General features: G+C 38.0%; 1 protein-coding gene and 1 pseudogene across 10 annotated transcripts; both read right to left on the reverse strand.

The window, feature by feature from the left end:
• Nucleotides 1–30,588: 30,588 nt before the first annotated feature.
• Nucleotides 30,589–173,211, reverse strand: Tmem196 (transmembrane protein 196). Of its 10 annotated transcripts, none has more exons than XR_009057850.1 (6): nt 172,187–173,111; nt 40,298–40,354; nt 36,897–37,151; nt 35,691–35,764; nt 33,612–34,412; nt 30,589–33,116 (listed from the first exon to the last, which is right to left on the reverse strand). XR_009057850.1 is itself a non-coding variant. In XM_057783105.1 (6 exons), the coding sequence occupies exons 1-5, from the start codon at nt 172,349–172,351 to the stop codon at nt 33,646–33,648; spliced, it is 594 nt and encodes a 197-aa protein (XP_057639088.1). In that variant the 5' UTR covers nt 172,352–173,111; the 3' UTR covers nt 30,589–33,116; nt 33,612–33,645. The 10 variants fall into 10 exon arrangements, 9 of the variants coding, with proteins under 9 accessions (XP_057639088.1, XP_057639093.1, XP_057639086.1 ...); XM_057783105.1 differs by having other exon boundaries at nt 33,612–33,688; XM_057783110.1 differs by lacking the exon at nt 172,187–173,111 and adding an exon at nt 173,144–173,211 and having other exon boundaries at nt 30,589–34,412.
• Nucleotides 121,746–123,087, reverse strand: LOC130882965 (phosphoglycerate kinase 1-like; annotated as a pseudogene).
• Nucleotides 173,212–288,358: the final 115,147 nt, after the last annotated feature.

The following is a 288,358-nucleotide window of genomic DNA, read 5'->3' on the forward strand; positions in this document are numbered from 1 at the left end:
ACCTTTATATGTTACTTGCCCTTTTCTTTTGCAGCTCTTAATATTCTTTCTTTACTCTGTATGTTTAGTGTTTTGATTATTATGTGGTGAAAGGACTTTTTTATTGGATCCTGTCTACTTGGTGTTCTGTAAGCTTCTTGTATCTTCCTAAGCATATCTTCCCTTAGATTGGGAAAATTTTCTTCTCTGATTTTGTTAAATATATTTTCTGTGCTTTTGAGTTGAAATTTTTTCTCCTTCTTTTATACCTATTATTTTTAGATTTGGCCTTTTCATGCTGGCCTCTATTTTCTGGATATTTTGGCTTAAGCTTGTTTTAGATTTAAAGTTTTCTTTAACTGATGATCCTATTTTCTCTATTGTATATTCAGTGCCTTAGATTCCCTCTTCTTTCTCTTGTATTCTGTTGTTCATGCTTGCATAGTAGTTCCTGATCATTTTCTCATGATTTTTGTTGGCTTGTGTTCTCTTTATTGTCTCTATTTCAGTTTTCAATTCCTGAATAGTTTTTTTTCCATATGTTTGATTTCTTTTTCTTGGATTTCTTTGAGAGATTTGCTGATGTTTTCCAAATTTTTGTTTGTCTTTTCTTCCATTTCTTTAAGGAAATTTCTCATTTCCTCATTAAGAGTTTCAAACATTCTCTTTAAGTTATTTTAAGTCATTTTCTTCTGCTTCATTTATATTTGGTTGTTCAGGTCTTGCTGTTGTAAGGTCTTTAAGTTTTACTGGTGTTGTGTTGCTCTTTGTGGTGTTGTGTATGTTCTTACCTTTTCGATTCATCTTTTCCTCTAATTGGTGTGGCTGTAACTCTCTGAGATTCTGTTGAATAATCTTCTAGGTACCAAATAATCCAAAGCTCAGATGATTGTTCCTCATGGTACCATGACTGCCACAGTTCTAGTTACCCCATTGGTTACTCCATGTTCTTGGAGATAGCTCAGTGGTCCTGTGCTTTGCTCTGCTCCCTTGGAGTTTGCTGTCTTAGACCTACTTTGGCCTATGTTACAGGCTTTAACCTGTTTCTGTAAATCCTGATCTGGATCTCCTCTTGCAGATGTCCCGTTGATGTCCCCGACCAATGCCTGTACTCACAGAAGTCTTAGCTCAGACCTACTCTTTCTGAGGTCCCAGACTCACATCTAGAACCACAGAGTTCTCTGATTCCTGCCTACTCCCTGGGAAGTTTCAGATCAATGCCCAGACAGGCAGGGGTCTTGGCTCAGTCCTAGTTCCTGGGATGTCCTAGACTCACACCCAGACCCACAGGGGTCCTGGCTTATGTCCACTTCCTTGAAGGACCAAGATTCACATCTGGACCCTCAGTAGTCTCTGGCTTTGGCTCACTCACTCAGTGGTTCCTCCTGTGTACCTGTTCTGGTGGAGTTTGCTATCTTTGGATCAGGTCACTAGCTCAATCCTGATCCACCTGTGTCCTAGGACTAGATTGGCTCCAGGGACTTGATTGGCTCCTGGCTTCTGCTCCTGTGGAGCTTGCTTCCTCAGGCCCATTCCATCTTAGGTAGCTGGTTCAGTCTCACTCCAGTGGAATTTGTTGCCTCAATCCTGCTCCAGCCCAAGGTGGAGTTCCTTGCCTCAGGTCTACTTTGGCCTAGGTTACTGACTTTGACCTGTTTCTGTAAATGCTGGTCTAGATTCACTCCGGCTTAGGTCTCTGGCTTGAAGTTGGTACTGCAAAAGTCTCTGCATCAGTGTTCCCAGGCTCCAGTGCACTCAGTATTGCCTATACTAGGATTTTTAAATTTGTCAGCTGACACAGGTTCCTAAAAATGTTTTATTTGTCTGTCTGTTAAAATAATTTGACCACAGTCTGCTTCTTTTACGTCTGTGTGGGTATATGAATGTTTCCACAGTATGCTTGTCTTATTTTTCTGTGTGTATGTGTGCATGCTTTAAGATCTCTGTGCATATGTGTGTATGCTTTAAGATCTTTAAAACTTATAACTCCAAATTACAAGAGTTCTAGAAAAATACAAACACATGGATAACCTCCATTTTGATCTAACTTTCAGCTTAGATAAGAGGACCCACATAAGCTATTATTCTTTGACTTATTAAAATATTCCTTTTAATCATCTTACATTTACTAGCATTGATAAGCTGTAATTAATTTGGTAAAATAGATGTTTAATTTAACATATATGTTGAGTTTAAAGATAACTAACAGGTAATGGTACCTAATTCTTGAGTGCTTTTACAGATCTAAGAGTATGGCATTTAACAAAAGAGCCTCTAACACAGAGATATGCCAGCTCCTGCAGCATCTTATAGCTCCTCCAAGAAAATGCATGGTTGTAAAAGACCATCCACCTCAAGACTTGCTTTTAGACATGGCAAAGCCTCCCACACAGCAAAAAAGCAGTCTTACACTCCTTCAGCTTCCTGGACACTACAGTTGGGGGATATGATCATCTCATTCTGCCAAGAGAGGTATACTAAATCTTCCCCCCCACTGGAAAATCTTTAGGCTTCTTGTACTCAGCAGCTAATGGCAAGCACTGTTTCTAAGGCTAGTGTCCTCTGAGGACTAAGTAGAGACTTGGAATTGCCTGTATAGCTAAAAAGCTGTCTCATTTTTGCTCATTTGTCCCTCTTAGATCTGTCTAATGGCATTTGATGATGTAAGGTACTGGTAGCTCATTATCTCCTTTGTTAAATTTCCAGCTAAAAATGCAGGTGCACTTCTATCACATGCTTCATAGTCCAGGATTAACAGGTTCCAGGTATAGCTTAAAAAAAAAAAAACCAGAGTTCCCAACTTTTTAAAATTGTCTCCTGAAATGTTCCTGTTTAAATTGTCTTACATATATCTATGGGTTCCTAAAATGTTGTACTACTTTATCAATAAATCTGGTCTGGTAAAAACTAACAGTCTGGTCTCCAGAGCCTATTTTAACCCCACCCATTTTCAAGCATATTTTACAGGTCATTCCTGCTGTATAGTCCAAGACCAACTTACAAAGTGCTTTTCAGACAATACCAAAACCTTCATCAGCTCCTGGGACTTCACCATTGGTACCAACTATCCTAGCTCTAAAGGATACCAACCAACCAAGATCTTGTTTTCAAAGTGCATATCTGCTCTTGTGTCTCACTTATACACTGGAACCTCGCCTGTACAACCAGGACATTTCTCTGCCCTATTCTTTCATTTAATGACTGTTTCCATGGCTAGCCCCATTCATAGGGCCAATAATAGCAATATCTTTTTCTCTTCCCTCAGGGTCCACCAGCCTGAGGTCTCCAGGATGACAGTAAACTGGATACCTCTCCAGCCATACCTCTTTCTGAGCATGAACCCACAAACTCCCAGATCTCCACTCTCCCACATTGTCCTGTGCCCAAAGGAAGTAGTCAGACTTGATCCAGTGCTCCTTTATTGAAAAAAGGTCGGGAATGTTTGGTTAAAAGCATCACCTCAGCCCCTTGGCACTCCTTTGTACAGAAAGTTTGGATTATTTAGCTGGCAGCTTCACCCCAGCTTCTGGCATAAACTCCCTCACCTGGGAGTTGTCTCAGTTCAAACCCCACCTCTAAGAAAGCCCACCAAATGGAGATGCCTCCCCGGGGAGGGTTAAGAATGGACTCCAAATTGTATCCCCTTCCCAGGGAAATCCAAGATCACTCCCACAGAATATTTAAACTCCCCCCCCCCAAAAAAATAAACATGTGATCTCTCCTTTTTCTTCTTTTCTCCATGTTTTCCTGGGACCACCTGAGAGTGCTGGCAGCCATTAAACCTGGGTATCTTTTAATTCAGTTTGATTTGGTCTGTTTGGGATTGTTTTCATCAGCAGAGAGGCTTGTTGGCCAGAAAATACTTAACAGTATTCCTCCTGAGTTACACACTCTCTCCCAGGTACATCAGTGTACCCCTCCTGATTTCTTTCATGCCCCCTCACATTGCTGCTATAGGGCCCAGGGCAACTTAATACACTGATACCATGACAGGCTTGAGAGACACCAGCCAGAAATTAAATCTGAATTTCAGTATAATGTAAGACAGCACCCAGTTTTAGGAAAAAAACACAAACTGACACCATTCAGGAATGGGCCAATTAGCATTCAGTGACAGAATAGTTAAATTCCAACCTATGGAGAAAGTATCTGAGATTCCAAATATTTCTCACTGCTGTAGATAAGACCACCAGATGTCCCTTAGCCCAGTATGCATCTATCCCATTTCAACAAGACACACCTAGACAAATGTCAGCCAACAAACAGTCTTAAAGCTTGGAAATCCTCTCACCCCAACCTCTGCTATGTTATTCTAAAAACTATACAGCAACAGGACTCGGAGCTCTCTGCTCTCACTGCTGCATCAAACAAACAGTTCAAGTTCAAGCTTGAATAAAGGCTCTTTGCTTTTGCATATGGATACCGTCTGTTTTTGAGAGATCCCTATGACTTTAGGATATTAGTTGGAGTTTCTTTCAGGTTCCCCCAAGTTCTCTGGGTCTACCACCCATGGCATCTTCACAGTCTGGTAAGTTCTATGTGTTTTATTCCCATCTCCTGTCTTCTATAGTTAATCTGTAACTGGGCCTAGAAATCTGTATTTGTCTGAAATCTGTATTTGCCTTCAAACAATCTAGGCAGATTGTTGGAGTTTGGCAGGTAGGGTACCTAGCAGAGGTACCTTTCTGAACAGAATTGGATCCCTTTAGTTTCTTTGGATAGACAACATGGGTCAAATCTGCAGGCTAACATGAGGTCATAGCCTCAGTGTCAGTTTGCCTCTGGGTGACAGGAGGACTCTGTATTGTTCTGTGAACTGTTTTTTCTTTGTCCTATGGAACAGGCTCAATGTGTTACCTTGTCCTGGACCACTTTAAGGACTTTAAAGATGGGTCAAAAGTGTAAGTTGGGTTTGTCATATTAGAAAGTTGCTATTTCTGGAGATCGTTGTGCATGCTAGTTTTGCTGGAAAGTTTTTCTGTGTTTTCTGGTGTGTTTATAAAAGATTTGACTGTTTTTCCCAAGAATTGTGTCTCCTTGTTTTGTTGGAGAGTTTGGTCTGTGTTTTATGGTGTGTTCATAAGTTTCATTGAAAGCATGGAGCTGAAACTTACTGTTCACTCACAAGCTCAAGATTTTAGATTTATTTTGGTTATCTTCTAAGTATAGACTTTAGGGTGTTCTTGGCCTAAAACTATTTTATTCCTATCCATATTTGACTCTCTGGACAGAAGAAAATGCACATGCTTCTAACCGAAATATAGTTTTTTGTTAGGATTCAAAGGTATAAGTATATCCGGGCCGATTTATAGATGCTGGTTAGTTGTTTTCTCTGCAATATAAATTTCAGTACAGATTGGTATCCAAAGCATCTTATGACATTTTATAAAATAAAAGTTTATATACATGTCAGAGGATTAAAGAAGCTATAAAACTTGGACCTACTTAGCACAGGTCAAAAGGGCTTCATATAAGAACAGCCTACCTTTTCCCCATCTGTCTACTACTTGAGATGATAATATTTTTCTTTTTCCTGATCTTGGGACACCTTTCTTTCTCATATACTATTACTATAAGCCTAAAACTTCCAGCTAAGTTAATAAATTATAACTTATATTCCTAGTTTAAACTTGTCTCAAGAAGTTTCCACTTTGCTGGCAGGCATGTCCAAGCATCAGTTGCTGAATACAACTTGTTCCAAATGACTGTGATCCCTGGACCTGCAGAAAGCTGTTGTGGACAAGTCCACCCTATGTGACCACCCTATCTTTTTAATACAGTCAGTGAATCAGATGCTTCTTACAAATGCCTCATTGCCCAGTCTTTGACTGGTTGAAGACTGGCATTTCAGCTTCCATGGACCCTTACAACAATACTACCATGTCAGCTGGAAGTAGCTACAGAACAGAATATACCATTCTGTGCTTCCTGTTTGAAATGCAAACTGAAAAGGAAATTCCCTTGCATAGGGAATAAAATAACTAACTATAATGCTTATTGATACAGGAGAATAGACCCAGAATTATCAATTGATGAATTTATCAACTAAAATGGTTCTGCAATAAGATAAGTCACTTGACCTTCTTTATACAGAATCAACACAATATTATATGCCCTTAAGAAATTATTATTTCTATATACATCATTCAGGATTATAATTTGATTGTACTTAAAAATCAGAACTGTGGGGCCTTAAGAATGGAAATAGATGCAAATAGATAAAAAATCTGTTAGCTGGTGGTTCTTAGATTCCCAGCATTATTTCCTTGAACCTCTAAAAATACAGGACCCATAATTGAGTCCTATCCTTGGTTCTTGTGAAGGGGGAAGGACCCAGGGCAGCTGGACTACACTGCTACTGTGATAGACTGAGACCAGCTAGAAAATAGGTCTGAGTTTCAGTATACTGTGAGGCAGCAACAAGTTTCATGGAAAACCACAAACAGACTCCATGCAGACACTACCAAGTAATGGGTCAATCAGCATCCAGTGGGAGATCAGCTGACATTTCAAACTAAAGAGAAAGTATCTGACATTCCAACCATTTCCAACTATTGTACATAAGGCCAACAGATGTCCCTTAGACCAGCATGCACCTATCCCATTTTGCTAAGACCTCTAGAGAAATGTCAGCCAATCAGGGGTCCTAATACTTAGAAATTCTATCACCACTCCTTTTGCTATGCTAAAATCTGTACCCAACTGGACTCAGGGCTCTGTGCTCTCACCACTGCATCAGCCTGATAGAGAGCCCAAGCTCAAACTTGAGTAGGCTCTTTGCCTTTCCATATGGTTTTGATCTCCATGGTAGTCTCTGACAGGCCACCTTGACTTGGGCATAACAGCATCCTCAGTGTCCTCCAGGCTGCTTCAGCCCTACACCAGCCCCCACAACCTCAGTGTCCTCCCAGCTGCCTCAATGTAACCTAGGCTAACTCTGAACCCCCCAAGCTGCCTCAAAAATACCCAGGCTACCTTGACATTCAGCCTACCTGAGATCTCTAGGTGAACCCAGATTCACCTAGGTACCCTACCTGAGATACATCAATGTTCCCACCCTGCTTTGTTGCCTCATCACTTTCCTGAGTGTTTTATTTTCATTATCATCCCTACCCCTTCCACAGTGTTCAACCAGCTTCATTTGTCTCAATACATGACCCACAACTTCTTCACTGTCTTTGGCTTCCTCAATGGCCAACATTCTGTCTAGGTAGCCTCAACAACTTCCTAGAGGGTGTGTCCCACTGTCTCAGAGTTCTCTTCTGATATTTTGATGTGCCATGGCTTTCTCAGAATGTCATGGTCTACCTTGATGTTGCACCCTTGTCTGCTTTGGTGTTCCATTTCCCCAAACTTCCACAGTTTCGCCCAGGCTGTCTCAGTGTCCCTACCCCTACAGATGTGTCTCCCTGGCTGTGTGAGTCAAACCACAGATGCCTATGTATCTCCCATGAATGTCTCAGTATACCCCCACATGCCTCAATGTTTCCCCCAACTGGTTACCTTGTAGTCCCACAGGATATCTGGAGGTCTACCTAGCTGGGTCAGCCCCTCATGCCTCTTTGCTGTTTCCCTGCTCCCTCCCTGTCACCAAACTGCCTTGTTGCCTTCCCCAGATATTTGGCATCCCTCAGGCTGTCTCGGTGTTTTCCCACAGCCTCAGTATCTTTCTGTTGACTTGCTGTCCCTACGACTGTCTGTATATCACCGAGGTTGCCTCAATGTCCCTTATGTTTCTTTCATGTACCCACAGCTGCATCAATGTCTTACCATAATACTTTATTGTACGCCTGGCTGCCTTAGTATGCACTTTTCTGCTGCTAGCATGTACTGCTGGGTTCTACAGAGCCCTGCCAGCTGTCTCGGTGCCGTGTTGTCTGGTGTTCTGTGTTGTATGAGTTAGTTGAAGTAAGAGGTCACACCAAGATGAAATCTTTAGGTCTGTGTGGCAGCAGAAAAGTCTAGCCTCTGTTAAAGTGAAACTCAAGCAGCAGTACAGAGGTATATTTAATGAATGCTATACAAAATTGCTTTATGGGCAGACAAGTTAATAATACAAAGCCCATGATCTAATCCAAATGTTTTTCTGAAGCATCGTGCCCCTATTATTTTAGTCCATATTGTGTACTGCAGTGATACTTTGTATTTTAACAAATAAAGTTTGCCTGAAGATCAGAGTGCAGATCTAAACCACTAGACTTCAGCGAGTGGTGGTACACACCTTTAATCCCAGGATTCAGGAGAAAGAATCAGAGGGATTTCTTTTAGTTTAAAGTCACCCTGGGGCCGAGTGGTGGTGGCACATGCCTTTAATTCCAGCACTTGGGAGGCAGAGGCAGGAGGATCTTTGTGAGTTCAAGACCAGCCTGGTCTACAAGAGCTAGTTCCAGGACAGGCTCCAAAGCCACAGAGAAACCCTGTCTTGAAAATCCAAATAAATAAATATTTATTTATTTAAGTCACCCTGGGTTACCCAAGATTGAATCTGTGTAAAAGAGAGCCAGAGCTCATACAAAAGTGATTTCAGCATTTGGGATCCCACTCCTTTAATCTCAATACTAGGGAGGTAAATACATGCTGGGCAGAGAGAAGAATATAGGACAAAAGAGTAAAGGAGTTCATTGCAGTCTGAGGAAAGTGCAAGGCAGTAACTCTGAGGTTACAGTTTGAGGAAACAGTCTTGTGAGAGACCAGCTTTGACAAGGATACCACTTAATAAGGTATGGGGAGCAGAAAAATAAGTAAAGAGAATGAAGATGTGAGTGAAAATAATAAGGCAGAAACAGCATAGTACCAGCAGGCAGTTACAGTGAATACTGAAATTGCCCATGTTTAATTTCCACTTGTTTAAATACCCCAGCCCAAAAAGCTGGGAGTAGGATTTTTAAAAACTGCACTAACATGATACAAAGAAATGAACAAATCAGTTGAAGGACTGCAGGTTACATTTCTAGTTAAAGATTCTGTTGCCAGAACAAGACAGTAATGCTCACAACCTAGATCTATGCATTCTGTAGGCAAGCCACTCCCTGGGGGTAATCCATAATTATATCTCAAAGTGAATAGGAACGTAGTTGGATCCTTAGACTTTTGTTTACGGTATAAACAGATCTACATCTCAATACATGAAATACCAAGTCTGGATATTCTCTAGTGGCTGAGTTCTCTGCTTCTTTGATCCCTCATCATTGACCCCCTAATATGTGACTCTGAGTTTTTATAATTAATATCAACTAAAATTCATACTACAGTGTACCCTTGACATTAACCAGTAATTCAAGAGCTTCAGGTGTTCCAGAAGCATCTTGTGACCATAGTTATGCAAAGCTTGTAAGGATGCTTCAGAAAATACCTCTATAAATCACAGGAAGCAATATAACTGATTGCCAAAATTTCCATCAAGGTTAAAGTTCTACAAAACAACTATTCTCTTCTAATATTTACCCTTAATACAGTGAGTCTGCTAGAGGCCTATAATGTTCCCTGTCCCAAGGCTACCTCAGTGTACCCACCTTGTTGTCTCAGTGTTCCCTCTTAGCTGCTTTAATATTCCCCCTGAATACCTCAGTGTCTCACCAGCTAGCTCAGAGTGCCAGAGGTGGCTGTCGGAGCCCATGTGGGTCCAACATAGATTCCCTAACCCGGTTGAAACAGAGTCGCGAGGAATAAAACCGACACAGCTTACAAGGTCATCTTGGAAAAGGCCAGAATCCCTCTTTATTCTCGGAACATATTATATCTACATTCAGTGGGGGAAAACACATTAGGCTGTCTCCTAGGCAACCAGGTGCCTGGGCTTAGGTCATGTCCGCATCTAGCAGTCAGGTAGGCCATGAATTAGCATCTCTATAAGACATCCTCTTAGTTACAAAAGGAAGGAGGCACCGAACCTCTAAACTTCTTGAGTCATCAGCTTTAGCCAACATCTCTCCTCAGGTAATCCACATTCTAACAAATGATGGAGGAGTTACTTTCATTTAATAAAGAAACTGCCTTGGCCCCTTTAATAGGACAGAAAATTAGGTAGGCGGAGTAGACAGAACAGAATGCTGGGAGAAAGAAGCCGAGTCAGGAGTCGCCATGATTCGCCCACCAGACACAGACTCAGGTTAAGATCCTCCTTGGTAAGCCAGCTCGTGGGGCTACACAGAATATTAGAAATGGGTTAGATCAATATGTAAGAGCTAACCAATAAGAGGCTGGAATTAATGGGCCAGGCAGTGATTAAAAAAATACAGTTTCCGTGTAATTATTTCTGGTAAAGCTAGCCGGGTGGCGGTGGGAAGCAGCCCTTATTACAACAGAGTGGCACCCAACGTGCTAATGAACTCCACGTAAAACCTGAGAGGGCTTGAAAAGGAGAGAGAGAGAATTTAAGACAGCTTTTTGCTGTTTGTGGGTTGCGTGCAGCAAAGAAATTGTCCTGACTCAGCAGCAGGAAAAAATTGGCTGTTTTAAAATGCCGGCTTTCTGGGCTGTGCCACCATCACTATCTCTGTCTGGCTCCTGCGGAAGACAGAGTTTTTGAATGGATCATTTGGAGTAAAGTGCTACGTCTTGCTTGATGGCAATGTGGACTGCTGTGTGCCTGGAACTATGTGTGGCTCAGGGGCACCAAATGGCTCTGAGGCAGGAGGGCTCAGCTCCGCCATGCTGAACTGTGCTGGTCTCAGGCAGAAACTACCATAATTACCATAATAACAGCGCAGTTAAGGTTTCGACTGGGCAGGACACACACAGGCGATACCGTATTATCTGTACATGGTGCAACTTAAGTTTTTAAGAAGTGCTTAACATTTTAAGAAATGCTCCTGGATAGTAAAAAAATTACAGATTCACAATAGAACTGATTCAGACACTGTTGGATGAATGTATGTAGGCTTGAGAGAGAGAAAAAATATATATATAAAGAATAAAGTTAATGTCTTAAAAAAAGGGTAAAGTCTTTAAAGAGACAGAGTACAGATAGTTATAGATTAAAAGAAATAAAGAAAAATAAGCCACATAAAAATGGAAAATTCACAGAGAGTCTGGATACTTTGTATTATTGTGTTTTCTTTAAAATTTTTGACTGTAAAGAAGCTAAGTGCAGAGAGACATTTCATTATATGGGCTGCCAAGCTAAACCAGAATGGATATAAGGGTATTATGATTTCAGAATTTGGGTCTAAGGATATGATGCTTTGGAGAGGGTCTTCTTTTGTTTTCACAGAGGATGAGACTCTGTGGATTGCGTCTATCCCAATATGGTATGATAGACCACGCCCTCCTGAAAGGTTGCCGTGAACACCTTCAAAAAATTACTTCACTCAACTGCCGACTGAGATGACCCTGACACACAGGTTACACCATGAAAGATCTGAATAACAGTGCCCCCATTCAGCAGGAAGCAGTTTGGAGAAAAAAAACTGCGCCCATATTCCCATATATTGTTTATAAATGTTCTTTTACATTTAAAGGTGGAAATGATATAGATATGAATAATTTGCATTGGTATGGATTTTAAGGTTAATTTTGTTATATGTATATGTATTTCTGATCTTGATTAAGGTATTGTGATTGTGTAGTTCATTTAAAAATGTAATGTATAATTAGGAAATATAGGTTGTTAATGGATAATCATCGATAATAGTAAAGCTTGTAGTCATGTTAGTTAGATTTTCTAGATGAGCATAGATATATTTCAGTTAGATAGGCATTCTTCATATCTTTCAAAGGCTACAGAATATGGCATTTAAATGTTTTAATAACTTAGGACTGTTATAGTGAGATACGTCTGTTCCTGGCAGCACCAATCTACTTCAAGAAGAAGATGGGCATCGAAGAGGCTTCTTATGGAGTTGGTTAGCCATTTGGGCAAGAAACTACTCTTGCCGGGACTGATGCATAAACTGGACACAGAGAACCCACAGAGAGAGGACTGCTGAACTTGCCTAAAGGTGAGATGATCTTTCGGGGTTCCTGACTCATGAAAGAGTCTGCGAGACATTCTGCAGGACACAGCAAAAAGTGACTGAACTGTCTTTGGAATTTCCTGCTTCATGGAAATGTCTGCTGAATACTATGGCCTGTAGGCTGAAGATGGATGCCCCAATGGTACAAAAGAACTTTGGGTGACTGTCAGACAGTGAGATGTCTCTGTCATTTCTAGAACTTTGGATTTCTTGTTTGCTTAGGTAATATTATATCCTTCTGGAGTCTTTGATGGAGTTGAAGAATGGTTAGTTATAGTTATAGTTTTCCTTACTTATGATAAAAGATAAAATAGATATAAATATTGTAACTGTAATTCTTGCTTGATAACCGTTTTGTTATATGTAATTTTACTGTGTTAAAGTTAAAGCCTTTCTTTTTTGTTTAAACAAAAAAAGGGGAAATGATGGAGGAGTTACTTTCATTTAATAAAGAAACTGCCTTGGCCCCTTTAATAGGACAGAAAATTAGGTAGGCGGAGTAGACAGAACAGAATGCTGGGAGAAAGAAGCCGAGTCAGGAGTCGCCATGATTCGCCCACCAGACACAGACGCAGGTTAAGATCCTCCCTGGTAAGTCAGCTCGTGGAGCTACACAGAATATTAGAAATGGTTTAGATCAATATGTAAGAGCTAACCAATAAGAGGCTGGAACTAATGGGCCAGGCAGTGATTAAAAAAATACAGTTTCCGTGTAATTATTTCTGGTAAAGCTAGCCGGGTGGTGGTGGGAAGCAGCCCTTATTACAACAAACAAAAGAAACTAGGAGCAGCACATCCTGACTTTTGTTAAGGAAGCGACAGCTTGTCTGCAGAGCTATGTGACTAGCTCAGACCAGACTAATGGCTACTGTGCCAAACCGAAATATGGGCCCACAATCCACTCTCTCTTATTAATTTTAATAACTCCTGTGCATCTGCAACAGGACAGACACGTCGCGCCTGGTTTGGGCAAAGTCCTCTTCATTTACCCAAATTTTCCCGTCATTGGAACAGACATCAATTATGCAAGCTCCTGTCTTAGGCATCTGGGGAGAATTGAAGCTTCAAACCCGTCATTGACTGCTGACCTCTGTAAAAAGAAGAGATTAGTGGAGAGAAATATACTTTTCAGGCCCTGTATATCAGCCATATCTCTTGTCAGGATGTATCATAATGCTTTATGAATAATTATGCTCCCAATGACTATATTCTCCTATCTTAAAAGAGAGTAGAATCACCTGAGTTGAAGATGTTTCTTCTGCTGGTATAGAACATCATTCAGAGTTTACTTTCTCAGCATACGTATCAACTCTCAACATTCATCATCACAACCTCTCTTTCAGCCAACTGTCAATCGCAGCAATTCACAATCATGATCTTTCCACATCATCGGTCAATACCGATCTTCAAATTTTTAATACCCAAATTTCATATTTAGCCGGTCAAAACCAGCTCTCCCAATTTTCATAATTTCATATTTAGCCGGTCAATACCAGCTCTCCAAATTATTCATAATTCCATATTTAGCCGGTCAATACCAGCCCTCCAATTCTTCATAATTTTATTTTTAGCCGGTCAGTACCAGCTCTCTGATTCTTCAGAATTTCACCTTTAGCCGGTCAGTACCAGCTCTCTGATTCTTCAGAATTTCACCTTTAGCCAGTCAGTGCCAGCTCTCCAATTATTTATAATTTCATAATTTTCTTTACCGTAAATTTATATTCTTCTCAGTCATTACCGATGTATTTAGCACCATTGGTCATTACCAGATTTTTCCCATCACCTTATATGCAGCTGTAAATATCAGGTCATTACCGTTAAGAGTATAATACCATTTGTTGTTATTAAATCTCATTTTCAGTCTCTGTGTAGCTGTTAAACCCTTAGTCTGTCCCCTTGTTAAGTGAAGAGGGATTTTAGTCATACTTTATTTTGCATCTTTCTTTCCCCGAGGGGAAAGCTTAGGTCTTAGTTCTTAGGTTTAATACTTTATTCAAAATGAGTTATGTCTCATAAACCAAGAACACTCAAATGTTCAGTTTGTATCTTAGTTCTGAAGCAACAGGTTTCACACCACAGCCAGCAGCAGACACCGCAGTCAGCTCCTCTCAGCAGGATCTCTTTGTTGAAAGTTTCCTTGGAGCCCTGCGAGTTGCAGGTTCGGATCAGGCTCCTCTCTGTGGGCTGGGTTACTGGATTCCTCCTGGAGCCATTTTCTTTCTGTTCCTTCTGTGGCGCGGTTGTCATCCACGCTGTCCTCAGTTCCGCTGTCCTTCTGCTGAGTGCATCGAATTAGCCGCTCTGGAAGCCATCTTGCTTGGTTTTCATCCTGTGAGAAAACACAGACATGCCCTCGACCCCATATTAGGATGGGGTCGAGTCCCTTCCAAATCCCAGTGCACGGATCTTTCCATTTGGCTTTAGCAAATGTGGATTTTGTACTGCTATGCCACAATCTGTCCGCGGCTGATTGCTCATGGACATCTGTATTTAGAAAGTTTAGCGTAAACAATGCATGATTTAAGGCATTGTGGCATCTGAAGAGACAACTCCCCTGTCTTTATTTTTGGAGTTGTATTTTCAAGGAGCCATGTGCACGCTCCACAATTCCTTGTCCTTGAGGATTATATGAAATACCAGTCTTATGAATGATATTCCATTGAGCACAAAATCTTTGAAAAGCTTTGTTAACATATCCGGATCCATTGTCTGTCTTTATTACCTTTGGGGTTCCCATGCATGAACAGCATTTTAAGCAATGAGTTATTACATGCTTGGCAGCTTCCCCAGTTTGTGCTGTGGCCATTATAAATCCTGAGTAAGTATCAATTGTCACATGCACATATCTCAATTTTCCAAACTCAGTAATGTGAGTTACATCCATTTGCCATATATGGTTGGGAAGAAGTCCTCGGGGATTTACCCCCAAATGAGGCACAGGTAGATATTGTGGGCATCTTTCACACTGTTTAACAATTTGTCGAGCAGCTTCTCTGGTCAGCTTAAATTGTTTTCTTAAACTTAAGCTGTTTTGATGATACAAAGCATGTGATTGCTGTGCAAGTTCAACCTGAGATATGGCAATTATTTTTGTAAGTTCGTCAGCTAGAGCATTACCTTCAGCTAACAGACCAGGAAGACTTGAATGCGCTCTGATATGTCCCACAAAACATGGTAACTTTCTACATTGTATGGCTTTCTGAATCTGCTGAAACAATATTTTAACTCATTCATTGCTAGTTGCTATATATGATAGTGTTTCCAGGATCCTTAATGCTTCATAAATATACCGGCTATCAGTATATAAATTAAAAGCCTTATTATCAAAATTCTTAAATACCAGAGCTGCAGCCCACAGTTCAACTATTTGAGCTGAAGCTGGTTCTGTCTGTACAACGTGTCCTTTGCCATTGACAACATAAGCAGCTTTTCCATTAGATGAGCCATCAGTGAAAATCAACAAAGCATCCTTTAAGGGATTCTTTGCTACTATATTAGGAAAAATGAATGAATGTTGCTGTGTAAACTGCAGTAACTGGTCAGCTGGGAAAAGATTATTAATCTGACCTTGAAACTGAGCAAACGCAATTGCCCATGAGTCACTATTTTGAAATAACCATTCAATTTGTTGCTTAGTGTAAGGCACATTGATTATAGCTGATTCTTTGCCAAAATACTTTCTAGATTCCATTCTGCTCTTTTGAGCTAAGCATGCTACTGCTTCAAAATAAGGATTTAATACTTTTGCTGGTGATACAGGCAGATGCACCCATAAAAGTGGTCTGTTCTGCCATAAGACTGCTGTAGGAGTCAGCCTTGTAGGTAAAATACATGCTTGCCATGTCTGGCTATAATCAATATAGCACACCTGCTGTTCCTGTATAGCCTGCTCTATCTGTGAGAGAGTCTGTCTGGCGGCTTCTGAAAGCTGCCTGCTAGAATTTGGATCACTGTCTCCTTTAAGTATTTCACTTAAAGGCTCAAGGGCTCCTGTAGGAAACCTCAAATAAGGTCTTAGCCACTGTATATTTCCTAATAGCCTTTGAAAGTCATTAAGAGTTTTTAAGTCATCCTTCCTGATTTCTATCTTTTGAGGCTTAATTTCTTTGGGGTATAATATATGACCTAGATATTGAAAAGGCGGGTGCCTCTGTACTATCTCAGGAGTGATAACTAAACCTGCATGGCTTAGACACTGCTGTAACAATGCATGTCTCTAGTAAAGTATCCTCATTGACTGTCTGAAATTAACTGAAAGAATGCTAAAAGCAAATCTTTGACAATCTTGTGGCCCTAGCGGAATTATATAATAACAATCTTTCAAGTCTAAAATAATCTTATGCGTGCCTTTTGGAATGGCTGCCGGGGACGGCAACCCTGGTTGTAAAGAGCCCATTGGTTCCATGGTTGCATTGACCTCTCTTAAATCCTGAATTAATCTCCACTTTCCCGATTTCTTTTTAATAACAAAAATTGGAGAATTCCATGGAGAATTAGATGGTGAAATATGTCCACTATCCAGCTGTTCCTGCACTAACTGCTGGGCAGCTTGCAATTTTTCTTCTGTTAGAGGCCACTGACTCACCCATACAGGTTCATCACTTTTCCATATTATCGGGTCTGCATGGAGTGCAGGTCTTTCAGTGACCTCTCCTAAAAATACCCTAATCCTGCTCTAGAAGGTCTACCATCTGATACGACAGGATCTACCTTTCCGCTATTATTTTTGCCTAAACCTTGATTAGTTAATAATCCTTGTTGAAACATCTGATTAGTAACAGCCATGCTGGGAGAGTATAAATATACTCCCATTCTGGACATGACATCTTTGCCCCATAAGTTCACAGGTAAATGGGGAATAATATACGGCTTAAAAGTTCCTTCATGTCCTTCCTCATCCTTCCAATGCAGTTCATTGCTACTCTGTTCAGGATTTCTAGTCTGACCAATTCCTTGTAACTGTGTAATAGTCTCTGTTTTTGGCCACGTAGAAGGCCACTGACTGGTGGTTATGACGGAAGTATCCGCGCCAGTATCCAGGAGGCCAGAAAATCTTTTTCCATTTATAAACAAAGTGAGTTCTGGTCTCTGAGGACCTATGGTCTGTACCCAAAATACATCATCTTCTCCTCTCTTCTTTTCAAGACCTCAACATAAAACCAACAATACTTAACCTCTTAGAAGAAAAATTTTTGAATTAACACTCGAATGCACTGGTACAACTCTAACACAGCCTCAGTGGCATACACTTTGAGAGAAACAATAAGATCTCTTGAACTGAGAAGCTTCTATATAGCAAAGGACTTAATCAACATGACATAATAACCTATACAACTGGAAAATATCTTTACCAATCACTAATCCACTTCAAAAACATACGAGACTAAGGAAATTAGTCACCAAAAGAACAATTAATCCACTAAAAATACATGCAACAGACCTAAACTGAAAACTCTCAGTAGATGAACTTAGAATGACTGAAAGACATTGAAGAAATGCTCAAATATAACATCCCTAACCATTGGAGAAATGCAAATCTAAACAACTCTGAGACTCCATCTTATCTCTGTAACATGACCAAGATCAAAAACACTGCTCATAACTTAAGAGAAACTCCTCCATTGCTGTGGAATTTTCAGAAAATTAGGCAACAAACCACTTTAAAAGTCAGTTGTACCTCCTCTGGGCCTATATATAAAAGATGCTCAACCATACCACGAGGACATGTGCTCAACCATGTCCACAGCAGAATTACTTTAACATGCACAGAATCTGAAAACAACCCAAATGCATCTCTTCTACATACATCATAAATGAGATAGCCACAAAAACCACAAATCTTTGAGTAACTCTAATCACACAAATTGAAAAACCTGTATAAGAACTTTAAACCTTTGAATAAACTTAAGCCATCAGAAAATGTAAAGATCTCCTATTCTCTTGTAAAAACAGTGCCAACCTAGCAAAACTGACAATCTTAGTGAAAGCAATCCATAGATTTAATTGCAAATGCCCATCAAACTTATAACAAAATTCTTCAGACTCCGAAAAAACAATCCTCAACTTTATGAGAAGACAAAAACTCAGGATAGCTTAAACAATCTTAAAATCCTGTACAATCAAGGAACTTCTGAATGCATCACAATCTCTGACTTCAAACTTTACTACAGAGCCACAGTACTGGAATCAATCCATCTTGGATACAAATTCACTTGCCTATAAACAATAGACTTTTGACAAAAAGGCAAAATTGTGAGATGGAAAACAAGCATTTTAACCTGTTTATCTCAGAGGCTACCTTAATTTAAACCTGGCTTTTTTCTTTCAGTTGAAGCTGCGCTGCACAGCAGGGGGTAGGCCACAGGCTCTCTTTGTTAGACTGCGTTTCTGAGCTCTGGAAGGCAGAGTTTTAACTATCTTTTTTATTTTAACTTGTAAATCATAAAATTAAGAGAATTTCTGAATCCTCTCCTCTGTTCTATAGACTGTGTGAGGTCAAATTTGCTCTCTAAACTTATTCTTGCTCCTGCTTGTCTTTTACCTGCAGGTGGGTTAGATTAACTGGCTGTGAGCATGTGGCTACTCAATCTCTGCAGTAACTTGGTGATTCTTCGGCCAAGTCATTTCTTTACCTTTTCCTACTAATTTAGCAGGCAATAAAAGTTGCAATTCTGCATCTATCTCGCTTACAGATTTTCAATAACTCTTTCATTGTTCTGCTCCACTCTAAATTAAGTTGCCAACATATATACCCGAATACTTTTTCCTTATTCCATATCTAACTTATTTACAAATTTTTACTACCAATTTAAATTTTACCCCCCGCCCCCCCCCTTTTTTTTTACATTTCTTTCTCTATTCTACATCTCTGTTTCTGAGCGCTCACTACTCACGTATCCACCAATTTTTTTTAGCGGGTTCTTCATGTCTGGTCACCTCTTCCTTGCTTTTTGGGGAGCGCTGATCAGCCTCGCGGTTCTCCTCCATCCTTTGTCTGGATTACCTCTGGGATCCAACGATCAGCATTCACTGTCTCTCTTGTGTTGTCCCTTCTCCGGGGTCATGGAGTTTGGCGGTCAGCACCACGTTCCTTTTCATACTTCTTGCTCCGGGGTTCGTCTCGGGGTCCAGTAGACAGCACCACGTTGTCTTTAATCTCGGGGTTCATTCGTCAGCACCATGTTGTCTTTTTCTCGGGGTTCAGTCGTCAGCCCCATGTTGTCTTTTTCTCGGGGTTCATTCGTCAGCACCACGTTGCGGCGCCATTATGTCGGAGCCCATGTGGGTCCAACATAGATTCCCTAGCCCGGTTGAAACGGAGTCGCAAGGAATAAAACCGACACAGCTTACAAGGTCATCTTGGAAAAGGCCAGAATCCCTCTTTATTCTCGGAACATCTTAGGTGCCTGGGCTTAGGTCATGTCCACATCTAGCAGTCAGGTAGGCCATGAATTAGCATCTCTATAAGACATCCTCTTAGTTACAAAATGAAGGAAGCACCGAACCTCTAAACTTCTTGAGTCATCAGCTTTAGCCAACATCTCTCCTCAGGTAATCCACATTCTAACAAAAGAAACTAGGAGCAGCACATCCTGACTTTTGTTAAGGAAGCGACAGCTTGTCTGCAGAGCTATGTGACTAGCTCAGACCAGGCTAATGGCTACTGTGCCAAACCGAAATATGGGCCCACAGGTGGCCTCAGTGTAACACTTCTGGCTGCCTCTATGTCCTCTCAGATGTCTTTGTGTTTTTTTTCTAATGGTTTCCCCCTTGCTTCCTCAATGCCATAGTCCTCTTTGCTGCTTTGGTGTTGCCATGGCTGCATTAATGTTCCACCTTTGACCATCTTTGACCTCCTTATTACCCCCCTGGATGCCTGAGTGGACCCTTCCATTATCTGGGTCTCCACCTGGCTATTTTAGTGTTTCTCAATGTTGCAGACACAAGGAGAGGAGGATAACACTGAGGCAGACTGAACAACCAAAAACAGTGGGGGAAAAACCACAATGAGTCAGCGTGCTTTGGGGTTCCTCAAACTGCATCAGTGTCTCAGCCATAGCTGCCTAGGTGTATCTCCCTCTCCTTCACCACAAGATATACCCCTTGCTTACTAGGTGTTCTCCTGGATTTCTTATGCCCACAAACCAATGTGTTGCTGTTCCTCCCTGCTAACTAGTCCCCCATACCTCTATCTTGTTTTTTTCTTTAAAAATGTTGATTGACAAGAATTCCAAGATACAGGCTGTGGTTATATGTTCTTTGTACAAATAAAGCTTGCTAAAGATCAGAGGGCTAACCTCCACCTTGTGGAGGTGACACAAAGTGCTATGGCATAGCAGAAAGAGAAAAGTGATAAGTTAGAAGGAAAGAGAAACTCTGTCTCTTTTTGATTGGGAAATTGAGAAATAAGGTGGCTGTTGTTTTTCTCCTTGCCTCTCCAATATCTCAGCACTTTCCCCTATATCTAACTTGGGCCTTTTATTAAGACTTATTAACATTCATGCTAAATATTGGTGCCGAACTTAAAGGCAAGAATTCATGAAAAAGTCACTTGCTTGTAACTTTGTAACCACTGGCACAGGCCAGAGATTCATGTGGGGTTCTTGCTCTGCCTGGCGACTCTTTATTTTCTCTGTTCCCCAAGTCCCTGAGTGATTTTGCAATTTTCCTGTTGTAGTCTCTCTGAAACAGTATTCAACTGTCATGCAAACTCCAGAAGCACCTGGGCTCCAAGTACAATAGGGCTTACCTACCCTAGACCAACTGGCTCTGCCTTCAGGCTACCCCTAACTCACCACATGTGTTTTGTTTCACACAATCCCCTGTGCATGTTTTCAGATCTCTCTCTCTCTCTCTCTCTCTCTCTCTCTCTCTCTCTCTCTCTCTCTCTCCCTCTCTCTCTCTCTCTTCTGTAGATTTTGGGATTTTCCTACACCCCTTCTCCTTGGCTACATGCTAGCAGCCACAGATGTTTTCAAGGAGGCTGTTAACTGCCTGAATTCTCTGTTCAAATGTGCTACACCTCACAGTTCACTGGCATTGTCAGCCAATTTGGTAAGACACTGTCATTGATTTCCTGTTGAGACAGGTGTGGAAATCACAATAATTGCACCAGAATCATGGCATCTAAATTTGATATGGGATTCCTCTCCCTATGCTGTGATTATCATTGATTAAAAGAAACTGCTTTAGGCCTATAACAGTGCAGAACTGAGCTAGGTGGGGAAAACTAAACTGAATGCTGGGAGAAAGAAGGCAGAGTCAGGAGAAGGCATGTGGCCCAGCGAGAAACAGATGCTAAATGCAAACTTGCCAGGAAGCCTAAGCAATTAGTAGAAATTAGTCAAGATTAGTAGAAATGGGTTAAATTAAGATGTAAGAGCTATTCAATAAGAAGAAAGAGCTAATAGGCCAAACAGTGTTTTACTTAATACAGTTTCTGTGTAGTTATTTTGGGGTTGATCAGCTGGGAACAAACAAACAGCCTGATACAACAGATTAGTGCTCCAATGTTTGCTAGCTAAATCCACATAAAACCTGAGAGGGCTTGGAAAGGAATTCTAGATTCTAAAAACAAAATTTATTTGCATTTTTTTGGATGGGTTCTGCTTGCAGGTGGCATGCTACAGCTTTTTTTTTTTTTAAAGAGAGGTTGTCCTGATTTCAGTGGTAGCAGAAAAAAGAAAAGAACAAAAGTGCAGTTTCAAAATGGCAGCACAAATGTCTCTGACTCTTTCAGGAGGTATGGCTATGGTGCATTTAAATGAAGTTTGTGAATGAAGTTTGTGAATTAACAACTTGGTTAATGGCATCACAGACATGTTTCAACTCAACTTTAGATCTGGGGTAGGGATAAAGTCTCTCAAAGGCAGTGAATGGACTATCAACATGCTGGACTGAGTGGGGCCAAAAGGCAAAGCAGCCCTAGTCCTAGTAATGCTGATGCTTAGCTTTTTTATGCTTAACATTTTAAGAAGTACTACTGGACAGAAACGGATTTCAGATACACAATAGGACTAATTCAAACACAAAGGAAGATAGAGGGATCAAAAGAGGAGGGAGTGGGAATTAGCATTGGTATATAAAATGAGAAAATACTGTTGTTGTTTTTTCTTTTTTAAATGATTGGTCTGATGTGTTCCACATGAATGTGCCTATTAGTGGAGGAGGTCCTTCTATTGGTTAATAAAGAACTGCTTTTAGCCTACAGCAGGAAATAACAGAACTAGGCAGGGGAAAGCTAGGCCATATGCTGGGATGAAAAAGGGCAGAGTAGGAGATGACATGGATCACTGCTGGAGATAGACATGCTTTGCCAGAAAACCACTGCCACAAGGTGATACACAGATTATTAGAAATGTGCTAAATTAATATAACGGTTAGCCAATAAGAAACTAGAGCTAATGGGCCAAGCAGTGATTTAATTAATACAGTTTCTGTGTGTTTTTTTTTGGGGGGCTAAGCCAGAATGAATAAGTGGGCCCTCCCGTAGATGGGAGTGGCAGGCTGCTTCCCGCTGCCCAGCTCCTGCATGGCTAGCTTTACCCAAAATAATTACATGGAAACTGTATTCTTTTAAACACTGCTTGGCCCATTAGCTCTAGCCTCTTACTGGCTAATTCTCACATCTTGATTAACACATTTTTAATAATCTGTGAAGCACCATGAGGTGGTGGCTTACTGGAAAGAATCTTAACCTGTTTCCATCTTGAAGAGGAAAGCTATAGTGACTGCTTTACTTCCCTTCTTCCCAGCATTCTGTTCTGTCTGCTCTGCCTATCTAATTTTCTGTCCTATCAAAAGGCCAAGGCAGTTTCTTTATTAACCAATTAAAGTAACACATAGACAGATGACCCTCCTCCATCATTTCCCCTTTTTCTGTTTAAACAAAAAAGAAAGGCTTTAACTTTAACATAGTAAAATTACATATAACAAAACAGTTATCAAGCAAGAATTACAGTTACAATATTTATATCTACTTTATCTTTTGTCATAACTAAGGAAAACTATAACTATCTATCTATTCTTCAACTCTATCAAAGACTCCAGAAGGATATAATATTACCTAAGCAAACAAGAAATAAGCAACTTCCAAACTCTAGAAATGACAGAGACATCCCGCTGTCTAGACAGTCACCCAAAGTTCCACTGTACCGTTAGGGCATCCATATTCATCCTAGAGGCCCATAGTATCCAGCAGACATTTCCCTGAAGCAGGAAATTCCAAAGACAGTTCAGTCACTTTCTGCTTTGTCCAGCAGAATGCCTAGTAGACTCTTTCATGAATCAGGATCCCGAAAGACCATCTCACCATTAGGCAAGTTCAGCAGTCCTCTCTCTGAAGGGTTCTTTGTGTCCAGTTTGTGCAACAGTCCAGGCAAGAGCAGTTTCTTGCCCAAATGGCTAACCAACTCCATAAGGAGCCTATTCAATGCCCATCTTCCTCTCAAAGTAGATTGGTGCTGCCAGGAGCAGACGTGTCTCATTGTCATGAAAAGCCCTAAGTTATTAAAACATCTTAAATGCCATGTTCTGTAGTCTTTGAAAGATATGAAGAATGACTATCTAACTGAAATATGTCTTTATATATCTAGGAAATCTAACTAACATGACTACAAGCTTTGCTATTATCGATGATTATCCATTAGCAACCTATATTTCCTAATTATACATTACATTTTTAAATGAACTACATAATCACAATACCTTAATCAATATCATAAATAAATGTACATATAACAAAATTGACATTAAAATCTATACCAATACAAATTATTCATATCTATATCATATGCCCCTTTAAATGTAAAACAACATTTATAAGTAATAATTGGGAATATGGATGCATGGTAGAGGGCCCATAGGTTGAATTACCTCATTGACAGCTCTTAGATTTGTCACCATTCTCCATTTTCCAGATTTTGTTTTGACAACAAATCCAGGAAAATTTCAAGGGCTGGTAGTTTCTTCAATATATCAATCATCTAGTTACTCTTGTACCAGGTGTTGTAAAGCCTGCAGATTTTCTTCAGCCAGAGGCCACTATTTAACCCATATTCATTTCTCAGCTAACCAGGTTAAAAGTAGGGCAATTAGTGCCTCTGGATGTTTATCCATTACCTTGGATGGCTGATGACCATTGTTTATAATATCTTCTAATATTTTTCCCAGAAACATGAGTTTTGGGGGCTGCAGGAATGTAATCTAGATATTCCATTGCTGCAATATTTGAGGACTCCACAAATTCACTGCAATATTAGCTACATATGGCCTCAGTCTTCCTCTCTGTCCTCCTGGCCATAAGAATTCAACCCATCTTGTGCTTTGTTTTTCCTGAGATAGTGTTCCAATTCCTAAACCTGAATGTCTACCTCTTGAAGAGGCCAATTTGGATGCCAAGATTTTGGAAAAATGGTACTTACATCTGTACCATGTCTAGTAAGCCTTCAATAAACATGCCCTTTATACACACTCTTAGCTTTGGTTTTTGATCATTTATAGAAGTCTGCCAGAATACTCATCCCCTCTGTCCTACTATAGGTTTTGACTCATGCTCCACATTTATTCCACAACTCAGACCAGAATTGTATTTTTTTTCACAAAAGGCATTGGATTTTTAAATTTTTTTGGCGAGACACATTCTCCACAGTAACTGGGAAAGACTAGACCATGTTCATCATGGGAGGAAGAGACCTGCCATAATGTTTCCCAATGGTATCATGTCACCTTGTCTATCTTTCATTGACCTACATTCATTCGTCCAATTTTGGCCTTTGCCATAGCTCCTACAAATACCAGAAGGCTGAGTCATCCTATTCCTGCTGTTCCTAAAGGAGACATTTTCCCTAGGAATCCCTTGTCTAAAATACCTTCTCAGATATTCCATTCTACCACAAATAAATCATTTGGTATTTTGATGTCTTATCTTACCACTGGACATTGCTTTTCCTACTCATAGTCAAGTGTCTCGACATTCATTGTATGCAAGACCCACCCATCCATGGGTGCTGATCTGATCTTTAAAGTCCCAATGATCCTTTTGTATTGTAAGTTGGCATTTTCATGAGCCAAAGATTCAATTACATCTGGCTTCTGTGTCAGTTACCCTTATTTATATAGCATTTGTTAGTCTTTGTAAAAAAAATCACTAAAAGTTCTCTCTGACCCTGTTTAACTCTAAGATATTATTCAAATCTCTTTATCAGTTCTTATATTCTATTGCAAGCCTTTAAAGCATCTGTGCTACATAGGACCAAAAGGTGTTAATCATAAAGAGCTTGATCCTGAGGATCAGAGTAAAGTTCCTTGCCTTGAATTTGTTCTAGGAAAATCTCTAGTCCTTTTGCTTTTTCCTGTTACTCTAAAATTTTAGCTTCTTCCTTAAAATAGTACCCCCAAAGCAACTGTGGTCCACTTTCTAGGACTGCTGAGATTAAGTGGGTCCAGTCTTGTGGTGTTTCTTGGTTACTAGAAGCCCATGTTTTCACCATTTCCTTAACAAATGATGAATGTAGTCCATAAGCTACAATTGCTTGTTTAATTTCCTTTAGATTGGTCATACATGTGGGCTCCCAAATGAATATTTTTTACAATCTTAGGGTATTTGGGGTGAGATACTCTTTCTGATGTTATTATCGGAAAGGCTGGAAGAACTCTGGGGAATCTATCCTGGTGGTTTTTCCATGCTGATGAAGCTGTATTTTGTCTTTGTACTTTTTGTCCCTAGTCATCAAATTTGATAAATTCCTCAATATCTTCAAATCTATTTACCATTGCCTTATGTAGAGTCTGGAATTCCTGTCCAGAGTTCTGTTCTAATGCCCTCATTGAGGATTCCAAGGTATGAAGTCTGTCCAGTAGAGATAATGTCTCATCCTTGAACATAATCTTCATAGCATGCATATTATCTTCCTGGAGCAACATTCTATAAGTCAATCTGTCATACTCCTCTGACAGAGTCTGATTAATATATTCAACTGTATTAATTATCTCAAATAATGTTTCAGATCTGCTGTTATTGATTGGGTTTTATGTGCCAAATAGATTGTATCCTTATCCAGAGTGCCAAATTTTCATTTTAATAAATTAATATCAGTCTGTACCATTTCTAAAAGGACCTCAGTTGATGTAGGCCCATATTTCTGTATCGTGTGGCAGCCAAGCACAAAAGCCATAAACCTGATCTGAGGTGGTCACGTAGCTCTACAGACAAGCTGTCTCTGCATAACAATAACAAGGATGTACTGCTCCTTTCTCTCTTTTGTTAGAAGGGTAGATCACCTGAGGAGAGGTGTTGGCTGAAGCTGATGACTTAAGGGTCAAAAGGTTTGATGCTTCCTTCTTTTTGTAATTTGGGCGATGTCTTATAGAGATGATAATTCAGGCCTACATGATAGCTAGCATACTTGGCAAAACAGGTAGATGCGGACGTGACAAAAGGCCATTCACCTGGTTACCTAAGAGACAATTTGAATGTATTTTTCTGCTCAATTGACATGATGGTATATAAAACTGTTTAAATAATAAACGAGGAGATCTTCAGGAGATCGTCAGGAGAAAAAACCCTGAGATGCCCTTCCATCATGACCATGTAAGCTGTGTCTGATTATTCCTCATGACTCTGTACCAGTCCAGTTAGGAAAAATAATTATCTATGTTGGACTCACATAGGCTTCAACAAGTTGACTATGTTTTTTAAGTTAAATTGTCAATATCCTTTATTCAGATACCATATTTTTAAGGAAAAAAATGTTGAGGGCAAGACTAAACCCCTAGAATAAAAAATAGTGATGTAGGAGGGAAATCATATAAGTCTTGCAAACCTCATACATGGTGTAAATAAATAAGTTATTGAAGCCGTGGATGGTTAGGTTGTCTGACATATTGTCCTTTTAAATTATAAATTTATAATTTATATTTCAAATTATGAATTTTATCTATGGTTGAGTTTGAGCTGGAGAAGGTGCAATAACCATTACCTGACAGTAGGTGTCATGAGCCACCTATAAAACAAACCCAGTGGAACCTAGTGGTGTACTTGGAGTCACATGGCTGGTCTGAATCTGATTTTAGAGTGAAATGCTGAAAGATAAATCACAGACTGTGTGTTGTGCAGATGTCCCCAAAGCACTGGAATATCAAATGCAGACAAATTGTGGAACAGCTGGCTCAGAGCAGGGAAGCCTGACTTTTCCATGGTGCACACTGGCAGGAGGTAAGCAGTGGGAGCAGGGAGACTTGAAGCTGCTCTGAGGCATGTAATGAGAAAACATAAAGAACCACAGCTGATCTGTAGCAAGAAATCTGCTGCATGAAAATTCCATATCCAAATGAACTGCTGGCTCCATGCACAGACCATGGCTGAGGTGAGCTGAGGGAGGACTCACACCAAGTCAGGCATGCTCTGAACCCAGCAGAGGATGTGTGGCACTCAGAGCCAGTGATTCTAACACCTTCAGTTGGGCGCCAGATGAAGGATGCTTAAGTCCCACACTAACTCAGAAGAGAAGGATATTTATTTAGGGTTAGACTTAAAGATCACTGTCCTAGATATCAATCCTCTTCACAAACAGGAACAGAGTCTAGCAGCTGGAAAAGAGAGCCAGAAGCAAGAGAGTGAACACATGCTTTACAGAGGCATTTATAGTATAAGAGACCAAACCCAATTGGACTTGTATCTTAAACGCTATTGGCTGAAAGAGAAGAATGTGCTCCCACAGCACCTTGACACATATTTACAGTATACAAAAAGATTATTTTACAACAGGACATACAACATTGTTTTATATTCTAAGGGATTTATTTAGGAGGACTTATTAATGTACTTTACAAACAGAAAACCTAACTAATGGAAACTTTATGAATATATATATATATATATGGCCTCTGGACATCTAGAAATCTTTCTAACTAGGGCTTAAAGAGTATATAAATGGTTATGGTGTCTAGTGTGTGTGTGTGTGTGTGTGTGTGTGTGTGATGTATTGTCAGGGTTAGTTTTCTATTGCTGTGTAACAAAAATTAACATGGAAAAGAAAGATTTTATTTTGTTTACAGGTTACAATCCATCATCATCAGGGGAAGTCTAGACTGGAATTAAAAGCAGATGCCTATGAGCAGGAACTGAGGCAGACTATATGGAAGAGTGCTGCTTCCTCGTTAGCTCCCAATAAATTGCTCAGGCTGCTTCTTTTTTTATACCATTCAAGATAACCTCTGAAAGGTTCGCAATATCATCTATGAGGTGGGTCCTGTCACACCAATAATTAATAAAAAAGAATACCCTGAGTATATGCCTGGAAGAAATCTAATTGAGACATTTTCTCAATTGCAGTTCCTTTTCCCAGGTGACTCTAACTTGTGCCACATTGACAAAATTCTAACCAGGGAACATGTTTTCTTATTCTTGGAGTATAGTCCAGAATGAGGGCAAGAATTAACCAGTAGAGCTACCTGAACTGAAAGGCAAGTTTGAAGCACTTCAAATAATTTTTCTTCAGGATGTTAAGTAATGGTATTTGAAAATCAGTATTCAGGTATGTTGGCAAAAACAAAGAGCATGACAGAGCCACAAGTACTGATTTCTGATAGCTAACAAAATATTTTTGAGGAATTTTAGATTTTTCTATGAAGTTCTAGAGATGCTTTGAAATTATCAGGACCAAAACATACCTGAATTTGAGTGAGGACTTGCAGTGAACTAGGTGAGTGGAAAGGAAATCTTTTAACTACAAATGATACACAACTTCAAAATCAATAGTACTTAAATGATATACAAAAAGAATAATGGCAGCCCTTCATTCTTTAAGAATACCTACTATATGAAGGTTTGATGCCTAAAATAAATGTTTCTACTATTAATACAATTAGATGACAAACAAAATATTAAATTGCCATAACCTCGAGATAGTTTTAATCATTTCAACAACCCATTGGAAAACAAATTCCTAGCAGAGATATATACATATTCAATGTGTAGCACTCTCATGGCAAAGAGGAGTGGAAAATTACCTCTATAAATGTTTTTTAGTCATCCAGTCTGATTGGTTTCCTCTGTGATGAGTAACTGACAACTTTCAATTTATGGATTTGGAATAATTGATTTTTTTGGCTGTCATGTACTTTGAGTCACAAATATTAAATATGTTTCCAGAAAGATTACTTAGAGAAGAATAGAGTGGAACAATGTCAAGTTCTGAAATTTTATTTGGAAACAGCATTCTAACCAAATGTAGCTTAACATATTTTCCCTAAGTTTTTGAAACATATTTCCTACATAATCTTTGAAAATGTACTTTGGAATATATGGTTTAAACTCTCTCAATTTTTGGTTAAGTTGAAGACTTAAGTGGAAAGCAGAGTAGTATTATTTTCACTTGCCCAAACACAAAAAATGCAGTACTAATCATTGGCTCATGCCACTATAGCCACAAACTTCTCCAGGAACAGGAACTCCATGAAAGCTGATTTTTGCATGACAAACATTAAATATTATGGAGTTAGCATAATATTTCTGCAAGCCAATATTTAAAAATAGAAAAAAAGAACCATTAATTCTCTAAACCAAGTTCTGAGCTTTACCGTGGGCAGGTCCACATTCACTTGATTTTACTACTACTTTTTCAATGTAAGAATTATTTTAATGCAATATTTTCTTAATTTTACGTAGTTATTTCTATTACCACTATCTTCCCACCTCCTGGACTGTCTTTTCCCCATCTACTCTTCAGAAAGTGTAAGACTTCCCATGAGAAGTCAATGAAGTCAGGCACATAACTTTGAGGCACGATTAAGGTTCTCCCAGTTTTCACTAGTTCTGATCAGTCTATGGATGTATTTGATTCATACAGATTTTTTTTATTGACTGTAAAACAACCTACAGAAGAACAGAAAGATATTCAAGTCCTAAGTGTTAATACTTTAGAGTGGTGAGTGTGTAACTTAACCAAGTCAGTTCTGAATTTGTGAACACCATTAAAATTGGTGGTACCAAATCATGTTCAAGGGTTCTCTACCTGGCTCTAAACTGGGTAATATTACCACAGCTAGAAAAACATTAATACTTGTTAAAAGACTCTTTTTCATTAGAATAATTAATTAAATTTTTATAGCATTTAGAGCACATGAAATGGAGAATAATTGACTTGAATATATAGAAAAATGTTTGAAATGGGTCATTGCCACTGCAACCACTGATGACAACTGATTTGAGAAATTTAACTAGGACGTCAGAATTCTCTTAAATATCACTTAATTTGTGAAATATGTAATCTCATCTTGCCTACATTTCTTTATGCCCCTACTGATTTACACTTTATTTTTTCCCGAATCTCAGTGATATTACTTTATTATAATCATTTTCTTCTTTTTATATCTTCAATCTATTCAACCTGTGTGCATTAGGACATTTTCTCATTTTTTTCTACGTCAAATAATCACTTTCTTGAATTCCATTCTTCTCTGGTTCTGATCCCCTTCTTCCTCATTCTCTGAAGCCTTTCCTTCCACCAGTGCCAGAATACTAGTTTCTTTACATATTTATTGAAATAGACCATCTTGAACTATAAAAAGAACAAGGCGCATAGACTCTGTAGTTTCAAAGCATATAGCTTTATTATGTAAACATCAGGAGTCATCATACAACATTCCACTTCAAAACAGTTGTGTGTATATTGCACACATATAAACATATGAATATTTTTTAATTTTTAATAAATGAGAACTTTTTCTTTTTGTATGTAAAGCATACTCCAAATCAGTTTTACATATATTTCTAATTTAGTATAACATTATGTTTCCTCAAGGGTAAGTATGTACTAAATCTATTATGTAGGCATTAATGTTTTTGATTCCTTGTTAGTTTTTGGTCAAAATTAAAACTTTAATTACTTACATAATGTCTTAATGCCCTCTGCTTATCTCAAGAATCACCCATATCCCAAGTAAATAATTCCAGTGGGACTCAAGAAACACTGACTTGAAATAATTACAGTTTAAAATTGATTAAAAACACACACACACTGAACTATTTAGATAACTGAAGTGTTTGCATCTCTTCTTAACTGTGTTTCAAAGCAGTAATACCATATTTTGATATTTTAATATGTGCTTTTAAAAATAAATTCAAATGGCATTAAATGTGTTGATGTATTTTGATTCTGTATTTTATAAAATGTCTACAGAGAAATGCTACCAAAGTTAGAGCCAGTGATTTCTCACTTAAAGATGAAGCTACCTCCTGCCTCAATTTGTTAAAATACATGAGATCTCCACATTTTACACTTTAGATAGTTAGTGAGAAATAGGTCTATATGTGGCATGAAATGAATAGTTATAATACTTATTCATTATTTAAGATTGAATCTATGGACACTATCTGCAATATACCAGAAGAGTATATTGTGGGAAGAGTCAAAACTATACAAAAACACAAATAGAGGACAGCTATTTCTGTTCAGCCATAATTTTCTGAGGAGTTAAATTCAACAGCCTTGTCAAAGGCTCATAGACCAAATTATTGCTGTTTTGTTAGCACAATAAAAACTCCTGTCTTTCTTGTGATTATAATCTTTTCTTATACTGAGCAATAAATGTATGAATTTTTCTGTAATTGAATAACTCATAAAAATGAGTTGAAATTTGTTTAGTTTTGGCAAGTAATAAAAATACATAGTGAAGTGTTACTTATTTTAAAATATTACTTTGGAAGTTGGCCAAAATTAATTTTCAGAAACATCTTGAAGTCCATGCTATTTACTCATTTATACATATTGTGTTGTTATTTTATTGTTCCATTGTGGAAGAGAAGATTTGAATCTAGCTATATGAATGTCAGTTTATCTTTCAATTTTCTTATACTGAGAATGCCATCAGATGCTTTCAATGTACACCTGCCCAAATATGACCAGTCTGTATTATTTTATATTAATCATCAAAGAACACAAGACACTTAAATAAAATATAACAAATCTAATAGTAACTTCATGTAGTATAGTAAATTATCTTTCCTTCTGTATAATTAAATTTGAATGATTGTTATTTGAAATTAACATATCAGGAATAATCCTAAATAATAACTTTTGTTTATAAATATAGAGATATAAGATTAAAGTTATATTTACAAATAAATATTGAAAATTACTTTTATATAAACACCATGATCACAGTAATATGCCCAATAACTATGTAATTTATGATTCAGTATTCAAGTCACTCAGCTCTATAAATGTAAGCCACAATTCTATCTATATACAATATACTTAACAAAAAGAAGAAAATGGACAGAAAGAGTAGAAACTAAGTCTGTCACCTTATAGTCTTGTAAATCTTTGATTAATGTTCTTCCTATAACCGATACACTACCTTCATACCCACACAATTTATTTACTATTTTCTATTTACATTCATGTAACTGTAAATATATGCTGTATGTAGTTTCTCTATTTACAGTATATTTACATCTATGTATAACACATATTTTGTTTTTAAATTATCTCATGAACATGCAGATCAATCTGCACAGTATGGTGAAAACATATTTATTTGTCTTGAACAATATTTTAACTTGTGCAAAAGCGCAAAAATATCATACAGATTAATATTCTTTCACTAAAATTTCACCTTTTATGCTGTACCTTTTGTAATTTACAAATAAACTATAAAATGTAGTTCATTCACAAATTGAAATTAATTACAATGTTACAACAAGGCATTACTGAGGCTTTGATTTTTAATATAATTGAAGTCAGTAGTCTTTCAAAACAAAGACATCAATATGTTATTGTTAGTTCTTTATGTATTTACTTTTGAATTATTCATAAAAGCTCATGCTAGTCAAAGGCTGTTTGTGTATAGTAATAATCACAGCTGTTTCATTTAGTTTTCTGGAAGAGTCTTTTTCAGAACAACTTCTGAAGAGACTAAAATCTACAATGTTTCTGGAAAGTTGTTACCCTATAGAAAAGGCTGATGGTAAGTGAGGCAAAATTGAAAAGGAATAATTTTAGTGGATGCTCAGGAGAAATAACTGTAAATGAAACAAATGTTTTAACTGCAGCTCCCAAGACTTCAACCTCTCCTACTTCATGAACAACCTGAAATTTTTTCATTTCTTTAAAACATTGATTGTACTCTTCCATTAAATATCGGCCGTGGTCCTCCATTGCTCATGTTCTCTGTCATTTCCTGTTAGCAAAATAATATGAATGAATTAAAACTCACTTCAGAGTAAGACATTGATAGGTTTAGTAGTAAAGCAGAGATTACAAGTCATTGAAGAGCATTTTGCGGGGAAGGACAATGATACTGTTGTTGTGATTTAGGAAATAAATTTTATTGGAGTCTTAAATCACATGAAAATTTTGAAGTGACAGCCCAGGATTATATACACAAGGTATACACTATCTTTTCACATGCCCATATTTCCCCTCTTTACTTCAACTCACTTTTGGAATTAACTAACCCAGAAAGAAGATGCTTAATTGACCAGGTTTTGCCAAAACACAGCTGCTCTGCCAATCACATCAACAAAATGTCAAAGTATTCTACAGGTGTTTATAGAAAAATTAAAAACGGTGTAGCCTTTTGTTTATAAACTGAAAGACATTCACAGTGAGACAGATATTTGTTTTGAAAAGGGTTTAGAAATGTGGCCCAGACTGATGTAAAACTTGAGTGTACCTCAGAGTTGTTTCAAACTTGCAATCCTTCTGCCTCATTTTTCTGAATGTTGATATTCTAGGTGTAAATCATCATGCCTAGACAGGAAATTGTTTTTAATGACATTATCATTTACACAGAAAAAAGCAACTGGGGCAATGAAAACGTGGGGCATGTTTTTAATGTTCTCATTACTAAGAAATAACAGAAATGTGCTTTTGAAGATGTAAATACACAGACATGAAAAAGTAACATAGAGAGTTTCATTTGCAATTATAGAAAATATTTAAATTTTTGAGTACTCAAATTCATATAACTTATTGACTGTTTTTGTTTGTTTGTTAAATTGGTTGGTTGGTTGATTTTTAGACAAGGTCTGATATAGCCAATACTTGGAAGAAATTACTATGTACCTGGAAAATGGCCTTTAATTTATAATCCTCATGCTCATATTTGGAGTGGGAGTAACCCAGGCATGTGTCATTTGCCTGTCAGTAAGATGCTTGAGCTGCTAGGCAACCCCCACCAACTATGCCACATTCCCAGCACCTATTCATTAGCTATTAGGTCCTTCATTATATAAAAAGAAGTCATGAGATCAGCATCCCATTAACATTTATAATAGTATTATAGATAATATATTAGCATATAAGTAGCACAATATAGATATTATATGTATTAGCAAAATTGTCCTTTATTCAAGATTGGAAATTCTTCAAGTTGACTTTCTGAAGGACAGCAAAAACATTTCAAGTGAAAACTCCTGGTTTCATATTCTTCTGCTTGATACTCATTTCCATTTTCTTTCTGTTGGGAAGGTTTCTAAGGAAGGGACAATGAACGCAGATCTAGATGTTAGGGTCATTGGACTGGTGTTAGGCTTATAATGATAAAAAACTGATTAATGGAAAGATTAACCAAACTCAATTCCCAAACTTATTATTGTAAAGTTTAATGAAGCACATTTTCTTCTTTATTCTGCTAGGAGAGAAAGCAAACTTCTGGGTTTTTTTGTTTGTTTGCTTGCTTTTTGAGACAAGGTTTCTTTGTAGCTTTGGTGCCTGTCCTGGAGCTAGCTCTTGTAGACCAGGCTAGCCTTGAACTCACAGAGATCTGCCTGCCCCTGCCTCCCAAGTGCTGGGATTAAAGACGTGCACCACCACTGCATGGCTGAAAAAGCAAACTTCATAGTAAGTGCATAGAAATAAGAATTTCATCTGTCTTTTCCATTCTCTAAGAAGAGTTCAAATGAAAAACAAAAAAGAAAAAAAAACATGCCTAATTTCCATAAAACTATAGTATCAATCTTTTAGTGTAAGATTTTTTGAAAAATGCTTTCTAAAATCTTACAAATTCAAGAGTTTTCTTAACTAAAATCACTCAGACTCATATACAGTAAAATTACTGAGAGAAACTATAGGGAAGTTAGTTTTAAATCGATGAGTCTCATCATTTTATTTGCAAATTGACTTTTCCAATTTAATAAGATCATACTTCTAATTTAGCTGAGAATACTAGAATATCTATAAAAAATACTTCCTTCAAATGGACTAAAACTGTAACTTTCTGTATTTCCAGTTAGGATCTTTGATCAAACCAAGAGCCTTGACTGTTGTTAACAACTAGAAATGTAATAGATCACCTAATTTTACCAATAGAAACTTTAGATACAAACATTTTACTATATTAATTTTAATCTTTGATTATCTGTTCATTCAATATTATTATGACAGAAATACACAGTGTACTTTTATCCAGACTCATTTATTATTAAAAGGAAAAGTTTCATATGTGAATGATGAAACTGAGTCAGAATTGTGATGCAGCAGCGAATGAAGAGAATTATGATTGATCCAAGCAGAGATGTGCTTGAATGCTTAGAGGCAGGATGAATAATTGAAATTCCTCACAAACTTAGGTGCTGTAAGATTCTGCCATGTAGGTTATGTCTGCTCCTCAGAATAGCTCTTCTGAAAGGAATACTTTTAGGAACATACAGCATCAGTCCAGATTGATCTACTGGCATCTTGGCTTTCTAATAAAGGCAGTGCTTGCTGTAGCACCATTTACAACATAGTAACTCCCTAGAAGTCAGCATACCTTGTGGGTAACTCTGGTGTCAGGGGCACCACCGGGCAGCTGGGCAAGTCGGTTATTTCAATAGCCCTCAATCTCTAATGTAAATATAACAATTATACAATAAATATCAAACAAACATATACAAAGAAGAGTTAAATAACATTAGCATAAAAATAGAGCACAAAGGAGCATCTATTACAGTATGTATTTATCTTCTATTTTAATGACCTATATGAAGACATCAATTTTTCTAATATAATGTATAATCTTTTATTTTAAATGCACAAATGTGTCCACAATTAGTTCTTTGGGAAAGCAAATGAGAATCTCTTCTCCTAATGTATAGATAAGATATGAAAGGAAGTCAGATAAACTACAAAATAAATATTTATTAACTTTAAAATAAAATTATAAAGAAATATGAATAACTATTACTACTATTTCTTTTATGCTATTACTGTAGAATTTTATTTTTAAGAAATAAGTCAAAATATAATTTGCCCATTGATTTAGTGAATTAATTTTTACAGATATTTATCTCTTCCTCAATAGATGAAGTAACAGGAACTGAGTTTGGAAATGTATACCAAATGTAATTGGAACACAAAGCTCTTTCTATACTAATTGCACTTTAATGCAACTAATATTACTTTCTGTTTGAATTGGCTTCATAATACAATTATGCAAACAGTATTGTGTAAAATACAGAAAAAGCTATCCAAATATGCATGAAGTTTAGATGAGAGCTCAATGCAGCTTTATAAGCATTGTAATATCTGCACTCATAAGCAAGGCTTTTGTCACCTTATTAAAGAGCTTTTTTTTTCTGCTTGAGGATCCAATTTACATAATCAAACACATCAACTTTTAAGCACAAAGGATATGCTGGATAAGAGAATTCATGTGATTTCGAAAGATGGCATTATTAAGCAGCGGCTGTATTTAGTGTATGTTTTTCCTCAGTAAGGTATTTAATATTTTGTGAAATACTATTTCAAGAGCTATGGTTTTGAATAGATGGATGCCACAAAATTGTGCTAAATAGGCCTGTGCTTATGAATTTCAGAAAGAAACTAATTTTAATTTTAAAACAACATTTTCTTAACCTAACAGGGTCAAACTTATAAAATGTGATTCTCAAATTTCCATCTAAGCTTGTAAATTGATTCACCTAGATTACTGTGTACATTGCATGGCAGCAGTGTGAGGTAAAATGACAAAACTCACTTTCTCAGCCATCTCATGAGAATGATGCAGGGAATGTTCCCTTTCTGAGAACATTCTCCTTTGCTCATAGCTGGCTAGACGACAAGTGAGCCAGGAGGACAGAGTACATCCTCCAATGCCAATACATGCCAAAGACATGGAAGCAAGGTGCAGTGGGTACACTGATGAAGTCTTCTTTGTGGCTGCCCGAAGAAACTGAAAATTCAGGATGCCACCAATGAGCCCACAGATACAACATGCTGAAAAGAGGATCATCTGAGAAGAAGAAGAAAGAGAATGTTAAAGTTGATAAGGTTGAAATGTCCAGAACATAGAGACTTGTGATGCTACAGGCCAAGGATTGTAAACCTATAATGAAAAGGATGTGTTCTATTTGATTATAAAGAGGTAACAGGTGCCAGTCAGTGAAGACTTCACTCAGTCTGATTCACTACAGAGAAAGTACATCATAGAACTTCTAAAATGAAACCAATGGTATATATTTTATGAAACTCTGAAGCAAACTAAATTTATCTTTTGGCTAGATCCAGATGAAAATAATGCCAGTCTCTAATATGCATGCCTTTGAGGAAGAGTCATCACCTGGTAATCCCTCCCAGAGGTCTTCTGAAAGAAACACTAATATAATTTGGAGAAATGAATGGTGATGAGTTCAGATTCTCTGACTTAAATTCTGTTTAATTCTGAAATCTTCTCAAGTTTCCAAGTATCAGTAACTTCTACCTAGGTGAAATTGGGGAAATTAGTTAAATCATTTTTGTGTATTTCCACAAATGAGCATCTTTGGAACTTTCCATAGTTTGACTCAAAATCAGTGAAATCTATTGTTGCCCTGAGACACCACAGCAAATATTACACAGCTTCTGTTTCAAAAGTGTTGTTTGATTGTTTTTAAGAAATATAGAACATGACTTTTATTCTTGATCTTACTACTGGTTCAATGTGGGTCTCATATTCATAGAGTTAAAAGGCTTAATCAATCTAGGAAGGACCTTTGGCAGCAGTAAGTTTCTATACAGGAAACATCCTGTGAATACTAATGAATTTAGTTGACTCTTTAAAGAACCTCATAACTGTATTTGCTTTAGGAAACTGGTCTAAATTACCCTATAGGATATAATGAATCTTTAGAGGATGATATTTCCTTATTATCCATTCATATTTCCTTTTCTGGAGCACAGTAGTCAATTACACTTTTCTTCCTAGCTCTTAGGGTCAAACAGAACCTCTCATACGCTAGGCAAGTACTCTACAATTGAACTATACTCCCAGCAAACATTTCTTACCTTTTGACACAACACACACATTTCATAAAAAGTACATTTATAGTTTCCTGGAAATAATTTTGCTTTGTCCTTGGACAGCTAGTAGAAAAAAATCATAACTTATTCAGAAGACCATCCTGGATGTTATTGATATTATTTGTTGTGTTAATTCTTTAGGACAAAGAGTTTTATAACATATTTTAGAACGTATTGTTTACATTATAAGATATTGTTTGCTTTCAACAGTTAGTTGAGCTCTACAAGTAATATTTGTGTACTGGCCCTAAGTGAGGCAGTCTTTCTAATTAGAAGGAATTGCACATATGCAATAATTATGCAATTTTTATACACTTTACTGCAATGAAGTTTAACATATTAAGTATGGCATAGTCAATATCAGAGAGAGGGAGGAGAGTACATTGATTTAGGAGTAGAGAAAGGAAAAAATTATCAAAATCGTGTTGCAATCTATATCCTTCAGTGAAGTACTAGGAGAGGACCAGGCCATGAATGCTTGAAACAGCACTAAGAAAATTTTGACAGGCAAAGATTTCTACTTGTCCAGTCATTTGCTTCATTTCTCCAAGTTGATGCTGCCTTACTTATTGTGCTTATGTCAGGTTACTTATCAGGATTGAAAACCCAGTGATGAAACAATAAAATCTTTGTATATCTTATTGAATATATTGTTGAAAATTGATTACTAATTTACAAAATTGTTCTATTTAGTTATAATGTGTATTTTAAAACAAGTAATTAACCATTTATATACTATTTTAAATGATACTCACTTGCCTTACAGTTTCTTGAGTACATATTTTGGTGTTTACACACATACAATATTAAATGATCTCCCATCCTTTCCATTCATTTTTACTTTCTTTTACTTTTTTCTAAACAAACTGTTCCAATACAACTATAACTGGTATTGATAGTTTAAAAGTGTGTAAAGAAAAAAAGGCCATACTTAAAGAGTAATAGAAGAATTATAACTGCCAACTAAAAATATAAACATACTTCCCTTAACAGTCCCATCTCCTTCAAATGTTTAACAATTATTTTACACATGGATGCCACCGTGAATGTTTTATCTGCCTTTCCAGAGTAGATATCATCACAAAGAAAGATGGAAGATGAGGATGATTGGGAAGCCACACACACACTTACTACTCTGACCCCACATCTGACTTGTTATTGGAAAACTTTTTTTTTGAGCTCAAAGAACATTCTCCAGGGTCTCTTTTGTAACTAAATTTGCCAATTAATAAAAGCTTATGGTATTTTATATGGTACCAGTAGAATAAATCATGCCTCTTCCTTCTTTTCAACTCTGATAAAATGTCATAAGGACTGAGTCCTCACTTCAGCATGTAGGGCTCCCTCACAGACAATATCAGAATTAACAGGGAGTATGTTGCCTATTCCAGAATACTTTGATACTACAATAAAACATCCGAAAATGATTATATATGTATTCACAGTAGTAAAAATTTGTTAAATATCTTTTAAAAGAATCAACTGCAACCAAATACCACCTCTTTCTAGGTGCTCTGCAAAATTAGCTTCACAGAATAAAAAATGTAAGTGATCTTCAGTCCCAGGTCTATATTAAATCAGGTCAATTTCCCACAGAATAGGTTTTATGTTTATTGCTCCATGAAGGACCCAGGTAATTTCTTGGGTGTCTCTACAGGAAAAAATATAAAGACTCTCATGTAGAACAAATATTAAAGTTTAAATATTCAAGTATTTAAAGTATAGCTAAGATTTTTTTTTCAAGAACTTTGGTGGTTTTTTGTTTACTTTTTCATTTAAGACAGTGTTTCTCTGTAAATTTGGAGCCTGTCCTGAAACCAGCTCTTGTAGACCAGGCTGGCCTTGAACTTACAGAAATCTGCCTGCCCCTGCCTCCTAAATCTTAGGATTAAAAGTACACACCACCACTGTCCAGCCTGATGTTTTACTTATCTCTAACATTTTGATACTTTTCTTTGAAACACTGAACGCAAAATTTGCTTCTTAGTTTCTCTTTAATCCTTAATTAGCAACATTAAGTAGACAAAAGTACTCTAGTTATAATTTCTGTTTTGAATTTCAAACCCTTCAATATAGGATAGAAACAAGGCAAAAACTTACAACAAGTCCTGATTTTTTTTTGGCGCACAGTATTCCACATATGCCACAAAGAAGAAACTGCAAAAAAAAAAAGAAGAAGAATTATTGTATTTATATAGATAGGAGAAGCTTATATGTTTAACTCATTATAATCCATTCATGACACTTTCTCCAAGCAATCTTGCATGTCTCAGATTCCCATCAAGACAAAATAAAAACCTTGTTGTAGAATGTCAAAGACTAAATTTTATTTACTTTTTGTAAAAGCTAATTGTGAGACTTAATCAATACTTAAATATGTTTGTCACCAGGAAAAAAAAATGTGAAGTAAAGAAACTAGAATTTTGTTCCTTTTGACTCATTTCAATGTCATTTTCTTTTCTACTTTCTCAGAGACAAATATATTATAAGACATTCATTCACTTTAAGCACTTAGACCTCAATAGGTTGTTACATGGATAAGGAAAATACCACAGATAAAATTATAAAATATCAAAAAAGAAGATAATTCTCTATAAAGACATTAATTGCTTCATATATTGAGACAATGATTACATCATTCTGACAGAAATATTGTCTCTGTGGACATGTCTAAAGAACCCAAACAGACAAAGCAATGAATGCCATACAATTTCATATTAATGAGAAACTGATTACAAAGCTTTTTGCAAAAAAGTACATTAAATAATCTACCCATAATAAAGTAGTCAAGAGTTTAATTTGTATAAAAAATATTTAAGGCTGTTGGAATAATAATTTGTTCATAATTGAGTTGGCCTAACAATTTAGTTAAAATAAATAATTTATAACGGACAATGAGGACTACTGAGAACTGAAGAACAATGGCAATGGGTTCTTGATCCTATTGCACGTAATGGCTTTGTGGGAGCCCAGGTAGTTTGGATGCTCACCTTAATAGACCTGGATGGAGGTGGTTGGTCCTTGGACCTCCCACAGGGTAGAGAAACCTGCTTGTTCTTTGGGCTGAGGAGGGAGGAAGACTTGATTGGGGGAGGGGGAGGGAATGGGAGGTGGTGGCGGGGAAGAGGCAGAAATCTTTAATAATTAAATTAATTAATTAATAAAAAATAAAATAAAATAAAATCCAAAAAAAAGAAGTAATAAGAAAATTTCTGATTCAAATTTGCTAAGAAACCTGTTTCTATTTGATTTTTAAGTTTTTGATTTTTTTTTTAATTTCATAGTGAGTAATGTTCTTGCCACCAAACCTGATAGACTGAGTTCATATCCTTTGACTCAAAAAATGAAAAGAACCAATTTTTACAGTTTGTTTACAGATGTCCATATTTATGTCCACATGTATAAACACAAACACACGCACAATTATATAAATATAATAAAAAATTAAAATGTCTCAAGTAATAGCTAATAGTATAACTAGTTTCAGTGAAATATTTTGTATCTGGATATATTTTTCAAAATGCATCCAAAAATATTCCAATACTTCCCTGAAATAATATGTATGTGAGGAACATATTGAAAAACAGCGGGGCTGTCTGTGAGGTCCTTGGAGCCCGGCAAGAGGCTCTGCTCCTGTGCTGAGAGGATCCAGAGAGGGGAGTGAGTGCCCATGTGCCTGGATGGTCCCGGGGATCTGAGTTCAGGCACCCTCTAATTCCCAAAGATTTTCTGGCCATACAGAGGGGCATCTTCCTGACTCCTGGCTTTCTTTACCACATTTCCCCCTGCTCCCAAGCACTCCTTTTCATATCTGAGGTCCTTGGATATTCCAAATCAGCCTGCTTCAGGGAAGAGAGGTTTGAGGAGTCAGCAGGAAGTGTTTGTGCCATTGGGGCTTCTTCGTACCACCCCACCCTGCCTTCCAAGCCTGCCTTTCTGTTTGCAAGGTCCTTTATGTCTGCAAGGAGTCCTGCTAATTTGCTGAGTGGATCCAGAGAGGTGAATGAGTGATCGAGCTGCTGGATGGTACCAAAAAACTGAGTCCAGGCCTTATTCAATTCCCTAAGATTTTCTGGCCATCCAGCTGAGTGTGTTCCCAGCTGCTGGCCTTCTTTACCCCATCCCACCATGCCACCAGGCACTCCTTTTCATCTGCAGGTTCTTTGGAACCCCCAGCACAACCTGTTTCACGCCAGATGGGATCTGAAAGCCTGCTCCAGTGATGAGGGAACCCAAGAGAGGGCAGACCAAGAAAAACTCCCAAGTACACAGTCAGCCACAGAAAAGATTGAACCAAGACACCAAGATTCTCCTGGCCTCAATTGAAGGAAGAGATGGGCAGGCACCATTTCAAGAATTTCTCCAACACCCTGGAAACCGAACATGACAACACCAGAATCCAGCAAACACACAACAAGAAGACTTGAACACCATAACCCAGAAGAAGTAGAAGAAATTGACTTTAAACTTAACCTTATGAAAATGATGGAGACCCTTAAACAGGAAGTAAAAAACTCCTTTAAAGAAATGGAAGAAAAGACAAACAAAAAGTTAGAAGAGCCAGGTAGTGGTGGCGCATGCCTTTAATCCCAGCACTTGGGAGGCAGAGGCAGGCGGATCTCTGTGAGTTTAAGACCAGCCTGGTCTACAAGAGCTAGTTCCAGGACAGGCTCCAAAGCCACAGAGAAACGCTGTCTCGAAAAACCAAAAAAAAAAAAAAGGTTAGAAGAAATTAATAAATCACTCAAAGATACCCAAGAAAATAAAAAAGCAATCAAACAGGTAAAGAAAACAGTTCAAGACTTGAAGACCAAAATGGACATAATAAAGAAAAGACAAACCAAGGGATGGCTAGATATGGAAAATCTGGGTAAAAGAACAGGAAGTACAGAGACAAGTATAACCAACAGAATGTAAGAGATAGAAGAAAGAATCTCAGGCGCTGAGGATACAATAGAGGAAATAGATGCATTTATCAAAGAAAACAGCAAATCCAACATATTCTTAATACAAAACATCCAGGAAATCTGGGACCCCATGAAAAGACCAAACTTAAGATTAATAGGGGTAGAAGAAGGAGAAAAAATACAGCTCAAAACTTAGAAATTATATTCAACAAAATTATAGAAGAAAACAATCCCAACCTAAAAAAGAATATTCCTATGAAGGTACAAGAAACATACAGAACATCAGATACACTGGATCAAAAAGAAAAAAAATCATCTCACCATATAATACTCAAAACACAAAGCATACAGAATAAAGAAAGAACATTAAGAGCTGCAAAGGAAAAAGGTCAAGTATTGTATAAAGGTAAATCTATCAGAATATCACCTGACTTTTCAATAAAAACGATGAAAGCCAGAAGGTACTGGATAGATGTGGTGCAGACACTAAGAGACTATGGATAAAAGGCCAGACCACTATACCCAGAAAAGCTGTTTTTCACCGTCAATGGAGAAAACAAGATATTACATGACAAAAACAGATTTAAACAATACATATCCACAAACCCAGCCTTACAGAAAATACTAGAAGAAAAGTCACAACACAAGGAAGCCAACAACACCCACAATAGCACAGATATCTGACAACCATCCACCAACACAACTCAAAGAAGGGAAACACACAAAAACTACCACCAAAAATATAACTGGATTTAAAACCACTGGTCATTAACATATATTAATATCAATGGACTCGATTCAGCTATAAAAAGGCATACGTTAAGAAAAATGATACAAAAACAGGATCCAACATTCTGCTATTTACAAGAAACAGACCTTAACCTCAAAGACAGACACTACCTCAGAGTAAAGGGTTGGGAAGAGGTTTTCCAAGCAAACTGACCCAAGAAACAAGAGGGTATGGCTATCCTAATATCTAAAAAAATTGATTTCAAACTAAAATCAACCAGAAGGGATGGAGACAGACACTTTATACTCATAACAGGAACAATTCATCAAGAATTCATCCTGAATATCTATGCTCCCAATACAAAAGCACCCATATATGTAAAAGAAACATTACTAGAACTCAAATCACAGATCAAACTCCTCTCACTAATAGTAGAAGATTTTACCACTCCTCTCTTGCCAATGGACAGGTCAACTAGACAAAAATTTCATGGAGAAAGAAGGGAACTAAAAGAAGTAATGAATCAAATGGATTTAACAGACATCTATAGAACATTCCACAAAAAAAAACCCTTCTTTTCAGCATCTCATGGAACCGTCTTGAAAATTGATCACATACTTGGTACCAAAGCAAGCATCCACAGATACAAAAAAAAAAAGGAGTAATTACCTGTGCCTCATTGGATCAGCATGGAGTAAAGGTAGAATTTAACAACAACTCCACCCCCATAAAGTCTAAAACTCAGGGAAACTGAACAGTAAACTACTGAATCACCCCTGGATCAAGGAAGAAATAAAGAAAGAAATGAAAGCCTTCCTTGAATTCAATGAAAATGAAGACACAACATACCAAAACCTACGGGACACTATGAAAGCAGTGCTAAGAGGAAAGTTCATAACACTAAGTGCCCACATAAAGAAAACAGAGAAATGTCACATTAGAAAATCAACAGCACACCTAAAACCACAAGAAAGAAGAAGCAGCAGAATCACCGAGGTGTAGTAGAATACTGGAAATAATCAAACTGGGGGCAGAAATCAACAAAATATAAACACAGAAAAAATCCAAAGAGTCAATAAAACAAAGAGCTGGTTCTTTGAGAAAATCAACAAGATTGGCAAACCCCTATCCACACTAATGAAAAAGCAGAGAGAGAACACCCAAATTAACAAGATCAGAAAGGAAATAGAGGACATAACAACAGGCACTGAAGAAATTCAGAGAATCATTAGGTCTCATTGCAAAAGCCTGTAATCCACAAATTTGGTAAATGTTAAAGAAATGGACATTTTCTAGATAAGTACCATATACCAAAATTAAATTAAGACCAGATGAACAATATAAATAGACCTATAAGTCATGAGGAAATAAAAGCTGTCATATAAAACCTCCCAACCAAAAATCCACAGGACCAGATGGTTTTAGTGAAGAATTCTACTAGAACTTCCACGAAGAGCTAATGCCTATACTCCCTAATGTGTTTCACATCATAGAAACAGAAGAGTCATTGCCAAACTCTTTTTATGAAGTCACAGGTACCCTGATACCCAAACCACATAAAGACTCATGGAAAAATGAGATTTACAGAGCAATCTCACTCATGAACATTGATGCAAAATTTCTCAATAAAATACTGGCAAACTGAATCCAAGAACACATCAAAAAATCATCCATTATGAAAAAGTAGGCTTCATTCCTGAGATGTAGGTCATAAGAAAATCTATCAATGTTATCCATCATATAAATAAGCTGAAAGAAAAAAAACTTTATGATCATTTCATTAGATGTCAAAAAAGCATTTGACAAAATTCAACACTCCTTTATGATAAAGGTCTTGGAGAGATTATGGATACAAGGATCATATCTAAATGTAATAAAAGCAATAAAGAGCAAGCTGACAGCTAACATCATATCAAATGTAGAGAAACTCAAAGTCATTCCATTAAAATCAGGAATAAGACAAAGCTGTCCACTCTCTTCATATCTCTTCAATATAGTGCTTGAAGTTCTAGCAAAGGCAATAAAACAACATAAAGAGATCAAGGGAATTCGAATTGGAAAGAAAGAAGTCAAACTTTCATTATTTGCAGATGATATGATAGTGTAAATAAGTGACCCCAAAAACTTCACCAGAGAACACCTAAAGCCTTCAGTGATATGGCAGGATAGAAAATCAACTCAAAAATAATCAATAGCCCACCTATACATAAAGGATAAAGAAACTGAGAGGAAAATCAGAGAACCATCACCTTTCACAATAGCTACAAATAGCATAAAGTATCTTGAGGTAACACTAACCAAGGGAGTGAAAGGTCTATTTGACAAGAACTTTAAGTCTTTGAAGAAAGATATTGAAGAGGATAACAGAAAATGGAAGAATTCTCTTGTATTGGTAGGATCAACATAAAAAAATGGCAACATTACCAAAGATTCAATGCAATCCCCATCAAAATGTCATCAAAATTCTTCATAGACCTTGAGAGAACAACAATCAACTTTATATGGAAAAACAAAAAACCCAAGATAGCTAAAACAATCCTATACAATAAAGAAACATCTGGAGGCATTGCCATCCCTGACATCAAACTCTATTACAGAGCCACATTAATGAAAATGCTTGGTATTTGCATATAAATACAGATGTTTACCAATGGAATCAAATTGAAGACCTGGATATTAATCCTCAAACCTATGAACACCTGGTTTTTGACAAAGAAGCTAAAATTATGCAATGAAAAGAAAAGGAAGTTTAACAAATGGTGATGTCATAACTGGATATCAACCTGTAGAAGAATGAAAATAGATCCATATCTATCACCATGCACAAAACTCAAGTCCAAATGAATTAAAGACCTCAATATAAATATGACCACACTTAACATGATAGAAGAGAAAATGGGAAGTAGCCTGCAATTCAATAAGAGCAACAATGAATAAATGGGACTTCCTGAAGCTGAGAAACTTCTGTAAAGCAAAGAACACAGTCATTAAGTCAAAAACACAACCTAATGAATGGGAGAAGATCTTCACAAACCCCACATCAGATAAAGGTCTGATATCCAAAATATATAAAGAACTCAAGAAACTAGACATTAAATCTCTAAATAACCCAATTAAAAAGTGGGGTACTGAACTAAACAGAGAATTTTCAACAGAAGAATTCCAAATGGTCAAAAGATACCTAAGGACATGTTCAACTTCCTTAGGTATCAGGGAAATGCAAATCAAAACAACTTTGAGATACCATCTTACACCTGTCAGAATGGTTAAAATCAAAAACACCAATGATAGCCTATCCTGGAGAGGGTGTAGAATAAGGGGAACACTCATTCATTGCTGGTGGGAATGCAAACTTGTGCAACCACTTTGGAAATCAATGTGGCAGTTTCTCAGAAAATTGTGAGTCAATCTACCTTAGGATCTAGCAATACCACTCTTGGGACTATACCCAAGAGATTCCCAATCACACTACAAAATCATTTGTTCACCTATGTTCAAAACATAGCCATTATAATAGCCAGAACCTGGAAACAACCTAGATGCCCCCCAATGGATGAATGGATAATGAAAGTGTTGTACATCTGCATATTAGAGTACTAATCAGTGGTAAAAGTCAATGACATCTTGAATTTTGCATGCAAATAGATAGAAATAGAGAACACTATCCTGAGTGAGATAACACAGACACAAAAATATGAATATGGTATATACCTACTCATTAGTATATTCTAGCCATAAACAATGGACATTGAGTTTATAGTTCATGATCCTAGAGAAGCTAAATAATAAGGTAAACCCAAAGAAATACTTATATAGATTCTCCTAAAAATAGGAAGCAGAGAAGATTGCTGGGCAAAAGTTGGGAGCATGGGGTTGGGGTTGGGGTGGGAGTTAAGGAGAGGGGAGAGAGAATGGAGAAGGGGAGGGTTCAGGAGAGCTTGAGGGAGTGGGATGGTTTAGATAGAGGAAGGATGGATATGGGAAAAGGGAAGAAGATATCTTAATTAAGGGAGTCATTTTGGGGTTGGCAAAAGCCTTGGCTCTAGAGGGATTTCCAGGTGTCTGCAGTGATGACCCCAGCTAGAACGTTGGGCAGTGGAGGAAAGAGTGCCTGAACTGGTCTTTTCCCTTAGTCACACTGCTGACTATCTTGACTATCACAATAGAACCTTCATCAGGAGACAGATGGAAATAGAGACAGATACCCACATCAGAGCACTGAATTGAGCTACCAAGGTCCAGGTGAAAAGCAGAAGGATGGAGAATATGAGCAAGAAAGTCAGTACCATGAGGGGTTGGTCCATCAGCTGAGACAGTGTTCCTGAGCTAATGGGAGCTCACCAAATCCAGCTGGTTTGTGACTGGATGAGCATGTGACCAAACTGGACCCTCTAAATGTGGCTGACAATTGGGGCAGACTGAGAAGCCAATGGTAATGGCACTGGGATTTGTCTCTTCTGCATGTACTGGCTTTTTGGGATCCTATTCTATTTGGATGTATACCTTCCTAAGCCTGGATGAAGTGGAGAGGGCCTTGTACTCCCACAGGGCAGGGTACCCTGGTCTCTCTTAGGACTGGATGGGGAGAGGGGGCAGGGGAGAGGTGGAGTGAAAGGGGAGTGTGAGGAGGGGAAGAAGTGGAAATTGTGAATAGTATTATTTATAAAGCAATGAAAATAAATAAATAAATAAATAATAAAAAACAGTGGGTAAGGGAAGTTTTTCTGAAGGGACTTTCCCATAAGAGAACAAGGCAGTTATAAACCAGGCAGTATGTATCAAAAGGTGTTAGTGAGCAAAGGTTACATAAAAATTTGGAAAGATCTTAAACAACATTCAAACTATCAAGGAATGTATAAGAATCATTTATTTCATCAAATAAGTTAGCTAATCTTTCCAAATATCATACAGATAATTTAACATGGGGTACTTTGAGTGTTCTATGTACAATTATTTGCAAATCCCATAGGAGAAAACAGCTTAGATTATTTATTAATTCAGAGGACTAAGAAATATATTCTGAATATAAAACAAATGTTATGGGCCAAAACATTCCTTAGCCTTTTTAGAGTCTTTTGTACTGTTTCTATTGCACATGCTTCAAGACTGTAATCAATAAATACCAATTTGGACAAATTATGATACTTTTAGCTCCTCAAGCTCTAGATAAAAACCTCAGCATATCCTTCTCTTCAAATTAAGTAACTAGTCTGTTATTCAATCTGGAAGTCAACTCACCCAAATTCATTCTTCAAATAATTTGGCAGTGCAGTTTTATTGCTTTTGGTCTGTCTTGAAATAGATATATAGCTTCATTTTTTATTTACAGAAACACAAAGGGCGAGAACAGCATAATCAGAATTTTTCATTCCAGTCACTTGCTTGGGACATATATATCTGAAGAAATTTCCCCTTCCTATTTGCCACTTCAGTTGGACAGAGCTAAGGACTTATGGAGTGAGAGAGTAAGAGTGAAGGTAGGTGACATTTTCAATTATCCTTAGTCAAGTATTTAAAATACATTCTGTAATAGTTATTTTAGTTAGGATATCTAAAATAATGGAAATTTGCAGTACAGTTGAAAAGTTCTTGGCTTATACTTAGTCATCTTAACTTATTGTAAACAGTATCACCCCAACAACAAAGCCAACTTACCTTTTATTTTATTGTCTATCTTCATTTACAACAAGCCATAGCACTGCTAAAGTACTTCACAGATGGTCTAATCTAGTCTTGGTACTTTACAGATAGGGGCCTGGAGAACCAGAAGCCTGGACAAGTTTATCAACTTACTAAGATCACAGATGGAAATTATCCATCACACATGCACTCTTATTAAGTGTCTGTTAATTTGTTTATAATTATTTACTGGAAATGATTTTAAAAATGAGTCTTTAGGCCGGGTGATGGTGGTGCACGCCTTTCATCCCAGCACTCAGGAGGCAGAGCCAGGTGGATCTCTGGGAGTTCGCGACCAGCCTGGTCTACAAAGCTAGTTCCAGGACAGGCTCCAAAGCCACAGAGAAACCCTGTCTCAAAAAACCAAAAAAAAAATGAGTTTTTAGTTAGTGCATACTATGCAATTCACTAATAAAACACCTGCTTATGGAAAAGGACACCCTTTGACCTTATCGATATTAACAATTTTTGTAATAAAATGGATGGGAAGTTAATAATTATAATTATACTATAGCCTAAAGTTTATTATTTATCATTTTACAGGAATATTTGCTAATTTAAGTTATTTTTGTAAGTATTTTTTCCAAATTGCAAAACATTTACCCTCATCATAAAAATTCTTAAGTAAAAAGTTGATCATAGTCATGTATGTGTGTGTGTCTATATGTGTATGTATGCATGTATGGTGTTTTCTGTGTATACTCATGTGCATGAAGCTTGAATAATATACATGGTTTTACATTAGAAATATTAAGTGAAGGGAGGAGTTTTGTTTGATATTTGCTATGAAACTTAAGTGATATAGTAACCCAATGATAAGTCATCAAGTGCTGTAGTATAAGTGAATTAGAGTCATCTAAGGTCATCAAACAAAGTAAAGAAATTGTTAAATTAGCATTCTATATTTCAAGTGAGTCAACATTTAATAAAAGGACCATAGAAATTTTATATTTTGTTTATAGTATAGAAACAAGCAAGGATTTTTTCACTTTAATATATACTGATATTCTACATATGTTTTAGTAAAGAAAGCAGACTTATAGTTCAGAAGGTTAAACTAAGCCACTAGAGATCAAGCAGTGTTGTTACACATCTTTCATCCCAGGATTTGAGGGTCAGAGACAGCCAAAACTCTGTGAGTTAAAGGCTACCCACTGCTACACAAGATCAGTGCAGAAACAGGTCCAGGTATGGTGGCTAATATTTTTATTTCCAGTACTATGGAGTCACATGCCTTTAATACCAGCGCTAAAGGGGAATACAAACACTAAGAAACAGAGTCTCGGGCCTCTGTCTGGTTTCCCAGCCTTGTTAGATTGTTAGAGGTAAGAATTTTCTAGTGGCTTGGCTGTTTTGCCTTTTTTTTTTCGAGACAGGGTTTCTCTGTGGCTTTAGAGCCTGTCCTGTAGACCAGGCTTGTCTCAAACTCACAGAGATCCGCCTGCCTCTGCCTCCCGAGTGCTGGGATTAAAGGCATGCGCCACCACCGCCCGGCTGTTTTGCCTTTCTGATCATCAGCTTGAACCCCAATATCTGTCTCTGGGTTTTTATTGTATGTACTACATTTTGCATCCAATATTTCACGTAAGAATGCATGAAAGAACCACATTAACAGGCCAGAGCTAAATGTGAGGTTCCCGCTGGAGCTACACATGGTGCACCTGACCCATCTGACTAGGCTTTATTTTCTTTTTTCCACAAGCCTTTGAGTGAGTTTGGAATTTTTCTATTGTAGCTTTCAAACAGCCCCCAAAACACGTGCTTTTCCCAAACATCCCCCTATGTGTATTCAATCAGTTGTTCTCTCTCTATTTCCACTGTGAGCTGTAGGGTCTCCCTGAAGCCCCTCTTGGGCTGCTACCTTGAAATCCAGTAAGGCTTTTGCTGTTCTACACAGAAGCAATAAGCCTCAAATCTTCATTAACTTTGTTGTTCAATTTGCTAAGACAATTGGGAATTTTTTAAGTGATGAGTTAGTTTAAAAAGAGCGTTTTTCCCACATTAAAAAAAGGAGAAAAACCACTATATTTGAGGAATTTGGAGCTCTATATGTTATGCTATAAAATTTGAAAATGGAATGATGAGGGAGATCCATCCGGAGTGGTGAGTGAGTAGCCACCTGGCTGGACAGGCCCGGGGAACAGAGTCCAGGCCCCCTCCAATTCCCTGGCTACTTGTTTTCTTTATTCACCCCATCCTATCTTGCCCCCAAGCACTTTTTTTCTATCTGTGGCATCCTAGGATCCCACAACTCAGCATTCTTCGGGGCTGGGGGTCTGGGGAGCCAGTAGTGAGTGGTTCTGCCACTGGGCGTCTTTGGACCACACCACCTTGTCTCCCAAGCCTGTCCTTTATTCTGCAAGGCCATTAGAGCCCAGCAAGAGGTCCTCCTCCTACACTGAAGACATTCATTCAGAGTTGTAATTGAGTGGCCCCCAAGCACTCATTTTCAACTGTGGGGTCCTTAGATGCACCAGCACAGCCAGATTTAGGGTGTGTGTGGGGGGTAAATCTGAGAAAATTGGGAGTCAATCTACCTCAGGATCTAGTCGAATATACCCACGAGATGCCCAATCAAACCTCAAAAGCATTTGATCAACTATGTTCATAGCAACATTATTTGTAATAGCCAGAACCTGGAAACCACCTAGATAACCCTCAATGGAAGAATGAATAAAGAAAGTGTGGCAATCTACACATTAGAGTACTACTCAGCATTAAAAAGTAAGGACATTTTGATTTTTGCATGCAAATTGATCAAAATAGAAAACACTATCCTGAGTGAGATAACACAGACCCCCAAATATGAATATGATATATCCTCACTCATTAAAAGATTCTAGCCATTGACTGAGAAGCCAAGGACAATGGCATGGGTTTTGATCCTACTGAATATACTGGCTTTGTGGGAGCCTAATCTGTTTGGATGCTCACCTTCCTAGACCTGAATGGAGGGGGAAGGACCTTGAACTTCCCACAGGGCAGGGAACCCTGACTGCTCTTTGAACTGGAGGAGGGGGTGGGGAAGGGGAAGGGAAATGGGAGAAGGGGAGGAGGTGAAAATTTTTAAGTAAAAATAAAAAAAAAATGCAAAAAAAGATTCTAGCCATAAACAAAGGACATTGAGCCTATAGTTCGTGATCCTAGAGAAGCCAAATAATAAGGTGAACCCAAAAGAAACATATATAGATCCTCCTGGAAACTGGAAGCAGAAAAGATCGCCAGGAAAAAGTTGTGTGCATAAGGGTGAGTGTGGGGTGAGTGGAAGGGGAGAGGGGGACAGGAAAAACAGAAGGGAAGGATTGTGAAGAACTTGGGTGAGTGGGATGATTGAGATGGAGAAAGGGCATATATGGGAGCATGGAAGAAGATTTTTTTAATTAGGGGAACCATTTTAAGGTTGGCAAGAGGCCTGGCTCTAGAGGGGTTTCCAGGTGTCCATGGGGATGTCCCCAGCTAGGATGCTGGACTGTAGAGGAGAGGGTGCCTGAACTGGTCTTGTTCCATAATCAGACTGATGGCTATCTTGAATATCATCACAGAACCTTTCTTCATCGACAGATGGAGATAGAGATAGAAACCCACATTGGAGCACTGGACTGAACCCCCAAGGTCCAGTTGAAAAGCAGAAGGATGGCTGTGACTTAATGAGAATGTGATCAAACTGGACTCTCTAAATGTAGCTTAAAATTGTGGCTGACTGAGAAGCCAATGATAATGGCACTAGGATTTTTCTCAACTGCGTGTACTGGCTTTTTGGTATCCTATTCTATTTGGATGCACTCCCTCCTAAGCCTGGATGGAGGGTGGAGGCACTTGGACTTCCCAGAATGCAGGGTACCTTGCCCTCTCTTAGGACTGGAGGGGGCACAGGGAGGGTGAGTGGGAGAGCAAGAGGGAAATGGGAGGTGCGGAGGAAGTGGATATTTTGAATGATATTTATTTTTTTTCTTTTTTTTTATTTATTTTTTATTCTTTTTTTTTATTAAAATTTCCACCTGCTCCCCGTTTCCCATTTCCCTCCCCTCCTCCCAAATATTGCCCCCTCCCCCCACTCCCCTCCCCCTATCCCCACTCCTCTTCTCCTCCCCCCACACCATTCCCCCTCCCTCTCGATACTGAAGAGCAGTCCAAATTCTCTGCCCTGCGGGAAGACGAAGGTCTTCTATCTACGTCCAGGAAGGTGAGCTTCTAAACAGGCTAAGCTCCCACAAAGCCAGTTCATGTATTAGGATTGAAACCTAGTGCCATTGTCCTTGGCTTCTCATCAGTCTTCATTGACCGCCATGCTCAGAGAGTCCGGAATCAACCCATGCTTATTCAGTCCCAGACCAGCTGGCCTTGGTGGGCTCCTAATAAATCAGTTCCACTGTCACAGTGGGTGGGTGCATCCCTCGTGGTCCTGATTTTTTGCTCTTGTTCTCCCTCCTTCTGCTCCTCATTTGGACCTTAAGAGCTCAGACCGTTGCTCCAAATTGAGAATCTGTCTCTACCTCGATCCATCGCCAGATGAAGGTTCTAAGGTGATATGCAAGATATTCATCAGTATAGGATAGGGTCATTTCAGGTTCCCTCTCCTTAGTTGCCCAAGGTACCAGCTGGGGACATATTCCTGGACACCTGCGAACCCCTCTAGAGTCAAGTCTCTTGCCAACCCTAAGATGGCTCCCTTAGATAGGATATATAAACAAATAAGAATTAAGAAAAATAAAGGTATGCACCACTACTGCCAGATGGGGTGAGATATTATCTTTAAAAAGAACACTCTTAAGAAAAAATTTCATAGAACAAATTCATAAAGTACCGGTGTAGGCATTTCTTCTGTTTGTGTGTTGATTTTATTGGATAATGAATAAAAAAACTGCCTTGACCAAGTTGATAGGACAGAAATTAGGTAGGTAGAGTAGACCGAACTGAATGCTGGGAAGAAGGACAGAGTGGCAGACACCATAGATCTCCTGCCTGAGATGGATCCTGGTTAAAATCCTACCAGAAATCCAAAATCATGTGGCAATACACAGATTGATAGATAATTGGTTAAGATGTAAGAATTAGCGAATAAGAAGTTAGAACTAATAGTCCAGTGTTTAAATGAAAAAATAAATGTAATGATGAACTGAGAGAATATATATTTTAGATGTGATTTATATATTGTCACTTGTAAACATTATTAGTTTTATTATTTTTGTATTATCACTAAAAATGTTGGTTAATCTGAGTGTTAAGATACATGCCTTAGAAAAACCAAATAAAACTCATCACAGAGGTACTCAAATCCAGACAGAAGATTTTAATGGAGACCTAATTACAGTATTGCATTCTAAGAATAGAGAGGGACATACTGCAACTGCACAGAGCAGACCAAGCCTTGAATGATCAACTGCCCAGCTGGATATGGGTCCTTGATACTAGAGCAAAACCCCAGAAGCCTCCCATCTGACTCATCTTCACTAGTCAGCAAGCTGGCAAGCATTCTGCTGGTAGGCTGCTCCAACATCCCCCATCTATTGGACCTTGTAAACTATTAAACCTATTTTGTCCCTAACCCACCCATCTCTCAAAACCTCAGAGGCTCCCTGATACACAGGCTGTGACTTCACACAGAGAAACAAGCAATGAATGATCAGATCTTCAGTTGCATAGCCCAGTCTCTAGGCCTTAGGAACCTTTACAAAATTGCAGTCCCCTCTCCATCCTATATCATCTTTACAAGCAGGACAACAGGCAAGTCACCTGCAGAGAGGCTGCTTTAATACCCCCATTGACCCAACCTTATAACCTACATGTCCTATTCCAACTCAACACCCATACATCCCCAGAGACCCCAGCAGCTCCCTGAGATACAAACACTATCTGCAAGCATTGGACAAAGAGACAAAAACACTGCTAACAGCAATTGGAAAAGAGGTGGTTAGGCACCAATGGAAAAATTTATTCAACAACCTAAAAAACAACACAACATGGTAACACAAGAACTCAGTGGTCATACAATAGGAATATCTGATGACCCTAACCCAGGAGAAGCAGAAGATAATGACCTTAAATATAGCTTTATGAAGAGGAAACAAAAATTTTTCTTAAAGAAATGGAGGAAAAGGCAAACATAAAATAGAAGAAATCCAATTGCATTCTAAGAAGAGAGAGGTACAGATTGCAAAAAATTCTCTTAAAAAAAACAAGAAAAATCAATCAAACAGGCAAAGCAAATCGTTCAAGACTTGATAAGTGAAATAGAAAAAAGAAAGAAAATACTGACTGAGGGAACTCTGGAAATAAAAAATCTCAGAAAATGAATGCCAGCATAACCAAAAGAATACAAGTGATGGAAGAGAGAATCTCATTGAATGTATAAACAGAGAAAATAGATTCATTTGTTAAAGAAAATGTTAAAATCCAATAAATTCTTACTATAAACTACCCAGGAAATTTTGGACAACATGCAAATATTTAATTTAATAGGGAAAAAGAACTCTAGCTCAAAGTCACAGAAAATATATTCACCAAAATCATAGAAGAAAGTTTCCCAACCTAAAGAAGGATATGCCTATGAAGGTACAAAAAGCTTACCAAAAAAAAAAAAAAAAAAAAAGCAAAATGGCTGGGCCAAAAAAATCCACCTTACCATATAATAATCAAAGTACAATACATACAAAATAAAAAATATTAAGAGCTGCAAAGGAAAAAGGCTAAGTAACATATAAAAGCAGACCTATAATAAATACATCTAACTTCTCAATGGAAACAATGAAATCCAAAAGGTCCTGGACAGATATGCTGCAGATACTAAAAGAACATGAATGCAAGCCCAGACTCCTATGCCCAGAAATGTTTTCAATCATCATTGATGGAGAAAATAAGACATTCCACAATTTAAACAATACCTTTACACAACTCAGCATCAAAGACAGTAATAGAAGAAAAATGCCATTAAGTTAGTTAACTCCAACCACAAAACACCAGCAATTGATAATTTAACACCAACACACCCAAAAGAAGGGAAACACAAAAACAATACCACCAAAAATCAGAGAAATTAACAATCACAGGTCATTAATATATATCAATATCAATGAATTCAATTCACTTATAAAAAGTGGATACAAATACAGGATCCATCCTACTAGTGAATACAAGAAACATTTCAACCTCAAAGACAGATATTACCTCAGAATAAATGGTTGGGAAAAGGTTTTCCAACCAAATGGACCTAAGAGACAAGTACAATTCAAACAAAAATCAACCAAAAGATATGGAGAACACCTGATACTCATTACAGAACAATTCAATAAGATGAAGACTCAATCCTAAGCATCTAAGACCCAAGTGCAAGAGCACCCACATATGTAAAAGAAACATTGTTAAACCTTAAATTGCACATCAAACCAGTAATAGACTTCAATACCCAAGTCTCCTCAATGGAGAGATCAACAAGACAGAAAATTAAATAAGAAATAAGAGAGCAAACTAGGATGTCATGACTCCAGTGGGCTTAACAAACATCTTTAGGGCATTTCACCCAAACACTAAAGAATGTACCTTCTTCTCAGCACCTAATGCAACCTTCTCTAAAATTGACCACATAATTAATAACAAAGGAAACCTCAACAGATACTGAAAAATTGTAATAACACCCTGTATCTTATGGGATCACCATGGCTTAAAGTTTGAAATCAACAGCAACACTAGTTGGAGAAAGCCTACAAACTCATTGAAATTGAACAGTGCTTGATATGGGATTTCTCTCTGTATGTTGTGAATATGATTGGTTAATAAATAAAGAAAACTGCTTTGAGTCTATAGCAGAGCAAGGCAGAACAGAGCTAAACTGAATGCTGTGAGAAAGAAGGTGGAGTCAGTGAGAAACCATGTAGCCCCACAGGAGACAGATGCTGAAACATTACCCTGTAAGCCACAAGCATATGGCAATACACAGATTAATGAAAATGTGTTAAACTGAGATGTAAGAGTTAACCAATAAGAAGCTAGAGCTAATGGTCCAAGCAGTGATTTAATTAATACAGTTTCTGTGTAGTTATTTCAGGGCTGAGCAGTCAGAAACCAACAAGCAGCCTCCCACAACAAGTGTTTAATTGAATCACTCCTGGGTCAAGGAAGAATTAAAGAAAGAAAGTAAAAACTTCCTAGAATTCTACAAGAATGAATTCACAACACACCCAAATCTATAGAACACTTTGAAACAATGATAAGAAATAATATCACAGCACTAATTGACTACATGAAGAAAGTAAAGAAATTTCACATTAATGCCATAACAGCACACCTCAAATTTCTAGAATGCAAAGATGCAAACTCCCCCAGGAGGAGTAGACAACAGGAAATAACCAAATAGAGAACGGAAATTGAAAAAATAGAAACAAGGAAAACAATATGAAGAATCAATAAAAGAAAGAGAAAATTAAAAAGATATAAAAAACCTCATCCAAACAAATTAAAAATCAGAGAGAGTACATCCAAATTGATAAAATCAGAAATAAAAAAGACAATATATACCAATAGACATGGAGGAAATTGAGAGAATCATTGGGTCATTGTTTGAAAACTTGTATTTCACAAAATTGAAAAATGTGAAAGGCCAGGGGTGGCGGTGAATGCCTTTAATCTCAATACTCAGGAGGCAAAGCCAGGCAGATCTCTGTGAGTTTGAGGCCAGCCTCAACTAAAAGAGCTAGTTCCAGGACAGGCTCTAAAACTACAGCAAAACCTTATCTCAGAAAACAAAAACAAAAACAAACAAAACAAAAACAAAAAAGAACTAGAATTTTTGCCAAGCAGTGTTGGTGCATACTTTTAATCCCAGCACTTGGGAGGCAGAGGCAGGCAGATCTCTGTGAGTTTGAGACCAGCTTGGTCTACAAGATCTGGTTCCAGGACAGGCTCCAAAGCTACAGGGAAGCCCTGTCTCATAAAAAAAAATTAAAAGAAAAAGATATTTTTCTTATGGATAGGTACCACATACCAAAGTTAAATCAAAACCAGACCAACAATTTACAGAGACCTATATCCTGTAAGGAAATTGAAGCAGTCATCAAAAGCCTCCCAGTCAAAACAAAACAAACAACAACAAAAAAAAAACAGTGCCTGATGGTTTCAGTGGAGAATTCTACCAGAACATCAAAGAAGAGCTATTACCTGTACTCCTCAAATTCTTCTACACAATTGAAACAGAATAACATTGATAAACTCTTTCTGAGTCCATACGCATGCTTATACACAAAACACCCAAAGACTCGACTAAAAACAGAATGACAGACTAATCTCCCTCATGAACATTAATTCAAAAACACTCAACAAAATACCGGGAAACCAAATCCAAGAACACATCAAAAAATCATCCACCATGATTAAGTTAGCTTCATCAAAAAGATGTAGAGATGGTACAACATACAAAAATCTATCTATGTAGTCCACCATATAAATAAGCTGAAAGAAAAAAGTCTTATGATTTTCTCATTAGATTCTGAAAAGGCATTTGACAAAATCCAACATCCTTTCATGATAAAGGACTTGGAGAGATCAAGGATACAAGGAAAGCATCTAATCATAATAACAGCAATATACAGCAAACCAACAGTGAACATCAAATTAAATGCAGAGAAACTCAAAGCAATTCTACTAAAATCAAGAACAAGACAAGGCTGTCCACTCTCTCCTTATATATACTACAAAGTACTCAAAGTTTTAGCTAGAGTAATATAGCAGCAAAAAAGAGATCAAGGGGATACAAATTTTAAAGTAAAAAGTCAAACTTTTGCTATTTGCAGATATATTTTAGTATACATAAGTGACACCAAAAATTTGATGAAGGAATTCCTAGACTGATAAATGCCTCCAGTAATGTAACAGGATACAAGATCAACTCAAAAAAAAGTAGCCCGCCTCTATACAGATGACAAAGGGACTAAAAGAGAAAACAGAGGAATATCACCCTTCACTGTAGTCACAAATATCTTGAAAAGTGAAAGACCAATATGACAAAAACTTTGTCTTAGAAGAATTAAGTTGAAGAAGATGCCAGAAAATGGAAAGATATCCTGCCCCCCATGCTCTTGGATAGGTAGCACCAACATAATTAAAATAACAATCCTACCAAAATTAATCTACATATTCAATGCAAACCCCATCAAAATCCTATCACAATTCTTCACAAACCTCAAAAGAACAATACTAAAAATCATATAGAAAAACAAAACATCCAGTATAGCCAAAACAATCCTGTACAACAAAGGAACTTCTGGAATAATCACAATTCCTGACATCAAGCTCTATTATAGAACTACAATAATGAAAACAACTTGATATTAGCATAATAACAGATCGGTTCACCATTGGAATTGAATTAAAGACACGAATATTAGTTCACACATCTATGAACACTTAATTTTGACCAAAAATCTAAAATTGTAAAATGTAAAAAAAGAAAATATTAAGTTCACCGTTTTGTCTGTGTCCTTGGACTACCAGGAGTCTCTGTTCTTATGCTGAGGAGATCCATAGAGACCGGTGAGTGTGTGACATCCTGGGGTGGACAGTCTGGGAAAGGAACACAGGGCCCCTCCAGCTCCTACTGCAGTGGCTTCTTTGTTCCACACAACCCTGCCTCCCCCAAGACTGCCCTATTGTCTATGAGGTGCTTGGCACAGGAAGAGTTATTGCTCCTGTACTGAGGCTATCCACCCAGGGGGGTGAGTGTCTGCCTGCCCAGCTGGAAGGTCCATGGAAGGGAGTGCAGAGCACCTCCAGCTCCTGCTGCAGGGGCTTCTTTGTTCCACATGACCCTGCCCTCCCCCCAAGTTTACCCTTTTTGTCTGCAGGATCCCTGGACTACCAGGAGTTCCTGTTCTTGTGTTCAGGACTCGTGAGTGTGTGCCATCCTGGAGCAGACAGTCTGGGAAAGGAGCACAGGGCCCCTTGACTCCTGCTGCAGGGGCTATTTGTTCCACATGACCCTGCCTCCCCCAAGCCTGCCCTATTTTCTTTGAAGTCCTTGGCCCAGGAAAAGTTCCTGCTCCTTCACTGAGGCTATCAGCCCAGAACCTGGAAACAACCTAAATGTCCCTCAATGGAAGAATGGATGAAGAAAGTATGGAATTAGAGTATTACTCAGTGGTAAAAAATATTGACATCTTGAATTTTGCATGGAAATGGATAGAAATAGAAAACACTATCCTGAGTGAGATAACCAAGACCAAAAAGATGAATATGGTATGTACTCACTCATCAATGTACTCTAGCCATAAACAAAGGACATTAAGCCCATATTTTGCAAGCGTAGAGACGCCAAATAATAAGGTGAACACAAAGAAAAACATATATAGATCCTTCTGGAAATTGGAAGCAAACAAGATTGCTGGACAAAAATTGAGAGTATGGAGTTGGGGGTAGGGGTCGGGATTTAATTGGGGGGAGGGGAAAAGGGGGATAGAAGGGAGAAAGGAAAGACTGAAAAGAGCTTGGGGGAGTGGGAGGGTGGAGATGGAGGAAGGGTGGATATAGGAGCAGGGAAGAAAATATCTACATTAAGGGTTGACGATAGACTTGGCTCTAGATGGGATCCCAGGTGTGCATGGGGATGTCCCCAGCTAGATTCTTGGGTAGCAGAGCAGAGGGTGCCTGAACTGGCCTTTTCCCACTATCACAATGATGATTATCTTTAATATGACCATAGAATCTTCATCTGGCGATGGATGGAGATAAAGACAGGGATCCTCATCAGAGCAACGGACTGAGCTTGCAAGGTCCAGTTGCAAAGAAGGAAGGAGAAGAAGAGGAAGAAAGTCTGGACCACGAGGCATTGGTAGACCCACTGAGGCAGTGTGCATGTTCTAATGGGAGGTCACTAAAGCAAGCTAGACTAGTACTGAATGAGTATGCGATCAAACCAGATTCTCTGAATGTGGTTGACAAAGGGGGGGGGGGCGGACTGAGAAGCCATTGATAAAGGCATTAGGATTTGTTTTTTATGCATGTACTGGCTTTTTTTGACCCTAGGCTATTTGGATGCAAAGCTTCTAAGCCTGGATGTAGGGGAGCGGGCCATGGACTTCCCACACGTCATGGTTCCTTGCCCTATCTTAAGGAGGGAGGGGGAGAGAGGAGGAAGAATGGAAGAGCAGGGGGGTAATGGGAGGAGGGGAGGAAATATAAATTTTTTAATGGAAAAATAAATAAATAAATAAATAAATAAATAAATAAATGAATAAATAGAAAATAATAGAGGACCTTAAACAGAATGTGAAAAGCTGCTTTAAAGAAACAGATAAGACAAACAAAAAGGTAGAAGAAATGAATAAATCTTTCAAAGATACTCAAGAAAAACAAGAAAAAGCAATAAAAAAGGTAATGGAAACAGTTCAAGACTTGAAAAATAAAATGGAGGTAATCAAGAAAACACAAACTGAGAGAAGACTGAATATAAAAAATCTGGGTAAATGAACAGGAACTACAGAGACAAGTATCACCAACAGAATGCAAGAGATAGAAGAAAGAATCTCAGACACTGAAGATACTATAGAGGAAATAAACTCATTGATTAAAGAAAATGACAAATCCAACAAATTCTTAAAACAAAACATCCAGGAAATCTGGGACACCATGAAAAGACCAAATCTAAGAATAATAGGGGTAGAAAAACAAGAATTACACTCAATGGTGCAGAAAATATATTCAACAAAATGATAGAAGAAATCTTTTGCAAGAAAAGAAGGACCCTCGAATGAAGATACAAGAAACATACAGAACACCAAATACAAGGGATCAAAACAGAAAAAATGTTCCCTCACCATATAATAATCAAAACACAAAACATACAGAATGAAGAATTAATATTAAGAGCTGCAAGGGAAAAAGGTCAAGTAACATATAAAGGTAAACCTATAAGAATTACACTTGACTTTTTAATGAAAACCATGAAAGCCAGAAAGTCTTGGATAGATGTGCTGCAGACACTAAAAGACCATGGATGCCCAGACTACTATACTCAGTGAAGCTTGCATTTACCATTGAAGGAGAAAACAAGATATTGAGAAAACAAGAAAAGATTTAAACAATACATAGCCACAAACCCAGCCATACAGAAAATACTAGATGGAACATCACAAACCAAGGAAGCCAACAACACCCATAATAGCACAAGCATCTGACAAACCCTCCACCAGCCCAACTCAAAGAAGGGAAACACACAAACACTAATGGACACTTTTTTAGATAAGTCCCATATACAAAAATTAAATCAAGACCAGGTGAACAATTTAAATCAATCTGTAAGATGCAAGGAATTGGAAGCTATCATGAAAAACCTCCCTACCAGAAAAAGCACAGAACCAGATGGTTTCAATGCAGAATTCTACCAGAACTTTCAAGAAGAGCTAATACCTATACTCTTTAATGTGTTTCACAAAATATAAACAGAAGAATCATTGCCAAATGACTTTTATGAAGCTACAGTTACCCTGATACCAAAACCACAAAAAGATTCAACCAAGAAAGAGAATTACAGACCAATCTCACTCATGAACATCGATGCAAAAATTCTCAATAAAAACTGGCAAACTGAATCCTAGAACACATCACAAAAATTGTCCATTTTAGCTGGGCAGTGGTGGTGCATGCCTTTAATCCCAGCACTCAGGAGGCAGGGGCAAGTGGATCTCTGTGAATTCGAGGCCAGCCTGGTCTACAAGAGCTAGTTCCAGGACAGGAACCAAAAGCTACGGAGAAACCCTGTCTTGAAAAATCAAAAAAAAATTGTCCATTTTGATCAGGTAGGCTTCATCCCAGAGATGCAGGGCTGGTTCAACATACAAAAATCTATAAATAGCCCTGGGCTCCCTGCAGGGGCTCTACACCCTGCATACTGCCTCTCTCTTCTTGTCCCACCCAGCTTGCATACAGAACCCTTCTTCCTTCTGCCCCCTTTCCTCTTTGGGCACATAACAACATCCAGCTCAGTCTGTCTGGCGCTGGGGGCAAATCCTCAGGGCAAGTAGGCAGGTGAGACTTCCTTTGGTTCACTGGCCTGCCTGCACCAAGCAAGGTAGGAGCTTTGTTTAGGAACTACCCAACCTGCACAGAGATCTGATCTTGGCACCAGGAGAGCCATCAGTGGGAGAGCTAATCTGGGTACCAGGAGAGCCGTCTTTGGGCACGGAGATCTGATATTGGTACCAGGAGAGACATCACTGGAGCACCAGGAGAGCTATCACTGCAGAGTGCCATCACTGGGAAGGTACATCAGTAGGCAAGGAGACCTGATCCGGTAAAAGAAGATCCATAGGGGAGCATTCGGAGAAAGAGATGGGCAGGCGCCAATGCAAGAATTCACCCAACAATCTGAAAAACTATATGAAACCACCAGAACCCAGCGACCTCACAACAGTAGGACATGAACACCTTAATCATGAAGAAGTAGATAAAATTGACTTTATGAAAGTGATTGACGCCCTTAAACAGCATGTAAAAAATGCCCTTATAGAAATGGATGAGAAGTATAACAGAAAGTTTGAAGAATTGAGTAAATCAGTGAATGATACCCTAGGAAACCAAGGAAAAACAATCAAACAGATAATGGAAACAGTTCAAGACTTAAAAACTGAAATGGAGGCAAAGAAGAAAACACAAACAGAAGGCCAGCTGGACAGGGAAAATCTAGGTAAACGAATAGAGACTACAGAAGCAAGCATAACCAACAGAATACAAGAGATAGAAGAAAGAATCTCAGATTCTGAAGATACCATAGAGAAAATAAACACGCTGATCAAAGAAAACAGCAAGGCCAACAAATTCTCATCACAAAACATTCAGGAAATATGGGACACAATAAAAAGACCAAACCTAAGAATAATAGGAATAGAAGAAGGAGAAGAAGCACAGCTCAATGGTCCAGAAAATATATTTAATAAAATTATAGAAGAAAACTTTCTTTTTTTTTTTTTTTTGGTTTTTTGAGACAGGGTTTCTCTGTGGTTTTGGAGCCTGTCCTGGAACTAGCTCTTGTAGACCAGGCTGGTCTCGAACTCACAGAGATCCGCCTGCCTCTGCCTCCCAAGTGCTGGGATTAAAGGCGTGCGCCACCACCGCCCGGCCATGGCCTTTGTTCTGCCTCAAAGCAGTGTGCTATATTTTGTTGACTCACCATGGGAAGCCTTAACATCTCTGAGTAGTTTATAGTTTGGGCAGGAATGGTGGAGAGTGGTGTAGGAGACCTTTTGTCTTTGTGTTGCTCTGCATTCATTGTTCCAATGTCAGCCTTTGCCACACCTTCTACATATACCTGAAGGCTGAGTCCTCCTATTTTTGTCATCCCCAAAGGGGATGTTATTCCTATGAATTCCTTGCCTACAATCCCTTCTCAGATGTCCTATTCTACCACATTTAAAACATTTGGCATTTTGATGTCTCCTCATTCTTTGGAAATTGCTTCTCCTACCCAAGATTCAGTATTATAATCAAATGTCTCAATGTTCATTGCATGCAGGATCTATTCATCCATAGGTGCTGATCTTTTAAGTCCCAAGTATCTTTTTGCATTCTAAGTTGGCATTTTCAAAGGCCAGAGACTCAATAATTACTCCTCCAGCATCTTTGTCTGTTACTCATATTTGTACAGCCTTAGTTAATCTTTGTGAAAATTCAGTAAAGTGTTTTCTCTGGCCATGTTTAACCCTGGCATATGATTCAATTTGTCTTCCTACTTCATGCAAAAGTCTGCAAGACATTCTTCAAGATACAGAAGAAAATGACTGCACTCTCTTTGAAATTTCTTGCTTCATGAAAAAGTCTGCTGGATACTATGGGCCTGGATGCTGATGATGGATGCCCCAATAATACAGAAGAACTTTGGGTAACTGTCCAGGAAGTGAGATGTTGTCAATTCTAGAGTTTTGGACATCTTCTAAAGGACCCAGGTTCAGTTCTGACATCCAAACAAGTAGCTGACCACCACTAATGTCTGAACACCATGGATATCTCTACACATGTGGCACACATAAACTCACACAAGCACACAGAAATGCCTAAATAGATAATATTATTTTTTTAATTAAGCTGAAAATAGATTGATGTCCTCTTCAGTAAACAGAAAAATTAAAGAACAGAGAGGGACAACCAAAGATTTCAGACAATTATATATCTAGTATCCTTACAGAAATAGCCACAAGGCAGAAGCTATGTTACAAATAACCAGTGTCAGACTTAAGGAGATTCAAGGAAGTTTAAGTCTTATATGGCATGCATTCACCATTTGTGAGGGAAATGTTAAACCCAAGGTCAGCTTGTAATAAAATTATCCCTAATGACTGGATAAAATTGGTTGAAGTTGTTTTAGAGCCAGGTTCACAGATACAATGGAGTATGTGGTTCAGAGAAGAGGTAAAGATTATTGAACAACAGAGTAAAACTAGAGGTAGGAAAATCTTCTGAGACCAATTTCTTGGAGAAGGAGAATATGTACTACAGAAAGACAAACTGTATTTGATTACCACACCTTGCATTTATACTGTGCATCAGCTTTAAATATTTGGAACACAATTAAAGAAATAATAAAGAAAACTGAGTCATTTACTAAAGTTATACAGGGCCCAAAGAAACACTTTATATATTTCTTACAAAGATTTACTTTATCAGTAAATAGAATGATACCAAATTCATAATCTGCACAAATAATAATTGAATCTCTGGCTTTTAAAAATGCCAATTCTCTATTCAGAAGGATAATTAGGCAATGAAAGATAAGGTCATCACTCTGTGGAATGAATTTAAGATACAGTTAGTATTGAATCTCATGATCATGATGATGCATGAATAGGAGAGGTGATTACCAAAGGTTTGTTAAAAAGTCAAAATGGCAAATGCTATAATTGTGGTGAACAAGGTACCCTTAATATATATTGTAGTTAGGGCTTTCCTAGAAACAATGTTTTTCCTAATAATAATCCATTCAAAATGCTCATCTCTTCTGGATGATGCAAAAGATGTTGCAATGGCAGACATTGGACTAATGAATGTAGGTCAATGAGGATCATTCAAGGTAATATTTTGTAATCAGAAAACTCTGTGAGGTGCTTGTAACCAATTCTGGCTCATAGAGGAAACTTTATTCCCAGGCAATTAAACAACCTAATGTCTATTGTAAGAAATCGTACTGCTCTGGATAATAGAACAACTATAGAAGAAGGAAAAGAAAATTCTGGAAAACCATAAAGTGAGTATTTTGGCAACTTCTATGAATGAACAAAGAACAAAATTAAATATACAAAGAAATGATATTGTCATTGAAGTTCTGGTAGTCACAGGTATGGATGTAACAATAATTTCATCAAAATCTTGTCATCCAAACTGGCCTCTTTAGGATGTAAATGTTCATGTTTTAGATATTGGATCTTTATCTCACATAAAAAAGAGTGTAAGATGGGTTGAATGTATAGGACTAGCAGGACAGAGAGAAAAATTAAAACCATATATGGCTAAAATAGCAATGAATTTGTGGGGACCCAATTGGTTACAACAATGGAATATTCAGAATAGCATTCTCCCAAACTTAGAAACAAGTCATAAATTAGTGTATATTTCTATTAAAATATTAGAAGGTATTATAAAGAACACTCTCCAACCATTCAGGTTGTACATGAACCAAAATTAGCAGTTGCTGATATTTCAAAGGCACCAATAGCCCTACCTTTAAAACGGTTAATATAAAAACATATATGGGTGAGAGGGGTAAGTGTCTGTCGGACACGTAGGCCAGAAGGTCCCAGCAAAGGAGTGCAGGGCACCTTCAGCTTCTGCTGCAGGGCCTTCTGTCTTCCACTCAACCCTGCCCTGCCCCCACATTCACCTTTTTGTCTGCGGTGTCCTTGGACTACCAGGTGTCACTGTCTCTGTGCTGAGGAGTTCCATCCAGACAGGAACAGTTCCTGCTCCTGTACTGAGGAGATCCACCCAGAGAGTTGGTCATAGCAAAGTTAGGACCAAGACACCAAGACTCTCTTGCCTCCATTTGAAGGAAGAGATGGGCAGACACCAATGTAAAAATTCCTCCAACAACCAGAAAGGCAACATGACATAACCAGAATCCAGGAATCATGCAACAAGAAGAATTGAACACTCGACTCCAGAAGAAATAGAAGAAATCAAATTTAAATGGAACATTATGAAAATAATAGAGGACCTTAAACAGGACATGAAAAACTGCCATAAAGAAATGAAGATGGGACACAGGTGTGTGCAGATGCTGTGGACACCGGCAGGCGCAGACGCGGCGGACACCGGGGCACAAAGACGCGGTGGACACAGGTGCTCACAGATGCAATGGATGCAGGATAGTCCAGGCATGAAACAGTGAATCCCATACTGAGAGCAGATCGCCCCACTACAATTATATCAAACCTATTAGATAGCATCGATAGGAGGAGATGGGCAGACGTCAAGGAAAGAATTCACCCAACACTCTGAAAAACAACATGAAAACACCAGAACACAATGAACTTATAACAGAAGGACTTGAACATCCTAACACAGAAGAAGTGGAAAAAATTGACTTTTTTTTTATTTACTTTATTTGAAAAAAAATTTTCCGCCTCCTCCCTGCCTCCCATTTCCCTCCCCCTCCTCCCGCCCCTCTCCCCCTCCCCCAACTCCTCTTCTCCTCCCTCTCCAGTCCCAAGAGCAGTCAGGGTTCCCTGCCCTGTGGAAAGTCCAAGGTCCTCCCCCTTCCATCCAGGTCTAGGAAGGTGAACATTCAAACTGGCTAGGCTCCCACAAAGCCAGAACATGAAGTAGGAACAAAACCCCGTATCATTGTCCTTGGCCTCTCGTCAGCTCTCATTGTCTGGCATGTTCAGAGAGTCCAGTTTTTCCCATGCTTTCTCAGTCACAGTCCAGCTGGCCTTGGTGAGCTCACAATAAATCAGCCCCACTGTCTCAGTGGGTGGGTGCACCCCTCGTGGTCCTGGCTTCCTTGCTCATGTTCTCCCCTCTTCTGCTCCTCATTAGGACCTTAGGAGCTCAATCCGGTGCTCCAGTGTGGGTCTCTGTCTCTATCTCCATCCATCGCTAGATGAAGGTTCTATGGTGATATGCAAGATATTCATCAGTATGGCTATAGGACAGCGTCATTTCAGGTTCCCCATCCTCAGCTGCCCAAAGAAGTAACTGGGGACATTGACCTGAGCACCTGGTAGCCACTCAAAGTTCAAATCTCTTGCAAACCCTTAGGTGGCTCCCTTAACTAAGATATGTGCTTCCCTGCTCCCCATCCAACCTTCCTTTATCCCCAATCATCCCATATGCCCAAGATCTCCCCCATCCTCTCATTCTCACTTTTCTCTCCCCATCTCCCCATACCCCCATCCCACCCCACCCCGAAGATTCCAATTTTTTGCCCGGCAATCTTCTCTACTTCCCATAGCCAGAAGGATAACAATATGTTTTTCTTTGGGTTCACCCTCTTATTTTGCTTCTTTAGGATCACAAATTATAGACTCAGTGGCCCCTATCCATGGCTAGAAACCAATTATGAGTGAGCACATCACATGATCTTTTTTTGAGTCTGGGTTACCTCACTCAGGATAGTATTTTCTATTTCCATCCATTTGCATGCAAAATTTGAGAAGACATTGTTTTTTACCACAGAGTAGTACTCTAATGTGTATATATTCCGCACTTTCTTCATCCATTCTTCCATTGAAGGACATCTAAGTTGCTTCCAGGTTCTGGCTATTACAAATAATGCTGCCATGAACATAGTTGAACAAATGCTTTTGTCATATGATAGGGCATCTCTTGGGTATATTCCAAAGAGTGGTATTGCTGGGTCCAGGGGTAGGTTGATCCCAAATTTCCTGAGAAGTCGCCACACTGATTTCCAAAGTGGTTGCAAAAGTTTGCATTCCCACAAGCAATGGATGAGTGTACCCCTTTCTCCACAACCTCTCCAGCAAAGGCTATCATTGGTGTTTTTGATTTTAGCCATTCTGACAGGTGTAAGCTAATATCACAAAGTTGTTTTGATTTGCATTTCTCTGATCACTAAGAAGGTTGAGCATGACCTTAAGTATCTTTTGGCCATTTGAACTTCTTCTGTTGAGAATTCTCTGTTCAATTCAGTACCCCATGTTTTAATTGGGTTAATTATCATTTTAATGTCTAGTTTCTTGAGTTCTTTATATATTTTGGAGATCAGACCAAAATATGTTGTGGGGTTGGTGAAGATCTTCTCCCAGTCAGTAGGTTGCCTTCTTGTCTTAGTGACAGTGTCCTTTGCTTTACAGAAGCTTCTCAGTTTCAGGAGGTCCCATTTATTCAATGTTGCCCTTAATGTCTGTCTGCTGGGGTTATACATAGGAAGCGATCTCCTGTGCCCATATGTTGTAGGGTACTTCCCATTTTCTCTTCTATCAGGTTCAGTGTGTTCAGATTGATATTGAGGTCTTTGATCCATTTGGACTTGAGTTTTGTGCATGGTGATAGATATGGGTCTATTTTCATTCTTCTACAGGTTGACATCCAGTTGTGTCAGCACGTTTTGTTGAAGATGCTTTAATTCTTCCATTATATATTTGTAGCTCCTTTATCGAAAATGAGGTGTTCATAAGTTTGTGGGTTAAAATCTGGGTCTTCTGTATGATTCCATTGGTCGACTTCTCTGTTTTTATGCCAGTACCACGCTGTTTTCATTACTGTAGCTCTGTAATAGATTTTGAAGTGAGGGATGGTAAAGCCTCCAGAAGTTCCTTTATTGTATAAGATTGTTTTGGCTATCCTGTTTTTTTTTTTTGTATTTATATAAAGTTGATTATTGTCCTCTCAAGATCTGTGAAGAATTTTGATGGAACCTTGATGGGGATTGCATTGAATCTATGAATTGCCTTTGGTAGAATTGCCATTTTTACTATGTTGATCCTCCCAATTCAAGAGCAAGGGCAATTCTTCCATTTTCTGGTATCCTCTTCAATTCTTTCTTCAATGCCTTAAAATTCTTGTCAAATAGATCTTTAAATTCCTTGGTTAGAGTTACCCCAAGATATTTTATGCTGTTTGCGGCTACCCTGAAAGGTGATGATTCTCTTATTTCCCTCTCTGCTTCCATATCCTTTGTGAAAAAGAGGGCGACTGATTTTTTGGAGTTGTTCTTGTATTCTTCCACATTACTAAAGGTGATTATCAGCTGGAGGAGTTCTTTGGTGGAGTTTTTGGGGTCGCTTATGTACACTATCATATCATCTGCAAATAACGCAAGTTTAACTTCTTCCTTTCCAATTCGAATCCTCTTTATCCCCTTATGTTGTCTTATTGCTATCGCTAAAACTTCAAGCACTGTATTGAAGAGGTATGGAGAGAGTGGACAGCCTTGGCGTGTTCCTGATTTAGGTGGGATGGCTTTAAGTTTCTCTCCATTTAATTTTATGTTAGTTGTCGGCTTGCTGTAAATAGCTTTAATTATATTTAGGTATGACGTTGTATCCCTAATCTCTCCAAGACTTTTATCAAGAAGAGATGTTGAATTGTGTCAAATGCTTTTTCAGCATCTAATGAAGCGATCATATGTTTTTTTTCTTTCAGTTTATTTATATGATGGGTTACATTGATAGATTTGTGTATGTTGAACCAGCCCTGCATGTCTGGGATGAAGCCTACTTGATCATAATGGATAATTTTTCTAATGTGTTCTTGGATTCGGTTTGCTAGTATTTTGTTGAGGATTTTTGCATTGATCTTCATGAGTGAGATTGGCCTGTAATTCTCTTTCTTGGTTGAGTCTTGTGTGGTTTTGGTATCAGAGTTACTGTAGCTTCATAAAAGGAATTTGGCAATGACTCTTCTGTTTCTATATTGTGAAATACCTTAAGGAGTATAGGTATTAGGTCTTCTTGGAAGTTCTGGTAGAATTCCGCATTGAAACCATCTGGTCCTGTACTTTTTTGGAAGGGAGGTTTTTGATAACAGCTTCTAATTTTTCACGACCTACAGGTCTATTAGGATTGTTCACATGGTCTTGGTTTAACTTTGGTATATGGTAAAAAAATTGACTTTATGAAAGCAATAGAGTCTCTTAAACAACATGTAAAAAACGCCCTTATAGAAATGGATGAGAAGTATGAAAAGAAGTTTGAAGAAATGAGTAAATATGTAAATGATCCACTGGGAAACCAAGAAAAAATGATCAAACAGGTAATGGAAACAGTTCAAGAATTGAAAACTGAAATAGAAGCAAGGAAGAAAACACAAACTGAGGAGCAGCTGAATATGGAAAATCTAGGTCAATGAGGAGAGACTACAGAAACAAGCATAATCAATAGAATACAAGGGATAGAAGAAAGAATCTCAGATTCTGAAGACAACATAGAGAAAATAAATGCACTGATCAAAGAAAACTGCAAAGCCAACAAATTCTCATCATGATACATTCAGGAAATATGGGACACAATAAAAAGACCAAACCTAAGAATAACAGGGATAGAAGAAGGAGAAGAGTCACAGCTCATAGTCCCAGAAAATATTTTTAACAAAATTATGGAAGAAAACTTTCCCAAAATAAAGAAAGATATTCCTTTGAATATTCAAGAAGCCTACAGAACACCAGACTGGATCAAAAAAAAAAAATCCCCTCGCCATATTATAATCAAAACACAAAATATACAGATTAAAGAAATAATATTAAGAACTGCAAAAGAAAAAGGCCAAGTAACTTATAAAGGTAAACCGATCAGACATATACCTGACTTCACTATGGAAACCATGAAAGCCAGCAGGTCCTGGATAGAGGTACTGCAGAAACTAAGAGACCATGGATTCAAACCCAAACTACTATACCCAGCCAAGCTATCAATAGAGAAAACAAGACATTCCAGGATAAGAACAAATTTAAACAATACGTAGCCACAAATCCAGCCGTACAGAATGTAATAGAAGAAAAATCACAACCCAAGGAATCCAACATAGCCAACACTGTCTACAATAACTCAGGAATCTGGCAACCCTTCACCAGCACGACTCAAAGAAGGCAGTCAGACAAACTCTACTACCAAAAACAATAAGAATAACCAGAGTAAACAACCACTGGTCATTAATATCACTTAATATTAATGGTCTCAATTCACCTATAAAAAGGCACAGGCTAAGAGATTGGATATGAAAACAGGATCCAACATTCTGCTGTTTGCAAGAAACGCATCTCAACCACAAAGACAGGCGTCTACTCAGAGTAAAGGGTTGGGAAAAGGTTTTTCAAGCAAATGGTCATAAGAAAAAAGTGGGTGTGACCATACTAATTTCTAAAAAAAACTGACTTCAAACTAAAATCAATCAGAAGTGATCGAGATGGACACTTTATACTCATAACAGGAACAATTCATCAGGATGAAGTCTCAATCCTGAATATCTATGCCCCTAATATAAAAGCACCCACTCAAGGCAGATATCAAACCACACACACTTACTAGGAGACTTCAACACACCTCTCTCACCAATGGACAGGTCAATCAGACAGAAACCTCATAGAGAATTAAGAGAATTGTTGGAGGTAATGAAGCAAATGGACTTAACAGACATCTAGAAAACACTCCACCCAAATAGGAAAGAATATACCTTCTTTGCAGCTCATGGAAACTTCTCAGAAATTGACCTCATACTTGGAAACAAGGAAACCTCCACAGATAAAAAATAATATCAGTGTCCACCTGTGTCTTATCAGATCACCACGGATTAAAGTTAGATGGCAACAACAATGCTACCCCCAAAAAGACAACAAACTCATGGAAACTGAACAGTCAACTACTGAACCACACCTGGGTCAAGGAAGAAATTAAGAAAGAAATTAAAGTCTTCCTTGAATTTAATGAAAACAAACAGACAACATACTCAAACCTATGGGACACGATGAAAGCAGTACTCAGAGGAAAGTTCATAGCACTAATTGCCCACTTAAAGAAAACAGAGAAAGCAAACATTGGGGACTTAACAGCCCACCTGAAAGCTCTAGAAAAAAAAGAAGGAGACATGCCCAGGAGGAGTAGAAGCCTGAAAATAATCAAACTGAGGGCTGAAATCAACAAAATTGGAACACAGAAAACAGTCCAAAGAATGAATAAAACAAAAAGTTGGTTCATGGAGAAAATCAACAAGATTGAAAACCCCTATCCAAACTAATTAAACGACAGAGAAAGAACACACAAATAAATAAGATCAGAAATGAAAAAGAGGGCATAACCACAGAGAGGAAATTAAGAGAATCATTAGATCTTACTACAAAAGTCTGTATGCCACAAAACTGGAAAATGCAAAAGAAATGGACATTTTTTTTAGATAAGTACCATATACCAAAGCTAATCCAAGACCAGGTGAATGATCTAAATAGACATGTTAGTCGGGAAGAATTAGAAATGGTTATCAAAAATCTCCCTTCTAAAAAAAGCCCAGGACCAGATGATTTCAATCCAGAATTCTACCAGAACTTTTAAGAAGACCTAATACCTATACTCCTTAATATATTTCACAATATAGAAACATAAGAGTCATTGCCAAATTCCTTTTATGAAGCTACAGTTACCTGATACCAAAACCACACAAAGACCCAACCAAGAAAGAGAATTACAGGCCTATATCACTCATGAACATTGACGCAAAATTCTCAATAAAATACTGGCAAGCTGAATTCAAGAACACATTAGAAAAATTATCCATTGTGATCAAGTAGGCTTCATCCCAGAGATGCAAGGCTGGTTCAACATATGCAAATCTATGAATGTAATCCACCATATAAATAAACTGAAAGAAAAAACCACATGATCATTTCATTAGATGCTGAAAAAGCATTCGACAAAGTTCAACACCTCTTTATGATGAATGTCTTGGAGAGATTAGGGACACAAGGATCATACCTAACTATAATAAAAGCTATTTACAGCAAGCCGACAGCTAACATTAAATTAAATGGAGAAAACTCAAAGCTATTCCACTAAAATCAGGAACATGACAAAGATGTCCACTCTCTCCATACCACTTCAATATAGTGCTTGAAGTTCTAGCAATAGCAATAAGACAACATAAGGGGATCAGGGGATTCGTATTGGAAAGGAAGAAGTTAAGCTTTTGTTATTTGCAGATGATATGATAGTATACATAAGCCACCCCAAAAACTCTACCAAAGAACTCCTACAGCTGATAAACACCTTTGGTAATGTGGCAGGATACAAGACCAACTCCAAAAAATCAGTTGCCTTCCTGTACTCTAAAGATAAGAAAGCAGAGAGGGAAATCAGAGAAGCATCACCTTTCATGATAGCCACAAATAGCATAAAATATCTTGGGGTAACTCTGACCAAAAAAGTGAAAGATGTATTTAACAAGAACTTTGAGTCTTTGAAGAAAGAAATCGAAGAGGACACCAGAAAATGAAAGGATCTTGCTTGCTCTTGGATTGGGAGGATCAACATAGTAAAAATGGCAATTCTACCAAAAGCAATCTGTAGATTCAATGCAATCCCCATCAAAATTCTTCACAGATCTGTAAAAGACAATAATCAACTTTATATGGAAAAACAAAAACCCCAGGATAGCCAAAACATTCTTATACAATAAAGGATTGTCTGGAGGCAGTACCATCCCTGCCTTCAAATGCTATTACAGAGCTACAGTATTGAAAACAGCTTAGTATTGGCATAAAAACAGAGAAGTTGACCAATGGAATTGAACAGAAGACCCTGACTTTAATCCACAAACCTATGAACACCTGATTTTTGATAAAGGAGCTAAAAGTATACAATGGAAAAAAGAGAGCATCTTCAACAAATTGTGCTGGCAAAGCTGGTTGTCAATCTGTAGAAGAATGAAAACAGATCCATATCTATCACCATGCACAAAACTCAAATCCAAATAGATTAAAGACCTGAATATCAGTCCAAACACACTGAACCTGAGAGAAAGTGGGAAGTACTCTACAACACATGGGCACAAGAGACCACTTCCTAAGTGTAACACCACCAGCACAGACATTAAGGGCAACATTGAATAAATGGGACCTCCTGAGACTGAGAAGCTTCTGTAAAGCAAAGGACACTGTCACTAAGACAAAAAGAAAACCCACTGACTGGGAGAAGATCTTCACCAACCCCACAACTGACAAAGATCTGATCTTCAAAATACATAAAGAACTCAAGAAACTAGACCGTAAAAGGCTAATCAACCCAAATAAAAAATGGGGCACTGCGCTGAACAGAGCATTCTCAACAGAAGAAGTTCAAATGGCCAAAAGACATTTAACATCATGGTCAACTTCCTTAGGGATCAGGGAAATGCAAATCAAGACAACATTAATTGGGGGAGGGGGAGGGAAATGGGAGGTGGGGAGGTGGCAGAAATCTTTAATAATTAAATTAAATAAATAAAGAAAGAAAAAGAATGGCTAAAATCAAAAACACCAATGAAAGCCTTTGCTGGAGAGGTTGTGGAGAATGGGGTACACTCATCCATTCCTGGTGGGAATGCAAACTTTTGCAACCACTTTGGAAAGCAGTGTGGTGGTTTCTCAGGAAAGTTGGAGTCAACTACCCCTGGACCCAGCAATACCAGTCTTGGGAATATACCCAGGAGATGCCCTATCATACAACAAAAGTATATGCTCAGCTATGTTCATAGCAGCATTGTTTGTAATAGCCAGAACCTGGAAACTACCTAGATCCCCTTCAATAGAAGAATGAATGAAGAAAGTATGGAATATATACATATTAGAGTACTACTTAGCAGTAAAAAAAGACTTCCTGAATTTTGCATACAAATGGATGGAAATAGAAAACACTATCCTGAGTGATATAAGTCAGACCCAAAAAGAGGAACATGGGATGTACTCACTTATATTTGGTTTCTAGCCATAAATAAAGGACATTGGGCCTATAATTTGTGATCCTAGAGAAGCTAAATAAGAAGGTGACCCCAAAGAAAAACATATAGGCATCCTCCTGAATATTTACCTTCATCAGGCAATGAAAGAAGACAGAGACAGAGACCCACATTGGAGCACTGGACTGAAATCTCAAGGTCTAAATCAGGAGCAGATGGGGAGAGAGCAGGAGCAAGGAAACCAGGACCCCGAGGGGTGCACCCACACACTTAGACAATGGGGATGTTCTATCAGGAACTCACCAAGGCCGGCTGGCCTGGGTCTGAAAAAGCATGGGATACAACCGGACTCGCTGAACATAGGGGGCAATGAGGACTACGAGAACTCAAGAACAATGGCAATGGGTTTTTGATCCTACTGCACATACTGGCTTTGTGGGAGCCTAGGCAGTTTGGATGCTCACCTTAATAGACCTGGATGGAGGTGGGTGTTCCTTGGACTTCCCACAGGGCAGGGAACCCTGATTGCTCTTCGGACTGACGAGGGAGGGGGACTTAATCGGGGGAGGGGGAGGGAAATGGGAGGCGGGGAGGTGGCAGAAATCTTTAATAATTAAATTAAAGAAAGAAAGAAAGAAAAAAGAAATAAAGAAATGAAGATGACAAAGAAAAATGTAGAAGAAATGAATAAATCCCTCAAAGACACCCAAGATAAACAAGAAAACCAAGAAAAAGCAAGCAAACAGGTAAGGGAAACAGTTTAGGACTTAAAAAATTAAAAGGAGGCAATGAAAAAAACACAAACCAAGGGAAGTCTAATTATGGAAAATCTAGGTAAACGAAGAGGAACTAGCGAGACAAGTAATACCAACAGAATACAAGAGATAGAAGAAAGAATCTGAGACACTGAAGATACTATAGAGGAAATAAACTCACTGATAAAGAACAGAACAAATCCAACAAATTCTTAAAACAAAACATCCAGGAAATCTGGGACACCATGAAAAGATCAAACCTAAGAATAATAGGGGTAGAAGAAGGAGAAGAATTACAGCTCAAACCCAGAAAATATATTCAACAAAATTATAGAAGAAAACTTTTCCAACCTAAAGAAGGATATACCTATGAAGGTAGAAGAAGCATACAGAACACCAAATACACTGGATCAAAAAAGCATTCCCTCACCATATAATAATCAAAACACAAAACATACAGAATAAAGAAAGAATATCAAGAGCTGCAAGGGGAAATGGTCAAGTAAAATATAAAGGTAAACCTATAAGAATTACTCCTGACTTCTCAATGAAAACCATGAAAGCCAGAAGGTCTTAGATAGATATGCTGTAGACACTAAGAGACCATGCATGCAAGCCCAGACTACTATACCCAGCAAAGCTTACATTCACCATCTATGGAGAAAACAAGATATTCCAGGAAAAAAAAAAACAGATTTTAACAATACATAGCCACAAACCTAGCCTTACAGAAAATAGTAGAAGGAACATCACAAACCAAGGAAGCCAACAACATCCATAAAAAGATAACCATCTGACAACCCAACACCAGCGCAACTCAAAGAAGGGAAACACACAAACACTACCACCAGAAAAAATAACCAGAGTTAATGACCAGTGGTCATTAATATCACTTAATATCAATGGTCTCAATTCACTTATAAAAAGGCACAGGTTAAGGGAATGGATATGGAAACAGGATCCAACATTCTGCTGTTTACAAGAAACACACCTCAACTCAAAGACAGACACTACCTCAGAGTAAAGGGTTGGAAAAAGGTTTTCCAATCAAATGGACCAAAGAACCAAGCAGGTGTGGTTATACTAATATCTAACAAAATCGATTTCAAACTAAACTCAATCAGAAGAGATGGACATGGAAACTTTATACTCATAGCAGTAGCAATTTATCTGGAAGAAGTCTCAATCCTCAATATCTCTGCCCTTAATATAAAAGCACCTACATGTTTAAAAAATAATTACTAGAACTCAAAGCATACATCAAGCACCACACTCTAATAGAGGGTGATTTCAACACTACTGTCACCAATGGACAGGTCAACCAGACAGAAACTTAACAGAGAAATAAGAGAACTAGCAAATGTAATGAACCAAATGGACTTAACAGACATTTATAGAACATTCCAACAAAACAGAAAAGAATATACCTTCTTCTTGGCATCTCATGGAAACTTCCTGAAAATTGTTCACAAATTGGTAACAAAGAAAACATCCATAGATACAAAGAAATTGTAGTAACCACCCGTCTACTATCAGATCACCATGGAATAAAGTTAGAATTCAACAACAATTCTAACCCCAGAAAGCCTGCACACTCATGGAAACTGAACAGTCAACTACTGAAACACCTCTGGGATCAAGGAAGATATAAAGAAAGAAATTAAAGTCTTTCTTGAATTCAATGAAAATAAAGAAACAACATACCCAAACTTATGGGACACAATGAAAGCAGTGCTAAGAGGAAAGTTCATAGCACTAATTGCCCACTTAAAGAAAATGGAGAAAGCATTTGACAAAAGTCAATACCCCTTTATGATAAAGGTCTTGAGGAGATTGTGGATACAAGGTTTATACCTAAATATAATAAAATCAATATACAGCAAGCTGACAGCTAACATTAAATTAAATGGAGAGAAACTCAAAGCCATTGCACTAAAATCAGAAACAAGACAAGGCTGTTCACTCTCTCCATACCTCTTCAATATAGTGCTTGAAGATCTAGCAATAGAAAAAATACAGCACAAGGAGATCAAGATAATTCAAATTGGAAAAAAAGTCAAACTTTTGTTATTAGCAGATGATATGATTATGTACATAAGTGACCCCAAAAACTCTACCAAAGAAATCTTACAGCTGATAAACACCTTTAGCAATATGGCATGATACAAGATCTATTCCAAAAAATCAGTTGCCCTCCTATACACAAAGAAGCAGAGAAGGAAATCAGAGAAACATCACCTTTTACGATAGCCACAAATAGCATAAAGTATCTTGGGGTAATTCTAACCAAGGAACTGAAAGACCTACGTATTTGACAAGAACTTTAAGTCTTTGAAGAAAGAAATTGAAGAGGATACCAGAAAATGGAAGGACCTTCCATGATCTTGGATTGGGAGGATCCACATACTAAAAATGGCAATAGTACCAAAAGAAATCTATAGATTCAATGCAATTCCTATTAAAATCTCAAAAAAAATTGACAGACCTTGAGAGAACAATAATCAACTTTATATGGAAAAACAAAAAACCCAGGATAGCCAAAACAATCATATACAATAAAAGTACTTCTGGAGGCATTACCATCCCTGACTTCAAACTCTATAACAGAGCTACAGTCAGGAAAAGAGCTTGGTCTTGGCACAAAAACAGAGATGTTGACAAATGGAATCGAATTGATGACCCGGATATTAATCCACAAACCTATGAATACCTGATTTTTGACAAAGGATCTGAAATTATACAATGGAAGAAATAAAGCATCTTTAACAAATCATTCTGGCATAAGTAATTGTCCACCTGTAGAAGAATGAAAATAGATCCATATCTATCACCATGCACAAAACTCAAGTCCAAATGGATTAAGACCTCAATATTAATCTGACCACACTGAACCTGATAGAAGAGAAAGTGGGATGTAGTCTATAACATATGGGCACAGGAGACCACTTCCTACAGATAATCCCAACAGCACAGACAATAAGAGAAATAATGAATAAATGGGACCTCCTGAATCTGAGAAGCTTCAGTAAAGCAAAGGACACTGTCATTAACACAAAAAAACAACCTACTGATTGGGAGAAGATCTTCACCAACTCCGCATCAGACCAAGGTCTAATTTCCAAAATATATAAAGAACTCAAGAAACTATAGATTAAAACTCTAATTAACCCAATTAAAAATGGGGTACTGAACTGAACAGAGAATTCTCAACAGAAGTTCAAATGGCCAAAAGACATGCTCAGCCTCCTTAGCGATCAGGGAAATGCAAATCAAAACAACTTTGAGATACCATCTTACACATGTCAAAATAGCTCAAATCTAAAACACCAATGATAGTCTATGCTGGAGAGGATGTGGAGTAAGGGAAACACTCATTCGTTGTGGGTGGGAATGCAAACTTGTGCAACCACTTTGGAAGTCAGTGTGGTGGTTTCTCAGGAAACTGGGAGTCAACCTACCTCAGGATCCAGAAATTTCACTCTTGGGAATATACCCAAAAGATGCCCAATCATATTACAAAAGCATTTGTTCAACTATTTTCATGCCAGCACTATTTGTAATAGCAAGAACCTGGGAACAACCTAGGTACCCCTCAATAGATGAATCATGAAAAAGGTGTGGCACATATACACTTTAGAGTTTTACTCAGTGGTAAAAAACAATGACATCTTTAATTTTGCATGCAAATGTTTATAAATAGAAAACACTATCCTCAGTGAGATAACCCAGACCCAACAAGATGAATATGGTATGTACTCACTCACACATGAGTGCCTTCTAGCTATAAATAAAAAAAACATTGTGCCTACTATTTGTGATCCTAGAGAAGCTAAATAACAAGGTTAACCCAAAGAAAAACATATAGTTATCCTCCTGGAAATTGGAATTAGAAAAGATCTCCAGGCAAAAGTTGGGAGCATGGGGGTAGGGCTGGGGTGGGGATAAGTGGATATGGGGATAGAGATGGGAGAAGGGGGTAATGGGGAGAACTTGGGGGAATGGGTTGGTTGAGATGAGGAAGGGTGGATATGGGAGCAGGGAAGTAGATATCTTAATTAAGGGAGCCATTTTAGGGTTGGCAAGAGACTTAACTCTAGAGGGGTTCCCAGGTGACCAAGGAGATGTCCCCAGTTTTTTCCTTGGGCAGCAGAGGAGAGCGTGACAGAACTGGCCTTAGCCTATAGCCACACTGATGAATGTCTTGTATATCACCATAGAACCTTCATCTGGTGATTGATGGAGATAGAGACAGAGACCCACATTGTAGCATTGGACTGAGCTCCCAATGTCCAAATGAGGAGCAAAAGGAGGGAGAACATGAGCAAAGAAGTCAGGACCATGAGGGGTGTGTCCACCTACAGAGATGGTGGGGCTGATCTAATGTTAGCTCACCAAGGCCAGCTGGACTTGGACTGATGGAGCATGTGATCAAACTGGACTCTCTGAATGTGGCTGACAATGAGGGCTGACTAAGAAGCCAAGGACAATGCCACTGGGTTTAGATTCTACTGCATGGACAGGTTTTGTGAGTGCCTACTCTGTTTTGATGCTCACCTTCCTAGACCTGGGTAGAGGGGGCAGGACCTTGGATTTCCCACAGGGCAGGAAACCCTGACTGCTCTTAGGATTGGAGAGGGAGAGGGAGGGAGATTAGGGAGAGAGGGAAGGAAATGGGAGGAGGGGAGGATATGGAAAATTTTAATAAAAAATGTGTATGGGTTAGGCAAAGGCCTTTAACTGTAGAGATACTGCAGGCTTTAGAACAGCTGGTGCAAGAGAAACTAGATGCTCACCATATTAAAGAATCAACCAGCACTTGGGCTTCTCCTGTTATTTGTTGTTAAATATTTGTTAAACAAATCTCAGATTGGTTGATAAAGAGAAATCTGTAAAATGGAGAATGGTGACAGATCTAAGTGATGTTCAAAAGGTGATTTAGTCAACGGTCTCTCTACAGTTTGGCATTCCTTTGATTTTTCAGTTGCCTAAAGTATGGATTTTTATACTTATTGATTTACAAGATTGTTTCTTTATAAGAAAAAGACAGAGAAAATGCCTTTGCAATTCCTACTTACAATAATCTTTAGCCTTCTAAAAATATTAATAGAAGATTCTCCAACAGGGAATGTAACATAGCCCCATAATGTGCCAATATTTTGTATCTTAGCCATTGGAAATGATACATAAGCAATTTTCTGAGTCTATAATTTACTAGGCATGGATGACATTTTACAAACTGATTCAAATGTAGATACATTCGAAAGAATGTTTGAAGAAGTTTAAAAAAGTTTTACCTTGTTGAGGACTACAATTTTCTCCTGAAAAAATACAAAGAGGAGATTCTATTAATTATTTAGGCTACAAGATAGATTTACAAAAATTAGGCCTCACAAAATGCAAATTAGGAGAGATCAATTGCAGACTCTTAAAGACTTCTAAAGAATGTTAGGAAACATATTCCATCTACAGCCCATATTGGGATATATTTCAATGACATGATTAATTTAAACATAATCTTAGATGGTGACAAGGACTTAATTAGTCTGCTGAAACTCAGAGAAAATTGACTTTGAAGAAAAATTACAGAAGGCACTTGTGGATCATGTGGATCTAAATCTTAACTGCATTTTGCTTATATTACCCTCCAAACATTCCCTTACAAAAATTTTGATGCATATGGAAGATATTATCTTAGTGTGGATATTTTTATAATATAAATTTTGTAAAACAATATTTTAATTATGTGGGAAACTTCTCTGAAATAATTATAAAAGGAAAATTGACACTTTATCAAATAACATGAATAGACCCAGCAGAAAATATAGTACCTTTTAATAATGATGAAGTTGACAAAATATAGGAACAGTGTATGACCTATTCAAAAGCTCGTGGTTACATTTTGGGAGATATTAACAACTATGCCAAACGACAGATAATTCAACTGATAAAGAGAACTATCTGGATTCTTCCTTGCATTCTACATGATGCAGCAATAACTGGAACTCTTACATTATATACTGATGCAAATAAATCAGAAAAGGCAGATGACAATTCAGAAAATTTAAGGTAAGTCAATCAAACCCCTTATGATTCTTTCTAAAACTCATAATTATGTGTTATTTTCATGGTAAGGGATTTTATTTTTTCATTTTTTTAATTTAATTTTATTATGCATCCCAATCCAAGTTCCCACTCCCTCCCCTCTTCCCATTCCTTCCACATACTCTCCCAACACACCTCATCCAATCCTCAGAGAGGGTAAGGTACATTGCTTTGTGGAAGGTCCAAGGCCCTCCCTACTATATCTAGGCTGAGCAAGTATTCATCCAAAGAGAACAGGTTCCCAAAAACCCATTATATGCAGTAGGGATAAATCCTGGTGCCACTGCTGGTGGCACCACAATCTGTCCCAGACATGCAACTGTCAGCCATATTCAGATGGACTAGTTAGGTTCTATGCTTGTTCCTTCCCAGTCTGGCTAGTGGTGGTGAGCTCCCCCTAGTTCAGGTGGACTGTTTCAGTGGGTGAACTTATCATGGTCTTGACCTCTTTGCTCATATTCTCATTTCTCCCACTCTTCAACTGGACTTTGGGAGCTAAGTTCAGTGCTCTGATGTGGGTCTCTGCCTCTCTTTCCATCAGTTTCTGGATGAAAGTTCAATGTTGACATTTATGCTATTGATCAGACTGACTACAGGGAAAGTCAAGATCAGGCCCCCTATCCTTTATTTCTTACGATCTTAGATGGGGTCATCCTTGTGGATTCCTGGGAATTTCTCTAGAACCAGTTTCTGCTAACTCTATAATGGCTCCCTCAATTACAATATCTCTTTCCTTGCTCTCATCTCTGTCTTGTCTCCATCTTGACTATCCCATTCTCTCAAGTTTTCCTCACCCCTACCCTTCTCACCTCCTCTTCCACCCCCACTCCCATGTTACCAATTTTGTCAGAAAATCTTGTCTATTTTCAATTTCCAGGTTGATCTATATATGTTTTTATTTGGCTTCACCTTATTACTTAGCTTCTCTAGGATCATGAACTATAGGCTCAATGTCCTTTGTTTATAGCCAGTATTCACTTATGAGTGAGTACATACCATATTCACTTTGTGGGTCTGGGTTACCTCTTTCAGAATAGTGTTTTCTAATTCCATCCATTTGCATGCAAAATTCAAGACATCTTTTTTTTTAGCACTTAGTAGTACTCTAATGTGTAAATGTGCCACTTTTTTTACCCATTCTTTGGATGAGGGGCATTTAGATTGTTTCCATGTGCAGGCTGTTACAAAAAAAAATGTTGCTACAAACACAGATTAACAAATGCCTTTGTAGTATGATTGAGCATCTTTTGTTTATATGCCCAAGAGTGTTATTGCTAGATCCTGACGTAGGTTAATTCCCAATTTTCTGAAAAACTGCCATATTGGTTTCCAAATTGTTTGTACAAGTTTAATTCCCACCAGCAATGGATGAGTGTTCCACTTTGTCTGCATCCTTTTTAGCATAAGCAATTATTGGTGTTTTTTTTTATCTTAGTCATCTGACAAGTGTAAGATGGTATTTCAGAGTTGTTTTGATTTGCATTTACCTGATGTCTAAGGATGTTGAACATCTTCTTAAGTATATTTTGCCCATATGAGATTCTTCTGTTGAGATTTCTCTGTTTAGTTCTGTACTGCATTTTTAATTGGGTTATTTTTTTATTGAGTTCTTTATATGTCTTGGAGATCAGTCATTTGTCTGATGTGGGGCTGGTGAAGATCTTTTTCCATTCAGTAGGCTGCTTTTTTTGGCTTATTAATGGTGTCCTTTGCTTTACAGAAGCTTCTCAGTTTCAGGAGGTCCCACTCATTTTTTATTGCTCTTAATGTCTGTGCTACTTTGCATTATATTTAGGAAGTAGTCTCCCTGTTCCCATGCATTAAAGACTACTACCTGCTTCCTCTTCTATCAGGTTCAGTGTTGTTGGATTTACATTGAGGTCTTTAATCCATTTAGACTTGAGTTTTGTGCATGGGGATAGATATAGATCTAGTTTAATTCTTCTATATATTAATATCCAGTTATGCCAGCACCATTTCTTGAAGATACTTTCTTTGTTCCATTGCATAATTTTAGCTTCTTTGTCAAAAAAAATCAGGAGTTCATAGGTGTTTGAATAATATCCGTATTTTCTATTCAATTCTATTGGCTAATCTCTCTGTTTTTATCTCAGTACCAAGCTGTTTTCATTACTGTAGCTCTGAATGTTCCTTTATTGTACAGGATTGTTTTTGACTATCCTGGGTTTTTTGTTTTTCCATATGAAGCTGATTATTGTTGTTTCATGGTCTGTGAAAAATTGTATTGGAAATTTGATGGGGATTGCATTGAATGTATCAATTGCTGTTGGTAAGATTGCCATTTTTACTATGTTGATCCTACCTTTCCAAGATCATTGGAAATCTTTCCATTTTCTGGTACCTTTTTCCATTTTCTTCCTTTAAAGACTTAAAGTTCTTGTCAAATAGGTCCTCCACTTCTTTGGTTATTGTTACTGCAAGATATTTTATGTTATTTGTGACTATTGTAAAAGTTGATGTTTCTCTGATTTTCTTCTCAGCTTCTTTACCATTAGTATATGATTTTTTGAGTTGCAATATTACTAAAGGTGTTTATCAGCTGTAGGAGTTCTCTGCTAGAATTTTTGGTGTCACTTATATATACTATCATATCATCTCCAAGTAATGAAAGTTTGACTTCTTTCTATTTTGAATTCCCTTGATCTCCTTTTGTTGTCTTCTTGCTATAGTCAAATCTTTAAGAACTGTGTTGAAAAATGTGTAGACAGTGAGCAGTCTTATCTTGCTCTTAATTTAAGTGAAATTTCTCTCCTTTTAATTTGATGTTGGCTGACAGATTGCCGTATATTTTTTATTATATTTTGATATGTTCTTTATATCCCTGATCTCTCCAAGACCATTATTATAAAGGGATATTGGATTTTGTTGAATGCTTTTTCAGCATCTAATGAAATTCTCATATGTTTTTTTGTTTCAGTTTATTTATATGATGGATTACATTGATACTAAGGGACTCTAAAAAAACCTCTTTACTTAAGAAATGATTTGCAATATGCAGAAAGAGTTGTTTTGTATAATGAAACTGCTAAATTTATGCCAGATCATATAGAATTGACTTCACTATTTATTCAGTTATAGGATGTAATCCTGAATAGACAGTAATCCACATATACAACACAATCTGAGCCCATAGAAGTCTGACAGGTTCTCAAGTACAATATCATACAGAACAAAATCAATTGTTAATTGGAAAAGTGCTGAATGCCTCAGAATTTCATAGAAAACATTATGTCGGTAGCAAAGGTGTAAAAATGACTTCTCCACCAACAAAGTGAGGAAATTATAAGAAAATGTCCTACTTGTTCTTTACATAAACAAACACCACTACCTGTAGGAAGTAACTCAAAGGGTACTCAAAGGAATGAAATATGGCAGATGAATATGTTCAAATTTGTAGAATTTGGATAACTAAAATATGTACACTACACCTATTTAGGTTTTCAATGGGCAATTGCTTTGAGTTTGGAATAGTTTAATTTAGTAAACATGCATTTTCTAAAAGTTATAGCCATTATGGGTATGGCTGGACAAATAAAGACAGATAGTGTTCCAGCATATGTCTCAAAAAAATGAAACTTTTTTTTTTTTGCTTACTGTAAACTAAAGCACATTAAAGGTATTCCACAGACTCTTACAGGGCAGACAGTTATAGAAAGTTCAAACTGAACTGTAAATGATATGTTAAATAAACAGAAAAGGATGATAAATACCCCCAGAAATATATTGCATAATATTTTATTAACTTTGAATTTTCTAACTGCTGATAAGAAATGAACAACAGCTACAGAGAAACTTTGGATAGAAGAAAAATCAGCTGATATATTTTAAAGATATACTGGCCTCAGATTGGAAACCAGGCCACGTGTTATGTTGAAGAAGCATTTTAGTTTTATTTTCATAGGAGAAGAAAAGCTACAAATATCTTGAAAATTGATAAAGATTCAATTTCACCAAGAGATGCCTCTTAATTAAAAGATATGGTAGTTCATTAAACACCATAGTCATTTAATCTAAACTAATCTATAAAGCTAACAAACATTTTTCATTGGATGAGATATAATTTGCCAAAAATAATCTTCCAAAAATTAGTGTCAGGAAAGTTTTTTTCAGGAGAATAGATGTATTCACTTAAGAAATCCAAAGATCACTGAACAAATGTGACATCTGAAGAAAAAGAGTAAACCATCCAAAAAAAAAGTCTCAAGATAAAAAGTAAATTGGCCTATTAGTATATCATATTTCCAACGGGATAAAACTTTATAAATCAGCCAGGTAGTGGTGGCACATGCCTGTAATAACAGCACTCAAGAGGCAATGGCAGATGGATCTCTATGGGTTCAAGACCAACCTGATCTACAAGAGCTAGTTTCAGGACAGGCAACAAAGCAACATAGAGAAACCCTGTCAAAAAAATTACAAATCTTCCCAAATATTTGTTTCTTTTATTGTCTACAGACATAAAATCCCGGTAGTCTTTTTTTAAGTCCCAGTCTGGTTAAAGGTTAAAGCTGGCTTTGGAGTTGGAGTGCAGTTTTCTCCTTTCCTAAACTCAAGCATACTTATTAAAGTAAAGTTCCGAATCTCTGTCTCATGTCAGAAGAGCCATTGGATATCGGACAGAAGGAAAGCAAACATTTAAGGAATGCTTTATTATAACTAATATCACAATCCTTTGGTTTTGTATTGACTCATTAATGATATTCTTAAGGTATAAGCTTTATAAGATTAGGTAGTGGTCTTCTGTGCCAATACATTCAAGTGTACTTCCCACTTTCTCTTCTATAAGGTTCAGTGTGGCTGGCTTTATTTTGAGGCATTTGACCCATTTTGACTTGAATTTTGAGCATTGTGATAGACATGGGCCTAATTTCATTCTTCTACATGATGGTATCCAGTTATGCCAACATCATTTGTTGAATATGTTTTCTTTTTTTCCATTTGATATTTTTGTTTCTTTGTAAAAAATCAGGTGTTCAAAGGTGTGTTGATTAATATCTAGGACTTTGATTTGGTTCCTTTGGTCCTCTTGTCTCTTTTTATGTCAATATCAGGCTGTTTTCAATACTGTCACTGTGTAGTAGAGTTTGAAGTCAGATATTGTGATGCCTCTAGAAGTTCTTTTATTATACATGATTGTTTGGGTTATCCTGTTTTTTTTTTGTTTTTTTTTTGTTTTTTTTTTTTTTTTTTTTGCTTTTCCATATGAAGTTGAGTACTGTTCCTCCAAGGCCTATGAAAAATTTTGCTGAAATTTTGATGGACATTGCATTGAATCTGTAAATTGCTTTTGATAAGATTGCCATATGTACTATGTTATTTCTATCACCCAAGAGCATGGGAGATCTTTCCACTTTCTGGTGTCTCCTTCAATTTCTTTTGTTAAAGATTTAAATATCTTGCCATACAAGACTTCCACTTGTTTGGTTAGAGTTACTTCAAGATATTTTATGCTATTTGTGGCTTTTGTAAATTGTGAAGCTCTCTGATTTTCTTCTTAGTCAATTTATCTCTCTATAAAGGAGGGCTGATTATTTTTGAGTTGATGTAATAAAAACTTAATAATAAGCTTTTAATCTCACACATTATCTAAATAACCAGCAACATATGGCTTATAGATGATAGCTCAAGAGACATTTGGAGCACTAATCATTATTTCATACATAAAGCACATGTATTCACTGTATACATATATCTCTTTGCCACAAGAGTCCCATATTTGAAAATTTATTCAAAACTACAAGTAAGCAAGATATATGTGTTCTGATTTGTTTCAGAATTGCTACTGACACCATAAGATGGACAGTACTAAGTACTATTTAACAGAGAAGTAGTTAATTCACTGAAAGTCTCTGATCTATGATTGGATGTTAGAAAAATGACTATGTTGTGATTCAGAAAGTTTAATTATACTTATGTGAAAAAGGAATATATAAAATCGTATACATTTTACCATACTTTTGGCACAAGAAGAAAAGAACTTAATAAGAAAACTTACAGACAACTTTGAATACATTTGTAGACTAAATTTGGAAAGCCAAAAAAAAAGCAAATAGCTATTACTACTTGAGATAGAAGTGTGGTTACAAAAAGATAAAGGGAAATATTTCTCTTCTTTTTGGTTGATAAGTTTTTGCATAATATGCAGGTATTGATTATTCAGAAAGATTCAAAAACTGCCTCTTGTTTTTACAAAGTAAAATATTATATAGGTAGCCCATTGTGATTCATCTGTGCTCATGAATCACTAGGTTTTGTGTTCTCTGTATTTTTTTAAAAAATCTATAAACAAGTATGTTATGCAGGGAGGACCTTGGACTTCCTATAGGGTAGGAAACCCTGACTGCTTCTTGGACTGAAGAGGGAGGGAGAGGAGGAGGAAGAGGAGGAGGAAAGGGAAGTGGGAGAAGGGAAGGAGGTGGAAATTTTCAATAAAAAAATAAATTATTTAAAAAAAAGTATGTTCTGGTTTCCTTTTTGTTACTGTGATAAAACATATTATCTAAAGTCATCATAGAAGAGTGTATTAGTTTGAATGTAATTGATCCCCATTAGTTCATAGGAAGTGACACTATTAGAAGGTAAATCTTTGTTTCAGTAGGTATAGCTTTTTGGGAGGAAGTGTGTCACTGTGAAGGTAGTGTTTGAGGTCTTTTATATGCTCAAGCTACCTCCAGTGTCTCAATTCACTTCCTTTATCCTGCAAGATATAGAACTCTAAGTTCAAAAACCATATCTGCTTGACCACTTGCATATTTCTAGATGATGATAATGGACTGAACTTTTGGACTGTGAGTGAGCCAAAACAATTAAATGTTTTACTTTATATGAGTTGCTGTTGTCATGTCATCTCTTCACAGCAGTAGAAACCCTAACAAAGAAAGGGAGCAAAAGATTTATTAGGCTTACATTTTCTGGTCATAATCCATCATTGTTGGAATTCAGGGAAAGAACTTGAAGCAGAAACCAAGAAAAAACTGCTTGCTAGCACACCTACCCTCAGGATATCCCTCTTTGAATAAGTTTTATTACAATTGGCTAATAAAGAAAGTGCTTTGGGCTAAGGCAGGGCAGAATATAGGTAGGCAGGAAAACTAAAATGAATGCAGGGAGAAAGAAAGCAGAGTCAGGCAGATGCCACATAGCTGCCAAATGAAAATGTTGCTAGAAATATACTGGAAAAGCCACAGTCATATGGCAATACATAGACTTATAAAAATGGGTTAATTTAAGATGTAAGAGTTAGCTAGAAATATGCCTGAGCCATCACTGAACAGTCTTGTAATTAATACAGTTTTCTGTGATTATTCTGCTCTGAGTGACTAGAAAATTAAAGTGCAGCCTCTGCTTACAAATGGCCTTCAATGTGACAGTGTTATTCATTTCAGCAAGAAACTGCCCTTGCCTGGATTGCTATATAAACTGAACATGCAGGACACACAGAAAAATTACTGCTGAACTTGACAAAAGAAGGTGAGACAGTCCTTCAGCTTTCCTGTTTCATGAAAGAATCTGTCAGACATTCTGCAGGTCACAAGAAAGTGACTGAGAAACTTCCATTATGATCAAAAGAGTCTTTCAAATTTCATGCTTCACTGAAATATTTGCCAGACATTTTGGGCCTATAGACTAAAGACAGATGGCTCAATGTTACAAAAGAATTTAGTTATCTGTCCAGGAAGTGAGCTATCTCTGTCATTTCTAGAACTTTGGAAATTGTTTCAAAACTACTTCTGGTTTACTTAGATCTAATATTATATTCTTCTGGAGTCTTTGATGGAGTTGAAGACTAGAGAGTTATAGAAAGAATCGCGGGCTGCATTCCCACCCAGCTACCACATGGCTAGCTTTATATCCAAAATGACAACACACAAATTGTATTCTTTTAAACACTGCCTGGCCCACTAGTTTCAGCTTCTTATTGGCCAATTCTCACATCTTGCTTTAACCCATATTTATTAATCTGTTAGCACCACGAGGTGGTGTCTTACCAGAAAGGATCTTAATCTGCATCCATCTTGGAGAGGAGAGCTATAGCATCTGTCTCAGAGAGGAGAGTCATGGTGACTGACTTCACTGCCTTCTTCTTCCCCGCATTCTTTTCTGTCTCCCCTGCCTACGTATGTTCTTGACCTATCAGGCCAAGCAGATTTCTTTATTAATTAACCAATAAACAGATGACCTTCCTCCATCAGAGAGTTACAATTACAGTTTACCCTAGTTGTTATAAAAGATAAATTAGATATAAAACTTTAAACTCACAAAGAAATATTAAAAGTGTAATTCTTGTTTGATATATGTTATGTTATATGTAAATTTACTATATTAAAGTTAAAACCTTCCATTTCATTTAGACAGAAGAGGGGAGATGATGTTGAATTCCCCTCTGCATGTTTGAATATGTTTTACTGCCATTGACTAAAAAAGAATCTGCTTTTGCCTGTGGCAAAATAGAATATAGGGAGGGGGAAGCTAAACTGAATGTAAAGAGAAGAAAGGCATATGCTATGTAGCTGCCAATGGAGAAAGAGACCAGAAGCTTACTGGTAAGTCACAGACATATGGCAACACACAGACTAATAAAAATGGATTAATTTAAGGTGCAAGAACTAGCTAGAAATACACCAGATCCATCAGCCAGACAGTGTCATAAATAATATAGTTTTGTATGATTATCCAGGTCTAGGTGACCAGAAAATAAAAGTGTATTCTCCACTTACACAGGGTCATGGTTAACTAGCTTTCTTGTGCAGCCCAGGATCACATGGCCAAAGAATGGTACTGCCCACAGTGGGCTATATCTTACTACATCAGCTAATCAATACAATCTCTCATAGACATACCTCATCTCTAGATTGAGATACCCTCTTCAGATGACTCTGGATGAATGAAGTGTATACCCTGACAATGCTGAAGAATTCATGAGCAGCCCATATATTTTGGTTCTGTTTAACTTGTCCACATTGAGATTCATGGTCTATGTTGATGAGGATGACTGACCATATCTCTTCCTGAAGAGGGCAGAAAACCTCATTACATATGGTTATAAGACACCATGTTATTTCTGGGAATTGATCTCAGGACCTTTGGAAGAGCAGGCAGCACTCTAAACCTCTGAGCCATCTCACCAGCCCCTAGACTGTGTGAATTTGACAAAGTTAAATGGGAAATTTCTTAGAGAAGTCAACCCATATTTTGGCATTTAAAGTGTCTGTAATCACAACCTTAAGGAAGCTTACCCATATAAAGATCTTTTAATTTAGATCATATTAGGATTAGAATTTCTAGGCACAAATCAAAAGCACTGAAGAGTAGCTTTTAAGAATTGATGTCAGTCTTTCTTGAAGAAAATGAAACATATCATGGAACTGCATGATGCTCCCCATGTGATCTGATTTATTCTCTGTTAAATATACTGATTTAATATGGAGCAATATATGCTCCAGATTAAAGAGGGAGCAGTTACACCTTCAGTGACTGTCATTATTGATCTTCAGATTAGAAGTATTGTATACCCTCAAATTTTATAATAATAGCAGAAATAATATTTTTCAATCTATTTTGACAGTTTTTAACACTGTAGAAAAATATTTTAGAAAAGAGATTTTGCTTCATGGTAGCCAAGTTAATATAAAAATGACAGAATTCTGTATTGAATTTGATATAAACTCCATATGTAAATGGAATTTAATGGACTGTTTTATATTCCGCTGCTGCCATAGTTCAAGTGGTATAACTTTTGTTTTCTGCATTGCACTCTATCACAGCATCACTGGTACTTGATTTTGGAATCAAATTTTTATATGATGTGCTATAATTTCAAAGTTAATGAATGAGAACAGGTCAAAGTGAATCCATTTCAACTAGTTCTAAAACACATAGTTGGAATACAATTCATCTTCTTACAGAATAAAATTTAGTTAATTAACCTTTTGCCAAAAATGTTTATAATTGGTCAGATGCTGTGAAAGGACATTCTGCTCCTTCAGCCAATAGCCTTTAAGATACCAGCCCACTAGGACATGATTTATTTTGCTTGCAAAAGCAGCAGTAGCCATGTGCTTGCTTTCTGGCTTCCAGCTCCTGCTGTTAGACTCTATTCCTGGTTGTGCCAGGTTGTCTAGGACAATGATCTGTACGTTTTTTTCTCCATAAATAAATAACCCTTTTATTAATCATAATTCAAAACTTGTGTGAGATTGTTTTGTGACTTATGCCTACATCTGGTGCCCAACAGTTGGTTTTAGAACTCCCAGGCTTGACTGCCTGCTGCCAACACAGAGTGTTCCTGGCTTGGCACAAGCCCTCCCTCAGCCAACTGTGGCTTGTGCATGGAGCCAGAAGGTCATTATAGAATCTCCCACAGAGGCTTTTCTTGTTATGGATTAGCCACAATTCTTTATATTTTCTCTTTACATGCCTTGAACTGGCTTGAAGTCTCCCCCCTCATTTGCCACCCACCAAAGTGTACCACAGGAATCTGGGTGAGACATAATTCCATGATCTGAGCCTGTTTTTCTGTGGCTTTGTAATGATTTGTTTGTTTTGGCTATTCCACTGTACTAAAGACATTCGCAGAGCACACAGTCTGTAATTTATCTTTCAGCATTTCACTCTAAAATCAGATTTCAGACCAGCCATGTGAATTCACTTGCACCACTATGCCCCACTAGGTTAGTTTTGTAGGTGGCCTATGACACAGACAGGCAGGTAACAGTTACTGCAGTTAATCCAGCTAATTAAAACACAGGTAAGATTTAGTATCCTAAATATAGATCATATGTTGCTAATTTAAGAGGGCAATATGTTAGACAAACTAATCGTCCAAGATGTCAATAGCCTCTTTACCTACAGCATGTGTGAGGTTTTACAAGACTTATATGATGTTCCTTCTACATCACTATTTCTGATTCTGGGTATTAGTCTTGTTCTCAATATATTTTTTTTTGTAAAAATATAGTTTGGACTCCCTGGGCTCCCTGCAGGGGCTCTACACCCCGCATACTGCCTCTCTCTTCTTGTCCCACCCAGCTTGCATCCAGAACCCTTCTCCCTTCTGCCCCCTTTCCTCTTTGGGCACATAAAACCATCCAGCTCAGTCTGTCTGGCGCTGGGGGCAAATCCTCAGGGCAAGTAGGCAGGCGAGACTTCCTTTGTTTCACTGGCCTGACTGCACCAAGCAAGGTAGGCGCTTTGTTTACGAACTACCCAACCTGCACGGAGATCTGATCTCGGCACCAGGAGAGACAGCAGTGGGGTGAGTTTGAGACTGGTGGCGGCAGAAGCAACCCTGGACAGGGAACTCTGAAGTTCCTCATCCCCCACCCTATACTCCCTGGGCTCCCTGCAGGGGCTCTACACCCTGCATACTGCATCTTGCTTCTTGTCCCACCCAGCTTGCATCCAGAACCCTTCTTCCTTCTGTCCCCTTTCCTCTTTGGGCACATAACACCATCCAGCTCAGTCTGTCTGGTGCTGGGGGCAAATCCTCAGGGCAAGTAGGCAGACGAGACTCCCTTTGTTTCACTGGCCTGCCTGCAACAAGCAAAGTAGGGGCTTTGTTTATGAACTACCCAACTTGCAGGGAGATTTGATCTTGGCACCAGGAGAGCCATCAGTGGGAGAGCTAATCTGGGTACCAGGAGAGCCGTCTTTGGGCACGGAGATCTGATATTGGTACCAGGAGAGACATCACTAGAGCACCAGGAGAGCTATCACTGCAGAGTGCCATCACTGGGAAGGTACATCAGTAGGCAAGGAGACCTGATCAGGTAAAAGAAGATCCATAGGGAAGCATTCGGAGAAAGAGATGGGCAGGCACCAATGCAAGAATTCACCCAACAATCTGAAAAACTATATGAAACCACCAGAACCCAGCAACCTCACAACAGGAGGACATGAACACCTTATTCATGAAGAAGTAGATAAAATTGACTTTATGAAAGTGATTGATGCCCTTAAACAGCATGTAAAAAATGCCCTTATAGAAATGGATGAGAAGTATAACAGAAAGTTTGAAGAATTGAGTAAATCAGTAAATGATACCCTAGGAAACCAAGGAAAAACAATCAAACAGATAATGGAAACAGTTCAAGACTTAAAAACTGAAATGGAGGCAAAGAAGAAAACATAAACAGAAGGCCAGCTGGACAGAGAAAATCTAGGTAAACGAATAGAGACTACAGAAGCAAGCATAACCAACAGAATACAAGAGATAGAAGAAAGAATCTCAGATTCTGAAGACACCATAGAGAAAATAAACACGCCGATCAAAGAAAACAGCAAGGCCAACAAATTCTCATCACAAAACATTCAGGAAATATGGGACACAATAAAAAGACCAAACCTAAGAATAATAGGAATAGAAGAAGGAGAAGAAGCGCAGCTCAATGGTCCAGAAAATATATTTAATAAAATTATAGAAGAAAACTTTCCCAACCTAAAGAAAGATATACCTATGAAGGTTCAAGAAGCATACAGAACACCGAATAGGCTGGATCAAAAAAAAAAAAAAAAAACATCCTCTTGCCATATTATAATCAAAACACAAAGCATACAGAATAAAGAAATAATACAAAGAGCAGCAAAGGAAAAAGGCCTAGACACTTATAAAGGTAAACCTATCAGACTTACACCTGACTTCTCTATGGAAACCATGAAAGCCAGAAGGTCCTGGATAGATGTACTGCAGAAACTAAGAGACCATGGATGCAAGCCCAGACTACTATACCCAGCCAAGCTTTCGTTCACTATAAATGGAGAAAAAAAATTTTCCAGGATAAAAACAAATTTAAACAATACGTAGCCACAAATTGAGCCTTAAAAAGTAATACAAGGAAAATCACTAATCAAGGAGTCCAACAATGACCACAATAACTCAGACATCTAGAGACCCTTTACCAGCGCAACTCAAAGAAGGGAAACACACAAAATCTACTACTAAAAAAGTGAACGGAGTTAACAACCACTGGTCATTAATATCACTTAATGTCAATGGACTCAACTCACCTATAAAAAGGCACAGGCTAAGAGATTGGATACGAAAACAGGATCCAACATTCTGCTGTTTACAAGAAACACACCTCAACCACAAAGACAGGCACCTACTCAGAGTAAAGGGTTGGGATAAGGCTTATCAAGTAAATGGTCCTAAGAAACAAGCAGGTGTGGCCATACTAATTTCTAACAAAGTTGACTTCAAACTTAAATCAATCAGAAGAGATGGAGAGGGACATTTTCTACTCATAACAGGAACAATTCTTCAGGATGAAGTCTCAATCCTGAATATCTATGCCCCTAATATAAAAGCACCCACGTACCTAAAAGAAACATTGTTAAAATTCAAGGCAGCCATAAAACTGCACACATTAATAGTAGGAGACTTTAATACTCCTCTCTCACCAAACGACAGGTCAATTAGACAGAAACCTAACAGAGAAATAAGAGAATTAATGGAGGTAATGAATCAAATGGACTTAACAGACATCTATAGAATATTCCACCCAAATAGGAAAGAATATACCTCCTTCTCTGCAGCTCATGGAACCTTCTCAAAAATCGACCACATACTCGGTAACAAAGCAAACATTCACAGTTACAAAAAAATATTAATAACCACCTGTATCTTATCAGATCACCATGGATTAAAGCTAGAATTCAGCAACAGTGCTACCCCCAGAAAGCCTACAAACTCATGGAAACTGAATAGTCAACTACTGAACCATACCTGGATTAAGGAAGAAATAAAAAAAGAAATTAAAGTCTTCCTTGAAGACAATGAAAATAAAGAAACAACATACTGAAACCTATGGGACACTATGAAAGCAGTCCTGAGAGGAAAGTTCATAGCACTAACTGCCCACTTAAAGAAAACAGAGAAAGCACACATTGGAGACTTAACAGCCCACCTGAAAGCTCTAGAAAAAAAGAAGCAGTCTCACCTAGAAGAGGAAGAAGACTGGAAATAATCAAACTGAGGGATGAAATCAACAAAATAGAAACACAGAAAACAATCGAAAGAATCAATTAATCAAAAAGCTGGTTCCTGGAGAAAATCAACAAGATTGATAAACCCCTATCCAAACTAATCAAACGGCAGAGAGAGAATCTGCAAATTAATAAGATCAGAAATGAAAAGGGAGACATAACCACAGACACAGAGGAAATTCAGAGAATCATTAGATCATACTACAAAAGCCTGTATGCCACAAAACTGGAAAATGTAAAAGAAATGGACATTTTTTAGATAAATACCATATACCAAAGTTAAACCAGGACCAGGTGAACAACCTAAATAGACCTGTTAGTCGTGAAGAATTAGAAGCGGTTATCAAAAACCTCCCTTCCAAAAAAAGCCCAGGTCCAGACGGCTTCAATGTCGAATTCTACCAGAACTTCCAAGAAGACCTAATACCTATACTCCTTAAGGTATTTCACAATATAGAAACAGAAGAGTCATTGCCAAATTCCTTTTATGAAGCTACAGTAACTCTGATACCAAAACCACACAAAGACCCAACCAAGAAACAAAATTACAGACCAATCTCTCTCATGAACATCGACGCAAAAATCCTCAACAAAATTCTGGCAAACCGAATCCAAGAACACATTAGAAAAATTATCCATTATGACCAAGTAAGCTTCATACCAGAGATGCAGGGCTGGTTTAACATACGCAAATCTATCAATGTAATCCATCATATAAATAAACTGAAAGAAAAAAACCATATGATCGTTTCATTAGATGCTGAAAAAGCATTTGACAAAAATCAACATCCCTTTATGATAAAAGTCTTGGAGAGATTAGGGATACAAGGGTCATACCTAAATTTAATTAAAGCTATATACAGCAAGCCGACAGCTAATATCAAATTAAATGGAGAGAAACTTAAAGCCATCCCACTAAAATCAGGAACACGCCAAGGCTGTCCACTCTCTCCATACCTCTTCAATATAGTTCTCGAAGTTTTAGCAATAGCAATAAGACAACATAAGGGGATAAAGGGGATTCAAATTGGAAAGGAAGAAGTTAAGCTTGCATTATTTGCAGATGATATGATAGTGTACATGAGCGACCCCAAAAACTCCACCAAAGAACTCCTACAGCTGATAAACGCCTTTAGTAATGTGGCAGGATACAAGATCAACTCCAAAAAATCAGTCGCCCTCTTATACACAAAGGATATGGAAGCAGAGAGGGAAATAAGAGAATCATCACCTTTCACAATAGCCACAAAAAGCATAAAATATCTTGGGGTAACTCTAACCAAGGAAGTGAAAGATCTATTTGACAAGAACTTTAAGGCATTGAAGAAAGAAATTGAAGAGGATACCAGAAAATGGAAGGATCTCCCTTGCTCTTGGATTGGGAGGATCAACATAGTAAAAATGGCAATTCTACCAAGGGCAATTTATAGATTCAATGCAATCCCCATTAAAATCCCATCAAAATTCTTCACAGATCTTGAAAGGACAATAATCAACTTTATATGGAGAAACAAAAAAAGCAGGATAGCCAAAACAATCTTATACAATAAAGGAACTTCTGGAGGCATTACCATCCCTGACTTCAAACTCTATTACAGAGCTACAGTAATGAAAACAGCGTGGTACTGGCATAAAAACAGAGAAGTCGACCAATGGAATCGTATAGAAGACCCGGATTTTAACCCACAAACCTATGAACAACTGATTTTCGATAAAGGAGCTAAAAGTATACAATGGAAGAAAGAAAGCATCTTCAACAAATGGTGCTGGCACAATTGGATGTCAACCTGTAGAAGAATGAAAATAGACTCATATCTATCACCATGCACAAAACTCAAGTCCAAATGGATCAAAGACCTCAATATCAATCTGAACACACTGAACCTGATAGAAGAGAAAATGGGAAGTACCCTACAACATATGGGCACAGGAGATCGCTTCCTATGTATAACCCCAGCAGACAGACATTAAGGGCAACATTGAATAAATGGGACCTCCTGAAACTGAGAAGCTTCTGTAAAGCAAAGGACACTGTCATTAAGACAAAAAGGCAGCCTACTGACTGGGAGAAAATCTTCACCAACCCCGCAACAGACAAAGGTCTGATCTCCAAAATATATAAAGAACTCAAGAAACTAGACTTTAAAAGGATAATTAACCCAATTAAAAAATGGGGCACTGAACTGAACAGAGAATTCTCAACCGATGAAGTTCAAATGGCCAAAAGATACTTAAGGTCATGCTCAACCTCCTTAGCGATCAGAGAAATGCAAATCAAAACAACTTTGAGATATCATCTTACACCTGTCAGAATGGCTAAAATCAAAAACACCAAGGATAGCCTTTGCTGGAGAGGTTGTGGAGAAAGGGGTACCCTCATCCATTGCTGGTGGGACTGCAAACTTGTGCAACCACTTTGGAAATCAGTGTGGCAGTTTCTCAGAAAAATTGGGATCAACCTACCCCTAGACCCAGCAATAGCACTCTTGGGAATATACCCAAGAGATGCCCTATCATATGACAAAAGCATTTGTCCAACTATGTTCATAGCAGCATTATTTGTAATAGCCAGAACCTGGAAGCAACCTAGATGCCCTTCAATGGAAGAATGGATGAAGAAAGTGTGGAATATATAGACATTAGAGTACTACTCTGCGGTAAAAAACAATGACTTCTCGAATTTTGCATGCAAATGGATGGAAATAGAAAATACGATCCTGAGTGAGGTAACCCAGACCCAAAAAGAAGATCATGGGATGTACTCACTCATAATTGGTTTCTAGCTATGGATAGGGGCCACTGAGTCTATAATTTGTGATCCTAAAGAAGCTAAACAAGAGGGTAAACCCAAGAAAAAACATATAGATATCCTCCCAGCTATGGGAAATAGACAAGATTGATGGGCAAAAAATTGGAATCTTGGGGGTGGGGTGGGATGGGGACGAGGGGTGATGGGGAGAGAAAAGTGTGAAGGAGAGGATGAGTGGAACTGGGGGAATCGGGGTGATTGGGGATAAAGGAAGGTTGGATAGGGGAGCAGGGAAACTCATACCTTAGTTAAGGGAGCCACCTAAGTGTTGGCAAGAGACTTGAACCTGGAATGGCTACCAGATACCCAGGGCAATGTCCCCAGTTAGTTCATTGGGGCACCTGAGGATAGGGAACCTGAAATGAACCTACCCTATAATCATACTGATGATTATCTTGTATATCGCCATAGAACCTTCATCTAGCGATGGATGGAGATAGAGACAGAGACCCACACTGGAGCACCGGACTGAGCTCCCAAGGTTATAATGAGGAGCAGAAGGAGAGAGAACATGAACAAGGAAGTCAGGACCATGAGGGGTGCACCCAACCACTGAGACAGTGGGGCTGATCTATTTGGAACTCACCAAGGACTGCTACTGAAAAAACATGGGATAAACCGGACTCTCTGAATGTGGCGGACAATGAGAGCTGATGAGAGGCCAAGGAGAATGACACGGGAACTTTCATTTGGCGATGGATCGAGAGAGAGACAGAGACCCAATTTGGAGCAATGGTCTGAGCTCTTAAGGTCCAAATGAGGAGCAGAAGGAGGGAGAACATGAGCAAGGAAATCAGGACCACGAGGCATGCACCCACCCACTGTGACAGTGGAACTGATCTATTGGGAGCTCTCCAAGGCCAGCTGGACTGGGACTGAATGAGCATGGGTTGAAACTGGACTCTCTGAACAAGGCGGACAATGAAGGCTGATGAGAAACCAAGGACAATGGCACTAGGTTTCGATCCTAATACATGAACTGGCTTTGTGGGAGCTTAGCCTGTTTGGATGCTCACCTTCCTGGACCTAGATAGAAGTGGGAGGACCTTGGTCTTCCTGTAGGGCAGGGAATTTGGACTGCTCTTCAGTATGGAGAGGGAGGGAGAATGGACTGGGGGGAGGAGAAAAGGAGTGGGGATGAGGGAGGGGAGTGGGGGGAGGGGGCAATATGTGGGAGGAGGGGGAGGGAAATGGGAAATGGGGAGCAGTTGGAAATTTTAATTAAAAAAGAATAAAAAAATGAGAAAAAAAACCCAAGCCTTAAAATGCAGCAGTTAGAGGGGTTGGGATGGGGGTTAGATATTATCCAAATGCTGTATTATATATGTATATGAATATTAAATAAAATATTAAAATATGTAAAAAAATATGGTTTGACGGTAGGGCTAAAAATGAGGCATTTTTAGAAATGGTACAGTCTTTTCAGACTGAAACCACACTTCTCAGCGAAGAGTTTGGAAATCTGAAGGATATGACCAATTCAACAAATGAAACTTGGTCAACTGAGATATGTTTGGAAATGGTACAGACTGATAATAATTTATTTAAAGAAAGATTTAGCAGTCTGGAGTAGAAAACAGCCAATTTGGCACATAAAACCCAATCAATAACCATGGATGTTGAAACATTATTTGAGAGAATTTGCACTGTTGAATGTATTAATCAGACTCTGTCAAAGGATTGTGACGGATTTATAAAATGTCTCTACAAGAAGGTAATATGCACGCTATAAATATTATGTCCAAGGATGAGACATTATATCTACTGGACAGATTTCATGCCTTGGAATCCTCAATGAGGACATTAGAACAGAACACTGGACAGGAGTTTGGCTATTACAAAAGTCAGTGGTAAACAGATTTTTAAAAATGGAGAAAATTATCAAATTTGATGACAAGGAACAAAAGGTACAAAGGCAAAATTTAAGCTCATCAGTACATAAAATTCTCTGGAATAGCTTCCCCAGAGTTCTGCCTGCCTTTCCAGTAATAACAAGAGAAAAAGTATCTGGCCCCAAATACCCTAAGGTTGTCAAAGAATATACATGGGAGTCCATACATATGACTGTTCTAAAGGAAATTAAACATGCAATTGTAGATTATGGATTACATTCATCCTTTGTTAGGGAAATGGTTAAAACCTGAACTTTCAGTATCAAACCAATGCCTCAAGATTTTTCTCAGTTAATCTTAGCAGTCCTAGAAAGTATACATCAATTACTTTGGAGGTGATTTTTTAAAGAGAAGGAGATAATTTTAGAGCAACATGATTTGCACTAGGACTTGAGATTTCCCTAGATCAAATTCTAGGTGAAGGACTTTACTCTGATCCTCAGCATCAAGATCTTTATGATGACCACACCTTATCCCTATGTAGCACAGCAGCTTAAAAGATTGGGACAGGATTCAGTAACTACAAAATAAAGTTAAATCATATCTTGGGGTTCAACAGGGTCAGAGAGAAACTTTTAGAGACTTTTTGCCAAGACTAACTAGGAATAGTACAAATAGGGGTAACTGACCCAGCAGCTAGATACGTAATAATTGAATCTTTGGTTTATGAGAATGCCAACATTGAGTGCAAACAGATCCTTGGGCATTTAAAGATCAGAGTAGCACCCATGGATGAATGGATCTTGCATACAATGAATCTCGAGACACTTGACTATGGTTCTGAATACTGGGTAGGAGAAGCAATTTCCAATGGTAAGAGAAGACATCAGAATACCAAATGTTTCTATTGTGTTAGAATGGGACATCTGAGAAGGGATTGTAGACAATGGATTCCTAGGAATAATGTCTCCTCTGGAAATGTCAGAAATAGGAGAAAGCCTTTAGGTTTATGTAGGAAGTGTGGCAAAGGTCAACATTGGACCGAAGAATGGAGGTCAACTAAACATAGTCAAGGCAACCTGATACCATTGGGAAACACCATGGGGAAGCCTCTTGTAGGCCCTAATGATGATGTGGTCCAGCCATTCCTAGTTACTGTGGAGAATGTGTCTTACCAGGAAAATTTAAAAATCTAATACCTGCTGTAAAAAGCTATACTAGTCTGAATGATGGGCTAAATGTGGAGGATGATTCAAAAACTTCAATAGGATGGAGAAAATGTATATTTTGCCAGACTTCCATAAGCGATTAAAGACCAAAGCTAAGATTTATATAAATAGCACTTTTATTGAAGGCATACTAGACACAGGTGCCAGAATCTTAGCATTGGAATTGCCCTCTTCAAGAGGTAGATGAGTTCCTGGGAATTGGAAGCCTATCTTGGATAAAACAAAGCATAAGATAGGTTGGATGCTTAGGGCCAGAAGAGCAAAGAGGAAGACAATAGCCATATATAACAAATATTGCAGAGATTTTGTGGGGGCATGACCTATTGCAGCAATGGAATACCCAGATGAACATTTCTACAGCCCCCAAACTTATGTTTCTGAGGAAAATATTAGAAGATGGACACCAGTCATTGGGGCTGTACAAGAACAAAAAACAATTGATAAACCTTCAGAGGTACCAACAGTCCTACAATTAAAATGGTTAACTGAGAAACCAAAATGGGTTAAACCAAGACCAGATGAACAGTCTAAATAGACCTGTTAGTCATGAAGAATTAGAAACTGCTATCAAAAACCTCCCTTCCAAAAAAAGCCCAGGACCAGATGGTTTCAATGCAGAATTATACCAGAACTTCCAAGAAGAGCTAATACGTATACACCTTAATCTATTTAACAATATAGAAACAGAAGAGTCATTGCCAAATTCCTTTTATGAATCTACAGTTACCCTGATACCAAAACCACACAAAGACCCAATCAAGAAAAAGAATTAGAGACGAATCTCACTCATGAACATCGATGCAAAAAGTCTCAATAAAATGATGGCAAACCAAACCCAAGAACACATTAGAAAAATTATCCATTATGATCAAGTAGGCTTCATCCCAGAGATGCAGGGCTGGTTCAACATACACAAATCTATCAATGTAATCCATCATATAAATAAACTGAAAGAAAAAAAAATATAATCATTTCATTAGATGCTGAAAAAGCATTTGACAAAATTCAACACCCATTTATGACAAAGGTCTTAGAGAGATTAGCGATACAAGGGTCATATCTAAATATAATAATAGCCATTTACAGCAAGCCAACAGCTAACATCAAATTAAATGGAGAGATACTCAAAGCCATCCCACTAAAATCAGGAATATGAGTGGGATGTCCACTTTCTCCATACCTCTTCAATATAGTGCTTGAAGTTCTAGCAATAGCAATAAGACAACATGAGGGGATCAAGGGGATTCGAATTGGAAAAGAAGAAGTTAAACTTTTGTTATTTGCAGATGATATGATAGTATACAAAATCGACCTCCAAAACTCTACCAAAGAACTTCTACAGTTGATAAACACCTTTAGTGATGTGGCAGGAAACAAGATCAACTTCAAAAAATCTGTTGCCCTCCGATACACTGAGGATAAGGATGCAGAGAGGGAATTCAGAGAATCATCACCTTTCACAATAGCCACAAATAGCATAAAATATCTTGGGGTAACTCTGACCAAGGAAGTGAAAGATCTATTTGACAAGTCTTTGAAGAAAGAAATTGAAGAGGATAACAGAAAATGGAAGGATCTCCCTTGCCCTTGGATTGGGAGGATCAACATAGTTAAAATGGCAATTCTCCCAAAAGCAATCTATAAATTAAAAGCAATCCCCATCAAAATTCTATCAAAATTCTTCACAGAAATTGAGAGGACAATAATCAACTTTATATGGAAAAATAAAAAATCCAGGATACCCAAAACAATCTTATACAATACAGGAACATCTGGAGCCATTACCATCCCTGACTTCAAATTCTATTACAGAGCTTCAGTATTGAAAACAGCATGGTATTGGCATAAAAACAGAGAAGTCGATCAATGGAATCGAGTAGAAGACCTGGATTTTAACCCACAAACCTATGAACACCTAATTTTTGATAAAGGAGCTAAAAGTATATAATTGAAAAAAGAGAGCATCTTCAACAAATGATGCTGGCAGAACTGGTTATGAACCTATAGAAGAATGAAAATAGATCCATATTTATCACCATGCACAAAACTCAAGTCCAAATGGATTAAAGACCTCAATATCAGTCTGAACACACTGAACCTGATAGAAGAGAAAGTGGGAAGTACTCTACAACATATGGGCACAAGAGACCACTTCCTACATACAACCCCAGCAGCACAGACATTAAGGGCAACATTGAATAAAAGGGACCTCCTGAAACTGAGAAGCTTCTATAAAGCAAAGGGCACTGTCACTAAGACAAAAAGGTAAACCACTGACTGGGAGAGGATCTTCACCAACCTTGCAACAGGCGAAGATCTAATCTCTAAATATATTAAAAACTCAAGAATCTAGACTTTAAAATGCTAATTAACCCAATTAAAAAAATGGGGCAGCTGCACCAGGAGAGCCATCATTGGGGTGAGTTTGTGACCCGTGGCAGCAGCCCGGGACAGGGAACTCAGAAGTCCCTCACTCCCCCTATACTTCCTGGGCTCCCTGCAGGGACTCTACTCCCCACATACTGCCTCTCTCTTGCTATTCCACCCAACTTGCATCCAGAACTCTTCTTCCTTCTGTCCCCTTCCCTCTTTGGGCACATAACACCACCCTGCTCAGCCTGTCTGGGCGCTAGGGGCGAATCCTCAGGGCAAGCAGACTGGAAGGAGTCCCTTTGTTACTCTGGCCTGCATGCACCAGGCAAGGTAGGTGCTTTGTTTATGAACTACCCAACCAACACGGAGAGCTAATCTTGGCACCAGGAGAGACATCATTGAGCACGGAGATCTGATATTGGCACCAGGAGAGACATCACTGGAGCACCAGGAGAGCCATCACTGGGAAGGTACATCAGTAGGCAAGGAGACTTGATCCTGTAAAAGAAGATCCATAGGAGAGCATTTGGAGGAAGAGATGGGCAGGCACCAATGCAAGAATTCACCCAACAATCTGAAAAACAATATGAAACCACCAAAACCCAGCGACCTCACAACAGGAGGACATGAACACCTTAATCATGAAGTAGAAAAAATTGACTTTATGAAAGTGATTGAAGCCCTTAAACAGCATGTAAAAATTGCCCTTATAGAAATGGATGAAAAGTATAAGAGAAAGGTTGAAGAATTAAGTAATCAGTGAATGATACCCTAGTAAACCAAGGACAAACAATCAAACAGATAATGGAAACAGTTCAAGACTTAAAAACTGAAATGGAGGCAAAGAAGAAAACACAAACAGAAGGCCGGCTGGACATGGAAAATCTAGGTAAACGAATAGAGACTACAGAAACAAGCATAATCAACAGAATACAAGAGATAGAAGAAAGAATCTCAGATTCTGAAGATACCATAGAAAAAATAAACACGCTGATCAAAGAAAACAGCAAGGCCAACAAACTCTCATCACAAAACATTCAGGAAATATGGGACACAATAAAAATACCAAACCTAAGAATAATAGGAGTAGAAGAAGGAGAAGAAGCTCAGCTCAATGGTCCAGAAAATATATTTAATAAAATTATAGAGGAAAACTTTCCCAACCTAAAGAAAGATATACCTTTGAAGGTTCAAGAAGCATACAGAACACCAAATAGGCTGGATCAAAAAAAAAAAACATCCCCTTGCCATATAATAATCAAAACACAAAGCATACAGAACAAAGAATATTAAGAGCTGCAAAGGAAAAAGGCCAAGTTACATACAAAGGTAAACCTATCAGACTTACACCTGACTTCTCTATGGAAACCATGAAAGCCAGAAGGTCCTGGATAGATGTACTGCAGAAACTAAGAGACTGTGGATGCAAGCCCAGACTACTATATGCAGCCAAGCTTTCATTCACTATAAATAGAGAAAACAAAATTTTCCATGATAAAAACAAATTTAAAAAATACATAGCTACAAATCCAGCCTTACAGAAAGTAATAGAGGGAAAATCACTAACCAAAGAGTCCAACAATGAGCACAATAACTCAGACATCTAGAGACAATTCACCAGCGCAACTCAAAGAAGGGAAACACACAAAATCTACTACTAAAAAAGTGACCGGAGTTAACAACCACTGGTCATTAATATCACTTAATGTCAATGGACTCAACTCACCTATAAAAAGGCACAGGCTAAGAGATTGGATACGAAAACAGGATCCAACATTCTGCTGTTTACAAGAAACACACCTCAACCACAAAGACAGGCACCTACTCAGAGTAAAGGGTTGGGATAATGTTTATCAAGTAAATGGACCTAAGAAACAAGCAAGTGTGGCCATACTAATTTCTAACAAAGTTGACTTCAAACTTAAATCAATCAGAAGAGATGGAGAGGGACATTTTCTACTCATAACAGGAACAATTCATCAGGATGAAGTCTCAATACTGAATATCTATGCTGCTAATATAAAAGCACCCACGTACATAAAAGAAACAATGCTAAAATTCAAGGCAGCCATCAAACCGCACATATTAACAGTAGGAGACTTTAACAATCGTCTCTCATCAATGGACAAGTCAATTAGACAGAAACCTAACAGAGAAATAAGAGAATTAATGGAGGTAATGTATCAAATGGACTTAACAGACATCTATAGAATATTCCACCCAAATAGGAGAGAAGTCGACCAACGGAATTGTGTAGAAGACACAGATTTTAACCCACAAACCTATGAACACCTCATTTTCGATAAAGGAGCTAAAATTATACAATGGAAGAAAGAAAGCATCTTCAACAAAAGGTGCTGGCACAACTGGATGTCAACCTGTAGGAGAATGAAAATAGTCCCATATCTATCACCATGCACAAAACTCAAGTCCAAATGGATCAAAGACCTCAATATCAATCTGAACACACTGAACCTGATAGAAGAGAAAATGGGAAGTACCCTACAACATATGGGCACAGGAGATTGCTTCCTATGTATAACCCCAGCAGACAGACATTAAGGGCAACATTGAATAAATGGGACCTCCTGAAACTGAGAAGCTTCTGTAAAGCAAAGGACACTGTCACTAAGACAAAAAAGCAGCCTACTGACTGGGAAAAGATCTTCACCAACCCTGCAACATATTTTGGTCTGATCTCCAAAATATATAAAGAACTCAAGAAACTAGATGTTAAAATGCTAATTCACCCAATTAAAAAATGGGGCACTGAACTGAACAGAGAATTCTCAACCGATGAAGTTCAAATGGCCAAAAGATACTTAAGGTCATGCTCAACCTCCTTAGCGATCAGAGAAATGCAAATCAAAACAACTTTGAGATATCATCTTACACCTGTCAGAATGGCTAAAATCAAAAACACCAAGGATAGCCTTTGCTTTAGAGGTTGTGGAGAAAGGGGTACACTCATCCAAGGCTGTTGGGACTGCAAACTTGTGCAACCACTTTGGAAATCAGTGTGGCGGTTTCTCAGAAAAATTGGGATCAGCCTACCCCTGGACCCAGCAATACCACTCTTGGGAATATACCCAAGAGATGCCCTATCATATGACAAAAGCATTTGTTCAACTATGTTAATGGCAGCATTATTTGTAATAGCCAGAACCTGGAAGCAACCTAGATGTCCTTCAATGGAAGAATGGATGAAGAAAGTGTAGAATATATACACATTGGAGTACTACTCTGCGGTAAAAAACAATGACTTCTCGAATTTTGCATGCAAATGGATGGAAATAGAAAATACTATCCTGAGTGAGGTAACCCAGACCCAAAAAAGAGATCATGTGATGTACTCACTCATAATTGGTTCCTAGCCATGGATAGGGGCCACTGAGTCTATAATTTGTGATCCTAAAGAAGCTAAACAAGAGGGTAAACCCAAGGAAAAACATATATTTATCCTCCTGACTATGGGAAATAGACAAGATTGCCGGGCAAAAAATTGGGATCTTGGGGGTGGGGTGAGATGGGGGTATGGGGAGATGGGGAGAGAAAAGTATGGAGAGGATGAGGGAACTGTGAGAAACGGGATGATTGGGGATAAAGGAATTTTGGATAGAGGAGCAGGGATATTCACATCTTAGTTAAGGGAGCCACCTAAGGGTTGGCAAGAGACTTGAACTTGGAGTGTCTACCAGGTGCCCAGGGCAATGTCCCCAGTTAGTTCCTTGGGCACCTCAGGATAGGGAACCTGAAATGACCCTATCCTATAGCGATACTGATGAGTAACTTGCATATCACCATAGAACCTTCATTTGGCGATGGATGGAGATAGAGACAGAGACCCACACTGGAGCACCGGACTGAGCTCCCAAGGTCCTAATGAGGAGCAGAAGGAGGGAGAACATGAGCAAGGAAGTCAGGACCACGAGGGGTGCACCCACCCACTGAGACAGTTTTGCTGATCTATTGGGATCTCACCAAGGCCAGCTGGACTGTTACTGAAAAAGCATGGGATAAAACCGGACTCTCTGAACATAGAGGAAGCAGAGAGCTGAGGAGAGGCCAAGGACAATGGCACGGGGTTTTGATCCTGTTTCATGTTCTGGCTTTGTGGGAGCCTAGACAGTTTGGATGTTCACCTTCCTAGACCTGGATGGAGGGGGGAGGACCTTGAATTATCCACAGGGCAGGGATCCCTGACTGCTCTTGGAACTGGAGAGGGAGGTGAAGAGGAGTGGGGGGAGGGGGAGAGGGGCGGGAGGAGAGGAAGGATAATGGGAAGCGGGGAGGAAGCGGAAGATTTTTTTTTCAATAAAAAAATGTTAAAATAGGGCAATGAACTGAACAGAGAATTCTCAACAGAAGAAGTTCAAATGGCCAAAAGACAGTTAAGATCATGCTCAACCTACTTAGCGATCAGAGAAATGTTGATCAAAACAACTTACAACTGTCAGAATGTCTAAAATCAAAAACACCTATGATAGCCTTTGCTGGAAAGGATGTGGAGTAAGGGGTACCCTCATCCATTGCTGGTGGGAATGTAAACTTGGGCAACCACTTTGGAAATCAGTGTGGAGGTTTCTCAGGAAATTTGGGATCAACCTAACCCAGGACCCAGCAATACTACTCTTGGGAATATACCCAAGAGATGCCCTATTATACTACAAAAGTATTTGTTCAACTATGTTCATAGCAGCATTGTTTGTAATAGCCAGAACCTGGAAACAACCTAGATGCCCTTCCATGGAAGAATGGATGAAGAAAGTATGGAATATATACATATTAGAGTACTACTCAGCAGTAGAAAACAATGACATCTTGAATTTTGCATACAAATCGACGGAAATAGAAAACACTATCCTGAGTGAGGTATCCCAGACCTAAATAATGAACATGGGATATACTCATTCATAATTGGTTTTTAGCCATAAATATAGGACATTGAGCCTATAATTCATGATCCTAGAGAAGCTAAATAAGAAGGTGAACCCAAAGAAAAACACACAATTATCCTCCTGGATATTGGAAGTAGACAAGATTGCCGGGCAAAAATTGGGAACTACGGGGTGGAGTGGGATGGGAAAAAGGGGAGATGGGGAGAGACAAATGAGAAGGGGAGGATAGGGAGAGCTTGGAGGAATGGGATGATTGGGATAATGGAAGGAAGGGTATGAGAGCAGGAAAGTATATAGCTTAATTAAGGGAGCCATTTTAGGGTTGGCAAGAGCCTTGACTCTAGAGGGGTTCCCAGGGGTCCAGAGAGATGTACCCAACTAGGTCCTTGGGCAGCTGAGGAGAGAGAGCCTGCAATGGCCCAATCCTATAGCCATACTAATAAATATCTTGCATATCACCATAGAACCTTCATCTGGCGATGGATCGAGATAGAGGCAGAGACCCACACTGGAGCAATGGACTGAGCTCCCAAGGTCCAAATCAGGAACAGAAGGAGTAAGGAACATGAGCAAGGAAGTCAAGACCACGAGGGGGGGCACCCATCCACTGAGATGGTGAGGCTGATCTATTGGGAGATCACCAAGGCCACCTGGACTGGAACTGAAAATGCATGGAATAAAACTGGACTCTCTGAATATGGTGGACAATGAGCGCTGCTGAGAAGCCAAGGACAATGGCACTGAGTTTTGATCCTACTGCATGTACTGGCTTTGTGGGAGCCTAGCCTGTTTGGATGCTCACCTTTCTAGACCTGGATGGAGGAGGGAGGACCTTGGACTGCCCCCAGGGCAGGGAACTTTGACTACTCTTTGAACTGGAGAGGGAAAAGGAGGGGAATGAGGCATGGGGAGTGGGAGGAGGGGGTTGGAAAAGGGAGGCAGGGAGGAGGCAGAAAGTTTTAATAAAAAAAATTAATAAAAAAAAGATTGCGTTTTTGGATACCAGCCACTGAAATTGTACACTTTCTCATATTCTGGCCAGAATTCCAAATGAGAACTTTGGAAAACAAAACAAAATAAAGCAACAAAACAAAAGAAACTATTGACTACTCAGAAATTGTTTGCAACTATACTGGACAGCAATTTTGGAACATAACCACCACTTAATTTTTGCAGAATCTCCTTAAGAGAACATTGCCCCCATGACAGTGGGAAGCAATTCCAGAAGATGATGCTCCCCATCCCAAAATAGTTTGTCCATAAGGTTGTGAACACTGTTTAGGGGTTTAATTATTACTCGTACTAGATAGAGGGTTGGAGTAAATACTGTGTTTGTTAAAAAGGAGAGGATAGTAATAAAGGATAATAGAGTAAATACTTGTGAGCTATTATTTATGGATAATTTACATTGCCATAGTTTTGTATATTGATATAAGTTCAAATTATATGTTATTTTGGTTTACATTTGTACACCTATGCAAAATTATTCTGTCAGATTATATATATGTATGTTTCTACCTCAGTTTAGGTCATTTTGTATATTGATACAACTTTTAGGATATATTTTCATATTGCATTATATATTACCACGACCTCTGATCAAGATTCTTATGCATTGTTTATATTTTGAGGTCACTGTCATTACTTGTTGCACATTTGTTTATAGATCATTTAATATTCTGACATGAAGTCTCAGTCTTTATATTATACAAGTATTAATTATTTTAGGTCACTAGTTGTTTATGTTTGTTGTACATACAGTCATATCCTTAGGTTCTTTCGACACCTAGAGATAGTATTCTGTCTAGATAACTAATCTTCAACCACTACAAGGATCTGTAGAACATGGCATTTAAATAACTTAGGGTTTTGTTGACATGAGACATTATTGCTTTTGACAGCACTAGTCTATTCCCAAGAGAATGTTGAGTACAGAAAGACACTGTGCTTTGAGCTTGTTTTCTTCTTGGCAAAACTAGCCTTTGGTCAAGGAACTTACAATGCCTCAACCACTGACAAGTTACATAGTATCTGGAAATGGATAAGCAGGTCTGTCAAATTTTGTCAAGACAGGGTAAGACAGTTATGAAAAATTTTCTGCCTCTGAAAATGGTCTGTAAGTTATACTAGGCCTTACAAAAAGTTGGTTGCTTCAATATTGCAAAATGAGACTTTGGGTGATTGCTAAAGTAACTGGAAGCTACTTGGTTGTACTTCCTTCCTGGTCAAATATATTATCTCCCTTCTCAGGCCTTTGATGGGGTTGAAGATTAAATAGTCATAGTTACTGTACTCTTATGATCTAGCCAAGCCCAGATACAAGACTTAGACTCTATAGGATAGAATGTTTATTAAAACATTTAGCATATGTTTCTTGTTTAATATTGTTTATGCCGTTGTAATTCTACCTATACTTGATGTCTTTTCCTAATGCATATAGTTTTGTATTGGGTTTCAAACTCTTTTATTTAAACAAAATGGGGAGGTGCTGTGGGAGCACATTCTGGTTTTTTCAGCCAATAAACTTTAAGATACCAGCCCACTAGGATATGGTCTCTTTTGCTTTAAAAAGCAGTGGTAGTCATGTGCTTGCTCTCTTGCTTCCAGCTCTTGCTTCCAGCTGCTAGACTCTGTTCCTGGTCATGCTGAGGGCTGTTGTCTAGGACAGTGATCTAGGAGAGTAAGTTTTCCCCCTTAAATAAATAACCATTTTATTAATCATAATTCCAAACTGGTATGGGACTGTTTTGTGACTTAAGCCTACAGTCAGATGGTTAATTCTGTCCTCAGTGAAACAAACTGGATGATATTGCCAGTGTAAGTGACAAAGACATACCTTTCTTGATTTTTGTCAATTATTTCTTATTCTTAAAATGCTTTTGGTGTGGTAACATATGTAGGGTAGGCTAGATCAAAGTCAGTGGAAAAGATTTTACCTTAACCCTGAGTTGTATTTAGAACAAGACCCTTCTTTTGTAGGTAAAAAATGATTTCTCAATCTCAAAAGATAACTAGGTTTTTTTTATGTGATACAGAAAAATAAGCTAGGGAAATTACCTGTTAGCATATATTCATACTACAATTAATTAAACCTATCTCAGAAAGTGAGTTTTGTCTTAAGAATAGACACAATAATGTATGTGCTTTGGTGAAAGTAAAAAGGAGGGTGGCATCTTAATATTCTCATTTGAATGCAAATGCTTCTAGCTTCCATACGTTTAGAAATGACTATTGTTCATCATCTTTATCTCACCTTAAGACCTCAAAATTTACACTGTGATGACTAATCTTGTTTGTAAACTTAGCATATCTGGGAAAAGGATAACTCAATTGAAGGATTGCCTCTATTGGACAGACCTGTGAATATGTTTGTGGGGCATTTTCTTGATTAATAATTGAAATAAGAAGGCCCAGTTCTGTTGGGAGTACCATCCCTGGGTAGGCATGCCTGGACTATATGCAAGGTAGATAAGCATAGAACCGACCCAAGAAGTAGTCATGTTCCATAGTTTTTGCTTCAGTTCCTGCTTCCAGATTTCTGTCATGAACTTCCCTAGCTTTTCTGGGTGATGGTCTACCTGTAAGCATAAATAAACACTTTGCTTCCAAAATTGATTTGTTTTGTGGTGTTTATGACAGTAACAAAAAACAAACTAAAACACACACTGTCTTAAGTCTCATTGCATCATTTACTTCTAGAGAAAATATAGACATTTCATTCAGTTTGGATAAAATAACTTTGAAACTACCAAAAGAGTAAAAACTGGTATGACAAGACATCTGACTAATTTAAAAATGGATTCATCTGCTTTGCTACTTTGTAGCTTCTTGTTGCTGCTTGGTATATTTGCTGGTATTGATTTTTGGTTTGTTTTTTAAGCCATTATCTCTCATTCCTGGTAAGTAATGCCAGTTTGTTTATAAACAAAGAGAGGTATAGTATAACACATTTTCTGATTAAGAGCAATGGCCTTTCTTAGAAGGGGTATGACAATAACTTGGTTATTGCCATCTGTATTGCATTTTATTCTAGGAGAAAGGTAACTCATTACAAAGAATAAAAGGCTCCTAAAGATAAGTTCACAAAGCCTTAGAGTTCTGTCACATTAATGAAAATCTTGACTTTATGTTCTCAGTTTGAAATCTTTTAAGGTATCTCACTCAATTTTAGAAACTATAAATTTTAGAATTAATCTTTACTAATAATTCTATGTGAATATTTACTGATTCACTTCAGGACATGTAATAGCACTACTGAGATACAAATGGTATACACACTCAATGGCTGTGTACCAAAGGCAGTGTCTGAAGATCTTCTTCTGGCTATCTTGACAAATGGACCTCCTTTGACCAAATGGCCTGCATTGCAAAGCACTCAAAGAATGTTTTCTAAGAATATCTTTTGTAAGTCATTTCAATACTCAACAAAAATAACCTGGATACATTCATTAGACATACACTCTAGTTGGCCACTCTTTTTTTTATTATTATTTTAATTAAAATTTCCACCTGCTCCCCATTTCCCATTTCCCTCCCCTCCTCCCAAATATTGCCCCCTCCCACCACTCCCCTCCCCCTATCCCTACTCCTCTTTTCCTCCCCCCACAACATTCCCCCTCCCTCTCGATACTGAAGAGCAGTCCAAATTCCCTGCCCTGCGGGAAGACCAAGGTCTTCTATGTACCTCCAGGAAGGTGAGCATCTAAACAGGCTAAGCTCCCACAAAGCCAGTTCATGTATTAGGATCGAAACCTAGTGCCATTGTCCTTGGCTTCTCATCAGCCTTCATTGTCCGCCATGCTCAGAGAGTCCAGTTTCAACCCATGCTTATTCAGTCCCAGACCAGCTGGCCTTGGTGGGCTCCCAATAAATCCGTTCCACTGTCACAGTGGGTGGGTGCATCCCTCGTGGTCCTGATTTCCTTGCTCATGTTCTCCCTCCTTCTGCTCCTCATTTGGACCTTAAGAGCTCAGACCATTGCTGCAAATTGAGTCTCTGTCTCTACCTCAATCCATCGCCAGATGAAGGTTCTAAGGTGATATGTAAGATATTCATCAGTATAGGATAGGGTCATTTCAGTCTCCCTCTCCTCAGTTGCCCAAGGTACCAGCTGGGGACATCTCCCTGGACACCTGCGAACCCCTCTAGAGTCAAGTCTCTTGCCAACCCTAAGATGGCTCCCTTAGTTAGGATATATACTTCGCTGCTCCCATACCCACCCTTCCTATATCCCAACCATCCCAATCCCCCAAGCTCCTCCCATCCTCCGCTTCTCATGTTTCTCATCCCATTTCCCCTTTGCCCCATGCCACCTCACCCGCAAGTTCCCAGTTTTTGCCCTGCAATCTTGTCTACTTCCCCTCTGCAGGCGGATGACTATACGATTTTCTTTGGATTCATTTTCGTATTTAGCTTCTCTAGGATCACAAATTATATGCTCAATGTCCTTTATTTATGGCTAGAAATCGATTATGAGTGAGTACATCCCATGTTCCTCTTTTTGGGTCTGGAATACCTCACTCAGGATAGTGTTTTCTATTTCCATCCATTTACACGCAAAATTCGAGAAGTCATTGTTTTTTACCGCTGAGTAGTACTCTAATATGTATATATTCCACACTTTCTTCGTCCATTTCTCCATTGAAGGGCATCTAGGTTGTTTCCAGGTTTTGGCTATTACAAACAATGCTGCTATGAACATAGTTGAACAGATACTTTTGTCATTTGTTAGGGCATCTCTTGGGTATATTCCCAATAGAGGTATTACTGGATCTTGGGGTAGGTTGATCCCAAATTTCCTGAGAAATCGCCACACTGATTTCGAAAGTGGTTGCACAAGTTTGCATTCCCACCAGCAATGAATGAGTGTGCCCCTTTCTCCACAACCTCTCCAGCAAAGGCTATCAATGGTGTTTTTGATTTTAGCCATTCTGACAGGTGTAAGATGGTATCTCAAAGTTGTTTTAATTTGCATTTCCCTTATCACTAAGGAGGTTGAGCATGACCTTAAGTGTCTTTTGGCCATTAGAATTTCTTCTGTTGAGAATTCTCTGTTTAGTTCAGTGCCCCATGTTTTAATTGGGTGAATTAGCATTTTAAAGTCTAGTTTCTTGCGTTCTTTATATATTTTGGAGATCAGACCTTTGTCTGTTGCAGGGTTGGTGAAGATCTTCTCCAAGTCAGTGGGTTGCCTTTTTGTCTTAGTGACAGTGTCCTTTGCTTTACAGAAGCTGCTCAGTTTCAGGAGGTCACATTTATTCAATGTTGTCCTTAATGTCTGTGCTGCTGGGGATAAATGTAGGAAGTTTTCTCCTGTACCCATATGTTGTAGAGTACTTCCCACTTTTTCTTCTATCAGGTTCCATGTGTTCAGACTAATATTGAGGTCTTTAATTCATTTGGACTTGAGTTTTGTGCATGGCGATAGATATGGATCTATTTTCATTCTTCTACAGGTTGCCAACCAGTTCTGCCAGCACCATTTGTTGAAGATGCTCTTTTTTTTCCATTGAATACTTTTAGCTCCTTTATCAAAAATTAGGTGTTCATATGTTTGTGGGTTAAAATCAGGGTCTTCTACTCAGTTCCATTCATCGACTTCTCTGTTTTTATGCCAATACCAAGCTGTTTTCAATACTGAAGCTCTGTAATAGAGTTTAAAGTCAGGGATGGTAATGCCTCCAGACGATCCTTTATTATATAAGATTGTTTTGGTTATCCTGGGTTTTTTGTTTCTCCATATAAAGTTGATTATTGTCCTTTCAAGATCTATGAAGAATTTTGATGGGATTTTAATGGGGATTGCATTGAATCTATGAATTGCCCTTGGTAGAATTGCCATTTTTACTATGTTGATCCTCCCAATCCAAGAGCAAGGGAGATCCTTCCATTTTCTGGTATCCTCCTCAATTTCTTTCTTCATAGACTTAAAGTTCTTGTCAAATAGATCCTTCACTTCCTTGGTTAGAGTTACCCCAAGATATTTTATGCTATTTGTGGCCATCGTGAAGGGTGATGCTTCTCTGATTTCCAATCTGCTTCCTTATCCTTTGTGTATAGGAGGGCAACTGATTTTTTGGAATTGATCTTGTATCCTGCAATGCTACTAAAGGTGTTTTTCAGTTGAAGGAGTTCTTTGCTGGAGTTTTTGGGGTCGCTTATGTACACTATCATATCGTCTGCAAATAATGAAAGTTTAACTTCTTCCTTTCCAATTTGAATCCATTTGATCCCTTTATGTTGTCTTATTGCTATTGCTAGAATTTCAAGCACTATATTAAAGAGGTATGGAGAGAATGGACAACCTTGTCATGTTCCTGATTTTAGTGGAATAGCTTTGAGTTTCTCTCCATTTAATTTGATGTTAGCTGACGGCTTGCTATAAATAGCTTTTATTATACTTAGGTACGACCCTTGTATTCCTAATCTCTCTAAGACCTTTATCATAAAGGGATGATGAATTTTGTCAAATGATTTTTCAGCATCTAATGAAATGATGATATGGTTTTTTTCTTTCAGTTTATTTATATGATGGATTACATTGATAGATTTGTGTATGTTGAAGCAGCCCTGCATCTCTGGGATGAAGCCTACTTGATCATAATGGATAATTTTTCTAATGTGTTCTTGGATTCGGTTTGCCAGTATTTTATTGAGTATTTTTGCGTCGATGTTCATGAGTGAGATTGGCCTGTAGTTCTCTTTCTTGGTTGGGTCTTTGTGTGGTTTTGGTATCAGAGTAACTGCAGCTTCATAAAAGGAATTTGGCAATGACTTCTCTGTTTCTATATTGTGAAATACATTAAGGAGTATAGGTATTAGGTCTTCTTGGAAGTTCTGGTAGAATTCTACATTGAAGCCGTCTGGACCTGGGCTTTTTTTGGTGGGGAGGCTTTTTATAACAACTTCTTTTTTAAAAATTTTTTTTATTAATTAATTAATTTAATTATTAAAGATTTCTGCCTCATCCCCGCCACCACCTCCCATTCCCTTCCCCTCCCCCAATCAAGTCTTCCTTCCTCCTCAGCCCAAAGAGCAAGCAGGTTTCTCTGCCCTGTGGAAGGTCCAAGGACCACCCACCTCCATCCAGGTCTATTAAGGTGAGCATCCAAACTACCTGGGCTCCCACAAAGCCATTACGTGCAATAGGATCAAGAACCCATTGCCATTGTTCTTCAGTTCTCAGTAGTCCTCATTGTCCATTATGTTCAGCGAGACCGGTTTTGTTCCATGCTTTTTCAGACCCCGGCCAGCTGGCCTTGGTGAGTCCCCGATAGAACATCCCCATTGCCTCAGTGTGTGGGTGCACCCCTCGCAGTCCTGAGTTCCTTGCTCGTGCTCACTCTCCTTCTGCTCCTCCTTTGGATCGTGAGACTTCAGTCCAGTGCTCCAATGTTGGTCTCTGTCTCTGTCTTCTTTCATCACCTGATGAAGGTTAATATTCAGGGGGATGCTTATATGTTTTTCTTTGGGTTCACCTTCTTATTTAGCTTCTCTAGAATCACGAATTATAGTCTCAATGTCCTTTATTTATGGCTAGAAACCAAATATGTGTGAGTACATCCCATGATACCATCTTACACCTGTCAGAATGGCTAAAATCAAAAACACCAATGATAGCCTCTGCTGGAGAGGTTGTGGAGAAAGGGGCACTCTCATCCATTGCTGGTGGGAATGAAAACTTGTGCAACCACTTTGGAAAGCAGTGTGGCGGTTTCTCAGGAAAGTCGGGTTCAACCTACCTCTCGACCCAGCAATTCCACTATTGGGAATATACCCAAGAGATGCCCAAACGTACAACAAAAGTATATGCTCAACTATGTTCATAGCAGCATTGTTTGTAATAGCCAGAGCCTGGAAACAACCTAGATGTCCTTCAATGGAAGAATGGATGAAGAAAGTATGGAATATATACATACTAGAGTACTACTCAGCAGTAAAAAACAATGACTTCTTGAATTTTGCATACAAATGGATGGAAATAGAAAACACTATCCTGAGTGAGGTAAGCCAGACCCAAAAAGAGGAACATGGGATGTACTCACTCATATTTGGTTTATAACAACTTCTAATTCTTTGCGATTAACAGGTCTATTTAGATTGTTCACCTGGTCCTGGTTTAACTTTGGTATATGGTACTTATCTAAAAAAGTGTCCATTTCTTTTACATTTTCCAATTTTGTGGCATACAGGTTTTTGTAGTAAGATCTAATGATTCTCTGAATTTGCTCTGTGTCTGTGGTTATGTCTCCCTTTTCGTTTCTGATTTTGTTAATTTGTGTATTCTCTCTCTGCCGTTTGCTTAGTTTGGATAGGGGTTTATCAATCTTATTGATTTTCTCCAAGAACCAGCTTTTTGTTTCATTGATTCTTTGGATTGTTTTCTGTGTTTCTATTTTGTTGATTTCAGCCCTCAATTTGATTATTTCCAGTCTTCTACTCCTCCTAGGTGAGTCTGCTTCTTTTTTTTTCTAAAGCTTTCAGGGGGGCTATTAAGTCTCCAATGTGTGCTTTCTCCGTTTTCTTTAAGTGGGCACTTAATGCTATGAACTTTCGTCTTAGCACTGCTTTCATAGTGTCCCATAGGTTTTAGTATGTTGGTCTTCGTTTTCATTGAATTCAAGAAAGACTTTAATTTCTTTCTTTATTTCTTCCTTGATCCAGGTGTGGTTCAGTAGTTGACTGTCCAGTTTCCATGAGTTCATAGGCTTTCTGGGGATAGCATTGTTGTTGAATTCTAACTTTAATCCATGGGGATCTGATAAGACACAGGTGGTTACCGATATTTTTTTGTAACTGTGTAAGTTTGCTTTGTTACCAATTTTGTGGTCTATTTTCGAGAAGGTTCCATGAGCTGCAGAGAAGAAGGTATATTCTTTCCTATTTGAGTGGAATGTTCTATAGATGTCTGTTAAGTCCATTTGATTCATTACCTCCCTTAAACCTCTTATTTCTCTGTTAGGTTTCTGTCTGATTGACCTGTCCATTGGTGAGAGAGGAGTGTTGAAATCTTCTACTATTAGTGTGTGTGGTTTGATGACTGCCTTGAGTTTTAGTAACGTTTCTTTTACATAAGTGGGTGCTTTTATATTAGGGGAATATATATTCAGGATTGAGACTTCATCCTGGTGAACTGTTCCTGTTATGAGTAAAAAATGTCCATCTCCATCTCTTCTGATTGATTTTAGTTTGAAGTCAACTATGTTAGAAATTAGTATGGCCACACCTGCTTGTTTCTTAGGTCCGTTTGCTTGATAAACCTTTTCCCAGCCCTTTACTCTGAGTAGATGTCTGTCTTTGTGGTTGAGGTGTGTTTCTTGTAAGCAGCAGAATGTTGGATCTTGTTTTTGTATCCAATCTCTTAGCCTGTGCCTCTTTATAGGTGAGTTGAGTCCATTGATATTAAGTGATATTAATGACCAGTGGTTGTTAACTCTGGTCATTTTTCCTTTCTTTCTTTCTTTCTTTCTTTCTTTCTTTCTTCTTTCTTTCTTTCTTTCTTTCTTTCTTTCGGTAGTAGAGTTTGTGTGTTTCCCTTCTTCAAGTTGTGCTGGTGAAGGGTCATTAGATGTGTGAGTTATTGTGGGCATTGTTGGACTCCTTGGTTTGTGATTTTCCTTCTATTACTTTCTGTAAGGCTCGATTTGTGGCTATGTATTGTTTAAATTTGTTTTTATCCTGGAAAATTTTGTTTTTTCCATTTATAGTGAACGAAAGCTTGGCTGGGTATAGTAGTCTGGGCTTGCATCCATTGTCTCTTAGTTTCTGGAGTACATCTATCCAGGACCTTCTGGCTTTCATGGTTTCCATAGAGAAATCAGGTGTATGTCTGATAGGTTTACCTTTATTTGTAACTTGACCTTTTTCCTTTGCAGCTCTTAATATTCTGTCTTTGCTCTGTATGTTTTGTGTATTGATTATTATATGACAAGGAGATGTTTCTATTTGATCCAGTCGATTCGGTGTTCTGTATGCTTCTTGGACCTTCAAAGGAATATCTTTCTTAAGGTTGGGAAAGTTTTCTTTTCTTTTCTTTTTTTTTTTCCGGTGGACATCTTTATTAATAGATCATCAACTTCTCCAGATCTACAGCTGGAATTTCATCTTATTTCCATGCTGAGTCATGAACAGTGACAAAGCCAACAAGAGGCTACTCAAAGGGGACTAAGCTTGTATAGCTGACTTTCTTTTACAGGCAGAATATAAATAGATGCACTCTAGAATGCACAATGGCTTTAGTCACTATGGAATTTTAATGGGATCTTGAAGAATGTAGACAAATCCCGATGAAGGAAGGACGAGCTGAGATGCTGTGCAACTGTTTAAGGGTTCCTGGTGCTGCATCTCGGTCACTAGCTGAATCTTGCACTAACACCCAAATGGAGATGCGGAAAACACACTAAGTTGACTTAGGGGTTGTGCACAGGAACCAAAAGGCAGGAAAATACTAAACATTGCTGAGAGCATCCACCCCAGGAAGGACTTTACCTTCCAGGAGCTCTAGACTGGCACCACCCCCAGTGCTCACATGGCTAACTTTATCCTCTGTATTCCATTTGGCACAGCATGTGGCAGTGTCTCCACCGCCTATGATAGTGATGCAACCCCTAGAAGTGGCTTTTACCACCTCATCCATGAGGGACTTGGTTCCCCTGGCAAAAGACCCCAACAGGTCCATTCCAAACAATCTGCTTGGCTCGAGCCACAGCCTCAGCATATTTCTTGCTGCTCTCAGGACCACAGTCCAGGCCCATCCATCCAGCAGGTATACCAGAGGCCACAGTAGCTTGGCCAGTCTTGGCATTCTCATCAAATTTGTCAGCAGTGACAAAGTCAACGGGCAAGGTAATCTTCACACCATTTTTCTCAGCTTTAGCCATGAGATCTTTGACAATCTTGGCTCCTTCTTCATCATACAGAGAAGTTCCGATCTCCATTTTGTTGAGCACCTTAAGGAAGGTAAAAGCCATTCCACCACCAATGATCATCTCATTGACTTTGTCCAACATATTATTGATCAGCTGGATTTTGTCTGCAACTTTAGCTCCTCCCAATATTGCCAGGAAGGGTCGTTCAGGACTCTCCAAAGCTTTGGCAAAGTAGTTCAGCTCCTTCTTCATCAAAAATCCACCAGCCTTCTGTGGCAGATTCACACCCACCATGGAGCTGTGGGCTCGGTGTGCAGTACCAAAAGCATCATTGACATAGACATCCCCAAGTTTGGACAGTGAGGCTCGGAAAGCATCAATTTTGGCTGGTTCAGCTTTAATCTTGTTCCCAGAAGCATCCTTTCCCTTCCCTTCTTCCTCCACATGAAAGCGGAGGTTCTCCAGCAGGATGACAGTACCAGCTGCTGGGTTGGCACAGGCATTCTCGACTTCTGGGCCCACACAATCCTTTAAGAAGAGAACATCCTTGCCCAGCAGAGACTTGAGTTCTGCCGCAACTGGCTCTAAGGAGTACTTGTCAGGCATGGAAACACCATCAGGTCGGCCCAAGTGGCTCATAAGGACAACTGACTTGGCTCCATTGTCCAAGCAGAATTTGATGCTTGGGACAGCAGCCTTGATTCTTTGGTTATTTGTTATCTGGTTGTTCTTCATAGGAACATTGAAGTCCACCCTCATCATGACCCGCTTTCCCTTCACGTCCAGTTTGTCCAAAGTCAGCTTGTTAGAAAGCGACATTTTGGCAACGCGGTAGGATCAAGAGGCTCGGTCCTGAGGAAGACGAAAGTTTTCTTCTATAATTTTATTAAATATATTTTCTGGACCATTGAGCTGTACTTCTTCTCCTTCTTCTATCCCTATTATTCTTAGGTTTGGTCTTTTTTATTGTATCCCAGATTTCCTGAATGTTTTGTGATGAGAATTTGTTGGTTATGCTGTTTTATTTGATCAGAGTGTTTATTTTCTCTATGGTATCTTCAGTGTCTGAGATTCTTTCTTCTATCTCTTGTAATCTGTTGGTGGTACTTGTCTCTGTAGTTCCTGTTCGTTTATCCAAATTTTCCATCTCCATCCTTCCCTCGGTTTGTGTTTTCTTTATTACATCCACTTCATTCTTCAAGTCTTGAACCGTTTCCCTTACCTGTTTGATTACTTTTTCTTGTTTCTCTTGGTTTTCTTGGGTGTCTTTGAGAGATTTATTCATTTCCTCTACCTTTTTGTTTGTAATCTCTAATTGATTATGGCAGTTTTTCACCTCCTGTTTAAGGTCCTCTATTATTTTCATATAATTCACTTTTGAGTCGAATTCTTCTATTTCTTCTGGGTTAAGGTGTACAATTCTTCTTATTTTGGGATTCCTGGATTCTGGTGATGTCACGTTGCCTTTCATGTTGTTGGAGGAATTCTTGCATTGGCGCCTGCCCATCTCTTCCTTCAAATGGAGCCAGGAGAGGCCTGGTGTCTTGGACCAGTCTTTGCTGTGACTAACTCTCTGGGTGTATCTCCTCGTTGTAGGGGCAGGAACCGGTTCCTTCCAGATGAACTCCTCAACACCAAAACAGGAATGCCTGGTATTCCAATGACCCGCGGAACAAAGGGCAAATGCAGGGGGTAGGGCGGGGTCGAGTAGAACACAGGCGACACTGCAGTACAAGCTGAAGGTGCCTGCTCTCCCTTTCGGGGGTTGCTGAGGCCTGCCTGCTAGGCAGGCACTCACTGCTCTGGTTGGGTAGCCTTAGTGTAGGGGGCCCACGTTCCCTGGCAGGGACCTTGAGGACTTCCCTCTAGTCAGGCACTCACTGCTCTGGGTTGGTAGCCTTAGCAAAAGGGCAGGAAGCTGTTCCACAGCAAAGGACCTTGCAGACAAGGCAGGCTTGGGGGTGGGGGTAGGGGCGTGTGTATAGGAAAGAAAGTCCTGCAGCAGGAGCTGGGGGAGGGGCGTTTGTGCTCTCTACCGGGGACAGTCCGCCCCAGGATAGCACACACTCACCCATCCAGATGGGACTTCTCATCACCTACACGGGGACTTTTGGTAGCCCCAATGAGCCAGGGACCAAGGGAAGTAGGGGGCAGGCAGAGCGGGTCCAGGAGAGCACAGCAGACCCTGCAGCCCCAACAGCAGGGGCCCGCGTTCCCTGGCAGGGACCTTGAGGCCTGCCCTCTAGTCAGGCACTCACTGCTATGGGTTGGTAGCCTTAGTCGAGTTGGCCACTCTTAAATGAAATTTTGGTTGGCAAAATTTAAAAATTTGCACATTGGATCATCATCAAGGTAATTTGAATGTTCCCTGAATTAAAGATCCTTAGCTGTAGACTCAGATCACTGATTTAGCTATCTGCTTTGTCTTAGATGGGTCCATCCTACTATGAATGATCCAGGTTTGGAAACTGAGTCATTCTATAGGGTAGCTAGGCAATAAAGAGAACAGTGATTGCTGTTGAACATCAGATCATAAAGACAACCTAATTAATCATTGTCCTGTTTTCTGAAATGTCTCACTTCATAGAACCATTTATCCCTTCATTCCTAGGTGTTAAGTGGTTTTTCAAACAACTGTAGCAAGAGTCATGTTTTCTCATTCTTAATTTAACCAACTACAGTGGGGAGAAGTCAATGCTTCTCTTTCTAGGTGCTATTTTAGGCATTTTATGCCTATGTTTTATATTTGTTTTATCTTTTTATTATCCTATATTGGACATGAATTTAGCAAACATTTCTTATGTTAGCAGTAATTGTAGATCTGGTGAGAATTGTTTTTCTCTCCAGATGTACAAGAAGAACCATCAATAATGTGGTAGAAATTATGGCCCTTTCCAAGGCCATGGCTCTTGGGACCTGTAGGGATCTTGGAACCTGCTTGTGGATTTTATGCTTGTGAACTGATTTGGTGATCCATGGTGGGTAACAATTTCTTCAGATAGCTTTTTGGAATGAACCAATAAGGATAACCTCAAAAAATTATATTTAGAGTCTTCACCATCCCAGTTATATTCTACAACCCAACAAACCTCACAATGGCATCGAGTTCTCTCCTCTGCAATAGACTAAACACTGTGGTTTAGCTGGCTTGAAACAATCTTTAGGTTGTTGACAACATCAAAGACAGACTTACATCAGTTGTACACTTTGGAACTGGCAGTTAGTGACTAGTGGGACACACATGGATTGTTCAACTTTTCTTTGTCTTCAACAGTAGCTTGAATGCTTTATCCTGCCAGGCATGGTTGGGGCCCAGTGAAGTGCAGAGAGCTGGCAGTACTGGTAGAAATGGACCCTCAAAGAAAACACATGTCATAGGACTGCTTCTTTCTCAATAGCTTTTTTCCCTTGTGGTTTGTCTTTTGCATGCTGATTTCCTCTGTCAAAAACTGATGGCATTGTTAGTTTTTTTTTAAAGTTCTTTTATACTTAATTTGCTGCTCAACTCCCCATGAAGTTGGATTATTTTTTGAGGTTCAGGACACTAATTCTGAAGGAAAAATGGCTCCTAATATTCTATTCAGAACTTCTGAGCAGATAAAGTATGGTATTTTTAAAGAGGAGAATTTTTTAACCCAATTCTTCTTTCTCTATCATTTCCTACTTTCCTCTTAAGTGTCATTGAAACAGATAATTAAAGGCATGTGAAATTATTACATGAAAGATTCAAGTTCTGATCCTTGAGGTTGCTTCAATTTTATAATACATATTTTGTATGGGACATACAACTGTAATTTTTCCTTTATATATTTATACAGAATTTGTCACCATAGAAAAGTAGACTAGGAAATCTAAGGGATTGAAAAAAATAAATAGTTTTGGAAAGAGATATTTTCAAATTCCATGGAATTACAGAGAGTTGCGGAGCACTGTAAATAATACTTACTTGGAGTTTCCTCAAAGGAAAGTTTCTCTTCATTCTATATATCTATCCTCTTCATATGAGTTTATTTCAAAGGACAACAAAGTGTGATGAGGAACATCTCAAAAGGAAGTATCTCAAAGGGAAAAAGGGACATTTCAAATAGTACAATAAGGAATTACAAAATTAAAACGTGAATAGTATTTCCTTTAAGAAATTACAATTTTCTCCTTGCTACAAAAATTCTAAAATATATCTTACAAAAACATGATCCAAACTCTTCTAGTTAGCAGATTTGGGGAAATAAATCTATAGAGTGAGACTTTACAAACAGGGTTCTGGAAAGAAGTGATTTAACTGAAACACAGTAGAGGCAGATGATTTATGAAGTTAAAGATGCAGCAAGGATGCTGAATTTCTGAGGTGTTTCAGAATACCTATGAATGGTGGTTTCAAGGCCTCATTGATCTGTGTTATTAACATGATTGCTTTTACCTTCCTCTGGATGTGGAACATTGCAAAATCTGAACCTTTTTTTCTAGCCTTTCAATGGGGCCTTTCTTCATGACTCAGCAATTTATTCATTCCAGTGAAGTTATAGAGAACTATACATTTGTCACTCTGCAGTATTATGAGGAGATAAAACAGCCATTCAAAAATAGCTCACAGCTAAAACATGCTATATAATAGGTGTTGGCTCACATAACCCAAAAAGATTTAGTGTGACAGGTTTCCTATTTCCTGGAGTTGAGTTGTACAATTAATGAAAAACCCACAAAAGTTACAGAAAGAAATATTAAAGTGGTAATCTATTTAAATGGGGTTATAACTAAAAAAATGTGACATGGCTTTGGTAAGAACACCAAACACTTCTTTCTCTATCCTCTAGCCTTGTAGAAAAAAATGTACAAGATATCTCAGAATATGAACTTTACCCTCATCATCCAGTTCTTTTATTAATAATTCCTGTTAAAACATCATAAATGGTAACATTTTGATTCTCTCTTTAAATAAATTCTCCAGTTTCCATAATTTGGGTTTTCAAGTTTGCAACACTGACTGAGTTCTCATCCCAACAACTATTTGAAAACTACAAAAATATATTTTACTATTTTTATGCTGTGGGTAGAGAAATGAAGATGCCAAAAACCACATAGCAACTCAATTTCAAAAATTTAATAGGAGTTGAAGTTTGAGATTCCCACATTATCACCCACAGTGCACTTGTTCCATTTCATGTTACCTCTTAATAATCCAGAGGTAACATGACAATGATCTTGTCAGAAGATTTTCCTTGATAGTACATTATGTATATTGTATAAAAGCTTGAACGGATATTTCTCTTGTGACAAGGGATGTCATATAAATATGCCTATTACCTTGGTGTTAACTACTTCCTGGAGAATGTTTCTCCTCTCCCCTCATATTCAATATCATATTTAGCTTTTAGCTTCTTGTCGTAACTCTTGGCTATGTATATTTGAATTGAACATTAAATAAATATCTTTTGATTTATTCCTTAATAAATTAATTTAAAAGAAATATTATTAGGAAAAAAGAGGAAACACAGGAAAAAATTAACAGAAGGAAATACCTATCTACTTCTTGATACACATTCATCTAGTACCCAGGCCCTGCTCCCATGCCACATCATGCCAGAGGATCCAGTATGAAGATTCAAAGATGTTATCAAGTCTTAGGAGACAATAGGCCAGATGTCAGTAAAGTGCTTTTATTTTAGCACAAGGATGGCTCTTTTGATCACTTCTAATTTTTATACAAATTTGATATTTTAGAGTCAAATGACTCAGAATATCTTAATTAAAATAAAGTCTAGAGAAATTAAATACTTATAAATAACAGTCTATGTCAAAATTATGCAATTTTTTGCTGTTAAATGAAGTGAGTTGTACCAAAAGTCTATTAGTCAACTGACATAGGAAAAAGAGGTGGTCCAGAATGTCACCTGTTGATTTTGTATCTCAATACTGTATCCAAAAGCAATGGAGAAGAATTGCATATAGAGAGTTGAACTCATTTCTAATACATTCTAATGACTAGATTTGACCATACTGTAGACTGGACTTCCTCTTACAGTACATCGGTTTCATTCTACTGGAAATGTTTAAGGGAAGAATAAATGGTACCTGGTTAGGATATGGAAGATGAGGCTGGAATAACTCTGACATGGAGTTGGAATCAAATCCTATGAGATATACTGACATTCTATTTGTTTGCAGTTTGCTCCATGGATGGATGTTCAAATTTCAAAGAATTAGAGTCAGAAATCTACATGTGATGCTGTGTAATTTATATCTGATAAAACAAATGTTATTTTAGGTCCCCGAACTGTCCTGGGACAGCTGTTGTTATGATATGTTAGTCAAGAATTTATCAATGTATGAATGTACTACTCAATTAAGACTTTTGGCTGTCTAATGCCAGATTTAGCAAAACAGAGGACCATTAAATTAAAATTATTAATAAAGAATAATTCTTATAGTTCCTATTGTGTATGATTGCATCTATATAAATTTCATATTTTAGATCACAGTCCACAAATATTAATTAATGTTCTTTATAATTCAGTTACAAAAACTAAATGTAGGCTCAATTGCCTTACTTGAAAGCTTATCAGAAAGAAATCTTAGTAGTCCAACATACACTTCAATCCTAAAATATTTCAGTTCTGTCTGTCCACTGTGCATTTCCTTGTGGGACTAAAAAAGTCATAAAAAAATTCTTGTTGTTATGATTTACATGAGAAATGTCACTCAAAATCTCAAATATTTAAACATTTGGTCTCTTGGGGCTGGAGTGATGGCTCAGAGGTTAAGAGCACTGGCTGCTCTTTCAGAAGTCCTGAGTTCAATTCCCAGCAATCATATGGTGGCTCACAACCATCTGTAATTTGATCTAATTCCCTCTTTTGGCATTCAGGCAGAACACTGTATAAGTAATAAATAAACAAATTAAAAAAAAACATTTGGTCTCATGTTGGTGGTACTTTCTAGAAGAGATAATGGAGTACATTACTGAGCATGGGCTTTGAGGATTTATAACCTCACCCCTACATTCATTTCTCACTCTCTGCTTTTTGGGTGTGGTTGACATGTGGTTTTGCAGATTCCTCCTCTGGTTTCTTGTTGCTATTATGAACATTTAGCCCTCTGCGATTATAAGCCAAAATAGACTATTCCTTAAGTTGCTGTTTGTCATGGCATTTTATCACAACATAGGGAAAATCACTAATATCCCTGTCCTGACTAACAGAGTTATTTCCTTTATACCTTTTGAGTCTCTTTATGGGTTAGGTTACTATATCTGCAATAATAGTAATGACAATAAGTTCTTTCATTTAAAGAAATGGAAATATATTGAAATAGGCATTGAAATAATAAAAGATTAGGCTTACTTTTCCTGAGTATCTAAAGGCTCTTGCTAACCCTTATTCATGTGTTATTTAATTTCTTCTTTATAATTTAACCTAGGAGTGTTAAGTCTCAAATAATTTTCTGTTCACATTATCAAAGAAGTATGTGGCAGTGATATCTGTACACCAGTCCTTTGAAACCTGAGGCTGAAGTAATTTAGAATTTTATGGTTTTGTCTTAATCATGCCAGTATTTAATGCATTATACCCTTAACTTTTTATTAGAGGACCCTCCTGGGAGAGAAATTGACAGTCTTAAGTCTCATTTATAGTAGAATTTTAAGGTGGTGTGGTTTTAGAAACTGAAAGCACTTTAGTATTATTGAAGATCTTATCTTGGATGTTTATGACCCAATGGGATAGGAAGAAACCTTCAATTTTCCTCTAAAATCAATTGGGTTAATCTCTGAAGAAATATTTTGCTACCACTTGGTGGCAGTAGCTACCAACTAATTTATAACACTGAATCTCAATTTATAACTAATTTCTTCTCTAACTGCGAATGACTTTTCAAAAAATATATTAGTTTTTATCAATGATTAACCTTTTTCAAAAATTTAGGTTTTCATGGATATAGAGCATAATTATTTACAACCTATTGTCTATAGCATCCATGTCCTTCTAGGAATCATCTTACCCTTCTCAAGATACTTGCATTTGCCTTTATAATAAAAGCTTTACATGAAATTTCTTTCATTAACACTTCCATATTTAGAAATGTTCATCATGTGAGTAAAGAACAAAGCAAGGTAATGATGTGGATTGGAAAGAATGAGGGCTTCAGAAACTAGATTTGGAAGGCAACTTGTAATCAAACTTGAAATTGGCACTGTGAGTTTACATCAATCAAGGAAGAACAAGCAATGTCTCAGCTCATGCAATTAGTCTACATTTTAGAGGAAAAAATAGGTACAGAAAAACTTAAGAAAGTTTGATCTAAAATAAGTTGGAAAATTTGTTTAGCATACATGGAAGAATCGATTTGAATCAGGACTTTCTGGCTTAAACCATCTGTACTCTATATTATCTCATGCTACCTATATGGAAATGGTTATTGTTGTGCTTGAACAGTTATAAATCCAGAAAATAATTCTAATTTTCATGTTCAAATGGGCTAAATAAGGTAATGGTGATTTACTGTATGATGTAGAAATAAAGAGTAATAATTGATTTGTAAAGAGTATGTTTCCATTCCATTTATATGGAATTGTAAAAATATGTTTAGCTTTTAAGACAAATGGATATTTGGAGTTGTCTAAAATCAGCTAAGACAGATCTCTTTTATTTTTAAATGAGATATAATATTTATCTTGATTAGAACCATCTGAAGCAAACTAAAGAATGACCAAAATGAAATATTAATAATTACATTTTTTCTAATGATATGTTCAGTCACAGTGAAATGCTTATAAGACTATTTTCAAAGGCAGAAAAATTGGCAGGTGAGTGAGATTCCTTAGTGACTATCTCTTCATTGATTTATAAATTGTAACAGTTGTTCATACAAGCCACCTTCACAAGAGATGAGAACCCAGATAGCAGTCTGCATCCACGTTGTCTGATTTTAGTAGAATAGTTAGAAAAGTTGCATTGACAAAGGCAGAAAAATAAAACATTGTCCCATCATTCCTCCCTTGCCAGAACAACCAATCAAAATGAAGAGAACTGCTTCCCACTTGGCAGAGACAAAATTCAATTCACAGTTTTAGATTTGAAACCCAGTATCAGGCCCACCATAAAAAAAATTAAGAAGTAAGAACCAGAAATAAGCAGAGCCCCAAATATCTTGCCAATAGGAAGATCCAAGCATCAACACACTTTAAGTGCATTAGTCAGGCAGATAAATGACAGACTCTACCAGGTCTCTCTCCCAACCTCAGGAAGCAGAAGAGGGAATGAGATTTTCCTTGCTGGGAACAGGTCACCAAAGGTAGCATAGAATTTTGCCCTGAAGTTTGGTGTCAGGCCCAATGCACTAACACTCAGCAACAAGAAAAAGCAGTAAAGAAACAATGTTCCTATATACAGGCCTAGTTTCACAGGCAGAGTCTTTGGACCATCTGTGGATACATGTAACTGTCCTTGTAAAAGGGAGTCATGGTTTTGCATCTTTCATCTCTAGTTCCACTGTGTTTAGTTTCTGACTGCACTGTGAGACTGCACTGGTTCTTAATATTGCAGGCCTAAAATGTTGCCAAACTTAGTTTAGTTATAAGTGGGTAAAGAGCTTCCTTCTCCACAAAACCATCGTTGGACAGCACAATATATAGCAAGATTGCATTTTTGGGGGGTGAGTGGTAAATGCAGGTGTTGAAGTGAAACTCACTGATGGGTTACACTTAGCAATATACAGATCCCAACAACTCCTGTTTCCACATCAGTGGCCATCAATAGTGTCTCAAGTTCTGGATGTATGCAGGCCCAAGAAATTGTACTTGTATTTTGTCAACTTCATTTGTGACTGACTTTGCCAACTATGGGCCTTAAGACACAAGGCCCTCAATAGCAAGAAGCCCATGGCAGTGTGGGCCTTCAGGCCAAGTATATTATAAAGTATTTCAACATTGGTGTTACCAAGTGTGGTTTGGAACCTCTATAATGATTCATCCCAGAGATAGTGAAATTCTATACTGTCCTATCAAAGAATGGTGTTGTGGCTGTGATCTTTGTGTTTTCTCCAGTTCCAGGGATAAGGCTGTGGGTATAATATACTGTTTTATTTACTCCCCCAGAGAATGTTGAACAGCACATCAATGATAGATTTGGGTCAGAACTGAAAATGGTTCATCTAGTGTTGAAACAATAGCAATGAAGCAACCTTGTGGCAAGCACGGACTAATAGCGCTATCTAGTGAGAATGAAGTTATGGGCTGTTTGTAATTCCTGAGAAAGCAAAGATAAAACTGTACTATGGCAACTGGGATATGTGTCTAGTGACAAATTATTTACCAGCAATGTGAAGAAGTTTTAGAAAGATGACATTACCTAACAGTCAAAATAACTTACCAGACACTGACCATAAAGTAACTAATATGGGTAAATCTTAGATGAAGAATTTAAAAGTTTTTAATTAATTTTTTTAAGATTTATTTTATTTTATGTGTATGAGTGTTCTGCCTGTGTGTATGCATGTGCAACATGTGGAAACTTGATGATCCCCTGGGGCTGGAATAGTTGTTGGTTGTGAACCAACACATGTTGGAAACCCAATTTGGGTCTCTTCTGCAAAAAACATGTGTTCTCAAGAACTGAATCAATTCTCCAGTCCCTTAGAACACTCGCTTTATGAAAACTCAATGTTCTTCAGGAAAATACAGAGAAATTATTAAATATGGAGAGACAGTAGCTATTTAAAAGATAAAACAAAATTTTGAATTAAAAATACAGTAACTGAAATTGAAACATGATAGATTCCATCAATAGAAGAACAAATCAAATAGAAGGGAACTTAGTGGACTTGAAGACAGTCTTTTGGAAAATACATATTTAGTAGATGTATTAGTATATTTCTTGTTGCCATGAAAAACATCCCTACAAAACAACCCTTGTCAAGAAGCAAAGTTTTATTTTGACTCAGAATTTAACAAGGGATGCAGTTCATGATGATAGGCAGGTAAGTGACATAAGTGTAATAACAGGTACACTGTGGATGAGGTCTAGAAACAGATAGAGATGAAACCTTGTGCTCATGTTTTCCCCTCCCCACTTTTACTCATTCTGGGACCCAGTCCCTTGGATTATACTTTCCACACCCAGGGTGTGCTTTACTAGCTTAGTTAAACCACTCTGGTCATAAGTTCACAAACACACTGTGAGGCTTATCTAATAGGTGATTCTAAGTTCCATACATTGAGAACTAATGTTAAATACCACCAAGAAGAAAACAACAAAGAATGAACAGAAATAAAGCAAGCTATGAATCCTTTCAGATTGCATTGAAAACAAAGGAAATATTGATGATGTTGAGGTCCATGGTGTTGTGGGAGGTCACTTGCTTGCTGCTGATTGCTCAATCCCAAAATAACCACACAGAAACTGTATTAATTAAATCACTGCTTGGCTTATTATCTCTAGTTTCTTATTGGCTAGCTCTTATATCTTAATTTAACTCATTTCTATTAATCGTGCATTGCCAGTTGGCTGTGGCCTACCAGTAAGTTTCCATTTGGCATCTGTCTCTGGTGGAGCTACATGGCTTCTCCCAACTCTTCCCCCTTTTCCTGATCAGTCAGTTTAGTTTTCCCTACCTATCTCTATTCTCCCAAGACAATAAAAGCAACCCATAAAAACAACACATATACAGAAGGACTTCCCATACAGCATGGGGGAACACTTGTGTATGCTAAATGGGTAGAAATTTCTTCAAATAGAACATAATACACTTTATAAACCTAGAGAAGGATGCAAATATGTAGGCATTGTGAGGTCAAAGTCACCATTCAGAATTAACTCAACTCAATGTCTGTCTTTTTTTTTATTCTCTTGGTGCCACTCCTATTCAGTGTTCTAGAACCAAGCTCTTCAGTACCAGGAAACCAATTTTACCTCAAGCCATCTTATTATCTAATTATCCAAGGAATAACAATCAAAAGAAGAATATTATTGTTGTAAGCAAAAATAAACAAATAATATGTAGAAGTGTTATAATTAATATTAAGCAAACATCTCAACAGAAACTTTAAAATCCAGTAGAAAATAGCACACAATTTCCATGAGTATCAAAGGAAACAAAACAAATAAGCAACAGCAAAGAATTCTCTTAACCAAGAAAATACTTTGCAAAGATTTCCTTTCAAAACAAAAGCAAGAAAAAGACATTCACAAATAGAAGCTAAGAGAATATCTTCATCATGTCTATCCTATAAGAAATCATACAGGGAGTCCTTCAGCCATCAAAAAGGAGACATAAATTAGTACAAAATAATTGTAAGAAGTATTAAAACACAAAATTTAGACTAATTATACAAAAAATCAGAATGCTCTAGTATTGTAAGTAGGGTATGTAAACTGCTCATATCACTAAAATGAAAAAAAAAGAATTGTAGCAATGATTGATATGTTGAGAGAGAGAAAGAGAGAGTGGGATCATTAAATATACAAAATGGAGCATCAGAGATTCAAAATGTGAGAAGTAAAGTTCAAGTGATAATTTTGAAATTATTTATTGATATAGTTTCTCTTTTCCTCCTCCTTTTTCATTTTGTTTGTTAAATACAATGTTCCATGTAGCTCAGGCTAGCCTTGAACTTAGTATGTAGCTAAAGATGGCCACGAGCCCCTGGATCATCCTATTTCTACCACTTCCAGATGTTAGGATCGAATGCATGCACCATCCTATCTTGTTTTGGATTTTTTTCGTTATTTTGTTTCTTACCATTATGACTTTAATATGTTGTTATCATTTCTAAATTCTTTTTTATATTAAAAGAAATTAAAGCTTTATGGCAATCAGAGAAAACTTCTATAAGAAAAAAACAAAAAATAATAACTAAAGAATGAAATATACCATTAAATGAAACAATTTTGCAGCTGACTGTCCCATCAGTCTCACTTTGCTTGATATATAGCCTCAGGAAATGAAATCAGTATGAAAGAAACATCTGATTCCCCATGTTTATTGCAGTAGTTTTGACAGAATCAGGAATTTAAAAAAATCTAAGTATCAACTAAGCGATGATAAAAAAAGGTGTACTATATACAAACAATGGGATATGATTTAGCCATTGTAAGAGACTGAAATCTAATCATTTGCAAAAGCATGGATGGACCTGAATATGGTTGCATTAACTGAAATAGGTCAGACAAGGAAAGACAAGCAAACATAAAACAGTCATACACAAATTGAAAGGTTAGAGTTATCAGAGATTGATCAGGAACTCTAAGTTACACTTAAACGTAAGAAATTGTGTTACTGGACAGAGGAGACTATACTAACGAATTATGTACAATACATCAAGCATGTTTTTTATCAAGAAATAACAAATGTTTCAGGGAAGATATGTTTGCAATAATTTAAATATTATACAACACATATATGTGCCTAAATGTCACCTGGTAATCAATTATTATGCATAATTTTTGCCATTTTATGTATCAGTTCCATGCATTCAAAAGGACTAATTTTAACAAACTCACAATCAGTAAGAATTTATGTGATTGTGTTCCTGATTGCAAAGATTATTTTCATATTTACCAAACTAAAAAAAGCAAATAGTGCATAGCCTCCAAACAAAAATCATTTAAAATTTGACCTATAACTTGTGTGGGATTTACACACATTTATATGGAGAAAACTCCATTATCTTACTTTATATGCATATTAGCTGTGCTCAGTGTCCCGAGGAGTTCTGTTTTATTATTCCTTTGCATAAAAAATATATTGAATTGTGCAATTTTATATACACAAATGATATAATAGAATATGTAATGTCTTGATTACATTTTTATTGATGAGATAAAGTACCTTAACCAAGGCAACTTATACAGCATTTAATTTGAGGTGTATGGTTTCACTGGCTGATAGTCCATGGCCATAGTAGATAGGAGCATGGCAGTAGTCAGTCAGGCACGGAACTAAAACAGTAACTGGAAGTTTTCATCTTGAGATAACCACAAGGCAACAAGAGAGACTGAGAGTTTTTGGAAACCTCAAAGTCTGCACCCAGTGACACACCTCCTCCAAGAAGGTTACACCTCCTATTCTTTCACAAACAGTTCCACTAACAGGAGATGAAGTATTCAAATATAAGGGCCTATGGGATTATTTAAATTGAAATCTCAATTTCTGTAAAGAGTAAATGATTACTGTAATAAAACAAATTAAGATGTTATTCACTCCTTCCCATAGAAAGAAAGATTAAGGCTAGTTTTATGTTAATATCATTAACAATCACTCTATATTTTGATATTCCAACTTACCTTCTTTCTGTGCTGTCCTCAAGTTTTATTTTAAATAAGTGGAATTTGAATTAATAACTGTCAAAGAATTATGCTTACTTGAGCTGAGCTCAACCTGCTAGAGTGGGAACAAGGATGCTAACAAATTATGGAGACATTAGTAACTTAACATCACAAATACAATAGTGATGTTAAGTTACTAATGTCTTGCCTAATAAGATTATTTTTTCAGTTTAGGTTCAATCTCTTCCATTAACAAAAATAGACATTTTTACCTTTTAGTAAATCTAATTGTCAATGTCCTTTAGCTTGTGAAATCTGAAGCATTTATCTCTGTTGTGTCCATTTGTTGTATATAAGTTAAGGCAAGCACACAAGTAATCTACATTTTTTTTCTAGATGAAATGTGGTCTAGTTTCCCAACCAGTCTCATGACAATGCTCTCCTAAATGTACGTTTTTTTCTTCCCTCTCTCATTTCAAGAAGCTTTTCCTTAACTAATTTTAAGAAGTTTGGCTATCTCACCCCTTTCCCTGTAAAGTATAAAATTTCAAATATTTTCACCACAGAACATAAGTTTAATTTAGGTTGATTTAATAGTGTTCCAAATGTAAGTTTGTTTTAAAACATTGCATTGGCTGGCTCATTGAGCTACCAGGCATCCCTTTTTAGGTGCTGAGGAGTTACATCAGGACGGGTGAGTGTGTGCTATCCAGGGGCAGACTGTCCCAGAAGAGAGCACAAACACCCCTCCCCCAGCTCCTCCTGCAAGGCTTTCTGTCCTACACATGATTCCCCCCCCCCCAAGCCTGCCTTGTCTACAAGGTCCTTTGCTGCGGAACAGCTTCCTACTCCTACACTAAGGCTATCCACTCAGAGTGGTGAGTGCCTGCCTACCGGGCAGGCCTCAAGGACCCCTGAGAGGGAGCGCAGGCACCTTCAGCTTGTGCTGCATGATCTCCTGTGTTCTACTCGACCCACCATACCCTCCACATATGTCCTTTTGTCCGTGGGTCATTGGACTACCAGGCATCCACGTTTTGGTGGTGAGGAGTCCATCTGGAAGGGAACGGTTTCTGCTCCTACACTGAAGAGATACACCCAGGGAATCAGTCACAGCAAAGACTGGACCAAGACACCAGGCCTCTCCTGGCTCCATTTACAGGAAAAGATGGGCAGGCACCAATGAAAGAATTCCTCCAACAACCTGAAAGGCAACATGACATCACCAGAATCCAGGAATCCCGAAATAAGAAGAATTGTACACCCTACTCCAGAAGAATTAGAAGAATTCGACTCAAAAGTGAATTATAAGAAAATAACAGAGGACATTAAACAGGAGGTGAAAAACTGCCATAAACAATTAGAGATTACAAACAAAAAGGTAGAGGAAATGAATAAATATCTCAAAGATATCCAAGAAAACCAAGAGAAACAAGAAAAAGCAATCAAAAAGGTAAGGGAAACGGTTCAAGACTTGAAGAATGAAATGGAAGTAATAAAGAAAGCACAAATCGAGGGAAGGATAGAGATGGAAAATCTGGGTAAATGAACAGGAACTACAGAGACAAGTACCACCAACAGATTACAAGAGATAGAAGAAAGAATCTCAGACACTGAAGATACCATAGAGAAAATAAACACACTGATCAAAGAAAACAGCAAAACAAACAAATTTTCATAACAAAACATTCAGGAAATCTGGGACACAATAAGAAAACCAAACCTACGAATAATAGGGATAAAAAAAGGAGAAGTACAGATCAATGGTTCAGAAAATATATATAACGAAATTATAGAAGAAAACTTTCCCAACCTTAAGAAAGATATTCCTTTGAAGATCCAAGAAGCATACAGAACACCAAATAGACAGGATCAAAAACAAAAAAACAAACAAACAAAAAAACCACATCTACTCACTATATAATAATCAAAAAACAAAACATACAAGATTAAGAAAGAATATTAAGAGCTGCAAAGGAAAAAGGTCAAGTTACATATAAAGGTAAACCTATCAGACTTACACCTGACTTCTCTATGGAAACCATGAAAGCCAGAAGGTCCTGGATAGATGTACTGCAGAACCTAAGAGACAATGGTTGCAAGCTCAGACTACTATACTCAGCCAAGCTTTCATCCACTATAAATAGAGAAAACAAGATTTTCCAGGATAAAAACAAATTTAAACAATACATAGCCACAAATCGAGTCTTACAGAAAGTAATTGAAGAAAAATAACAAACCAAGGAGTCCAACAACGCCCACAATAACTCAGACATCTAATGAACTTTCACCAGCACAACTCAAAGAAGGGAAACACACAAACTCTACTACCAAAAAAAAAAAAAAAAAAAGAAAGAAAGAAAAACTGACCGGAGTTAACAACCACTGGTCATTAATATCACTTAATATCAATGGACTCAACTCACCTATAAAGATGCACAGGCTAAGAGATTGGATACGAAAACAGGATCCAACATTTGGCTGTTTACAAGAAACACACCTCAACCACAAAGACAGACATCTACTCAGAGTAAAGGGCTGGGAAAAGGTTTATCAAGCAAACAGACCTAAGAAACAAGCAGGTGTGGCCATACTAATTTCTAACATAGTTGACTTCAAACTAAAATCAATCAGAAGAGATGGAGAGGGATATTTTTTACTTATAACAGGAACAATTCATCAGGATGAAGTCTCAATCCTAAATGCCCTTAATATAAAAGCACACACTTATGTAAAGGAAACATTACTAAAACTCAAGGCAGTCATCAAACCACACACACTAAGAGTAGGAGATTTCAACACTCCTCTCTCCCCAAAGGATAGGTCAATCAAACAGAAACCTAACAGAGAAATAAGAGGATTAAGGGAGGTAATGAATCAAATGGACTTAACAGACATCTATAGAACATTCCACCCAAATAGGAAAGAATATACCTTCTTCTCTGCAGCTCATGGAACCTTCACGAAAATTGACCACATACTCGTTAACAAAGCAAACTTAAACAGTTACAAAAAATATTAGTACCACCTGTGTCTTATCAGATCACCATGGATTAAAGTTAGAATGCAACAAAAATGCTACCCCCAGAAAGCCTACGAAATCATGAAACTGGACAGTCAACTACTGAACCACACGTGGATCAAGGAAAAAATAAAGAAAGAAATTAAAGTCTTTCTTGAATTCAATGAAAATGAACTCAACATACTCAAACCTATAGGACACTATGAAAGCAATGCTAAGAGGAAAGTTCATAGCGTTAAGTGCCCACTTAAAGAAAACGGAGAAAACACACATTGGAGACTTAATAGCCCACCTGAAAGCTTTAGAAAAAAGAAGCAGACTCACCTAGGAGAAGTAGAAGACTGAAAATAATCAAACTGAGGACTGAAATCCACAAAATAGAAACAAAGAAAACAATCCAAAGAATCAATAAAACAAAAGCTGGTTCTTGGAAAAAATCAACAAGATTGATAAACCCCTATCCAAACTAATCAAACGGCAGAGAGAGAATACGCAAATTAACAAGAGCAGAAATGAAAAGGGAGACATAACCACAGACACAGAGGAAATTCAGAGAATCATTAGATCTTACTACAAAAGACTGTATGCCACAAAATTGGAAAATGTAAAAGAAATGGACAGTTTTTTAGATAAGTACCATATACCAAAGTTAAACCAGGACCAGGTGAACAATCTAAATAGACCTGTTAATCGCGAAGAACTAGAAGTTGTTATAAAAAACCACCCTACCAAAAAAGCCCAGGTCCAGACGGCTTCAATGCAGAATTCTACCAGAACTGCCAAGAAGACCTAATACCTATACTCCTTAATATATTTCACAATATAGAAACAGAGAAGTCATTGCCAAATTCCTTTTATGAAGCTACAGTTACTCTGATACCAAAACCACACAAAGACACAACCAAGTAAGAGAACTACAGGCCAATCTCACCCATGAACATCGATGCAAAAATTCTCAATAAAATACTGGCAAACTGAATCCAAGAACACATTAGAAAAATTATCCATTATGATCAAGTAGGCTTCATCCCAGAGAAGCAGGGCTGGTTCAACATACACAAATCTATCAATGTAATCCATCATATAAATAAACTGAAAGAAAAAAAAACATATCATCATTTCATTAGATGCTGAAAATCATTTGACAAAATTCAACATCCCTTTATGATAAAGGTCTTAGAGAGATTAGGAATACAAGGGTCGTACCTAACTATAATAAAAGCTATTTATAGCAAGCCGACAGCTAACATCAAATTAAATGGAGAGAAACTCAAAGCTATTCAACTAAAATCAGGAACATGACAAGGCTGTCTACTCTCTCCATACCTCTTTAATATAGTGCTTGAAATTCTAGCGATAGCAATAAGACAACATAAGGGGATCAAATGGATTCAAATTGGAAAGGAAGAAGTTAAACTTTCATTATTTGCAGACGATATGATAGTGTACATAAGCGACCCCAAAAACTCCAGCAAAGAACTCCTACAGCTGATAAATACCTTTAGTAGCGTGGCAGGATACAAGATCAATTCCAAAAAATCAGTTTCCCTCCTTTACACAAAGGATAAGGAAGCAGAGAGGGAAATCAGAGAAGCATCACCCTTCACGATAGCCACAAATAGCATAAAATATCTTGGGGTAACTCTAACCAAGGAAATGAAGGATATATTTTACAAGAACTTTAAGTCTTTGAAGAAAGAAATTGAGGAGGATACCAGAAAATGGAAGGATTTCCCTTGCTCTTGAATTGGGAGGATCAACATAGTAAAAATGGCAATTCTACGAAGGGCAATTTATAGATTCAATGCAATCCCCATTAATATCCCATCAAATTTCTTCACAGATCTTGAGAGGACATTAATCAACTTTATATGGAAAAACAAAAAACCCAGGATAGCCAAAACAATCTTATATAATAAAGGATCGTCTGGAGGCATTACCATCCCTGACTTCAAACTCTATTACAGAGAGTCAGTATTGAAAACAGCTTGGTATTGGCATAAAAACAGAGAAGTCGATCAATGGAACCAATTAGAAGACCCTGATTTTAACCCACAAACATATGAACACCTGATTTTTGATAAAGGAGCTAAAAGTATTCAATGGAAAAAAGAGAGCATCTTCAACAAATGGTGCTGGCAGAACTGGCTGTAAACCTGTAGAAGATTGAAAAGAGATCCATATCTATCACCATGCACAAAACTCAAGTCCAAATGGATTAAAGACCTCAATATCAGTCTAAACACACTGAACCTGATAGAAGAAAAAGTGGGAAGTACTCTACAACATATGGGTACAGGAGATCACTTCCTATGTATATCCCCAGCAGCACAGACATTGAGGACAACATTGAGTAAATGGGATCTCCTGAAACTGAGAAGCTTCTGTAAAGCAAAGGACACTGTCACTAAGACAAAAAGGCAACCCACTGACTGGGAGAAGATCTTCACCAACCCCGCAACAGACAAAGGACTGATCTCCAAAATATATAAAGAACTCAAGAAACTAGACTTTAAAATGCTAATTAACCCAATTAAAAAATGGGGCACTGAACTGAACAGAGAATTCTCAACAGAAGAAATTCAAATGGCCAAAAGATACTTAACATCATGCTCAACCTCCTTAGCGATAAGGGAAATGCAAATTAAAACAACTTTGAGATACCATCTTACACCTGTCAGAATGGCTAAAATCAAAAACACCATTGATAGCTTTTGCTGGAGAGGTTGTGGAGTAAAGGGTAACCTCATCCATTGCTGTTGGGAATGCAAACTTTGCAACCACTTTGCAAATCATTGTGGCAATTTCTCAGGAAATATGGGATCAACCTACCCCAAGATCCAGTAATACCACTCTTGGGAATATACCCAAGAAATGCCCTATCATATGACAAAAGTATCCATTCAACTATGTTCATAGCAGCATTGTTTGTAATAGCCAGAACCTGGAAGCAACCTAGATGCCCTTCAATGGAAGAATGGATGAAGAAAGTGTGGAATATATACATATTAGAGTACTACTCAGCGGTAAAAAACAATGACATCGTGAATTTTGCATGCAAATGGATGGAAATAGAAAACACTATCCTGAGTGAGGTATCCCAGACCCAAAAAGAGGAACATGGAATGTACTCACTCGTAATTGGTGTGTAGCCATAAATAAAGGACATTGAGCATATAATTTCTGATCCTAGAGAAGCTAAATAAGAAGGTGAACCCAAAGAAAAACGTATAGTCATTCTCCTGGATAGGGTAAGTAGACAAGATTGCAGGGCAAAAACTGGGAATTTACAGGTAAGGTGGCATGGGGCTAAGAGGAAATGGGGTGAGAAATATGAGAAGGGGAGGATGGGAGGAGTTTGGGGGAATGGGATGGTTGGGATATAGGAAGGGTGGATATGGAAGCAGCGAAGTATGTATACTAAGGGAGCCATCTTAGTTTTGGCAAGAGACTTGTCTCTTGAGGTGATTGCAGGTGTCCAGGGAGATGTCTCCAGCTGGTTCCTTGGGCAACTGAGGAGAGGGAACCTGTAATGACCCTATCCTATACTGATGAATATTTTGCATATCACCTTAGAACCTTCATCTGGCTATGGATCTAGACAGAGACAGAGACCCAATTTGGAGCAACGATCTGAGCTCTTAAGGTCCAAATGAGGAGCAGAAGGAGGGAGAACATGAGCAAGGAAATCAGGACCACGAGGGGTGCACCCACCCACTGTGGCAGTGGAATTGATCTATTGGGAGCCCACCAAGGCCAGCTGGACTGGGAATGAATAAGCCTGGTTTGAAACAGGACTCTCTCTGAACATGGCCGACTGATGGAGATGGGTCTTGTATTAATCTGTTGCTTTTATTGGTTAATTAATAAAGAAACTGCCTAGGCCCATTTGATAGGCCATCCCTTAGGTGGGTGGAGTAAACAGAACAGAATGCTGTGAGAAAGAAGCCGAGTCAGTGAGTCCCTATGATTCTCCCACTCCAGACTGATGCAGGTTATGATCTTTCCTGTTAAGCCAGCTCGTGGTGCTACACAGAATATTAGAAATGGGTTAGGTCAATATGTAAGAGCTAGCCAATAAGAGGCTGGAACTAATCGGCTAGGCAGTGTTCAAAAGAATACAGTTTCCATGTAATTATTTTGGGGCATAAGCCATGCGGGCGGCCAGGTGGCGGGGAAGCATCCCTGCCTCTCCTATTACTACAGAGAGGCGCCCAGTGTGGTAATGAACTCCACGTAAAAGCTGAGAGGGCTTAAAAAGGAGAGAGAGAGAATTTAAGACGGCTTTTTGCTGGTTGTTGGTTGCAGGCTGCAAAGAAATTGTCCTGACTCAACAGCAGGAAAAAACTGGCTGTTTTAAAATGCCAGCTTTTTGGGCTGTGCCGCCATTGTGATCTCTGTCTGTTTCCTGCGGGAGACAGAGCTTTTGAATGGATCATTTGGAGTAAAGTGCTAGGGCTTGCTTGTTGGCAATGTGGACTGCTGTTTGTCTGGAACTGTGAGTGGCTCAGGGACACCAAATGGCTCTGAGGCGGCAGGAGCAGCTCAGCTCTGCCATGCTGAACTGTGCTGGTCTCAGGCAGGAACTACCATAATTACCATAATAACAGCGCAGTTAAGGTTTAGACTGGGCAGGATACAGGCGGTACCATATTACCCCTACATGGTGCAACTTAAGTTTTTGAGAAGTGCTTAACATTTTAAGAAATGCTCCTGGATAGTAAAAAAATTACAGATTCACAATAAAACAGATTCAGACATAAAGGACCACAGTGTTGGATGAGTGTACGTAGGCTTGAGAGAGAGAGAAGAAAAAAAAATATAGAGAGAATAAATTTAATGATTAAAAAAAGGGTAAAGACTTTAAAGAGACAGAGTACAGATAGTTATAGATTAAAAGAAATAAAGAAAAATAAGCCACGTAAAAATGGAAAATTCACAGAGAGTCTGGATTCTTTGTATTATTGTGTTTTCTTTAAAATTTTTGACTATAAAGGAGCTAAGTGCAGAGAGACATTTCATTATATGGGCTGCCAAAGCTAAACCAGAATGGATACAAGGGTATTATGATTTCAGAATATGGGTCTAAGGATATGATGCTTTGGAGAGGATCTTCTTTTGTTTCCACAGAGGATGAGACTCTGTGGATTGCGTCTATACCAATATGGTATGATAGACCACACCCTCCTGAAAGGTTGCCGTGAACACCTTCAGAAAATTATTTCACTCAACTGTCGACTGAGATGACCCTGACACACAGGTTACACCATGAAAGATCTGAATAACAACGGCCTCATTCAGCAGGAAGCAGTTTGGAGAAAAAAACTGCGCCCATGTTTCCAAATATTGTTTATAAATGTTCTTTTACATTTAAAGGGGGATATGATATAGATATGAATAATTTGCATTGGTGTGGATTTGAAGGTCAATTTTGTTATATGTATATGCATATTTCTAATCTTGATTAAGGTATTGTGATTATATAGTTCATTTAAAAATGTAATGTATATAGGTTGTTAATGGATAATCATTGATAATTGTCAAGCTTTTAGTCATGTTAGTTAGTTTTTCTAGATGTGCACAGATATATTTCAGCTAGATAGGCATTCTTCATATCTTTCAAAGACTGCAGAATATGGTATTTAATGTTTTAATAATAGGGCTTTTCATGACAATGAGACACGTCTGCTCCTGGCAGCACCAATCTACTTCAAGAGGATGATGGGCATTGAAGAGGCTCTTTATGGAGTTTGATAGCCATTTGGGCATGAAACTGCTCATGCCTGGACAGTTGCATAAACTGGACACAAAGAACCCACAGAAAAAGGACTGCTGAACTTGCCTAAAGGTGAGATGGTCTTTCGGGGTTCCTGATTCATGAAAGAGTCTACGAGACATTCTGCAGGACACAGCAGAAAATGACTGAACTGTCTTTGGAATTTTCCTGCTTCATGGAAATGTCTGCTAAAAACTATGGGCTTGTAGGCTGAAGATGGATGCACCAACGGTATAGAGGAACTTTGAGTGACTGTCCAGGCAGCAAGATGTCTCTGCCATTTCCAGAATTTTGGATTTCTTGTTTGCTTAGGTAATATTATATCCTTCTGGAGTCTTTGATGGAGTTGAAGAATGGTTAGTTATAGTTATAATTTTCCTTAGTTATGATAAAAGATAAAATAGATATAAATATTGTAACTGTAATTCTTGCTTGATAACTGTTTTGCTATATGTAATCTTACTATGATAAAGTGAAAGTCTTTCTTTTTTGCTTAAACAGAAAAAGGGGAAATGATGGAGGTGGGTCTTGTATTAATCTGTTGCTTTCATTGGTTAATTAATAAAGAAACTGCCTAGGCCCATTTGATAGGCCAACCCTTAGGTGGGTGAAGTAAACAGAACAGAATGCTGCGAGAAAGAAGCCGAGTCAGTGAGTCCCCATGATTCTCCCACTCCAGACTGATGCAGGTTAAGATCTTTCCTGGTAAGCCAGCTCGTGGTGCTACACAGAATATTAGAAATGGGTTAGATCAATATGTAAGAGCTATCCAATACGAGGCTGGAACTAATGGTCTAGGCAGTGTTCAAAAGAACACAGTTTCCGTGTAATTATTTTGGGGCATAAGCCATGTGGGCGGCCAGGTGCCGGGGACGCAGCCCCGCTGTTCTTATTACAACAGCCGACAATGAAGGCTGATAAGAAGCCAAGGACAATGGCATTAGGTTTCGATCCTAATACATGAACTGGCTTTGTGGGAGCTTAGCCTGTTTGGACGCTCACCTTCCTGGACCTAGATAGAAGTGGGAGGACCTTGGACTTCCCGCAGGGCAGGGAATTTGGACTGCTCTTCAGTATCGAGAGGCAGGGGGAATGGAGTGGGGGGAGGAGAAGAGGAGTGGAGATAGGGGGAGGGGAGGGGGAGAGGGCAATATGTGGGAGGAGGGGAGGGAAATGGGAAACAGGAAGCAGGTGGAAATTTTAATTAAAAAATAATAAAAATAAATAAATAAAAATATAAACTTAAAAAAAAATAAAAGAACTTATGTATTATAAATCACTGTCATTGTAGAGGGCAAAAGTCATAAACCATATTTCCCAATGTTGGAATCCTATATTTCTAGCCATGGCCATTTGAAAAAAAAATTAAGAAAGAACTTTTCTGGATTTTAATTTATTTTGTTTCTCTACAAGGTAGAGAAAGAGATAAACTTTTGTTTTATTGTTTATGCACTGTTATTCATAGAAAGTTCTATAAAGTGTCATTTATTTTATGTTTCATCCAGTGCCTGTTGATCTCACAAAGAAAAATAAGATCCTCATTGCTTTTACAAATATGTTACTGTATTTTCTCAGTCTTCATATAAATATAGGTATCTGGGTTCTAGGTATCACTACTAAATTACTTCTTACATGACTAATACTTCCTGGAATACTTACACTTAATTTATATCTCATAAGTGAAATTACTAATTTATAATAATGTATTATATAAATATGGATACAGCAGAGGGAGCCTTTATGAAGTCTTTTTGTTTTCTATTTAGCTTTTGATCTTTTAAAATTCTTTTGCTTTTACTTATGGATAATCTACTTAAATGTAATATATACTAAGCATGTTTCTTATTCAAATGCCAATTCCAACTAATATAAATTGATTAAGCTGTGTAGAAAAAAATAAAATAAAAAAAGAAACAGCGAAGTCATTGCCAAATTCGTTTTATGAAGCTACAGTTACTCTGATACCAAAACCACACAAAGACCCAACCAAGAAAGAGAACTACAGGCCAATCTCACTCATGAACATCAATGCGAAAATCCTCAATAAAATACTGGCAAAACGAAACCAAGAGCACATTAGAAAAATTATCCATTTTGATCAAGTAGGCTTCATCCCAGGGATGCAGGGCTGGCTCAACATATGTAAATCTAGCAATGTAATCCATCATATAAATAAACTGAAAGAAAAAAACCATATGATCATTTCATTAGATGCTGAAAAAGCATTTGACAAAATTTAACATCCCTTTATGATAAAGGTCTTAGAGAGATTAGGAATACAAGGGTCGTACCTAACTATAATAAAAGCTATTTATAGCAAGCTGACAGCTAACATCAAATTAAATGGAGAGAAACTCAAAACTATCCCACTAAAATCAGGAACATGACAAGGCTGTCTACTCTCTCCATACCTCTTCAAATGGTGCTTGAAGTTCTAGCGATAGCAATAAGACAACATAGGGGGATCAAATGGATTCAAATTGGAAAGGAAGAAGTTAAACTTTCATTATTTGCAGATGATAGGATAGTGTACATAAGCGACCCCAAAAACTCCAGCAAAGAACTCCTACAGCTGATAAACACCTTTAGTAGCATGGAAGAATACAAGATCAATTCCAAGAAATTAATTGCCCTTCTATACACAAAGGATAAGGAAACAGAGAGGGAAATCAGAGAAGCATCACCCTTCACGATGGCCACAAATAGCATAAAATATCTTGGGGTAACTCTAACCAAGGAAGTGAAGGATATATTTGACAAGAACTTTAAGTCTTTGAAGAAAGAAATTGAGGAGGATACCAGAAAATGGAAGGATTTCCCTTGCTCTTGGATTGGGAGGATCAACATAGTAAAAATGGCAATTCTACGAAGGGCAATTTATAGATTCAATGCAATCCCCATTAATATCCCATCAAATTTCTTCACAGATCTTGAGAGGACATTAATCAACTTTATATGGAAAAACAAAAAACCCAGGATAGCCAAAACAATCTTATATAATAAAGGATCGTCTGGAGGCATTACCATCCCTGACTTCAAACTCTATTACAGAGAGTCAGTATTGAAAACAGCTTGGTATTGGCATAAAAACAGAGAAGTCGATCAATGGAACCAATTAGAAGACCCCGATTTTAACCCACAAACATATGAACACCTGATTTTTGATAAAGGAGCTAAAAGTATTCAATGGAAAAAAGAGAGCATCTTCAACAAATGGTGCTGGCAGAACTGGCTGTAAACCTGTAGAAGATTGAAAAGAGATCCATATCTATCTCCATGCACAAAACTCAAGTCCAAATGGATTAAAGACCTCAATATCAGTCTAAACACACTGAACCTGATAGAAGAAAAAGTGGGAAGTACTCTACAACATATGGGTACAGGAGATCACTTCCTATGTATATCCCCAGCAGCACAGACATTAAGGACAATACTCAATAAATGGGACCTCCTGAAACTGAGAAGCTTCTGTAAAGCAAAGGACACTGTTACTAACACACAAAGCAACCCACTGACTTGGAGAAGATCTTCACCAACCCCGCAACAGACAAAGGACTGATCTCCAAAATATATAAAGAACTCAAGAAACTATACTTTAAAATGCTAATTAACGCACGTAAAGAAAGGGGCACTGAACTGAACAGAGAATTCTCAACAGAAGAAATTCAAATGGCCAAAAGACACTTAATGTCATGCTCAACCTCCTCAGCGATAAGGAAAATGCAAATTGAAACAACTTTGAGATACCATCTTACACCTGTCAGAATGGCTAAAATCAAAAACAGCCTTTGCTGGAGAGGTTGTGGAATAAGGGGCACACTCATCCATTGTTGGTGGGAATGCAAACTTGTACATTCACTTTGGAAATCAGTTTGGCAATTTCTCAGGAAATTTGGGATCAACCTACCCCAAGATCCAGTAATTCCACTCTTGGGAATCTACACAAGAAATGCCCTATCATATGACAAAAGCATTTGTTCAACTATTTTCATAACAGCATTGTTTGTAATAGCCAGAACCTGGAAACAACCTAGATGCCCTTCAATGGAAGAATGGATGAAGAAAGTGTGGAATATATACATATTAGAGTACTACTCAGCGGTAAAAAACAATGACATCATGAATTTTGCATGCAAATGGATGGAAATAGAAAACACTATCCTGAGTGAGGTATCTCAGACCCAAAAAGATGAACCTGGGATTTACTCACTCATAATTGGTTTCTAGCCATAAATAAAGGACATTGAGCATATAATTTCTGATCCTAGAGAAGCTAAATAAGAAGGTGAACCCAAAGAAAAACGTATAGTCATTCTCCTGGATAGGGTAAGTAGACAAGATTGCCGGGCAAAGGATGGGAACTTGCAGGTGAGGTGGCATGGGGCTAAGGGGAAATGGGGTGAGAAACGTGAGAAGAGGAGGGTGGGGGGAGGTTGGGGGAATAGGCTGGTTGGGATATAGGAATGGTGGATTCGGGAGCAGAGAAATATATATCCTAATTAAGGGAGTCATCTTAGGGTTGGCAAGAGACTGACTCTAGAGAGGCTCACAGGTGTCCAGGGAGATGTTCCCAGGTAGTACCATGGGCAACTGAGGAAAGGGAACCTGAAATGACTCTCTCCTATAGCCACACTGATGAATATCTTCCATATCACCTTAGAACCTTCTTCTGGTGATGGATCGAGATAGAGACAGAGACCCAATTTGGAGCAACGGTCTGAGCTCTTAATGTCCAAATGAGGAGAAGAAGGAGGGAGAACATGAGCAAGGAAGTCAGGACCACGAGGGGTGCACCCACCCACTGTGTCAGTGGAATTGATCTATTGGGAGCTCACCAAGGCCAGCTGAACTGGGACTGAATAAGCATGGGATGAAACCGGACTCTCTGAACATGGCGGATAATGAAGGCTAATGAGAATCCAAGGACAATGGTTCTAGGTTTCAACCCTAATACATGAACTGGCCTTTTGGGAGCCTAGCCTGTTTGGATGCTCACCCTGCTGGACCTAGATAGATGCGAGAGGACCTTGGACTTCCCGCAGGGCAGGGAATTTGAACTGCTCTTCAGTACCGAGAGGGAGGGGGAAATGGAGTGTGAGGATGGGGAGAAGAATGGGGAGAGTGGGAGGGGGCAATGTGTGGGAGGAGGGGGAGGGAAATGGGGAGGAGGTGGAAATTTTAATTTAAAAAGAATAAAATAAAGTAATAACAAAAAGTGACAATGTAATATACCATTTTATAAATAGAATAGTATTGAAAGAAAAGAAAAAGTTAAAAAAGAATAAAATAAATAAAAATAACAAAAAAACTTTGCATTGTATCCTATAAATACACAAAATATTATGTGTCCATGAAACATAAACATTTATATATTGTTAATAATGGAAATGCCTAGAAATTGCAGACTTTCTCATTTTAGTCATGCAAGACTTTCCAGAAAATTTATAGACAATTGAGGTCACCAATAATCATTTTTTCTGATCTACATACCTCTGATAGATGTTTGTATCTTATAATAACTTCTAAATTCATATGTTCTCATGTAGTAGAGCATTTCTTTTCAGCTGTGGGTAGATCAAATAGCTACTTTCTGGTGTTCTCTGTTTATCCAAGACCATTTTCTACCATTAAACAATAAACAGATCACCATAAATTATGTTTACAGTGCTCATAAATCTGTAGGTATACACCATCATGTGTCAAATTTTGCAGTAAAATATTACAAAATAATTATCACTAACATCCCAAAAACAGAGTTTAAGCAAAACTCTTAGAATCTCAAAAGGCAAAACAATCATTTGTAAGAAATATTTGATCTAACTTTGGCTTCGTTTTCTCATCTACAGAATCTTGTCTATGCCAAACCTAAGACTACCTTTATTTATCTTTTCTTTCATCCTCCATGGTGTTAGTTTTTCTAAGCTGAATCAGAACACTGATGGAGGAAGGTCCCTGGTTAAAAAATAAAGAAACTGCTTGGCCCTCATAGGTTAGAACATAGGTGGGTGGAGTAAACAGAACAGAGTGCTGGGAGGAAGAGGAAGTGAGCTCAGACTCGATAGCTTTCCTCTCTGGGGCAGATGTGATGAAGCTCTGACCCAGGATGGACATAGGCTAGAATCTTCCCGGTAAGCACACTTGGGGTGCTACACACATTATTAGAAATGGTCCAATCCAGGTGCGAGAGTTAGCCGAGAAGAGGCTAGATATAATGGGCCAAGCAGTGCTTAAAAGAATACAGTTTGTGTGTTGTTATTTTGGGGCATAAGCTAGCCAGGTGACCAGGAGCTGGGGTGGCAGGAACACAGCCCGCAGCTCCTACTACAGAATGGCTGCCCAACGTGTGGACAACTGAGTCCACAGAAAGCCTGAGAAAACTTGGGAAAGAATAGAGTAAAGCATGTTTTCTTGGTAGCAGCAATTTTTTGGGTCTGCTCTGCTCTAGAGTCAAGCAAGCACTCTCATCTAAGAGAGGCTTCCTGACTCAGCTTTAGCTGCAAAAACTTGCAGTTCTCTTAAGAGGTCCTGCCACGAAACACTTAAATGTTGTTGATGAAAAGCTGAACACATGCTTTTCGGTTTTCAGCTGTAACAGGAAAAAAGCTGCACCATTTAAAAATGCTGGTTTTGTGGCCCATCCTGCCAGGGCAAACTCTGACTCTTTGAGGCAGGAGGTCAGCTACAGAGAGAGCATTTGAGTGTTATAGCTTGTTTGCTGGCAAGGACCTTGAAACGCCACAGATTTGTGGTGACAAACATGGCTACAGTGGGTACCTCAGCCATGAGGCTGGAAAGCTAAGGAATGGGCTGGATCCAGCCATCAAAGCCACAGCTTTAAACCTACCCATATTGATCAGTAATTTCAAGGCTCGTGTGGTCAGAAATAGAGAAATATTCAGTAAAGAGAGATTCAAAGACAAAGAAAATTTCTAAATGATTTACAGTGTGTTTAAAAATATATGCAGGCTAAAAGTTAAAGTTCTTAAAAGTAAAAAAAAAGTAAGAAAGAAAGTAGTTGGGTGTGGTAGTACACACCTTTCATCCCAACACTTGGGAGGCAGAGGGAGATTGACCTCTGTGACTTCAAGGTGTGATAGCACATGCCTTTAATCCCAATGCCTGGGAGAGAGAGACAGAGGGATCTCTGAGAGTTTAAGGACAGCCTGGTCTATAGAGTTATTCCAGGACAAAGATATACAGATAATATAAAATAAAAGTAAAATAAATGAAATAGAGGTTAAATAAAGTGCACAAAGATGGAAAATACACAGAGAATTTTGATACTGTATGCTATTATGCTCTGTTTGAATTGTTTGAATGCTGAGGAAGGAGCAACAGCTGCTAAAAGATATTTGTTTATAAATGCTACTGTACTAGTCCAACATAGATATTTTGAAAATGCTTTGACTTCAGAATTTGGATCTAAGGATATGATACTTTGGAAAAGAGATTCTTCTTTTGTTTTCAGACGATGACACCCTGCGGATTGCTTCCATTCCAATATGGTATGATAGACCACGCCCTCCTGAAAGGTTGCTGTGAACACCTTAAAAAAATTACTTCACTCAATTGATGACTGAGATGAACCTAGCACAGAGATTATACCCTGAAATATTTGATATAGGTATATCTGAAATATCTGATATAGGTATGAATAATTTGCATTGATATGGATTTTGCTTTAGTGATTTAAATTTAAGGTCAATTTTGTTATATGTATATGTGTTTCTGATCTTGATTAAGGTATTGTGATTGTGTAGTTCATGTAAAAATATAATATATATAGGTTGTTAATGGATAATCATTAATAATAGTCAAGTTTGTGGTCATGTTAGTTAGATTTTCTAGATGTACGTTTTAGATAGGTATTCTTCATATCTTTCAAAGATTATAGAATATGGCATTTAATGTTTTAATAATTTAGGCTTTTCATGACAATGAGACATGTCTGCTCCTGGCAGCACCAATCTACTTCAAGAGGAAGATGGGCATCGAAGAGGCTCCTTATTGAGTTTGATAGCCATTTGGGCAAGAAACTGCTCTTGCCTGGACTATTGTATAAACTGGACACAGAGAACCCTCAGAGAGAGGACTGCTGAACTTGCCTAAAGGTGAGATGATCTTTTGGAGTTCCTGATTCATGAAAGAGTCTGCGAGACATTTTGCAGGACACAACAGATAGTGACTGAACTGCCTTTGAAATTTCCTGCTTCATGGAAATGTCTGCTGGAAACTATGGGCCTGTAGGCTGAAGATAGATGCCCCAACAGTACAGAGGAACTTTGGGTGACTGTCAAGGCATCGAAATGTCTCTGTCATTTCTAGAGTTTGAAAGTTGCTTATTTCTTGTTTTCTTAGGTAATATTGTATATATAACTAGTTATAGTTTTCCTTAGTTATGATAAAGATAAAATAGATGTAAATATTGTAATTTTTACTTGATAACTGTTTTGTTATATGTAATTTTTCTATGTTAAAGTTAAAGCCTTCTTTTTTTGTTTAAACAGAAAAGGGGAAATAATGGAGAAAGGTCATTGGTTAAAAAATATAGAAACTGCTTGGCCCTCATAAGTTAGAACATAGGTGGGTGGAGTAAACAGAACAGAGTGCTGGGAGGAAGAGGAAGTGAGCTCAGACTCGATAGCTTTCCTTTCTGGGGCAGATGTGATGAAGCTCTGACCCAGGATGGACATAGGCTAGAATCTTCCCAGTAAGCGCACCTTGGGGTGCTACACAAATTATTAGAAATGGGCTAATCCAGGTGCGAGAGTTAGCCGAGAAGAGGCTAGATATAATGGGCCAAGCAGTGTTTAAAAGAATATAGTTTGTGTGTTGTTATTTCGGGGCATAAGCTAGCCAGGCGACCAGGAGCTGGGGTGGCAGGAACACAGCCCGCAGCTCCTACTACAGAACTTCATTATACTCTTTAACCTATGACTTCAGTATTCTGAGCTGCAGTGAGCAAGACTTCAAGACTGAGTGGACTACCTTTAAAAAAATAATAAACTTTACAAATAAGTCTTTGAAGCATTGAAACTGTATAAATGTTGTTAATAATTCCTACTTCTGAATATAAGTCTTCAAATCAAATGTCACATCTATATGTCTATGACTGAAGGGAATGGGGAATAACAGAGCATATTGGTCACTGTGTCAGCTTCATCAATTTTACTTCAGCCAAACAATCATTTTGCAGTTCATTATCTGCACAGTCAGATGTAAGGCAATCAATGAAAGATCCAGCAAGGATATTTCCAGCTTTAAAATCTCTCAAAATGAATCTCAGTTCTAGTCCTACTCAATCCTTTTCTATGCTTATCACTCTAATGTTCTCTCTCAAAATCCAGAGACACTATTGACTTTTCCTCTTCTTCTCATATAATTTCCATTGAGTGTGTCATTCATTCAAAATATACAACAGTCCTGATTTTATTCAGCACCTTAGTGGTCATTATTAAGATTTTCTAGTAACCCACAAGAGGATTTCATTTCTTTTGTTTCTCAATAGCATTCTAATTTCATTTTAAGTGTAAGTTTCAGCATCTGGATCTTTCACTCTTCTTTTTTTGCCATGGCTTTCTTGACATCCTTGACTGCCAGCAGAACTCAGCTGTATTTCCTCTACATTTGGCAAAGGGTTCCCTGCAACCTACCTTCTATTGTCAGACTGAATTTACATAATTTTATGCACACTGGAATGTACCATCTTCACTCATTTGTCTTCTGTACTTGCAAAATTTTACTCATATTCTTATTCTGTTCTGATTGATTTTTGTGAATGTGAGAAAAACACAGATATATCTGGGAAGAGGGAATCTTAATTGAGAAAATTCCTCTATGTATAAGTTTTTGGCATATTTTTTTGATTAATGATTGGTGTGGCATGGCACTGCCAATTGTGGGCAATGCTTGCCCTAAACAGGTGGTTCTGAAATGTAGAAGAAAGCAGGCTGAACAAATCTAAGAAACCAGTCAGTAAGTAGTATCCCTCCATGGTGTATGCTTCAATCCCTGTTGACAGGCTCTTACATTGGGTTCCTGTCCAGACTTCTCTCAGTGATGGAGTTTGACCCGAGAATTGAAAGATGAAATAAACCTTTTCCTCTCCAAGTTTCTTTGGGTCATGATAATTTATCACAGCAATATAAATCCTAGCAATACATATTCTTCAGGGTGCACTTTAAATTTTCTCATCAGATTTGACACAATTTTTTCTTTATTTTCCCAGTATCTCTTTGAGGGTAGTATTACATTGGCTCATTAGTTTAATATCAATAGAGATGGAGTTCTTTAAAGAAGAAAGAATTATTTATTCATCTTCACAATTGCCATCATCCCAATATTCCCATTTAGAATATTCTGCATGCAGTAGTTAAGAGAAGGCACTTGTTAAAATGATGTAATGGAAAGTCCTTGGTTATGTTTCTTGGCTATGCTTAGCTCCTTAATGCTTATTTGTTAAGTGATAGTTTTAATTATCATATTTCACTAAAACTATACTTTTAAATATTATTAGTGACCTTTATCCTGCCCTACTCTGTTGATCTCCATTACTAGACTCTTTCCTCTTTCTTTTAGATTTTGTAATCTGAGGATTCTTCTTACTATATGATGTTGCAGCTTCAGTTATTATTTCTCTCCCAATAACCTTTCACATCTACGTATCAAGTACTGCCCTCCTTTGAATCCAGATAAAGAGTTCTAACTATGTCTTCCAATACAAGACATATGCTTTAATTATACACTTTAAAAATCTTTGTTATATACTTTAATAGTGTTGGCTACTGTATATAGTGGCAATAATCCTCTATTTTGTTTTGTTAAAAATTTACTCTTCAGTATCTTGGTAATTATGCTTTATTTTTGTACTGAAAAAGTCATGTAGCCCTTACCATTGATTGCATATTTCCCATTCCCCACAGTTCCATGAACTAGGACTAAATCTGTCAAATAGTCTATCTCTAACTGATGGAGGAAGGTCATTGGTTAGTTAATAAAGAAACTGCCCTCATAGGTTAGAACAAAGGTGGGTGGAGTAAACAGAACAGAATGCTGGGAAGAAGAGGGAGTGAGCTCAGATGCAGGGCAGCTCCTCTCAGAGCCAGACGCGATGAAGCCAGCTGCCAGTTCAGACATGCTGAATCTTTCCTGGTAAGACAAGTTCTACACAGATTATTAGAGATGGGATGATTGGGATATGAGAATGCAAATGCCATTTGTTTTGTAGCTACCAAATTTCCTAATGACCAACTATATATTTTCCAAATTCCTGCCTTTAAACATAAGAAATACTCTCTTGTCTTGCTAAAACTGATCTCTCTCTCTCTCTTTCTCTCTCTCTCTCTCCCTCTCTCTCCCTCCCTTCCTCATTCACTCTCTTTTTTTCCGTGTGTGTGTGTGTGTGTGTGTGTATCTGTGTTTGTATTCATGTATGCATATCTATGCATGTGGAAGTTCGAGGTTGATGTTGGTTGTCTTTTTTTATTGTTCTTATTGTTTTGAAACAGAATCTCTCCCTAAACCCTAGTTTGTCAATTACATTAGAGTAACATTAAGGATCTGCCTGTCTCTGCCTCTGTAGAATGATAAAAACACACACTTGATTATGCTCTTCTTTCACATGCATATTAAGGCATGGTGACAAATCCTCATGTTTGTGCAGCAAGTACCATAACCATTGAGTCATCACTCCTTCACTCCTCTTTTATCAATCCTACATGTCTTTCTTTTAGAACAGAAAGACTCTTCTAGAAATCTGTCAGCAAAATCAACAGAGTTATATCCCTTTCTCCAAAGTAACTATTCCTTTGAGAAATATTTCAATTGTAATTGGTAGAAAAAGGTGATGAATAAACCTCTTCTCTCATAAATATATTTTAATGTCTTACCTCCACAGTAGAAAATGAAGCCCACCCAGTCATTAAAAAGTTCACAACTATTGCCATGATCAAAAATAAACTACCCACATCTTAACACAGCACTATTAAAAAGCATTTACCTTCTAAGATAATTTTCTAATTTTTAAGACCGTAGAAAATAAAACACAGTATTTTCCTAAGCACCTAGCATAAACCATGTAGTAAACTTATTAATTTTCATTGCTTCATATTTGAATTAAAAAGAGAGTATACAGCAAATATTAATCTCAATAGAACCTTAACATTTCCAGTCCAATGTCTTTGAGTTTTCTCACTTTGACAAATCATCTTTTGCATCTGTCTTTAAAACCTTTCTAAAAAGCTATTCATTTACTAACTAAACTGATCAGTAGTTCTAGTGGATTTCACAATAGTAGTTAACCACTAAAAATGAGTTTCTGTTTTCTACTTGGTTTGGAATGATACCATTGACGGCATGCCAAAATTTCTGTAGAATGTTGTTTCTGTGGAACTTCCAAATATCTGAAAACCCCTAAAATCTATTGAAATCTATATTATACTACATCATAGCTTAGTTGTGCCAGCAATTTTGGATCATTTCCTTTTGGTATTGGGCAAGACCCAGAATCTCAATTGTCACTTAGAGACTAATTTAAGGATATTCTCTATATTGAGACAACTGCAGAAATAGTGTCAGACTATAAGAATTACATGATTTGGACTTCTTTAGATCAGTAGTTAGTCACTTTTGCTAATTTTCTGAGTTTCAAGTTATTTATCTATAAAATTATGGATTTTAAAATATTTTATTACTGATTTGGTCTCTATCCATGTTATAATGTGTGACTTAATAATAGTTATTATCCATCAGAAAATAAAGCAATTTAATATAGTCTGTGTAGCTCATACTAGAATCCTATCATTTGACTCCATGGTAGTAACTGCTATCTTTGACAGGATTTAAAATGACAGCTTTCATGATGGCATAGAAAATATTTTTCAAATTTCCCTTTTAGAGCAGAAATCCAAGTGTTTTTATGTCAACTGCTCTTTCTCTCTTCATTGGCCTACTTCCTTTCCTAGTGGTGGATACTTACTATTTTTCCACTACATGGCTACTTCCTTTTTCCTTCAGTTAACTTTAGTTTGCTTATATTCCTGTTTTCCATCATGTACTTTTGATAAGTCAACACTGACCACCACATCTCAGTCCTCTTTTACAAAGAAAGCCTCTCCTCTGGACTTCTCTCATACCATGTTTTTGAGGTTATTATGCTTTCCTGATCAGGTTTCAGTATCTCTGCTCTTACTCCTCATTATTATCAAGCTCATAATTATTCTAATAATAAAGGGTTTTATTTTGGTCATCTCTACTAATCTCATAGCTTTGACATCTCACATCCACAGATTATTTCTATATTACCACAACTATCTCTTCTGACGTTTATAATTAATTAACAGTCTTCATGTTCTCCCATATTGAAATTTCGCAGGCACCTCTACCAAACAAGTAGATTTTTCATCTCTCTTAATGCACGGGGGGGGGAAGGGATGGAGGGAGGGTTTTTCTAACAGTCTACATTTTTCAAAGACAACATAGTAAATCTATGCAATTAAATATTGATCTCAAAGACTAGGGTTCATCCTTTATTACTGCATTTATGAAAGCTAATGCAGAATCACAAAATCCAGCTAATTTATATTTAGATACCTGTGCTTTTTGTATTTTTCTTACTTACACAGTTAATCTCAGTATGCAGTATAGCATCTATACTGGGAGCCTTCTATATGGAATTGTGACTTAACTTGTTAGACTCCAGAGTTTCCTTAACTGCAGTGCAAATACAATTTTGCTCACTTTCCTCTTTAAAACTTCTATTGTTCTTTAAAAATTAGAGCAAAATCAGATTAGGTATGGTGATGAATGTCTGTGATTGCTTGAATGAGCATGGTCACCATAGGCTTATATCTTTGAATGTTTGAGAAATAGGAGGTGTGGACTTGGAGTAGATTTGGCTTAGTTGAGGGTGTGTGCCACTTGGGGTGGACTCTGAGGTTTTAAAAATCCACACCATGCTGAGTCTCTTACTCTCTGCTTGCTACTGACTGATCAGGATGTAAACTTTCAGCTACAACACCAGAATCATGCCTACCTGTTTTCTGCTATTAGATGTTTTCTCTTTATAAGACTTGCCTTGATTGTGGCGTCTCTTCATAGCAACAGTAACTACAAAAATAGTAACTAGGAAAAAAAGTCAGTACCAGGGACTAAGTAAGGTTTCACTGTGGTGGCCTGTTCATGCTGTTTGGAAGACTTTGGGACTTTGAATTAGAAAAGTGGTTGAACTCTTTAAAGTGGGACTTAAAAGTCCAAGCAAGTAATACCACAAAAGATAGTAGTACTGAAGACAACATGGACTATAGGAGCTCAACTCAAGAGATTTCAGAAAGAAAGAACATTATCTGGGCTAGAGAAAATTCTAGTAATAGTTTGACAAAGAATTGAAGGACTTTTGGCCCTGTACAAAAACAATCTGCTGGAGGTAAACTTGAAGAGTTTTGAACTAATGTCACTGGTGCAGGAGAATTTCAAGATAGCCCAGAATTAACTGGGCCAAAGATTGTTAGTGATAAGACTTATGAAGATTTTCAAGGAAGTGAACTAACCAATAGGAACAACCCTCCATGGCCTCTGTGTCAGTTTCCCCTCCAGGTTTTTGCCCAGTTTGAATTTCAGCCCTGGTTTCTCTCATTGGATTGTGACTTGGAATATATAAGTCAAATAAATCTATTCTTCCTTAAATTGCTTCTTGTCATGTTGTTTTATCACAATAGTAGTAATCTTTTTTTTCTTTTGTCTTTTTCGAGACAGGGTTTCTCTGTGGTTTTGGTTCCTGTCCTGGAACTAGCTCTTGTAGACCAGGCTGGTCTTGAACTCACAGAGATCCACCTGCCTCTGCCTCCCAAGTGCTGGGATTAAAGGCGTGCGCCACCACTGCCCGGCAAGTAGTAGTAATCTTAATTCAGACAATTCTCCATAATTCCTGAACTAGCATTATATAGATAAATACATATGTACACACACACACACACACACACACACATATATATATATATATATGATCAATCTTACAAACATCTTGAAGAAAATGATAAGGGTTATATATAATACAACAATACTCCATGTCAAAACAAAACAAATAACAACAAAAAACATCAAGTCAAAAATTATAGCAAAATCAAATCAGCTTGATATATATCATGTTATGTGAGTTTTAGTTCTTTTTCCTGTCTGCTTTATCTCTTGCTCTGTCACTTCTTCCTTCTCATTGTTGATCATGCATGCTCCAGTAAGCCTAACTTCTGAAATACAGAAAAATAGTTCACCTCAGGCAAAAGTTGGGAGCATAGGAGTAGGGGTAGGGTAGGGGGAAGGGGAGAGGGGGAGAGAGAAGGGAGAAGAAGAAGGTGGGGGAGAGCTTGGGGGAGTGGGATCATTGAAATGGAGGAAGGATGGATATGGGAGCAGGGAAGAAGATATCTTAATTAAAGGAGGCATTGTGGGGTTGGCAAGAGGCTTGACTCTAGAGGGGCTCCCAGGTGTCCATGAGGATGTCCCCAGCCATGACCCTGGGCAGTGGAGGAGAGGTTGCCTGAACTGGTCCTGTCCCTTAGTAACTCTGATGAATATCTCGAATATCACCATAGAAACTTCGTCCAGCAACAGATGGAGATAGAGACAGAGACCCACATCAGAGCACAGGACTGAGCTCCCAAGGTCCAGTTAAAGAGCAGAAGGAGGGAGAATATGAACAAAAAAGTCAGGACCACAAGGGGTTGGTCCACTCACTGAGACAGTGTGCCTGATTTAATGGAAGCTCACCAAAGCCAGCTGGACTGGGTCTGAACGAGCATGGGGTCAAATTGGACCCTCTGAATGTGACTCAAAATTGAGGCAGACTGAGAAGCCAATGATAATGGCACTGGGATTGTCTCTACTGCATGTACTTGCTTTTATGGGTTTTTATTCTATTTGGATGCACACTTTCCTAAGCCTGGATGGACGGGGGAGGGCCTTGGATTTCCCACATTGCAGGGTACCCTGCCCACTCTTAAGACTGGAGGGTGAGGGGGAAGGGTAAGTAGGGGAGCGGGAGGGAAGTAGGAGGAGGGAAGGAAGTAGAAATTTTGAATGGAATTATTTATAAAGTAATAAAAAATTACTTGAAAAAAATATTTCACCTCAAAACATTCACCCATATTGTTTTCCAGTTTGAAGCAGTATTATCCCTCTTTGTTACAGAAGCATCTTCACATTATCATTAAGAAAAGTTATTTCTTTGCTGATATATTTTCTCATTTCCTTTTTTTTTTAAAGCGTTCTTTTATATTATCCAGAAATCCATATCTGTTGCTGTTCCATAAGGTACAATATGTCACTTGAATTTATGTATTATTCATTCATTATTTTTATTAATTTTTAAATTAAGTCTCAGAAGATCAGACAATACTATGCTTTTATATTCATTCTAGATTTAACTCAGAATGTAGAATGTGTTTTCTTGGGACTGAATACTTAATGACTAAATTGGATAAGAAAAAAAAACTTAATATAGTGGGTAGCTAGCTCATGGGGAAGAAAACAGGAATTACCCCTTTTGGCTTCCCACTCAGTTTGTCTTTTATACTCCTGTTCTTGCTATTACTTTTTCTCTCACATTATGTCAGGCTAGGTACCAGAACTCAGACCCATCAAATACCATTGCTACTTGCAGGAACAATAACTTATTCCATCTTTGTAAGACTACATTGGTGGTTCTGTGTTCTCTCACAGTCCATTGTGTTAGGCTCTTTCTACCATTACTGGAGGTCAAAAATTTCATTTATTTCTCCCATTACGAATTTTTCTGCGTGTTTGTCAGTGTTCATCTTTAAAAGGAACCACTTTCTGCTTTCCTATTTATATACCCCAATTTTCTTAGTCCATGGAAAAATCTTGTTATTTTTACTCTAAATTATATTTTTACATTTACATTTACATTATACTTTAGAGTAAAAAGAACATTTACATTTTTTTACTCTAAAGTATAAACTAATTTCTTATTTTCTGTTACAGAATGATGCAATGACAACTCAGTGTAGTAAGTTTCTTCAAGTTAAAAAAAATCACAATTAGTAGAACTGAAAAGGGGTCAATACATGTATTTATCAACAAAGCCAAGATTTCTCACAAATGTAGTTAATTGTACTGAAAAACTGAAATACTAAGATGATAAAATATTTAGTAGATACAACTTGTCCTCCATTATCAATGGACTGTGTTTTAGCATAGTTGATTGAATGAGATAATAGCTACCCAAGTAAATATGGAAAGTACAGAAACGGAATACACAGCAATGACAAATCTGTACAGAGAGAGAGAGACAGAGAGAGAGAGAAAAAAAACAGTGTTCAATAAGGATATACAGAAGATATTAAAAAATGCCTTTTGGCGATGGTGTGGCAACTGAAGGAAAGATGAGCCAACACACGTACAAACTGAGAAATCATCAGACATAGCATAAGAGTCAAATACTTCAAATAAAATGACATCTAAAAACATTGCTGAAACCTCCTGTTGTACTAGGTTCCAGAACTTTTGGTGCAGAACTAAAGTGATTCTTGATTTTCAGAATGACATACCTTCACTTTTCCTACTTCAGAACCATGCATGGTCACATGATTTGCATGGATCATGTGATATTTCTTGATTTTAAGGTGTTCTGCATCCCATTCTGTTCCAATTTCGTTCTGTGTGTGTTCATTTTTCTTAACAAATGTAGTGACTATTTTGAGAATGCTAAGTAAACATGGTACTTTGGTTTGGAGTTGTTGCTGTTCCAAAAGTGGTTAGGGAAATTATAACTAAATGTATGATTTTATTTCTGTGTTTGTAATATATTTGTATGTCATTTATTCACATAAATCTTACAGTTGTTTTTACTTAAGTGTTCACAAAAAACAAAACCTGTCTCATAAACACAAATAAAAAATGTTCTGATTCTAAATTATTATTTTAGTGAAATACCATATATTTACCATTTTCAAAATTAAGTAATATGAACATTTAAGATAAAGATGACTTCTGGAGGCAAGTAAAGGCATGTGATCAGTACTGGTTATCAGATATAGACATTGCTATCTGCAACATTGAATTAATTTAGGTAGATTAAATTTTTAAATATTATATAGAACTTTCATATTCTTTAAATCACAACAGTAGTTTAAGAAGTATATTTATAAGTAACTTAAGTATCAATGTATATTATCCCAATTTGTTTGATTTTTTTTATATTTATTGTTTAAGAGTCATTTGCCAGATACAAGTAACATTAAATTAGAAACTAGAATATTTTAGAAAGTCACTAAAATATAAGGTCCACAATTGAATACATGAAGGAACTCTAAAACACTTTAAACTCTATAAAATGAAATTATTTATGGGGAAAGAAAATAATTATTACTTTGATGGCATGCCAGCTTAAAGTCTGATTTGTCACTTGTTCTGTTAAAGTTGAAGGAAGTCAGTGACCCAAAGAAAGAAGGGGGTAGAAATTATCCTCTTTCTATGGATAGTCAAAACAACAGATGGATGACCATCAAGCAAATATGACAGTTCCTGAAAGCTGGCCCATTACGGAAATGAAGTGCAGCTGCAACAGAGGGCCACATTGTGAACTTGTCCCCTGTCAGAACACAAGCAACCCAAATGCAGCATATAATCCATATAAGAAGCAATTACCACCTTCTTTGAAGAATTACTTATCTATCACTTGCCCCATGCCAATGTGCGTATCCCACAGCCACACATAACATCTTCTTTATGTGACTTAGACATTTATTTTCTCACATTAGTCATTTCATTAACTGTTCTTAAGTCACTGAATTCTAAAGATCTTGGGTGATACCATTGTCATCCCTTACATGAAGAATTTTGTTTGGTGAGATAAATAGTAAAATGAAAGTACTAATTCTTAGGCAATGTAGAATATTATACATATAAATTTCCAAATATCTTAGTACTGTTACACACAGCTATTTTGTGGAGCAGATAAGATTACTGAATATCTAAGAAATAGATTTAATAATTTTATATAAATATCAACTTAATAGTAAGAGATTTAGATGAGTAGGCTTGTTATTTGTAGAAGAGTTAAATAATGTTTCAATGAGATAATGTAACTTTTTTACACTTAAGCAATCAAAAAATGTTATCACCAGAATTTGAGACCAGAATTTAATAGTTCCCAAAGTTCCCCAGCATGCAATCCTTTCTTTGTTTTTTGCTGATAATTCTAATAAAATATACACATTCTTAATTTTCATATAGCAAAAATCTGTGAGAACAATGAATACAAGAAATGTATGAACTTATAAATATACCATTAACAGGAAGGGCAGTCATAGATCTGAATGCATTTGTGGCATACATTTATAATTCTGCTGAATCTCATAATTTTCTTGAAGACATTCTTCTGTTTTTTATCTTTGTTTGTATGTCTGTTTTGAAACAGGGTTTCTCTGTAGCTTTGGAGCCTGTCCTGGAACTCTCCTTTGTAGACCAGCCTGGCCCAAACTCACAGAGATCCACATACCTCTGCCTCGCAATTGCTGGTATTAAAGGCATGCACCACCACCATCCAGCTTCAAAATGTATTTATTGGGGACAATGGCTAAAGACTGTCATGAATTTGAACGTTAATACCTGTTTCTACTGAAACAATCTTACCTGCACCCAGTTCTATCTTAGCACAGCTTCCCAAGCCTAGCTCAGAATTAGAGTACAGATTCGTCATACCATTCTTATTGGACACTTTCCAAGCTGTTCTGTTTTATCTAGTGTGATGGTTTGAATGAGAATAGCCCACATAAACTCATGTATTTGAATGCTTGGACTATATTTGGTACAAACACACTATCTGTGAAATGTGTGTTTGTTTTTGTGTGGTATGTACCCAAACACAGGTTGTACACTCTGACACCAAAGTTCAGTAATAAAATAAAATTCTGAAGTCTGAACTTCTTTAAATATAAAATTGTTTGAGGGATAACATAACATTATAAATAGAAAAGTATAGTGCTGACCTCATGTATTGCCTCCGAATCAAAAGGTCACCAAAATGATGCATAAAATTATCTGTAATATATGTATATGTATATATATATAACTTTCATTTTAGAAATGGAGTTTCATGCTCCAAATGAACTCACTGTATTTACACAACTATTGCAAAATCTGACACAATACAAAATCTGAAAACTTTCTAGTCCACTGTGTGTGTGTGTGCATATGCGGACACATGAGTTCATGCATACATGCTAGTAATTTTGTGTGTAAGTGTGGTATGGAGGTGAAATTCATGACCATGAACATGCTAGGAAATTACTCCACCACTAAGCTATACTACTAGACTTCTGTTTTTTAAATAAAGTGACAATCACTTATAGATTCCATGACTCAAAGGACATTTCTGAGAAAATATTAATTGGATATTAAACTGCCAAAGTGTCTCCTCTATGTGTGCACATGTACAAATGTAAACGTACATACCAAAATTACATGGTAGCTGTTGGTAAGGAGGAAGATAAACATTTATGATGAGATGGTTGGGGCAAACCTCCTGTATATGAATAGAATTGATTTTCTTTAAAAAAAAAGTAAGTAATTGTGCAAAAAGAATTATCTCTTGATTGTAGTTGAAGAGCATATTGGATGGACTGGCGTATAACTGAGTCATTATAAAAATTAACTCAACTATTTTAGTCAAACCATCAAACAAATAGATTTGATTTTGTTCATGTCATGTTAAAAAGTGAATATTTCCATTTCCCATTTTTACTAAACAAAGATTTTAAGGCAAATTACTCCTTTAAATCAGTCACAGACTAGATGGAAACGCCAACAGATTCCACTTAACAATGAACATTATTTATATGTAAGAACATCTCATAAGATAATGGCCAGAACACCATTTTATTTCATCATCTCATTATCACTCAGAATTAGAACATATTCTGAGTGATAATATACTTATATGTCTAGGTGACATATACTTATGTTTCTCTTGATACATTGTGTGTTCCTTGAATAATAATCACATTCGCTAGAAGATAAACACAACTACCTTTTCAGATTTTCTAGTACCAGTAAATAGGCAGTCACATTTGAAAATGAGAATGTGAGCTACATAAAAGTCTCTGACAGGGCTTTTACCTAATTCATGAATAGTCTTCATTATACCTAGGAGCTCAATCACAGCTGGATTCTATTACCCAAAACTTGGCTTTTTATTGAAGAAGAAATGTGCTTTAGATTTAAATAAGATAGTGGTTACTGATATTGATGATAAATATGAAAAAGTACTTTGAATTCTTTAAATCAACATCTTAAATGACTCTTCAGGGTAACTTATACAATTAAAATTAATTTAAAATCATAATATAGATATACATTTATAATTTCATGTGAGGATATGATAGGAAATTTTGTCACTGCAGAAAAATAATTCATTTGGACAAAGATAGACTCAGATTCAAAATTATATAACTTAAAGCCACCAAGAAGTCTAAAATGTTTTGTTTTTCATTAAATAATACTGACAAATTTAAACATTAAAATTAATATTTTGATGTAATTATCACTTACATACTGTACCTCATCTTTGAAATGCACTTTTAAAAAGTCTTATAGTAAGCTGAAACAAAGTCTTGAAAGTCTTACAGTTGGCTGAGTTTTCATGTTGAGCTGAGAGTCTACAGAACAGGTATCTGTGTTTATTATGCTCCCCATCTCATTCAGGCAAAGTACCAAAGTTATTAAGTAGATGTAGTTAAAATATAACACCAAATATAATTCAGAAAAATAAAAGATAAACTTACTCAAACTTAATAACTTATATAAGTGAAGTATTAAAAATTTCAAAAGAAATTGCCTTATAGCTTACATGTGAAAAAATAAAGAGTAGAAAATTTAAGAAATTAAACACCACAAAATGAATATCAGATAAATATGACTGGAAATACAGCATGAGATCAAACAGATATAATTCAGACTTAAAGTATTCTGAATGCTTCCATTTGTATCTCTAGAATTCTAAACACCAAGTTAGACTAAAAACTTAGTATAATTCATTTAGTAACCTACATGCAACTAAACACATCCCTATTATCAAAGATACTCTGTAGGCTAAGGCTATTGACATATACAACAACTTAAAAACACAACCATGTCAATAAATTACATCCAATAAGTATTTCAAATGAATTCTGCCACATATGTCTGTCTTTTCCAAAGCAGCTTACTCAATAGTTCATTCACTGTCACTTCAAAGTTATGCATTATTGATTTTTGGTTTAACTATGAATTTCTTGGTGATAATGAAGTATCAAGGAAGAACAAAAATGTTATGGAAAACTGTATCTTTTATTCTCCATTAAATGAATTTAGAAGATCTTTTTCCTTCTAATTTTACTCACTCTTAGGATTGATGGTAGAATATCCTTTTTCTGATTATGAAATCATCTCTGTAAGCATATATACTACATACTCAAAGCTCTTTACCTTTGTGTGACTTCATTTTAAGCCATTAACACATTAGAGTTCTGCTCAGTGGTAAAAAACAATGACAACTTGAATTTTGCGTGCAAATGGATGGAAATAGAAAACACTTTACTGAGTGAGATAACCCAGACCCAAAAGGATGAATATGGTATGTACTGACTCATAAGAGGATTCTAGCCATAAAGGACATAAAGGATATAATTCATGATCCTAGAGAAGCTGAATAAGAAGGTGAACCCAAAGAAAAACAAATATTTATCCTCCTGGATATTGGAAGTAGATAAGATTTCTGGTCAAAAGTGGGGAGCACGGGGTGGGGGTGTGCTGGGGGGAAGGGAAGAGGGGGAGAGAGAAGGGAGGAGAGGATTTGGGGGAGCTTGGGGGAATGGGATGGTTGAGATGGAGGAAGAGTGAATATGGGAGCAGGGAAGAAGATATCTTAATTAAGGGAGCCATTTTAGGGTTGACAAGAGACATGGTCTAGAGCGGCCCCCAGGTGTCCAAGGAGATGTCCCCAGCTAGGTCCTTGGGCAGCAGAGAAGAGGGTGCCTGAACTGGCCTTATCCCATAGCCACACTGATGAATATCTTGCATCTCACCATCAAACCTTCATCCAGCGACAGATGGAGATAGAGACAGAAACCCAAATTGGACCAATGAACTGAGCTCTCAAGGTCCAGATGAAGAGCAAAAGAAGGGGGAACATGAACAAGGAAGTCAGAACTGCGAGGGGTGCATCCACCCACTGAGATGTTGCGACTGATTTAATGGGAGCTCACCAAATCCAGCTGGACTGGGACTGAAGAAGCGTGTGATCAGACTGGACTCTCTCATTGTGGCTGATAATGAGGGATGACTGAGAAGCCAAGGACAATGGCACTGAGTTTTGATTCTACTGCATGTACTGGCTTTTAGGGAGGCTAGTCTCTTTGGATGCACACCTTCCTAGACCTGGATGGAGGGAGGAGGCTCTTGGACTTCCCACAGGGAGGGAAACCCTGACTTCTCTTAGGACTGGAGAGGGAGGGGGAGGGGGAGAGTGAAAGGGAAATGGGAGGGGGGAGGAGGTGGGAATTTTTATTAAATAAATAAATTTTAAAAATTTTAAAAGAAAGAGTATATTTGAGCTAAATAATTATATAGTTTCCTAAAGCATCCATATACCACATATGATTTCAGTCTCTCTCTATAAAAATAATCCTCCACTCTGCAACATTTATTTCCACTGACTGTAAATTTAATTCAGAAATCTGTAATAATAATATTAATATTTTGAATTCAAACTTTATACACTAATCAAAACACAGACTTATTTAGGCTCTACATTCTGACAGGTTAATTATTGTGGGTTGCTTTCATATTTATAAAAATACAGATTTTATTTTATAAATTCCCAGAGAAATTAATGATTTTTATATTGAGCTCCCCTCTATCTTCCTAGAGTCTCTTTGTGATATAAGAATTGCTATTATGATGATGATTATGAAAAACATGAGAAATCTATTGCTTCAGCCTGGCACACATCATGTCACGGTCTTGCCACTATCAATTTTCTTATTTTTATCTTCTTTTCATACACTTACACCTTAGAAAAAGCCAGTGAGATTTTACATCATATGCCATCCTAATTAATTGCCTCAATCCATGTTGTCCCAGGGGTTCTCAGTTCTTACACCTACCTCTTCAATCTAGGGTATCCAGGAATAGTTGTTACATTTATTTCATGCTTATGATATGCACTTTTCTAAAAGATTGCTTATTATTAATTGATTTATGTACCAACCCTCTTTTTTTTCGCTTGAGGAAACTTGTTAGTCACCCAACTATATAACGGTAGTTCTGGGATTTGCATCCAATTAGTTTGCCTTAAGACCTTACCTCATGCCGGGCGATGGTGGCGCACGCCTTTAATCCCAGCACTTGGGAGGCAGAGGCAGGCGGATCTCTGTGAGTTCGAGACCAGCCTGGTCTACAGAGCTAGTTCCAGGACAGGCTCCAAAAACACAGAGAAACCCTGTCTTGAAAAACCAAAAAAAAAAAAAAAACCTTACCTCATGAGTATGTCATGCTTTGACATACTGAAATCAGATCAGCTCCAGGAAACCTTAAGTGTCATTATTACTTCCATGAGTATTTCACTGTCCTTGCCAACTTTTCTCTTCCTTTTTTACCCCATCCGTCTTTAGGGTACCTTAGTTACTTTTTACTTCTGCCAATGCTAGTGATATACCCATTTTATTTACTTCGTCAGGTGATACCTTTTGAAGACTGTATTCTCCCTCATGTTTTTAGCTTCTTGTAAGTAATAAAATGCTTTTCAAAAAAACCTGAACTCTCTATAATATTGGTTATATTGATTTACCAGAGAAGGAATGAAAAGATAGTCCAAAATATATCACAAAAGAATTTGAAACCATTTCAATAATATGCCTATCAAATTTATAACTTGAAAACCATGATAATTCCTACTGGGAATTTACTTCTTTACACATTTATATTTTTGCATTTTTTGAACTTAAAAAAAACTGAGTAACTGAACATTTTAGTTTCAAAATAATATGTTCAGTTGATTTTTACTAAAAATTGATTTTTACTGAACCATATTATAGTATTCAAAACTGTTCTTCCAGGAATTTTGGCGAATTGTGCTTACTGTAAAATATTAAAGTATAATTAATTGTACATAGTAATGACTATCAATATAAATGACTTGTTTTCTTTTCTCTGAGCCAATTCAAAAGTTTTATTTCATATGACATATATTAGCTCATTAATATAATATCCTGTTTTGGAGAGAGTAAATGTTAACTATGTTTTTAAAATAACAAGCTAACAGTTACCTAAAAGATATTAAAGATAAAATAATTCTAATATATTATTTAGAGACAGTTGACTTCAATTCACTCAATTTCTCATGTTTAAGGAATGGGAAGGCACTTGTGCATATGAAACTTTTCTTTCCTGTGTCATCAGGAGATCAAATTTCTCCCTCTTTCTTTACACGTTGGCATTGCACTTTATTTTGACAGTTGTCCAGTAAAAATTTTAATAATTACAACAAACACAACTCTCAAATATTTATAGCAATACATTAGATGTGAAATTTAAGATGTGCCTCTTATTCTTTCAAACTCAAACTTATTACCTATATTAGCAGCATCCTCACTATAAAGAACAAGGTAGTTAATGGGGTTAATACAAATTTATGGAATTAAGGAAAACGATTCTTTGGAGAATTGAATTCTAGAATTCATTTTTAAATTTTTTAAGTTCTGTAATTTATAAACATGTATCTCTCCTGGGGGGTAGAGTATAAAATCTAATTTTGCAGTACTCAGAGAGCCAGAGCATCTTTTATGAATGACTTTTGAATGGATTTTCTTAAATTCCTTAATGGTCTTTCTCTTAGTAATTCAGTGTTGAAATTATTATTGTTAAATACAGTATGGATTGTTGACAACAGAATTGCCTCCTAGTGAATTATGCAGAAAATACAATTGAGCTAGAGACATAGATGGGAATGGTAGATCTGAGGAGCGAGAAGGAGGAAAGGAAGGGGGATGGGACATACACACACACAGACACACATGACAGAGAAAGACAGATAGACAGAGGGGGCATGCACAAGCATGGACAAAGAGAGGTGGCTTTTTTCATGATCAGTTAGTTACTTTATTAATTATTGGTGGCAGCAAAAGATTTGCTTCCTTATAATTTATTCTATGTGACCAAAAAAAGATGCTTTTACGTATGCCATGACCTGAAGAAAATGACATTATTTTCTGAACAGATACACACTTTTTAAAGTAAATTACTCTACAATTAGAATGGCATTACATTCCTTACCTTTGAATAACTGATGGCCTAGAACAACAGACTATTCAGAGGTGAATATCAGAAAGGTAGCAAGGCAAATTCAAAGTAGAGCTTCCTGGAATGATGCTCACCCCTTCTCAGATCTTCTAAAGTCTCAACTGACTTTTTTCTTTGGTCATATCACTGCTGGATCAGTGCACCTTGATTATACTATGCACAGGTAAACAGATATGTACCCTGCTTGCTCTTGGTACAATAAAATGATGTAATATTTTCAGTAAAAGATATAAACGACAAGTGAGTTTGCCCTTAGCAGGTGTGACCTTGTAATGATTAACACTGGTCAGTCTTTTGCAGAATGAGCCAGTGGAGACTTACCCTCCACTCAGGTTTAAAACCTGCCATTCAATTGGGTCTTAAGCCCGAGTAAGGGTAAATAAGCTTCCCCAACGCATAGAAATGACTATATAAATCTGTCGAGCTTGTCAATGAGAACCTACAGGCATAGGAGAATTATAATTTTGATTCCCCAGGAGACAGTGACTAAGGCACGCACACTGACCATCCCAAAAAGAGGTAAAGAGAGAGTGAAATGGCTCAACGTACACACACCCCGCTCCATACCGGGGACGAGTCTCCAAGCTGCGGTGTCTGCTCTCGGAGGGCCAGGCTGAAGCTGACTGCCCCCACGGCAACGCTGGACACTCCCAGCCCTATCTCCAGCACAGAGAGCACTAAGAGGCTCCCAATGATTTGGCTGCTGGTGCACATCCTCCTTGGGTCATCATTCCTTCCAGCTCAGAGAAGGAAGTCAATCATTCACTTTCTTTCTTCCAAAGTCTCCTTAGCCCCTTCCACCCCCTACCACAGTCCAAATCTTCAAACTTTTCTCTCTTCACCACCAAAATCACAAGGTCTGGATTTCCAGAGCCAGAAAACCGTTTTTGCGGCCAGGCCAGAAAGAGCTGCTACAACCCCTGGTACGTTCAAACAGCAACCGCCGGCGATCGGTGGGAGTCCAGAAGCCAACACTGGGGAACTGGGCTCTGGGGAGCCAAATGTGAACCCAGGCAGCTCTTAAGGCGCTGTCCAGAGTTCTGCTGTATCTAGGTTCTTGCCTCCCAGGAGCTCCCCAGCACCTCTCAGGCTTCCTTTTGTTTCCCAGCGGAGGAAGCGAGCTTTGCTTCCTAAAGATAAAGGGACTGCTCACAATCCCTCTCCGCCAGTCCTCTCGGCTCCTCTTCTTTGTTTTCCTGGCAGTGCAAAGTGCTTCTGTGAATTCCTAGGTCTCCAGGCAGAGCAGGTGGATGATACCCAGCACCACATTTCTAGCACTTGCTTGTGGCTAGAAAAAGCGACCTTGTCTGATTGTCTTTTTTCCCCTCTCCGTCGTTGTCCTCTTTCTAAATCTGATTCTCTCTCATCGCTATGACCTCATTGGGGCTTAGGCGACTGATGGAGGAAGAAAAATCCTAATGTATTTGTGGGTCTTGGAACAATACTCTTGCTGACCCCTTGTTCGCCCCGCCCCTGAACCCAAACTCAGGGTCCCAAACTCTATACCTTTGCATCTCCCCTACTCCGTTCCTCCCGGTCTTCTATCCAGTCAGGAGGGGGTGGCTATGCTTAATGCCTGCGTCAATGTGGGCTCATTCTATGCAAAACTTTCCTCCACGTGTATTTGCCTCTGCTTGGGTAACATATAGCAAAGGAAAGCTAAGTATACCAGAATGGCGAGAAACCAGACTTCTGTTTACACAAAAATCCCAGAGAACCCTTATTTAAAAATCCCATGTCCCAGTGAGCACAGGCTGAAGCTTGCTCATTAAAAGAGAGAATCCACTCACTGCCGTCACTTCCTGGCACCTTTCTCTACTAGGTGGGGAAGGAGTAGTCAGCTGGAGACACACTTCCCTTGATAGCCATGTGCCCACACATTCTGAGATGCATAGTCAGACACAGCGTCAGAGAGATCCCGTGTTCTTACTTTGAAAAGAAAAAAAAAAACTGTAGATAGGGAAAGGTAAGAACTGAAAAGATAAGACTGAAAAGTCGAGATACATATATTTAAGTAATACATAAAAACAAGCATTACTTACAAACAAGAAAATGTTTTATCTAGTACATCACTGGTTTTGACTATCTTCAATTTCTCTGAATCATTATGGAAGAGGTTCAAGCATGACTTGTGTAATTTTGTTGCTTTCTATGATGTAGTTTGGGAGTCTAGACATAAGGAAATACTGTGAATTGACCAGTTTTACCCTCAATAATTTTGCCCAAGGAAAACATCACAAGATGTTACAACAAAGAAATTCAGAATGGTGAGGGTTCTGAGGTATAAATCCATCAATCATCTTCCTCAGAAACTATTTCCTCAGTTAGAGATAAATTGAAAGAAAATGTAAATAAAGGGGATTCTTTTACAATCCGCAATTTGAGGGTATCGTCTGCCCAAGCACACCCCACATTCATTTTTTTTCTTTTTTCAAACTGCAATGACAAGTTAACAGAAGCCCTAATTCTGCAGCAGAAGTGTCAGTTTCACCTTTAAATATTTAACTCAAAACTTGCTTCATAGTTTTGCTTCTATAATCTCATTTACTGCTTTTTGATATGTTTATTCCACAAGTTTTAAAACTTGAATCATATGCCTCAAAATTAACATAAAATCAAAAAATGATTGCAAGTTATTAAACATTAATAAATCTTTATCTAATGTAATATTTAGAACACAACTTACATATTTATGTTGACTGATTGCTAGTGAAGTCATATAATTTTCCATTTCTCAAAACATTCCCCTCCAATGGCCAGTTATCTGAATTTCTCAAGAAGTAATTATGATATTTAAATACTGTATAATCAATCATAAGCAGAAATAATGAGACATCTGTGCTTTCTCACCTCTGTTTTGAATTTAGTCACAGCTTTTGTCTTCTCATTTTTTTTTCTTTTGGAAGAACTAAACAAGTTGAGATTATGAAAATACATTAGTGAAATTTCGGGGGAAAAGATAACACTGGAAGAAAATTTTAGTGAACACTGACAGGATGTTAACTATACAGGAGTTTCAAAGGTACAAAAAAACCACATCTTGTATTGAGTTTAATTCTTCATTAAATATATTAAAATGATGAAATAAACTTTACAAATAAACAGAAATTACAAGAAATAATAAATGGCGGATCATATTTATATGTTTTGTGCAGAATACACACTTTAAATATAAATTTAACTATGTGAAAAGCGAATGGAAAAGAAACAATGATTATGTTACCAGTAGGTAAAATATAATTCAAAACCAAATCATTACTAAAGACAGACATAGATAAAATAAAAGATAAAAGATTAGGTCATCAGGTAGTTGCTTTCTCTTGACCTATCCTTGCAATGATCTCTGCATCTCAGAATTAACATCTTTTGTAATGTCCTCAAATTAGCAAAAAAAAGCCATTCTGAGGGACTTCTAACTAATAGAACAGGCCACAGTAATGAGATTTTTTTTCCCCATGGGTAAGTTGCTGACTTGTATTTTATTAAGGCTTCTCTGCTCTTCTCTGTTTGCATGGTTTACATGCTTTTGTCTTGCAAAGGTCCACAAGACTAGGACTCGAGGGTGGTTTCAAACCATCCACCCCAGAAAAATTAGCACCCTCAGTCCAACAATTAGCAAAGGGCTGATCTTCCTAACAACCATTTGATCTTCATGGAAACCCATTTTGTCACTTCGAGAGTTGCAATCCTTATGGACTTATCAAATATACTGATTACAAAGGAAGACTCATTTGTGCTACTCCCATATTCCTGATATTCATATTCTTAGATAACAAATATTGTTTAACAAGTCTTTCCCTTATGTCATAGTAGTTTGTAGAACAGCAAACTAATTACAAAACATGAACACTCACAGGTGAACCTCAATAGTCAGATGTCTAATGTGAATACTCCTAATAACAGAACTGCAAGCATGTGATGGAAAAATTATAGAATTAAAAAGAGAAACAGGTCAGGAAGTGATAGTGCATGCCTTTAATCCCCACATTCAAGAGTCAGAGGCAGGTGAGTTTGAGGCTATCCTGGTCTATGAAGTGAGTTCCTGGAGAGCCAGGACTGTTACACAAAGAAACCCTGTCTCAAACAAAACAAAACAAAACAACAAAAAGCAACCAAAGCAAAAACTGAAAACAGAAATGCAAAATTGTATAGTGGCATTGGGTGAATTTTAATAGTCAATAGATGAGGAAATGGGAAAAACAATAAAATTCATAGAAGATATGAACACACTACCAAGTAAATGCTGGTAGTCTGTTTAACAGTAGTTCATCAGAAGGTGTTTAACAGTTTCTTTTCATTTATTTACTATTCAATGCATGATTTACAGTTATAATCAGAATTTTGGTCTCAAAAAAAAAACCACTTGTCCATCTGGTTCTATTTCCACAAAAGTCTCTGTCCATGGCTCATCCGTGTGTCCAGAGACTGACATGCATACCTCAATCTGCCACTGCTCCTTTCACTTTGTTTAATTTTAAGATGGCATAAAACTTGCTGAGCAGATGCTTGTAAATACCTCATATACAAACATAAAAAGCAGATTGGAAAAATCCAGTGTCATTGCTTGCTGCCACTATAACAAATAGCCGAGATAATCAACTTAAAAAGAGGAAAAGGTATTTTCTCACAGTTTTAGGAGTTAGAAGCCCTGATCGCTAGGTGTTGCTGCTTTGAGGCTTGTTATGAGGCAGAAGAGAAAGGCTGGGAGAACATGGAAAAGAAAACCTACCTAATCCTTGACCAGAAAAGAGAGATGAAAGTTTCATAAGCCACCGGTGGGGAAGGGGGCACATCCCACCTTCAATTGGGCTATGACTGTAAAAGATCCCACTATTTAATGCTAAGCTGGGGACAATTGGGAATACCTTTTAGATCCAAAACTGTAATAATTACAATAACATTTTTTCAAGCCATTATTCATTTGGACTTTATTCATTGAATTTCATTACAACAAATACATGATTATTCTCCTTGTTTTTACTGAATATTTTGAAGACATAAAGAAAAAGGAGGATTACAGTTTTAAAAATGAAGCATTTGTGACTGTTTCTTTTTTCTTACACTAGTAGCTATTAAAATAAGAATGGAAACAATTTCTAAGAAAATATCACAGGTAATTTTTATACCTTAAAATAATAACTAATAAGCAGTAACAATAGTATCTTGCATACATTTTTACAAAGTTACAAAATCCGGTCAATCTGGCAAGAAGGTACTTTATGTTTCAGAGGGCTTGTGGCTGTGAAGATCCCCTGTGACTGGGAACTAACTTGCTGATTTGATTTGTACTATTATCTGGCTAGTTGAATTAAAAGGAATCTCTTCTGTGAACCTTCCTTTTGACTCTAGAAGGGTGCCCAAGCACGAATTTTTCTTTCTGAAGCTAGTTTTAGTGACTCAGGCCTTTTTCTTTATAAACAATTAAATTCCTGGTCTATGATCTTATGATAGTTGAAACCAAGGAGAAGGATAAATACAGAATGTTGGTAGCTTGTTAGGTTAAAATAAAGGATCAGTAGATTACACCTTCCTGAGTCTGCTGTTAGAGCAGACACATTGCATCATGTATGAGGCTCCTTTCTTGTCAGTGAGTAGTGTCAATAAAGAAAATTTGTGGGGGGACTACTTTTATGTAGATTTTGGTTATGAGAACAAATGCTTGACGGAGTGAATTCTTTTCACAACATGGATTCATTGTGGAGGGGGAAGGTAGCTGGTTGCCCTATGGGAAAATTCAGGTTTATATACTGTTGGGATATAATAGAAGAGAGAAATGTCAAAATTTCACAATATTTCTACAGAATTGACAGTAACTTATCAAAAAGGCAGTTGTGCTCATATCTCTGCAAAAACAGGTTAGTCCAAGTGCGTTTGGACATATACCCTTCCCATGGATTAGTTCAGTAGGTCTGTCAGCTGTCCATTTACTGTATAATACTTGTGAGCACAACACAAACAAATGCAGTTAAAAATGTTTAAAGATTCTAGACAAGATAGTAAGCAAATGCTACAATTAATTAGTTATCCCAGTGCACCAGAAACATTTTTTCTAAGATAGCAATTAGAATTATTGGGAAGAAATGAAACAGCAATTCTTACATACTATGAGAATAAATGGGCATATTTTAAAATATATTTAGCAATAATATTACCTAACCTATCATTTTTGAGTAAATAATCCAACTTTTGAATTTTTTTCTAGTTGATATAAAGCATTTTCATACAGGAATATTAATTGCATTATTATTCTTAAGAAAAATTAAAATGAGATAATAGTAAAATAAAGAGTAATGAAGCTACCAGATACATCGTTGACAGTCATTAAAATTATAATTTCAAAAGTTTTTATAGTTGTGGATACTTTAAAATCAAATAAATAAACCAAAGTGTCATAATATTTTTTGAAAAACACATATAAAGAACTCTACAACAAATCATACATTAATTTTATCAGTGCTCTAATTAGTGCTTTGGAATATTTTATCTTTAGACTCTGTATTTATTTCAATTTGTAAGTAATAATGCATTTATGAATTTCTAATTAGAAAAGGCCATATGATAGAAGTACTAATCCATAAAGTACAGTAGTCTGGGGTAATTCAATATTGATGGAGAACTCCTAAGTATCTCAATAGCTGCAAAAAGGTGTTAAAATTTAATTCACAATATATTAAGGATGCCTGAGAATTAAAATTATTTTATGTAAAGTATGCCTATATCAGAAAGTAGGAAAACTAATCTTATATTTAAAAAATGATTTTTAATGAGAAAATTTTAAGGATTTTAAGGATTTAAACAATATAAATTCCTTTTGCCTTTAGTAGTGACAAGAAAATACAATAATATGCAGTGTTTATTCCTCTACTAATAGGCTCTAACTGTATCAGCTCACATGTGCAGGATGAATTTGCAAAGATTTACAAATTTCAAAAGAAGTCTTTTCTGCCCAGCCAACATACAAATTGCAGTTGTTGGGAGTAAAAGAAAACAGCAGACATTCTATTCATTTTTTGTACCATGGGGCTATAAAGTAAAATAGTATTTTCTTCTACTTCCTACATCCTCAATAACATAAAACCCACATCTGATTAAAACAAATTTCTTATGAACTGTTCTATTCAACTTTCCCACACATAAACATCTCATCTTAGTGAGAAGTTGCATGTGAACTCAGACCTTGAAAAATGTCCTAAGGAGGATTGGCACGAAAGGCTGATTCATGGCTCAAGTCAAGGAAGCAGAGAACAGATCTTCTCTCCCTGAGGTCCTCCAAATCCAATTACTCCAGTTTTACCTCAGCTATGAATAGAAGACCACCAGCTGAGGCATTCCTTTTCTCCTTGCCCTATATCCATGGATCCTGCTGATCTTTCCCTTCTAATCTCCCTTGCTTTTATCCCTTTCTTCAGCTCCTGCAGGCACTCCCTGGGAACCCACAATCTGCTGCTGGCAGGGAAAGAAATAGGCTAACTGCAGATCTTCATTTATCTCTCTGATCTACCAAGCCCAAATCTCCAGACCCAATCCTAGCTCTGTAGCAGATTTTCTTATGTGGCCTATCCTCAATTTCTGCCCCATTCCAGAGAGAACCTGATGTAGGACTTCCCTCTGTATGTGTGAATATCATTGGTTAATAAAGGAACTGCTTTGGGCCTATAGCAGAGCTATAAGGGAACAGAGCTAGGTGGGAAAAAAACTAAACTCTGGGAGAAAGAAAGATGGGTCAAGGAGAAGCCATGAAGCCATGGACAGAGACAGACTCTGGGAACTTTCCCAGTAAACTACTGCCATGTGTCCAGACACAGATTAGTGGAAATGGGTTAAATTAAAATGTAAGAGCTAGCTGATAAGAAGTTAGAGCTAATAGGCCAAGCAATAATTTAAGTAATATAGTTTCTGTGTGGTTATTTTGGTTCTGGGTGGCCCGGATGAACAAGCAGCCTTCTTACTACAACCCAGATCCTGTTAGGATATCCTGTTTTGCTCCCTCCCTTGGATTACCTCAACCGTCCTCCTCAGCCCATCTCTATTCCTAAATTTCAGTTCCAACTACCTAGGAACACATTTTACAAAAACCCTTAGGTGCCACACTTAGCAGGATCCTAGAATTTTATATCAGACAAATACAGCCACCATATTCTCCTAAGAATCAGAAAGGACAACAGAATCTAAGGAACAAAGCACATATCCAATAACTACAATACCAGATATCAGCACCCAGATATCACCACTTCCAATCACAGATGCCTAAATATTAGTGTTTTAAAACACAACCAACTACAGTCAGGGCAGTATGTCTCCACTAAAGCCCAGGAACCCTACCATAGCAGGTCCTTAGTATGAAAACATAGCTGCAACAAAAGAAACTACCTCAAAAAGTCTTTATTAATATAAATAGAGGTCTTCAAAAATGAAATAAATAAATCTCTTAAGGAAATTTTTGAAAACACAAACATACAATGGAAGGAAATGAATAAAACTGTTCAAAATATGAAGGTGAAAATATAATCAATAAAAGAATCCAAACTGGAGAAAATCTGAAAATGGAAACTTTAGAGATTCAAATAGGCATGGAACCAAACTTCACCAACATAATACAGAGATGGAAGAGAGTCTCAGACATTGAAGACATGATAAAAGAAATGAATGCATCAAAGAAATTGTCAACTCGAAAAAACTCCCAGCAGAAAACATCCAGAAAATGTGGGGTGGTATGAGAAGAACAATTCTAAGAAAAATAGGATTAGAAGAAGAAATCCAGGTCAAAGGTAAAGAAAATATTTTAAACAAAATCACAGAAGAAAATTTTTATCACATAAAAAAATATGCTTACCAAGGTATAAGTAACTCACAGAACACCAAATAAGCTGGCCTAGAAAAGAAAGTCCACTTGGCACATAAAATCAAAATATTGAATGCACAGTACTAAGAAAGACTATTAAATGATTCAAGGGGAAAGAAAAATAACACATAAAAGTAGACCTATTAGAATTACACTTTACTTTTCAATGAGATTTTAAAAGCCATAAGGGCCTGGACAGATGAGGTACAGACTCTGAGAGACCAGAGATGCTAGGCAAGATTACTATACCCATCAAAGTAGAGCAAAATCTATAAATCACAACAATAAAAATGGGGAAAAATAAGAAAAAAATGGACACCAAATAGACATTTGAAATAGCCCTAGATTAAATAGAAAGTCAAATAAAAACTTTAAAAAATCTCTTTGGTAGAGGTAGTTACAAGATATTAACATATAAATTTATATGGATCAAAATTTCTAAAAAACCAATCCTAAAGTTTTTAAAAATAAAGGAAAGATACAGAATTTCTTAAAATAAAGATTCGGGAAATTTATGAACACTAGCTCACCTTTTAAGAACTGCTAAGAGAAAACCAGTTGAAATGACAGGATGCTAATTAATAAGAAAAATATGCAATTATCTTACTGCAAAATAAAGATAACTAGTCAAATTCAAAATGCTTTAAGGAATGACTTTTTGAATAGGACTCAGAAAATAAAGCCAACTATCCAAAAATTTGGCTTTATGAAATGAAAAACTATGGTTTAGTAAAGGAAATAGTCCAATGATTGGAGAGATTGCCTACAGAATGGGAAATTCATCTCAGAAATGCACATAAATACACATAAGTCCAGCAAGTAAACAGACTAAAAGACAAAACAAAGACACAACAATGAAAAAAAAATCTTGATCATCTCATTAAACAGAGAAAAGTGAGCTGTGATAGCAAAGTAAAGGAAGAAATATGAAAATGGACAATACTAAAGCCATTTTGGGAAGTCAAAAGGAAATCTACAGCTATAAAAACTTAAAATATATACATATATGAAAGGGTGAAAGGAAGCTAGATAAGAGTCTCCATATAAGAGGGATAATGCATCAACTAGACTTCTTATTCCACCAATTAAAACCTTCAGTGGTATATATCTTGTTGAGTCATTGACCAAATGAGTCTTACAGAGTTAACATCACATACAGACTATTGTGTATTCTGCATAACCTGATGGTAAGACCCTATAGCTGAAAACAAAACTTGTTAAGTTATTGAACTTGGAGAAATCAAGACAGTTTTCAGTGAAGGAAGATGTTCTGCATACTTCCAGATAAGAAAGGTAAACATAAATATAACTCAACTATAATCTCTAGGACTTATAACAGAGATCTACAGTTTATACTTTTTGATATACTAATACAACAGTACAAATGTCATTGGAGCAACAAATAATATTAATTGGTTTTTAAAGCCCATTCCATGATGAGATAGAATCCATACCTTATACTGTTAAAGTAAGCAAGAAATTATGACTATATAAGACATGGACTTAGGGGAAAAACTTTTATTATTAATCTGCTAAAAGAATGTGGCAATACAATGAATTATAATAAAATATTACTATACCCATATATCAGTGCCTAGCTTGGTCCTCATCATAGAAGCTTTTATATTGCAGTAGGTTGGAACTAGTATAGAGAGCCACAACTGGACAATGCAGAAAATGAGAGACTTTGGAGCCGTCAACCTTAAACAGGACATTGCTATTATTATTAATTATTATTATTATTATTATTATTATTATTATTATTTATTAATAAACCTCTATTCTCCTGGCTCAGGAATCTACCCAAAACAGGTGTAAAGATTTTAGGAGGTGGAGGTATGGATGATTCCAAGGTAACAACATCTTCCAGATACAACAGGACTAATGCACATATGAATTCACAGTCTTGTGGTAATACGCAAAAGAAATGAGCAGGTTCAAACCAGATAAAACTGTAGCACTGAGAAGTAGTAGGTACAAAGTCCCACACCCTACCAAGAAGCTATTTATAATTGATACCAGTTGGACAAGATAAAATTAGGTTTCTCCAGTGGAATGACCTTGAGTATATCAACCACATTGCAATACAGTCACCCCCCAAAAAGTCATTGGTAAACACAAAATGGACACCATGTTTTTTGTTGTTGTCATTGTTTGGTGTGTGTGTGCGTGTGTGTGTGTGTGCCTGTGCGCACACACACAGTTTTTCTTTCATTTTGGCTTATTTTAGTCATTTTGGTTTTCTTTTCTTTGTTTTTTTTTATCAATTTCTTTCTTTTATTTTTGTTTGAGAGAGAAAGAGAAAGAATAGAGTTAGGTGGGTAGGAAGGGTTGGAGGATATAGTAAATTGAAAATATGATCAAGATATAAGTTATGAAAAAATTAATTAAGAAGACAGAGAAAATACTAAAAGTAATCAATTGCTATAATTATAAATAGATGAAACTCCCTGATCAAGAGACATTAAGAGGCAAATTATTTACAAATAAGACAATCCACCATATACAAGGGTTTAACTTTACTTCTAAAAGCAAACACAATTTAAAAGAGAAGTAAAAAAAAAAACACTCTGTGCAAATAGTAAATAAACAGAGATGCATGATTATATTTATATCAAATGAAATAGTCAAAGTCAAATTTTAATGGGAGACAAAAAAGCCTTTGCAAAATGGTGCAATGATAAATAATCAATTTGACTGAATACTGTGTATGTATGTATGTATGTGTGTGTATATATTTATATATATGTGTGTGTGTAGTCAGCTCTTAAATATATAAATATACAAAGAAAATATTTCTAGAACTGATCATCAAATAGGCAACTATATAATAATATTAGAATATTTCAGTAACATATTTAATAATAGATAATCCACACACAAGTTTGGAAAGTAAAGAGCAGACTAAAAATTGATAAGGAACAAAATAGACCAAAAGACAGATACAGAACATTCCTTTCATCAGCAAATGATAGCTCACAAAACATTCTCCCAAATAGATCACATTTCAGGTTAAAAAAAAAAAGTCTTATGTTCTATAAGATAAAAAATAAATTCCATTTATTTAACTGACCACAATGGAATGAATTCAATGACAGCAATAAATCAATAACAGCGTGAAAATGGGGAGAATAAATGCACAACTAGTAAACACACATTTGAAAAATCATACAGAAAGTTAAAAGAGAATTTTGAAAATGTCAGTCAGCCAGAGACCATTGTGTAGGCCGGGTTTGATTCCCCCTCCCTCCAGGCACTTAAGACATGGCTCATGACTGGAATGCATGTACCAAAAATGGGTACGTCTGAAAAAATGGCAAAGTGTTCACTTAAAAAAAATATGATTGTCTGTCCCTTTGCAGAAGCACTGGCTTATTAAAATTAGTAAAAAGGGAGGAATTATGGAGGTCTCAAAGTATAAGCTTATTTCTGCTTTGTCAGATGGTCAGAGAGTTTGAAGGTTATTCAAAATTGTATACAACAACCAGGGCTACACATCATGGCCCAGAATGTGGTTACTTGGTTCTTTTGACATAAAATAGCACATACAGGTAGATCCACTCCATCCTGGTCCCTGGTGAGGATATGCAAACATACTTCTATTCCTTTGTTTTTTTTTTTTTTTTGTAACTGGAAGTTTAACCTGAGGAGTGGCTGCCTTCATGATAATTGGTCTAGGGTGTCTTGACTGCCTAAACAACAGAATGTCAATGACTTGATATCTCAAAGTGTTGCTTTAAGTTGTTCTTTGTATCATGTTAAAGAAGTCTTTTGTTATCTTCTTCCCTCTTTTGTATTAGGATATAAAAGTATGTGGAAAATTAAATGCAGGTGATTTCAGTATTCATTTCAACTTCCTGCTGATACTATCATATGTTTTCTGCTTTATTATTTTCATTTGTGTCATCGTCCTCTTTTCTATTTTTCTGATTCCCATAAACCTCCCCTGGAAAGAGGTATTTCTGTTGAAACCATATGAAACATTATGAAATCATAATGTAAATCTATAATCTCAGGATTTGGAGGCAGAAATATGATGGTATCCACCAGTTTGAGATTATCTGATTCATATAGTGAATTTCATGTCAGCCTTTGCAACACAGCAAGACATTGCCTCAAACTTTACCTTATAAAAGGTACTTAGCTTATCTTGATAGTATGCAATATGTTTATTCAGTCATACATGATAAATTAATACCATTTAAGTGAAAATGGATCTAGAGACTATCATATTAAGCAAATTATGCCAGACTCAGAAGGCTAAATACTGGCATTTTTTTGTGAATGTGTCTCATTGTACATTGTACACATTCACATGATGGAAGGGACAGAAATACAAGAGGACACACTTTTTGACCAATAAATGACTTAGTTCAACTTTTAAAATCCTTTATAACAATTACCTCTCAAAGGTGAAACATCTGATTGCCCTCAGAATTCAAAGTCAATATGAATTTTTAAAGAGACACTGACCCTTAAAACATGAACTTTCTTTCTAAGATTCAATACAGTTCAAAATATTCACTTTTACTACTTCTCTTCAATGTGCATTGTCAGAATTTATATTCAGAGTAATTAGTGAGAAAAAAAAGAACATCAGAATCACAGAGCAAGAAATAAAATATTTGTTTGCAGATGATGATGATGATAGTGAGTATGTGTGTATGTACATGTGCACACATGTGCATGTGTGGTTGTATGTGTAATACTTATTTTTTTCTGTATTCTTTCTGAATCAGGGTGGGGACACATTGGTCCTGTGCCTGCCTGCCCTTGCAATGTGGAATAGTTAATTCACCTGAAACACATAAATGGACAATGGAAAACAAGCAATTTTCCAAATGAAAATCCAGGTGATGCAACTGTAAACAAAAGAAATCAGTTCAGAGTCAAAAAAGAAGTGTCTTCTACTGTAGCCACTTAGAGAAAAATAAATATGTTGAGCTGCAAAAAGAAGGAAATCTTTTATTTGCAACAGCAAGAATATTCATAGAAGACATGATGCTAAGTCAAATAATCCAAAGGAAAAAAAATACACTTTGTGTAACTAGTATGTGAAAACTAACATGACTGAATACAAAGAAAATGGTAGTTGTGAGGGACTATGAAATGAGAGAATGTTGATTAAGGATACTTAAATTCTGCAATTATAATGTAAATATATAGGATGATAACTACTGTTAATAATATTGTATCATCTTTGAAGCTTCTTGAGTGTTCACCTTGAATGAACTATACATAAAAACTGTGATGGATATGTATGATAACTACCATAATTGTGGGAATGAAATCACCATGTAATTATTTGTCAAATCACCACATTGTACAGCATAGATAAATATAATTTTTAAGCAAGCATTTATTGATAAAGCTGCAAGCATAGAAAGAAACACTGTACATAATAGAAGAATAGCATAACTATAAAAATTTGGAACTTCAGCTATTATACTTTTGTTTGTTTGTTTATTTTTTGTTTTGTTTTTTAAGGCAGGGTTTCTCTGTAGCTTTTTGGAACTTGTCCTGGAACTACCTCTTGTAGATCAGGCTGGCCTCAAACTCACAGAGATCTTCCTTCCTCTGCCTCCATAGTGTTGGGATTAAAGGTGTGTGCTATCATTGCCCAGCTGTAATTTTTGACATAATAAAATTATTTTCAAATAATTTGAGAAAATATTTTAGCAATGTTCTAATTTGAAATTAGGTACACATTTCAAAGATATATAATTTTATATTGCATATAATTGTATATAATTTTAGTCTCCATAGAGATATATTTAGACTTTTGTATATATTTAAAATAATTTTCTGTGCTTTGCATAATTTATAATCCCACTTATACCATCAATTAGTTGCCTGGGGCTTCCTTTGTTCTATTCAGATAAACATTGTGAGTAGCAGTAAACCTCAGTTCTTAGAAGCAGTAAGCTTCAGCTGTAGAATGACAGAAGTGTCACCAAGTGGCACCAACTAATCTTCCAGACTTCATAGAAGCCCTGGGTGTTGTTATTACAAGTTCCTAGTGGTGTCACAGATGTCAGAGTGGGTCTAAGAACATTAACCCTAAACACAAATAAGCTCTATGGAACTATTCTAGAAGTCAGGAACTGTAAATTCTCTTTTATTTATCTTCATTTTATCACATTTCAACCTTGCCTCTCAGTTCATGCTCTCTCTTTCTTTTTTCTCTCTTTCCATCCCTCTTTTCCTCCCTCTCTGTTTCTGTCTGCATCCTCTTTTGCTATCTACCTTCTTTCTGCTCTGACTGTTCTTGTGTAGGGGCTGTTGTCCTGTTGGCAGAGGCTGCTTGTTTGTCTCCCGGCCACCCAGACCAGAAATAATCACACAGAAATTATATTAATTACAGCACTGTTTGGCCAATAGCTTAAGCATATTTCCAGCTAGCTCTTACATCTTAAATTAGCCTATTTCTATTATTCTGACTGTTGAAATGCTTTTTCAACTACTAATTCACCCACAACTTGGACACTGGAATTACCTGGTATGCTTATCTCTCCTGGGTCTTTTTGGGATATCCAATGAGCACACTTCAGATTCAGGGCATGAACATGGCATTATGGTTACTAGAATACTCTGGAGCCACTGGGATTGCCACCAAAACTCCTACCAAGATGACTGCATCTTCAGTTACAAAGGAGTTAGTTGCTTTGCTACTTCACAATTTGACCTAAGGACTTTTTAACTGATTGAAGAGTCTTCAGTGTCATTAATCACACTATTTATTTACTCTTTCCTCTATTACAACTGTCAGTCTGTGCTGTCTCAGTTATTTGTCTTACCAACTTAATCTAAATGTAGCCCCCCAAAAAGACTTCTTGAAAAAAACATTTTATTCAGTATAATTCTGTAACACCAGTGAAGATATCACAAAAGAGTTTCTCTGAGTCAGCTGAGTAAATACAGAAAGGACTACTTATATAACCTGAAAATAGTTTTAGGCCAATAACAGTTTTGCCTCCTAGCATCAATCACAGTCATTGAAGCATGTATTCTAAACCAATTTAAAATGCTGCCAGGTACACTAGTGACCTTAGTAGACCATGAGGGCAAGTGTTCTCTCCTAGCAATGGTAGAAATTGTTGTTCAGTAGTCCATAATTCATCTAAGAATATGGAAACAAAATGTCTAATACAAACTTCTTCACATGGCCATAGCTTAAGTTGTACCTTCAGGAGCTGGGGAAGTCAACTGCTCTTACTGCAGTTGTATCAAGATATCTGTGAAGTATTCACAAGGATAAGAATTGGTATAAAAGTAGCCCATGGTAGTTTTCCTGTAGAGTTGCTTGGGCAACAAGGGATAATCCAATAGCTCTTAATAAGGGAGTAAGATTGTAACACTATCAAAATTTTACGAGGAATTTTGAAGGATTGTCCTACCCCAACTTGGAAAAATTTGAAAGTTATATTCTTTTCTGTCCTCTTGGTTCAGTTTGGACAGTATATTGTCAACAGTTGATGCATGTACAGTTTTTTTTGTCCACATGGCTAGCTTTTGACATAAAGAAAGCAACACTATATGGAGTTTCATCAATGCCCATCATCTTCTCTGAAGTAGATTGGTGTTACCAGGAGCAGAAGTGTCTTACTGTCATGAAAAGTCTTAGGTTCTTTTCATATTAAATTCTATATTCTGTAGGTATCTGAAGTGTTTAAATACCACCATCTATCTAAATATTTCTGTATATGATCTTGAAAACATATCTAACATGAATATGTTTGAATGCTATATATCATTATTAATCTGTGTTTTTTAATTATACATTATATTTTTAGATAAGTTGCATAAGCACAATAACTCAAACAAGAGTAGAAATGTGCACATGTTATAACAAAATTAACTTTAAATTTGTATCAATATAGAAAAGTCCATAGCAATGTAAATATTTAAGACTAGTAGTTGCCTTTTTGGTTTAAAAGTAGATTTGATAATCTAGCCTTTCTTCTTAGCATCTCTATATCCTATCCTCCTTTTCCCTCTAGAAAGAGATTTTTGACTTTAACTCCTCTATTTAGCTTTTTTTCTGACTATGAACAAAAGCAATTTGTAACCAATCCCCTTTCATGATAATAAATACCCATAATACTTTTTTGGGAATGTAGACATAGCTCTCTAGAATACTTCCTATTGATTGGGGGTTCTGGTAATTTTTGGACACTGAGATAATTTATAATAATGGTTAAGTCTTACCTGAAGTATTCTGTGAGGCTGTATCATTTAAGTCAGCAGCCTGGAAGATGTTCTGCATACTGGATCACTTGGGTCAACATTTTCATTGGTGTCTGGTCCTCTGAAGACATATTACCTGTAAAAAATAATATACATTTTTGTATTTATACAAATATAAACTGTGTATTGTACATAAATCAGTGAAAGATGATTTTATGTCATATGTTTAACAAGTAAAATATACATCATGTGTCTTGTTCTTTTAAGTTTAGATTTTTTATGTCTACAGTCAGGATTTCAGGGAGTATTTCTTGATCAAATCTGATTTTCTATAACTTGGAAATCTCTGTTACAGTATACTAACTTAGATCCAGAAACTACGGAAGGGAGACAGTTACTTATGACCCACTTTTTAAATCAGTGCTACTTTGACATTAGTGCTAAGCTTAGACGTTTGGGGAAAGGCCACTTGACCCAACAGGCAGAAGTCCTAGAGTTGGCTTTTAAGGTGTACTACGCAAGAAATGACAAATCCCACAATCACTGTCACTTGTTAACCATGGTCTCCTGACCAGCCAAGGTGACAGACCGCCAAATCCGTGCTGTCTGCCTTGCTTCCCTGACCCCCAGAACTCGAGAACCGCCAGGTCCACGTTTCAAATGTGGCAAAACTGGTCACTGGGCCCGAGCATGCCCTAATCCTCATCTTAGACCTAGAAGACCTTGTCCAAAGTGTCATAGAGAAGGTCATTGATCAGTAGATTGTCTTTGTGCACATAGTGGCTGAAAGACCCCCCGGAGGATGTCTTCCTTCTGGAGAGACCCCCTACCCAAGGATCAGTCGAGACCACTCGTGCGGATGCAAACAGCAAGAGGATTTTTTATTCTGTCATGACAGGGTCCCTCAGATTCGGGATATGAAGGACATCCACAGCTGTTACAGCCCATCTTTTAAAGCAAAAAGCCACAGAGATGGGGGGGGACTTGTAGGTTGTTTTTTAACTTATTGGATTGGCTTATTCAAAAAGGCTATTACCAATAATTAGCTGGAGAGTGATTGCCAGATCAGATGAGGTAAAGGGAAACTTCTGAAGGTCACTTTGCCCCTTCCCAGGGGTTAGTCAAAACATCAGTAACTGAGTCAACACCTAAGGGTTATCATGCCCCTATTCAGGGAGATGGAAAGTTTCCAACATCTCAGTACGTGCATGCATAGCTGTTATGTCCTTGGTTCCCAGGGGAGGTGGGGAAGTACTGAGAGTCATCAGAAATGGCTTTAGATTTTTCTACATTTTCTTAGGGTTGAGGGGGCTTACAAATGCATTTAGAGTCTTTCAGTGGCATGGAGACATTGGACCCAGAAAATTCCAAAGTTGACCTTCTAGGTCTAGCCATAGATAAGCGAGGCTTCCCAGGCCCCTTTGACCAGACCACAACTGTCATCTGTAATGAGGAACCATGGGTAATCATCACGGTATCAGGACGGCCCAACTCCATTCTCTTGGACCCTGCAGCTACATACTCGGTACTGAGGGATTTCTGGGGGCCTACATCTCTTTCTAATTTCCCTATTGCCGGGACAGGGGGACAGCCTTATCTACCTCAGCAGACCCCACCACTTAACTGTGTGTTTAGGGGCACTTATCTCACTCATTCATTTTTAGTTATGCCAACCTGCCCAATACCTCTCATGGGAAGGGATTTTTTAACAAAGGTAGGAGCCTCCATTTCTTTTGCTCCTCCCATTTACCATACCCCAGACTCCAGTAGCTCCACTCCTCCTTTTCCTAGCCTCCCAACCTTCCAACCCTAATGTGTCTTTTCCTCTACCAGTCTCCCAGTTAGACCCCCTCAAGTCTGGGACACCCCAAACCCCTCCATTGCTAAACACCATTTCCCCATTGTTATCCAATTACAGGACCCTACTAAGTACATTAGCCAAGCTCAGTACCCCCCTCTCTCCAAAGTCTTAAGGGACTTAAACCTATTATTTCTGACATTTTAAGAAAAAAGCTACTTTGCCCCACCTCTTCTCCCTTTAACATCCCTATACTTGCTGTTAAAAAATCTAATGGAACCAATCATCTGGTTCAAAACCTCTCGCTTATTAACTCTGCAGTGGTCCCTCTCCACCCAGTAGTCCCTAAACATCTCACCCTTCTATTCAATATTCCTCCAGAAACCTCCCACTTCTCAGTTCTAGACCTCAAGAATGCTTTTTCTCTATTCCTTTCTGCCCTCAATCTCAAAACATCTTTGCCTTCACCTGGACTGATCCTGACACTCACTTCTCCACAGAGCTCACTTTGACTATACTTACCCAGGGATTCCAGAACAGCCCACACCTTTTTGGCCAGGCTTCAGCTTCTGACCTGCTCTGTCTCTCTCTCTCTAAAACTAAGCTCATACAGGATGTGAATGACATTTTACTTTGTAGCTCATCATTGGAGATCAGCAAAACTGATACCTCTGCTCTTTTAAATTTCCTGTCCAAAAGGGGTTATAGAGTCTCACTTTCTAAGGCCCAACTTTCTACCCCTCAGGTCATTTGTTTGGGGTTAACTATAACCCCAACCCAAAAAGCTATTACTCTAGACAGAAAAAAAAACTAATTCAGTCTCTTGTAGTTCCTTCCACAAATGATGAGGTTTTATTATTACCAGCAGTAGCTGGCTTCCTGTATTCCTGGATGCTCTCTTTTTCTCTCCTTGCCTGCCCCTTATATGAGGCAGTTCATGGGTCTCTGCATGAGCCCCTTCACCATCCTGTCACTAAACCCTTCTAGACTTGCATATTACCATAGAACCTTCATCTGGTAATGGATGGAGATAGAGACAGAGACCCACATTGGAACACTGGACTGAGATCCCAAGGTCCAAATTAGGAGCAGAAGCAGAGAGAGCATGAGCAAGGAGGTCAGGACCACGAGGGGTGTGCCCACCCACTCTGACAGTGGGGCTGATCTAATGGGAACTCACCAAGGCCAGCTAGACTGGGACTGATGGAGCACATGATCAAACCAGACTCTCTGAACATGGCGGTCAATGAGTGCTGACTGAGAAGTCAAGGACTGCCAAGGACAATGGCACTGGGTTTTGATTCTATTCCATATACTGGCTTTGTGGGAACCTAGTCTGTTTGGATCCTCACCTTCCTAGACTGGATGAAGAGGGGAAGTCCTTGGACTTCCCACAGGCAGGGAACCATGACTGCTCTTTGGACTGGAGAAGGAGGGTGAGAGTGAGTGGAGGAAGGGAAAGGGAAAAGGGAGGAGGGGAGGAGGTGAAAATTTGTAATAATAAAATAAAATAAAATAAAAAATAAACCCTTCCAGAGACTCCAGGAAACCCTTATGTAGGCCCCAGTTCTTCATCTTCCAGATTTAACTCACTTCTTTTCTCTTTATGTAGCAGAGAAAGAGAGATATGCCCTTGGGGTCCTAGGACACCAACTGGGACCTTCTTTTCCACCTGTAGCTTATCTCATCAAAGAAGATGGACCTCACCACTTGGGGCTGAGCACCCTGCATATGTGCTCAAGCAGCTGCTGAACTTCTTATTCATGAGTCAAAATAACTAACCTTTGTGTCACCCACCACTGTCTTCTCTCACCATAATCTGTCCCGCATCTTAATTTACAAAAGATTACAAACCTTGCTCCCTTCCTGAGTTCTTTCCCTCCAGGTGGCACTGATAGAAGATGCCACACTCACTTTTCTACGCTGCCCACCCTTTAATATCTCAAAATATCTCAAATCTCCTACCGCAACCTAATGTTAATGATTCCCCATCTCACTCCTGCATAGAGGATCTACTTAGAGGATCTACTGCCCCACTCCTCACATATACAGGAGAACAAACTGTACCATGCCACTGATACCTGGTACACAGATGGCAGCTCCTTTTTATGTAATGGGACCCGTAGAGCAGGGTATGCCATAGTATCAGATATTGAGATAGTGGAGGTATCGGCACTCCCTGCCCATACCACTAATCAACAGGCTGAATTTATAGCTCTTACCCATGACTTCCAATTAGCAAAGGGACAATCTTTAAATATTTACACAGACTCCAAATATGCCGTCATATCCTCCTGTCCCACGTGGCTATCCGGAAGGAGCGTGGACTTCTTACAATGAAAGGAGGATCCGTAACTAACTCAGGTTACATTATGGACTTGTTAAAAGCCTCCCATTTTCCCAAAGCTATAGGAAGTATTCACTGTCAGTCTCATTAGACCGACAGTTCCATTATTTCCTGGGGAAATAATCGGGGTAACAGAACAGCTAAAACAGCAGCATTCCAAAATCCAAACCTACCTCATTGACCTCAGGAGGTTCATAGAGTACAACCCACACTCTCACAGAAACACTCTGACACCCAGCAAATTTTGTCCTACTTACATTAGCTCTTTCATCCTAATAGCAAAGCTCTGTTTCATTTTGTTAAGGCTCACCTCCAACCCATGCCTGAAGAATTAAAGTTCCTAAAAGCTATCACTGCAGCCTGTTTAGGTACTGAGGAGTTCCATCTGGACGGGTGAGTGTATGCTATCCAGGGACAGACTGTCCTGGAAGAGAGCACAAACCCCCCTCCCCCAGTTCCAGGTGCAGGGCCCCTTTTTTACACACGAACCAGGCCCCCAGGCCACCCCCCCAAGCCTGCCCTGTTGTTTGCTAGGTCCTCTGCTCAAGAACAATTTTTCTGCTCCTACACTATGGCTAACCACCTAGAGCGGTGAATGCCTGCCTACCGGGAAGGCCTCAAGGTCTCCCAGCATGAGAGTGTGGGCACCTTCAACTTGGGCTGCAGGGTCTGCTGTGCTCTTCTGGACACCGCCATGCCTGCCACATTTTTCCTTGTGTCCGTGGCTCATTGGGCTACCAGATGTCCCTGTTTAGGTGCTGAGGAGTTCCATCTGGATGGGAAAAAGATGGGCAGGTGCCAATGCAAGAATTCCTCCAACAACCTGAAAGGCAACATGACATCACCAGAATCCAGGAAAACCGAAATAAGAAGAACTGTACACCCTATTCCAGAAGAATTAGAAGAATTCGACTCAAAAGTAATTATATGAAAATAATAGAGGACCTTAAACAGGAGATAAAAAACTGCCAGAATCAATTAGAGATTACATACAAAAAGGTAGAGGAAATGAATAAATATCTCAAAGATACCCAAGAAAACAAAGAGAAACAAGAAAAAGCAATCAAACAGGTAAGGGAAACGGTTCAAGACTTGAAGAATGAAATGGAAGTAATGAAGAAAACACAAACCGAGGGAAGGATGGAGATGGAAAATCTGGGTAAATGAACAGGAACTACAGAGACAAGTACTACCAACAGATTACAAGAGATAGAAGAAAGAATCTCAGACACTGAAGATACCATAGAGAAAATAAACACACTGATCAAAGAAAACAGCAACACCAACAAATTCTCATCACAAAACATTCAGGAAATATGGGACACAATAAAAAATACCAAACCTAAGAATAATAGGGATAGAAGAAGGAGAAGAAGTACAGCTCAATGGTCCATAAAATATATTTAATAAAATTATAGAAGAAAACTTTCCCAACCTTAAGAAAGATATTCCTTTGAAGGTCCAAGAAGCGTACAGAACACCGAATAGACTTGTTCAAAAAAAAAAAACTCTTGCCATATAATAATCAAAACACAAAACATACAGAATAAAGAAAGAATATTAAGAGCTGCAAAGAAAAAAGGTCAAGTTACATATAAAGGTAATCCTATCAGACTTACACCTGACTTCTCTATGGAAACCATGAAAGCCAGAAGGTCCTGGATAGATGTACTGCAGAAATAAGAGACTATGGTTGCAAGCCCAGACTACTATACCCAGCCAAGCTTTCATTCACTATAAATGGAGAAAACAAAATTTTCCAGGATAAAAACAAATATAAACAATATGTAGCAACCCAAGGAGTCCAACAATGCCCACAATAACACAGACATCTAATGACCCTTCACCAGCAAAACTCGAAGGAGGAAAACAAACAAACTCTACTACCAAAAAAAAGAAAGAAAGGAAGAAAGAAAGAAAGAAGAGAGAAAAAAAGAAAGAAGGAAAGAAAGAAAGAAACAAAGAAAGAAACAAAGAAAGAAAGAATTATTGGAGTTAACAACCACTGGTCATTAATATCACTTAATATCAGTGGACTCAAATCACCTATAAAGAGGCACAGGCTAAGAGATTGGATACGAAAACAGGATCCAACATTCTGCTGTCTACAAGAAACACACCTCAACCACAAGACAGACATCTACTCAGAGTAAAGGGCTGGGAAAAGGTTTATCAAGCAAACGGACCTAAGAAACAAGCAGGTGTGGCCATACTAATTTCTAACAAAGTTGATTTCAAACTAAAATCAATAAGAAGAGGTGGAGAGGGAAATTTTTTACTCATAACAGGAACAATTCATCAGGACAAGGACTCAATCCTGAATATCTATGCACCTAATAAAAAAGCACACACTTATGTAAAGGAAACATTACTAAAACTCAAGGCAGTTATCAAACCACACACACTAATAGTAGGAGATTTCAACACTCCTCTCTCACCAATGGATAGGTCAATCAGACCGAAAACTAACAGAAAAATATGAGGATTTAGGGAGGTAATGAATCAAATGGACTTAACAGACATCTATAGAACATTCCACCCAAATAGGAAAGAATATACCTTCTCTGCAGCTCATGGAACCTTCTCGAAAATTGACCACATACTCTGACAAAGCAAATTTAAACAGTTACAAAAAAATATTAGTAACCACCTGTGTCTTATCAGATCACCATGGATTAAAGTTAGAATTCAACAAAAATGCTACCCCCAGAAAGCCTACGAACTCATAGAAACTGGACAGTCAACTACTGAACCTCACCGGGATCAAGGAAGAAATAAAGAAAGAAATTAAAGTCTTTCTGGAATTCAATGAAAACGAAGACTCAACATAATCAAACCTATGGGACACTATGAAAGCAGGGCTAAGAGGAAAGTTCATAGCATTAAGCGCCCACTTAAAGAAAACAGAGAAAGCACACATTGGAGACTTAATAGCCCACCTGCAAGCTCTAGAAAAAAAAGAAGCAGACTCACCTAGGAGGAATAAAAGACTGGAAATAATCAAACTGAGGGATGAAATCAACAAAATAGAAACACAGAAAACAATCCAAAGAATCAATGAAACAAAAAGCTGGTTCTTGGAGAAAATCAACAAGATTGATAAACCCCTATCCAAACTAATCAAACAGCGGAGAGAGAATACGGAAATTAACAATATCAGAAATGAAAAGGGAGACATAACCACAGACACAGAGGAAATTCAGAGAATCATTAGATCTTACTACAAAAGCCTGTATGCCACAAAATTGGAAAATGTAAAAGAATGGACAATTTTTAGATAAGTACCACATACCAAAGTTAAACCAGGACCAGGTGAACAATCTAAATAGACCTGTTAGTCGTGAAGATTTAGAAACAGTTATCAAAATCCTCCCTACCAAAAAAAGCCCAGGTCCAGATGGCTTCAATGCGGAATTCTACCAGAACTTCCAAGAAGACCTAATACCTATACTCCTTAATGTATTTCACAATATAGAAACAGAGAAGTCATTGCCAAATTCCTTTTATGAAGCTGCAGTTACTCTGATACCAAAACCACACAAAGACCCAACCAAGTAAGAGAACTACAAGCCAATCTCACTCATGAACATTGATGCGAAAATCCTCAATAAAATACTAGCAAACCAAATCCAAGAACACATTAGAAAAATTACCCATTATGATCATCAAGTAGGCTTCATCCCAGGGATGCAGGGCTTGTTCCACATACGTAAATCAATCAATGTAATCCATCATATAAATAAACTGAAAGAAAAAAACATATGATCATTTCACTATATGCAGAAAAATCATTTGACAAAATTCAACATCTCTTTATGATAAAGGTCTTAGAGAGATTAGGGATGGAAGGGTCATACCTAACTATAATAAAAGGTCTTTATAGCAAGCCGACAGCTAACATCAAATTAAATGGAGAGAAACTCAAAGCCATCCCACTAAAATCAGAAACACGACAAGGCTGTCCACTCTCTCCATACCTCTTCAATAGTGCTTGAAGTTCTTGCGATAGGAATAAGACAACATAAGGGGATCAAAGAGATTCAAATTGGAAAGGAAGAAGTTAAACTTTCATTATTTGCAGATGATATGATAGTGTACATAAGTGACCCCAAAAACTCCAGCAAAGAACTCCTACAGCTGATAAACACCTTTAGTAATGTGGCAAAATACAAGAACAATTCCAAAAAATCAGTTGCCCTCCTATACACAAAGGATAAGGAAGCAGAGAGGGAAATCAGAGAATCATCACCTTTCATGATAGCCACAAATAGCATAAAATATCTTGGGGTTACTCTGACCAAGGAAGTGAAAGATCTATTCAACAAGAACTTTAAGTCTTTGAAGAAAGAAATTGAGGAGGATACCAGAAAACGAAAGGATATCCCTTGCTATTGGATTGGAGGATCAACATAGTAAAAATGGCAATTCTACCAAGGGCAATTCATAGATTCAATGCAATCCCCATTAAAATCCCATCAAAATTCTTCACAGATCTTGAGAGGACATTAATCAACTTTAGATGTAAAAACAAAAAACCCAGGATAGCCAAAACATTCTTATACAATAAAGGAAATTCTTGAGGCATTACCATCTCTGACTTCAAACTCTATTGCAGAGCTTCAGTATTAAAAACAGCTTGGTATTGGCATAAAAACAGAGAAGTCGATTAATGGAATCGAGTATAAGACCCTGATTTTAACACACAAATCTATGAACACCTGATTTTTGATAAAGGAGTTAAAAGTATTCAATGGAAGAAAGAAAGCATCTTCACAAAATGGTGCTGGCAGAACTGGTTGTCAATCTGTAGAAGAATGAAAATACATCCATATCTATCTCCATGCACAAAACTCAAGTCCAAATGGATTAAAGACCTCAATATCAGTCTGAACACACTGAACCTGATAGAAGAAAAAGTGGGAAGTACTCTACAACATATGGGCACAGGAGATCACTTCCTACATATATCCCCAGCAGCACAGACTTAATTAAAGACAACATTGAATAAATGTGACCTCCTGAAGCTGAGAAGTTTCTGTAAAGCAAAGGACACTGTCACTAAGACAAAAGGGCAACCCACTGACTTGGAGAAGATCTTCACCAACCCTGCAACAGACAAAGGTCTGATCTCCAAAATATATAAAGAACTCAAGAAACTTAACTTTAAAATGCTAATTAACCCAATTAAAAAACGGGGCACTGAACTGAACAGATAATTCTCAACAGACGAAATTCAAATGTCAAAAGACACTTAATGTCATGCTCAACCTCCTCAGTGATAAGGAAAATGCAAATTAAAACAACTTTGAGATACCATCTTACATCTGTCAGAATGGCTAAATCAAAAACACCAATGATAGCCTTTGCTGGAGAAGTTGTGGAGAAAGGGGCACACTCATCCATTGCTGGTGGGTATTTAAACTTGTGCAACCACTTTGGAAATCAGTGTGGCAATTTCTCAGGAAATTTGGGATCAACCTACCCCAAGTTCCAGTAATACCACTCTTGTGAATATACCTAAGAGAGGCCCTATCATATGACAAAAGCATTTGTTCAACTATGTTCATAGCAGCATTGTATGTAATAGCCAAACCTGGAAACAACCTAGATGCTCTTCAATGGAAGAATGGATGAAGAAAGTGTGGAATATATACATATTATAGTACTACTCAGCGGTAAAAAAACAACAACTTTTTGAATTTTGCATGCAAATGGATGGAAATAGAAAACACTATCCTGAGTGAGGTATCCCAGACCCCAAAAGAGGAACCTGGGATGTACTCACTCATAATTGGTTTCTAGCCATAAATAAAGGACATTGAGCATATAATTTCTGATCCTAGATAAGCTAAATAAGAAATTGAACCCAAAGAAAAACATATAGTCACCCACCTGGATAGGGGAAGTAGACAAGATTGCGGGCAAAAGCTGGGAACTTGCAGGTGAGGTGTCATGGGGCTAAGGGGAAATGGGGTGAGAAACGTGAGAAGGGGAGGATGAGGGGAGCTTGGGAGAATGGGATGTTTGGGATATAAGAAGGGTGGATACGGGAGCAGAGAAATATATATCCTAATTAAGGGAGCCATCTTATGTTTGGCAAGAGACTTGACTCTAGAGGGGCTCGCAGGTGTCCAGGGAGAGGTCCCCTGCTAGTACCTTGGGCAACTGTGGAGAGGGAACCTGAAATGACCCTATCCTATACTGATGAATATCTTACATATCACCTTAGAACCTTCATCTGGCAATGGATCGAGATAGAGACAGAAACACAGTTTGGAGCAAAGGACTGAGCTCTTAAGGTCCAAATGAGGAGCAGAAGGAGGGAGAACATGAGCAAGGAAGTCAGGACCATGAGGGGTGCACCCACTGTGATAGTGGAACTTATCTATTGGGAGCTTACCAAGGCCAGCTGGACTGGGACTGAATAAGCATGGGATGAAACCAGACTCTCTGAAAATGGAGGACAATGAAGGCTGATGGGAAGCCAAGGACAATGGCACTAGGTTTCAATCTTAATACATGAACTACCTTTGTGGGAGCCTAGCCGGTTTGGATGCTCACCTTCCTGGACCTAGATAGATGTGGGAGGACCTTGGTCTTCCCGCAAGGCAGGGAATTTGGTCTGCTCTTCAGCATCGAAAGGAAGGGGGAATGGAGTGGGGGGAGGAGGAGAGGAGTGGGGAGAGGGGAAGCAGAGTGAGGGAGGGTGCAATGCGTGGGAGGAGGGGGAGGGAAATGAGAAACAGGGAGGAGGCAGAAATTTTAATTAAAAAAGAATAAAATAAATAATAAATAAATAAATAAATAAATGCTCCCACTGCCTCTTGTCTAATCTGTCAAAAGTCAGATCCCAAGACCAAATACCATAGCTTTCCTTTTCCCACCCACCAGACCAAGGGCTCCCATCCAGTAACTGACTGGCAGCTGGATTTTACTCATATGCTATGGTCAGAGGTCAGAAGAGTTAAATATCTCCTGGTCTTGGTGGATACAATGTCTGTGTGGATTGAAGCATTTCCCACCACTAATAAGCGGGCCCAGACAGTTTCTGATGCTCTTGTCAAAGAAATCATCCCCCAGTTTGGAATCCCAACCTCTCTTCAGTCGGATAATGACCCTGAGTTCCCTTCCCAGATTTCCCAAAACTTGTCTAAGGCTCCTAACATCCCTTGGCATTTTCATATCCCATACCACCCTTAGTCTTCAGGAAAAGTGGAACAAACTGATCATTCCTTAAAAAATGTTCTTGTTAAGAAGTCTCAGGAACTTCACCTTGACTGGGTAAAACTTTTGCCTCTGGCCCTCCTTAGGCTTAGGGCTCTCCCCAAAAGCTCCCTTCTCATCTCACCCTTTGAACTCATGTAAGGGAGACCAGTTTTAACCCCTGGCCTCTCACCTAAAACCTCTCCCCTTCCTGACCACCTGCTTACTCCCCTGTTATCTCATCTACACTCCCTATTATGGGATTTTACTGACCACTCATTACCTCAACCATGTGCTAACTCATGCCCACCACTGATTAAAATAGGAGACCTGCTATTATTTTCTCCCCCAGACCAATGTCCCTCATTCCTTTCCCCTAAATGGCAGGGTCCCCTTAGAGTAATTCTTGTAACTCCCAGAGCTGTCAAGCTCAAGAAACTTTCTCATTGGATTCACCTGTCACATTTTAAACTGTTTACTCTTCCAGCTCAAGATGACCCCTCATACACAGTAACTCAAACTGGATCCTGTTCTCTTAGGTTCTAGAGGACAATAAGATCAGTCCCTCTTGCTCAAGTACAAAATAAAATAAAATAAAATAAAAGTTCCATTCTTATTTATCTCTCTTGTGCCAATATACTCTCTTTTTTCCTTTTTTTCCTGTATACAACTTTTTAATATACCTCCAATGTCGTGATTAAATTTCCAATTAACCACTCAGCTATTATTACAGGAACCATCATTAAACATAGATCCAGAGGTACAAGGACTGTCAAAAGCCCAGGTGGTAAGAAACAATAATAAATTTATAGCCACAAACTGAAAAAAAGAAAACAGCTCACAAAGCAAACTTTAACATATTAGGTTTACCATTGACAACAGCAGTGTCTCCTGGATGTTAAGGTAATGCCATGATCTAAAAATTCACTTCAGGTAGAACATTAAAGAGTCTAATAATTATCCTTTTCAATAATTTCCTCCTTCTTCTTCACTCCCACTCTTATGGTTTTCTGTTTCTTTAAGAGACAAGCCACGCCCACTCCCGACCCCATCCACTGAGGCATGCTGATCTTCAGCTTCCAGCCTGAGCTCGCTCTCTTTTGCATCTTCCTCTCGGAGAGGCAGCTTCACTTCTGCCTCTCTCCCCACTTCTCTGCTTCCCCCCTTCACTGTCTCTTTCTCCTCTTCTCTCTCTCCCTCTCCCTCTCTCTCTCTGCCCCCCTTCACCCTTCCTCCTCCATAACCCCCTGAATAAATATTCAACATCACCCTGCATGTCATGTCTGTCCAGGTCTCTGTCTCCTGCCCGTCTGCCATGTGTCTCCCTGCCTGGGACCAGCCACTGCTTGGGGAATGGCATCCGTCTCCACCTGGGACTGGCTGCTCCCAGAGCCTGCTACCTTGTCACCACATGGCCCACCACCACAGCTCAGGCCACCGCTCTGGGACCGGCAGCCATTTCTGCTTGGGACTGGCTGCTCCTAGAGCCCACTGCCTGCCACCATATAGCCCGCTACCACCATTTGGGACCTACAGCATTTCTGCTACCTACTGCCGCAGGAATCTTGAAGCATTTTTTAAAAAAGAATATTACCCACCATTTTCCATTCTATTGTTATAATCATAAACTGTCAATATGTCTAAAATTTATTTCTTTCAAACATTTTTTATAAGCTCCAGAGAGCCAATTTGACCTACCTAAATGAACCAGACTCAGCCAGAATAAGTATCATTTAATTCTTTCCTTGTCACTCCTGGTCTCAGAAACCCCTAAACCCCCTTCAATCTTCCATCTTTAACCTCTCCTCTATTATCTAATTCTGTCCTATGAAGGCCATAACTACTGCTGACCCTCAGAGGTTGGGTCAAAGGGAGCATAACACCTGTAAGCTTCTTTTAAATGTTTAAGAAACACAGATGCCAGAGCCCTATGGTGATAGACTGTCAGCAGCTTCCTATCTGCTTTAAGTTTGACTTGAAAACACACAGAGAACTAGATAAAGTCCATATCTGTTTACACATTTTTTACCAAAAACTCTCTTGCTTTTTAGACAACACACCAAAAATTTCTCTTACTTTTTAGACAACATACCAAAAATTTCTCTTGCCTTTTAGACAACATAAAAACTCTTACCAAAGTCTTTCTTGTGGTTTTTCTCAGTGGGTATGTATGGTTACATTTTAAACAAGAACAGCACATAGAATCCTGTACCAGTGTGAAACATTTGAGACCAGCAATACTTTTTTTTTGACATTAACCAACAATAATTTGTAACCAGCCCCTATAAATGATGATAGATACTTATAATACTTATAACCCATAGGATCTGAAAGAGTTTTTTACTGATAGAGCCAAGCCTTTGTCAGCTTTGACCAAAGGTTTGAGGTGTGCAGCTCCCAGGGCAGGTGGAGGGAACTCATCTATCATCGGGGGGGGGGGGAGCAGGGTGGTACACAGCACTGGGGAAAAAAGATTGTTAACTTCTTTAGGCCATAGCAATTACTCTCAGATTTTGTTTAGTGTTTGAAATCCTATTGGGGTACATCTGCCTTCTACAACTGTGTCTGGAAGCCTCAATACCTTGAAACAGAAAGGCTGAATAGCCAAGCCATCCATACAAGCAGGGCCGAGGCTGACTTTTTTTAATGAAATATACCCCTATGTTTATGGCCCCATCTCTAAAGTCTTGTAAGTGGTCACAATATCAAAGTCAAAGAAGTCATGATTTGAGTACGTCAGCATCAGTTTAAGTCAGGACAAAAGCACAACACACATTATACAGACACAGAGGATAAAGGCGCCAAACAAACCAAAGACACAGCTTCAAACTGCTTCGCAGTTGTGACCCACCCTGATTTCTAAATGAGACTGCTATCTGCACATGTCTCTACAGAGAACTTACCATGCCACTCACATGTCATACCACAGAACTGAGAAACACCACCCATGTATCTCATCAGAGAACTGAAGATGCTACCTGTGTGTAAGACAAAATAGAGACTGAAGATATACAGACAGAGGCTAAAAAAACTTAGAAAGACAAAACCACTAATTTAGGGTGAACATCACAAGTAAGACGAAACAAAAGACCAAAGATACACAAGACATGCAAACAAATGTCTGTCTCCACCAAGACAGACAAAACCATTCCAGAAATACAGGTGGCTAAGAGAACATTGTTCCTCCAATCCAGGAGAACTTCTTTATCCTCACCAGTACCCAGATGGGAATCTCCCAGGCATCCCTGGGTCCCTTCTCACCTCCCCGGACATCTCCCAGGGTGGCAGTCTGTGATCTATCTTATCTGCCGATCACTCCTTCTGTCTCCTCCTGAGACATGAGAGACTGCAAAACCAAAAATACAGAACCTGAACTCAGCACACATGGAAACACAAAGACACAGACATGGCTGTAACCTGAAAGTACAGAACCTGAACCTGAATTCAACTGTCATGGAAACAAAAAGTAAGTCATGACTGTAAACCCAAATGTACAGAACCTGAACCTTGCTGCAATCACACGAGGTTTATTTGACAGGTACCAGTGCACTAGGGCCCAGACCCAGGCAGGGGAGGAGTTCAACACCGAGTAACTGGGAGAAGAGGTTTTTAAGGGAAGAAACCACAGCCCAGGAATCCAAAGGGGTAGGGAGGGGAGGGCATCATAGAAAATTCCAAAAATCCCAATGATAATCACAAGGGGGAAACTCCCTGTTTCTCAAGATTATTCTCAAGATTACTAACTTTATCTTCAGTTAGTTCCTGAAACTGAACCAGCTAATACTAAATTTCTGATTCTTCCCTCCCTGCTTAGATTTTGGGCTCTATTTTTTCCTTCTAGGGGGGTCTTAATTTATCCAGGTCTTTCAGTAGTATGACACTTGCTGCTTATAAATCCCATTTGAATGCTTGGTAGGAGGGCCTCTGTGAAGAACCATGCAGTTTTTGTTCTTAGCACTGAATCAGAAAGCCATCTCTTAAAGGAGCTAACTCACGCAAGAAAGTGCTGCTACCAAGAAGCTTTGCTTGACTCTGTTTATTGTGTGTTTAAAATCTTGGTTTTTTTAAAAAAAAAAAAAAACTTTCTCTGCTTTTATGTGGAATTCCTTGCTAAATGTTTAGACATCATATATGGGTGAAAGTTTCCATCCTGCCAGTGTTATGCTCAGATCTGCAAAGTTCCCCAAAAAACAACAAAGAGACCAAGTCCCATATGTAAAAGCAAAGAGCCTTTATTTTATACAAGTTTGCAAACTCGGTGTCCCCATGTGTCCAATGTATTTGAATAATCGCAGAGCCCCAAGCTCAGATAGAGTTGGGTTTCTGTAGTAGTAAAGGTGGGTGTTATTATTTCTGCGGGGTTGGAAAGGAGACAAGAGATATGTGGGGTCCCACGTGGGTAAACTTTAATGGGGGGAGGAGGAAAGAGACAAGGGACGGGAGTGAAGAGATGAAAGGAAAAAAAGGGGGAGGTGGATTGAGACGCCCTGTTTTTAAGGGGGCTCCAGGTGTCTGGGAAAAAATGTCCTGCACATGCTTGGCTTTCCATTGTGCTGCTGGGATTTGTGGTCCACTGGGAGGCTGTATTCTCTGTGCATGTGTGGCCTTGTCTCCAAAAGAACAGCATTTCACCCTTTTGGTTTTATTTAAAAAAATTGAGGGGGGTTGAGGGTCTTAACAGGTAGGGAATAGGGGCATAGCCAGTCTCTCATGACTACTTCCTGTTGGCTTTGGGCGTCAAAGGATCCAGGGAGCTTCCGATTGTCCTGATGATGTCCTGTTGATTATGTCTTGTCTGCTGCCATTGAGTGACTGATTGAAGAAATCACATCTGTCTGGAAATTGCATTTTTCTGGCTCTTGAGTAGCTGGGTCATCGTTAAGATGCTGAAAAACAAAAGTCGCATTAGTAGAGAGAAAAAAATTAAAGGGGAGAGGAGGTTTGGGAAATTAAAGGGGAAATTTGGAGTGGAGTGGGAGGGTTTTAGGAGGCCAGAGGTCAAGAATAATAAAAAATTAAATGATACTTATTCTGTTAATTGAATGATACCTATTCCATTAATGATTCACTTGTGTCTGCTTTGTTCAGGTGGGTCGGGCTGGTGTCTTGGAGCTTAAAGAAAACGTCTTAAAAGAAATAGATTTTAATCATATATTCCTTAACATTTTAGGGGTCACTGCTGCAGTCAGTGACGAACCTGTTATGTCAGGAACTTTGTTAAAAATTTGCTTATCACCTGAACCTCTTGGCTCCATGTTTGATGATTTCTGTAGAGACAGCTGGATGGTTATTTAGGAATTTAGAGAAGGGAGGGTGTGTTAGCATGGGAGGATTAAAAGAAAGATAAGACCACTGTTTTCCTTAGACTGGAGTAGAGGGGACTGAACCCGGTGCCCTTTGGAACTTGAGAGAACACGGTCCTGTCTGAGTTACCGTGTAAGGAGGATTGTCTTGAGCCGTGGGGATGAATGGTTTCAGATGTGACAGGTAATCCAGTGAGGAATTCCCTCGAGCTTGGCAGCTGTGGGAGTTAGAATTACTCTGAGGGGACCCTGCCATTTAGGGGAAAGGGGTGAGTGACGTTGGCCTGGAGGTGAGAATAATATCTTATCTCCTATTTTAACTGGCGGTCGACATGTGTTAGCACATGGTTGAGGTAGTGAGTGATCTGTGAAGTTCCACAGCAGTGAACGTAGGTGGAAAAGGAGGGGAGTGAGCAGGTGATCAGGAAGGGGAGAGGTTCCTGATGGGAGGCCAGGGGTTAAAACCGGCTGCCCATACATGAGTTCGAAGGGTGAAATGAAAAGAGGGCCCTTAGCAAGAGCCCGAAGCCTGAGAAGAGCCACAGGCAGAAACCTTACCCAGTCGAGGTGAAGTTCTTGTGACATCTTAACGAGGGCATCCTTTAAAGAGCGGTTAGTCCGTTCTACCTTACCTGAAGACTGAGGGTGGTATGGTATATGAAAATTTCAGGGGATTCCAAGTGCCCTAGACAGATTTTGAGAAATCTGGGAAGAAAACTCTGGGCCGTTATCTGACTGAAGAGAAGTTGGAAGTCCAAACTGGGAAGAACATCAGAATAACACCGGGGAATGGTGATTAGCAACCGGGATGTTGAGTGTCCCACACGAGACTCCGTGGTGGCACGCAAATGCTGGGGGGAGGGGAGCTCAGAGGGGCTTTGGAAGATCGAGGGGGTGGCGTAGGGTGGGAGGGGCATGGGGAAGAATCCGAAGATATTTTCGGCCGCCTGTGTGACCTGTGGTGGGGGCGGGGGGAAGCCTCCAAGCTGCCTGTGCAACCTGTGGTGGGCGCTTGGGGAAGCCGGGTCAGAGGAGCTAGGTGAGGTCCCTGTAGATTTAGAAGGAGAACTGTTAGGTGACATGGAGGAGGATTTTCTGTGTCTAAAAAAACTTTGGAGGAAAGGGGAATGGGGGAACTGACATTCGATCAGGCAGAACGGGAAGAAGTAGCCCTTTGAGGCCAGGGAGGTGGAGGTTCGTCCGCGGGGTCCATAGCAGGAGCAGAAGGTTCCTGGGGGGGCGGCATTGCTAAGAACATGTGCGCAGGTGAACACTGGGAAGCAGTAGAGGGGTCTTTCTTTAAAGCCATGTAAAAAAAATGCCATAATGTACATCATTTCTTTCCACTTAGCAGGGCGGTGGCAAAAGTTAGATAACTCCCGTAGAATATTGTGGTTGAAGGAGCCGTGAGAAGATCATCTGAAGCTGCCCTGTAAGTTATAACGGGACCAGGTTTTAGAGCAAAGACGGATGAGTGTAGATAATTTAACAGAAGGAATTAAGGCGTGGGGCTGCAGAGCTTCCAACAGCTGTCCCAGGGGGGAAGACGGGGGAATTGTTTTTGAAGGCTTAGTGCCCATGGCTAGAACCATGAAAATATCCGCAGAAAGCACCCGAAGATGCCACGAACACAGCTGCTCTGGACACAGGCATCTGAGTGACCAGAGGGCAGTGTTATGGGCTCACTGATCTGATCCTAGTCTCTGATGGGAGACGGGGGTTCCGGACAGGAGGGGACAGTTAAGGCTGAAGGCAGCCCATTGCAGCCGAGGCGCTTGCACCGTAGCAAGCCCGTATGTAAAGAGGACAGAGAAAGAGCAGAAAGGAGAGGAGGAGAGAGAACCGGAAGCACCAAACTTCTGGGCGCGGATAAAAACAGGTCTAGCCGAGGGTCGAAGGCTGGGGGAGGGGGGGTTAGCAACTGTACCCAGGACACACCAGAGGAAGCTGGGAGCTCAGATGGCCTCCTCCTGGTGAGAGGGGATGGTTAGCCAACCCAGGTAAACTCACGAATCAGCCACTGATGGTTGGAGAGGGCCGCGTTGAGATAAGCGGAGCACATGGAGTGGTCACAGGTTGCCGGTTCTGACCCTGTCCCGGGGAGGCCCCGAGCTCTGGGAGGTGCCAGAAAAAACTGGAGCCAAGGCCTCAGGTGAGGACACGGGGCGAACAGGTCCTCGAGCAGACGGCACCAAAATGTTATTATTTCTGCAGGGTTGGAAAGGAGACACGAGACACGCGGGGTCCCACGTGGGTAAACTTTAATGGGGGGGAGGGGGCAACAGACAAGGGACGGGAGTGAAGAGAAGAAAGGAAAAAAAGGGGGAGGCGGGTTGAGATGCCCCATTTTTAAGGGGGCTCCAGGTGTCTGGGAGAAAATGTCCTGCACATGCGTGGCTTTCCATTGTGCTGCTGGGATTTGTGGTCCACTGGGAGTCTGTATTCTCTGCGCATGTGTGGCCTTGTCTCCAAAAGAACAGCAGTGGGGGTGAGGGATTTCTGAGGTCCAGGACCCCTGATTGGTTAACATCTGTTTAGGGGTGTAGGACCAGGGGTGAGTATGCTAGCAGGTGATATTATTTATAATGGCTGGAATGTTAGGCATTTCCTTTGGATGGTCTGTTCTTGGGTGGTGTGCAGGTAATCTCAGTTTGTTGTTCTTGCTGCAACTGGGTATTGCTTCAGGGTAATACTGATACTCAGACCTCCATTAAACTTATCAATGGCTGAATCCTACTCTGGCAGGTGATAATGGTTAGAAGTAAAGAACTTCCTTTGGATGGTCTGTCTCTATTTAGCTTATCTCCTCCACCAGCAGATTTCAAATTAACATACTTGAAAGACCCCCATAGTAGGAAGACTCTCACTCAAGACTTGGGATAACACAACCCACCCGAGGAACTCACAAGAGACCATCCTTGTTGCAATCACATGAGGTTTATTGACAGGAACCAGTGTGCTAGGGTCAAGACTCATATCCCACACAGGGGTAGCTGGGAGATGGAGTATTTAGGGGAAGAAACCACAACCCACAGGGGGTAGGGATGGCATCATTGGAAAATTCCAAAAATACCACTGATCATTGGAAAATTCTGAAAATACCAGTCATAATCACAAGGGGGTAACTCCCCATTTTTCAAGATTATTCTCAAGATTGTCATCTAACTTTATGGTCAGATAGTTCCTGGAACAGAGTCACTGAGTTGGCTAACCTCGATTTTTGGTTTTTCTCTCCCTGCTAGACTTTTGGCTCTATTTTTCCTGCTAGATTCATGGCCTTATTCTTTCTTCTAGAGGGGTCTGAATTTATCTGGGTCTTTCACACTAAGGCTTAATATTAATTATAAATAATTGCCCAATAGCTCAGACCTATTCCTACCTAACTGTTACACTTAAATTAACTCATATTTTTTATCTTTGTTTTGCCATGTGGGTCATGACTTGCTACCTCATTTTCTACATGGTTGGATGGTGTTTCTTGACTCTGTCCTTCTTTCCAGCATTCTCCTAGTCTCATTGTCCCACCAATAATCACTGTCAGGCTACTGACCAGTCAGTATTTTATTAAACCAATTTGAGTGACACATATTTACAGTATACACGAAGATTATCCCACAGTAGACACCTATGTGATACCTTAGAGATATGTAAGGGTCCCTGTAGTGTTTGATGCCTACCTGGTACTACCTGGTACCCTGGAGATATGTTGTATATAGAGTTTGACACCTATCTGGTACCAAGAAGATTTTCAAAGTTCTCTTATCTGTTTCAAGTATAATCATGTCAAGGAAATGTCATTGTGCTTTCCAGTCTGCTTCTCTTTTTTTAATGGTTATATGTCTGCTGTTATTCTGTACTTACTATTAAAAAAAAACCATTGGAATGAGAAGAAACAGCACATCAGAAATGACAGTTCTGGAGTCAGTTCTGATGTTCATGTCTAAATGGATTAAGAAGCTATTCTGCTTCCTTATTTCATTTTAGGATCTTCAAGACAAAGAATGTAAGGTAATTCTTTTTCCTGTTGTGTGAAAGCAAAGTGTGACTGATGCTTGCTTTATACTGATAAAAAACAAAAACAAAAAAGAAAAACAAAAACAACAAGAGTCTTTGTTTAGATAGAAGAAAACAAGTAGTGGGATTTTAGATGGGTTGAGAAGATAGGGAAAGATTAGATTTCTCAAGATTGAGAAAACACTGAAAAGGTGTTTCTTCTGAAGTTGTTAAAATATGATCTCTATACACATTTCTGGCCTAAGTTGATAAAATTTTTATATGATGGAAGTGTTAAGAATGATTAACAAGAGTTTTGGAAAATATTGAGTTATCTCCGTGGTTGAGAGGAAATGAATGTAAAACCCATTGAGCTGTGAAGGGACAGGCTTAAAAACAGATTATATGGAATTAGAACAGTTTTTCTCAATCAGTGTCAAGAGAAGCTATCCAGGAAATATTTTCTTTTTTAATTCAAACCAGTGAAAGATTATAGATAATAGCAATCTTAAGGAAATATTAATTTATTAAATGGAATGAATGCTTTGGGACTTTAGACCTGACCTGTTTGGGGACAGTTGGTTGATAGATGACTGAACCATGACTTTCTCCAACATGATAGAATAAGTTGAGAAAATTGTTTCCATCTATTTGTACTTTCTATATTCTCTTGAATTTTATATGATTTTTTGAAGAAATAAATGTTTGTTTCTTTCATTGGAACAACTTTTTGGGAATCCTAAAAATTGTATTTAGAATAAATATTTAGACTAAGAAGCAATATTTACACACACACACACACACACACACATGATCTTTGGTGTACAATGTTTTAACATTATCCTACTTCATGAAGATATGAAAGTGATATACATACAGTGAAAGCACACTTCTAATTTTTATATTTTCTTATGATAATGATAAGTGGTAGATATGATATTCATTAATATGCTACACTCCTGCTTGAGCAAAATCTCTTTTGGACATGTGGTTATAAGGAGAAAGAGTCAATATTATGTAGTACATAATGTTGCTCAACAATACTTCTTGCTAAATTAGGTATATTTGATGCACACTTTAATCATAATATTTTCATTTTTAAGAAAATTTAGAGATACAATCCCATCACCTTGAGGAGGATGTTTATATGATAATATCTTAAGAGAAATTATCATAGATATTTGGGCTCATTTCAACCTTGTCTGATGGACAGAGTTGAAGGTTGCTCAAATGGTTGACAAGCATATTGCACATCTCAACTGAGGATGTGATTTCTTGATTCTTTTACCATTAAAATAGCTCATTCAAGTAGGTCCATACCATCTGGACTGCTGGCCAGGATATGCAAATGTACTTCTGCTCATTGTTTTGTTACTATGAGGTCAGTTGGAGAGTGGTTGCCTTCAGGAAATGTGGTCTAAAGCAGCTATACTATCTAAACAACAGAATGCTAATGAAGTGATGTCTCAAAGTGTTAAAACAATTGGCTGAGTTGTCATTTGTACCATGTTAATAAACTCGCTTTTTAAACATTTTCCCTCCTATTTACATTGGATATAAAGGCTATGGAAAAATAAATGCAGGTGATTTTAGTTAATGCCCTTCTGGCATTTTCTATGGTTTCTGTTTTATTATTTTTATGGATCTCCATATTCTTTATTTATATTTCTAAATTTCCACATCCCTATCCTGGTAAGAGGAATTTCTGTTGAGGCCAGTCCTCGACACAACATGTGGAGACAAATTTTATTTTTTCTTACATTTATGTGGTATTCATTGAATGTGACACTTGTTCATAAGCACATGATCTCTTTGGATACTATGTTTAAGACAATTATTCTCTGGATAAAGAATTTAAAAAGCAATTAGAAATGGATACTGTATCACTCATTTCTTTATACTGGTTATTCTTACAAACAAATCTGAAACCCATAATAGGTATCAAATTAGTAATTATGGACTTGTTATTTCGGTGCCTTTTGATTTTTACTCCTCATGATAGCTGGTAGTATATTAACAATCAATTTGGAAGCTCAGTTTTAAATTTAGGAAGTGTAAATTCTGATACCCAGTTACTAACATTTTCACTTTTAGCAGAATTGTGTCTCAGTATTTTATGTTTTGAAGGAATTATAAAATATATTTTAAAAGTTAACTGAAGTGTACAGATTAATGGCATTTTCAAAGCTAGCATATTTGTGTAACTACCACCAGACTAAGAATCTAAGTTCTCAAGTATGTTTCTCTTCACTACCTATTCTATCAACCTTCAAGATTGACCAGAATCCAAATTATAATGGCATATTTTGTAAGTATTTTATTCAACATTGATAGAATAATACAAAATATTGCTTGTTTTTCTTAACTTGATGCTGTGATTTACATCCATATTGCTGGATATATTTATAGATCACTATTCTCTTTATTCTATAATATCTTAAAAAATGTCTCTTTACTTTGATTATATACTCAACTACTGGTGGACACTCAATATTTAAGTTTTGGGAATATTAAAATAACATTATGATCACTCCAATATTTGCACACTAGTGAAATATGTATATTGTTTTGATAATTTTGTACTTCATTTGCTAATATTTTGTTATGTGTTTTAATCTATATTCATAAGAAAATATGATTTTTTTCCTTATTATTTTTTTCTGGTTTGGGTAAAAGTCTTATTGGTCCTATTTACATGATTTATAAAGTAGTCTTCTGATTCTATTTTCTGAAATATTGGGAAAATTGGTGTCTTTTTTTTAAGTTCTGAATAGATTTCAGTTCTGAATAGGCTCTTGTGTGTGTATGAAAAGTTGCTATTTATTGTTAAATTTATTTAATAGATATAAATCTACTCAGGTGACTTTGTGTATCATTTGTGAGTCTGTAGCATTTTTTGTCTTCCAAGGAGATGATTAATTTCACCTAATATGGTAAATTTCTAAGTAGAGTTGTTGGCAGAACTGAGGTCTGTGAGCTATATTTTATTTGTCTCATTGTAATTAAAAAGTCTCTCCTCTTGATTCTTCCAAATACATTTCATTGCTATTCATTGTATTTTTTTTTAAAAAAAATCACTGATATTTTTTCTAATAGCAATTCCTTTAAAATGTTGCTTCTTTTCTTACATTCTTTACTATAGTGGCATGAAAAAAGCTGGAAACAGGAAATTCAATGTGATACTGAAAAGATAAGAACACATTTTTAGCAGTCTCATAGGATTAAAGCCCAAACCTAAAATTTATACACTTCAAAATCTCTGAGAAAAGATAGACACAGAGGTCTCATGCTCATACTCAAATTTAGTTTACCTGTAGTATGTCTATATATTGACTGATTTCTACAGATTAAAGAGGCTATGAAGGCACACTGAAAAACAGCTAGAAAGGTGAGGAAAAGTTTTGGGTATCTTATGGTATTTGGAATGTCACAATTTATTTGTTTAAACAATTGTTTTTATTTTGTGTATGAGTGTTTCCCCTGAAGACATATGTTTGCTACATATGTGTAGTTCCCATTGAGTCATGAAAAGGATATTGGATAATGAGATGTAGCAGTCATCAGAGGGATGCCTTGAGGTTATTGTCTCCCAAGACCTAGAAAATTTTTGTCACCGTGGGGACAAATGGACAGAATTCTCGTATGTCCATGATTTTGGGGCATTGTGCTCTTGCCCCTTGCTCAGTAGCCAGTGTCTTTCAGCACCAATTTTGATCATTAGGATCATGGTGCCTCCAGATTCCTGGCCATCTGGGAATTGGGATCCAGATAGTTTAGCCTTGACCATGCAGCCAGAGGCACTGGACCCTCCCCTACTCCCTGGAACCTTCACTACCCAACCCCCTCAGGTGGAGCAACATTCTCCACATTCCTCTCTTTACCCACCCTCACCTACTCCCCCCCCCAGCCAAATGGGAAGTTCAAGGTCAACTTTCCCCTTACCCACCTTCTTCCCTTACACCCCCACCACACCTCCTACCCTTGGACCCCCTCTATGCACTGGGTTAATTCCTCCCAATCTTTCCCTATCTATTCCCGAACCAGATCCCATCATAACCCTTCATTTCTCTGCTCTCTCTGGGAAGTAGCAGGAGCTGATGGCTTTCTTAAAATTTTCACTTTTCTCTTCCAGAACTTTCTCAGTTAGAAAAGCAGCTGGGTTTCTTTTCTGCAAATCCTTCTGTTTATATTAAAGAGTTTAGCTATCTGTCCCAGGCACGTGATCTAATCTGACTTGACTTCTGTGCCATCCAAGCTTTTACTCTCACTCCTGAGGAGAGAAGTAGAATTCAGGAAGCAGCTGGAAAATATGCAAAGCAGATTCATCTGATAGACAGTGCAGTCCCTGTGGGGGAAGTGGCTGTGCTAGCTACAGAACCACACTGGGATTACCAACCTGGACAAAGCAGCTGAAAGAGGTGGGATATCATGGTTCATTGCCTCCTTCAGGGTGTGGAAATTATCTCAGAAAAAGTAGTTAATTTTGAAAATCTTCAAGAGATCATACAGCTATCTCATGAAAACCCAGCCATTTTGTAAAAATCGATTACAAGAGACCATGGTCCAATATACCAGGCAGGATCCAGCCTCTCCAATGGGAGCCACAGAACTGGTTAGCCATTTTATTTCTCAGTCAGCACCTGATATTAGAAAAAAAAATTAAAAAGGCTGAGGAAGGTCCCTAAACTTCTATACAGGAATTTGTGAAAATGGCCTTTAAAGTTTTTAATGCCCGAGATGAGACAGCTGATTCTTCCTGACAGACAAGGCTACAACAGTCGGCAATAATCCAGGCTCAAGTCTAAGGCCACTGGGACTCCCAAAAGGGGGAAAAGGGAAGTCAACCATGAGGTGCCATCTCACCAGAGCTCCTATGAGGCCATGTCCTATCTGCCAGCAACCTAGACACTGGAAATCACAATGCCCCTCTGGGGGCTCATCCTCTATGTCATGCCATGGAGGTCCAGACTCACCAACATCAGCAAGTGAGACTGTGCCAGCCTTTGAACTTCTCAACCTTGCAGAGGATTGATGTAGCCCATACTTGGTGACTCACATAATCTATCCTGAGTCTAGGGTAATGCTACAGGTAGAGGGTAAGTCCATTGCCTTTCTTTTGGACAAGGGAGATACCTACTCTGTTTTAACATCTCATTCAGGCCTTACATTATCCCCATCAATTTCAGTTATGGGGGTAGATAGAACCCATTTCTTCCCACTTAAAACTTTGCCACTGCCCTGCATTCCTGCAGAACAACTTTTATCTCACTCTTTCCTTGTGATACTTGCTCGCCCTGCACCTCTACTGGGTCAAGATATTCTCAGCTGCTTTGGAGCACACTCACTTTGGCCCCCACACATTCTCCTGTATCACACTTTCTTCCTACTTTAATGGCTTCAGAGGTTCCTACCCCAGACTGCTCTGTCCCTACTCTCCCTGTTCCAGTAGATCCTCAAGTATGGGACAGTTCTACTCCTGTGATTGCTACTCACCACCAGCCAGTCCTAGTTTGCCTTAAAGACCATTCATCCTTCCCTCCTATATGCCAGTTTCCTATTTCTGAAACCCACCACTGAGGCCTTAAGCCTATTATCACTGTCTCCTATCTCAAAGACTTTTAATTTCTATTGACTCACGTTGTAATCATCCAATTCTTCCCATGAAATAGCCCTCTGGTGCTTACCGCTTGGTTCAAGACCTCCACCACATAAATGAGGCAGTTAGTTATTCCAATTCACACCCTGGTTAACCACCCATATTATCTCCTGTCTAACATCCCTCCTACCATCTCCTACTCTACTGTTCTGGACCTAAAAGTTGTTTTCTTTACTGTATATTTACATCCTGACTCATACTTCCACTTTGCCTTCACCTGGGAGGACCCTGTTTCATGGTCCTCCAGACAGCTTAGAAGAACTGTTCTCCCTCAGGGTTTTCAGGAAAGCCCTCAATTCTTGGGCCAGGCTCTGGCTTGAGATCTCTCAAATTTTGGCACAGGTTCTAGAACACTCCTCTAGTAAGTAGATGACTTGTTCTCTGCTCTCCGATGGAGGAGTTACTTTCATTTGTTAATAAAGAAACTACCTTGGCCCATTTGATAGGCCAGCACTTAGGTGGGTGGAATAGACAGAACAGAATGCTGGGAGAAAGTGAAACAATTGCCATGCTTTTCCTCTCTGGGTCAGATGCGATGAAGCTCCAGCCCAAGATGGATGTACACTAGAATCTTCCTGGTAAGACACCATCTCATGGTGCTACACGGATTATTAGATATGGGTTAAAGCAAGATGTGAGAATTAGTCGATAAGAGGCTGGAACTAATGGGCCAGGCAGTGTTAAAATAATACAGTTTCCATGTAATTATTTTGCTGCATAAGCTAGTCAGGTGTCCGGGAGCCGAGTGGCAGGAACACAACCCACTGCTCCTTCTACAGCTCTCCTACATTGTCTCTGTCCCAACAGGCCCCCTCTGCACTTCTGAACTTCGTCGGATCCCTTGGATAGCAAGTCTCACCAACTAAGGCTTAGATGTGCTCTCCTACAGTGGTATATCTCAGTGTTCAACTTAGCCCAGGGTCTAAGACTCTCACCTCTGACAGGATCCAGGCTATGTGGGATTTACAGTCTCTAACCACAGGGGCTCAAATTCTCTCATTTTTGGGTCTGCTAATGTTCTTTTGCCTAACTTAGATATTACAGTCGAACCTCTGTATCAGGCAGCCAGAGACTCACCGATCGGTCCTCTCACCCACCTAGCCATCATCGGTCACCACTTCTCTCTACTGTAAGATGCCCTTCTAACATACAAGCCTTGCTTTTGCTCTTCCAGACCTCATCAAGCCTTACCATCTCTATAGAGATGAAAGGACCAGAGTGGGCACAGGAGTTCTAACCCAAAAGTTTGGGCCTATGAATTGGGCTGTCACCTTTTTATCCAAATAGCTGGACTTCACCGTCTGTGGATGGCAACCATGCCTAAGAGCCCTGGCAGCAGCAGCTGAACTCACTTGGGAGGCTCTTAAGATCACCTTGTCCAGGCCAATTATGGTATATTCCACCCACCACCTCTTAGACCTTTTGAAACACTCCTCTCTCTCTTTCTCTCTTTGGACCTTCATGAGTCCAGGCTTTTCACTTGTTGTTTTTAGAAAATCCCCAAGTCACTTTGGCTTCCATTCCTGCCCTAAATCCCACAACTCTCCTTCCTGTTCCCTCCCTCTCTGGTACCTTCTCTCACTCTTGCCCAGAGGCTGTAGAGGCTTTAACCTCACCCCATCCAGGTCTTCTAGACTAGTCACTTACAAATCCCCAACTCACCCTGTTTGTTGATGGAAGTTCACTTATAGATAAATCAGGAAACTGCCGGGCAGCATATGCAGTGGTCACTTCCACTAACACAGTTGAAGCAACCTGCCTCCTTACAGAAGGCTGAATTAATTGCCTTGACTAGGGCACTCCAAAAAGCCAAGAGCCAATAAACTAATATTTATACTGTCTCTAAATATGCCTTCTTAATACCCCATACTCCTTCTGCACTCTCGAATAAAAGGGGCTTCCTTACTACCAAGGGCATGCTTATAGTTATCAGACTCCTTATAGCCAAACTTTTGGAGGTCCTCCAGCTACCTGCAGAAGTAGCCTTCATTCACTGTTGGGGACAGCAGTCCTCCAAGGAAACAGTGGCCTTAGGCAATGCCAAGGCTGACTCAATGACCCAGGGGCTGGTCTCTAGCTCCTTGGATTCCACAGAATATATTTTGTTCTTAACTCCCTCTTATCAACTTTGTTACCAACCAAAATAGAGGGACAAGCTTATGAAAAGGGGAGAAAAAAAATAAAGGATCAATGGTTCTATTTAAATAACTGTCTCATCCTTCCTCAAGATCAGACATTTTCAATCATTTCAGACGTCTACTAGACCTTACACATAGGCCCCAAAGCTTTTTTTCTGCATCTTGGAGCCCCTCTTTGACACCACCGAGCTCTGAGATAATAATTCACAGGTTCATACCTCCTGCCAGACATGTGCCTGGGCCAACCCATAGGGGGCTCTCCACATACATCAGTCTCTATACCAGCTTCATGGACACCAATAGGGCAAAGACTGGCAGGTTGATTTCATCCATATGCCTACTCACAATAAACTCTGTTATCTTGTAACATTTGTGGGCATTCTTACAGGATGGATAGAAGTGTTTTTGCCCTCCAGGGAAGTAGCAGATATGGTGTACTCCTGTACTACATAATTCCTTGGTTTGACATCCTACAGACCACCCAGATAGACAAAGAGCCAACCTTCATTTCCAAGATCTTGGAGCTTGTGTTAGAAGCTCTCAACATCTCCTGAAAATTATGCATTCCCTACCATCCACAATCCTTGGGAAAGATGGAGAGGGCCAATGAACTTATCAAATAACAGTTAATCACGCTTTCCATTAAACTCAGGATATCTTGGCCTTCCCTTCTCCACATTGCCCTTACTTAACTCAAGGCCACATTCTTCTATGGGCATGAACCCTTTTGAACTGCATTATGGCAGGTTCTTTCTCCTTAACTATCACCTCCCAGTCCAAACTCTTCCACTGGTAGGGTATCTACCCTAGCTCTCCCTTCTGAAGCCCCTTCTCCATTCACACGCTGACAGTTGTCTACCTGCCCACACATGAGTGGACCTTAATGCCCCTAAACCTGCCACACTCTACACAGGGGACAAAGTACTCCTCAAACAGATAACTCCTAGGTCTCTTGAATGTGAATGGACAGGACCTCACATGGTAATCCTCACCACCCCCTCGCCTGCCAAGCTCTTGGGACACCCATGCTGGTACCATCTCTCCAGGCTCAAGAGGGGAACCAACTCAGTACACTTGGTCTGTTCAGAAGTTAGAACCTTCCACACTCCTGTTTTTCAAGATGCCACAATGAAGGGACTACCTGCTCCTTACCCTGGCACACTCATCTCTGTTGATATAAACAAGATGGATAATAACAATACTTTTTCTTCTAGAAATCTGCCTTCTTATTTCCCTCAAGAACAGATGCCTGGTATCTCCCAGATGACAGTAAACAAGATGCCTCTCCAGTCACACCTCTAACTGAGCACAAACCCACCAACACTTAGATCTCCCCTCCTCCACATTGCCCCATACCCACAGGAAGTAGCCAGACTTGAGTCAACACTCCTTTTTCCAAAGAGAGCCTAAAATGTTGGTTGTAAATATTACCTCAGCTTCTTGTCACCCCTATACAAACAGTCTGGAATGTAATCCCAGACTCAGACTTCATCTTTGGAGGCCCCTCACTTGTGCCCCTTGAACCTTGACCCCTCTCCAAGAAGAGTAAAGGTAAACCTCCAAACCTTGACCCCTCCCCAAGAAGAGTCACAGTAAACCTCCAAAAGTTGACCCCTCCCTACAAAAGGCCAAGACAACTCCCACAGGTTATTTAAACTGCTCCCCAGAAAATAAACAAGTGATTTTCCCTTTTCCTCTCTGGTGGTGGCTTCCCAATTCCCTTGGGACTCCCTGAAAATGCAGGTGTCTAATTAATCCTGGATATCTTTTAACTGGTCTGATTTGACTTGATAGGGATTATTTTGCATTGGTGTGGTGGAGTGGCTTTGTTAGGAAAATAATCCTAACATTTTAAAAATGAAACTTCAGATGATTGTCATTCACCATTTGGATGCTGGGTTCTTGGGAAGAGAACACAGTGATCATGGGTGGTGATCCATCTTTCCAGCCCCATGTATCAATTTCTTAGACATACCATCTATACTGAAGTAGATATTACAAAAGGGTTGTAAACTAGTGCCTGGGGTTGTTTGTTTTTTTTTACTTTGAGATGGAGTTTCATAGTCCAAGCTGGTTCAGAGCTTGCTAGGCCAAAGCTGACTTCACACACACACACACATACACACACACACACACACACACATGTATACACATTCATATGCATACACACTTGCAGTAACACACATGAGCTTTTTTTCACATATGTACACACATTAAAAATGATACAAAAAATCAAATACTCTAAACCATGAAGCTGGGGGATACTTCAGTCCAAAAGACACCACACAAAAAGAAAGTGGAAAAGTTTGGTTCTATGAATTAAATTTAAATTGTTTTACTAGAAATGGCAAAGTGGGTTGCTATGATATTAGTTAGATAGAAATTTACCTCAGTGCAGACAGTACTTAAGAGTGCATTCTCTTTTCAACAAGTCTTTAATTAAAGTATTTTTTATTTCAGAAATGGGTGAGAATGACTCCATCCTTCACTAGAATCTTCAAATACTGTCATAAATGCAACTGAGGTAGGCAACAAATATCAAGATAATCTTACTTCATAATCAGGAAGTAGATAAAGATAAGTAAAACATATTCTACTAATTAAATTAGTAAGTTGGATGAGATAAGTACAAATGTTTTCTGAATGTTCAAGACTCAATTAAATATAAACAATGTTAAAAGAAATGAAAGAACACATTTAAAAATAGTCCTCATAAAACATAGTTAGTGAAAAAATGAATTATTTGTTGAGCTGAGACTTGAAGAGTAAACATCTCATCAATCATTTTATTCCCTTCACGCTCATTGTGCTCTTCCAACATTCTTGGCAGTGAGAACACACTGATCATGCTATTTTTATAACAATACAGAAAGCAATAAGCAGGTTACAGACACTTTAGAAAACAGTAGTACTTCAAAGTATAATTCACACAGTTTATTTTCTGTTGGCATTATTTCAGATTTTTCATTGCATATTGATATTTAATACTTAGAAAGATGTTATATATTCTTTCTTAGTGCCTACTATAAGAATTCTGTTTGTGCACATAATCACTCTGTCCTATTTTGTGTATTAACATGTAGTTTCTTTCTGTTGTCTAGGAAGTCATGATTCTAGGTCAGTTTCTTTTTTCTCCTTGCAAAAGCCAAGTATTCCCTCAATCACTTCATGCTCATATTGCTAATTCTTAAATAGCAATCAAATATTTCATAAGGTAGAGGGGTCAATAAAAATAACAAACAAAAAATAGAAAGGGACTATTTTTCTTTCTAAAATCACCCAAACTGCTGGTGACTCAAGGTTTACTTCAGATCAAAGATCCTGATTCTTTTTCAGTGAAATATTGAGCCATTACATCATTGGTGTGTCCTATTAATGGATTCTTAACAAATGCAATGAAAAAAATGATCATTAACTTACAATTCCTTTCATAAACCTTGATGATTCAGATTTTAATGGCATGATTTAGTGTTCATACCCATCTGTGGAAATAAGAAACAGGAGGAAAACTAACTTTGTTGTAATATTTTGGATGAGATCAATAATAGAGAGAAAAAAATAAAGAGTATGTTTCTTAGAAGTATACACAGTATAGAGAGAAAATAGAGAGAAGTCACTTGAAGTCACAGGTGTGTATGAGTATAAAGATAAATCCACTAATAGTAATGCCTTGGGGAATGATAATTTCAAGAAGAAAGGTATTTTCAGTGAACTCCTAGGAAGATTTAATTTTAAAAGATAACTGTGACAGTTAGCTTCAGTGGTTGACTTGACACAAACTGATAGAAGAAAACTCAATGAAAGAAGTTTCCTTGTCAGAATGGTCTGTAGCCTTGTCTGTAAGGCATTTTCTTAATTGCTAATTAATGTAGGAGGCCCAATTCTATATGTGTAGTGCTGTTCCTATGCAGGCAGCCATAGATTATATAAGAAATAACCTGGGAAAGCCACAGGCAGTAAGCCAGTAAGCCAGTAAGCAACATCCCTCAATGAATTTTGGCTCTACTCTGGTTTGAGATCCTGCCCTGAATTCCTTCAATGATGGTCTGTAATCAGAAAGTATAAGTAGTTATATCCTTCACTCACTAAGTTAGTTCTGGTAATGGTATTTATCACAGCAACAGAAAGCAACCCAGTATAATATTGATTACTGAACCATTGACTAAAGATATTTCACCTTTTTTTTTAGAGATTCAATTATAAATATGAAATAAAAGTACCAAGTACAAGGTTTGGAGAAGAAAAGTAGAAAAAAGGAGTTGGACAGAGTCAATTAAATAAATCTCCTAATAAAATATTTACTTCTTTGCTTATTTTGGATGTAGAATCACTATTAGGGAGACAGAGAAGAACCCATATAGGCATATAGGCACCATATGTGAATCTCCTACTGTGTCACAGTTAACAGTAAAGACATACTGACCCTGTCCTCATGAGCCATTGCTTGGTGTATTCTATGGTTCTTGTGTCCAGACTGGCAAGTCAGGGGTTTAAGAAACATAATAGAGTTTGGTAAAGTTCCAGTTTTCTATGCTCCATACTTGAAGAGTTCATACTTGTCATGATAATTCCTTAAATCAAAACTGAAAGATGAATCAGTCAAGACTTTCTTAGATGACAATGATTCCTATCAGCTTCAGAAGGAAAACCAAATATTTATTTCAGTTAATATGTACAAGGTAACTATTATTTGTGGCTGAGTATGAATGTTTTGTGGTGTGTTTTGATTTATCACTTCCTTGATGGTGTGGGGGGTCTGCTTGTTTGCTTCTGGCTTCCTACACCTGAAATAACCACAGAAAAAGTGTATTATTTGCAATACTGTCTGGCCAATAGCTTAAGCGTATTTCTGGGTTACTCATATATCTTAAACTAACCCATTTCTATTAATCTATGTGCTGCCACATGGCTGTGGCTTACTGGCAAGGTTCTACCTGGCATCTGTCTCAGGCAGGGCTACATGGCTTCTCTATGACTCTGCCTACTCTCTCTATATATATTTTTCAGCCTGGCTATATTTTGTTAAGACATTGGCCAAAAGAAGCTTTTTTATTAAGCAATGGCAATAAAATATATTCATTGCATACAGAGGGGAAATCTCACATCACCTCTTCTTTCTGTCTAAATAAGGAGGAGGTTTTAACATTAACATAGCAAAATTATATAAAATTAAACAGTTATTAAGCAGGGATTATAATTACAATATTTATATCTCATTTATCTTTTATTATAACTAAGGGAAACTATAACTATCTCTTTCTCAACTCCATCAAAGACTCCAGACTGATATAATATTACATAAGTAAATAGGAAGTACATTGCAAGCAGCTTCCAGAACTCTAGAATTGACAGAGACATCTTGCTGCCTGGACAGTCACTGAAAATTCTTCTGTAATGCTGCAGGAACCCATCTTCAGCCTATTGGCCCATAGTATCTGGCAGACTTTTCCATGAAGTAGGAAATTTCAAGTACAGTTCCACCTATATTGGCAGTTTGCAGTCACTTACTTCTGTGTCCTGCAGAATGTTTGGCAGAGTATTCATGAAGCAAGAACCCCGAAGGACTGTCTCACCTTCAGACAACTTTAGCAGTCATTTTTCTGTGGGTCCTGTAAGTCCAGTTCATACAGAAAAACACTGGCAGTCCAGACCAGAGCAATTTCATGCCCAAATGGCTAACCAACTCCACAAGGAGCCTCTTTGATGCCCATTATCCTCTTGAAATTGATTGTTGATGCCAGGAGCAGGTGTGTCTCATGAAATATCCTAAATTATTAAAACATTTTAAATGTCATGTTCCATAAGTTTTTGAAAGGTTTGAAGATTATCTATCTAGTTGAAATATATATCTATATCTATATCTATATATATATATATATAGAAAGCATAACTAACATGACTACAAGATTGACTATTATAGATGACTATCTGTTATTCTGTATTTCTTAAATATGCATTATATTTTTTTTGGGTAATGGCCTAAAAGATATAATTTTGTTTTTTTTTCTCATTTTTTTATTCTTTTTTAATTAAAATTTCCAACTGCTCCCCGTTTCCCATTTCCCTCCCCCTCCTCCCACATATTTCCCCCTCTCCCTGCTCCCCTCCCCCTATCCCCACTCCTCTTCTCCTCCCCCCAGGCCATTCCCCCTCCCTCTCGATACTGAAGAGCAGTCCAAATTCCCTGCCCTACAGGAATACCAAGGTCCTCCCACTTCTATCTAGGTCCAGGAAGGAGAGCATCCAAACAGGATAAGCTCCCACAAAGCCAGTTCATGTATTAGGATAGAAACCTAGTGCCATTGTCCTTGGCTTCTCATCAGCCTTCATTGTCCGCCATGTTCAGAGAGTCCAGTTTCAACCCATGATTATTCAGTCCCAGTCTAGCTGGCCTTGGAGACCTCCCAATAGATCAGTTCCACTGTCACAGTGGGTGGGTGCATGCCTCGTGGTCCTGATTTCCTTGCTCATGTTCTCCCTCCTTCTGCTCCTCATTTGGACCTTAAGAGCTCAGACCATTGCTCCAAATTGGGTCTCTGTCTCTCTCTCGATCCATCGCCAGATGAAGGTTCCCGTGCCATTCTCCTTGGCCTCTCGTCAGCTCTCATTGTCCGCTACATTCAGAGAGTCCGGTTTTATACCATATTTTTTCAGTAGCAGTCCAGCTGGCCTTGGTGAGGTCCCAATAGATCAGCCCCACTGTCTCAGTGGTTGGGTGCACCCCTCATGGTCCTGACTTCCTTGTTCATGTTCTCTCTCCTTCTGCTCCTCATAATAACCTTGGGAGCTCAGTCCGGTGCTCCAGTGTGGGTCTCTGGCTCTATCTCCATCCATCGCTAGATGAAGGTTCTATGGCGATATGCAAGATATTCATCAGTATGATTATAGGATAGGTTCATTTCAGGTTCCCTATCCTCAGGTGCCACAATGAACTAACTGGGGACATTGCCCTGGGCTTCTGGTAGCCATTCCAAGTTCAAGTCTCTTGCCAACCCTTAGGTGGCTCCCTTAACTAAGGCATGAGTTTCCCTGCTCCCCTATCCAACCTTCCTTTATCCCCAATCACCCCGATTCCCCCAGTTCCCCTCATCCTCTCCTTCACACTTTTCTCTCCCCATCACCCCTCATCCCCATCCCACCCCACCCCCAAGATTCCAATTTTTTGCCCATTAATCTTGTCTATTTCCCATAGCTGGGAGGATATCTATATGTTTTTCCTTGGGTTTACCCTCTTGTTTAGCTTCTTTAGGATCACAAATTATAGACTCAGTGGCCCCTATCCATGGCTAGAAACCAATTATGAGTGAGTACATCCCATGATCTTCTTTTTGGGTCTGAGTTACCTCACTCAGGATCGTATTTTCTATTTCCATGCATTTGCATGCAAAATTCGAGAAGTCATTGTTTTTTACCGCAGAGTAGTACTCTAATGTGTATATATTCCACACTTTCTTCAGCCATTCTTCCATTGAAGGGTATCTAGGTTGCTTCCAGGTTCTTCCAGGCTATTACAAATAATGCTGCTGTGAACATAGTTGGACAAATGCTTTTGTCATATGATAGGGCATCTCTTGGGTATATTCCCAAGAGTGCTATTGCTGGGTCCAGGGGCAGGTTGATCCCAATTTTTCTGAGAAACCACCACACTGATTTCCAAAGTGGTTGCACAAGTTTGCAGTCCCACCAGCAATGGATGAGGGTACCCCTTTCTCCACAACCTCTCCAGCAAAGGCTATCATTGGTGTTTTTGATTTTAGCCATTCTGACAGGTGTAAGATGACATCTCAAAGTTGTTTTGATTTGCATTTCTCTGATCGCTAAGGAGGTTGAGCATGACCTTAAGTATCTTTTGGCCATTTGAACTCCTTCTGTTGAGATTCTCTGTTCAGTTCAGTGCCCCATTATTTGATTGGGTTAATTATCCTTTTAAAGTCTAGTTTCTTGAGTTCTTTATATATTTTGGAGATCAGACCTTTGTCTGTTGCTGGGTTGGTGAAGATCTTCTCCCAGTCAGTAGGCTGCCTTTTTGTCTTAATGAGAGTGTCCTTTGCTTTACAGAAGCTTCTCAGTTTCAGGAGGTCCCATTTATTCAATGTTGCCCTTAATGTCTGTGCTGCTGGGGTTATACATAGGAAGCAATCTCCTGTGCCCATATGTTTTACAGTACTTCCCATTTTCTCTTCTATCAGGTTCAGTGTGTTCAGATTGATATTGAGGTCTTTGATCCATTTGGACTTGAGTTTTGTGCATGGTGATAGATATGGGTCTATTTTTATTCTTCTACAGGTTGACATCCAATTGTGCCAGCACCATTTGTTGAAGACGCTTTCTTTCTTCCATTGTATAATTTTAGCTCCTTTATCAAAAATCAGTTGTTCATGGGTTTGTGGCATAAAATCCGGGTCTTCTATACGATTCCATTGGTCGACTTCTCTGTTTTTATGCCAGTACCACGCTGTTTTCATTACTGTAGCTCTGTAATAGAGTTTGAAGTCAGGGATGGTAATGCCTCCAGAGGTTCCTTTATTATATAAGATTGTTTTGGCTATCCTGGGTTTTTGTTTCTCCATATAAAGTTGATTATTGTCCTTTCAAGATCTGTGAAGAATTTTGATAGGACCTTGATGGGGATTGTATTGAATCTATAAATTGCCTTTGGGAGAATTGCCATTTTTACTATGTTGATCCTCCTGATCCAAGAGCAGGGGAGATTCCTCCATTTTCTGGTATCCTCTTCAATTTCTTTCTTCAATGCCTTAAAGTTCTTGTCAAAAAGATCTTTCACTTCCTTGGTTAGAGTTACCCCATGATATTTTATTCTGTTTGTGGCTATCATGAAAGGTGATGATTCTCTTATTTCCCTCTCTGCTTCCATATCCTTTGTGTATAAGAGGGCGACTGATTTTTTGGAGTTGATCTTGTATCCTGCCACATTACTAAAGGCGTTTATCAGCTGTAGGAGTTCTTTGGTGGAGTTTTTGGGGTCGCTCATGTACACTATCATATCATCTGCAAATAATGCAAGTTTAACTTCTTCCTTTCCAATTTGAATCCCCTTTATCCCCTTATGTTGTCTTATTGCTATTGCTAAAACTTCGAGAACTATATTGAAGAGGTATGGAGAGAGTGGACAGCCTTGGCATGTTCCTGATTTTAGTGGGATGGCTTTAAGTTTCTCTCCATTTAATTTGATATTAGCTGTCGGCTTGCTATATATAGCTTTAATTAAATTTAGGTATGACCCTTGTATCCCTAATCTCTCCAAGACTTTTATCATAAAGGGATGTTGAATTTTGTCAAATGCTTTTTCAGCATCTAATGAAACGATCATATGGTTTTTTTTCTTTCAGTTTATTTATATGATGGATTACATTGATAGATTTGCGTATGTTAAACCAGCCCTGCATCTCTGGTATGAAGCCTACTTGATCATAATGGATAATTTTTCTAATATGTTCTTGGATTCAGTTTGCCAGAATTTTGTTGAGGATTTTTGCGTCGATGTTCATGAGTGAGATTGGCCTGTAATTCTCTTTCTTGGTTGGGTCTTTGTGTGGTTTTGGTATCAGAGTTACCCTAGCTTCATAAAAGGAATTTGGCTATGACTCTTCTGTTTCTATATTGTGAAATACCTTAAGGAGTATATGTATTAGGTCTTCTTGGAAGTTCTGGTAGAATTCCGCATTGAAACCATCTGGTCCTGGACTTTTTTTGGTAGGGAGGTTTTTGATAACAGCTTCTATTTCTTCACGACTAACAGGTCTATTTAGGTTGTTCACCTGGTCCTGGTTTAACTTTGGTATATGGTATTTATCTAAAAAAGTGTCCATTTCATTTACATTTTCCAGTTTTGTGGCATACAGGCTTTTGTAGTAAGATCTAATGATTCTCTGAATTTCCTCTGTGTCTGTGGTTATGTCCCCCTTTTCATTTCTGATTTTATTAATTTGCAAATTCTCTCTCTGCCATTTGATTAGTTTGGATAGAGGTTTATCAATCTTGTTGATTTTCTCCAGGAACCAGCTTTTTGATTCATTGATTCCTTCAATTGTTTTCTGTGTTTCTATTTTGTTGATTTCAGCTTTCAGTTTGATTATTTCCAGTCTTCTACCCCTTCTAGGTGATTCTGCTTCTTTTTTTTTCTAGAGCTTTCAGGTGGGCTGTTAAGTCTCCAATGTGTGCTTTCTTGGTTTTCTTTAAGTAGGCAGATAGTGCTATGAACTACCTCTCAGGACTGCTTTCATAATGTCCCATAGGTTTGAGTATGTTGTTTCTTTATTTTCATTGTTTTCAAGAAAGACTTTAATTTCTTTCTTTATCTCTTCCTTAATCCAGGTATGGTTCGATAGTTGACTACTCAGTTTCCATGAGTTTGTAGGCTTTCTGGGGGTAGCATTGTTGCTGAATTCTAGTTTTAATCCATGGTTATCTGATAAGATAAGGTGGTTATTAATATTTTTTTGTAACTGTGGATGTTTGCTTTGTTACCGAGTATGTGGTCGATTTTTGAGAAGGTTCCATGAGCTGCAGAGAAGAAGGTATATTCTCTCCTATTTGGGTGGAATATTCTATAGATGTCTGTTAAGTCCATTTGATTCATTACCTCCATTAATTCTCTTATTTCTCTGTTAGGTTTCTGTCTAATTGACCTGTCCATTGGTGAGAGAGGAGTATTAAAGTCTCCTACTATTAATGTGTGCGGTTTGATGGCTGCCTTGAGTTTTAACAATGTTTCTTTTACGTACGTGGGTGCTTTTATATTAGGGGCATAGATATTCAGTATTCATCCTGATGAGTTGTTCCTGTTATGAGTAGAAAATGTCCCTCTCCATCTCTTCTGATTGATTTAAGTTTGAAGTCAACTTTGATAGAAATTAGTATGGCCACACCTGCTTGTTTCTTAGGTCCATTTACTTAATAAGCCTTATCCAAGCCCTTTACTCTGAGTAGGTGCCTGTCTTTGTGGTTGAGGTGTGTTTCTTGTAAACAGAAGAATGTTGGATCCTGTTTTCGTATCCAATCTCTTAGCCTGTGCCTTTTTATAGGTGAGTTGAGTCCATTGACATCAAGTGATATTAATGACCAGTGGTTGTTAACTCTGGTCACTTTTTTAGTAGTAGATTTTGTGTGTTTCCCTTCTTTGAGTTGCGCTGGTAAAGGGTCTCTAGATGTCTGAGTTATTGTGGACATTGTTGGACTCCTTGATTAGTGATTTTCCTTCTATTACTTTCTGTAAGGCTGGATTTGTGGCTACATATTGTTTAAATTTGTTTATATCCTGGAAAATTTTGTTTTCTCCATTTATAGTGAACGAAAGCTTGGCTGGGTACAGTAGTCTGGGCTTGCATCCATGGTCTCTTAGTTTCTGCAATACATCTATCCAGGACCTTCTGGCTTTCATAGTTTCCATAGAGAAGTCAGGTGTAAGTCTGATAGGTTTACCTTTATAAGTAACTTGGTCTTTTGCCTTTGCTGCTCTTAGTATTCTTTCTTTATTCTGTATGCTTTGTGTTTTGTTTATTATATGGCGAGAGGATGTTTTTTTTGATCCAGCCTATCTGATGTTCTGTATGCTTCTTGAACCTTCATAGGTATATCTTTCTTTAGGTTGGGAAAGTTTTCTTCTATAATTTTATTAAATATATTTTCTGGACCGTTGAGCTGCGCTTCTTATCCTTCTTCTATTCCTATTATTCTTAGGTTTGGTCTTTTTATTGTGTCCCATATTTCCTGTCGGAGCCCATGTGGGTCCAACATAGATTCCCTAACCCGGCTGAAACGGAGTCGCGAGGAATAAAACCGACACAGCTTACAAGGTCCTCTTGGAAAAGGCCAGAATCCCTCTTTATTCCCGGAACATCTTATATCTACATCCAGTGGGGGGAAAACCCATTAGGCTGTCTCCTAGGCAACCAGGTGCCTGGGCTTAGGTCACGTCCACATCTAGCAGTCAGGTAGGCCATGAATTAGCATCTCTATAAGACATCCTCTTAGTTACAAAAGGAAGGAAGCACCGAACCTCTGAAACTCTTGAGTCATCAGCTTTAGCCAACATCTCTCCTCAGGTAATCCACATTCTAACAAAAGAAACTAGGAGCAGCACATCCTGACTTTTGTTAAGGAGGCGACAGCTTGTCTGCAGAGCTATGTGACTAGCTCAGACCAGGCTAATGGCTACTGTGCCAAACCGAAATATGGGCCCACAATCCACTCTCTCTTATTAATTTTAATAACTCCTGTGCGTCTGCAACAGGACAGACACGCCGCGTCTGGTTTGGGCAAAGTCCTCTTCATTTACCCAAATTTTCCCGTCATTGGAACAGGCATCAATTATGCAAGCTCCTGTCTTAGGCATCTGGGGAGAAGAAGCTTCAAACCCGTCATTGACTGCCGACCTCTGTAAAAGGAAGAGATTAGTGGAGAGAAATATACTTTTCAGGCCCTGTATATCAGCCATATCTCTTGTCAGGATGTATCATAATGCTTTATGAATAATTATGCTCCCAATAACTATATTCTCCTGTCTTAAAGGAGAGTAGAATCACCTGAGTTGAAGATGTTTCTTCCGCTGGTACAGAACAACATTCAGAGTTTACTTTCTCAGCATACGTATCAACTCTCAACATTCATCATCACAGCCTCTCTTTCAGCCAACTGTCAATCGCAGCAATTTACAATCATGATCTTTCCACATCATCGGTCAATTTCCTGAATATTTTGTGATGAGAATTTGTTGGCCTTGCTGTTTTCTTTGATCAGCATGTTTATTTTCTCTATGGTATCTTCAGAATCTGAGATTCTTTCTTCTATCTCTTATATTCTGTTGGTTACGCTTGCTTCTGTAGTCTCTATTCGTTTACCTAGATTTTCCCTGTCCAGCTGGCCTTCTGTTTGTGTTTTCTTCTTTTCCTCCATTTCAGTTTTTAAGTCTTGAACTGTTTCCATTATCTGTTTGATTGTTTTTCCTTGGTTTCTTAGGGTATCATTCACTGATTTACTCAATTCTTCAAACTTTCTGTTATACTTCTCATCCATTTCTATAAGGGCGTTTTTTACATGCTGTTTAAGGGCGTCAATCACTTTAATAAAGTCAGTTTTATCTACTTCTTCATGATTAAGGTGTTCATGTCCTCCTGTTGTGAGGTCGCTGGGTTCTGGTGATTTCATATAGTTTTTCAGATTGTTGGGTGAAATCTTGCATTGGCGCCTGCCCATCTCTCCGAATGATCCCCTATGGATCTTCTTTTACCGGATCAGGTCTTCTTGCCTACTGATGTACCTTCCCAGTGATGGCACTCTACAGTGATAGCTCTCCTAGTGCTCCAGTGATGTCTCTCCTGGTACCAATATCAGATCTCCGTGCCCAAAGACGGCTCTCTTGGTACCCAGATTAGCTCTCCCACTGATGGCTTTCCTGGTGCCAAGATCAAATCTCCCTGCAGGTTGGGTAGTTCGTAAACAAAGCGCCTATCTTGCTTGGTGCAGGCAGGCCAGTGAAACAAAGGAAGTCTCGCCTGCCTACTTGCCCTGAGGATTTGCCCCCAGCACCAGACAGACTGAGCTGGATGGTGTTATGTGCCCAGAGAGGAATGGGGGCAGAAGTGAGAAGGGTTCTGGATGCAAGCTGGGTGGGACAAGAAGAGAGAGGCAGTATGCGGGGTGTAGAGCCCCTGCAGGGAGCCCAGGGTGTATAGGGTGGGGGATGAGGAACTTCAGAGTTGCCTGTCCAGGGCTGCTTCCGCCGCCAGTCACAAACTCACCCCCCTGCTGTCTCTCCTGGTGCCGAGATCAGATCTCCGTGCAGGTTGGGTAGTTCGTAAACAAAGTGCCTACCTTGCTTGGTGCAGGCAGGCCAGTGAAACAAAGGAAGTCTCGCCTGCCTACTTGCCCTGAGGATTTGCCCCCAGTGCCAGACAGACTGAGCTGGATGGTGTTATGTGCCCAGAGAGGAAAGGGGGCAGAAGGAAGAAGGGTTCTGGATGCAAGCTGGGTGGGACAAGAAGAGAGAGGCAGTATGCGTGGTGTAGAGCCCTTGCAGGGATCCCAGGGAGTATGCATTATATTTTTAAATGAGTTGCCCAAACACAATACCTTAATCAAGAGCAGAAATATACATATAACAAAATTGATCATAAGTTTATATCAATAAACTAAGATCCATACCAATGCAAATCTCTATAACATATCCCCTTCAAATGTAAACAAACATTTATAAAAAATTATTTAGGGAATTCGGGCATAGTTTTCTCCAAACTGCTTCCTGCTTTTTGTTGGACGAAGTAATTTTTGGCAGTGTTCATGGTGACCTTACAGAGTGTCTTCCTCCATCAAACCACATTAGTATGGAAGAATTCCACAGGTTCTCATTCTCTTTGGAAACAAAAGAAGAACCTCTTTTCCAAAGCAACAAACTATTAGCCCCAAATTTTGAAGTCACGATTTTTAAAAATATGTATATTGGTTTAGTGTAGCAGTCCCTACAATGAAATATCTCTCTGTACTTAGTTCCTTCACAATCAAAAAATTAAAAGAAAGCACAATGCTCTACATAATCCAGACTATTTGTGTGTATTCCATCTCTACAAGGCTTATTTTTCTTTATTATTTTACTTTTTCTACAAGTCTACACTGTCTCTTTAAAGACTTTATTTTTAAAAAATGATTTACTTCTTTTTATAACTATCTATATTCTTTTGTTTTCTCTCTCTCAAGCCTACTTACATTTAAACAACACTCTGACCCATTTAGAAGTCATTTATTTATTTATTTATTTTTTTGTTTAATTAAAAATTTGCATCTCCTCCCCTCTTCCCATTCTCATCCCACTCCCCCCATCCCCGTTCCCCTCCCTCTCTAGTCCAAAGAGCAGTCTTGTGGGAAGTCCAAGGTCCTCCCTCCTCCATCCAGGACTAGGAAGGTGAGCATTCAAACAGACTGGGCTCCCACAAAGTCATTACATGCAGTAGGATCAAAACCCAGTGCCATTCTCCTTAGCTTCTCAGTCAGACCTCCTTGTCAGCCACGTTCAGAGAGTCCAGTTTGATCACATGCTCCATCATCCAGCTGGCCTTGGTGAGCTCCCATTAGATCAGCCCCACCGTCTCAGTGGGTGGGTGCATCTCTCATGGTCCTAAATTCCTTGCTCCCTCCTTCTGCTCCTCATTTGGACCTTAGGAGCTCAGTCCAGTGTTCCAATGTGGGTCTCTGTCTCTAGCTTCATCTGTCGCCAGATAAAGTTTCTATAGTGATATGCAAGATATTCATCACTATGGCTATAGAACAGGGCTATTTCAGGCTCCCTCTCCTCAGCTGCCCAAGGATCTAGCTGGGGACATCTCCATGGACACTTGGGAACACGTCTAGAGTCAAGTCTTTCGCTGACCCTAAAATGGCTCCCTTAATTAAGATATATACTTCCCTACTCCCATATCCTGCCTGCCTCCATCCCAGAGGTTCCATTCCATCAAGCTCTCCCCATCCTCACCTTCTCACTTTTTCTCCCATTTCCACTTGTCGCCACTCCATCCCCACCCCCAAGTTTCCAATTTTTGTCTGGCAATCTTGTCTCCTTCCAATATCAGAAGGATAACTTTATGTATTTCTTTGGGATCACCCTCTTATTTAGCTTCTCTAGGATCTCATGTTATAGGCTCAATGTCCTTTATTTATGGCTAGAATCCACTTATGAGTGAGGACATACCATATTCATCTTTTTGAGTCTGGATTACCTCACTCAGGATAGTGTTTTCTATTTCCATCCATTTGCATGCAAAATTCATGTTTCTTACCGCTGATTAGTACTCTAATACATACATATTCCACACTTTCTTTATCCATTCTTCCATTGAGGGGTGTCTAGGTTGTTTCCAGATTCTGGCTATTACAAATAATGCTGCTATGAACAGAGTTGAACAAATGCTTTTGTAGTATGATAGAGCATCTCTTTGGTATATTCCCAAGAGTGGTATTGCTGGGTCCTGGGGTAGGTTGATCCCAAATTTCATGAGAAACTGCCAAACTGATTTCCAAAGTGTTGCACAAGTTTGCATTTCCACCAGCAATGGATAAGTGTTCCTCTTACTCCACATCCTCTTCAGCAAAAGCTATCACTGATGTTTTTGATTCTAGTCATTCTGACAGTTGTAAGATGGTATCACAAAGTTGTTTTGACTTGCATTTCCCTGATCGCTAAGGAGGTTGAGCATGACCTTAAGTGTCTTTTGGCCATTTGAAATTCTTCTGTTGTGAATTCTCTGTTCAGATCAGTGCCCCATTTTTAAATTGGGTTAATTAGCATTTTAAAGTCTAGTTTCTTGAGTTCTTTATAGATTTTGGAGATCAGACCTTTGTCTCTTGCGGGGTTGGTGAAGATCTTCTCCCAGTTAGTAAATTGCCTTTTGTCTTAATGACAGTGTCCTTTGCTTTACAAAAGCTTCTCAGGCTTAGGAGGTCCCATTTATTCAATGTTGCCCTTATAGTCTGTGCTACTGGCGTTAAACATAGGAAGTGGTCTCCTTTGCCCAAGTGTTGGAGAGTACTTCCCACCTTCTCTTCTATCAGGTTCAGTGTATTCAGATTTATATTGAGGTCTTTAATCCATTTGGATTTGAGTTTTGTGCATGGTGATAGATATAGATCTATTTTCATTCTTCTACAGGTTGACATCCAGTTATGCCAGCACCATTTGTTGAAGATGCTTTTTTTCTTCCATTGTATACTTTTAGTTCCTTTGTGGAATATCAGGTGTTCATGGGTTTGTGGGTAAAAATCCAGGTCTTCTACTCGATTCCAATGGTCAACATCTCTGTTTTTCTGTCAATACCAAGCTGTTTTCATTACTGTAGCTCTGTAATAGAGTCTGGAGTAAGGGATGATAATGCCACTGGAAGTACCTTTATTTTACAGGATTGTTTTGGCTATCCTGGGTTTTTTGTTTTTCCATATAAAGTTTATTATTGTTTTCTGAAAGTCTGTGAAGAATTTTGTTTGGATTTTGATTGAATCTATAGATTTCTTTTGGTAGAATTTTCATTTTTACTGTGTTGATCCTCCCAATACAAGATCAAGGGAGATCCTTCAATTTTCTGGTATCCTCTTCAATTTCTTTCTTCAAAGACTTAACGTTCTTGACAAATATATCTTTCACTTCCTTGGTTAGAGTTACCCCAAGATATTTTATGCTATTTGTGGTTATCGTGAAAGGTGATGATTCTCTGATTTCCCTCTCCGCTTCTTTATCCTTTCTGTATAGGAGGGCAACTGATTTTTTGGAGTTGATCTTGTATCCTGCCACATTACTAAAGGTGTTTATCAGCTGTAGGAGTTCTTTGGTAGAGTTTTTGGGGTCGCTTATGTACACTATCATATCACCTGCAATTAACAAAAGTTTGACTTCTTCCTTTCCGATTCAAATCCCTTTGATCTCCTCATGCTATCTTATCACTTTTGCTAGAACTTCAAGCACTATATTGAAGAGGTATGGAGAGAGTGGACACCTTTTCTTGTTTCTGACTTTAGTGGGATGGCTTTGAGTTTTTCTCCATTTAATTTAATGTTAGCTTTTGGCTTGCTGTATATTGCTTTTATTATATTTAGGAATGAACCTTGTTTCCCTAGTCTCTCCAAGACCTTTATTATAAAGGGGTGTTTAATTCTGTCAAATGCTTTTTCTACATCTAATGAAATTATCATATGGTTTTTTTCCTTCAGTGTATTTATATGATGGATTACATTAATAGATTTTCATATGAATAACCAGTCTTGTATCTATGGGATGAAGCCTACTTGATCATAATGGATAATTTTTCTAATGTGTTCTTGGATTCAGTTTGCCAGTATTTTATTGAGAATTTTTGCATTGATGTTCACGAGTGATATTGGTCTGTAATTCTCTTTCTTGATTGTGTCTTTGTGTGGTTTTGGTATCAGGGTAACTCTAGCTTCATAAAAGGAGTTTTGCAATGACTCTTCTGTTTCTATTTTGTGAAACACCTTAAGGACTATAGGTATTAGGTCTTTGTGGAAGTTGTGGTAGAATTCTGCATTAAAACCATCTGGTGGCCAGGAGAGCCATCTTTGGGGTGAGTTTCTGACCTGCGGCAGCAGCCCTTGACAGGGAGCTCAGAAGTTCCTCATCCCCCCCCCAATACTTCCAGGGCTCCCTGCAGGGGCTCTACTCCCCCATACTGCCTCTCTCTTCCTATCCCACCCAGCTTGCATTCAGAACCCTCTTCCCCTCTGCCCGCCTTCCCTCTTTGGGCTCATAAAGCCACCAAGCTCAGCCTAGGCGCTGGGGTCGAACCGTCAGGGCAAGCGGGCAGGCGGGAGTTCCTGTGTGTCAATAACCAGCCTGCACCAAGCAAGGTAGGCACTTTGTTTATGAAACACCCAACCAGCACGGAGATCTGTTCTCGGCACCAGGAGAGCCATCTTTGGAGTGATTTTCTGACCCGTGGCAGCAGCCCCGGACAGAGAACTCAGAAGTTCCTCATTCCCCCCCAATATTTCCAGGGCTCCCTGCAGGGGCTCTACTCCCACATACTTCCTCTCTCTTCCTATCCGACCCAGCTTGCATCCAGAACCCTCCCCGCCTCTGCCCGCCTTCCCTCTTTGGGCACATAATGCTATGCAGCTCAGCCTGCATGGGCACTGGGGTCAAATCCTCAGGGCAAGTGGGCTGGGCGGAAGTTCCTGTGTGTCAATAACCTGCCTGCACCAAGCAAGGTAGGCGCTTTTTTTACGAACTACTCAACCAGCATGGAGATCTGTTCTCAGAGCCAGGAGAGCCATCATTGGGCACGGAGATCTGATCTCAGCACCAGGAAAGCCATCACTGGAGCACCAGGAGAGCCATCACTGGGGAGTGCCACTACTGGGAAGGTACATCAGTAGGCAAGAAGACCTGATGCTGTTAAAGAAGATCCATAGGGGAGCACTCAGAGGAAGAGATGGGCAGGCGCCAATGCAAGAATTCACCCAACAATCTGAAAAACAATATGAAACCAGCAGAACCCAGTGACCTCACAACAGGAGGTCATAAACACCTTAATGAAGAAGAAGTAGAAAAAATTGACTTTATGAAAGTGATTGATGCCCTTAAACAGCATGTAAAAAATGCCCTTATAGAAATGGATGTGAAGTATAACAGAAAGTTTGAGGAATTGAGTAAATCAGTGAATGATACCCTAGGAAACCAAGGAAAAACAATCAAACAGATAATGGAAACAGTTCAAGACTTAAAAACTGAAATGGAGGCAAAGAAGAAAACACAAACAGAAGGCCAGCTGGACAGGGAAAATCTAGGTAAACGAATAGAGACTACAGAAGCAAGCGTAACCAACAGAATACAAGAGATAGAAGAAAGAATCTCAGATTCTGAAGATACCATAGAGAAAATAAACATGCTGATCAAAGAAAACAGCAAGGCCAACAATCTCTCATCACAAAACATTCAGGAAATATGGGACACAATAAAAAGACCAAACCTAAGAATAATAGGAGTAGAAGAAGGGGAAGAAGCACAGTTCAACGGTCCAGAAAATATATTTAATAAAATTATAGAAGAAAACTTTCCCAACCTAAAGAAAGATATACCTACGAAGTTCAAGAAGCATACAGAACACCAAATAGGCTGGATCAAAAAAAACATCCCCTCACCATATACTAATCAAAACACAAAGCATACAGAATGAAGAAAGAATATGAAGAGCAGCAAAGGAAAAAGGCCAAGTTACTTATAAAGGTAAACCTATCAGACTTACACCTGACTTCTCTATGGAAACTATGAAAGCCAGAAGGTCCTGGATAGATGTATTGCAGAAACTAAGAGAACATGGATGCAAGCCCAGACTATTATACCCAGCCAAGCTTTCATTCACTATAAATGGAGAAAACAAAATTTTCCAGGATAAAAACAAATTTAAACAATATGTAGCCACAAATCCAGCCTTACAGAAAGTAATAGAAGGAAAATCACTAACCAAAAAATCCAACAATGATCACAATAACTCAGACATCTAGAGACCCTTCACCAGCGCAACTCAAAGAAGGGAAACACACAAAATCTACTACTAAAAAAGTGACCGGAGTTAACAACCACTGGTCATAAATATCACTTAATGTCAATGGACTCCACTCACCTATAAAAAGGCACAGGCTAAGAGATTGGATACGAAAACAGGACTCAACATTCTGCTGTTTACAAGAAACACACCTCAACCACAAAGACAGGCACCTATCAGAGTAAAGGGCTGACTTAAGGCTTATCAAGCAAATGGACCTAAGAAACAAGCAGGTGTGGCCATACTAATTTCTATCAAAGTTGACTTCAAACTTAAATCAATCAGAAGAGATGGAGAGGGACATTTTCTACTCATAACAGGAACAGTTCATCAGGATGAAGTCTCAATCCTGAATATCTATGCCCCTAATATAAAAGCACCCACGTACGTAAAAGAAACATTGCTAAAACTCAAGCCAGACATCAAAACGCATACACCAATAGTAGGAGACTTCAACACTCCTCTCTCACCAATGGACAGATCAATTAGACAGAAACCTAACAGAGAAATAAGAGAATTAATGGAGGTAATGAATCAAATGGACTTAACAGACATCTATAGAATATTCCACCCAAATAGGAGAGAATATACCTTCTTCTCTGCAGCTCATAGAACCTTCTCGAAAATTGACCACATACTTGGTAACAAAGCAAACATCCACAGTTACAAAAAAATATTAGTAACCACCTGTATCTTATCAGATCACCATGGATTAAGCTAGAAGTAAACAACAATATTACCCCCAGAAAGCCTACAAACTCATGGAAACTGAACAGTGAACTACTAAACCATACCTGGATTAAGGAAGAAATAAAGAAAGAAATTAAAGTCTTCCTTGAATTAAATGAAAATAAAGAAACAACATACTCAAACTTATGGGACACAATGAAAGCAGTCCTAAGAGGAAAGTTCATAGCACTAAGTGCCCACTTAAAGAAAGCAGAGAAAGCACACATTGGAGATTTAACAGCCCACCTGAAAGATCTAGAAAAAAAAGAAGCAGACTCACCTAGGAGGAGTAGAAGACTGGAAATAATCAAACTGAGTGCTGAAATCAACAAAATAGAAACACAGAAAATAATTGAAAGAATCAATGAATCAAAAAGCTGGTTCCTGGAGAAAATCAACAAGATTGATAAACCCCTATCCAAACTAATCAAATGGCAGAGAGAGAATCTGCAAATTAATAAGATCAGAAATGAAAAGGGGGACATAACCACAGACACAGAGGAAATTCAGAGAATCATTAGATCTTACTACAAAAGCCTGTATGCCACAAAACTGGAAAATGTAAATGAAATGGACACTTTTTTAGATAAATACCATATACCAAAGTTAAACCAGGACCAGGTGAACAACCTAAATAGACTTGTTAGTCGCGAAGAATTAGAATCTGTTATCAAAAACCTCCGTTCCAAAAAAAAGTTCCGGACCAGATGGTTTCAATGCGGAATTCTACCAGAACTTCCAAGAAGACCTAATACCTATACTCCTTAATGTATTTCACAATATAGAAATAGAGGAGTCACTGCCAAATTCCTTTTATGAAGCTACAGTTACCCTGATACCAAAAGCACACAAAGACCCAACCAAGAAAGAGAACTACAGGCCAGTCTCACTCATGAACATCGACGCAAAAATCCTCAACAAAATACTGGCCAACCGAATCCAAGCACACATTAGAAAAATTATCCATTATGATCAAGTAGGCTTCATCCCAGAGATGCAGGGCTGGTTCAACATACGCAAATCTATCAATGTAATCCATCATATAAATAAACTGAAAGAAAAAAAAAAACATATGATCATTTCATTAGATGCTGAAAAAGCATTTGACAAAATTCAACATTCCTTTATGATAAAATTCTTGGAGAGATTAGGGATACAGGGTCATACCTAAATATAATTAAAGCTATTTACAGCAAGCCAACAGCTAACATCAAATTAAATGGAGAAAAACTTAAATCCATCCCACTAAAATCAGGAACATGCCAAGGCTGTCCACTCTCTCCATACCTCTTCAATATAGTCCTTGAAGTTTTAGCAATAGCAATAAGGCAACATAAGGGGATCAAGGGGATTCAAATTGGAAAGGAAGAAGTTAAACTTGCCTTATTTGCAGATGATATGATAGTGTACCTAAGTGACCCCAAAAACTCCACCAAAGTACTCCTGCAGCTGATAAACACCTTTAGCAATGTGGCAGGATACAAGATCAACTCCAAAAAATCAGTCGCCCTCTTATACACAAAGGATATGGAAGCAGAGAGGGAAATAAGAGAATCATCACCTTTCATGATAGCCACAAACAGAATAAAATATCATGGGGTAACTCTAACCAAGGAAGTGAAAGATCTTTTTGACAAGAACTTTAAGGCATTGAAGAAAGAAATTGAAGAGGATACCAGAAAATGGAGGAATCTCCCCTGCTCTTGGATCGGGAGGATCAACATAGTAAAAATGGCAATTCTCCCAAAGGCAATTTATAGATTCAATACAATCCCCATCAAGGTCCTATCAAAATTCTTCACAGATCTTGAGAGGACAATAATCAACTTTATATGGAGAAACAAAAAACCCAGGATAGCCAAAACAATCTTATATAATAAAGGAACCTCTGGAGGCATTACCATCCCTGACTTCAAACTCTATTACAGAGCTATAATAATGAAAACAGCGTGGTACTGGCATAAAAACAGAGAAGTCGACCAATGGAATCGTATAGAAGACCCGGATTTTAACCCACAAACCTATAAACACCTGATTTTCGATAAAGGAGCTAAAAGTGTACAATGGAAGAAAGAAAGCATCTTCAACAAAAGGTGCTGGCACAACTGGATGTCAACCTGTAGATGAATGAAAATAGACCCATATCTATCACCATGCACAAAACTCAAGTCCAAATGGATCAAAGACTTCAATATCAATCTGAACACACTCAACCTGATAGAAAAGAAAATGGGAAGTACCCTATAACACATGGGCACATGAGATTGCTTTCTATGTATAACCCCAACAGCACAGACATTAAGGGCAACATTGAATAAATGGGACCTCCTGAAACTGAGAAGCTTCTGTAAAGCAAAGGACACTGTCACTAAGACAAAAAGGCAGCCTACTGACTGAGAGAAGATCTTCACCAACCCCACAACAGACAAAGGTATGTTCTCCAAAATATATAAAGAACTCAAGAAACTAGACGTTAAAATGCTAAATAACCCAATTAAAAAATGGGGCATTGATTTGAACAGAGAATTCTCAACAGAAGAAGTTCAAATGGCCAAAAGACACTTAAGGTCTTGCTCAACCTCCTTAGCAATCAGAGAAATGCAAATCAAAACAACTTTGAGATATCATCTTACACCTGTCAGAATGGCTAAAATCAATAACACCAAGGATAGCCTTTGCTGGAGAGGTTGTGGAGAAAGGGGTACTCTCATCCATTGCTGGTGTGAATGCAAACTTGTGAAACCACTTTGGAAATCAGTGTAGCAGTTTCTCAAAAATTTGGGATCAACCTACCCCTGGACCCAGCAATACCACTCTTGGGAATATACCCAAGAGATGCCCTATCATATGACAAAAGCATTTGTTCAACTATGTTCATAGCAGCATTATTTGTAATAGGCAAAACCTGGAATCAACATAGATGTCCTTCAATGGAAGAATGGTTGAAGAAAGTGTGTAATATATATACATTAGAGTACTATTCTGCGGTTAAAAACAATGTCTTCTCGAATTTTGCATGCAAATGCATGGAAATAGAAAATACTATCCTGAGTGAGGTAACCCAGACCCAAAAAGAAGATCATGGGATGTACTCACTCATAATTGGTTTCTAGCCGTGGATAGGGGCCACTGAGTCTATAATTTGTGATCCTAAAGAAGCTAAATAAGAGGGTTAGCCCAAGGAAAATCATATAGTTATCCTCCTGGCTATGGGAAGTAGACAAGATTGTCGGGCAAAAAATTGGAATCTTGGGGGTGGGGTGGGATGTGGGTAAGGGGAGATGGGGAGAAATAAGTGTGAAGGAGAGGATGGGGGGAACTTGGGGAAACGGAATGATAAAGGAAGGTTGGATAGGTGAGCAGGGAAGCACATATCTTAGTTAAGGGAGCCACCTAAGGGTTGGCAAGAGACTTGAACCTGGAGTGGCTACCTGGTGCCAGGGCAATTTCCCCAGTTATTTCCTTGGGCAGCTGAAGATAGGGAACCTGAAATGACCCTATCCTATAGCCATACTGATGAATATCTTGCATATCACCATAGAATCTTCATCTAGTGATGGATGGAGATAGAGACAGAGGCCCACATTGGAGCAACGGACTGAGCTCCCAAGGTCCTAATGAGGAGCAGAAGGAGGGAGAACATGAGCAAGGAAGGCAGGACCACGAGGGGTGCACCCACCCACTGAGACAGTGGGGCTGATCTATTGGGAGCTCACCAAGTCCAGCTGGACTGTGACTGAAAAAGCATGGAATAAAACCGGACTCTCTGAACATGGTGAACAATGAGAGCTGACGAGAGGCCAAGGACAATGGCACGGGGTTTTGATCCTACTTCATGTTCTAGCTTTGTGGGAGCCTAGAGAGTTTGGATGTTCACCTTCCTAGACCTGGATGGAGGGGGGAGGTCCTTGGTCTTTCTACAGGGCAGGGAACCCTGATTGCTCTTGGGACTGAAGAGGGAGGAGAAGAGGAGTGGGGGGAGGGGGAGAGGGGCGGGAGGAGGGGGAGGGAAATGGGAGGTGGGGAGGAGGCGGAAAATTTTTTTTCAATAAAAAACAAAAAAACCATCTGGTCCAGGGCTTTTTTTTGGTAGGGAGGTTTCTGTTGACAGCTTCTAATTTCTTGCTACTCACAGGTCCATTTAAACTGTTCACGTGTCTTGACTTAATTTTGGTATATGGTACTTCTAAAAATGTGTCCATTTCTTTCACATTTTCCAATTTTGTGGCATACAGGCTTTTGTAGTAAGATCTATTGATTCTCTGAATTTCCTTTGTGTCTGAGGTTATGTCCCCCTTTTAATTTCTGATCTTGTTAATTTGCAGGATCTCTCTCTGCCGTTTTATTAGTTTGGATAGGGGTATTAATCTTGTTGATTTTCTCCAGGAACCAGCTTTTTGTTTCATTGATTCTTTGGATTGTTTTCTGTGTTTCTATTTTGTTGATTTCAGCCCTCTGTTTGATTATTTCCAGTCTTATACTCCTCCTGAGTGAATCTGGTTCTTTCTTTTCTAGAGCTTTCAGCTGTGCTTTTAAGTCTCTAATGTGTGCTTTCTCCGTTTTCTTTATGTGCGCACTTTTCTCTTAGCACTGCCTTCATAGTGTCCCATAGGCTTGGGTATGATGTCTCTTTATTTTCATTGAATTCAAGGCAGTTTTAAATTTCTTTCTTTATTTCTTTTTTGACCCAGGTGTGGTTCAGTAGTTGACTGTTCAGTTTCCATGAGTTTGTAAGCTTTTGGGGGTTAGAATTGATGTTGAATTCTAACTTTATTCCATGGTGATCCGATAGTACACAGGTGGTTACTATAATTCCTTTGTATCTATGGATGTTTGCTTTGTTACCAATTATTTGATTAATTTTTGAGAAGCTTCCATGTGATGCTGAGAAGAAGGTATATTCTCTTCTGTTTGGGTGGAATGTTCTATAGATATCTTTTAAGTCCATTTGGTTCATTACATCTGCTAGTTTTCTTATTTCTCTGTTAAGATTCTGTATGTTTGATCTGTCCATTGGTGATAGAGGAGTGTTGAAATCTCCTACTATTAGAGTGTGGGGTTTAATGTTTGCTTTGAGTTCTAATAATGTTTCTTTTATATATGTGGTTGCTTTTATATTAGGGGCATAGATATTCAGGATAGAGACTTCCTCTTGATGAATTGTTCCTGTTATGAATAAAAAATGTTCATCTCCATCTCTTCTGATTGATTTTAGTTTGAAATCAATTTTGTTAGCTATTAGTATAGCCACACCCACTTGTTTCTTTGGTCCATTTGATTGGAAAACCTTTTCCCATCCTTTTACTCTGTGGTAGTGTCTGTTTTTGAGTTTGAGGTGTGTTTCTTGTAAACAGAAGAATGTTGGATCCTGATTCCGTATCCATTCTCTTAACATGTATCCTTTTATATGTGAATTGAGTACATTGATATTACGTGATATTAATGACCAGTGGTTGTTAACTCCTGTTATTTTTTTGGTGGTTGAGTTTGTGTGTTTTCCTTCTTTGAGTTGTTCTGGTGGAGGGTTGTCTGACGCTTGTGTTATTATGGGTGTTATTGGCTTCCTTCATTTGTGATTTTCCTTCTAGTGTTTTCTCTAAGGCTGGGCTTGTGGCAACATATTGTTTAAATCTATTTTTGTACTGGAATATCTCATTTTCTCCATTGATGGTGAATGCAAGCTTTGCTGGGTATAGTAGTCTGGGCTTACATCCATGTTCTCTTAGTAATGGAGGAAGGGCATTGGTTAATAAAGAAACTGCTTGGCCTGATAGGTTAGAACATAGGTGGGTGGAGGAAACAGAACAGAATCCTGGGAGGAAGAGGAAGTGGGGCAGAGGCCATGGCACTCCTCTCCAGGGCAGACACGATGAAGCACTCTGCCAGGTCAGACATGCTGAATCTTTCCCGTTAAGGCTGGTGCTACACAGATTACTAAATATGGGTTAGGCAAGATGTGAGAATTAGCCATTAAGAGGCTAGAACTAATGGGCCAAGCAGTGTTTAAAAGAATACAGTTTGTGTAATTTTATTTTGGTGTATAAGCTAGCCAGGCGGCCAGGAGCTGGGTGGCAGGAAAGCAGCCCACAACTCCTTCTACAGAATGGTGCCCAGAAGTGAATAACTGAATCCACAGAAGCTTGAGAAAGCTTGGGAAAGAATAGAGTAAAGCATGTTTTCTTGGTAGCAGCAATTTCTTGGGTCTGCTCTGCTTGCTAGAGGCAAGCAAGTGTTCTCATCTAAGAGAGGCTTCCTGACTCAGCTTTAGCTGAAAATCTTGCAGCTCTTTTAAGAGGTTCTGCCACAAAACACTTAAATGGTGTTGATGAAAAGCTGAATGAATGCTTTTCAGTTTTCAGATGTAGCAGGAAAAAAAGTTGTGCTGTTTTAAAATGCTGGCATTCTGGTCCATACTACCAGGCTTTCATGCAGGCGGTTTGTGTGGTTTGCAAGCACATGATGCTGAAGCTTGCTTGCTGGCAGGGACCTTTACTTCATATCTTCTCCAACATAAGCTATCATTGATGTTTTAGCTTTTAGCCAATGTAAGACAGAGTGATTTTGATTTCCTTTTTCCTGATTGCTAAGGACACTGAACGTTTCTGTAAATGTTTTTTAGCCATTTATAATTCTCCTGAGAATTCTCTATTTAGATCTATACTCTACTTTTTGATTGAATTATTTGGTAATTTGATGTGTAGTTTCTTGATTCTTTTAATATATAGTTTAGAGATCCATCCTCTGTGCAATGAAAGTTTTTATCCATACAATAGTTTGCCATTCTTTCTTAATGACTGTGTGTTTTTGCCTTACAGAAGCTTCTCAGTTTCTAATACTCTAAGCACCAGTTGAGAGGATGCCTAAACTGTCCTTCCCCTGTAATCAGATTGATGACTACTTTGATCATCATCATAGAACCTTCAACCAGCAACTGATGGAAATAAATATAGAAATCTATAGCAAAGCACTGGGTTGAGATACTGTAGACCAACCCAAGAGAGGGTGGACTGATAATATGAGCAAAGGGACCAAGACCATTATGGTGATACCCACAGAAACATCTGACCTAAGCTAAAGAGAAGTCACTGATTCTGGACTGAAAGTGGGTAAACTACATAGGAGAAAACTAGATCCACTCAATGTGGGCTACAATCGTAAGGTTTTGGCAGCCTATGAGGCCACAGGCTGTGGGATCAGGATTTATTTCTAATGCTTGAACTGGCATCTATGAGCACATTGTCTTTGGAGCCATACTTTGCTCAGCTGACATATGAGGAGATTCTTTTGGTCTTGCCTAAAAGTGAAGTGTAAGATTTTGATACTGCATTAGAAGCCTTATGCTTTCTAAGGCGAGGATGGGGGGAGAGGTAGAAAGAAGGATGAAGTAGGAGGAGGGGAGGGAGTTGGAAAATAGATATTTATGTAAAATGAGAAAAGATTGTATTAAAAAATCTTAACAAAAAAGGAGGAGAACCTCAAGAAAGTTAGAAGGAGAAGGAAATGAAACTAAAGGGACATTTCTGGATGGAGACAAAAAAAGAAAATATAGAACACAAAGTTAATAACATAAAAGAATAAAGAAGGAAACCATCAAGAGAGAGAGTGTGTGTGTGCCTTTTTCTCTTACCTTTTCAGATAAAAATGTCTAATATATGTCAACTCTGTGGATTTCTCTTTGAGTCCTGGACTGCTGGAGGATGGCATACCTATAAAAAAGTATAAAACTTTGTTTCTATGGGAAAATAACTGCCCAATAATTGTAAGTAATATGATCCTATTTTAGTAAATGAAGAGAAATTGGAAAATAGAATTAAGAGCCATGAAAATATTCCAGAAGCTTTACAGTTGGGGCAAGAGAAGCACTGGTACTTGAACATCATCTAAAAATAAAACTCCCTCACCAATGATTTTATTTAATTAAATTGTCTAACTCTTGCAGGTATAATCTCTCATCTTTTCAAGGAAAGCACTCAGCTAAATTTATTATATATCTTAAAGTTTAGCTATTGATTAGCTCCTCAAGTTACAGAACATGACTTGTGCTATTTTAGGTCTCCTAAATTTGAGTCCTGATTTGCTTTTCACAGACATTCTCTGGGATTGATTTGTTTATTTTGTGCTGTAAATCAACCAAGCATCTACATCCCATCGCTAACTACCTTGATTGCATTTCCTGAACTCAATGAGTTGCTACTTCCTAATAGAAATTTCTCAAAACCTCTAGTTCTTTCTATTTACTCATTTAGCTACAGGCTTTTCTCTCAAACCTTACTCACAGAAACTTCTTTCATTTGGAAGTAATTCTCTCTCTGCATTTTTCTAATGCTCTACCAATCCCATTACAGTGATATTTGTCACATTCTGCATTAATCTTTTAGTTCCAAGAAGTGACTACTGTAGCTAGTTCTTTCATTTAGTCCCACAATGACTAGAAACCTGCATGGATGCAATATAACAAATATGTATTGTGCTTGTGTAGCTCATTTAAAAATGTAGTGTATAATTAAGAAATATAAGTTAATAGATAATCATCTATTATAGTCAAGCTTATAGTCATATTAGTTAGATTTTCTAGATGTATAGAGATATATTTCAGTTAGATAGGTATTCTTCAAATCTTTTAGAGACCTTCAGAATACAGCATTTAAAATGTTGAAAAACTTAAGAACTTTCATGACAGTGAGACACATCTGCTCCTGGCAGTGCTAAGCTACTTCAAGAGGATGATGGGCATTGAAAAGACTGCTTATGGAGTTAGTTAGACATTTGGGCAAAAAACTGCTTTTGCCTGGACTGTTTAGCTGAAAATTCAGGACCTACAGAGAAATTACTGCTGAACTTGCCTAAAGGTGGGATGATCCTTTGGGGTTCCTCCTTCATGAGAGAGTCTAGGAGACATTCTGCAGGATAAAAAAAAAGTGACTGGCAAACTGCCAATATAGGCAGACCTGTCTTTGAAATTTCCTGCTTTGTGAAAAAGTCTGCCAGATACTATGGGCCTGTAGGCTGAAGATGGATGTCCCAACGGTACAGAAGAACTTTGGGTAACTTTCCAGGCAGCAAAATGTCCCTGTCATTTCTAGAGTTTTGGAAGTTGCTTAAAATGTACTTCCTGTTTAATTTAGATAATATATCCTTCTGGAGTCTTTGTTAGAGTTGAAGAATTTAGTTATAATTATAGTTTTCCTTAGCTATGATAAAAGATGAAGTAAATGAAATATTGTAACTTTAATTCTTGCTTGAAACATGTTTTGTTATATGTAGTTTTGCTATGTTAAAGTAAAGCCTTCATTTTTGTTTAAACAAAAAAAGGGGAAATAGTGTAGGAGGTCCTTCTGTCTATGTGTTGCTTTCGTTGGTCAATAAAGAAACTGCCTTAGCCTAGCTGATAGGGAAGGACTTAGGTAGGCAGGGAAGATGGAACTTAATGCTGGGAGAAGGAAGATGGATGGTGAGAAAACGCAGAGCTGCTGGAGACAGACGCTGGGAATTTTACCCTGTAAGTCACTGCTATTTAGTAATATACAGATTAATAGAAAAGGGTTAAATTATTATAAGAGTTTACCAATAAGAAGCTATAGCTAATGATCCAAGGAGTGTTTTAACAAATATGGTTTCTGTGTGATTATCTTGGTTCTGGACAGCTAGGTCAAACAAGCGGGCCCTTCTCATACAGATTGGCACCCAATGAGATACTAGAACCCACAACCCTGAGATTAAGTGTGTCATGCTCTATCAACTAAACTAGCCAGGCCATTTCCTATACAAGACTTAGACTCCATAACACAGAATGTTTATTAAAACGTTTAGCATATGTTCCTTGTTTAATATTGTTTATGCTGATTGTAATGCTAATTATGCTTTATATCTGTTCCTAGTGTATAGATTTGTATTGGGTTTGGAACTTCTTATTTAAACAAAAGGGGGAGGTGCTGTGGGAGCATTTTCTGCTCATTCAGCAAATAGCTTTTGTTGTGGGAGGTCCTTCTGCTCCTCCAGCCAATAGCTACTGAGATACCAGCCCATTGGGGCATGGTCTCTCTCCCTTTAAAAAGCGGCCACTCCCCTCCTCACTCTCTCTTACTTCCTGCTCTGCTTCCGGTGACTAGACTCCCTTCCTGATTGCGCAAAGGGCTGTTGTCTGGGATGGTGATCTGTAAGTCTTTTCCCCTTTAAATAAATAACCATTATATTAATCATAATTCCAAACTAGTGTGGGATTGTTTGTGACTTATGCCTTCACCTTCAAGCCTTTAAGATAACAGTCCACTTGGGCATGGTCTCTTATATTGTAAAAGCAGAGTTAAACATGTGCCCACTCTTTGCTTCCAGCTCCTGCTTCTGACTGCTAGACTCTGTTCCTGTTTATCCAGAGGACTGTTGTCTAGGACAGTGATGTGTAAGTTTTCACTTTAAATAAATAACCCTTTTATTATTCATAATTCTGAACTGGTGTGGGATTGTTTTGTGACTTACATCATCAGTAGTGGTATTTCATTAAATAAAGCTGACATGAAGATCAGAGAGTTTTTAACAGCTCCACTGGTCAGCTTTACAGACCAAGCAGTGGTGGTATACAACTTTAAACCCAACAGCTGCACTAGTTTGCCATAGAAACCAGGTAGTAGTGGTGCAGGCCTTTAATCCAAGTCTTAGAGAGGAATATAAGATGGGAGGAAACAGTTCTCAGACACATTCTCAATCTCATTTTGAGATTCTTGGAGGCAAGATCATCATTTCAGACTGAGGTAGAGGTAAGAGCCAGTGGCTGGCTGTTTTGCTTTTCTGATCTTCAGGTTCAAACCCAATATGCAGAAATCTATAATGAATATAACCCAGCTCTTACTCTTAAAGACATATTATTTTTATTATGATAAAATTGCTTACATTCTCCCTTAAAATGTGTCTTTATTTTAACTATCTTATAATATCAATTTTATAAACAAACTTTTCCCATTTATCTTTAAGAAAGGGAATGTTCATTCTTTATTATTGAACTAATACTATTATGTATACTTCAAAAATTCAAGCAATAATAACTTAGTTTACAATCCTATAATAGCCTTAACACATCTATGGTGACTCTAAAGGTTTTAATTTCAAATAATGGTTGTTATAAAATATTAATTAACTGATTTTTATGATTATGTTACATTGTCTGTGTGATGATGTATTCTGAAATTCTTCAGAATATACAGTGAGTCACTTCCATATGATTTAAATCTTTATGAACCCAAAAAGAGTTGACTTACCATCTAAAATGCCTTAAATTAGTCATCAATGCTCTAGAGATGACTGACAAACATTATAAATACCATTTCAAAGTTGACACTAAAACCTGCTAATTAAAAAGACATAAAAGACAAAGAAAGAATGCTACAAGATTTTCAATTAGGTGAAAAAAACATGTTGTATAAAAGGTTTATTTTTGGATATGCACTGATTAATCTTTCCCCTTATTTATAAGATTGAGAATCACATCTATAATCAAGAAAGCAAAAAAAAAAAAAGAAAAGAAAGCATGCTCAATTTGTGTATCAAACAAAATATGTAAAATGTCTTATCTTCTACTAATCTAAGTTTGTTGATGGGAATATTCTCACCGCACACATACACACACACATACACAAAGGCAAATGCTAAAGAGCATGTATATGCATGTAGTGATTTAAAAGTTTGGGAGTGATATATATATATATATATATATATATATATATATATATATATATTCCATAATGAATTCCTTTACTATAGGGAAATTGAAATTTAATGTCATTCAAATAAAATATAAAGGATAAAAAATAAAATATAAATCTAATTTTGTTTTCTAATTTGAATGTTTCATATTTTATATTTTAAAGATGTGCCCTATGACAACAAAAAGAGATCAAGGGTATACAAATTAGAAAAGAAGAAGTCAAACCTCATTATTTGCTGATCATATGATAGTTTACATAAGTGACCTCAAAAATTTTCTCAAGGAATTTTTATAACTCATAAAGACTTTCAGTAATGTAGCAGGATACAAGATCAACTAAAAAAATCAGCCCTCCATTATACAGATAATAAATGGACTGAGACAAAAATCAGAGAAATATCATCCTTCACAATAGAAACAAATAGCCTAGAATATCTTGGAGTAACTCTAACTAAAGAAATGGAAGAACTGTATGACAAGAACATTAAATCTTTTAAGAAAGAAATTGAAGAAGACACCAGAAAGTGTAAAGATCTCCCATGCTCTTGGGTAGGTAGATATAGCAATGTTACCAAAAGCAATCTATAGATTCAATGCAATGCCCATCAAAATCCCAACAAAATTCTTCACAAACCTCAAAAGAATGGCACTCAACTTCATATGGAAAAGAAAAAAGAAAACAGGATAGTCAAAACTATCCTGTACAATAAAAGAACTCCTGGAGACATTACAATCCCTAACTTTAAACTCTACTACAGAGCTACAGTACTGAAAGTAGCCTGGTATTGGCATAAAAACAGATAGGAGGACCAATGGAACTGAATCAAGGACGTAGATATTAATCCACATACAACTGAAAACCTGATTTTTGACAAAGAAGCAAAAAATATCAAATTGAAAAAAGAAAGAATATTAACAAATGGTGCAGGCATAACTAGATATCAACATGTAGAAGAATACAAATAGATCCATATCTATCACCATGCAAAAAACTCAAGTCCAAATGGACCAAAGACCTCAGCATAAAGCTAGCCACACTAAAACTTACAGAAGAAAAATTGGAAAGTACACTTGAATACATTGGCACAAGTTACCACTTTCTAAATATGACCCTAGTAGCACAGAAGCTGAGAGAAACAATTAATAAATGAGACCTCCTGAAACTGAAAAGGTTCTGTAAAGCAAAGGATATGGTCAATGATTCAAAATGACAGCCTACACAATGGGAAAAGATGATAAATAACCCCACCTCAGACAGAGGTCTGACCTCCAAAATATACAAAGAACTCAAAAAAATGGTCATCAAAAGAATAATCCAATAGCAAAAAATGGAGTACAGACCTAAACAGAGAACTCTCAACAGAGGAATCTAAAATGACTGAAAAACACATAAGGAAATGCTCAATATCCTTAGTCATCAGAGAAATGCAAATCAAAACAACTCTCAGATTCCATTTTACACCTGTAAGAATAGCCAAGATCAAAAAAACTGATGACAACTTATGCTGGAGAGGTTGTAGGGTAAAGGAACACTTCTGCATTGCTGTTGGGAATCCAAGCTGGTACAGCCCCTTTGGATGTCAGTGGTGCAATTTCTAAGAAAATTAGGAAACAACCTTCCTCAAGGTCCAGTAATACCACTTTTGGGTATATAACAATTGTGCCACAAAGCATGTGCTCAACTATGTTCATAGAAGCATTGTTTGTTGAGTACTTCCCACTTTCTCTTCTGTCAGGTTCAGTGTGTTTGGACTGATATTGAGGTCTTTAATCCATTTGGACTTGAGTTTTGTGCATGATGATAAATATGGATCTATTTTCATTCTTCTACAGATTGACATCCAGTTATGCCAGCACCATTTGTTGAAGATGCTCTCTTTCTTCCATTATATACTTTTAGCTCCTTTATCGAAAATCAGGTGTTCATAGGTTTGTGGGTTAAAGTCCGGGTCTTCTATTCCAATCAATGGGTCAACATCTCTATTTTTATGCCAATACCAAACTGTTTTCAATACTGTTTGTCATATCCAGAAACTGGAAACAACCAAAATGGCCCTTAACTGAAGAATGGATAAGGAAAATATGGTATATTTATAGTATGGATTACTACACAGCAGAAAAAAATAACAAAACATTGAATTTTCCAGGCAAATAAATGGAACTAGAAATCATCATTTTGAGTGAGGTAACCCAGACCTAGAAAGACAATAATCACATGTACTTGCTCATAAGTGTTTTTTAAACATAAAACAATGAAAACCAGCCCACAAATCACAATCCCAGAGAACCTAGACAACAACAAAGAGGTCCCTAAAAGAGACATACATAGATCTAATCATATGGGTACTAGAAAACTATAAGTTCTCCTGAGTAAATTGGAAGCATGGGAACCTTGGGAGTAGGTTGAAGGGGTGGGGAGAGGCAGGGAGGGGAGCAGAGAAAAATGGAAAGCTCAATAAAAATCAATAAAAATATACAAATCTCAGTGTTGGGTAGAAAAGGATGGGGTTATGGAGAGATGGTTATTGGAGAAGCTAGGAAAGGAAAGGCATAATATGTTCAAAATACAGTATATGAAGTTATCATGTAATTACAAAAAAATATTCTTTAAAAATATCCAGAGGAAGTAGGTCATTCATGGTATGATAAGTCTGGATCAGGCTTTTTTGCCCTGACAGTAGCAAAAGTAGACACTTAGCAGATAGCCAGAAATAGCATGGCCAAGATTGTAAGATAAATTATGTGAATGGCTTTCTTAGAATATAATGTGTGCTAGTGCACAAATCTCAAACTTTGTCTTTAAGATTAGCACCTGAGGAGATCAAGCATTACTTTCCTATTGCCTAAAAATCTTGTCAAGACAGGGTAAGATTTGGAGTTTTAAAATTTTCCTCAGACTTTGTTATGCCCATGTTCATCAAATTTTTATTAGCGGAAGTAGATTTTCATCAGTCAGTCAGAAAGACATGCTTTCAAAAATACTCATTAGAAAAATTTGGTTACACAAATTGAATCTCAGCTGCTGAAGAAAAAAATATTACCTGTCTTTTCTTTTTTGCTCAGCTTCACTTTTCTGCTCAGCTTCTCTCCTTGCTCTATCTTTGTACAGTCTGGCTGGCATCCAACAGTGCTTTGATTAGCAACTCAGAAACACAGAAAACAGGCCTCTCACAAACCTCAATTAGAAGGCTGCTGAGGAAGACAGACTATTCTCCCATGAAAATTCATAGGTTTATCCAAAAGAGTTCTGATTAAAGGAAAAGGAAGAGCCTATGGAATACTATGTTCCATCAGGTTGGACTCAGCTAAACAAAAAGAGGAGTAGAATTGACCATGTGCCACAGGGGCATTAGACACAATCTCTTCCTTAAAATTCTATACTCATCTATGAAAGTGATAAATAGGAGAGGGGAAGAAAAAGCAGGTGGCTAAGGAGGAGGGAAAGAAAGAGAGACAGAGAGGTGGAGATAGAGAACCTCTTCTCATGAACAAACCAAGTGATGAATGGACAGTTGAAAGAATTCCCACACTAGCTCAGAAATGAGAAATAGATATTTATTTAGGGGTAAACTCACAAATCAGAATTCTCTACTTAAATTGTGGACAAGATAGAAAATAGCAATTCAACAATCCAAAAAAGCAGCCAACGAAAAGGAGGGGAAAACAGCTGTATGGAGGCTGTGCATCCATGTATATAATAGAGGCTATGCCCCAGTAGACGGGCATTGTGAGGTCACCACAAGCTGAAAGCCTTCCTACAGCACCTCCCCCTTTTGCTTAAATAAGAGATTTCTAAGTCTAATACAAAATTCTATACAATAAGAATAAATATCCTATCCTAACTAGCTTAAGTATTGTATAATAAATAACTTGACCAAGTCATGAGAGGAAAGTAACTACAATTATCTAGTCTTCGACCCCATTGAAGATGCGAGAAGGGAAATAATATTATTTGAGTAAGCAGGAAGTGGAATCAAGCAACTTCCAAAATGTGTAACAAATGAGAGACAACTGGCTACTAGGGCAAACTCTTGTTTGCAATGTTGAAGCAACCAACTTTGGCTAAGGCCTAGAATAACTGACCAACTACTTTCAAAGGCAAGAAAATTTTCAAAACCATCTTACGCTGTCTTGGCAAGATCTGATAGTCCTGATGATCCATTTGCAGATACTATGTATCTTTTCAATGTTTGAGGCATAAACATTTCTTTGCCCAAAGGCCAGTTTGTGCCAAGAAGAAAATAAGCTCCAAGTGGGTCTCTTGAATATTTGAAGATGAATATTTCCTTGAAAAGACAAGAACAGAACCCTGCCCTCATCCTATATGCTTTTCATACTACCTGTATGGTTATCACCATTGTGGATGAGCTGTCATTTCTCATTTTCAAGATGTTTCTCCTCTTCAAACTGAATCTTTATTAATTTTGATGGTATCCATAGTTTTTCTTCTCCTGTGGAAATAAGAGCAAAATTCCTTCCCCAACACAGCAAATCTCCAGGCTTCCATTGTGAGGTCAGCACATCCTTGAAATAGACCAGCTGATTTAATTCAGAAGACTTTTCTATTATCCAAAGTCTTTCTGCTGCTGTTGTCCCTTTCTCATTAGCGTTAATAAAATTCAAAGTTAATAAAGCATTATGTAATCTATTTCTGGAAAAAATTTCCACCCCTTTGTGTTTGTTTAGCATATATTTTATAGTTTGATTTGATCTTTCTATAACTGCTTGACCTGTAGGATTGTGTGGTATACTTGTAAAATGCTTAATATGATAATAAACAAAAGAAAAAACGTTTTATTTTCCTCTATCTTTATTTGTGAAGGTATGCCCATGATGGCCATAACTTCTAATAAATGTTTGATTATTGAATCAGCTTTTTCAGAACTTAAAGCAGTCGCCCACTGAAAGCCTGAATAAGTGTCAATGGTGTGGTGTACATATTTTAATTTTCCAAATTCTGCATAGTAAAACACATCCATCTGTCATATTTCATTTCATTCAGTACCCTTTGAATCCGTGGATGTAGCAGTGTTTGGATATAGGAAGACCAAGTAGGGTATCTCTGTATAATCTCCTTAGCATGTTGCCATGTAATAGAAAACTCTTTCTTTAAACCTTTGCTGTTGACACGATTCTTTTTTATAAAATTCTGAGGCCTGCAACAAATTACCAATCAATAATTGATCAATTTCTGCATTGCCTTGTGCTTGAGGACCTGGCAGACTCGTATGGGATCAGATGTGTGTTATGTATATAGCGCAAAGCCTATTCCTGATTATATTTTGCACCTGGATAAATAATGAAAACAATTCTGTATCATTTGGTATAAATTCAATGGTTTCAATATGTAAGAAAACTATGCATATTAGGAATCAGTAACTATATTAAGAGGTTCTTTAAAATCTCTTAGCACCATGAGAATGACATATAATTCTGACTTCTGGACAGAATTATAAGGGGTTTATTTTATCTTACTTAATTCTTATGATTTGTAACCGGCCTTCTCTGATTTATTTGTATAAGTATAAAATATATGGGCTACAATTATTGGAGCATCACATACAATTTGGTGAAGAACCCAAGAAGTTCTCTTTATAAGGCGAAATCTATCACTGTGGGATAGCTGCTATTAATTTCTCCCCCAAAATTAGCACAAGCTCTTTGCCATGGTTCATTGTCTTCCCATAACTTTTTTATTTCATCAGTAGTGAAAGGCACTATAATTTCTGCTGGGTCTATACCTGCTAATTGACGAAGTCTCAATTTACTATTTATGAGTAATTCAGAATTTTCCACATAAGTTTTTATTTTTTATTTTATTTTATTTATTTATTTATTAAAGATTTCTGCCTACTCCCCGCCACCGCCTCCCATTTCCCTCCCCCTCCCTCAATGAACTCCCCCTCCCTTATCAGCCTGAAGAGCAGTCAGGGTTCCCTGCCCTGTGGGAAGTCCAAGGACCTCCCACCTCCTTCCAGGTCTAGTAAGGTGAGCATCCAAACTGCCTAGGCACCCACAAAGCCAGTACGAGCAGTAGGATCAAAACCCAGTGCCATTGTTCTTGACTTCTCAGCAGTCATCATTGTCCTCTATGTTCAGCGAGTCCAGTTTTATCCCATGCTTATTCAGACCCAGTTCAGCTGTCCTTGGTGAGTTCCCGATAGATCATTCCCATTGTCTCAGTATGTGGGTGCAAACCTCGCAGTCTGAGTTCCTTGCTCGTGCTCTCTCTCCTTCTGCTCCTGATTTGGCCTTGGAATTTCAGTCTGGTGCTCCAATGTGGGTCTCTGTTTCTGTCTCCTTTCAACGCCTGATGAAGGTTAATATCCAGGAAGATGACTATATGTTTTTCTTTGGGTTCACCTTCTTTTTTAGCTTCTCTAGGATCACGAATTATAGGCTCAATGTCCTTTATTTATGGCTAGAAACCAATTATGAGTAAGTACATCCCATGTTCCTCTTTTTGGGTCTGGCTTACCTCACTCAGGACAGTGTTTTCTATTTCCGTGCATTTGCATGCAAAATTCAAGAAGTCATTTTTTTTTTACTGCTGAGTAGTACTCTAATATGTATATATTCCATACTTTCTTCATCCATTCTTTCATTGAAGGTCATCTAGGTTGTTTGCAGGTTCTGACTATTACAAACAATGCTGCTATGAACATAGTTGAGCATATAATTTTGTTGTACGATAGGGCATCTCTTGGGTATATTCCCAAGAGTGGTATTGCTGGGTCCAGGAGTAGGTTGATCCCGAATTTCCTGAGAAACTGCCACACTGTTTTCCAAAGTGGTTGCACCAGTTTGCATTCCCACCAGCAATGCATGAGTGTACCCCTTACTCCACAACCTCTCCAGCAAAGGCTATCATTGGTGTTTTTGATTTTAGCCGTTCTGACAGGTGTAAGATGGTATCATAAAGTTGTCTTGAATTGCATTTCCCTGATTGCTAAGGAAGTTGAACCTGACCTTAAGTTTTTTTGGCCATTTGAACTTCTTCTGTTGAGAATTCTCTGTTCAGCTCAGTGCCCCATTTTATAATTGGGTTGATTAGTTTTTGACAGTCTAGTTTCTTGAGTTCTTTATATATTTTGGAGATCAGACCTTTGTCAGTTGCGGGGTTGGTAAAGATCTTCTCAGTCAGTGGGTTGCCTTTTTGTCTTAGTGACAGTGTCCTTTGCTTTACAGAAGCTTCTCAGCTTCAGGAGGTCCCATTTATTCAATGTTGCCCTTAATGTCTGTGCTACTGGGGTTTTACATAGGAAGTGGTCTCCTGTGCCCATGTTTGTAGAGTACTTCCCACTTTCTCTTCTGTCAGGTTCAGTGTGTTTGGACTGATATTGAGGTCTTTAATCCATTTGGACTTGAGTTTTGTGCATGATGATAAATATGGATCTATTTTCATTCTTCTACAGATTGACATCCAGTTATGCCAGCACCATTTGTTGAAGATGCTCTCTTTCTTCCATTGTATACTTTTAGCTCCTTTATCGAAAATCAGGTGTTCATAGGTTTGTGGGTTAAAGCCCAGTTCTTCTATTCGATTCCATTGGTCGACTTCTCTGGTTTTTGCCAATACCAAGCTGTTTTCAATACTGTAGCTCTGTAATAGAGCTTGAAGTGAGGGATGGTAATGCCTACAGAGGATCCCTTATTGTATAACATTGTTTTGGCTATCCTGGGTGTTTTTGTTTTTCCATATAAAGTTGATTATTGTCTTCTCAAGATCTGTGAAGAATTTTGATGGGATTTTGGTGGGGAATGCATTGAATCTATAGATTGCTTTTGGTAGAATTGCCATTTTTACTATGTTGATCCTCCCAATCCAAGAGCAAGGGAGATCCTTCCATTTTCTGGTGTCCTCTTCAATTTCCGTCTTTAAAGTATTAAAGTTCTTGTCAAATAGATCTTTCACTTCCTTGGTCAGAGTTACCCCAAGATATTTTATGCTTTTTGTGGCTATCGTGAAGGGTAATGACTCTGATTTCCGTCTCTGCTTCCTTATTCTTAGTGTATAGGAAGGCAACTGATTTTTTGGAGTTGATCTTGTATCCTGCCATGCTACTAAAGGAGTTTATCAGCTGTAGGAGTTCTTTGGTGGAGTTTTTGGGGTTGCTTATGTATACTATCATATCATCTGCAAATAACAAAAGCTTAACTTCTTCCTTTCAAATATGAATCCCCTTGATCCCCTTATGTTGTCTTATTGCTATTACTAGAATTTCAAGCAATATATTGAAGAGGTATGGAGAGAGTGGACATCCTTGTCATGTTCCTGATTTTAGTGAGATGGCTTTGAATTTTTCTCCATTTAATTTAATGTTAGCTGTCGGCTTGCTGTAAATAGCTTTTATTATATTTAGCTAGGATGTTTGTATTCCTAATCTCTCCAAGACCTTTGTCATAAATGGGTGTTGAATTTTGTCAAATGCTTTTTCAGCATCTAATGAAATGATCATATGGTTTTTTCTTTCAGTTTATTTATATGGTGGATTACATCAATAGATATGCGTATGTTGAACCAGCCCTATATCTCTGGGATGAAGCCTACTTGATTATAATGTATAATTTTTCTAATGTGTTCTTGGATTCGGTTTGCCAGTATTTTATTGAGAATTTTTGTGTCAATGTTCATGAGTGAGATAGGCCTGTAATTCTCTTTCTTGGTTGGGTCTTTGTGTGGTTTTGGTATCAGGGTAACTGTAGCTTCATAAAAGGAATTTGGCAATGACTCTTCTGTTTCTATATTGTGAAATACATTAAGGAGTATAGGCATTAGGCCTTCTTGGAAGTTCTGGTAGAATTCTGCATTGAAACCATCTGGTCCTGGGCTTTTTTTGGAAGGGAGATTTTTGATAATAGCTTCTAATTCTTAGCGACTAACAGGTATATTTAGATCGTTCTCCTGGTCTTGGTTTAGCTTTGGTATATGGTACTTATCTAAAAAAATGTACATTTCTTTCGCATTTTCCAGTTTTGTTGCATACAGGTTTTGAAGTGAGATCTAATGATTCTCTGAATTTCTTCTTTGTCTGTGGTTATATCCCCCTTTTCATTTCTGATCTTATTTATTTGCATGTTCTCTCTCTGTCATTTAATTAGTTTTGATAGGTGTTTGTCAATCTTGTTGATTTTCTCCAAGAACCAATGTTTTGTTTCATTGATTCTTTGGACTGTTTTCTGAGTTTCTATTTTGTTGATTTCCTCCCTCAGTTAGATTATTTCCAGTCTTCTACTCCTCCTGGGCGAGTCTGCTTCTTTTTTTTTCTAGAGCTTTGAGGTGTCCTGATAAGTCCCCAATGTGTGCTTTCTCCGTTTTCTTTAAGTGGGCACTTAGTCCTTTGAACTTTCCTCTTAGCACTGCTTTCATCGTGTCCCATAGGTTTGAGTATGGTTGTCTCTTTATTTTCAATAAATTAAAGGAAGACTTTAATTTCTTTCTTATTTTCTTCCTTGACCCAGGTGTGGTTCAGTAGTTGACTGTTCAGTTTCCATGAGTTTGTCGGCTTTCTGGGGCTAGCATTGTTGTTGCCTTCTAACTTTAATCCGTGGTGATCTGATAAGACACAGGTGGACACTGATTTTTTTTTTATCTGTGGAGGTTTCTTTTGTTACCGAGTATGTGGTCAATTTTTGAGAAGGTTCCATGAGCTGCAGAGAAGAAGGTATATTTTTTCCTTTTTGGGTGGAGTGTCCTATAGATGTCTGTTAAGTCCATTTGCTTCATTACCTCCAATAATTCTCTTAATTCTCTATTAGGTTTCTGTCTGATTGACATGTCCATTTGTGAGAGGGGTATGTTGAAGTCTTCTACTACTAGTCTGTGTGGTTTGATGTCTGCCTTGAGTTCTAGTAATATGTCTTTTACATAAGTGGGTGCTTTTATATTAGGGGTGTAGATATTCAGGGCTGAGACTTCATCCGGCTGAATTGTTCCTGTTATGAGTATAAAGTGTCCATATCAATCTCTTCTGATTGATTTTAGTTTGAAGTCAGTTTGTTAGATATTAGTATGGCCACACCTGCTATTTTCTTAGGAACATTTGCTTGAAAAACTTTTTCCAAACCTTTACGCTGAGTAGATGCTTGTCTTTGTGGTTGAGATGTGTTTCTTGTAAACAGCAGAATGTTGGGTCCTGTTTTCACATCCAAACTATTAGCCTGTGCCTTTTTATAGGTGAATTGAGATCATTAATATTAAGTGATATTAATGATCAGTGGTTGTTTACTCCAGTTATTCTTATTGTTTTTGGTAGTAGAGTTTGTGTGTCTTCCTTCTTTGAGTTGTGCTGGTGAAGAGTCGCTAGATGCCTAAGTTATTGTAGGCATTGTTGGCAATGTTGGATTCCTTGGGTTGTGATTTTCCTTCTATTAATTTCTGTAGGGTTAGATTTGTGGCTATGTATTGTTAAATTTGTTCTTATCCTGGAATGTCTTTTTTCTCCATTGATAGTGAAAGATAGTTTGGCTGGGTATAGTAGGCTGGGTTTGCATCCATGGTCTCTTAGTTTCTGTAGCACCTCTATCCAGGACCTTCGGGCTTTCATGGTTTTCATAGAGAAATCAGGTGTAATTCTGATCAGTTTACCTTTATAATTTACTTGACCTTTTTCCTTTGCAGCTCTTAACATTCTTTCTTTAATCTGTATAATTTGTGTTTTGATTATTATATGGCGAGGGGATTTTTTTTTTGACCCAGTCTATTTAGTGTTCTGTATGCTTCTTGAATATTCAAAGGAATATCTTTCTTTATGTTGGGAAAGTTTTCTTCCATAATTTTGTTAAAAATATTTTCTGGGCCTTTGAGCTGTGACTCTTCTCCTTCTTCTATCTCTATTATTCTTAGGTTTGGTCTTTTTATTGTGTCCCATATTTCCTGAATGTTTTGTGATGAGAATTTGTTGGCTTTTCTGTTTTCTTTCTTTTTGTTTTTTTGTTTTTTTGTTTTTCGAGACAGGGTTTCTCTGTGGTTTTGGAGCCTGTCCTAGAACTAGCTCTGTAGACCAGGCTGGTCTCGAACTCACAGAGATCCACCTGCCTCTGCCTCCCAAGTGCTGGGATTAAAGGCGTGCGCCACCACCGCCTAGCCTTCTGTTTTCTTTTATCAGTGCTTTTTTTCCTATGGTTTCCTCAGAATCTGAGATTCTTTCTTCTATCTCTTGTATTCTATTGATTATGCTTGTTTCTGTAGTCTCTGCTCATTGACCTAGATTTTCCATATCCAGTTGATCCTCAGTTTGTGTTTTCTTCCTTGATTCCATTTCAGTTTTCAACTCTTGAACTGTTTCCATTACCTGTTTGATTGTTTTTTCTTGGTTTCCCAGGGTATCATTTATGTATTTACTCATTTCTTCAAACTTTTTGTTATACTTCTCATCCATTTATATAAGGGCTTTTTTTACATGTTGTTTAAGGGACTCTATTGATTTCATAAAGTCATTTTTTCCACTTCTTCTGTTTTATGGTTTTCAAGTCCTTCTGTTGTCTGATCACTGGGTTCTGGTGTTTTCATGTTGGTTTTCAGATTGTTGGGTGAATTCTTGCCTTGGCGCTTGCCCATCTCCTCCTATTGATGCTATCTAATGGGTCTTTCAAAACAAGATCAGGTTTTTCTGCTGGCCAGGGACCCCACTTACAAAATGCCCTCACTCCGTTTCCTGGCCCCCGCCGCAGGTAAAGATCCCTCTCACCACTCAGAAGGGTCTTCAGGAATAGGACCAGGCTCCCCGTTCACCAGCGACCTCGCCAACGAAATGCCTACCACTCTGCAGGCCAGCCACCAAAACAAAGAATATCCCGCTGTTCTCTGCCCCGAGCTCCTGACCCAGTGCCCAAACAGGCTAAACTAGGTGATCCTGTGGCTCTGTGGAAGGGAGGGAGAAGGAAGGAGGCCCCTGGGTGCAAGCTGCGATGGGCCATGGAGAGAGAGTTCGCATCAGAGGAGGAGCAGCCACAGTAGAGGGGAAATGATGTGGGAGTCTTCTGTTTTGTGTTGATTTCATTGGTTAAATAAAGAAACTGCCTTGGCCCTTTATTGGACAGAAAATTAGGTCGGCGGAGTAGACAGAACAGAATTCTGGGAGAAGAAAGCCTAGTCAGTCAGTGGCCATGATTCTCCCACCCGACACAGACACAGGTTAAGATCTTCCCTGGTAAGCCACCTCATGGTGCTACACATATTATTAGAAATTGGTTAAAGCAAGATATAAGAGTTAGCCAGTAAGAGGCTAAAACTAATGGGCCAAGCAATGTTTAAAAGAATACAGTTTCTGTGTAATTATTTCTGGGGATAAGCTAGCCAGGTTGTTGGGCGGCAGGAACGCAGCCCACAGCTCATACAACAGGTGAGTATTCCAAGTTTTCTTATTTGGCCTTAGGTACCTGGATAAAACTCGTACTATTAATGTAGAACCACAGAATCACATGTGATTTATCAAGCTCTGTGTACCTCAGCTGCATGAGGACTGAAGAGAACTTTAAGCTTTCTGAATTCAGTGATTGCTCAATATACTTTTGCTTTGAATGGTTTTCATTCTTTCCTAATGTATATCATAATAACGACTTCGATTCAGCTCATTCTGATTGAGAAATTTTTTTCCATAGTTAATTTTTTCATTTGTTTTTGTGAGCTTAAGAATTAAATTGTTGAGCCGGGCAGTGGTGGTGCATGCCTTTAATCCCAGCACTCTGGAGGCAGAGGCAGGTAGATTTCTGTGAGTTCGAGGCCAGCCTGGTCTAGAAGAACTAGTTCCAGGATAGGAACCAAAAAAAAAAAAAAAAAGCTAGGGAGAAACCCTGTCTCGAAAATAAAAAAAAAAAAGAATTAAATTGTTGGAAAGATGGCTTCCAGAGGTCATGAGTTTAGTTTCCAGATGTTCACAAACATCTGTGCCCTCTTCTGTCCTGCAGGCAAGCATGCGGACAACACTGTATAATAAATAAACTAAATCTTAAAAAAAGAATTATCTTATTGAAGATGATTTCTTTTTTTTTCATTGTATAATTTTAGCTTCTTTGTCAAAAATCAGGTGTTCATAGGTGTATGGATTAATATCTGGGTCTTTGATTCAGTTTCATTGACCAACCTATTTGATTTTATGCCAATACCAAGCTGTTTTCATTACTGTGACTCTATAATATAACTTGATGTAAAGAATGGTGATGCCCCCAGAAGTTCCTTCATTGTACATGATTTCTTTTAGCTATTTTGTTTTTTTGTTTGTTTGTTTGTTTTTCCACATGAAGTTGAGTATTGTTTCTTTGATGTCTCTAAAGAATTGTGTTGGGATTTTGATGGGGAGTTCATTGAATGTGTAGATTGCCTTTGGTAGAATTGCCATTTTTACTATGTTGATCCTACTGTCCAAGAGCTTTCCATTTTCTGATAACTTCTTTAATTTCTTCAAAGATTTAAAGTTTTTGTCAAGTAGGTCTTTCACTTCTTTGGTTAATGTTACCCCAAGATATATTATGTTATTTATGGCTACTGTGAAGGATGATCAGCTTCTTTGTCATTGTATGTAGGAGGGCTACTGATTTTTTTTTGAGTTGATCTTGTATCCTATCATATTACTGAAGATATGTACCAGCTGAAGGACTTCCCTGGTAGGGTTTTTGGAGTCATTTATGTATACTATTATATCATCTGCAAATAAGTTTAACTACTTTCTTTCTAATTTAAATCCCCTTGATCTCCTTTTGTTTTCCTATAGCTATATCCAGAACTTCTAGATCTATGTTGAATAGATACAAAGAGAATGTACAGCCTTGCCTTGTAATTAATTGTAATTTTAATTAAATCACTTTGAGCTTCTCTTCATTGAATTTGATGTTTATTGTTAACTTGCTGTATATTGCTTTTATTATGTTTAGATATGTTCCTTGTATCCCTAATCTCTCTAATATCTTTATCATAAAGGGATATTGGATTTTGTTGAATGCTTTTTCAGCATCTAATGAGATTATCATATATTTTTCTTTCAGTTTTTTAATAAGGAAGATTACATTGATACATTTTCATATGCTGAACCATTCCTGCATCTCTGAAATGAAACCAATTTGATTATGGTAGATGGTTTTATGATATGTTCTTGGATTCAGTTTGCCAGTATTTTAGTGGGTATTTTTGCTTCAATCACGAGAGAGTTTGGACTGTAATTCTCTTTCTTGGTTGAGTCTTTGTGTGGTTTCAGTATCAAAGTAATTATAGCTTCCTAGAAAGAGTCTAGCAATATTTCTTCTCTTCTTATTTTGTGGAACACTTTGAGCAGTATAGATATTAGCTCTTCTTTGAAGTTCTGGTAGAATTGTGCACTGAAACATCCAGCCTTGTATTTTTAGATTTTTTTATTGAGAGATTTTTTTTCTGTTTGGGAGGCTTATCATGAACCAATTCCATAATAAATTTCCTCTTACAGCCATTCCACCCATCTCTTCTGGAGAACTCTGAGCAACACCAGACTTCAGTAATATTCAGAAAAAGTTGTTTGGTTTTCCTTTTAAAAAGTTATTTCTTTGAAAATCCCACACAATATATTTGGTCATATTCAGCCTCTTTCCCACAACTGCTCCTATATTTACCTACACCCTAACCACCCAATTAATTCTCTTTCTCATAAGAGAGATAGTGAGAAAGAGGGAGAGTCTAGTTTGTGTTGACCAGTTAGCTACTCTTGGGTGTGGAGCCTGACTCTGAAGTTGTTTTTATTTTTTTCATTATTTTATTAAGATTATGATATAATTACATCATTTTTACATCTCTTTCCAATTTCCAATACCTCCCACACATCACTCCTTTCTCTTTCAAATTCATGGTCTCTTTTTTAATTAATTTTTTTAAATGGATAATATATATTCTTAAATATAACATGAATAAAATGAAATGAAATTTATGTCCTGGCAATGCTGAAGCATGCATGGGTGATTATATTGAACTTTCCATATTGGGTTTCATGGTCTGAGTTGATGAGGATGACTGACCAGGTGTCTTTCTCAAGAGGGTACCAGATCTCATTACAGAGGGTTGTGATTCACCATATAATTGCTGGGAATTGAACTCAGGACCTTGGAAGAGCAAACAGTGCTACTGAGCATATAAATATAACCTGTTCAAACTTTAAAATATACTAGTATATATGTTTTCAGACCTGAGAGCATCTAGTATCAAATAAGCACTTGGTGTGTTCTTTCCTGGATAAGACATTCTTCTGCTCTCATGGGAAGCATTACAGAAAACCACAACTAATCAGAATGCAGAGGTATGGAGCCCAGTCCCAATAGCTACATGTAAAAAAATGCTTAGGGAACACTATAGAAACAGGAACAGGAAGATATAAAGAACCTTTGAATCTGGAAGTTTGGTGTAAGACTGTGTTTCTTAGTAATGCCAGAAGCCACACCCATAAAACCTTACCAGTAAGACTGCTCAAATATGAACTTAAAAAAGACAACAATGGACAAGGAAACTTCTTTTAAATAATGGCAATTGAATTTAATAAGAGGATAGCAAAGCTTATAGAGCAAGATAAGTACAATCCAATTTCTGAGGGGGAATCTCTCTCTCATTCTCTCTCTCTCTCTCTCTCTCTCTCTTGTTTCTCTTTATCTCTATATCTGCCTCTCTCTCCTCATCTCCCTTCTCCCTCCCTCTCCACTTTCCCCTTTACTTCCACACTAATTAAATATACAACCCCACTCAGCATGTCATGGCTATCTGTCTCTGTCTATCACCCACCCCATCACTCCCTGCCTTAGATCCATTGGCCCTTGTGGCCTGCAGGTCACATGAGGAACCACAGTTTTTTAGTTTTACCTTAACATTTGGTTCCTTGGGGAATGGTGCCATTTTGTTTTTGCCTTAACATTTGGTGATTGAGACTAGGCCCGACTCTCTGCACAGGCAGGCTGGCTGAGGATGCGTAGAACTCTGGGCTCAGGTATCAGGTTTCTCTACAATAGTTCTGGGTTCTATCTGCCTGGATGCTGACCTCTATGCACCCCTTTGGCTTCGGTGGTAAGTTTTCCCCTTTCAGCCCCCAACCACAGAATTCATGGCTACTGTTGAGCCTTTTACTGGCAGTCATCTCTGGTTGCTTTCCATAGCTAAATATGTGATCATACTACCCAGAATTGGTCCTCCCATGATAGCACTGCAATACTGTGTGGTTCATTTAATTTGGAACTTGGGGTCTACTGGGATTTTCTCTTTCCTTTCTTTTTCTTTTCTTTTCTTTCCTTTTGGACCACTCATAAGTGGTCCCTGCCATGAAAGTCCACTCAGAGCAGCCTCTAGCCTCTGGCTTCCAAGTAACCCAAACCTGGAGCAAATCAGGCTTCATTCATACCCTGCCTGTAGAGAAAAGACATTTTCCTATAGTCTTGGTGGTGTTGCTGTTTTATTAACACCCTGCCTATAAAGAGGATATGTCCTCTTATAGGCCTCGTGATATTTATTGGCTCTTTTCACAAGTTTTTACATTTTTAATTATGGAATATAAACTCTTAAACAATCAGCTACCCTCCTGTGAATGCTCTGCTGTTGGACCCAGTGACTTTGCTCTTCCTCAAACTATCCCTGCCACTACTCCAACTGGTCATGTAGAAACCAGCAAGATTAGTCAAATCTGTGAAGCAACTGTTTTAAGTTCCAAAATTCCAACCTTTGCTCCCCAACTGCAGTGACAGGGCAGATTACACCACTAGGTCTCTCTTGTTATTATATTTAAAATTCATGTGCCTCAAAAAACATGGCTTCTCCCTACAACACATAACCACCACCATTTTTACTGAGGTCAGGTGACCTTACCACCATCTTAACTGAGGTCTGTGAAACTAATTAACAGCCAGGTCAGATGACCAAGTCTCATCATCTTTACTGAGGTATTCTCTGTGTGGTCCCCAGTTTACTTATGTTTTTGTCTCTAAATTCCTCTTGCTGACTCTGTTATACTTGTGTTTTGTGGAGTGGAATGCCTTTGGTAGGGCCCACCAAGAGCATCCACTTTGCCCAATTCCCATTCACTCTGTGTGTTTGTGCCTACATGTAACTTAAGTGCACCTATGTTTACTGTCAAATGTTATAGGTGTCTGTTCATTGTATCTCATTTCAGACTACAAAAGCAATAAGTCTCATTGCTTAAATTGGTATGTATTTTTAAGTCTCTTACAAAAATATGGTATAAAATATATTAAGCTGTTCTCTGATACTGTCATTTCTGTCATTAACCTTCTATTACAAGTAAGTTTTTCTTATTTCTGTCTTTTTTAGCAGTGTATTTCTTGCCTGTTGAGAACCAGTACAGTGAAGTTCAGATCCAGCTCTCCAGGCAGATTCTATAACTTATCTATATCCAATAACAGCCCTCATTTGCTCAGAGATCTGGGAAATATGGCATTTAAATGTTTAATTTATTAAAACATTCATAACAAAAAGAGAAAAGTTGACTCCTAGCAACAGTACTCTATTTCCTCCAAAGAAGACAAGACACATGGGCACAAAACAGCATCCATCCACAATTAATTTTAACTACCAAGTGCTGAACAGTGGCAAATCTGCCTTTTACCTAAACTGAAGATCACCAGACAGTAGACAGAATCACTGGAATTGAGAGCCTAGCTTATCATGTCAAGGTAGGCTTGTCTTCCCACAGATTTATTAGCACACAGGATCTTACGATGCCTCGCAGGCCATGTATTAAACAACAAAATGTAAATATGACCCTCAGCTATCATGGAGGACCCTGAGGAGTAGCTCTAGGTAAAAATCAAGAAAGTTATCTATCATTTTTAAATCAATAACTCAAGTAAAATTTTATCCTTCTCAAAGATCTCTGGTGCAGTTTGACAGCTGAGAGGTTTTGTCATTTAAAAGTACAGCCTCACCTAACAAATTCCAATAAGATATTTATTTTTATGCTATCTTTCATGGTCTTAAAGATACTTTAACTATGAAAAAAATACCTGTCATAGTCATTCTGCTGCTATTTAAAACATATGTTTTCACAACGCCCCCAAAATTCTTGTGGGTTCCAGGGAGCCAAAATGAAAGATTCACCTTAAGCAGGTTAGATAAAATTCTATCAATTCCCTGGTCCTATTTTTTCCCTAAACTTAACTTTGACCTCTATTCTGCCAATACCTTAAACAGGTGTAAGAGATAACAGACATTTCCACACCACAAACACGAGACAGGACCAAAGAAACTAGCTAACCCAGTATGTGACCAGCACCCAGCTTTCTTAGGTTCCTTTCCAGATGATGCTCACAAATAAGCAGAAAGCAGTCTTGAGAATCTGTCATTCCAATTCCTTTAACCTCTTGTGCCTAGCTCCAGCCTTTTTAGTATAAAAAAGAGATGGGAACGTAATGGTGCATCATGTCATTTTAAGAGACAAACCTCATCCACTCCCTCCCCCATCCAGGGAGGCATGGGGATCTTTCTTCTGCTTCCAGCCTGAGCTCCTTCCTTTTTTGATTCTCTCCCAAAGAGACAGCTTCTGCCTCTCTCCTTTCTCTCCCTTTCTTTCCTCCCCCCTTCGGTTCTTTCTTTCTTTTTTACTTCCTTCCTTTCTTCCTTTCTCTCTCTCTCTCTCTCTCTCTCTCTCTCTCTCTCTCTCTCACACACACACACACACACACACTCTTGCTCTCTCTCTCTCTGCCTCTCTCTCCTCCTTTCTTTCTCTCTCCCTCTCTACTTTATGCTTCCATTCCAATACCCACTAAATAAATGTCAAGCCTCATTCTGCATGGTAGGCCAATCCATCTCTGTCTCTCACCTGCTGCGTGGCTCCCTGTGTGTGACCCACTGGCTGTCATTGCCTGTGGGACACTTGGGGAATCACAACATTTTAGTTAAACCATAACAACTTGTGTACTTGGTGAAATGATTTTTAACATCATGGAATATAGAAAATACCAGAAAGATAGATACACTACTTGGGCATCCAAGGCACAGCCAAAGTTGCCAGTCAAAATTAAATCCTATAGTTGGTGAGGCACAAGATATCCTGATTGAATGAAACCAGTCAGAAAATCTATGATTCCAATTTTGTGACATTCTGAAAAAATAAAGCCATAAAAGCTGGAAAGAACAGCAAAGAGTTCTTGGTATAAGAAGTATACATGGATTAAATAGATGAGACAGAAATGTCTGAACTATACTATAGCTGTTAAACAATGTTGAGTTTGTTAAAATTCATATAATTTTGTACCAATAAATGATGTGGGAAGGTAATTGGTTAATTAATAAAGAAACTGCTTGCCCTCATAGGTTAGAAATAGGTGGGTGGAGTAAACAGAACAGAATGCTGGGAGGAAGAGGAAGTGAGGTAAGACGCCATGCTTCTGCTCTCTAGGGTAGACGCAATGAAGCAAGCTGCCAGGTCAGACATGCTGAATCTTTCCCAGTAATACTGGTGCTACAGAGTTTATTAGAGATGGGTTAATTGGGATATGAGAATTAGCCAGTAAGGGCTAGAGCTAATGGGCCAAGCAGTGTTTAAAAGAATACAGTTTGTGTGTTGTTATATCGGGGCCTAAGCTAGCCAGGCAGCTGGGAGCTGGGTGGAAGGAACACAGCCCACAGTGCCTTTCTACAGAATGGTGCCCAGATGTGGATAACTACGTCCACAAAAAGCGTGAGAAAGCTTCGGAAAGAATAGAGTAAAGCATGTCTTCTTGGTAACAGCAATTTTTTGGGTCTGCTCTGCTACCTAGAGGCAAGCAAGCACTCTTATCTAAGAGTGGCTTCCTGACTCAGCTTTAGCTACAAAACCCTGCAGCTCTTAAGAGGTCCTGCCATGAAACATTTAAATGGTGTTGATAAAAGCTGACTGAATGCTTGTTTGTTTTCAGCCATAGCAGGAAAAATGTTGTGCTGTTTTAAAATGCTGGCTTTCTGGGTTGTCCTGCCAGGGTAAACTCTGACTCTTTCATGCAGGTGGTTTGTGTGGTTTGCAAGCACACACTGCTGAAGCTTGCTTGCTGGCAGGGACCTTGAAACACCACAGAGATATGGCAATAAAAATGGTTCCAGTGGTACCTCTGCCATGAGGCTGGATAGCAAGGAATGGGCTGGATCTAGCCAGCAAAGCCACAAGTTTAATCCTGCCCTTATTGCTCAGTAATGTAAAGGCTCATGTGGTCAGAAAAAGAGAGAGAAATACAGTAAAGAGAGATTCCAAAACAAAGAAAACCTCTAAATGATTTACAGTGTGTTAAAAATATATGCAGGCTAAAAGTTAAAGTTCTTAAAAGTAAAAAAAAAGAAGAAAAAGAGTAGTTGGGTGTGGTAGTACACACCTTTAATCCCAACTTTTTGGAGGCAGAGGGAGATTGACCTCTGTGACTTCAAGGTGTGGTAGCACAAGCCTTTAATACCAATGCCTGGGAGGCAGAGACAGACAGATCCCTGAGAGGTCAAGGACAGCCTGGTTTACAGAGTTATTCCTGGACAAAAATATACAGAGAACTTGTCTGAAAAAAAGTAAAAGTAAAAATAAAAGAAATAGAGGTTAAGTAAAGCCGCACAAAGATGGAAAATACACAGAGAATTTTGATACTGTATGCTATTATGCTCTCTTTGAATTGTTTGAATGCTGAGGAAGGAGCAACAGCTGCTAAAAGATATTTGTTTATAAATGCTGCTGAACTAATCCATGATAGATATTTTGAAAATACCTTGACTTTAAAATTTGGATCTAAGGACATGATGCTTTGGAAAGGAATTTCTTCTTTTGTTTTCCCAGAGGATGAGACCCTGTGGATTGCTTCTATCCCAATATGGTATGATGTACCACTCCCTCGTGAAGGGTTGCTGTGAACACCTTCAAAAAATTACTTCACTCGACTGCTGACTGAGATGAATCTAGCACACAGCTTATACCATGAAAGACCTGAATAACAGCGTCCCCATATAGCAGGAAGCAGTTTGCAGAGAAATAACTGGGCCCATATTCCCAAATATTGTTACTAAATGTTCTTTTACATTTAAAGAGGGAGATGATATAGATGGGAATAATTTGCATTGATATGAATCTTGGTTTACTGATATTAATTTAAGATCAATTTTATTATATGTGTATTTATTTCTGACCTTGACTAAGGTATTGTGATTGTGTAGATTATGTAAAAATATAATGTATATAGGTTGTTAATGGATAATCATTAATAATAGTCAAGTTTGTAGTCATGTTAGTTAGATTTTCTAGGTGTACATAGATATATTTTAGATAGACATTCTTCATATATTTTAAAGACTACAGAATATGACATTTAATGTTTTAATAACTTAGGACTTTTCATGACAATGAGACACTCTGCTCCTGGCAGCACAAATCTACTTCAAAAAAAAGATGGGCATTGAAGAGGCTCCTTATGGAGTTTGATAGCCATTTGGACAAGAAACTGCTCTTGCCTGGACTGTTGCATAAAATGGACACAAAGAACCCACAGAGAGAGGACTGCTAAACTTCCCTAAAGGTGAGATGATCTTTTGGGGTTCCTGATTCTTGAAAGAGTCTGCAAGACATTCTGCAGGACACAGCAGATAGTGACTGAACTGCCTTTGAAATTTCCTGCTTTATGGGAATGTCTGCTAGAAACTATGGGCCTATAGGCTGAAGATGGATGTCCCAAAGAGGAACTTTGGGTGACTGTCCAGTCAGCAAGATGTCTCTGTCACTTCTAGAGTTTTGTAAGTTGCTTACTTCTCATTTACTTAGATAATATTATATCCTTCTGGAGTCTTTGATGGAGTTGAAGAATAGATAGATAGTTATAGTTGTTTTCCTTTGTTATGATAAAAGAAAATAGATGTAAATATTGTAACTGTAATTCTTGCTTGATAACTGTTTTGTTATATGTAATTTTACTATGTTAAAGTGAAAGCCTTTCCTTTTTGTCTAAACAGAAAAAGGGGAAATGATGTGGGAAGGTCATTGGTTAATTAATAAAGAAACTGCTTGCCCTCATAGGTTAGAACATATGTGGGTGGATTAAATAGAACAGAATTCTGGGAGGAAGAGGAAGTGAGGTAAAATGCTATGCTTCTCCTCTCCAGAGTAGACGCAATGAAACAAGCCGCCACGTCAGACATGCTGAATCTTTCCCGGTAAGACTGGTGCTACAGAGTTTATTAGAGATGGGTTGATTGGGATATGAGAATTAGCCAGTAAGGGCTAGAGCTAATGGGCCAAGCAGTGTTTAAAAGAATACAGTTTGTGTGTTGTTATTTCGGGGCATAAGCTAGCCAGGTGGCCAGGAGCCATGTGGCAGGAATGCAGCCCGCAGCACCTTTCTACAGATAAAAGCATGCTTACATGTGTATTATCTTAAGAATATTGACAATTTGGGAGTTTTGGAGAACCCAGTATAGAATTTGATCTATGATATGCTAAAACTATATATAATTATATAGCATAAACTTGTTTGGTTTAGGCTAGTATATACTTGTAGTGGGCTGTGCTAGGCCTGTTTTTCATCCTGCCCGGCTCCCACATGGTTAGCTTTACATTCCACCTGAAATAACAATACAGAAATTGTATTCTTTTAAGCACTGCTTGGCCCATTAGCTCTAGCCTCTTACTGGCTAACTCTCACATCTTGATTAACCCATTTCTAATAATCTGTGTAGCACCATGAGGTGGTGGCTTACCAGGAAAGATTCACCATGTCTGACCTGGTGGTTAGCTCCATAGCGTCTGACCAGAGAGAAGAGGCATGGCGATTGCCTCACTTCCTCCCAGCATTCTGTTCTGTTTATTCTGCCTACCTAATTTTCTGTCCTATCAAATCACCAAGGTAGTTTCTTTATTAACCACTGAAATCAACACAAAACAGAAGACCCTTCCATATCATTTATACTAACTAAAATAACTTTAACATTAAGTAAAAACTCTATGATTCCATACATAAAAACACTTTTAGTAAAGTAATTTTTTTTACAAAAAGGGTATTTGTTAACAAGTTCTAAAAGAACTCAAAAACAACAAGTTCCCAAATAATTGTACCTTTCCTATACCTTAACATCCCATTATACTTACATTTCTCCAACATAATACATATAGAATCTACAGATTCAGGTCAGTCATTTGATGCCTGGATCTATAATGTTGAATAATTTGATTCAAATTGAACATCCTTTGCTAATTAGCAATGTAATACCCATTGAAGACACTGAAGGAAAAATATTTAATATTTAATATGGAAACTTCAGATCCAACCAGTTCAGCAATGCTCCCAATGCAACACACACTTGGTTTATTCTCTCAGGAGAGTTATTTCAAATTCACCAAGTGAAATCACCACATATCATATTGGCAAAAGGCACAAAATAGTTACCTTACCTCTCACTTCTTTAAAATACCTTTCTTTAGAACCTGAGAAATGATTTTTATTCCCATTACTAGTTTTATTTGTACTTAAAGCTAGTTAACAATAAGGCTGAGCTAATAGGTCAAAGAGTTTACAACTAATATAAGCCTCCATATGTTCCTTTGTGACTGAATGGTTGCAGAATTGGGTGATACAGAAACTTCTCTATATATATACTGAAGTCAGTATAAATCAAAGCCATCACAGATTTTAAAACATGTATTCCTCAAAACATTAAAAAGATCTTTATATACAGTTATAATTGAATTGCTTTACTTGACTTTCCTATATCTGAGATCAATAATAGGAATTTGTCTGCAAGAGTAGAGTAGATAATATATGAGAATAGATAAAGCAGAGTTATGTACTGAGTACATTTCAAAGTTGAAAGTTTTGGTTTTCTGAATTAAGATACACATAAACAAGATTGGTTATATATCCTTTGTGAAGAAAGATGAAAGAGAATTCTTCATTCCTCATTAGAGTTTTTGTTTTGCTGAAGAAGCAAGTCAGTGTTGGTGGCTTTTATTCAGAAAGCCCCAGTGGTCTCTGTATCATTTCCAATCTACCACAGTGGACTCAGAGAAATGCAACATAGCTGAAGCACTTTAAACTGGTAGCCTGGTTATGATTAGAAGTTCTTAAAGAGGAAATGAATTAATTCATTAAGTAAATCTATGAAAACACGAAGGGTAGGATGAATGAATAAGACAGTTCAAGACCTGAAAGTGGAAATAAAATTTATAAACTATCCAAAACTGGAGTAAAAATAGGAACTCAAACAGAATCCTGAGACAAGCCTACCGACCAAATATAAGAGATAGAAGAGGAATATTCATCTTCATCAAATATTGAAGATGCTGTAGAAATACTTAATACCTTTGCTAAAAATACTCCTGGCCAAATGAAAAACAAACAAACAAAATTCAGGGAATTTGAGACAGTATAATACTGATAATTATTGAACTCAGCTGGCTGATATTTCTCTGTATGCAAAAAAAGAAGAGGTTAAGTATGATTAATAAAATAAGATGAAGAAGAATAAATGAAGGTTAAGGGAAAAGAAAAACATTTTCAACAAAGTCATAAAATAAAATATCCCTTATCTAAAGAAGGATATGCCTGTCAAGATACAATAAGAATACAGAACATTTAATAGAATGTACCAGAAAAGAATTTTTTTTTGTCATTTATGAATCACAACCAAAAGTGTAGGCAACAGGAAATAATAAATATCTGGGCAGAAATTAACAAAATAGGTTTTAAAAACTGTACAAAGAATCAATCAAAGAGCGAATTCATTTTTTCATAAAAGTCAATAAGATTGACAAATACTTACTCAATTTAAATAAATGGTAGAGAGAGAAAAATCAAATTAACAAAATTAGAAAAGAAAGGGTGCTCATAACAACAAACACCAAGGAAGTTTGGAAAATCATAAAGATAATCATCAACATGATAGTGGGGCAAGGACCCTTCAGTTACCCTCTTCTCTGCTGTCCAAGGACCTAGCTGGGGACATCCCCGTGGACACCTGTGATCCCCTCTATAGCAAAGTCTCTTGCCAAACCTAAAATAGATCCCTTCATGTAGGTATCTTCTTCCCTGCTCCTATATCTGCCCTCCTCCATCTCCACCCTCCCACTCCCCCAAGCTGTTGCCAGTCCTTTCTCTCTCCTTCCCTCTCCTCTTATCCCCTTTACCTCAACCTTGCCCCCACCCCCATGCTTACAACTTTTGCCCTGCAATCTTGTTTGATTCCAATTTCTAGGAGGATTTATAAATGTTTTTCTTTGGGTTCACCTAGTTATTTGACTTTTCTGGGCTTGTGGACTTAATGACCTTGGTTTATGGCTAGAGTCCACAAATGAGTGAGTAGATACCATATTCATTTTTTGGGTCTGGGTTATCTCACTCAGGATAGTATTTTTTATTTCCATATCCATGCAAAATTCAAGATGGCATTGTTTTTTACCACTGAATAGTACTCTAATACATATATATTCCACACTTTCTTTATCCATTCTTCCATTGAGGGGCATCTAGGTTGTTTCCAGGTTCTGGCTATTACAAATAATGCTGCTATGAACATAGTTGAACAAATGTCTTTGTAGTATGATAGGGCATCTCTTGGGTAAATTTTCAACAGTGGTATTGCTGGATCCTGAGGTAGGTTGACTCCAAGTTTTCTGAGAAACCACCACACTGATTTCCAAATTGGTTGCACAAGTTTGCATTTTCACCAACAATGGATGAGTGTTCCCCTTACTCCACATCCTCTGTAGCAAAGGCTATGATTGATGTTTTTGATTTTAGCCATTCTGACAGGTGTAAGATGGTATCTCAAAGTTCTTTTGATTTGTATTTTTTTAATCGCTAAGGAAGTTGAACATGACCTTAAGTGTCTCTTGGCCATTTGAACTTTTTCTGTTGTGAATTCTCTGTTCAGTTCAGTGCCCCCTTTATTTTTAAATTGGGTTAATTAGCGTTTTAAAGTCTAGTTTCTTGAGTTCTTTATATATTTTGGAGATCAGACCTTTGTCTGATGCGGCGTTGGTGAAGATTTTCTTCCATTCAGTAGGATGCCTTTTTGTCTTAATGACAGTGTCCTTTGCTTTAGAGAAACTTCTCAGTTTTAGGAGGTCCCATTTCTTCAATGTTGCCCCTATTTTATGTGGTACTGGTGTTATAAGTAGGAAGTAGTCTCCTGTGCCCATGTGTTGTGGTCTACTTCCCACTTTCTCTTCTATCAGGTTCAATGTGGTCGGATTTGTATTGAGTTCTTTAATCTATTTGGACTTGAGTTTTCCTCTGGAGACAGAGGAGATGGAGACAGAGACCCTCATCAGAGGAACGGACTGAGCTCCCAAGGTCCAGTTGAAGAGCAGAAGGAGGGAGAAGACGAGCAAAGAAGTCAGGACTGCGAGGGGTTGGTCTACAAATTGAGGCAGTGTGCCTGTTCTAATGGGAGCTCACCAAATCTAGCTGGACCGGGTCTGAATGAGCATGTGATCAAAACAGTCTCTCTGATTGTGATTGACAATGGGGGCTGACTGAGAAGCCATTGATAAAGGCACTGGAACTTGTTTTATGGCATGTTCTGGCTTTTTGGGACCCTAGTCTTTATGGATGCACAGATTCCTAGACCTGGATGTTTGGGGGAGGGCCTTGGACTTCCCACAGGGCAAGGTTCCTGCCCTCTCTCAAGCAGGGTGGAAGAGGAAGGAGGGGGTGTGGGGGAGTGGGAGGAGATTGGGAGGGTGGAAGAAAGTGTAAATAATTTAACGGAAAAATAATAATAAAAAAGAAAAAAAACATAAACCATACTTTAAATCCACGAAATTAGAAAATCTAAAAGAATGGATAGGGTTTTTTTTGTTTGTTTGTTTTTTTGTTTTTTGATACATACTGTTTGGGTTAAAGCTTTACCCTAGTCCCTAGCACTTCAATACCCAAAGAATCTGGAAAGTTTCACTTAAGGCTTCACCTCAACCCTGACATCCATATATACAAAAAGTCTGGGATGTTTGAGTGGGAAGTTCTATCCCAAGTCCCCTACCCTGGAAGTTGCCTCAGTTCAGATTCCACCACAAGAAAGCCTGCCAAACAATTACCCCTCCCCAGAGATGCTCAAGACCACTCCCACAAGGTATTTAAACTATCCTCCCTCAGAGAACAAACACATGGTCTCTCGGTCTTCCTTCTTCTCCTCTCTGAGGACCTGGAAGGCAACCCAGGAGCATTAGTATCCATTAAAACTGGGCTTTTTCTAATTTGGTTTGATTTGATCTGATTTAGATTATTGCATCGATGAAGAGGTTCATCAAGGTACAAAAATGTTTTTCATACCACTCACCAAAATTAAACCAAGATCAGATAAGCAATTCAAACTGACATGAAACCTGTATTAAAAATTGAGGCAGTGACTTAAAGTCTACCCCTGAAAAAAAAAATCCAGAGAGTTTTAGTGCAGAATTCTATCAAATTTTCAAAAAAGATTTCCATATCAATGCTATTAGAAGTAAATCACAATATAGAAACAGAAGGAATATTGCCAATTCATTTTATGAGACCACAGTTAACCTCATACCTAAGTATATAAAGACCCCCCCCAAAAAAGAGAATTACAGACCAATTTCCCTATTGCTATAGATGTGCAAAAATTCTCAGTAACACAATTACAAACAAATCCAAGAACACATCATGATCACTCACCTTGATCAAGTAGTCTTCATCCCAGAGATGAAGAATAGTTCAACATACATAAACTGATAAATGTAATCTACCATATAAATGAATTGAAAGACAAAAACACATAATCATTCTATTATATGCAGAAAATATCTAAATAATTCAATATCTCTTCATGAAAAAGTACTGGAGAGACTAGGGATACGTGGGACATACCTCAACATAATAGGGGCTGATTACAGTAAGGTTATTGTCAACTTCAACTTGAATTGAGAGAAATTCAAGCAATTCAACTCAAATCAAGAAAAAGACAGTAGTGTCACTTCTCCATGAACATGTTTAACGTGCTGCTTTACATCTTAACTAGAGCAATAAGGCAACTTAAAGAGACCATGAGGGAACAAATAGAAAGCAATGAAGTCAAAGTATCTTTATATTCAGATGATATGATAATACCATAAGTGACCCTAATAATTCTATCAGGAAACTCCTACATCTGACTAACACTTTCAAGAAAGTAACAGAAGGGGCTGGAGAGATGGCTCAGAGGTTAAGAGCATTGCCTGCTCTTCCAAAAGTCCTTTCTTCAATTCCCAGCAACTACATGGTGGCTCACAACCATCTGTATTGGGATCGGGTGCCCTCTTCTGGCCTGCAAGCATACACACAGACAGAATATTGTATACATAATAAATAAATATTTAAAAATAAAGAAGCAGATATTTTTTTAAAAAGTAACTGAATATAAAATTAACTCACAAACATCTGTATACTTCCTATATATAGATAAAATGAGAAAGAAATCAAGAAACCAATACCCTTCACAATAGCTTCAAAGATATAAAATATTATAGAGTAACTCTAAACAGAAAAGGGAAAGACTTATATGATAAAAACTTTAAGACATTGAATGAAGAATTGAAGAAGATATCAGAAGATTAAAAGATCTTTACTATTTGTGGACTGATAGAATTAATGCAACAAAAAATGGCCCTCTTTCCAAAAGCAATCGACAGATTCAATGCAATCCCCATAAAGAAACCCACCATGATTCTACAAAAATCTTGAAAGGAAACTTTTCTGCTTCCTTTAGAAACACACACACACACACACACACTAAGCCTTACTAAAACAATTCTGAACAATAAAAGAAATGCAGGAGCTATTACTATGCTCTATGTCAAGCGTCACTAGAAAAAAAAACCAAACCTATTGATCAACAAAATCAAATTGGAAACCCAGACAGAAATCCGTACCCCTATGGACATCTGATTTTCAACGAAGAAGCAAAAAATTTGCTATAGAGAAAAGACAGCATCTTCAACAATGGAGCTAGAAAAATTAGAAGGCTCCATGTTGAAAAATAGAAATAGATCCATATTTATCACCCTACACAAAATTTAACTCTAAGTAGACTGAAAATCTTAACATAAGGCAAGATACATTGATTCCAATAAAAGAGAAACTAGAGAATAACTTTGAACTCATTGACACAGGAGAAAATTTTATGAACAGAACACCATTTTCATAGTCACTAAGATCAATGAATAATTAACGGGATATCTTAAGATGACTGGTGGTGATGCATGCCTTTAATTCCAGCACTTGGGAAGGAGAGGAGAGTGATCTCTTTGAGTTCAAAGCCAGCGTGGTTCTAGGACAGTCAGTACCTGTTACACATAGAAGTCCTGAATCAAAATTAATTAATTAATTAATTAAAGTAAAAACAAATGGGATATCTTGAAACTGAAAAACTTTTGTATGCAAAAGACAACATTATTTGAACAAAGTGAAAGCACACAATGGGGAAAGATTTTTACTAACTACACATTTGATAGAAGACTAGTATCCAAGATCTGTTGGTGTTACACTGGTGAGCATAACTGCCTTCCAAAATATATGAAGAACTAAAAAAACTGGAAATCAAGAAAACAAATGACCCTATTTTAAAATCTAAACAGAAAAATTTCAAAAGAGAAAACTCAAATGGCAAGGACTTACAGAAACATTCAGTCGTTTGAGGAAATGAAAATTAAAATTACTTTGACATTTTATGCTAAACCAGTCAGACTGTCCAAGATGAATAAAGGGAATGACAGCTTAAGCTGCCAAAGATGTGATGGAAGGGCAACATTTATTCATTGCTGTTAGAAGTGGAAACTCATATAGACACTATGGAAAACATTTTATTGGTTCATAAGGAAGATGGAAATAGTTCTAACACATAATCTAGCTATTCCACTTTCAGGCATGTACCCAAAGATGCTTCATCCTACCACAGAAACACTTGATCAAGCATGTTCAATCATATTTTTTAAATATTTCAAGAATTCAAAATTGCCTATTTATTCTTATTTATGATATAACTCCAAAAATTAGTTTTTATTTAGAATTTGAGTAACAATAGTTAGCTTTAGCTCTGTGGTGGTGTGTGTAGAGGACACAATTCACAACTAATAAGCATTTGGAATATGTTTAATCCAATTTTAAATATATTTAAGTATAAAAATTCATGCTGGGTGGTGAAGATATTATCAAAATCAGAATGTGAAATGCCTAATAATTTGTATTAGGAGTTATAGGTTGAGATGAATAAATCCTTGGTTTGCTGGCCTAAATAAATCATTCAAGTTTCCTCACCTCTTTCTTTTTACTTTTCAAAGATGTCTAACAAAAATATATTTATTAGGCAGTGCTATTCAAAAAAATATTAACTTGACTTAGAAAATATTGATTATTCTTATTTACTTTCCAAACCTTGGAGCACATTCCTTGAAAAATTTTAGGAGAAAACTGTTTTTTTTTTGTTTTGTTTTGTTTTGTTTGTTTTGTTTTTTTATATTTTTATATTTTTTATTTTTATTAAAAATTTCTGCCTCCTCCCCACCTCCCATTTTTCTGTCCCTCCCCTCACTCACCTCCCTCTCCCTCTCCAGTCCAAAAAGTAGTCAGGGTTCCCTGCCCTGTGGGAAGTCCAAGGTCCTCCCTATTCCATCCAGGTCTAGTAAGGTGATCATCCAAACAGGCTAGGCTCACACAAGGCCAGTACATGAAGTAGAATCAAAACCCAGTGCAATTGTCCTTGGTTTCTCAGCAGCCCTCATTGTCCACCATGTTCAGAAAGTCCAGTTTTATCCCATGCTTTTTCAGTCCCAGTCCAGCTGGCCTTGGTGAGCTCCCATTAGATCAGCCCCACCGTCTCAGTGGGTGGGGGCATCCCTCATGGTCCTGACTTCCTTGGTCATGTTCTCCCTCCTTCTGCTCCTCATTTGGACCTTGGGAGCTCAGTCCAGTGCTCCAGTGTGGGTCTCTGTTTCTATCTTCATCCATCTCCAGATGAAGGTTCTATGGCGATATGCAAGATATTCATCAGTATGGCTATAGGATAGGGCCATTTCAGGCTCTCTCTCCTCAGCTGCCCAAGGACCTTACAGCTAATTGTCTCATAGATTTTTGCCTGTGAGGCATGAATATGGCTGAAAAAAATCTATTAAATCAGATTTGCAGATTCTACTTTAAGTCAATGGGAAAGAACCCCAGAGTGTTGTTTAAGGTGCTATAGTTCATGATCTTTATTTTCTTACCTACCTGTATGCAGAGCTATTGTGAAAATACTAGCCATCTGCAGCATATATCTGCAGATTTATACCATCTAAATTCAACCATCTAAAAGATACACAGTATGCTGTGTAGTACTTTATACATAACCTGCCTTAAATGTTTCCAGAAGAGAACAATTCAGTGCATAGATGTAAAAGAACTGACTGAGTGAAGGTTAGGGAAACTTCTGTTATGACTTAAAAATGAGAAAATAAGGGAAGTACTAGAAACTACTATAAAAGACCCAAGTTCTCATCAGTGATCAAGTGAGTAATTTTCAGGAAGAATTAGAAATGTATTTCCCCTAATATACAAGGAAGCCACAAACCTATCTTTATTTACTTTATTAACTTTATTTACTTGATTTTACTTTTCAATTCCAAATATTACATAAATCTTCTTCATTGATAGATTATTTCCCAATAATTGTGAGGGATATAATACTCAAAATTATATCCATGTGATATAGTCAAATTTATAATGGAGAAGAAATATTGCTGTGATGATGACAGATTTTATACTGGCAACCAGTTTCTCTCTTTTTATAAACCAGATCATACAAATGAATAATCTATCCTAGTAACTAATCCAGCTTCTTAACTGGCACAAAAATAAATCTTTAACAATTCTCTCATCTCGCTTTATAGTAAAATTTCCCCCTGTAGAACCTCCTAAGCAACCCAGGCTACTACTAAGGCTATTGGCTGAGTTTGAAAAACTGATGATATGACCTTATTGCCAAATTCACTGAGCATAGAGAAATCAAACTGGTGCCTACATAGAGTCTTTACACCTATGTACTGTGGTCTTTTGTACTGTAATGTACTTTGCAGCTAACAAAGGAGCAAAGTAAACACCTATCCAGCTACAAATTACTCAATCTATAATGGTAACCTGCCTGCAAAATATGCCAGTATCAATGGAGGATAAAAAACTTATAACAAAACAATATCTGATTGGTTTTAAAGACTACTCCATGGGTTGGAACTGATACATGGCACTGCTCAGTTGGCCAAGAACCTGAGACTATATAGGTCAAGGAACAAGGAGAAAACCAAATTATGCTGTTCTGCTTAAAGAACATAGCAGTAAAATGACTTCTCACAATATTCTGCTATAATCATAAGATGGTGAATTGCTCAGCCATCATCAGAGAGTCTTTCTACTTCAGTACATGGGGAACAATCACAAAGACCCACTGGACATTGTGTAGAGTAAAAGACCATGAAATATTCAGTCATAAATTGGATGTCTTCATTAAATATTGTCTTTCTTCAAGGATCAGAGAACTCTGTGGAATAGGAGGCAAAAAGATTCGAAAAGCCAGAGCGCTTGGAGAGCACCAAGGAAACAAGGCCTTCTAAACACAGTAGGGCTGATACACATTTAAACTCACAGAGGTTGTGTGAATATGCACAGGGCCATCTGGTCTGGGAGAGGTGTGATTCCTTGCTAAAGGGAGAAATGGACACAAACCTAACTCAAAAGTAATAGATAGCCATTCACACACACACAAAAAATGTTTTCTCTAATAGAGTCTAATTGGTTATATAAACCAATTTCTATAAAATAAATTAAGGACAAGCCCCATGTTCAACCATAAATAATCAACATAAAACCAATCAAATGGCTTTTAAACATTTTTATTTGTTTTTTTAGTTTCATAATTCTTTGAGTTTTGGTTTTTTAACCCTATAGGTCTTTTCCTTATATATCATGGTTTTCAGTTTTGTCTCTTTTTAAGATTTCTGTGAGTACTAATGTGTGTGTGTGTGTGTGTGTGTGTGTGTGTGAGCATCTAAATGTATATTGCTTTTTTTCTCTTTGGGAAGATTCAGTGTTTGTGTTGTCCTATTCTGGTCTGCTTGTGTTCGGTTTTATCTTACTTTGTTTCATTTTAATGTTTTATTTTATATGCCCATTTTTTTCTAAGGCAAAAGGAAGGATGTTGGTTTATATAGAAAGAAGATCTTGGAGCAGTTGGGGGACAGAAACTGTAATCAGAATATATTGTAAAACAATCTATTTTCAATTATAAAGAGAAAATACTATTCCACTTTACTGAATCATCCCTGCATTATAGCAATGCTTTATGACATTTTGCTTGTGTATAGCAAATAAAGCTTGCCTGAAGATCAGAGTGCAGACCTAAGTCACTAGATTCCAGAGAGTGTTGGCACACACCTTTAATCCCAGGACTCAAGGGTCATATAGATCTTAGTTTAAAACTACATTGAGCTACACAAAATTGATCGAGTCTAAAGGAGAATCAGAACTCACACAAAAGGTGATTCCTAGCACTTGGGATTATATGTCTTTAATCCCAGCAGTAGGAAGGTGATGTGGGATTCCTCTCTGCATGCTGTGAATATGTTTTATTGCGATTGCTTAATAAAGAAGCGGTTTGGGGCCTATGGCATGGAGGAATAGAGCAAAAAAGCAATTCCAAGCAGAGATAGAGGAGAAAAGATGGTGAAGTCAGGGAGATGCCAGATTCTTACCAGTAAGCCACATCCTCATGCAGAAACACAGATTAATAAAAATGGGTTAATTTAAGATAAAAAATTAGCCAAGGCCGGGCGGTGGTGGCACATGCCTTTAATCCCAGCACTCAGGAGGCAGAGGCAGGCGAATCTCTATGAGTTTGAGGCCAGCCTGGTCTAAAACAGTTAGTTCCAGGACAGGAACCAAAAAGCTAAGGAGAAACCCTGTCTCGAAAATCCAAAAAAAAAAAAAAAAAAAAAAAGAATATGCCTAAGGTATTGGCCAAGCAGTGTTGTAATCAATATAGTTTATGAGTAATTATTTGTGTTTGAGTGGTCAGGAAATGAACAAGAAGACTTTGACTACAAAAGGGCACACCAACGATGTTTAACAACATTCACATAAAACCTGAGAGAGCTTGTGATGCAATTATAGATACAAAAGAACAGAGTTATGCTGTGAGGTCTCCTTCCTATCCTTCAGCCAATAGCCTTTAAGATACCAGCCCACTTGGGCATGGTCTCTTTTGCTTTAAAAAGCAGCAGTAGCCATTCCCTCTCTCTCTTGCTTCTGGCTTTCGGCTGTTAGACTTCATTTCTGATCGTGCAGAGGGCTGTTGTCTGGGACAACAAACTTGTCTGTAAGTTTTTTTCCCTTAAATAAATAACCCTTTTATTATTCATAATTCCAAACTGGTGTGGGGTTATTTTATGGCTTACACCTTCAGAGGTAAGCATGGTTTTTGGTAGCAGCAAATTTTGGGTGGGCTCTGTTTACTAGAAGCAATCAGAGGCATGACTCTTTTAAGAGAATGCTTCTTGAATCATCAGTAGCAATAAAAATTGTGTATCTCTGTTAGGAAGGTTTCCTGGCTTATGCTAGCTACATGAACAGTCCAGGTTTGTTCAGAAGTCCAAGCACTTGAATGTGGTTTGTGGGCAGCATGCAGCAAGTTACTTGGTGACAGAATGGGCCAGCTGTTTCCCAGAGTTGAGGTTATGAGCTCGGCTTTGACACAGTGGTCCCAGAGCTTGCAGTAAAAGTACCTCTGCTGTATTGAAAAGCTGAGAGAGGCAGACCCAGCATCCAGGACCACTGATACCACACTGCTTACCAATTTATAATGTTCTGCAACAGAAAAGTATTTCAGATATGTATGCAGTAGGACATATTCAAACATAAAAGACCCCTAAATGAGGCACAGTACATTTAAAAATTTACACAGGCTTGGGAGAGACAAGAAAAACAGTATATAAAGTTAAAAAAAATAAGTAAATCATTTTAAAAAATGAAGCAAAGTTTTTAAAGAGACAATAAAATTAATATAAAACAGTAGAGAATCATAGATTAAAGGAGTAAAGAAAAATAAGTCGTGTAAAGATGGAATATACACAGAGGCTAGATTATGAATATTATTGTACTTTCTTTAAATTTTTCAACTACAGAGAGACATCTGATTCTTGGTGCTGCTAAGCTAAAGTAATGTACATATTTTAAAGATATCTTGAATTCAGTAGTAAATAGAATAACACAAAATTAAAACAAATAAAAATTGAATCTCTGTCTTTTGAAATGTTAATTCTCAATGCAACTGAATAATGAGGCCATTAAAGACAATATTAGCACCTTTGGAAAATGAAGGCAGACACAGTTAATATTGAATCTCATGACTGTGTTGATGCTTGGATAGAAGAGGTTATTTCCAGAGGTTTGAAGAAAAATTGAAATGTCAAGTATTTTAATTGTGGTAAATAAAGTCACCTAAAAAGAGATTATAAACAGGGTATTCCTAGAAACAATATTTTTTTAAGAATAATCAAAACAAAACAACACTTCCTTCTAGATTATATAGAAGGTGTGGCAAAGACAGGTATTAGACTAAAAAATGTGGGTCATCAAAAAATATTCAAGGTAGACTTTGCCATCAGAAAAATCCTTGAGGAGCCTCTCACAGGGCCCTACATCAAATCTGGTTTAATTGTTTCCTGTCATTGTGGAGAAAACTCCTTCCCAGACCAATTAAAGCACCTCATGCCTATTGTAAGATACCATACTGCTCTAGATAAAAGAACAACTATAGAAGACAGGACAAAAATTTCAGGAAAACATCAAGTGAATATTTGTCTAACTTCTATAAATTAACAAACACCAAAATTAAAAATACAAATAAATGGCATCATTGAAGCTCTGGTAGACAAAGGTGTATATATATATATATATATATATATATATATATATATATATATAACAATTGCAACAGAATCTTCTCATCCAAATTGACCTCTTCAGGAGATTAATGTTCAGGTTTAAGGGATTAGAACTTTATCTTGGGTAAAACAGAGAATGAGATGGATCAAAAGTATAGGTGCAAAAAGACAAAGAGGAAAATTAAAGCCTTATATGTCTAACATAGCAATGAATTTATGGGGATGTGGTTTGTTACAGCAATGAAATATTCAAATTAACATTCCTCCAATCTCAGAAACAAACCATACATTAACATATTTTTCTAGGGAAAGTAATAGAAGGCATTATACAGAACAGTCAATGACAATTCAGGTTGTAAAAGAAGAGGGAAAAACAGCTGCTGATCTTTGAAAATCACCAATAGCCCTAACTTAAAAATGACTGACAGAGTAACCAGTATGGATTGAAAAGTCGACTTTAATAAAAGATAAATTTTAGGCTTTAAAACAGTTGGGACAAAAACCACTAGATATTTAGCATATTGAAGAATCAAGCAAACAAATCTTTATTTGTTGTTAAAATGATATCTGGAAAATGGAGAATGGTAACAGTTTTAAGAACTGTCAATAAGATGACTCAGCCAATGGGTTCTCTGCATGCTGGAATTTCCTTGTCTTCTCTATTGCCTAAAGGATGGTCTCTTATAGTTAATGATTTAAGAGAGTATTTCTTTACTATACCTTTATAAGAAAAAGACAGAAAAAATGTTTTTACAGTTCCTACTTATAAGAATTCTCAGCCTTCCGGGCGGTGGTGGCTCACGCCTTTAATCCCAGCACTCGGTAGGCAGAGCAGGCAGATCTCTGTGAGTTCGAGACCAGCCTGGTCTACAAGAGCTAGTTCCAGGACAGGCTCCAAAACCACAGAGAAACCCTGTCTCGAAAAACCAAAAAAAAAAAAAAAAAAAAAAAAAGAAAAAAGAAAAACAAAAAAAAAAAAAGAATTCTCAGCCTTCTGAGACATATTAATGAAAGATTCACCCACAGGGAAACTTAAATAAATCCCATCCTGTGTCAGCATTTTGTACAGCAACCACTGGAATTGCTTGATAAACAACTGCATGAATCTATATATTATTATTACATTGATGAGGTTTTACTCTCTGATTCCAACATATACTTTATTTTTTTTAAGTAGGTAACTATTTTTTTATTCTTTTTTTATTCTTTTTTAATTAAAATTTCCAACTGCTCCCGGTTTCCCATTTCTCTCCCCCTCCTCCCACATATTGCCCCCTCCCCCCGCCCCCTCTCCCTATCCCCACTCCACTTCTCCTCCCCCTAGTCCACTCCCCCTCCCTCTCGATACTGAAGAGCAGTCCAAATTCCCTGCTCTACAGGAAGACCAAGGTCCTCCCACTTCTATCTAGGTCCAGGAAGGTGAGCATCCAAACAGGCTACGCTCCCACAAAGCCAGTTCATGTATTAGAATTGAAACCTAGAGAGTCCAGAGAGTCCAGTTTGAACTCATGCTTATTCAGTCCCAGTCCAGCTGGCCTTGGAGAGCTCCCAATAGATCAGTTCCACTGTCACAGTGGGTGGGTGCATGCCTCGTGGTCCTGATTTCCTTGCTCATGTTCTCCCTCCTTCTGCTCCTCATTTGGACCTTAAGAGCTCAGACCGTTGCTCCAAATTGGGTCTCTGTCTCTCTCTCGATCCATCGCCAGATGAAAGTTCCTGTGCCATTCTCCTTGGCCTCTCGTCAGCTCTCATTGTCCACCACATTCAGAGAGTCCGGTTTTATCCCATGTTTTTTTCAGTAGCAATCCAGCTGGCCTTGGTGAGCTACCAATAGATCGGCCCCCCTGTCTCAGTGGTTGGGTGCACCCCTCATGGTCCTGACTTCCTTGTTCATGTTCTCTCTCCTTCTGCTCCTCATTATAACCTTGGGAGCTCAGTCCGGTGTTCCATTGTGGGTCTCTGTCTCTATCTCCATCCATCGCTAGATGAAGGTTCTATGGCGATATGCAAGATATTCATCAGTGTGATTATAGGATAGGTTCATTTCAGGTTCCATATCCTCAGGTGCCCCAATGAACTAACTGGGGACATTGCCCTGGGCATCTGGTAGCCATTCCAGGTTCAAGTCTCTTGCCAAACCTTAGGTGGCTCCCTTAACTAAGGTATGAGTTTCCCTGCTCACCAATCCAACCTTCCTTTAACCCCAATCACCCCGATTCCCCCAGTTCCCCTCATCCTCTCCTTCACACTTTTCTCTCCCCATCTCCCCTCATCCCCATCCCACCCCACCCCCCAAGATTCCAATTTTTTGCCCATTAATCTTGTCTATTTCCCATAGCTGGGAGGATATCTATATGTTTTTCCTTGAGTTTACCCTCTTGTTTAGCTTCTTTAGGATTACAAATTATAGACTCAGTGGCCCCTTTCCATGGCTAGAAACCAATTATGAGTGAGTACATCCCATGATCTTCTTTTTGGGTCTGGGTTACCTCACTCAGGATCGTATTTTCTATTTACATCCATTTGCATGCAAAATTCGAGAAGTCATTGTTTTTTACCGCAGAGTAGTACTCTAATGTATATATATTCCACACTTTATTCATCCATTCTTCTATTGAAGGGCATCTAGGTTGCTTCCAGGTTCTGGCTATTACAAATAATGCTGCTATGAACATGGACAAATGCTTTTGTCATATGATAGGGCATCTCTTGGGTATATTCCCAAGAGTGCTATTGCTGGGTCCAGGGGTAGATTGATCCCAATTTTTCTGAGAAACGGCAACACTGATTTCCAAAGTGGTTGCACAAGTTTGCAGTCCCACCAGTAATGGATGAGGGTACCCCTTTCTCCACAACCTCTCCAGCAAAGGCTATCCTAGGTGTTTTTGATTTTAGCCATTCTGACAGGTGTA

This window comes from Chionomys nivalis, chromosome 10, assembly GCF_950005125.1.
Source record: "Chionomys nivalis chromosome 10, mChiNiv1.1, whole genome shotgun sequence".
Taxonomy (NCBI): Eukaryota; Metazoa; Chordata; class Mammalia; order Rodentia; family Cricetidae; genus Chionomys; species Chionomys nivalis.

Coding starts and splice junctions, on each gene's coding strand:
- Tmem196 (XM_057783102.1), bottom strand. CDS start 172,351: ATGTGCACCAGCAGCCAAATCATTGGGAGCCTCTTAGTGCTCTCTGTG. Junction 40,355..172,186: donor CGGTATGGAGCGGGGTGTGT/GTACGTTGAGCC, acceptor TTTTTTTTGCAG/TTTCTTCTTTGTGGCATATG. Junction 34,413..35,690: donor ACACCAGAGTTACCCACAAG/GTATGCTGACTT, acceptor TCCCTTCCTTAG/AAACCTTCCCAACAGAAAGA.